Source organism: Prinia subflava, chromosome 22 (assembly GCF_021018805.1).
Source record: "Prinia subflava isolate CZ2003 ecotype Zambia chromosome 22, Cam_Psub_1.2, whole genome shotgun sequence".
Lineage (NCBI taxonomy): Eukaryota > Metazoa > Chordata > Aves > Passeriformes > Cisticolidae > Prinia > Prinia subflava.
In genome coordinates, this window is record NC_086268.1 from 2,545,688 (window position 1) to 2,827,167 (window position 281,480).

Consider the following 281,480-nt stretch of genomic DNA (forward strand, 5'->3'; position numbering starts at 1 on the left):
TCGGAGGCAAATCGTCCATAATTCTGCTTGGTATTTAGAGACTTTTATCTCCAGAGAGAACACAAAACTCTCCGGTATAGCCCTGATTTATTTTATTCTCTTGAATTTCCAGAGCTGAAAAATGGGAAAAAGAAAGGGGGAGGGGGGGTTTAGCAGGAAAAAAATTCTACATTTGTGGTGCAGGCAGGGGTCAGCTCGTGATCCAGCAGCAGCTTCTCAGCAAGGCACCTCCCACCCTGAACTCTTTCCCAGCCATCCCACTCTTTTTTTGGGGGAGCAGATTGGGAATGCTCCACAGGCAGCTGTCCATCAAGCAGGCTGCTGTCAGGAGAGGAGAGAGGAGCCACTGAAGCAGGAGCTGTGAATGCACACAGCTCCTGACACGTTCTCGCTGGGAACTTCAGCAGGGGAAGTTGGTTTGATTTATTTTCAGCCAGCTGAGGATGAGTCTGGGATAAGTCATCTTCACAGGCACGAGAATTAGTGCCACAAGCTGCTAAGCAGCTTTGTCTCTCTGGGGTTTTCTTGGCTTTCTGACGTTCTGTATTTGTGTTGCACGAAGGAAAGTTGTCCTCCTGCCCTGGAGGAGCGGAATTTGGAGTGGAATTCCGCTCTGAGTGGAATTTGGAGTGGAATTCCGCACTGAGTGGAATTTGGAGTGGAAGCCCCAGCTGCAGCCACGGTTCTGTGGTGCACCTGGGTGGAACTCCTGTTTTACAGCATCTCCTGGGGAAATGAGGGACAGGCAGATGCATTTTGCAGCTGGAAGGGAGCTTGGGAGGGTGACAAAAAGGCAAAATTTGCTCAAAAAGGCAAAATTAATGTGCAGTGAGGGCGTCTGAGCTGTGCTCACCACCCTTTTTTGTGCCTGAATTTCGGGAGGAGGCAGCAAGAGGGGACTGGGCAGGTGCTGAGGGCATCCTGCTGCTTTGTCAGTACCCTGGAAAGTTTGGAAATAGCTGCCTAAAAATGCTCAAATGATCCATTGTTCCCCAATCTGGCTGTGCTGCTGCCAGCGCTTCTAAGAAACAGATTTCCCACGTGCTTCACCTTTTAGGGCTTCTCTTCCCCAGGAATCACTCTGGAATTCCCACTGAAAACAGGGAGAAAAGGAGAAAAAATGGAGAAAATTGCTGTTTGCTCTTCACAGGGGCGGCTCACGATTTTCCAGGTGGTTTTTGGGGAGTTTCTGGCTTTCCAAAACGGGTTGAGAGCACTGAAATCGGGATGCTCTTCCCAGACTGGCAGCTGAGCATGGGATCCCCTCAATTTTCTGGGATTTGGGGGACAGGAGGGAGAGCTGGAGGTGGGAGCTTCCCAAGGGAAGCGTGATCCAGGAATGGCTCAAACCCCAGGGACTGCAGATGTCCCTGGATTTTTTTTATTTCTGTGGCCCTGTCTTTGCATTTCCCCTCTGTGAAAGGGGATGGTCCCTGTGGAGAGTGCTGAGATAAGCTGGAGGAAGTCTTAAATGTAATCTAAAAATAGATTAATTGGAAAATTGCAAGTAAAAGGCTGTGCCTTGCTCAGACAAAACTCCTGGTAACTTCAAAGGCAGATTAAAGACTTTGCCTGTGTCAGGACTTCAGTGTTTGGCCCAAGAAGGAGACAAATGGAAGAGGCTGAGAATGTTTGCCAGCAAGCTGGAGAAGGGAGAGATAAGGTAACAGATGAAACACTCAAAGTCAGCATTTAAGGACATTGCTGCCTGTGGAGATAATTTTATCAACTCCAGAGACAACCTTTTTTTGGGATTTTTTTTTCCTCTATGAAGTAAAATCTGCCCTTTATGAAGCTGTTTAAAATGGTATTTGTTACAAATTTGATTAGCTGTGCTGCAGGAGCCTGCTGTGGGGCAGCCAGTGCCAGTATCCGTGCTGATGATGAGTTTGTGGATTTTCCATCCCCTGCCCTTCATTTTGGTGCTGTTTTGACTTTGGAATTTGGGCCTCTGTGTGGTTGGGTGGTGAGACCTCATGTGAGGACAGAGATGCTCTTGGTCTTGTGCTGAATCCTCTTCTTGAAAGGGAGGGAAGGAGGTGACTGGAATTGTGTTGAGGAATTGGTTCCTAGTTTGGTGAGGCTCGAGTGACTTCTGCCTCCTAAACCCTTCCCTCAAATGATGTTTTGCTGCGAGAATGTTTTTTTCCCATCCTAAAATCAGAAGTCAGTATTATATAATGAGTCGCAGGCTGCTCTGAGTGGAAAGAGAAAGGGGGGTGGGGTGGGTGAGAATGGAAGTCAGAGATGTGACTCAATATTGATTTCCACTTGTTTTTTGTTGAAACTCTGAAAATGCCAAAATGAAATATTTGGACTTTTCCTCGCCGTTCCTTCCCTTTTAATTTATTTTATTCCTTTTTTTTTTTTTTTCCCAAGGATCTCTCTGCCCAGTTTGATTCCAATCCCTGAATAATTCATAGTCCGTAAATAGCTTCCTCCTCCCCGGGTAAATAGAGCCTTTGTCTCCGGTGCTGGGCGAGCTGAGGGTGCTGCTGGGGCAGAGCAGAGGCGCTCACGGCCGTGTTTTGTGTCTCCCTGCAGAGTTATGTCATGCCCAGACCACCGCAGGGCTCCATGAGGATTTATGGAAGATGCTCCGTGTCTTGGCGCCTCTGGTGCTCCTTCTGCTGTGGCTGATGAGGATCTGGGCCAGCCCCCATTCCCTGAGGATTGGTGAGTGCTCACCTGGCTGGGGTCCGGGTTCTTCCAGCTCCGGAGGGGATTCCTGGAGGGGGAAATCCTCCCTGCCCTGCCGGGGTGTCCCTGGTCAGGTCAAAGTCAAAGGTTCTCTCCGTCCTCTTGGGAGAGAAGAGCAGCTCCTGGTGAGTGGAGCTCCCCTCCCCGCATTTTGGGAATGTTCTGGCTCGAGTTTGTGGGTGAAATCCAGTTCATGGTGAGCTGGCACTTGCTGAAGCTCCTCCCCATATTTTGGGAATGTTCTCTTTCCTCTTGTACATTCCTCTTGTAAATGAAGTGCAGTTTATGGTGAGTTTACACATTGAACTCCTCCTTGCATTTGGGGAATGTTCTCTCCTTTCTTTTATCAATGAAATGCAGTTCATGGTGAGCTGGCACACTTGCTGAAGCTCCTCCCTGCATTTTGGGAATGTTCTCTACTTCCTTTTATCAATGAAATGGAGTTTATGGTGAGTTTACACACTGAACTCCTCCTTGCATTTTGGGAATGTTCTCTCCTTCCTCTTGTAAATTAAATTAGTTTGTGGTGAGTTGACACACTTCTGAAATTCCTCCGTGCATTTTGGGAGTATCCTCTAATTCCTTTTATCAATGAACTGCAGTTTATGGTGAGTGGACACACTGAGCTCCTCCCTGCATTTTGGGACTGTTCTCTCTTGTTTGTGAATGAAATGCAGTTCATGGTGAGCTGGCACACTTGCTGAAGCTCCTCCCTGCATTTTGGGAATGTTCTCCTTCCTCATGTAAATTAAATTAGTTTGTGGTGAGTTGACACAGTTGCTGAGCTCCTCCCTGCATTTTGGGACTGTTCTGTACTTCCTTTTATCAATGAAATGGAGTTTATGGTGAGTTTACACATTGAACTCCTCCCTGCATTTGGGGAATGTTCTCTCCTTCCTCTTGTAAATTAAATTAGTTTGTGGTGAGTTGACACAGTTGCTGAAATTCCTCCGTGCATTTTGGGAATATCCTCTAATTCCTTTTATCAATGAACTGCAGTTTATGGTGAGTGGACACACTGAGCTCCTCCCTGCATTTTGGGACTGTTCTCTCTAGTTTGTGAATGAAATGCAGTTCATGGTGAGCTGGCACACTTGCTGAAGCTCCTCCCTGCATTTTGGGAGGGTTGTACATTCCTCTTTTGAATGAAATGCAGTTTATGGTGAATTTCCATATTTGTGTTGGATTTCATGGTGCTGATGTTGCTCTTCCTGTGTGAATTCAAAGAGGGAACTAAACTCACCCCCTGCATGTCCCAGCCTCTCCTAAACTCCAGATAAAATGAATTATTTCTCTGTCACAAATATATTTGCCCTCCATCGATGAGCAAGGGGTGCCCGAGCCCATCCTGCCCCCAGTGCAAGGGTGCCCCAAGAGCTGTGAGAACCCCAAAATCCCCTTTGCAGGGAAGCCCCAGGAATTCAGGAACTCCTTTGGGCTGTGTGAAAAAGCCTTCAGGGAGAGGCACCATCCTTTTCCCTGGCTGCCCGTGGGGATTAGGGAGCAGAAACACATCCAGAATCCTGGTAATGGAATCACCTCCCAGAACTGACACTTTGCTGTGTTGTTTGGAGAGGAAGCTGCTTCCCCTGCTCCCTTTATTAACTATTTGTTGCAGATAAGCAGCTCATCCATTCCTGTCCCCATTTGCAACTTCCACAGGTGACACACTTGAAGTAAAATTACCTCTCCCCTCTGCTAGTGGAGCATGAGGCAGCTCAAGAAATATGTGGAGGGAGGGTGTGAGCTGGCAGGAGCCTGGGAAGGGTGGCGGGGTGTTTTATGTCCCTGGAATCCCTGATTCATGTGGAGCGCTCCCTGCACGCTCCCGGCTCTGCTGCCTGCATTTCACCTTGATGGGCACATCCTCCACTCCAGCCAGCAGGCAGGGATGGGGATGGAAGGGGAATTACCAGGATGCTGGAGGTGAAAATCCTTCGTTTTGCTTCGTGTCTCGTCTTTCTGGGGAGTTCTGTGGGGTTTTTTGGGAGTGTGGAAAAATAGGGGAGCTCCCCTGAGAGCACAGAGCTGGGGATTTCTATTTTTTTCCCCCCTCCCCAGAGTGAAAGGTGAAGGTGTTTGAGTCCTGGCACGGTGATTTTCAGCTCTCCAGGACTGGGAACTTAAATCTGAGCTGCAGTTTCCAGGTGGGAACAGCAGCTGCCTCCCAGCTTGGTTTGGTTTGGGGGGTTTGATGAGCGTTGTTCCTTCAAGCCACAGTTTCATTTTTACGGCGCCTCCAACAAAAAAGTTAATAAAAATAAAGTGCAGAATAAAAAGAGGGGGAAAAATATTACCAGCAGCCCTGAAATCATTCCCAAATGCATGCTTTTGGCAAGGCAGGGAGATATGGTATCTAGCAACATAAATCAATACTCTGCATAAGAAAGGAAAAACAGACCAGCAAGAACATTTAAATATTCAAAGGAAATGCGAGCAAACGTTTAAAACAATCCTGAAAACCATCTGATGAGGGGCTGCTGGGATGCACAGGGATGTGATCAGCAATGGGAGGTGAGCTGGGCAGTGTCAGGGTGGGCTCTTCACCAGGAAAAAAGAGATTATTCCCCTCAGCTCTTGGCTTCCAGGCAGGAGGAAACACGGTGCTGCTGAGTCAGGGACACTTGGCTTGTGAACCGAGCCCTGAGCTTCCCTGCTGCTGCTTTTTGGGGTTTTTTTGGGTGGATCTTGGCCCTGGCAGCCCTCAGTGGAGTGGAGAGGCAGCAGATTGCTTCATCTCTGAGCACACCGTGAATTTCTGCTGGCCTGGACAGGACCCACGGCCAGTGTTGCATTGCAGTGAGCTCGAGAGGCATCGTCTGTGCAAGAAATCGAGCACAATGTGGGCTACAGGGTGACCTTCCCCGTGCCTTTGGCTGCAGAGGAGCAGCCTGGAGGCTCCTGAACGCTCTATTTCTCTCCTTGACACACAGAGGGGGAAAAGTCATCAGTGCAGACCTGTTCTTTCAGCCTTAAATTGTTCCTTCCTTTCTGATGCAGAAAATCTCCTCGTTCCTATTATTTCTGGGGACTGTGGTGGGGGAATCCAGGTTTTAAAGCTTTATCCGAAGTGGTGATGTTTTGCTGAGAGTGCCTTTTGTCACTCAGTTCCCTGCTCTGTCTGGGTGAATTATGATCTCTGTGGACCTCAAAAAGCTGGGTGTGATCAGGGAGGGAAGGAGCAGGCAGGGATGGGAGTGAAGGAATTGCCTGCAGGCAGCCTGGAGCCCTTGGAAGAACCAGTGCAGGGCCTCCCAAAATATCCTGGGACCTCTTGCAGAGGTTGTGTTGCATCCAGGCACCCCAAAAACCAAAAGCCATCAGCTCCCTGCTGCCCTCCAGGGTCGCATCTCCCCTGGCCCTGCCTTCCTGCAGCACTCAGCGTGTGTGGGAGCAGTTCTGGGTTTGTTTTTCGCCTGTTCACTCATGCTCAAGGAAGTGTCAGGAAATTTGCCTGAGTTATTTACTGGGTTATTTACTCAGCCTCACCGAGCAGAGCCCTAAATTGGCATTCTCTGATTTGATTCATTGGGTGTGCTAAAGAAGCTCGTTTAAAATTCATACCCCGGCCAAAATTGTGGTTTATCCGTGGAATTGCCCTCACCAGGAGCAGGATCAGGAGCCCTGACGCAGGATCTGCTGACAAACCCCTTGCAAGGCCTCCTGTAGCCTTTCAGGATTGCCTCTGCCCATGAAAATCCCTTCCCTGCCTCTTTCTCCCAGCTCTGCAAACTTTACACAGTAGTTCCAGCATTTCAGGATGTTTTTTGGGGTGAAACTCGACGTTTTCCTGCCCCATACCCAGTGCATCCCCCTCTGGCTCAGCTGTCCTTTCTGTGCTTTGTGGTTTCATCCCCCAGAGCAGCAGTTTGTGGTTCAGGTCCTCATGAGCCCCACGCTGATGATGGAAGTGTCACTCTGGGTACTTTGTCCTTGTTTCTAGGCATGGTTCCAAAATTCTGGAGTGCCTGAAGGGCTGGGAATCTGCTCTGGTGGTGGAATCACAGAATCATGGAATGGTTTAGGTTGGTTTGAAGATCCAGTTCCACTCCCCACACCTCCCACTGTCCCAGGCTGCTCCAAGCCCTGTCCAACCTGGCCTTGGGCACTTCCAGGGATCCAGGGGCAGCCACAGCTGCTCTGGGCATCCTGTGCTGGGGCCTCATCACCTTCACAGGGAACAATTCTTTCCTAATATCCAATCTAGACCCACTCTTTTTGAGTTTTAGTCCATTCCCCCTCATCCTGTCACTCCTAGCCCTTGTAAGAAGTCCCTCTCCATCTTTCCTGCAGCTCCTTCAGGCACTGGAGGGCTGCAGTTGAGGTCACCCCAAATCCTCTCTTCTCCAGGCTGAACAATCCAAATTCTCTCAGCTTTTCACGTCAAGAAAATGCTCTTGGGGATCCCCCGGAGCTGTGGGGAGCCCCTGGCGTTCAGCTTTGAGTGCTGGAGGAGGTGGGAAGGGGCAGAGTGGGGCTTTTCCTGCATCTCTGTGGTTGTGTGGTGCCCTTTATTCGTCCCTCTGTCACCCGTGGGTGGCAGAGCATCGTTTGTAGGGCCCTGAATCCCCGTGAATCACCCTCCTGAGGGGTTTGGGGTACACTCAGCCACTTCTTCAGTGAGTGAAGGCCCCAGAGCTGCCCTGGTGGGTGAAATTTGTCCATAGGTCTGAGCTGGAGGGCTGAAGCAAGGGAAAAACGAGCACTAAAGACTGGTGAGGTAAAAATGAAGGAAACCAGCCATGGAAATGTGGATAGCTTAGTTCAGCTCCCTCAGGACACGCAGGATCCTCCTGCAGGCACTGCAGGGAAGATCCCACAAGGCAGAATTAGCATTTTAAAGGGTGCTGGTGGCTCTGATGGTGAAGATGCAGCCAGGGAAGGAGGACGCTGATGTCAGCAGGTACCGAATTCTCCCTCGCAGGTGTCAGGATGGGGGGAGAAGCCCATCTGTGCCTCTCACTGCAGGCAGGGTGGCTCTGTGGCAGATTTTGTGCCATCCCCAGCTCCCCACCTCCTGTTTGCAGCTGGCTCACACAGCTGGGAGCTCCTCTTCTCCCTCCTGCTGGAAACATCTCACACACACAGAGCACAAACTCCTCTCCTGGTGTAGCTCTGCCTTCCCCAAGCCCTTTGTGGATGGCGCTGATGGGGTGGGAGGTGTAGTTATTGGGATGCAATATTAATATTTCCCTCCAGTATTAAAAGGAGCCAGTTAAGTTCATTAAAGCGAAGTAGGTTTGTAGCTATTCATCATTTGCTTCTGGGGAGAGGTACAGAAAAATACAATATTCATCTGCTATGTGCTCTTTTAATTTTGTTCTGATTATTCTTCTTGGAGAGTGATGTCTTATTTATGGGTTTTGAGTTACGTGCATAAATAGTTTCTTTTTAAAAAAATCACCTGCACAGATGCCAGGCCCTTCAGCAAAGCCTCATTTAGAGTGAATCACAAATGGTTTGGGTTGGAAGGATTTTAGAGATTAACAAGTTCCAACCCCCTGACAGGGACAGGGACATCTTCCACTGGATCTGGTTGCTCCAAGCCTGGTCTTGGACTCTTACAGCATCCAGGGGCAGCCACAGCTTGTCTGGGCTGATGTTATCCTTGGATTCTCTGCAGTTCTCCCCGGGTGTTCCATTCCTGTGGTCCAGCACTGGCAGCCCCTGCCCCATCCCCTTTACCCTCCCTGTCCTGAGCGGTCTCGTTAAGGCGACTCATCCACGGAGGCTGCTCAAGGGTAAAATGAGATGGATTTTTTCACAAAAAGGCAACTGAAACTGTTCAAAGAGGGGCTGGTGGCTGGTGCAGTCACTCATGCACCCTGCTTTTCTCTGGGATGATCTGGTGAAAGGTGTTTTTCTGAAAGCTGGGCAGGGTGTTGCGGCTCAGCTGAGGCCGGCGGTGGGCGCGGGGCGCTCTGGGCGTGCAGGCAGGAGATTTCCACGCTATTCCCACTCAAACCTGCAGCTCCAGCTTTTCCTGGGGCTGTGCTCAGCACCCTGGCAGCCTGCAGAGGCTGGAGGCTCCTCAGCACCGTGGAAGTGTGAGGGAAAACTGCGGGAGGAGCGCGAGCGCTTCCGAGCGGGAACCGCGACCAGCGGGGCATGGGAATCCCGAGGGATGCAGGAACCCCGAGGGATGCACAGACCCTGCACCCCTGCTTGGATTTGGTTTTCAGCAGTGGGAGAAGCCTTTCTGGCAGATCAACAGGCCTGGGTACCAAAAAGGGGAGGATTGATGGCTGCCTGCACCGCCGAGGGTTTTTACACAGATTTTGCGCGGTCGAGGTTGGAGGGGTTCGGCTTAAAAATCAAATGAGCCTCATCCTGCAGGGGAACTCCATGGGGAAAAAAAAGAGGGGTTTGGGCAGAGTTTGGAAACTCCATGGAAAAAAGAGGATTGGTGGAGAGTAGGGAAATTCTATGGGAATAAAGAGGATTGGTGCAGAGTAGGGAAACTATGGGAAAAAAGATGGGATTTGGGGCAGAGTTTGGAAACTCCACAGGAAGAAAGAGGGGGTTGGTGCAGAGTTTGCAAAGTCTATGGGAAAAAAAGAGAGGATTGGTGCAGAGTAGGGAAATTCTGTGGGAAAAAAAAGAGAGAATTTGGTGCAGAGTAGGGAAATTCTATGGGGAAAAAAAAAGAGGATTGGTGGAGAGTAGGGAAATTCCATGGGAATAAAGAGAATTGGTGCAGAGTAGGGAAATTCCATGGAAAAAAGAGGATTGGTGCAGAGTAGGGAAATTATGGGAAAAAAGAGGGGATTGGTGCAGAGTTTGCAAACTCCATGGGAAAAAAAGAGAGGATTGGCGCAGAGTAGGGAAATTCTGTGGGAAAAAAGAGAGGATTGGTGCAGAGTAGACAAACTCCATGGAAATACAAGAGGGATTTGGTGCAGAGCAGAGTGAGCTGCCCTGCAAGGGGAAGGTGTCCAGGCATCAGGCAGATCATGCCCCTTGCCTGGCGTGGGAGGGCTCTGCCTCTCTCCCGGGCTGCAGCTTTGCCACATAAAACATAATGAGCTCCTCGTCTCCAGCAGAGGAATCCAGCACTATAATAATATGAATAATAAATAATAAGCAGATTTATATTTTACATCAGTGCCACAGGGCACAGAGTGAGGAGGGACGGGGAGTCAGCCAGACAGATCATCTCTTTCCACCTTTTGCACCTCTGTGGCAGAGTTATTTTTCCTGATCTGTTCCTATTCATTAATGTCCGAGAGGCAGGTTATATTATCCACCCCAGGAGGCCTTTAAGCTTTGTTTTGATTCATTATATATCCACATCCATATTATATAGATATAGATCTCTCTGTGCAGAGCAGCTGGATGGGGAAAGCGGCTGGTAGTTATGGAAAAGAGCCACGTTACTTAAGCAGCAAATCAACGTTCTATTTCTTCACTCTCTTGTTTATTGAAAGCCATTTAGCCACCAGCATGGGGGAAGCTGTGGTGCCCCTGGGCACAGCAGCAGCTGCTGCCCTGGCCTGTGTGGCTTTGTGGATTTGGAAGGTGACTGGCGTGGAAGCAGGTGCTAATTCAACAGGAAAAGGGAATTTTAAGGAGAGGAGCCAGGGAGAGAGGGGTTGGTCAGTGGAAAGGTGACATTTATCTCTTCCAGGCACAGTCCTGAGCTGTGGCAGGGTGACTGAGGACAGGCGTGGAGAGGTGCATGTGCAGAATTTGGTATCAAAGGTCTGGTTTTCTACATTTGTTCCTGAATATTAAACATTCTCCCGGAGCCGAGGATCAGGATCTGAGAGTCATGTAACTTGTTTTATATCTAAATACTGTTCCTGCCCCTGGGCAGCACTTTGTGTATTTAGCTGCTGAGCCACTTCTAATACAGATCTTTTTGCTTCACACAGAGGAAGCTACTGATAGCGAGATCTACTCTGCAATTTCTTTCATTATTTTTTCACATATCTATATGAATAAAAGTCAATTACATGAATGAAAGATCCTTGGTTGCCTGCCTAAACAGCTGCCAAAATGAATTCCAACCCGGAGCCAAACTCAGCAAAGCTGGAATTTCTGCAGAGAGCTCCAGTGTGGCGTGAGATGGGATTGTGCAGGAGGCTGCATTACAGATTCCTGCTGCCCAGCCCCATCCGTGTGGGCAGCCAGCAGGGATGGATTTCACTGCTCTGCAGGGCTGGGTTTAATCTCCTCCTCAGAGCCGTGCTGGGGTGAGAGCCACCACCCTGCCTGGCAGCTGTTGGCACCCAGAGCTTGGTGCCAGCCTCGGTGGCACCTGGAGCTCCAAATCCCTTCCTCCCAATTAACGTGTGAGTAAGGAATCAGCTGGAGTGAGCAGGAGAATTTTGGGGATGTGGGCAGGAGCTGGGTGGAGTTAGAAAATCTGGATAAGCACAGAGGGGAGGCAGATCCTCCACAGAGGCAGGAGCAGTGCTGGGAATGACTCCTGAGGATGGGGCACCTCTGGGTGCCAGGCTGAAGGACATGCTCCCTGTTTTTAGGGAAATGCAGGTCTGCAGTGGCCACCATGTGGCTTGAAGGTCCTTCCCAGGCAGTGAGGGGGAGGAGAGCCTTGCAGATTTTAGGTAGGTGCCAAATTTCCTCAAGCTGAGTTGAGATAAAGCTGAATTTGTCACCTGGGAGCTGTTGGAGGAACTTTTGGATGTTGGAAACTTTCTGGGAAGGGCAGGGAGAGGATGGCAGATGGGAGAGGGAGGACAAAAAGCCACTCGAGCTCCAGCCTGCCAGAGCAGAGCTGAGCTCCCCACCCTGGGAGTGCAGGGAAGGGTTTCTTTGTGCTCCAATCCTCCTGCTCAGGGTTTATCCCTCCTGCTCCGTTACTCTTCGTCCTTGCTCTGTGGATGGGTGGGTGCAAGCTCAGGAGCTCTCCAGGCTGCCACATGCCCAGAGCTGAGCTCAGCGAGGTGTTCAAGCCCTCGTGCCGAGCTTTAGGCACTGCAGGGCTGCTGGGCAACCTTCCCAGGAGAGGAGCTTTGACCTAGCAGGGCGTTTATCTCGAGTGCCCCTCTGCAGCTAATTGCTGCTGGCTCCGTGTCAGAGGAACACGGCCCCTGAGAGGCTCAAATCCCGAATTGCCCTGGCTGGGATTCAGCAGCTCCCACTCTCCACATCCAGGTGTTAGGAACTTGGAAAAATCCCAATCCCAGAAGCGTCAGCGAGCTGCTGACAAAGCAGGGGGAGTGCTGGGTCCTGTCCTTGCCTTGCTCCCAGCTTTGTGCTCCTCTTCCTGCTCCTCTCCCTCGCAGAGACCTCACTGTGGTGAGATCAAAGCTGAAAAAAAACCCCAAAAAACAAACACTGAATGGAGCTTCATGTGAAAGGGATGGCTGAATGTCAATGCTGCCGTCGAAGCCAATTTGGGAGCTGGAAAGTGCTAAAAGAATTAAGATTGTTAAATGGAAATAATTCTACTTGGTTGAGATAAAGTAGGGTTTAAATGAGTGAAATTATCAGTGGATTACCCTTGTTAGAGCACTGCTTTATTTAATAAACCGGGTTTTAATCTGCTGCGAGCATTCCTGAAGGGAAAGCTCAGCCTGTGGAGGTGCCAGGATGTGAGGGAGGGGAAGGACCAGCTGTGCCATCATCCCTTAGAACGGAGCACCAGGAGCAAGAATCTGCCCAGCAGTGCTTTGTGCTTCCACAAGGATCTCCTTCCCTGCTTTACAAGTGGGTCGATCTTCGATGGAGCTTGTCCTGCTGGCAGAATCGGGGTGGGGTCACCTCTGGGTCCCTCGTGTCCCTGGGGAGCATTTTTGGAGCAGGATGCAGTGCTGCATCCTCTGTGGGCTAAATGGAAGCACTCAGAGCTCCCCTGCAGCCCCTGGCAAGGAGGGATGCAGGGTAGCAGCCTCTTGCTGCATTTAGGGAGGAGTGAAAATGCTGGGAAACCTCAGAGTGCTGCAGTTTGACCCAAAGAGAGAGAGTGTACTAATTATTAATGAGCACTGATTAGCTGCTGCTGCAGGGGCAGAGCTGTCACAGAAGAGCAGCCAGTGCTTTGGGCCAGCTTTACCTGGCCACCTGACTTCATGCAGATGTCACCTGTCACCTCTCATGTGCTCCTGACCCATCTCTCTGTAAAGCAGAGCTGCTCCAGATGCTTCCAGAATTGCCTGTGGAGGGAAGGACCTGGTTTCTCTCAGCACTCTGGGGATTCTGCTCTTGGCTGCTGGAGCTCTGGGCCTGGAGGTGACAATTCCTGGCCCAGGGGGAGCTTCTGGTACAGGGGACAAAAGCACAGGGAGGGGTGAGGCTTGATTTTCCTCTTAGTTGTGCAGCCCTGAGGTTTCAGAACATCTCGTGTGCTTTACTTGGAGGATTTGTGGATTTTCATTCTTTTTTACAGTCAGTTTTGAGAGAGAGATCAAATTTTGAGTGGGTTGGGAGGCTCAGGTGAGATGCAGGAACCCAGGATCAAATTCCAGCCTTGGGGTAACCAGGCTGTGGCTAACCCACCTGGATTATGTTCAGTGGAGTCAGTCCTCTGTAAATATCCCATTTTTGGTAGCCTGGTTGTTGCCAGAGGGGCTGATAAAGCTGGCTACAGGCAGAGCTGAGCCCAGGCTGGGGTTTTATCTCCTTTCCTGGCCTTGTCCAGTAACCTGGTCTCTATAAATGCTGGAAGTTCTTGCATCTCAAGCAGCTGCAGTTGTGTTCAGGGGGGAATTCAGAGCTGGAAGAAGGCGAGGAAGGGGCTCTGTGTCCCCACTCTTGCTGGAGGGATTGCTGAATCCCCAGTGCAGCCTCCTCTGGGCTGTTCCCTCTTGTTATTCCACCTTTCCTGTTGCAGAGGTGCAGCCCAGCCTGAGCTCCAGCCCAAGGCTCATCCCACACCAGCTTAAAACTTCTGTGCTGTCCCTGCCAAGCCCAGGGGCCAGTGAGGGCTGGGATGGTGGTGTGGAGTCAGCCTGGCTTGGTCTGAGGATCCCCTCGTCCACCCCAGGCTGCAGCCTCTCCTCTGGAGCCCCCAGGACCTGGCAGGATGGGTGCTCTGGGATCAATCTGTGTGTGCTCCTTGTGGTTTTCAGCACCTGACACCCTCCACTCGTTCCAGATCCGATTCTCAGGAGCTGCACCAGGGCAGGGCTGCCCTGACCTCAGCCCTTCCTTCCCCCTGCACGGAGCTTTCTGTGCTCAGCTGCCCCCTACTCGTCCATATTCCCATTTTTCCAGCAGCAAGTCCATTCTGCTCTTTGCCTTTGGCACTTCAGGACTTTTATTTCCACATCTCTTGCACTGCTTGGCAGTTACAAACCTTTACTATTTATTATCCTTCTGTATCTCCACCCATTTCAGTGGACAGAATATCCACCAGAACATCACACAGAGGGGTTTTTGGCAGTCTTGGCTCACTGGGGGCCCTGCTACAGTGGCAAGAAGAACTTTCATCATTCCAACATGCTCAGAAATCCCAATATCTCAATGATCACGGAAGATAAAGCAAAAAACAGTGAAGTTGGCAAGGAAATACCTCACAGTGCTTGTGCAAATGCAATGTAATACCCACCCCAGAGGCCTCAGGAGCCCCTCTGGGTTTTTTAGGGCCAGGTGAGGCTGCAGTGGCTTTGCCCAAATCTCCAAGTCCCCAGCATGACCAATCTTTGCCATGGGACAGCTCTGGCACTGTGGTTGCCCAGCTTGGCACAACTGAGGAGCATCAGCGTGGTGGGAGATGGTTCTGAGCTGCCCAGCTCCCATTTTGGAGCAGAAATCTCATTTTGCTCAGCTCTGGTTGAAACCCAGCTCTTCCCTCCTGCGTTTAAATCCCATGGAGCATCTCATTAGGAGCAAATGATGCCTCAGGCAAGTGGAGCTGGAGAAAAGTAATCTTTATTAAGCACCCTCAGTGGTCAGAGATGCTTGATGAGCTCCAGAGTTTTATTTGCAGGCAGCTCGGGTTGTTGTTGGGCAGGAAAAGGCTTTGAGCTCCCTCCAGTCCCCATCTCCAGGCTGCTGTTTTCTATTTCTGCCCTCAGCCCCTCCAGCCCTGCAAGCTCTGCTGGCAGAGCTCTCCACACGGAGAGCAGAAAGAGTGGGAAAAGTCAGGGACACGAGGAGGGATTCAAGGAGCCTGCAGCTCGTCCTGAGTCAGACACAGACGCAGATTTCCCTGAAATAAAAGGTATAAAGGACTCCTGGACTGATGTGGCTTTTTGCTGGTGAGCCAGAGGGGGATGGACTGATTTTCATTTCATTTTCATTTCTGAAAAATGAAGCAAGACACGTGGTGTGAGTGAAGGTGCCCACACCTCAGGTGACCCTGGGCTCGTTGGAGGCTCTGCTGCTGCACAGGGTGGGATATTTCCAGAATGAGCTGAAAATGGGGAATCTCTGCTGCCTTTGCTTCTCCTTCTCTCGCAGAATTCCCAGAGAATCTGTGGCTGCCCTTGGAGGTGTCCCAGGCCAGGTTGGAGCACCCTGGGATAGTGGGAGACATCCCTGCCCATGGCAGGGGTGGGATGAGAAGATTTTAAGTTCCTTTCCAACCCAGCCCATTCTGGGATTTCACGGTTTCCTGGCTCCTGCCCTTCTTGAATGACAAACTGCGAGGGATCCGTGGCTGTTTGTTGTCCTGGGGCTGTCAGATTTCATTGTGAGGAAATGAGAAGCATTTTCAGGCATTAGCTGGCAGCACGGAGGGTTTTAGAGTAGCAGTTCATGCCACTGAACAGGCTTTTTGGAAGATGTGTCCTCATGCTTGGAGAATCAATTAACCTCGAAAACATTTGGTGGCTTGGTTTGAAGAACACTGGCACAGAGAATTTCCTCTCCTGCTGCTAAAATCAGCCACCTTCAGCGTGAAGCATGGATGGTTTCTAGCACTGAAAGGTGAAGTGAGAATGAAAAAAAAAAGAGAATAAAGTAACAGCAGAATGCCAGAAGAAATTAAAAAAAAAAAGAAAAAAAATAAGAAAAAAAAATAGAGCATCTCTGTGACTAAAACCCTTCTGAAAACCAGTCATTTGCTGAATATATTTTGTTTTAAATGTCCTGGCTCTGTTCTCTGCTCTTCCCCACCCTCCCCATCTGGAAACCATCCAGCATTATCCGTGCTTGAGGAGGCAGCCCTGGCTGTGTGCTCTGCCCGAGCCAGCACCTTCAGGGAGCTGCAACAGGTCCCTGCTTCTGCTTGGTGGGTCTGGAGCTTTTTTTGGGGAGGGGAAAAGCAAAATGATCTGTGCACAGCAGTGGGGAAGGGCACCCTCACCTGCCCTGCTTGCAGGGTCAGGACAAAAGCTCCTGCACTCCTGGGAGACTCCTGGAGTGTGGAATATCCTCCCTTCCCCGCTGCTTTTATGGATTTCTGTGAGTTAAAGCAGCTTTGGGGAAAAAGTGTTACAATCTCCTTGACCTAAAGTTCTCACCCTGGCAGCATCTTCCTTCCACACTGGGCTCCAGGAGAGGGGATTTTGCTTTCAGCTGCAAAAAGTGAAAAATGCAGTGGGGTTTAATGCAGGCATCGCTGCTTACATCTCTCACCTCCTTCTCCCCTCTGACTCTGGCAGCAAAGCTCAGCCCTGGCTTTTGAGGCATTCTGGATCAAGCATTTCCAGGAGAAACACCAAATTCTGCCTTCCCCTTCTCAGAAAACCATTCCCTGGGTGCTAAATCGGGATGGATTCAGTTAAAAAGCTGAGAATCCAGAAATGTCAAATATTAGCACTGGGTTTGGGTGTTTTTCCAGGCAGGTTATCAACACCTGGGCAGGTGGATTTCTTGTTGCACTGAGAGCAGCAGGGGCTGGGAGCTGTGGTTGTTCTAGAGGGTTCTGGCTGGGTTTTTTTCTGCTTTTTGTAAGCCTGGGCACGCCACACTCATGCTTTAGATTTCAGTCTCAGCTTGCTAATCTGCTTTCTGACCTATAGAAGAAAATAGCTGGTAATTATTTGTTTACTTTGCGCAATTCAACTGTGCAAGAGCTTCCTTAGAAGAGCCAGGCTGGGTGATTAAGAGGGGAGGTTTATTTTATTTTGCTTTAGTTTATTTTGCCTGGCCTGTCTTTTCGTTTGGAAGGGCTGGATTTCTTGGGGGTGGGGGGTGTTTGCCTTTTTTAGGAGGCTTGAACTCCGTGGCTGCTTTAAAGAGTGAAAAATGAAGCAGAGAGGGGCTGTGGGGGGTGAAAAGTCAATTTTTATGTGCTGTGCTGTCAGGGTTTGGGAGATGGGGCTGGCATGAGCACAGCAGTGTCACCCTGATGGATTTGGATGGACTGTAAGGCACAGCTTTGGCTGATTTTCCCCCAAATTATTCCTGAAATTCAGTCTGACCCCATGCTGCACCGCAGTTCTGGGAAAGCAGGAGGGTGCTGAGCATCTTGCAGACAACAAAACCTCTCTTCTGGGCTGGGATTATTCAGCTAATCTCGTGATTATGGTGATAATCCCCTTTGCAGTGGTGCCCCTCTCCAAGGAGCTTTTCCCTCGGGCCCTTCCAAGTCCCAAATCTCATTTTCTCCTAATGCTGAAGTGCTCTATATTAAATTAAGGCACTCTCAGGGATCAGAGGTGTGAAAGGTATTTAAAGCTTTGGAGTCTTTTCCTGACTGACCCTCCTGGGGCTCGTGGTGGGGATGGACCAGAGGGGCTCTGCTGTTGGAGAAGAGATGGAATTTCTATTTTACCCCTTGTTTTTGGAGCAGAACAAGCTGTGGGCAGCATCCCAGCCTGGCCAGTGATGCCCTGAGCTCTCTGGCTCTGAGGACCTGATGATTCCAGGCGGGATTTTCCTGCAGGGAAAGCAGCTCCCTTCCCTCTCCCGCTGCCAGGTGCTCGGCGGCAAATAAATATTTTGCTCACAACTCATTGGAGGTGGCATCTAACCAGATGTGCTCTCACTTGGTGCAGCAGGAGATTTATTTGGTTGTCCATTTATAGCTTATTATTTCCTGCTGTCTCCCCCCTCCCCAGCCTAATAGCAGTTTGCTATCCACCAGGGTATACATTTTCTTCTGATTAAGTGCTGCTTAGCCGTTGGCTGCTTGCTCATTTTACTTTTATAGACACATTTACAGAGGCACAAGCGCCCAGGAGCAAGGGTAAGGAGAATGGAGACTCGCAGCAGCTTGATTAGATTGGATTTTAATAAAGTTTCCAGCTAAGCTGCAGCACAACTATTCCTCACTGTGCTGATGATCTCCAGAGGTCCCTTCCGACCCTGATTATTCCGTGGTGCTGCAGGAGGGGTTGCACAGCTCCTCACCTGTGCAGGGGGAGAGAATTCCCGTGGAATCCTTGACCAGCAGGGATCTCTGAGCTCTGAGCACCTCCCAGCTCATCTCTCTGGGGTGAACAGAGATTTTTTTCTTTTTTCTTTTTTTTTTCCCTTCTTTCTGCAGCTGCTAATTAGTCGCAGATGATGAGATAATTTATAAAAATTAGGAGCGATTTTCCCTCATTGTGCTAATACAGCTTGGCAATAAAACTGCTCTTTTAAGGGGGTGACTTTTCCCTAATGGAGGGATCAAGGCTAAAAATACATCGCGGTGTCTGTGGGCAGGGAGGGGGAGCGTGCGCCGTCACCGTGCCAAGGAGCTCGTTCAGGAGTTCATGGGAACCACAAAAACGAGCCCAAATTGAAATGCAAACCCCAGCCTGGATGTCTGAGGAGATGTTTGGTGGTGTCACCTTGGTGGCAGGGCTTAGGGGACAACCAGAGGGCAGCTGGGGGGGCAGGAGGCCCCGGTGTGGCACGGGGGGTCTGGCAGAGAGGTGGCACAGGGAAGGCGGCTGCTGTCCCCTTCCCCAGCAGTGACAGTGACCCAGTGCCAGCTCCTCGTGTCACCAGGCAGGAGCAGCAGCTCCAGGGAGAGCCACGAGAGCAGAGTTTTGTCTCTGGGGGGAGCAGGATGCAGGAGCCAAGGGCAGGTGTGGGAGCAGGGGGGGCTCAGCTCCCAGCTCGGCCTCCCCTGCGGCTCTGGGACACGTTCCCTGCAGAGCTGGGGCTGGGACACGCTGCTGGCATTTGCTCCCAGTGCCATTTTTGTGTTTGGAACGGGCTGTTTGCCCCTTTAGCTGGCCCAGCCTGTGCGTGTCTGTCTGCTCGGTCTCGGGGGAACTGAGAACAGGGGGGTTGCTGCAGGAGCTGCTTGGGAAAAAGACATTCATTAGGCTGAAGAATGAATTTTCCATGAACTCAGGCGGCCTCCAGCACTCCCTCAGGCTCCTAATGATTTTGTCACGGTGTTAATCCCCCAGGTGAGCGGCGGCATTTTGATATCAGCAAACAAATTCCGTTTTCTGCGCCGATAACCAGATCCAGAGTCAGGCATGAGAGCAGAGAACAATTCATGAGAGCAGAAAACAATTCATCAGCCCCTAATGGGCCCTGCAGATCCCAGGCAGGGCTGGATTCAGCTCCCTGGATCCCATGGCATTCCAGGGAATGTGTGTCTGCACACCACACCTGTGCAAGCACGCCCAGGTAACCTGGTTTGGTTTTTTGGTGATGCCCAGGATGCCCTTCCTGCTGGAATGATGTGTTTGGGGAGGTAATGCCTGTGCTGGAGAGTTTCCAGGAAGGCAAATCCCAGCAAAATGGGAGGTGGGGAGCATCAGCTGGGTGTTTTTTGCAACAGGTGATTGATATATTGGCCTCAGAGGATGTGGTGGGTACAGAAAGTTTTCACAGATTTTAGGGGAAACTGGCTGAGCGCAGGGGAGAGAAAAGCACTTCGGAGTTATCAAATATATAAACAACATCAGTTTCTGAAGTTTCCTAACCTGAGAGTAGCCCAGGGCTGGGAGGCTATTAGCAGGAATTATTGGATGGACTGCTGCTTTGACAGTAACATTTGTTCTTACAATCCAGATATGAGGCAGAGGCACAGAGAAAATGAAAGGAATTGCCTGTAGCAAGCTCTCAAATTAACACCTCTATCTCCCAAGCCCCAGCCTGGTGCGGTGTCCATCAAGGGAAGTGTGGAAATGTGCCTGGGCTGTTAGCAACAAACACAGGAAAACTGTGGCAGCGGTGATGCAGGTGCAGAGGGAGAAACCAGCAGGATCAGGGGTGGGGAAGGGCTGGGAGCACCTCCTGGAGGTGGAAAATTCACCTTGGAGTCTTCCCCTGGTTTAATGGGAGCAGAATTAACTTAAACCTGTTTGGGTTTTGCCACATCAGAGTATCCCTGTCCCATTTCCACAGCTGAACGTTCATTTCTGCATTTTAATGTCATCCTTAAACATCTCCTTCATTTCTAAATGACTCTGCTAATGGGAGATGGAATGGAATAGGGTGGGATGAAATGCAGTGGGATGGGATGGGGTGGGATGGGATGGGATGGAATGGAATGGAATGGAATGGAATGGAATGGAATGGAATGGAATGGAATGGAATGGAATGGAATGGAATGGAAATCCAGCTGGTCCAGAAGCTGTAGGGGGGGTTAGGAACCCTTCTGTGGATGTGGGAGTGTGTGACTGGCGTTGTGATGGCAGCGTGGGGTGGGAAAAGCAGAGGAGGGAGAGGTGGAGCAGGGAGAGGATGAGGAGGGAGGCACTCACCTCTCATTAGCAAGTCCTGCTTGCTCTTTGAAAGGCAAAACCCAAAGCTGCTCGGGCCCCTGGCCCTGCAGGTCAATGAAATGAGCACTCACTAATGGCTGAATCAGAGACTCGACAACTTCATTACACGTCTAAAATCAATGGCTGTTACCCAGCCGTGCCCATTGATCGCCAGCACGGCCGGCCCAGGGGCTGGGAGCTGACAGAGCTTTGGGAATGTGTCTGCTCTCAGGGTTGTTGATTCCCTGAGATTCTCCTTGGGGTTGCTGTTCCCCAAGGTGCTCAGGGTTCCCCCAGGGTTGCTGTTCCCTGGGAGTTTCCCCTGGGTTGCTGTTCCCAGAGTTAATCAGGTTTTCAGGCTTCTCTTCGCCCTGGGTGTTTCACACCGGAGCCAGAGACGACAAGTTGAGTCCAGCAGTTCGTGTTATCAGGGCTGTTTATTCTCAATTATCTCTCAGTTCTGTCCCAGCTCTGTGAGGCGTCCCCAGCAGAGCAGGACACGCGGGGGACTGGGCGGCTCAGAGAGCCCCACACCTTATGTACAGTACCCCTGACCCAACCACTGTCCACAATGAACTTTTTATTTACAAAATTGTACCAATGCCTACTACCTATGCTAACATGTCAGTTCTACTCTAAACCAATCTCTAAAACCCAACTCAGCACAAGATGGGGACGAGAGCAAGAACAAGGAGCACAGGGGCCACTCCCCAATTCCTCCATCCTGTCTCTTCAGCCCCATATGCTAAGAATCCTAATTTCTATATTTATATTCTATAATAAACCATCCACTACTTATTTTAAATTCTTAGGATTTGTGATTCTTCCTGCGTGTGAGTGTTCACTGCCATGGACAGGAATCAGAGTCAGTGTCCTCCTGGGATCTGTGTGGGTCTGACTGAGCCCCTTGGACAGATCCCAGACCCCCCTGTACAGATCCCAGACCCCCCTGGACAGATCCCAGACCCCCCTGGACAGACCCCAGACCCCCCTGGACAGATCCCAGACCCCCTGGACAGATCCCAGACCCCCTGTACAGTCTCCAAACCCTCCAGGGAGGCCAGAGGGATATCCTGGACTCCAGCAGTCTGCAGCCCATGAGGACACTTCTCCTGGTGGGCCAGACCCTCCTCTGATCTCCCTGCAGGGCATTCCCACCCCCACGGCCAGGTGAGCTCCTGGGGCGGGCAGGCCACGGGCACAGCAGCAAGGTCAGCCCGGGATGTAAAGGTCCACGCCACTGAAGGGCTGCTGAGGAGAATTTGTAGCTTCTGGACTGCTGCTGGGAGGCCTGGATGTAAATGACAACGCAGCTAATAAAGTCTAATTGGCTATTAAAGGAAGAAGCAGCCCTGGAGATGCTGAGGGCCAATTAACCCTGGGAGCCTGACACTGCTGCTGTGCAGTGATGTGTGAGAGCCTTTCATAAACAGAGAGAGGACAGGGGCACTGGAGTCCTTACCCAAATCCTCTGGAAATTGGATATTTTAGTGCTCGCTTGTAAGTGTTCACCTGTCTGTGCAGTCAGAGTGGATTTAGGGGCTGAGCAGTGCAGGCACCCATGGGTATCAGAGGGGGCAGCCTTGGAGGGAACCTCCACCTGGCTGGCTGGAGCTTCTCAGGAGGTTTAGACTTCTTCTTCTTAGATTTCCTAAACCCTGCTGGGCTCTGAGGGATGAAAAGCCGAGTGGGGTGAGGTGAATCCATAGGGAAGGATCCACATGTTCCTGTGCCACTGAAAGCAGCTCCCATCACAGGGAGCTGCCCTGGGAATGCTGAGATGGATTCTTGAGCAAGGCAGAGCTGTGGGAGCCACCAGGGGCTGAGGGAGGCTCAATCAATCATCCTGCCTCAAACCCTGGCTGAGATCAGGGCCGTGGGGAGCCCGGGGTTCTGACACGGGCTTGTTGCTAATTTGAATAAACAAATTGTGTCTAATGGCTTTGTCTTCTAATTGATGCCAGTGCCTCCCTGATCAGGAAGACAGAGATATTCAGCGTTGCAAAGGGAGCTACCTGTTTTCATGGTGTGTTTTTCTGCTGGTGGGTAGGCAGAAAATGGGATTGGGTGGATTTCACGAGGAATTGGGACTTGGGAATCTCAGCATCATATGGACCATGTCTCAGACTTTGGAGTTTATTGCATCTTAATTACACGAGGGTGGCTTTATGTGGTGCTATTGTGATGATGAACTTTATATTGTTCCTCTTCCTCCAGTTGATTTTATTCAAATTTCTGCATTTTTTTTATTTTAAAATTTCTAATTTCTGCATTTTTGCTGCTCTGAACTCCTACCTTTCTGAAACCCCAGGATTTCAATCCAAGCAGAGGATGAGTTGAAAGCTGGGGCTCAGCCCCTGGACTTGGAGCAGCTGCAGGCTGATGTTGTTTGTCTTCTGCTTGGCTTTTTCCAGAGCAGAGAGGGGGGACTGTGCCTGCAGGGTCTGTCCCATGGTGACACCCAGGACTGGCCTGTCCCAGGGGAAGAAGTGAGGCTGAGACACTGAGAGCAGCTCAATTCTCTCTGGAAATTCCATGGAGAGCAGGATGGAGTTCCTGTCCTCATTTCTGGTGATGCCCAAGGATGTTTCTTTTGTCTTGTGTGGAGGACACAGCTGGAAAGAAGACCCAGAGCTGACCTCAGACTGATTTCCCCCTTCAAACCTGGCTAAAACACCTTTTAGTCTGTCTGGGCTGTGCGAATCCAAGTTTGTGGATTTGCTGTTTGGGAGTGAGCTGGTCTGAGCTGGAATTCCCCTGACAGAGCCAGGAGAGTGCTGGGAGCCCTCTGGAGTGGGGACCTGCTGAGCCCCTGCCGTGACCCTTTGGGAGCAGCAGAGGGGCCTCAGAGGCTGCTTTTTCTCCTGACTCAGCTCCAAAAGAGACAAAAGCTCCTCTCAGCCACACAGCCGGGAGTGCTTTGCTGAAATAATTTCTGTTCCCTTTTATCTGCCTCAAAGGAACACTTAAAAAAAACCCAAAAAAATCATCCTGCCCATAGCGGGCAACCTGATGAGCCTAATTTGGTGGTATGAAAACAAAACCACTTGGAGGTTTCCAATCTGTGTTCTGGCTAATTAGATCCACTTCCCCTGCTAGCTGCTGCCCGCTGTGCAGTGTTGCGTGTGCTCAAACACCCCAGCACAAGCAGGAGTGTGGTGCACGTTGGTTAATGTGCATTTTGGCTGATTTGGGGAGGTGGGATTGATGCTGGTCACTGTCAAGCCCAGAAAAGAGGCTGCACCAGCTCCAGCTGTAAAGCAGCCCCTTCTTCCCCAGGCTTGGGGGAACCTGCTTGTGCCTTTGTGCCTGTGGGGTTGTTTATTTTTATTTTGGCAAGCTGGGCTTGCAGGCAGCTCTGGAGAGGTCTGGGGGAGGAAGGATGAGGTTCTCCAAGTGCTCGTGCCTGGGCAGGGAACAGCAGCAGCTCCGGGCCACTGCCACTGCCCATGAGGACACACGGGGATGGTGGCACCCTGTCCATCCTGGAATGGTGTCCGAGACAGTGCAGGCATCACCTCCAACCCTTAAATTACAGCTGCTGGACTGGACTGGAAGTTCCATGCACAGAGATGGAAGGGACTGAACAATCTGTGAGTGTCTGAGCGAGAGCAGGCAGGGACCAGCTCCAGCTCGCAGCTCTGGGCACCTCAGTAACAATTCCATGCCCAGGGCTGGCACTTGGGTGCCTTTTCCATAAAAATTGGCTTTATTTGTAGAGAAAGTAGCACAGTTTATTGTAGGAGCTGACAGAGCTGCAGTTTTCCCTCCAGCATGGAAAATACTCCCCGTGGTTCAGTGCTAGAGGAGCTCAGAGCACTGAGGAAACTTTCCTGCCCTCCAAGAGATGATTTTGTGTCTACTCGGGGATGCCAGCAGCGCGTGCCCTGCCTGCACACCCCTCCCAACACAAACAGAACCGGCGGGGAAACAGCACAGAAATTCAACAGGCTGAGGTTTCCACCCAGGCAGAAAATAAATTGGCTGCTGCTGTTCTCTTTTCGAAAGTGGCAGTGCCTGGAATGGGGCCAGCTCTTTTCCCTTCTCTGGGAGACACCCATTGCTTCTCCAGGGAAATCTCTGAGGCCACCCGAGGAGCAGGATTGCCTGGTGGCTTCAGCGAGCGGCGGGATGCCGCCGAGGCTAATTGCATCCGGCTGAGGCGCTGCCCAACCCGCGAATTTCGGGATGAGGAACGGCTGCAAAAGCGAATCCCTGGTGCTGCAATCTGCCCTGGGCTGGGCTCCCCCTCTGTGTGCCGGGGTGGGGTGTGTGGGCAGCAGATAACAACATCCTCATCCTCGTTTGTGCCCGGCTCTCCGGCAGGGGAGCATCCTGACCACAATATCATCACTGAGCCTCTCACGGCCCAGCACACGCTGCAAACTCGGGCCTGAACGGAATCTGATGTGCTCAGAAGCTGCACAAGTTAAAGAAAATGAGATCTTAGCAGGAAGCCTAACACCAGACAGAAGGCTCTTTATTGACCACGGGATGCTGCTGTCGGAAGGGGACTGCAGGTGGCCGTTCCTGTGTAGTAAAACATGTCAGGCTGGGCTGCACGGATTTTTATTCCCTTTTTTTTTTTTTCAGACAGTTAAGGAACCGATAAAGTGAAATTGGTAGGACTGTCTAACGTGATTACAGCAAGATGGGGATAAATGTGCTTCCATTAGGGCTTGTTTTGAGACGGGAGGCTGTCATTTTGTGATGGAAAACGGAGATGACAGCGGGTATCGGTATTCCAAGGGCCTCTTCCTAAGGAATGACCCGCTCTGTCTTTTTGACATCAAACATATGTATGCATAAGGAGAGCGCTGGTTTGTGTTCTGGTGCAGCTCCACTCGTAGTCTGAAGTGTTCTATCAAAAAGAATTTATGAGGGAAGGGAAAAAAAGCCTTGGATGGCAGTGCCTGAATGTGGAAAGGGCCCCTGGCAAACTGCAGCTGGGGGAGGATGGGCTGTGAAGGGCTGGGGGGCTCAAGGTGAGCCCAGCACTGGCTACAGGCTCAGGGCATCCCAAATCACATCCTGGTCGTGGTAAATTGGGGTTCTGCTGGGAGCTCTTGAGTTTGTGGCGTGCACAGGACAAACCTGATCTGATCCTGTCCTTGAGGCTTCAGGGTTTGGGTTTTATCTGTCAGTCCTCGACCACCCTGGAGCCAGGATTCTGAGTTTCCTCTCCTTGCTATCAACACTTGATGGGAGATCCAGAACTTGCTCCTTGTCTGTTCCAAGGAGAAGGCTCAGAGCTGACACTCAGCTTCCATCTGGTTTCTTTGCCTCCTGGCTCTAATCTCAGTGTTGGCTGTTAAATGTTTCGCAGGGACTTCCCACTGCCCCTGGGATGTTAATTAAAAGATTTCCAGCCTGAAAAAACAACCAAAATCTTTCTGCACTGTTGGTTTTCTGCAAGGAACTACATGGATTGGTATTTGTGCTGGAATCTCCTGGATGGAGCCACGCATAAACTGATTTTTCCTGGTGGTCAAAACGAGAGGGAAATGCAGGGTCTGATGTCCTCCTTGTCCAGGGGGTGGAATCTGGAGGAGGAAATGCAAAGTCTGATGTCCTCCTTGTCCAGGGGGTAAAATCTGGGTGAGGAAATGCAGTGTCTGTTGTCCTCTGTTCAGGAGATGAAATCTGGAATCTCGAGGATAAAAAAGCACCAGGAAGGGCAGGAGAGGAAAGGCGCAGCCCAGATCTTACTAAAGCAAAGATGATGTGCCATCAAATGAGTAACACTAATGGAAAATGCAGGAACTGACTGATGCTGCAGCCAGAGTAATTGTTTGGAGGACTGGCATTTCTGGTATTTAAAAGATTTAGAGTGAGCTTTCAGTAAATAAAGGAAGAATTGGCCCTGAAGTGCAGGGCTAAGATTTGGCAGCTGAGATTGAAAAAGGAGTGTGTTTGTGTGTGTGTGTAAGGGGTTGTTGCAGGTACTTTAAGGAAAGAAAACAATTTTTCAAATTGCATTTCACTTGATTGAGTATCAACAAGAAGGGCTGGACTGAAAAATCTTTATTCCATAGAGCAAAAATCACCTCGGCGAGGCTGCCCAGGGAGCTGAAGGGAAAATTCCACATCCCTGTGGATGCAGCCCCATGGGATTAGAACAGCAGTCCCACTTTTGGTGCTGCAAAACCAGGAGCTCATTTGCTGCTTGGTGTGAGGCTGCTTTTGCAAGGTTTCCTTGGAGTTCTTTGTCTGTGTGTGGTGGCAGCCACAGCAGCTTGTCCAAGCAGTGGATGCTGTTTCCCTGGGATTATTTCATTTCCTTCATGGATGCTGGGTAGCCAGGGCAAGGTAAAAAACCCTTTTGTGCAGGGCTGGCTTTGTTCTAGTCTGGGATTGAGGCTGGCTGGGAGAGCATCTTTGTGTGAATTAATGATCCCGTTCCCTCGCTGCCTTTACCCACCTCACCATCCCCCAGTGCCCTTCCCCAGCAAGGCCTTTTCCTCGGGGTTAAATCAAAGTGCAGAGCTCTGGTGATTTGAGCCAGTTAGTGATTCTCAGGGTGCTTGGGACGGGGAAATGGAGGTGCCATCAAACACCAGCTCCTGACCTGGTTCTTCGAGGGGTTTGCCCATTAAGGTGTGGACAGGGGCAGGAGAAGGGGATCATTAATGGGAGCAGAGCAAAGCCCAGCCAGGTCCTAATGAGCTGCCGGGCAGGGCTTTTATAAAGGTTCTTGTGGCTTCCAGAGTCACTTTTTTCTCCCTCATTTCTCCCCAGATTGCTCTGCTCAGGATCAGGAGGGCGGTGTGCTGGTGAGCTCAAAGGTCTGGGCGTGGACCCTGAGGTTCAGGTGGAAGCTGTGCATGAAGTTCAGACTGGGAATGGTTCTTTCTCCTCCCAGTGGTGCTCAAAGCCAAGGTGGGGCTGCCAGCGAGGGCTCAGGGCTGGCAGGACCTGGGGAAGGGCGGGCAGCACTCCCAGACCTGTTCCCTTTCCCCAGGTCAGGACTGTGGCAGCCTCAGGCTGAGCTGAGCTGGGGCTGCTGCTGCTCTGATTAATGCTGCAGCAGGGCTCGTTCTGCTGGAGGGGAACCTTTCCTCCAGAGACATCAAATATTAATAGCAGCAATAGAGACACAGATAAACAAGAGCGAGTTATAAACTTCATTTTGAGGGCGCTGCTGTTCACTCCTGTCACAGCCAGCTCGGGAACGCGGGCCAGAGGCTGGGGCTGCATTTCAATATCTGCATTTCCACCTGGAACTCCCAGTCCCTGACTGTTTGCCCAGCAGAAAAAAGCCTCCCTAGCCATGATCAAACCCCTTCTGGAAGGTGACAGTGACCTGCCATCCCTGCCTGTCACACGCTCAGAGCTTCCCCAGCCACTGCCATCTGTGCCTTGTGTTTCCTTATTCCACTCCAGTGCACCTGCCCTGTTTGGGGGTTTGTTCTACAAGTTCCTGGAGAGCTGAGAACTCACCTTCAAAAACCACTCAGGTGTTTTAGGTGGGTTGGTATGAGCTACCCGGGGTGGGGACAGGGATGCTCTGGCAGGACGAGGCTTTCCCCGCTGTGGGTGCTCAGATCGCTCTCTCTGAAGCCTCTCTGCAGCATAAATCACTTTATTTTTTCTGTTTGAAAATCTTCACGACACATGGTGATAATTTACAAATCACACCCGTGTCAAACCTGCCATTTCCTGGTGCAAACACCTGAGGTTTTTGGGGTGAATCAGGTATTTTAGGCAGGTTGTTATGAATTATCCAGGGTGGGGACAGGGATGCTCTGGCAGGACGAGGCTTTCCCCGCTGTGGGTGCTCAGATCTCTCTGTCTGAAGCCTCTCTGCAGCATAAATCACTTTATTTTTTCTGTTTGAAAATCTCCAGGACACGTGGTGATAATTTACAAATCACACCCGTGTCAAACCTGCCATTTCCTGGTGCAAACACCTGAGGTTTTTGGGGTGAGTCAGGTATTTTGGGCAGTTTGTTATGAATTATCCAAGGTGGGGACAGGGATGCTCTGGCAGGACGAGGCTTTCCCTGCTGTGGTTGGAGCTGTGAGTGCTCAGATCTCTCTCTGAAGCCTCTCTGCAGCATAAATCACTTTATTTTTGCTGTTTGAAAATCTTCACGACACATGGTGATAATTTATAAACCACACCCATGTCAAACCTGCCACTTCTGGTGCAAACACCTGAGGTTTTTGGGGTGAATCAGGTATTTTAGGCAGGTTGTTATGAATTATCCAGGGTGGGGACAGGGATGCTCTGATGGGATGGGAATTTCCTCTCTGTGGGTGCTCAGATCTCTCTGTGAAGCCTCTCTGCAGCATAAATCACTTTATTTATTTATTTGAAAACCCTCATGACATGTGGTTGTAGCTTACAAATCACACCTGTTTAAAACCTGCCACTTCCTGAGGTTTTTTGGGATAACAGGAGCTGTGTGGGGAAGCATCCCATAACTCCAGGAGCTGGGCATAGAGGGAAAATCAGTCTGGGAAAAACCACTAAATAATCCCAGTGCAAACTGGGAATCAGTAATGAGCCTGGTGTTTACTGCTTAAACAGCTTTCAGATGAGAAATGACTGTAAACTCGTACTTTAATAATGCAAAATATTATCGACTGAATTCAAAGTGAGAGCGTTTAGAACACATCAAGTCAACTTTTGTACTGTAATTTATATTGGATTCTCCTTCCCAAGGGGTGAGAATATTTTCCAGCAGCTGCTGGCTGCTGGAAACAGCTGAATTTTGGTGTTTTATATGATTTCAGTTGCTCTTTTGGCTGTATTGCACTTTGTTATTTAGGGAGGAGCACTGGGACATGGAAGATATAGGGGAAAAAAAAGAGATTTTGGGCCACCCTGCCTGTCTGGAATGCTCCTCTTTGAACAAGCAGGTCTAGAAACTGATTCTGGTTTGAGAATGTGAGGTTGGATGGAGAATTCCAGCCCCTCCTGCAAAATAAGATGATGAACTATTTATGCAAACCCACCTGGGCAATGAAAATCCCACCAGGTGTCTTGGGAAGCTCCAGTGGAGCAGAACCCCGGAGTTGTGACCAGGAAAACTGGGAATAATTAATGTAAAAGGAAACAAAACCCAGCCAAAGGCTGCAAGAGGGAAAAGGGCAATAAACCCAAGCACTGCTCTGCCTTCCAAAGACAGAGGGGTTTAAAATCTCCTCTTAATAATGTGTGCAGCAGCAAGGAAAATCAGACTGGGAATCTGAAGGTTAAATATTAGGGGAAAAAAATTTAAAAATCAGGCAAATAAATCTTGATTTCAAATTTGCTCTCAGTATCAGTGGATCATATTGAGTTTCTTTTTATAATGCCATCGGGACAAACACACCTTAATCGCTGGATTTTAGCATGGCCAGCCTGAATATTGAGGTGGTGTTTGCTCAGATCTTTTGAGGCATGAGCAGGGGGTAGGGAGAAGACCTGGGAGGTTTTTTTGGTTCAAGATTTAATTAGTCCTTACCCACAGAGCCTGTCCTGTGCTGCTGGCCCCTGGCAGCTCCCTGCCCATTTCCACGCACACTCCTGCAGCTCCAATTTAGCACTGATGAGAAAAGACAAGTGTTTTCCAGAATTGGATGGCACAGTGAGGAAATGGCCCTCATCACTTATATTTATGTTCTTAATTCACTCCTCTCTGGTCATTGGCCATTGGACAAGGCCCCCATCATCTCTTCTGGTTACAACACTCGAGCAGGGTTTGTCTTAACGTGATTTATGGCAGCAGAACTTTCAAGGTAATTATTGAGATTGCTGCAGCAGTTCCTTGAAGGGATTCTGAAGGGTATTTTTGGGTGGTGGTGAGGGAATGAAGGGTCCAACAGGCTGCAGGCTTTACCTGACTTGGGTTTTTCTTCTCATCCCCTGTGATGCTGGCAGGAAAAACCGGAGGTCACCTGTGCACAGAGAGACACAGAGCACAGCATAAACCTCCCTGCCTGCTCTGAAACGAGACAGCTTAAAAGGGGAGGAAAATGATGGAGCAGAGAGTTTGGCTAACGCTCACTTTCAGCTTTCACCAAGACCCGCTGCTGTAATTCCTTCCAGGATGGCTTTGGGTGACGTGGCTGGAGATGGATGGAGCTGTTGAGAGCTCCCTGATGGGAGCTGGAGGGAGAGGGCTGTGAATCTCCTGGAAGTGATTCCAGCCAGGAACAGATGCTGTGCTGGTTTAATAGGGGTGTTTATCAGCCCAGCTCCCCCTGCCCGGGCTCTGCCTGCTCGCTGCAGTTTGTGGCACGTGGATGTCCCCATTTGCTGGGAGGGAGACAAGCAGAGGCTCCAAATGTCAAAATAAACCAGCCCTGTTTAGTCAAACTCATGGCTGGAGCTGCTCGTTGTGATTCAGAGTTGTGTGCACAGAACCTCTGTCCCCAGAGCCAGTGACATTTCCTGAGAGCTCTGGTGTCACCTCTCTGTGTACCCAGTGTTAGCTGGATAAAGGGATTTGTGCTTTAGTTTATTTTTTTTCCAGGGGTTTAATCTTCCTCAGATTTTTCTCTTTGGAGCTCACCTATTGGTACCCCCACATTTGATCAGATATTAGGAGAAATTTCTGGAAAGCTTTGGAACAGGTTGCCCAGGGGAGTGGTGGAGTCACCAACCTTGGAAATGTTAAAAAAATAAGTGGATGTGGCCCTTGAGGACATGGTTTATTCCAAGGACACCTTCCACTATCCCAGGTCACTCCAAGCCTCATCCAACCTGGCCTCAGACACTTCCAGAGAATTTTTTTTCCTCCTACAGGTTGATGGTGATGCCACTGAGCAATAAATTTGAGAACAGAAATTGCACAGGATTTTTTTTTTAAGGTTTTTTTTTTTTTGGTGGCCCAAGAGTAAAACTTTGTAAACTGAGGAAATCAATGGAAAAAAATTAAAATCAAGAGACCAGAAACTCTCTGGGGGCGTTCTGTGATCAATCCACATAAAACTGAGGAAAAAGGATGCTGAGAGAAGAAAACTTTCTGGTTTTCCTGCCTTTCCCTGTCAGGGATAAAAGTCAGGAAGGGTTTTTAAAAATCCATTGTGTGGCTGTTGCACACTCCCAGTAAAACCAGGAGCATTAATGATAGCCATGCCTGGAGCCTGAATTATTGTAATGCCATTTGTCTTGGTTATTGCAGAACAGAACCTGGTGCAGAGCTCTGCTGAAGGGATCATAAAGTTGGTGTGAAAAGAGCTGGAAACTAAACAGAAAAGGCTTTTACAAAAAAGGCATTAAATGAGAAATGAGGTCTGGCTGAGAAGTGGGGCATGAAGGAGGGATGTGGCTGTCGGGTCTGCAGATTTTGCTTTTCCCACCGCCCCTTTTCCGTGCTGCTGGAATTACCTGTGCCCCACAGGTTATTGTTTTGTGTGCCCAAGGGAAATTCCCCTCCTTCCCCGAGTCCTGTGGTTCCTGCAGGGTTCACAGGCTGTGGGAACAGCAGCTCCTGTGCCATCCTTGGAGCTGATCAATGGCTTTAATCCATATTTTCTATGGGATCCTCTGAGTTCTGCTGCCCTTAGTGCTGACTGATGGGTCTAATCCGTGTTTTCCGTGGCATCTTGTGAGTTCTTGTACCTTTACAGCTGATCAATGGCTTTAATCCATATTTTCTATGGGATCCTCTGAGTTCTGCTGCCCTTAGTGCTGACTGATGGGTCTAATCCGTGTTTTCCATGGCACCTTGTGAGTTCTTGTATCTTTCCAGTGGCTTTAATCCATGTTTTCCACTGCCATCCCCCCAAAACCTTCCTTTTAATTAGTATTTTTCTCATTTAACCCAGCTTTGTGGTGCTGGCTGAGCTCCCACTGAACAACCACGGGCAGACCCATTGCAACGGGGTCCTTTTAAATGGGAAAAATGTCCATTTTGGAGTGTTCCTGATGGAAGAGGCATTCAGGAGTCCCAGGATCAGCCTGGTTGTGATTCAGAGAGATCTGGCCTGGGTCAAGTGCAGAGCAGTGTCCATAATTACACCTAGAAGGGAAAGTATTTTCCTTTCATCACTGTTAGCCTAATTACATTTGTCAATGGGAGTCCTGCTCCTGAAATCAATACAGGAGGAGGCTCTGCTTGGCTGTGCAGGAGAGGAGGTGATTTCCACAGCCTTCCCCTGGCCCTGCAGCAAATCATGGTAATAACAAATCTATATTTGTGCCTCTCGTCTTTGCGTTATCTGGATCTCTTTGCTGAGATAACACAGAAAAGCAGCATTCTCTCTCTTTTTTTTTTCCCCTTTTGCCCGTGTGTTTTCATATTTTTAAATTAACCTTATCAAGCCACCTGTTGCAGGCAGGGCTCTGCTGGCTCCTGGGCAGGGCTGGGATTTCTGCACCAGCCACAAAAACTCAGAGTGGTTTGGGTTGGAAAAGACCTTAAAGTTCATTCCATTCCCCCCTCCACCACGGGCAGGGACACCTTCCACCAGCCCAGTCATCTCGAGGCATTTTCATGATAAACTGGGAAGATTTTTGTCCTTTTATAACCAAACTTCAGCATTTTGTCCTGTTTTTGTCCCTCACAAAGTTTCACCTGTCCCTGCTGGAGAGCTGAAGCTTTGTAGGACGTCATTTTTCTTTTCTTTTTTTTTTTTTTCTTTTTTTTTTTTTTGGTGTGTGTCTTTTTAAGTAAGCAATATATATTCAAGACTAAAAGACACTCAGGAAATGAAATTGCTGGCATTGCTGCTGCTGGGAGGGGGAACCATTTCCGTCCCTGCTGATGGAGGAGGGGTCCTGCCCTCAGCCCTGGGCTCCCAGGAGCAGCAGCAGACATCAAAACCAGGCAGGAGAAAGAGGAAAACTAAACAAAAAACAAATAAAGCCTCTGGAGGAGCTTGCAGGTTGGTTGTGTTGGGGTTTTTCTTCATCTCTTGGGGTTCCCATGACAGCTGGACACAGCCCAGCCCTGGCTGAAGGGTTTGGATCAGGAAAAGCACCGAGGAAGGTCCTGGCAGCTCCCTAAAGGCTGTGTGTGACCACTGGATTAACTGCAGAGAGGGATCAGCCTCCTCCAGAGCCTTCCAGAGCCTTCTCCAGGCCGGGGTTAAGCTGACAGGACCTCAACAAAGTGACATCCCTGCCTCTGCCCCGAGAAGGGGCAGGGAATGGAGGGAAGAGGTGAAATCCCACCTCCTTCAGACTCTCCAGGGGTTTTTTTTGTGTCTCTGGAAACCCGGCAGATCCAGAGCTGTGCAAATCCCCGCCTGGGCCTCCCGGGGAGGGAGGAATTAGGAATGTCAGGTTAAATAAGCTTTTTTCGGGAAAGGGAAATCCTAAGAGCGAACGAGCCCGGAAACTTCAAAGGCTGGGCTTCAAGTTGGAGCTGGTGTTGATTGATTTAATGTGAAATGCAGAGAGTGGGGATGGGGGGAGCTGTGGAGGGGCTCCAGGGGTGTCCCTGAGGTGGCTGGAAGGTGACAGGGACACGAGGGAGCTCTGTGGGGTCTGTGTGAGAGGGGAAAGCTGCAGCTCTCAGCTCCTGGGGCTGCCTCAGGCAGCACCAGAAAGGAAAAGCAAGGAATGACCTCATGTGAACCCCCCAATTCCAGAATCATCGAGGTTGGAAAAGCCCTCCCAAGACCTTCATGCCCAACCTGTGACCTTGTCACACCTTGGGGACTCCAAACCACCTCCCTGGGCAGCCCCTAGCAATGTTTAACAACTTTTTCTTTATAGAAATTCATCCTGCTGTCCACCCTGAGCCTGCCGTGGTGCAGTTTCCTCTCCTGCCCCTGGCTGTGGCTGGTTTGGGGTTGATTTGGGATGTTTCACCCCCTGCCTTTGCTCATCTGCTAAAACTTCTCCTCCCTGGGCTCCTGACCCACCCCGGGACTGCAGGCACTGGGAAAATCCCTGTGTGCCCTAAGGGAAAATCCATTTTATCCCCGCCAGCGCTCAGAGCACAGCGCCGGGAAACGCAGGAGAGCTTTGTGCACCTCCCTGAAAACCACATTAACGCGACAGTTTTCAATAAAATAAAAGAACGGGGCTGGAGGTGAGAAAAAAGCACGTATCTATAATTTCTCAGCTTTTTCGATGTGACTGTTTCCCCTCTGATGTGTGAAACCCGAACCCGAGCCCTGCCTGTTGACCTCGTCACAAACGAGGAGCCAAAAAAAGAGCAGTAAATTGCTTTATGTACCTGCAGTGAGGGGAGCCCTGCGCTTCCCCTCACGGGCAGAGTTTTCCATTTTTCCATCTCTCATTTTTCCCCTGCGCTGCCTCCAGGTTACCCCAGCCAGGGAACCTCACTGAGGGGACGCTGTGGCAGCAGAGAGTGACACATCCATTTTCACAGCATCGCTTTTGTAACCCGTGTCACTTTTAGCACAATTGCGCCGGGGCTCCATATCTGGCAAGGTGGTTTTATTTGTTTGTTTGTTTGGGATTTTTTGTTTAATTTTTTGGGGTTTTTTGGGGGTTTTTTGGGGGGGGTTTTTTGGTTTTTTGGGTTTTTTTTGGGGGGGAGGTTCTGGTTTTTTGGTGAGTTTTTTGGGTTTTTTTTGTTTTGTTTTTCTTTTTTATGTGTGTGTTTTGGGGGCTTTTGTGCGGTTTTTTGTTTTGTTTTTGGTGTTTCTGGGTTTTTTCTTTGGTTTTGTTTTTGTGGGTTTGGGTTTATTTTTGGTTTTGGTGTTTCTGGGTTTTTTCTTTGGTTTTGTTTTTGGTGGGTTTTGGTTTATTTTTGGTTTTGTTCTTGGTTTTGTTTGGTTGGTTGGTTTTGGTTTATTTTTTGGTTTTGTTCTCGGTTTTGTTTGATTGGTTTTTGTGGGTTTTGGTTTATTTTTGGTTTTGTTCTTGGTTTTGGTTGGTTGGTTGGTTTTGGTGGGTTGTGGTTTATTTTTTGGTTTTGTTCTCGGTTTTGGTTGGTTGGTTGATTTTTGTGGGTTTCGGTTTATTTTTGTTTTGTTTTCAGGTGTTTGTTTTGGTTTTTGTGGGGTTTTCATTTATTTTTGTTTTGTTACCATGTTTGTTTGTTGTGGGTTTTTTGGGGTTTCTTAATGAGGTTTTTTGTTTGGTTTTGTGCGGCTTTGGGGTGTTTTGGGGTGGTTTTTTTGGGGTTTTTTTTGTTTGTTTGTTGGGTTTTTTCCCCCAATAATACCCTCCTTTCATGCCATTTTTCACTCATACCCAAACAAGCATTTTCGAGCTGTCTCTGGCTTGTCCTGTGTGTAACCCACATAACGAGGGGAAAAAATCTCTGCCTCCTCACCAGATAAAGAGTGCGAGAACAGAGGGATTATCCCTGGATTTTCCCGACAGGGAGGTGACTAATGGGAATTTTTAACACCACTTAGAGACTGTGAGCGCTGCCGTGCTCTCATCACAGCCCGGGAGGAGCTGGCGATGCTCACAAGGTGCTGCTGAGCCCGTCCCGGTGGCTGCGGCTGAACCGCGCAGGGTTTGAAGCATCTTTGGACCACAGGGAATTCGGAATTCTGAGGCTCCTGCATTCAGAAATAACTGGAGTTTTCTGGTTTTGCCCTGGAGGGGAGGTCAGGTGGAACAGCAGGCACTGAGAGGGTTCAGGGTTGAAATTTTGGCTCGGTTCCTTTCCCTTGAGCATCCCCTTGCAGCCAGGGAGGGCAGCAGGGCACAGGGAGCTGTCAGGTTCTTACTGGTGCAGACAAAACTGAGTGCCTGTAAAGTATTACCTGTGGTAATATTATTTAAAAATATTTTTTTATTGTTTTTCCATAATTTTAGGGATGTAATTTCTCAATGCTCAGTTTTATTTCTGTGTCGGATGTGAAACGATGCATATTAGGACATAACTTGTTTTTGTAAGGAGAAAGAATTTGTGTGACCACCATTTATAGAACCATTTGTAGGATCATTTGTAGGATCATTTGTAGGACCATTTGTAGGATCATTTGTAGGATCATTTGTAGGATCATTTGTAGGATCATTTATAGGACCATTTATAGGACCATTTATAGGACCATTTGTAGGATCATTTGTAGGATCATTTATAGGACCATTTATAGGACCATTTATAGGACCATTTGTAGGATCATTTGTAGGATCATTTATAGGACCATTTGTAGGACATTTGTAGGACATTTGTAGGATCATTTGTAGGATCATTTGTAGGATCATCTGTAGGAACAGAGCAAAGCACAGGCACGGTGTGACTGTGCCCTTTTGCCGCTGTTGCCTGTCCTTGATCTAATTTCAATAAGGTTTCAAATCCCAGTGATTATAGAGCGAACTGACATCCCCGCAGTGCCCAGGGTTCCTTCCTCAGCCCAAACTCAGCTCCCAGTGATGCCTTGGGAAGGCTGAGCTGGAACAGAGACTGGGCAGAGCTGGAGAATAAAGCAGAGATTTATTGAAAGGGCTTTAGGATACACTTTGGGCAGGACAGGGCCTGGCCAGGGCTACACCCAAGGTGGACCCAAAATGGACCCAAAATGGGCACAAAATGGACCCAAAATGGGCACAAAATGGACCCAAAATTGTCACAAAATGGACCCAAAATAGACCCAAAATAGACCCAAAATGGACCCAAAATGGTCACAAAATGCATGGCCGGTCACAAGGTCTCACACTTTGATAAGTTTTGGTCCATTTGCACATTGAGGTTGAATTGCCCAATTCCAGCTCCAGGCTGTGAGGTCCCATCCTTCTTGTCCCTCCCTCCAGCCACCCTTGTTTGTGCTTTGGGCTGAAAGTTGTCCTTGGTGTGCAGCAGGAGAAGGATTTGTTTTGTGTCCCTGCTGTGTGCAGAGCTGAGTGACCCTGAGTGTGAGCTCAGAGCTGCATCCTGGGCAGCAGCAGAGAATCTGGAAACAGAACCACAGAATGACACAGAACCTTCAAGATCATCGAGTCCAACCCAGCCCCAACACCTCAACTAAACCACGGCACCAGTGCCACATCCATATTTCCTTAAACACATGCAGAGGTGGTGACTCCATGAAAACAAAAACAAAACAAAACAAAAGAAAACAAAACAAACAAAAAACCCAAACAACAACAACAACAACAAAAACCCAAAAAACCAAAAAAACAAAAAAAAACAAAAAAATAAAAAAAACACCAAAAAACCAAAAAAACCCAAAAAACCAAAAAAACCCAAAAAAACACCAAAAAACAAAAAAAACCCCCCAAAAAAAACCTCCAAACAACCCCCCAAAACCCAAAAAACCAAAAACAAAAAAAACCCAAAAAACCCAAACAAAACAAAAACACACACAAAAAACCAAAACACCCCAAAAAACAAACCAAAAAACCACAAAAAACCCCACAAAAAACCCCACCAAAAAACCCCACCAAAAAAACCCACCAAAAAAACCCCCAAAAAACCCAAAAAACCACCAAAAACCCACCAAAAAAACCCACCAAAAAACCCCCCCAAAAAACCCAAAAAACCACCAAAAAACCACCAAAAAAACCCACCAAAAAAACCCACCAAAAAACCCAAAAAACCACCAAAAAAACCCAAAAAACCCTCAAAAAACCAACAAAAACCCCACCAAAACCACACACACACACACAAAAAAAAAAAAAAAAAAAGTCACAAAAAACCCCCAAAAAAACCCCATGAAAGCTCAAATTTGAGGCATCCCCATCTCTCTCCTGCCTCTCCCAGACTCCAGTTTAATAATTCAATAACCGGCAGTGGGGTGGGTGTTGGAGCCGTGTTTTCCCCGAGCCTGCCAGGCAGACAATGAAGCTCCTCTCGCCCAGATGGCAGCGGCTCCTCTCCAAGAGGATAAACAGGGCTGGTGCCATCCAAGCCCAGCGCCTCCAGTGACCATCTGGACACGCAAACTGGTTTTCTATTTGGACTATAAAGCCTCTCCTACTCCAGTATTAGCCGTGGTTGGGGATGCTAATTGATTTAATTGATGGCGAGCCGTGGGCGCTGCCAAGCTTTGGGTATGTGGTGGGGTTTAATGGGTGTTGGAGGGGGGGGATTGTGGGGGGATTTTTGAGGTTTTGGGAAGCTCCTGGAGTGTGGGAATCACCAGTTCCTGCCCCTGGATGGAAATGGAGAAACTTCTGCTGAGCTCTCCTAAGCAAAGGGGACAGAATTTTGCTGCTCTGAGCTCTTTAACTTGGTTAATTTTGAACAAAGGTTGTCTTTTCGTGTTTTATTTATATATATATACACGCAAACACGTATCAGATGCGATTATATGAGAAATAAAATCGCGGCCAAGTGATTAATATCCTTTATTTTTGCACTTTAGTAGCATCTCACTACTTGGCTCATGACTGCTGTGTTCTACAAAAAAAATCCTGCGTTCAGAGACTTCCAATGCAATGAAAACCCTCTCTGTGCCTTGACAATCTGTTCGCTGGGCTCAAGAAATTTAAATTTTTTGGAGGAACACCACTTTTGACCTAGAAGATATTGCCAGGGCTTCTCTGCCAAAAAATTATTCCAGCCTGTCTCTATTATTTTTTCCTTTAGATGACCTTTTTTTCCCAGCAAGCAAACAAAACCAACAACAACAACAAGAAAACTCACAACCTTGCAGCAAAGTTATGCACTTCAAGAAGTGGCAGAAAGTGACTTCTTGCAGCAGGGACGGGATCAGAACCAGTTGGTTTTGTAGCTATTTCCATATAACTCAGGCTTTTATTCATGAATATTCCTGATCATTAAGGAGCTGTTTGATATTAAGGATACGTAGAGGTGGTTGGTATTTCCTAGGAAAAGCACTTTGCTTCTTCCACTTGAGCTTTTGCCACTCTTCAGGGGAATATTTTGGATTTTTTTTCCCTTGTGCTTTCTTTTGTTTCAAACAGGAGGGATATGGTCTCATTTGCTGTTGGTTTTGCTCAGTGCAGGCTCCTCATTAACTGGTTAATCAGGAAAACACAGCCAAGCACTTTCTGTGAAAGGCACAAACAGCTCAGAGGAGGCACCTGCAAACCACCAAATTGTTGGCGCAGAATCTTTTATCCGGTAAAATGCCTGGGAAAGGGGAGATAATTTGGGTTTTAGGGGCACTTCCAAAAGGTGGGAGAGTCCAAGTGAGCGCTCTGGGCTGCCAGGGGAACACCATGAGGGGAGAAATTAAAATTTTCTGGGGGTTTTACCCCATCTTCTCAAAGGTGGTGGCTCCTGTGAAGTGGCTCTGGAAGGAGATTCAGGGATGGTGTCCCCTGATGTCACTGCACTTGTTAATTAGACTTGACAGATGATAATGAAGGAGAGGCTGTGGCCAAGCAGGGGCAGAGGGAAAGGCAGCGCTCCTGGGGGAGCAGAGGAGTCCAGATGTCCAGGAGTTACGTGAGGTCACACCAAGAATTAATCTCTGCTATTTCTGCCCCCAGAAGTGGCAGGGGAAAATCAGTGACTCTGAAGTGAAGGTTATTTATCTCCAGCTCACAGTCCTGCCTTGGCCTTGCTGTTAAACCTCATGAAAATGAGATTTTCTGGGAGTGACCCTCCTCTTCTGAGGATGTGCAGGAGACAGATCCCCTGAGCAGATATGGAGGGCAGGGTGACATCGTGGTGCTGTGTCCCCAAAACGCAGCCCTGTTCCCTGGGACTGTGGTCCTGTGCCCACCTGCCTTATGGCTGACGCATAATTAGCCTTAATTAGCCTAATTAGCCTGGAAAATGGCAGGGGGAGGGTTGCCTTTGCTGGGGGGCATTGTGGGCTTGGCAGGGTGAACAGGACTCGAGTGCTGGTGCTGGTGCTGCTCCATCAAGGAGAGGGATTAAATCCTTGGAAAAGGTGGGATTTTACCCCCTCAGGGGCAGGGTTGATATCCAAACTCCACTGCAGGCTTGGGCTGCGTTTTCTGCCTCCTCTTCCCCTGAAAAGGAGGTGACAGCTCTTGTCTGGCTGCTGAGAAATGGAGCTGTTTGAGAGTCCTGAGCAAACAGTGGGAGCTGCAGCTGTGCCACGCCTGTCACGAGAAAGAACAGCCTTGTTTATCACCAAATCATCCAAAAGTGGCTCCTTTTGTGGAGCAGTTGTGTTTGTAGGATGCTCAGAGGCTGCTGAGTGCCACGGGCAATATTTTCCCTGCAATGTTTTCCCTGCCGAAGTTGAGGGGACTCTCCCTCCAGGGTTAGTTTGGAATTCTCCCTTCAGCAGAGTGATGCCCGTAAAGGATTTTCAGCTCCTTGCCTCCCCTGATCAGGGGCTCTGCTGCTTTTCCTTGTAATTAGCCTGACCAAAATGCTGTTCCCTGACTGGCAGGAGCACAGCACTGATAAGTCAGGGGAGGAAGAGCTCCTGTTTAACTGGAAAACGGGATTGGGAGGAAAGGAAGGGGAGGAATTGCTGCCAGAGAGCTGTGGAATGAATGAATGACATTTGTTTAAAGACACATAAGGAGATTAATGATGGGAGTTAAAGTATGAAAGCAACAGGGCCTAAGTGTGGCAGTAATGGAATCCATTTTCTCCACCATCTCCTGCAGGAACTCTTTGGAAGTAGAGAAAGGGGAAAATCACTTTGCAGTAATAACTGTTATTTATATAAGGGAGCAGCTTTGGATATATCAAAATGCGAGGTTTCAAGGTAATAACTGGCCTCTCACAATCATTGTTATCCATTTAAAAGGCACTTTCTGTGATGGCAAAGAGATGAAGGAAATAACCCCAGTCCTGCAACTGATCCAAAATGAAGTTTATTTTATTATTGTCGCCATTAGTCAGTTCCCAATCTGATAGGATTGTGTTAAGAAAATGGGGGAAAGGCTGGAGAAGATGAAGAGGGTCTGGAAATCAGCCTTGGAGAATTTGTTGGGCTCATCAGAGACCTGGGGCCTCGCCTTGGCTCCCTCCAGAGCCTCCCCCCACCACGGATCCCTCCTTGGGCAGGAAATCTGTCTCGCACAAAGCAGGAGCTCAGCTCTTCTGCAGGAATCAGGAGAGACTCATGAATGATTCACGGGGAGGGATTGGGGGGAGCAGGGAAGGATGATAATAATATTCTCCATGTGTCAAAATATAACAATAATTTGACCAGCTCTAATTTTTAATAACCACAGGGTTTGGGAGCAGATGTGATGGATGAGCTGGAGCAAGCCGTGGTCTCCCAAGCTGCCTTTTCACTTCAGAGCACCAAGGCCACTCTCTGAAATATTAGAGCTGTGTAAAACCTCTCAGGCTGTGAGAGGAAGGAGCAGAAAGCTGAGCAGGAAGGGACAAAGGGTCTGCTCTGCTTTCACAATTCCAATTAGAATAAGTGTTAGAGATGATCCTTAATTGATCCCAGCTCAGAGCAGCGCTGGAGTGGGAATTTCATCATCTGCAGACCTCCAATCTTGTGGAGTGGGGCCTTTTGGAAGGGTTTTCCCCTTGAGCTCTGCAGGGCGTCATCATGAGCATGGAATGAGCTGTGAGGGGTAGCCAGGAGCGGTGACAGGGAAGGGAGGTTGGGGATTTGATGATGGGGTCACAGTTTGCTGTCCCAGACGTGGCCCAGGACATTTCTCACGTGGGAGGAGGATGATAAAGCAGCCCTGCTTCTCCAGGCAGGCTCTTTCTGGCCGGGATAATGAAAAAGAATTGGATTTGGGAGGGCAGCTGACACAGCTGCCTGTCTCCAAGATGTTTTCATTGCTGTGTTAAGAAGTCTTTTACAGACTTGGAGAAGCACTGGGAACGTGGCACTGCCGGAGGCTGCCAGTCCTGACTCCTCATGTGACAGCAGCAGAGAGTGAACCCAGAAACCTCCAGCAGAAATTCCAGGATTTCTGGAATACCCGAGAGTGGGAAGGAGCCTTGGCAAGGCCCCCTGTCCCCCTGCTCTCCAAGTGTCCAACATCAGTGCTGGCCTCAGCTCCTGCAGGTATCCTCATTAAGATGGTTGGAAGGAGGAAGATTTAATGATCTGAACCATGACTTCAATTAATCAGTATAAATGTTGCTTATTTCTAACATAAACCCCGGCCTATGGATAACTCTGTTGTTTAATTAAGCTTATCACTGAGAACCTGATCCAGCTCCTTGCTGCATTAATGTCACTAATTCAGTATCCCCTCTAAGAAGCTTCAGAACAGACTGCAGGGGATGTAATTCTCTCACTCCCTCTGCTTTACAAGCCTGGATGGGTCTGGAACGTCTCAATCCTCACCCAGGGCTGGTGCTGGTTCCTCCCCAGCTCTTCCATCATTCCTGACATCCCAGGAGCCTGCAAAGGGTTTGCTCAGCCTCGTTCACTAAGAGTTTTTGTGTCGGCTTTAATTTTCTCTCTGCAGCTGAGCCTTTTCTGATAGCCTTGCTATCCCTGCTTCCTTTCTTGCCCTCTCCAGTTTCTGTGTGGTGCTTTTAAAACTTTTTCCAGATGCAGGAGAATCTGTAATGAGCTCCCAAGCTGAGAACAAAAGCTGTTTGCCCAAAAGTTGTTTTGTACCCACACTGGAGAGCCTTGCACTGGAAACCTCAGAGGTTCTCTGGGAAAACTTTGAGTCACTTTTTAAGGATCTCGTGGTTGTTTTTCCTGTTGTGCCAGGGATTCTCCAGGCAATGTTTGACACCCCCTCCCTCTTAGGGTGGTCTCCAGAGCATGCTGAGACAAATTGCTCCGAGCTGGGGATGCTGCTGTGCATCACTTCCCTCACTCAGGGCTCTGCAGATCCCTCCTCTCAAAAAGCCATCTAAAAAACAAAGTGGAGCTGCCTTTTTTTTTGTTGTTGTTTTGGTCCAAACGACCAGAAAAAAAGTATCCTGGGATTAGATGAATTAGCAATGTGCTGCTAAGATGGATAGAAAGGCAGGGAAAACCATGTCAGGGTCCAGGAAAAGGCAATTTGCTGTTTCTCTTTCCAATCCAGAAGTCAGGGAAGAGGCCATCAGGGGAGAAGGATTGCAGTGGGCAGAGCATACTAACGAGGGAAGGCAGGAAGACATTAAAGCAACCCATTAAATCAGCTGAAGGCTGAGTGGCAAAAAATAAATAAATAGAGGCTGTGCAGATTGATCAGTATTGGATCTGAAGGGCGTCCACATCTGGTGTGGCAGCTCTTTAGCATCTCATTCCAGCGTGACTCAGCAGCAAAAGGTGTTTGTTCCATCAGGAAAGAGCAGGGATGAAAGCACTCCTGAGGCACCTCAGGGGAAGGCTCAGGCGTCGTTTTATTCCTGGATCAAACTCTTTTTATGTGGTTTAAGACATCTGGATCCTTGTCAGGAGAGGTGAGGTTTCCAGTGTCATCTTTTTCCCAACTTTATTGATCTTTTCAGCTTTGCTGTTGGAGCAGACAGGTTTAGGGGAAGGTGTCTCTGCCTGTGGGAAGTGTCCCTGCCCATGGAACTTCTCCTTGCCCATGGAAATTCTTCTTGCCCATGGAAATTCTCCTTGCCCATGGAAAATGTCCCTGCCCATGGAAATTGTCCCTGCCCATGGAAGGTGTCCCTGCCTATGGAAATTGTCCCTGCCCATGGAAATTGTCCCTGCCCATGGAAATTCTCCTTGCCCATGGAGAATGTCCCTGCCCATGGAAAATGTCCCTGCCCATGGAAATTCTCCTTGCCCATGGAAAATGTCCCTGCCCATGGAGAATGTCCCTGCCCATGGAACTTCTCCTTGCCCATGGAAATTGTCCTTGCCCATGGAAAATGTCCCTGCCCGTGGAAGGTGTCCCTGCAATGGAATTTCTCCCTGCCCATAGAACTTCTCCCTGCCCATGGAACTTCTCCCTGCCCATGGCAAGGGGGTGGAATTTGATGATCTCTGAGCTCCTTTCCAGCCCAGAGGTTCCCAAACACAGTTTGACTCTTCCCTCCACACTCAGCCACTGGAATTGAGCCATTTATCTTTACACACGTTCCTGCTCCCAGGGATTCCCATCTCCCAGAAGATCTGTTTGCATTGCTGGCTTTGTGATGCCTTCAAAAGGCTGAGGATTGAGGCAGAATTGTCAAATTTTGGTGGCAGAAAGGCTGAGACTCTAAACAAAGCTTCCTGGAGCCTCCTGGCACTTTAAATCTGTTTATTTGCCACGTGGTCCTGGAAAACCTTGAGGAGCCACCTTATCTCTTCACTCTTCATCCATCACGAGAGAATGAAAATCATTCCCCCTATCATTTGTCTGGCTCATATCTTTATGGGAATTGCCATATCTACATCCAGCATGGTCGCTCCGTGTCCTTGGGTCCATCTTTTAGAGATTTGTCACAGCAGCAGTGGCCAGAGATCTGTAACAGGAATAGAAGGGGTGCAGAATATCTCTGAACTCTCCCTATTAATGCAAGCAAACCCCCAGATCCCTCTACAACCTTTCCCCCGTCCTCACCTTGATACTGGGGGTACATCCAGGGCTGTTTTCTGTCTCTGTGTGTGGATTAATCCCTGGATGGGGGAAGCCAGGGCCTGGAATTTCCCTCCTGCATCCTTTGGGCTGGGCTGTGCATCCCCTGCAGTGCACTGGGGTTTGCCAGCCTGGGATGGAGGGATCAGCCAAAGCTGTGACCTCCCTGAGACAGGGAGGTGCTGGAAGAAGAAAAAAAAACACTTTAAATGCTGAGATATCCAGAAGGGTTCAGAGGAAAATGGTCATTAAAGCCCCACTTAATGGAAATTCAGTGGCTTTAGAGGGACCCCCAGTCCTTAAATCCCTGAACCTGCTGTCTCATCCTCACCAGGATCAGAGGAAATGGCCTCAAGTTGTGCCAGAGGAGGGCTGGATTGGATATCAGGAATAATTTCTCCATGGAAAGGCTGTCAAGCACTGGCCCGGGCTGTGCAGGGTGGTGGAGGAGTCACCATCCCTAAAAGTGTTCCAGAAATGTGTGGATGTGGCACTCGAGGACAGGGTTTAGTGACCTTGGTGGTGGCCAGATGATCTTAGAGGCCTTTTCCAAGCTGTGACCAGAAGGAGGTTCAGGAAATGCTTTCCCCTGCAAGGCAAAGTGCCAGGTTTGGGAATGTTTCTCTCCTTAAATCCCTGTCAGTCAGAAAATCCCAAAGTGTTGCAGATCTTTGTGTGTGCTGGAATAGCCACTGAAACTCAGCCACCTCTGGGGATGGGGCTCTGGGATTTTGTGGGTACAAAACACATTTATTGAGGGTATTTTGTGGGTACAAAACACATTTATTGAGGGTATTTTGTGGGGTCTGGGTCCTTTCCTGCCTGCTCTCTGCCAGCTCTCCAAATCCCACAGCTCCATTATTCATTGCCATCTCTCAAATCCATCATTAAAGCCATAAATCCTGCTGGACTTTCCCATTTGTTTGTTGGCTTTTTGTTGTTGTTTCTGTTTTTTTGAACTCATTGTTTCTTCCTTCCTCATTCTTTTTTGCTTGCCTGGCAGTGGCACTTGGGGTTTGTGTGGTTATTTTTCTTATATTTATACTCTCCACTGACTTAATTAAGTTCTTGCTCATTTCTTGGTCTTGCCAAGTTTATTGGCCCCACCAGGGCTTCCCAGTGCTCTCTTCCTACAAAACCACAGCTGCTGCCAGTCACCTGAGACCACGAAAATGGGCAGAAAAACCTCCTTTGGAAACAGAGTTTGACATTATGGAAGCAAAAGACAGGCAGAAAAAATGATCTTCCCTACTCCGGTCAGTGTTTTTAGGCTGGATTCCTAAGAAAATAAGATTTAGGCATTTAGGGGATGTGGGTGGCCATGCAGGGGCTTGGATTTTTGGCAGACTCTGGTCCAGGGTGACAGATGGGGCTTTGCAGAGGTGCTGAAAATGTGGATTAGAGGGCAGTGCTGGTGGGAGCAAAGTTTCAGGGAAAACAAAGCAAACCATCCCACCACAGCACACTGACCTGTGCAGAAACAAGCTCCTGCTGGCTGGAATTCCCAAATTTTAGGGTTTGTGGACATGCAGGAGAGCCCCTGGTGTTCGTTCTTCCAGCCTGTCCCTTCCTTTCAGAGCCAGAATCCCATTCCCTGACCTTACACCTCATTCCTCCTCCTCCCTGCTTGTCTGTCCTTGTTTTTGGGAATTCTCTGGGCAGGTTTTTCAGGGCATGGAGGGAGACTCAACTGGTCACAATCCCAGTATTTAAATCTCCACAGCTCAAGTCTGGCTGTGAAAACTCATTTCAAATTTCCCTTTAAAATCAGTTTCCTGCCCTGCTCTGCTACCAGAGGGTGGGTTCAGCCCCCCTGAGCCAGCTTTAAATGGGAATTTCCCATTTTGGACCCTTTTCTTCTCTTTTTGTGCCTTTTTGCTCCTCTCTTCATGCTCAGGGTGTCTGATGCTGCCTCAGAGTGGGATTTATATCGCTCAGTCAGGTGAGATGAGGAGCCTGGAGGGTTTTTACCTGCCTGCCCAGGAGGGGTGAGGTTTGCTGGGATCCAGGGATGGTCCCACCGAGGCTTTGCATCCCCATCCCCACCTCCCTTCTCAGTCTGCCTGGAAACTCCAGGTCTCGGGGAGTGTAATTCTGATTTTATGTACACAAAGCAGTTATTAAAGAAGATAAAGGAGAGATTGTGTTTCAAGCAGCAGGAGCTAAAGCCCTCAGCTGTTTTTATCACACCTCCCCTGAATTTGCTTTCTCTGGATAGCAGGAGTGAGAGGGAAGCTCCATTTAAATGCAGATTTCCAGTGGTGGCCAAGAGCAATAAATAGCCCTCTGCTACCCCAACCAGACAAATATTATCAAACCTCTTTGTGAAGGAGATTTTATGTTTTCAGATCTTCTTTTTCCCTTGATGAGATGCTCTTTCCTCGCAGAGTAATAGCGTGTTGACGTCTTTTTATTTTATTTTTAAGCAGCACTTCAGAGATTATAATGGAAAATCCAATCCCACCTGTTTCTCCACTGGAGCTCCACTTGACAGCCCTGTAATGAGGAACTGTGCAAATTTCTTCTCCTTTACTCTCCTGACAGCCTGGGGGGTTGCTGCCTCATTCAGCAGAGCAGAAAAGCACAAAATCAGGCAATTTTGGCAATAATTTTTAATCACCTGACGCTGCAGCCTCGTGGTTTTGGAGGTGGTTTGGAGCTCAGGAGGGTGGGGAGGTCAGGGGCATCCCCTGGTGTTCCTCAGCAGGACGTGGGTGTTTGAAGAATGAAATGTTTTCCTGGGATTCTTTAGGGTTTGGAGAGGAAGGATTGGTCAGCTCCAGGAACTTCTGGGTGACTGGACTGGGATCACAGCTCTTAGTTTGATAAAGAGATTTCAGCTCTAAATTTGATAAAGGGGGCATGGCGGATTTGAGGAGCAGGGAATGGTGTGGCCAGCAGGAGCTGCCTGGAATTCTGTGTCCAGTTCTGGATTGAGGGACATGGAGGGGCTGGAGCATGTCCAGGGCAGGGTCTGGAGCCCCAGGAGAGGCTGAGGGAGCTGGGAAGGGTCTGGAGCCCCAGGAGAGGCTGAGGGAGCTGGGAAGGGTCTGGAGCCCCAGGAGGGGCTGGAAAGGGGCTCAGCCTGGAGAAAAGGAGGCTTAGGGGGACCTGGTGGCTCTGCACAGCTCCTGACAGGAGGGGACAGCCGGGGGGATTTGGGATCTGCTCCAGGGAACAGGGACAGGAGGAGAGGGAATGGCCTCAGGCTGCGCCAGGGGAGGGGCAGGGGGGACAGCAGCAGGAAATTCCCCATGGAAAGGGAGCTCAGGGATTGGAACTGCCCAAGGAGGTTTGGGATCCCCATCCCTGGAGGTGTCCGGGGTAGGTCTGGGCTGGTCTCAGTGCTCTGGTGGAGACTGAGCACAGGTTGGATTTAATAATCCCAGATGTGTTTTCCAACCTCAGTGGTTCTGTGGCTGTGTTTACAGCATAAATCAGGAGAGGTTGTAGGTGTGATCTTAACCTGTCATTTGGGACACTTAGGAAATATTGCAGGTACCTTTATGTGTTTTTCACTTGGAGGGACAGGTTATGAACAGTGAAATATCCTGTTTACCAAGCCAGCGCTGTGTTAAATCTACATTTTCAAGAGATGCCTTGAGATGGAAATCGTGTTTCTGAGTATGACTTTACATTTCAAAGGTATAAAAAGCATCCGAGAAAATGTAAATAAAAAAAAAAAGCGAACGGGGCAAGGTCAGCTGCACACAGTTTGTTGTGGCTGTGTGTAATCCCCACAGCGGCATCTGTTCCCTGTTGTTGTTATAGAAATGTTATAGAAATGTGATTTCTTTAGGTTTTGGATGAGTCACGAGCTGGGGCTGGCTGGCAGTGGGATCAGCCTGGCAGGGTGCACAGGCTGGGGCAGGCAGAGCCCTGGGGAAGGGAGGATGGAGCTCCTGCTCCCCCAGCCCTGCTGGCACCACTGAGGGTGGTGAGGGTTGAATTTCAGAGCTGGCTGGGCACTGGATCAGCAGGGCTGTGTCTCACCCACTGCCTGCAGCTCGGGGAGCACACAAGGGACAGCCCTGCTGGCACAGAGAGGCACGGCTGAGCTGTTTGGGAGGATAAATGAGTGTCCTTCCTCCCCTGGAGGAGATTCTCCAGGGGGAGAGGGAGAAGGGCTCGAGCATCTGCTGCCACTGCTGGCTGTGCTCAGCCACTGGTCCTGGCTCGTGTGGGTTTCGGGATGTGGGGCTTGGGGAGGCCACAGGGAGATCCTTGGGCAGCTCCTGTCCCAGCAGAGAGCACCAATTCCTGATCCTTGGGCAGCTCCTGGCCCAGCAGAAAGCTCCAATTCCTGCTCCTGTCCCAGCAGAGAGCACCAATTCCTGCTCCTGTCCCAGCAGAGAGCACCAATTCCTCCTCATCTCCCATCCCTGAGGGCTCAAAAATCCCTGCAGAACAGTCACTAAAATCTGCTTTTCTCAGAAGGTGCCACCCCATCACCTTGCATTTCTCTGGCTCCCAAATATACCCTTATTTTTTTTAATTCTACCCTTATTTTTTTAAATTCTACCCTTATTTTTTTTTAATTCTACCCTTACTTTTTTAATTCTACCCTTACTTTTTTAATTCTACCCTTTTTTAATTCTACCCTTATTTTTTTTAATTCTACCCTTATTTTTTTAATTCTACCCTTATTTTTTTCCGCTTCTTGCTGTTAAATCATTAACTCTGAGCGTTGTCTTTGAAATCTGTCTGATGGAGACTTGCAGTGGAAGCCACTTGTTGCTTGCACCTCGACTGATTATTACCCAGCCACTCCAAAGGGATAAACCCTCCCAGTTTGGTGCTTCTGGGGCGTGGATTTTGTGCTAATTGTACGGAAATTCCGAGTAAATTGAATAAAAAGCTAATTATTACGACAGAGGGGATGCTTTTCTGTCAGAATTGAACATCCCATGAGAAGAGATGTTCAGTCCTGAGCCAGCAGTGCAGCTCCAGGTGCTCCTGCAATATTTTTCTCATCATTCATGGAGAAGAAGTCTAGACTGGAGACATTTATCACCACGGGGAAGAGAGAAGTGATTTTTGAGGGCAACAAAGTTCAAAGACTTTGCTGTAAGTCTCCAGGATTAAAGATTTACTTGATGCGTCTTCCCCTGTTTAATAGACAGGAAGAGATGAAAGGGAATTTCTACAAAGATTTTTGTTCATACTTAATGATGCCACTATTAGATGAGCTTTGGCACAGTGTCCCGAGCCATGAAGCTTTAAAACCAACCTTTTTTAAACATTAAATGACCTTTTTTCATCCTCCAGCTTTAATAAATAAAGATTAGTTCAGCCTCATTACCTCCCTAGTCCTGGGGGCTGGTTTAATATTTAGTTAAAGTAACCAGTCTCCCAAAATGAGCACATTTTGCTGGTTTCCTATCCTAAATCCCACAGGGATTCCTGCTGGAATTTGATCTGGGTTCTGGAGCTGCTGCTGCCACTTCCAGCCTGAATTCCTTTCTTTCCAAAGCCTGCACTTTCCCCTTCTTCTTGTATTTGCTCCCAAAGTTCAAATTCGATCAGAGCTGAGTAGGTAAAAGAGTTTGCTGTTGTTATTTTGGGTTTCTTTCCTTCCCTTCTTCACCTTCAGGGAAGTTTTCAAGATCCTCAAAAATAAGAATAGAAATTCCTATCCTGAACAGAGATAAAAAAAGCTCAGTGCAAACTTTTTTGCTTAGCTGGCTTGAGGAAACTGTTCAAAATGCTTTGCTTTTGACAATTTTTATAACTAAAGATTATTCAACTGTGCATTAGTGGAAGTGGATTTTGTTTGAAAGCTGCCAATTAGGAAAATGGTTGAAAACATTCCCCAATTTAGTGATTTTGAAGCTTTAAATTAGGAACTAATGAATCTGAGAATGCTGACATCCACTCCCCCCACTGCTGATCTTTAATTTCACAGAGTCAGCGCCTGAGCAGGAGCTGAATTTGGTGATGTTCATCAGCACAGGATTTACCCTTCCCTGGGAGCAGGGCTGGAGGAAAAGTTCCTACGAGAACTTTCCCCTCTGCTTCTCTCCTGGAAAAGTGGAGTTTGTGGCAAATTGTTCTCCCAGCTTTGTTCTAATTAAAAGAAGTCATCAGCCATATTAATACCCTAAAACCCCCTGCTACTGCCCTTGGAGGAAAGTACAACCCTTTTTGTTGCATAATAGATGATGATGAATTCAATTTAACTCTCATAAAACTGAGAAAAGATAGGAAAAGAAGGAATTCTTGAGTATTATCAAGGTTTTGAAGTGAATCATGCTGGTGTGGAGCACCTTGGGGCTTCCACTGCTGGGGTTAGGGCAGGGCTGGGACAGAGATGCTCTGCAGTTGTGCCAGGAGAGAAAAGATCCCACTGGGATGAGCAGGGCAAGGCTGGGGAAAGAGCCCTGAGAGGTGATGAGAGCTGAAATCAGGCTCTGCTTTGAGTTTTGGGGCTGGCTCAGAGCCTTGGGGGCAGGAAAAGCAAAGGAAAAGGAGCCTGGGCCCCAGACAGGGGGTCTGTGCTGGCACTGAAGGGCGATGGGGACAACGAGGACCTTCCAGGCACAGCCCAGATCCCTCTGTGGATCCCTCAGCCTCCAGCTGAACATCCCAGTGCTGCTCCAACCCTGGTCCCAGCCAGCTCTGCCCTCCAAACCTGTGTGACCTTTGTGCCTCGCTCTTAGGACTCAGGATATCTCCCCGATGGGCTTTATTTCAGTTCCCAGCTCATTTATGCTTTGCCCTGCCAAAAAAAAAGAACCCCAAACCTGCTGCAGCACAGGCACAGGCTCCAAAACTCCAGCAGGGAGCTCCAGGGAGTTCCCTCTGTCCCTGCCATGAACCAGCAGAGCCCCACAGATCCCTGCTCTGCTCCCCTACACCTGATCCAGCTCCTGAGCAGTCCTGAATGGCACTGCTCCCTGTGGAGTGATATTTTTGGGGAGGGAAGACAAGAATTGGTGCTTTTTAAATGCAAACAGCAGCGCTGCTCTTCCCCAGATAAAATGGAAATGCTGCGTTCTTGGGGGGAACCTCCTGTGAGCAAGGATAAACCCACTGGGGTGCCAGCTCCTCATGAAATTCTGAATGCTCCATTCCTGAATCCTTTCTGCCTTCCCTCCAGAAAATAAAAATAATCCCCCTCCCCACCTCCCTCTGCCTAGTGCAGATCTGAGTGGGCAGCCCCCGGAGCTGAGTTCAAGAGTCAAGAGCGTTCTGTTTGAAAAATATTTGTCCCTCCCCACCCACGGCTGCCCACGGTCTTCCTGAAATACTCCAGCTCTCAGCTCCCCATCAGTGCTGCCACAAAAGCATCATCCGGGGTTTTGGGATGATGTTCTTTGTTAGGAGGTGAGGCAGGCCTGGAGCGGGGTTTTTTTGGGTTGGGCAGCTGGATGTGGCTCTCTGGAGCAGCCAGCCCGTGTGGCAGCGTGGGTGGCTGTGCTGTGGCATTCCAGCAGGTAAAACAGAGGCTGCTGCAGAGATTTCACCACCCACCTGTCTGGCAGGACCTGGGGAGTGGGAGAAGCAGCGGGAAAGGCCGCGCGTGGGAAGGGGGAAGCGCCGGCTCCGGCGGTGACGGGAGCACAAACAGAGCTCCTGCAGGGATCAGGGAGCGTGGGGAGGGGAGAGCCCAAACCTAACCCGTGCCAACACCTTCTTCCCCACACAGCCGCCATCCTGGATGACCCCATGGAGTGCAGCAGAGGGGAGAGGCTCTCCATCACCCTGGCCAAGAACCGCATCAACCGCGCGCCCGAGCGGGCGGGCAAGGCCAGGGTGGAGGTGGACATCTTCGAGCTGCTGCGGGACAGCGAGTACGAGACGGCAGAGACCAGTGAGTACCACCCCGAGGGCACAGCTCCCCTCCCAGGAGGAGATTCGTGATTTTTGTGGCAGTACAGAGAGAAAAAGCTCGTCCAGAAGAGGCAGCGAGGCTGGAGAGGGGCTGGGAGCACAAACCCTGTGAGGAAGGGCTGAGGGAGCTGGGGGTGTTCAGCCTGGAGAAAAGGAGACTCAAGGGTGATTTTATCACTCTCTACAACTCCCAGAGAGGTGAATGTGGTCAGGAGGGGTTGGTTTCTTTTTCCAGGCAGCACTGACAGAAGGAGAGGACACAGCCTCAAGCTGCACCAAGGGAAATACAGGTTGGATATTGGGAAAAAGTTTTTCACAGAGAGATTGATAAAATACTGGAATGATCTGCTGGGGAGGTGGTGGAGTCACCACCCCTGGATGTGTTTAAATAAAGCCTGGATGTGGCACTGGTGCCGTGGTTTAGTTGAGGTGTTGGGGCTGGGTTGGACTCGATGATCCTGGAGGTCTCCTCCAGCCTGGTGATTCTGTGACTCTGTCAAAAACATCTCTCAGCTCACAGAGCAGTTTCATTCGAGGTGAATGAAATGTGCTGGTGCAAGCTCAGCCATGGACTGAGAGGATTCCTGCCCCCGCTAAGCTTTGCCACCACTCAGTGGCTTGGGACAAATAATTCCCTTTAATCTGCCTGTCAATAAACAGGGGTAACGCTGATCCTTTGTCAAGCACTTAATGGTGAGCAAACAAGAGACTCTTGGGCAAGTTGGGTGCAATTAAATTGTTTGTAAAGCCCTGTAGAATTCTGTGTGTCAGCAAACATGTCAGCTCTGCCTGGAGCTCGAGATCGACACTGGATTTATTTACGCCAAGTGAAGTTTTTCAAGTGATATTTGAAATTATGAGGATGAAGAAGAGCTAATTTCAAGAGTCTCTTTCAAGTCCCTGAATGAAACTGTTCTTTATTAGGGTTGTTCCTCTGGATGCCCAATATGCCATTTCTATGCTGGTGAATAAAAAAAGAAATTTATGGCCACTGTCCCACAGTTTGAAAGGAACACAAAAGGTCTATGGTAGGTTTTTTTGCTGTAAGAGGGAAAACCCTTTGGTTTTCCAATTTCCTTTTAGAATCATTTTTAGCCGACCTTTAGAGTTCAAGGGAGGGCTATAATTTTTTATTACCACTTGGCTTGAGAAAGCTGGAGAAATAATTTTAAATAATAGGGATTTTAGACTGGTTTCCCAATGATTCTGCATTCCGTGACTGTGTGATCTGCAGGGCATCCCCGAAAACTGTGGCAGCGTGCTGTGCTTTGGGGCTGGCTGGTTTTTCCTGGAGTTCTGGTGGGTTTTTGGAGCTCGGGGCTCTCCAGGTGAGCTGGCAGAGCAGCTCCGTGGGGCTCTGGGATCAGCACATGGCTCCTTCATTTCCTGAGCGAGCGTTTGCTCTATTTATAGAAGTGTGCAGTTAATAAAGAGCGTCTCAGCGAGTACCTGGGCTCTATTTATAGAGCCTGGCACCCGTCAGGCAGCCCAGATTAAACCCAGCTCAGGGACTTGCACCCAGCACTTCTCCACTGCTTTGGATCCCTCCATTTTTGAAGAATTTCCTGGTTTTCCCCAGCTCTGTCATCCCCTAATTCGGCACAGCACGAGGGCAGATCCAATTTACCTGGCCAGGCCTTGCAGAAGGGATGGGAATTGCCTGGAGTGCAATGGAATCACAGAATTAAAGCTCATCCAGCTGCACCCCAGCCTGGCCTTGGGCACTTCCAGGGATGCAGGGGCAGCCACAGCTCCTCTGGGCACCCAGAATCCTCACAAGGAAGGATTTTTCCCCTCTATCCCATCTATCCCTGCCCTCTGGCAGTTTAAACCATTCCCATTTGTTCTGTCATTCCATCCCTGTTAAAGGTCTCTCCCCATCTTTCCCTTTCCCTCCTTTCAGCTGGAGGGGACCATGAGATCACCCCAAAGCCTTTTCCTTTCCAGGCTGCACAGCCCCAGCTCTCCCAGCCTTTCCCTGGGAGCTGCTCCATCCCTCTGATCCATCTTTGTGCCTCCTCTGGAGTCACTCCCAGCCCATTCCCAGTTTGCCCCTTAAAATATCCCAAATCTCCCTGTGACACTCCTAGAAAATGAGAAAATTCCTCATTTTCCTCAGCCTTCCTGGTCTTTGAAGCACCCAGTGGCATTTTTAGCTCCATTTTTGTTCCTTCCTCCTAAATATTCTGCTTTTAGCAGCACTCCTGGACCTTAGTTTGGTCACTCGATTGCAGTGACCCCAGAGGTGCTGTGAGGATCATGAGAGGCATTTCTGCCTCATTTTCAGCCTGTGACACTGCCCAGGAATTCTTCTCTTGGAAGGTTTCTCCAGCAGAGGAACGTGAATTGGCTGAGAATGAAATATTATGCGAGAAATTGTTGATTTCAGCAAATGTTGTGTTTGGGGAGAAATTGTAAACAGGGCAAGGGAGGAAGAGGCATCTCCCATTTCCAGTTTTCACCTTGGGGTGATTTTCTACGTTTTCTTTACTTGGATTTTTAGAGGAGAAATTGGAGCAAAATTACTTGATTTTGGTGAATTTTGCAGTGTGTTATTTGCCTTTTCTTCAGAGGAAAAAAAAAAAAGAATGTCTGGAAGCTTTTCTTAGAAAAGGAATAATCTGGATTCTGTATGGCTCCGCTATTAATGTCACTGATGTTATTCTTGATTTATCCTGGTGGCAGAGGAAAATCAGATTCCTGAACTTAAATTTCAAGGCTTTCATGGCTTTCAAATGCTTCAATACGTTGCTGGTATTTGTTATGACACACAATATTAATAAAAACTGTTGAGATGTTTTAACCTGTGACTGCAAAGCTGTTTACAGCTGTTTAATACTGTTCTCACATTTCACACCCTTTGATTCACTCTTAAATATCACAGCTCCTGCTTAGCTGACAGATCTAGGAGTGCTGGGATTAAAACATATATTGCATATAGAAAAGGAAGAAGACTTTTGGGGAGTTGGGGTTTTTATTTGGGGAGTCAGGGGGTTTATTTTATTTTATTTTTCTATTCTATTTTATTTTAATTTATTTTTCCTATTTTATTTTTCTAGTCTATTTTATTTTATTTTTCTAGTCTATTTATTTTAATTTATGTTTTCTATTTTATTTTTTCTATTTTATTTTATTTTTCTATTCCATTCTATTTTATTTTATTCTATTTTATTTTATTATTTTACTTTATTTTACTATTTTATTTTATTTTCTAGAGCTGTTTTTCTCTAATTTTCCCTTCTGACTGACTCAGATATTTTAATATACGAGAACCCCAAAACCTGAACTGCCCCAGCAGGTAAAATCCCACTCAATCCATCCCATTCATGCCTGGTTTGCTATTCCAGCTTTAGCTATGAATGAACACAAACTTTGCCTGTTCCTGTGTGATTTTACCGAGGTTTCAATGATAAACTGTGGGCAGAACCTTTTCTTTTTTGCTGTTACAAGGAAAGGCTGTTCCCTCTTTGTGTTTGATGTTGCAGCTCCTTTTGTGTGGCTCCAAAATGACTTGTTTAATCATGTCTTTATCTAAAGCACCTCGTTCCTTTTGATGCCAGGGCAGGACAGATTTCCCTGCTTGTCACCCTGTCCCCTCTGGCCTGGCAGCCTTTTAAGCTCCTCTTTGTTGTGAGTCCAAACACCCCGGGGCAGGTCAGGAGCCAGAGCAGCTGCAGAATTGGAGATTTTGATTTATCCACGCCCAGATTTCAAAGTGCCCTTTCAAAGGCTCTTTCCTGGCTGTTGTTTTCACCTGTCCCACTCTTTGGGGGATTTCATATTTCAGCCTGCTCTGCTTTTCAGGGAATGGTTGGGGTTGGAAGGGACCTGAAGGATCATTTTGTTCCACTCCCTGCCATGAGCAGGGACATTTTCTGCTACCCCAGGTTGCTCCAAATCCCATCCAACCCAACCTTGGGCACTTCAGGGCATCCCCAACCTCTCCAGACCTCTCTGGTTGCACAAGGGATGCTCCAGGAGCATCTCCAAACCCCTCCTGTTTCTGCACTTGGTGTTTCCTCTCTGAGAATCCCTGACCAGCCCTGTCTCTGCAAATCTCAGCCGTGTTTTGCAATCCGGGAGCTGCTGGGGTATTTCCACACCTTCCCTGCTGGTTTATTCTGAATTAGAGCCAGGAATCTTCTGTGCATTCTGTTTGAAACCCTGCTCGGGTGTCTGTGTGCTCTGGAAGAGGTGATTCTGTCCCGGGGGTGGATCCTCTGTCTGGAGGGAGTTTTCAGCCCTGCTTTGAACGGGGAGGATCCATGGAAATGTTTTCCAGGTGCTCTGGGACCTCAGGAAGTGAAAGACACTCTGACCATGTCTGAGGTGATGTGCATACATTTATCATCAAGAGCTACTCATTTCTTGTGCTTTTTCATGTTCCAAAAATAAGTTTGCAGTTCTGCCTTCCTTAAAAAAAAAAATCTTGCTGTGTCCCAAGTGTCCAAACTTGGGCTTAATTCCCAAATACACTCCAGGAAATGATTGGACACTGCCCTGCTGTCCAAAAGGAGGTCACTGTGCCCTGAACACCTGATCCAGGCTGGTCAGTGATCCGTGGTGAAGAGGTCCTTAAAGTGATGTCACTTCAGTGTCCTGCGTTCTTGAGACCCTGAATTTTGAATAACATCAAAATTGGGACAAACTCGGAGCTGCTGGAGCCTGCAGCACTCACAAAGCGCCCTGCACAGCCCCTGTGGTGCCCAGGGGTTGGAGTGTGAAGGGATTGGAGTGGCAGGGGGTCTGTAATTATCCAATTACGGTCCCTGTGATAATCAGGGATGGATTTGGGGTCCAGGACCAACATCTCCACATCCTGCAAGTGCTCCTCTGGCCGTGGCAGCAGCAAGGAGGAGCCTTTTCTCCCTGTGGAGACCTGCCAGCATCAGGTGACGCTCTGAAATAGGAAATGTGCACGGATTACAAGAGGAGCTTTCCAAATGTGGTCAAAACCTTTGCCTCAGGTGCCTCCACTTTGTTTCCATTCATTTCCCTTCATTTTCGTGGATGTTTCCCCCTGGTAGTGATAAGCCAGGTCTGTTCCTTCCTCCACTTGTTGCAACCACGTTGCTATGGCTACTTAACCCACTTTTTGTTCCTGCTGAAGAAAATCACTCACCAAACTTTCCCCTGCACGGCACAAGGAGATTTTCCCTGGGAACTTTGTCCTGGTGACCTGTGGCTAAGGGAGGGCTTGGAGCAGCTCCTGGATGCTGAAAGGCAGAGCTGAGAGGGGCTGATGTGTGCTGCTGAGACAGCAGGCAAGGCTTTCAAACTGCTGGTGCTCTTTATTTAAAAAAGATCTTCTGGAGAGGTTTAAGTGCCTGTAAATTTTTTAAGCACAGAGGAAAAGCAAGCCCTGACTTCCTTTGAAGATGCTGCAGAAAAATATCCCTCATTCCGTAGGAGATTGAGTTGTTGGAGGGCGAGGGAGCTCAGAAGGAAGGAAAACCCAAGAGGAGATGTTTGCATTTCATGAGCGCTTTCTGTAAGAAGTTGGAGCAATCAGGGGAACTGGGGAGGATAAGGAGTTTTTCCTTCAAAAGAGAAGCAAAACCAGTTCTCCAAAGTGACAAATTAAATGAGATTTGAGCTTCAAGTTCCAGCTGTGAGGCTGTGGAGGCTTCAGGAGTTTAAAGGCCAGAGATCACAGAATCAGAGTGGTTTGGACTGGCAGGAACCTTAAAGATCATCTTGTTCCACCTCCAGGGTGCTCCAAGCCCTGTCCAGCCTGGCTTTGGACACTTCCAGGGATCCAGGGACAGCCACAGCTTCTCTGGGAAAACTTGAAACTGCGGATGTTCCCTTCCCAAACCCCACACTCAACCCCAACCTCGCTGTTCTAAAACCACCCCAAGCACAGCGAGATTCTCTTCCACTTCCAGCCTGGATTTAAAGACTCAAAGTCCCTGAAACCCTGATCTGTAGCTCAGCAGGTTTGATGATGAGTTCACTTTACTACCAAAAAAAAAAAAAAAGTTCAGGTTTGAATTTTTCCAGCTCAAACAACTCTTCCCAACCCTCACAAGAGCTGCTCTGGGGTGAACACCAGGGGAAGAGGTGGGTTTGATACTGAAGATCACCAAAATCCCAGCTTTGGGATGCAGGGGTTTGGTTTTCACACACAGAAATGTTGAGAGCTTGCCCTGCGCAGAACCCATAAGAGCTTTGGTGCCTCTTTTCTCCCTTTGGGTGCCTCCTTTCTCCCTTTCAGCATCCAATTTCTTCAGAAAGTTGAGCCAACGTGGCTTTGTCTGGGGAAAAAGCTGAGTGAGGATGCTGAGGCAGGTCTGGCACTGCAGAAGGAGCTGTGGGCAGCTCTCAGGAGGCTTTTGAAGCTCAGGGGTTGAGGCGTGAGGGGCTCCCACCTCCCGTTCAGGAGGTTTTTCCTGCTCTGCAGGAAGGTTTGTGAGCGATGCAGGGGATGGCAGCAGGGAGGTGACACGAGCTGGATTTGTGCTGTGAATTAAAAGGACCAAAAAGTTTAACCTGGGAAGAGATTTAACTTCTTCAGTTTGTCAGGGGTTTTTTTATGGTTCTGCCGACCTTGGTGGCAGGGAGCCAGAAGATTTAACTTTTACCAGGAAGGAAACAACACAAAACTAAAGAAAACCAGCAGTGAAATCCTTGTTTTTACCACTGAACTCTGTAAAGATGAGGGGAGAAATTCCTGCAAGTCTGATGCTTTGAAGTGTGTAGCACCTTCCATAAAGTTTAGTTCATGTTTCTGTCCTGGGGACAGAAAGGGGTGGTACAAGAGAGGATCAGAGATGAAGATTTTGGGGCTTTGGGGAGAGTTTAGGTGGGGTTTTAAAAGGCTGGGGGAAGATGGAGAGTGCCACAGGCAGTGCTTCAGGGGGAAATAAAGGGAATTTTGGGATGGAAATGGCAGAGAGGGTGTTGTGTGAAGGAGGTGAGGCCGTGTCCTTACCGAGGTGCAGCAGGCACTGTGGGCACGGCTGTCTGCTGGAATTTGGGATGAATTCTGATCTCTCTCTCTCTCTGATGCCCACAGTGTGCCAGATTCTCCCCAAAGGCGTGGTGGGGGTCCTGGGGCCTTCCTCCAGCCCAGCCTCCAGCTCCATCATCAGCAACATCTGTGGGGAGAAGGAGGTGAGTGAGAAATCCCTTCGCGATGATCAGAGGGGACAGCACGGTGTGTCACCCCTCCTCCCGATGCACAGACGTGTGAAATGCCTTCCTTTTCCCTCTGCTCCCTCTTCCTGCCTCCTTTTCCCTCTCTGCACCCCCTTTTTCCCCCCTCACACTCATCACATCCCCACTGGCTGAGGGGAGCAAACCCCAAAGCTTTGCCCTGATGGATGCAACCCCAAAGCTCCCGCTGTGACTTTGTGCCCACTCTTGTGCAGCTTTATGTTTACTGCTGTTCCATCCAGTTCCACTCCTTTTTATTATCTGTGTCCAGACTATGTGCTGGATTTAATATTTTATAAGCCTCGAACCAGCCTACACTGATCTGGCTCTGCACTCGGGAGGAGAAATTGAGTTCTCCTCTCATAGTTCATCCCTTTAAAGCCAGATAACATCTCTCAGCCATTTAGTGGCTCTCTCTGGAGCCCAGCCTTCGAGGAGAGGAGGCTGGCGCTGAGCACTGTAAATAATTTGCATTCACAAATGAGTGCTGGTTGTTCCTGGAGTGTGGCAGAGACTGAAGGGATCTTCCAGCCCCGATGCAGCAGGAGGGGTCCCCTGGGGGTGTTTTTAGTGTTTTCTTTTGCTAAATGTCCCGGGCATGTGCTCCATCCCAGGGAAAGGCAGCTCTGCAGGTGTTTTTCCTCTGAAATTCAGATTCACCCTGAGCCTTTGATCCGAGGCTCCTGATTATTTCTTAGTTCAGAAAGGAGAGGTGAGCGCTGGTGCCCTGCTGAGGTGTTTGGCTCTCTCAGCTGCCCTCCAAACGATGTAAACCTGCAGGAACTCCCTGGGATTTACATCCCAGGAACATCAGCTGTGTCAAAGGGGGCACAGAGCCCAGCCAGAGCCCCCTGTGCCTGCAGCCACCCCTCAGGGAAGGGGAGCAGCATCCCCAGGACACCCCTGGGGTTGATGATGTTCTGGGGGATGAACCTGCCCTGGGTTACCCCTCTCACGCCCAAGGAATTCCCTTTCCTCGTGTCCAGAAAGGGGAGTTGCAGTGGGGCAGAGCTCTTGGAAAGCAGAGGAGGACTCTGGGGATGAAGGCAGGGGCTGGACAGGGCTGTTTTGGCTGATCCTGGCAAATCCTCAGGTTTTGGCTTAAAGGTCACATTTAAGAGAATTAAGCCCTGATGTGCTGATGGGTTCCTTCCCCGTGTCTGCATCTCTGAGCCGCAGGCTGGGTCTGGATCCCTCCAGGAGTGATGAGGATGCTGCCAGGAGCTGCTCTGCTTACAGGAATCCTCCTTTCCCTCCCTGGGTGAGGGCTGCGGGCTGGAATCGAGGCAGACAGCAGCTGATTCCTGCTGAACCGGTGCTAACCAACAGCTCCTGCTGCCCATAAAGAGCCATCACCAGCTGCTAATGGGCTCTCCCAGGAGGAGAGAGGTGGGAGACAGGGGCTGACGCCTTCGGAAGGACCAATAATGCAGGGAAAGAGGACCTGACACACTGCTAACAAAGCTGTGGCAGATGTTCCCTTTCTCCGACTTCTGTTGCTTCCAAAATAATTCACCCGGCGGAGGGAAAACAAGGCTGCCTCTCTTCATCTGGCCGAGCCCGCGGTGTCTGGGCTGGGTCTGAGTGTCTGCCCACCCTTCCCATCCACGCTGGGCTGCAGGATGTGCAGCAGAGCTGCCCTGGAGGGAGCCCTGCAGCTCCCAAAATTCCCCATGCAGCAGAATCCCGCTCCAGCTGCTGCTCTGCTGGATCAATGGCAAGCCCAGCACTGGTGCTGCCAGCCCTGGCTGGCCTCGTGTTGATCAGAAATGCCCAAGGCTTCTGGCTGCTGCAGCTGCTCCTCCTCTGCCCAGCCTCGGGGTCATCTCGTTCTTGCCTTCGTCTCTGCTAATTATTTACCTGGTGGCACCTCGGTACAGCACGGGGCAGGGCATCCCCTGTGTCCCTGCCTGCCTTCCCAAATGAAGGCTGGGCCCAGCTACAATTAGCGCCCCAGCTAATTAGGTTGAACTGACAGGGAAGGTTTCCTGTGCTGTAATCACAGTCCCCGTTGCCTTTTGCTGAGTGGCTCAGCAAGACTTTTCCTGCTCCACTCCTTCCCGTGGCTTTTCGTTGCTGTGATAATTATTTTTCCTCTGCTGCTGCACAAATCCCACCCTCCCCTCTTGACTCCAGTGATGCTTCTGCAGTTTTATTGGGATATTCCACTTTCTGCCTGCTGTGCTTTTCACACCACAGGCCCTTTAGCGCAGATTTACTTGTTTTTATTTCTTCTTCCCCTTTAATTATATTTTCTTTCCTCCTCCCCACGCTCAGGTTCCTCACTTCAGAGTGGCTCCGGAGGAGTTCCTGAAGCTGCAGCTCCAGAGGTTCACCACCCTCAACCTCCACCCCAGCAACACCGACATCAGCGTGGCCGTGGCAGGAATCCTGAATTTCTTTAACTGCACCACTGCCTGCCTCATCTGTGCCAAAGCTGAATGTGAGTCTTTGCCAGGCTGGTTTGCCTGCCCCTCTGCTTCATCTCCTTTTTGTTTGGTGCTTGCTGGAGAAGGTCCCAGGTCCTCGTGTTCCCTGGTCAGAGCAGCTTTTTCCACTCCAGGGCAGTTTCTCTGCCCCTGGTGCCCCATGGAGGTGTTATTCAGAGCAGGAAAGGGGATGGGAAGAGATTATCCTGCCTTCTGTTTGACCATCTGAAGAGACTTTTGCTTCCCCAAATAGGAAAAAAAAAATTAAAAAGGCATAGGCCTGTTTCTGGAGATTATTTTTTAGGCAGGTAAAGCACTTAGAAATATGTCTTGCCCAAAGCTGCGTGCAGTTTGTGGCCTAAAACAGGATTTGATTAATAATCAGCACAGTGCACGCCCTCCTGGGCTCTGCAGCCGTACATCTGCTGGTGACTGTGCATCTGGACACGGGACTCTGCACCTCAGCAAAGCCATCTGCACCTCAGAATGGCCATCTGGACCTTGGCAAAGCCATCTGCACCTCAGCAGGGCCAGATCCACCTCAACAAAGCCATCCCCACCTCAACAAAGCCATCCCCACCTCAACAAAGCCATCCCCACCTCAGCAAAGCCATCCCCACCTCAACAAAGCCATCCCCACCTCAGCAGGGCCACCTCCACCCCTGCAGAGCTCCTGGGGTGGCAGAAGCAGGCTCTGTGTGTCCCCTGCTTTCTGGGGTCACCCAGCAGTAGATTTGGGGTGGCCACACCAGCTCTGCTCGTGTTGCCCTGTGCCAGATCCATCAGCTCTGGCGTTTGCCGGGCACACCAGCCTGCAAGAGGGGCTTTGGAAAGGGAGGTGGGTGCAGGGAGAGCTTTGGGAATGCTGCTCCTGTCTGCGCCAGGGGAAGGAAAGGCAGCATCATCCCCAGTCAGCTCTGGGCAAACTTCCCAGCAGCAGCTGGGAAGGAGGAGTGGGAGGATTCCTGCACAGGGACACGAGGAGCAGGAATGTCTTAGATTCCTGCACAGGGACACCAGGAGCAGGAATGTCTTAGATTCCTGCACAGGGACACGAGGAGCAGGAATGTCTTAGATTCCAGCACAGGGACACGAGGAGCAGGAATGTCTTAGATTACTGCACAGGGACACCAGGGGCAGGAATGTCTTAGATTCCTGCACAGGGACACCAGGGGCAGGAATGTCTTAGATTCCTGCACAGGGACACCAGGGGCAGGAATGTCTTAGATTCCTGCACAGGGACACGAGGAGCAGGAATGTCTTAGATTCCTGCACAGGGACACGAGGAACAGGAATGTCTTAGATTCCTGCACAGGGACACGAGGAGCAGGAATGTCTTAGATTCCAGCACAGGGACACGAGGAGCAGGAATGTCTTAGATTCCAGCACAGGGACACCAGGAGCAGGAATGTCTTAGATTCCAGCACAGGGACACGAGGAGCAGGAATGTCTTAGATTCCTGCACAGGGACACGAGGAGCAGGAATGTCTTAGATTCCAGCACAGGGACACGAGGAGCAGGAATGTCTTAGATTCCTGCACAGGGACACGAGGAGCAGGAATGTCTTAGATTCCTGCACAGGGACACGAGGAACAGGAATGTCTTAGATTCCAGCACAGGGACACGAGGAGCAGGAATGTCTTAGATTCCAGCACAGGGACAGAGGAGCAGGAATGTCTTAGATTCCAGCACAGGGACACGAGGAGCAGGAGTGTCTTTACCTTCCCTCTGTGCTCTCTGTGCCCCGAGGGCTGCAGGCACTGGCTGAGGTAAGTCAGTAAATCACCTTCGGTGAGCAGTGCTCACATTTACCCCAGGAAAGGCCCTCTGCTCGGAATGATGCAATTAAAATCATGCAAATGGTTTCCCACATCACTCCCAGCGCTGGAATTTTTCATTGTCTCACCGTAACCTCAAGCAAGGAGGGAAGCAAAGATAATTAGGTTTTCTCAGCTCTGCACCCCTGCCCTGCTCCCCACTCCCGGGCCAGGTGTCTCCCACTGGGATTAACATGATTAATATGATTTTTATTTAGCTGGATCAAACCCTCTTACCTGAAGCAATCCGATTTATTTCGCTCTGGTGCTGCTGGAGAACTCAATATTTAAGATGTGCTGAGTCCTTCCCAGACCCAGGGAAGCAGTGGGACAGGAGCCTTTCATCCATCCAGCTCTTTGTGCTCAGCAAGGACCTGATCTGAGCCAGGCTTGAAGCCCAACATGCCCTGACTGTAACAGAGCCCAGACAAGGCTTAATTGAGCTGCATGAAGGAGCACAAACCCTGATTTTCCCTTAGAACATGCACTGCTCCTAAGCACAGTCCTTAAACAACTAACTGGAGGCATTTCAGGCTTTTGGAAGGTTCCCTTGAGGCAGCAGAGGGGAGCGTGAGAGCTGCCTGCTCATCAGTGAGGAAATGCTGTTTTGAGGGATGTTATTATTTAGATCCCAGGAGGAGCAAGCTGGAGCTGCTTTGGTTTAAGTGTGAGGCTGTGTGATGGGACCCCTGGGCCCTACCCTGCCACACTCATCCTGTCACACCCTTCCTCTGGGGGCTGGCTGTGATTTCCCCTGGCACATGCAGAAAATGACCCTTAAAGCCAAAGAACTTGGGCCAGCCTAAGGGTAATGCCATGGGGGATGTAAAATGTAATGCCATGAATAGAATGAGATTTGTGTGACTCGGTTTGGTGGCTGGAATGAGATTTTCTGACTCAGTTTCTCTGCAGTGTTCAAGAATTAGGTGGTTTGGGAACTGCTCTGGAAGGTTTTGTGTGATTACAGGGAAATCTTAACCTAAAAAGGAAAATAGAGGAGTGTGGGGACTTTTTAGGAGCTTCTCTGACTGTGAGAGGGGAGGGAATAACACCCAGGGCACTGAGGTCCGAGGTCTTGTGAACATCTTTGATCCTTTTCTATATTTTTTTAAATTCAAACAGCCAGGGAGATGTTTGAAGAAAGTGTTAGGATGAAAAGCGAGGCTGGATGAAGGAATGTTCTCTTCCCAAACATCAGCAGGAGCATTAGGGAGGGCTGTGGCATCCAGGATTGCTCCAGCTCCTGCCTTTCCTCCTTCCCAGGAAGCAGCTCTGGCTCTGAGGGCTCAGCAGTGAGGCTGCTCCTGCCAGCTCCGGATGTTTTGCACGAGGAAAAATCAAATAATCAAGGTCAGGACTTGCCACGGGCCAGCCTGAGCCTCTCTCAGAGCTCCCCACGGGAGTGTTCAAGCAGCAGGTGCCTGGTGCAGCCTCTCTGTCGCCACTTTAGTACTTCAAAGGTGCCAGGAGGAGTCTGCAAGCCTTTGCCGGGGTTCACATCCCTCTGAAGTGCCAGTCTGGCGGCAGCAGCAGCGAGAGGCTCACATCCTCTCAGCATCAAACAAAGGGGAATCTCTGCACACAATAGAGACTTCCCTGCACACAGCAAGAGCAGCTGCAAGCAGGAGGCTTGATGAGGCTACAGGTAGGATCTAACGTGCTGGAAATGATAATTTCCTCGAGCTGGAGACCAAATGATTCTTTTTTTTTTTTTTTTTTTTTTTTTTTTTTTTTTTTTTTTTTTTTTTTTGTTTCCTGGTTCTGCTTCTTCCTCTCTGTGCCTGATGAGCTTTAGAAAAATTTTCCTGGGTTTCGCAGCAGCAGAGTTCACTGGGAGGAGCTGTGGGTGAACTTGCAGCAACCTGTCTGGTCCCCTGCAGGTGGGGAATGGGTGGAAATGAACCTTTCCACATCCTCAAGGGTCAAATGGAGGGCTCAGGTAAAATTTACTCTTCACTCGGGTTAGAAGACTAAAGAAGTATTCAGGTGAACTTCTGTGGTGTAAGCAGAGTGAATTCTCTGCCTGGTGAGGAAGAAAAAGAAGCTGATGTGACCCAGAAAGTCCTGGCAGAGCTGTTTTTATAACCCCTTGCTGTGCTCCTCCCTGTACCCAGAGAGGTGAGAGGCAAGGGCATTGTCAGGAGCTCAGAGCAAGCTCAGAGTGCTTTCAACCTCTCCCTGTGAGCGAGAGGCTCCTCATCTTGGATGTGTCCCTTTTCCTGCCCTGCTTTGTTGCCTTGTGAAGTGCTGGGAGTCCTTGAGAGCAGAGCTCCAGCACTGATCCCATCCCGCTGCATCCCTCCCCTGCCTCCTGACCTGCTGGGGAATGAGTGCATTCCTGCAGTCAAAAATAAGTCAGGTTTAGAGTAAAACTCTGACTTGAGGGTTAATTTGCCTCTCTACCAGCTGTGATCCTGCTGATGGTTCTGTTTCTCCTGCTCAGCTTTCCCCCTCTTTTGGGGCTGTCTTCCTGTGGGGATGGGGTGTGTGGCTGTGCTGATGATTCCATCTGCTGGTCCCTCTGATCAATCAAACTTGGCAGGAGGTTATTCCTTGATGAAACTTAGCAGCTGGAGAGCAGAGAGGCTTTAGCAAAGCTGCTCTCTTGACTAACAAAATCTGCAGCAGGAGTTTTGACATCTTATTAGGCTTCAAGGCAGCTGTGCTGGAAGGAGCCCTTGACGTGCCCATCCTTATTTTTGTCAGATTTTTAATGTTGTATTTTTGCAGTGACCTCCAACTCTCGGCAGAGCTTCTCATCCCCTTGGAAGAGAGCAGATACCCATCAGAGTGCTCCAAGATCTCCAAAAAAGCTGCTCCTCTCTGGGCACCTAATTTGGGAGCTGGAAGTGCAAAGGCTGAGGGGGAGGAATAATCCTCCAGTAACCAGAACAATCCCACATGCAGGGAGATAATGGAGACCTTGTTTGGACCTTGTGTTGAAGGTCTTATCTCTTCCCAAGAGGAGTTTGGGGCCTCTTTCTTTTCCTGGAGGAGAGCTGGAGTAGCTCCATCACTTTACCTTCCCTGCTGGACCAAGCAATGAGTCCTAAACCCTTTCCATTTCCTTTTTCTGGGGAACAGCTGGAATAACTCCATCATTTCTAATTCCCTGGTAGACCCAGAATTGAGCCCCAAATTGTTTTCTCCCACTTTTTCTGGGGAACAGCTGGAATAACTCCATCATTTCTCATTCCCTGCTGGACCAGGCGCTGAGCCCCAAATCCTTTCCTTTGCACTGCACAGACCCAGAACTTCAGGAATGCATCCTGCTGTGGATCACTGCGTTCCACGGGGCAACCAAGCCTCAAATTAAAAGGGATCTGTCCTTTTTCTCTCTTTCCTTCCAAGGCCTTTTAAACCTGGAGAAGCTGCTGCGGCAGTTCCTCATTTCCAAGGACACGCTGTCGGTGCGGATGCTGGATGACAGCCGGGACCCCACCCCGCTCCTCAAGGAGATCCGGGATGACAAGACAGCCACCATCATCGTCCACGCCAACGCCTCCATGTCCCACACCATCCTGCAGAAGGTCAGTGTCCCCTCCCCTGCCCCTCGGGATGCTGCTGCTCCCTCCCAGCCAGCTGTTGTGTGATATTGTGTCTTGGTTTGGAAGGACTGGTGTCTGCTAAGGAAGGCAGGAGCCCCCTTGGAATGGAGGATGTGAACCCTCTCCCTCTGAATTATTGTGATTTTGAAATTAAGGGGCTTTCAGGCAAAGATATGGGAATAGGAAGAACAGTTCTTTACTAGGAACATGGAAATAAAAATGCAGTAGTATTAAAAAACCCCAAACACTGCCAGAGTCAGCACACAGCCTGACCCGCTGTTGTTCAGGGTGCTGGCAGCAGCCCAGCCCAGCCCTCCTGCAGTGACAGATGTGGCTCTGTTGCAGCAATGATCCTGGAGCAGGGGCAGTTTCCTCTGAAGGTGCAGTGGGGTGAGATGGGTCTGTTCTTCCTCTGGGAATGCAGAGCACACAGGCTGTGCTGGGCTCTGGATCCCAGGGTTTATCCAGGTGGGAATGCAGTGCACACAGGCTGTGCTGGGCTCTGAATGCCAGGGTTTATCCAGGTGGGAATGCAGTGCACACAGGCTGTGCTGGGCTCTGAATCCCAGGGTTTATCCAGGTGGGAATGCAGTGCACACAGGCTGTGCTGGGCACTGAATGCCAGGGTTTATCCAGGTGGGAATGCAGAGCACACAGGCTGTGCTGGGCTCTGAATGCCAGGGTTTATCCAGGTGGGAATGCAGAGCACACAGGCTGTGCTGGGCTCTGAATGCCAGGGTTTATCCAGGTGGGAATGCCGGGCTCCTCCCCTGGGTGCAGCATCTCCCATGGGTGATGGAATTGGATCAGCCCTGCAGGGAGCCTCGATGGCCCCTGGACAGCAGAGATCCCCTGGAGGGAGGGTGGGTCCTGGAAGGGTAAAGAACCCTGCCCCAGCTGGTTTGATCAGCTGGTGACAGAACACAAACTGCTGGTTACATCCTGCATTTCAACCTAAACCATATTGAAAAGTGAAAATTCCTGCAGCAGCGCTGGGAATGGGCTCTGCCCAGAGGGGAATTGCCACTGGTGGAGTTTCCAGGGCTGGATCTGTGCAAGTGATGCTTTAATTGCTCTGAGGGGATGTGTTTGCTCTCCACAAGTGGTGTCACCATCAAAGAGCTGTGAAGGGCTGCTCAGCTCTCTGAAATGGCTCTTGTGCCTTTTTTCCCCTCCCATTATCTATCTAACTTTTTCCTTTTTTTTTTTTTTTATTGTCTTATTAGCCGAGATTTTATTTTAATCCTGTTTATTTTTAAATGGTCTCTGGCTGCAGTTTCCAGCATTTGTTTTGATGTTTTGATAGCCTACTTGAGAACTGAGCAGTGGCTCCAGATGGAGCAGAGTTTCTCACATCCTGGAGGGAACAAGAAGCACATTCCTGAAGGGAGGCAGGATCCAAGCACTGGGATCCCCCTGGTGCTGGTGCAGGCATTCCACACTGTCCTGGCTGTTTTATCACAATGGAATGTGTCATCCAGAGGCCTTGCCTGTGTCAGGTTTATCCCTGATGACATCCAGCAGGGATATTTTTATCACTCCTTTCTCCCTGCAAAAGATTTTTATTCCACTACATGCAATTTTCATTTCTAAATGTTCAGTTTGGGGGATTTTTTGGGGTTGTCTACTTGGAGAGGGGAGGTTTGTGTGGTTTTTTTTCCCCTTTTTCCCCTGTTGCTGTCTGGCTGCTGAGGGCTGTCCCCCTCTTGTTGCTATAGTGACTTCCCACAGGCTCCCAGCAGCTCTCTCCAGGCACCCACACCTCCCTGCCCAGCTCCAGCCTCCTTCTGCCACCTCTGAGAAATGTCAGAAACTGCCAGCATTCCCCAGTAAAACCCACTTCTTCCAGCTAGAGGACTGTAGGAATGGAGGGTAATAAATAAAGAGCTCTTGATCTGGTGACTTTTTGCACCTTGAGGGTGTTTTATTGGTAGAGGTGGAGCCAGGGGTGGTGCTGAGCATCAGGCGAAGCCACGTCCAGGAAAAACGCTCTGTGTGTTTGCTGGGTCTGTCCCAGGAGAGCAGCCCTGCACAGTGAGAGGAGGAATTCACAGTTTCTCATGCCTCACCCTCCACAGATGGGCTGGGGACACACGGATGATTCCCAGATTCCCAGCCTGTCCCGCTCCCAGCTGCCAGGGCCAGGTGAATGGATGGGCTTTGCTGCTCACCTTCATTTTCTGCCCTTGAAACCAAACACTCTGAGCTCAAAATGGGTCACAGGGAGAGCTGGAATTGTCCCTGTCCCCAGGAAGGGATGAGGAGGGGGAATTGGTGCCAAGCTTTGCTGTGCAGGGTGTGAAAAATGAGGTGGGCTCTGCGTTCACGGGACTCCTTGGAGGAAACAGCTTTGCTGTGTCTGCTGTGACACCTGGGCAAGGGACAGGGTGACAATGTGCAGAGCCACCAGCAGTGGTGGCCTCAGATTTGCAGAGGAACAGGTAAAAGACAGGCAGGAAAAGGGAGAGGTGCAATCCAAGCTGCCTCTTCCTGCCTTTCCTTCCCTGACTTTCTGTTGTCACAGCTTCCAGGAGGGATAAAAAGGGACTCACACCAGGAGGTGCTGCCTTTGCTCCTTCCCTCGTTGCCTCCCGTTCCTCTGTGTGGTCTGCACTGCTGGGAAAACCTCTTTGCCAGGCTCTGGAAGCTCGATTTGAGACCAGCTGTGCCTGGCAGTGGAACAGAGGCTTCCAGGAGCATCTGCAGATTAATGCCCCACTTTGCTGAGCATCTGTTCCCACAACCAACTCCTTGTGTAGTGAGGATTTTGGGAAAGGGCTCCAGTTATCTGCTCTGTGATCTCTAGAACAGATCATCCCCGTGGAAAACTCTGTGTCCTTCCCTCTGCATCCCTGGACAGTTTTGCCCTGTTTTCTTCATTTCTGTGGCCAGCACAGCCCTGTCTCAATTCTGGAGAGCAGGCTGAGATATTTGGTCTCATCCATGCTCATTAATTTGTGGAATTTGAGCCCAAATCTGACTGATAAAACTGGAAAACCACCAGGGGCTTGATTGTCCTTTTCCTGTAACTCCCAAGAGCTTTTTCTGCCTTTCTCCCTCCATCAAGGTGTTTGTGGTGGAAGGGGCAAGCCTGGAGCTCTCAGCTGCTCTTTTCCCTCATTATGTCCCAGAACAGGAGCAAAGAAAAGCAGAAATCCTCATTTTCCTCCAAAACCACCATGGAATTCCTCATCCCAAGGGGTTCTGGAGCTCTCAGGACTGGGGCTGCAGGACCCACCTCACCTTTCCAGTGTCACTGAGGACCATTGAGGACCATTGGGGTCTGTCAGGGGTTCAAAGCTGTTCTGCTGGGAGCCCAAAAGCTTCTGCATTCCACAGGCGTCTTCCTTAGGGTTTGTCCTTGGGTGGATGCACCTGCAGGATGCAGAAATCCCTGAATTCCATCTGGGAATGCTGTGGGGAGAGCAGGGGCGCTCCCAGGGGTCTGCAGCTGGGTCATTTCTCTCTGTGCAGGTGCTTTGTCAGGGCTGTTGTGGACAGGAGACCTCAGGTAAGCTCAGTCCTGCTGAAAAATTGCTTCCTCAGACTTTAATTTCCCAGGTCCAGCCGTGCTGCTGTGTCCCACCCTCCCTTCCTGCAGGCAGAGATAAGCCTGAACAAGCAAGCTGTGGCCCTGCTGGAGTGGAGATTGGAGATTGTCAGGCTCTGGTTTAATCTGTTTTTTCCTCTCCTTCACAGGCAGCTGAACTGGGGATGGCATCTGCCTATTACACCTATATCTTCACTAATCTGGTAAGGAGTTTTTCCCAGCTTTTCCTGCCTGAGTGTGGAGTCATTTTAATGGGAGTTGATCCCCCTGACCCGTGGGATCCTTGGGCAGAGCCACGTGTGCTGGGGAGGGAGCCAGACAGGGATGTCACCTGCTGTCACCTGGAATCAGAAGGCAAAACCTTTCCAAACAATGATCAAGAATTGTAATTTCAAAAGCAGTTCTTGAACAAAAGCTTTCTGTGCACGCACGGTATTGGATTTCTACAATTTTTATCAGGTTAATTAATTAGTTCATCTAACAGGTACATCCAACAAGAGATCAGTTGCCTCAGCAACCCACCCTTGGGTCTGCCCCTTGGAGTTGTTCTGTGTCTTGTTACAGCTCTTAAATTCTGGTGAAAAACAAGATGTCCTCAGCAGAAATTCGTGTTGATAAAATCAAACTAACCAGAATTTCAAGGATGCGTTAGGAAGGATTGGTTTATTTTTCTAAAATGTGAGAAAGGGTGAGGAAATTACTAGAAACTGTACAGCTACACATTGAAAAGCTACGAGGCTACAAACGCATGAAAAATATATTAAAAATCTTCAGGCATCATTTCTGCAAGGCTGGGAAGGTCTTTGGGAGGTGGAAAATAATTGATGCAGCATCCAAAAGCAGGAATTGTGGACATTGTGACAGGAGCTGGTCAATGAGATGTGCAGGTCTTTGGGAAGTTCCAGCAGATGGGTGGCTCCTGATTGTCCTGATTTTCCTGATTGTCTTGATTTTCCTGATTTTCCTGATTTTTGGGGGTTTTGCTGGTGTTGTCAGCCCTTCCCCAGCCCATTCTCTGTGTTGGAAAAGGCCAGGGATGAGCACCTGGAAGGCATCACAGCCCTGTACCCGCCTGCTCTGCTGCTCCCTAAGACAAAGGAGGGATGATCCCATCAATTCAGTCCCATCAATTCAATCCCATCAATTCAATCCCAAAGGACAGGGGGTATCTCCAGCGTGGTGGTTTGGCTTTATGGCCACAAATAACATTATTGGGGGCATTGTGTGGATAAACCCCTCAGAGCTGCGCTGAGCAAGGAGTGATGGGCAGAGGGAGCAGTGGGGAAATCCAAATCGAGCATCAGAGGAACTTCTCCTGCTGCAGCAGCTCCGAGAGCAGGAACCCAGCTCTGTGCTGCTGTGGGGCTGGTGGAAGCCTGGGGCACTCAGTGGAGCTGCCTCCCAGCCCAAGCGATTCTCCTGCTCTCTAATTTCTATTAATGTTCCTGGCAGGGAAGCCGAGAGCTGAATCACACTTTGTGTTTGGGTGGCAGACAGACGGGAAGGGACGGAGCCAAACGTGTGGGCAGGGGAGCTGGAGTGGAGAGGAGCAGGGGAGGGAGGGGAACGGAGGGGTTGGGAGCAGTGGGGGCACAGAATGGAGAAGGGAACAGGGGAAGGAGGAGTCACAGAGAGAGAAATGCAAGGAATAGGAAAGGCCACGAGGCTGCTGGCTGGACAGCACTGGGGTTCCTGCTCAGTGCTCAATCCACGGGTCAGGCCAGCAAGACAAACTTCACTGATGCTGTTCATCCCCGTGGAATGGGCAGGAGAGCAGAGGAAGGGATGTTCCTGCAGGGGCTGGGCAGGGATGGAGCCTGGGGGTTGTGTTTGTGCCCCAAGCCACGGTGTCACCGTGCTGGCTGAGCTGCTGAGGGACAACGCCATCCCCACAGTGCCAGACCCAGCCATTCCCACTCCCAGGAACGATTTCCAGTGCTCCCAACAGCTGAGCCTCTTCCACTTGCCCTCCCCAAGCCATTCCCAGTCCCACAGAGGGAGGGATTTCCACCTGCACATCAGCAGAGTCTGCTCGTGGATGCTGCTCAGACAACAGAAACAACTCTAAAAATGAAGCTCCCACCTCCACCCCCACCCCAGTGCTGAGCACGGGGGTGATTAAGCATTTGCTGGAGGTGAAATTTGCCTTTCAAACCCATTCATCTTGTGGAATGCATCTATGGCAGGTGAGAAAGAAATGAGTTTTGTTGCCATTCACTCTCTCCGGGTATTAATCTGTTTATCCAGGTTATTTTACCACTTTGTTCAAAAGCCCAGCCCTTAGCAGAACTAACTGGATTTTTGGCAGGAATCATTATGGAAAGGTGACATCAGACAAAACCTGGGCAGATGGAAGAGATGTTTAAGGAAATTAGTAATATTTAAATGGGGATTGGAGATGGGAGTGAGCAATTTAGGCTCATAAATCTGGAGGGATTATCAAGCTCCTAATGAACCCTCTGAGATTCTGCAATCACTGCCTAATAGAAAAGATAAAATCACAGTGAACTACTGTCAAGGGGAGCAAGCAAAAAGATGGCTTAAATAGAGAGAGAACCCATCAGAAAAGGGAATAGAGAGACTGTAGAGCACAGAGCTGCTTGGAGATGGAAAAATATCTCAGGCAAAAAAAGAAAAAAAGAGGAGAAAATAGGATAAAATGCTGAATTAAACACCTGCCCTGCAGCTCTAGAGGGGAGTTCTGTTTCTGTCTTTTAGCATTAATTTTATTTAATAAGCACATCCCAGCCGACAGCTCTTGGTGTGGTGCAGCTCTGCTCTCTGCCAGTGTTAGAGGAGGGAATTCTCTGTGTGCTGGGGCACAGGAGGGGATTTTTGGGGGGTGCTGGCCCCTCTGTCCCAGCCTGGTGGCTGCAGGGAGCGGCCCCAGTGCTCTCCCAGTAGATCACTGGAGCAGGTGAGGAGGAACCCTCAGCCCCCGACGTATTTCCATGGGAGCCGAGGTGAAAATGTAAATGTAAAAATATCCACGGGCTCCTTTCCTGCGTGCAAATTCATTATCAGCCTCCTTCAGCCGGCTCCAGGGACCCCTTTTTGTCAGCAGCAGCAGCAGCCTGGCAAATTTTCCAGGAGTCCTAATGGAACTCTCAGGTCTGGTGCATTTGTCTTGCCCACATCCATCAGCTGCATTTGGGGCACTCCTGGCAGCCCTGCTGTCCTCCATCCCCTGGTGAAAAAAAATCCCCATCCAACCCGAGTTTCTCCCTGGCATCTCCACGTGGTGATGGTTCCCTTGCTCTGGGACTTTTGGGAGGGATGAAATTCCCTGAGGAGGTTGCTGGGATGATTTCAGAGCTGTTCATCATCCCTGGCAGGGCTGGCAGAGCTCACGGCCATGTGAGTGGGCAATGGTGTGCAGAATAATAATAATAATAATAATAATAATAATAATAATAATAATAATAATAATAATAATAATAATAATAATAATAATACAGAAATAGACCATTGCAAGCAGACTGCTGTGCATTGAAGAAAATGTTCCTTCCAGCACTGGAAATCCCTGAAATCAGCAGCACAGAGTAGGAGGGGTGTTGGATGCCTCCAAAACCCTATGCTACAATTAATTCTTTTAGCTTGTTAATTCTGTGCAGCTTGTTGGGTTTTGTCTTTTTTTTTTTTTTTTCACTCTCTCTGTTTGGTTTGTCATTTTGGTTTTTTTTTTAATAACGTCTGGACCTCAGGCTGGGTTTAAATTTCAAAATATTTGTCAAGGCGATTAGATGGGAATAATTGAAACAATTAAAATTGTTACTGTAAGGGGGAAGGTGTAAAGGAGGTTTCCCAGTGCCTTAAGTCAGGCAGAGCAATTGGCTGGGTGCAGTTTTGTTCCCTGACAAAACTGTGTGCAGGTGTTGCTGCTGATAAAACAGCTGCCATGTTCAACTCCCACAGACCAGATAAATCAGTTTGGGGTTTTTTGCCTTTTTCTCTGCTTTCTCTTCTTTGTTTGGGTGATTTATAAAGAGGTCTTCATACAGGACGAGGTTTTCAAAGCTGAATTGTCAGCCTGGAACTGGAGGGGAAATTGGTGTCCCAATCCCCCAGAGAGTGTCACACGTTTGTGCTGTAGCTGTCAGCAGCGTGACACCTCCTGGAAGGAAAGGAGGATGTCAAATCAAGCAGAGGGACAGGGGACTACAGATCAGGCTTTGACCAGGGCTTAGGTTTTATGAAATTACAGTTTTTTGTTGAAATAATCTTCTGTCTCTCCATGAGCTCCAGCACAGGTAGGCTTTGACCAGGGCTTAAGTTTTGTGAAATTACCTTTTTTTGCTGAAATAATCTTCTGTTTCGCCGTGAGCTCCAGCACAGGCCATGGTGTTTCACCTTCCTCCTTCCAGGGGCACCTCCCTGCCCCTTGCCCAGGTGAGGAAGGCAGAGTTCTCTCCTTACCCTGTGACAAATTTACAAATTTCCCCTCCAGCCCAGCCAGCCCTCCCGATTCCCAGCAGCTGATGCGGAGCGTTCTGGAGAGCCCCCATCATTGCTGGGATTTATGGATCATATTTGCAGTGGCATGTGGTAGCAGGGCAAACAAATCAGGTTCTTGCAAGGCTGCCAAAGCGATTTCTCCTCATTCCAGTTAGCACGAGGGAAGGAGGATTTAGACAAAGCTCTGACTGTGCCTCTCTGCCTTTCGCTGCCTCAGTTCTCTTTCATTTCTGACCAGATCCCTGTGCTTGATTCCCAAATTTTGGGTATATCATTCTCTCAGAAACACCCCCTGAGATGAAGGCAAACCTCCCTCTTTCCCTCTGCCCTACTTCCCACCCCTTTTTTCCCAAGAGCTGTCTTTTTTCACATCCCAGCATTTAGCACTTGACCTCTTTGTGGATTTGTCCCTCTCCAAATCTCGGGCTCCCTGCAGAGAAGTTGAAGTTTGGGCCGTGTATTTCCCTAAAAGTGCTCTTGTTTGAGGAACAGCCTCCAAAATTTAACAGCTGGCCTTGCATGAGGAGGCTCAAGACCCGTAAGGCACTTTGATGCTTTTTTTGAAGAAAAATCCAATTACAGATATAAAAATGGTTCCCTTAAATTGTCCCTGAGCTCACTGAGGTCACAGCTTCCCTTTCCCTACCTGAATGGCCAACCAGCATTGAGTAGATCTACCCCATGCACTTACCTACTCAAATTGTTGCTTTTTTCCACTTTTTTTCCCTCCTAGAGAAATTGATTTTTACATGTGGCCCATTAGAAACTTATTGACTCCGTCGATAGTTTATAAATAAATGGAGCCTTTCAGGAAAACCATGGAAAGCACTTAACATAATATTGTCCTCTTGAGTAAACAAATAAATGTGTTCCGAGTTTGGAATGATTTGCAGGCTTGGCTCTGAGGGCAGCAGGATCCAGAGAGGAAGAGGAAGGAATTTTCTCCACCTCTAACTGAGGGGGTTTGGTGATTTTTGGAGGAAAAATTGGCCACTGAGGCCAGGGGGTGAAGAAGTGACCATTGTAGGGTCAAGCTCCTTTTGGGTTCAGTGTTTTAGTTTTGCCTTCCATGACCTGGGGGAGAGTCTGGGATACTTTATTAACCCTAAAATGGTGAATAATGGCACACAGAAGTGATGTCACCAGAGCTGTGCTGGCTGGCACTGCAGGTTTGGCTCTTGCACAAAAGCTGCCAGGAAATCTCAGGATGGACATTGCACTCGGGGTTTGGAAAGCTTTTCTCAGCACCAAACACTCTGGATAAGGAGGTTTTGCCAGAGTGAGGCTTTAATAGAGAAATGGAAGCCTTGGCCCAGTGTTTTCCTCTCCCATCCCACATTAAAAAAGGAGGAGGAACAGCACAGAGTGTCCTGGGCGTGGTGTAAATCAGTTTTTGGGGCTGGGGGGAGCGAGGTCAGGGCAGTCTCTGCTGAGTTTACAGCAGGGAGTTTCTCCTGCCGAGCACCGTGCTGGAGGCTGTTAATCAGCAGCTCCAAAAATCCAATAAAGCCCTTGCAGCGATTAGGAGAGGAAGATAAAGCTGTGTGTGTGCAGGGGAGACAGGAGGGATGGAGGAGGCATCTTGCTGCTGGTGCAGCCCAAGCTGAGCAAACCCTGCTCCTTCCAGAGGCTGGGGATGAGGTCAGGCAGGGTGTGGAAAGGTCTGGGTGTCCCTGGGAATGCCAGGAGCTCCTCTTCAGGCTCACCCCAGCCCGCAGGCACCGCTGGCTGCCTGAATGGTCCGGGTTGTTAAAAATGAGATAAGGATCGAGGTCCTGCACACACACACGGGCTGCAGAACAGGATCACCCGCAAAATCGATGCTGCTGGAGGGAGCTCAGGGGCTGCTGCAGTGCTGAGCAGCACAGGGGCTGCTGCAGGGGGAAAAATCACCGGGAGCCACCCTGCAGAGGGACATCCCAGCGTGGCAGGGCAGGGGGGTGGCTCCATGCTTTAAAATATCTTTTTTTTTGCCAGGCAGGCTGCTGTGACATGGATAATTTCCTGCTGAGCTGGCTCTTTCCATGCTGAAGTCTCCAGCCAATCTTCTTGGGAAATAGTAGAACCAGTGGTGAGGAAAGGACTGGCCATGATTTCTGGGATTTCCTTTAGGCCAGGAGCTGATTGCTTAGCTGCAGGTTTGGGATGAAGCCTCGTTAGTGAGATGCTGATAGATGAATGCTGGCTGTTGTAAGGCAGGTTTTTAACCCACATCTCTTTTGGGCTGCTCAGCCTGGAGAAGAGACCCTTTGGAGAGATTTACAGCACATTCCAATGCCTAAAAGTGACCTACAAGAGGGCTGGAGAGGGATTTTTACAACGCCATGGGTGATGAAGAAAGGGGAAATGGTTTTAAGGTGAAGGAAGGTAGATTTAGATGGGATAATGGGAAGGATTTGTTCCCTGGGAGGGTGGGGAGAGGGCACAGGGTCCCCAGAGAAGCTGTGGGTGCCCCTGGATCCCTGGAAGTGTCCAAGGCCAGGCTGGACAGGGCTTGGAGCAGCCTGGGATGGTGGAAGGTGTCAGGGTGGAATGAGAGGCTGCTTAATGTCCCCTCCAACCCAGACCATTCCATGATCCTGTGTTTCTAAGGGCTGTGCTGCCAGGTTTAAATCTCTTGCTGTTTTTCACTCTGCACCTCGGTTTCCTTGCCTGTATTTTGGGATAATAACTCCGATCTCCCCTGGGTCAAGGCAGCTGGGATTTCCCACACTGACCCAGTGTCAGTGTGAGCAGCAGGGTGTCACTGCTGGGGTATCCCAGAGTGACACGGGCAGGGAAAGAGAGACAATTTCAAAAAAGTTTAAAGAAAGACTGGATGTGGCACTCAGTGCCATGGTTTAATTGAGATGTTAGGGCTGATGGTTTTGGAAGTCTCTTCCAACCTGGTGATTCTGTGAATTCCCTCCCAAACCCACGGGTGCCCCAGAGCCAGCTGAGGTGGGAGAGGGTGCAGAGGGTGCAGAATCCTGGTTGGGATCAGCTGATCCTGCACCCAGAGCTGCAGAGCAGGGCCTGCAGTGAGTACCACGCTCGTTCCTGATGGCTTTATGTCCCTAAAGGAACACGGACTGCACCCTGCAGATCTGCTCGTAACTCACACCCAGCCACGCAGGAAAAACCAATCTCACAGCTTTAGGACGGCACAGCTCAGCTCTGTGGCTTTTATTTATTTTATTATTCCTTTTATTGGCCAGGTCCTTGCAGTGACCTCAGTTCTGGGGTTGTTCCACAGGGTTTGTGTGCCCCTATAAAGTGAGAGTGCAGCTTGAGTGGTGCAGAAATCCAGGGAGTGACTTCATCCTCTAATAAACTCCTCCAGCGCCGTCTCCCAGGGAACCCCGTGGAATTCAATTAGCTAATGTGTGCCTAGCACTCAGGAAATACAGCATGCCACGGAATTGCTAAGTGTTGTTATTTAACAGCACACATTTCGTGGTTGCAGCCCTGTAGTAGCAGTCAGAAAATCTACACCGTAATTGCCTGCTGGTGCCTGCTGCCGAATGTGCTGCGAGCGGAGCAAGGCCTGGGGATTTTTCTTTCTGTGAAAAAGTTCATTAATTTTGGCTGCAGATCCTCGGGGTCTAATTTTTCTTACCGAGCTCTCTTGAAACAGAATATTGACATGTGGTGGGTGTTTTAAAAAACAGAGTGGAAAGAGGGGGAGGAATTCAGGCAGGCAGGATCTGCCTGAAATTCACCTTGACGTGATTCCTGGTGGTCTTCTCTGTGCCTCACAATGGACTGAGATTGAGAGCCAAGTTTGGGCAATTATTACAATTCCTCCAATGCAGGGAGAGGGGTAAAAAACCCAATGGAGTGGGAGGAAATGAGGGAGCTGCTGTTTGCACTCATCTTTTTGATGGCATTTTCTGAAAGCCCGTGGTTACAAAAAGCTGTGTTTGCACAGGTGGAAGAGGCTTGGAGTCCTCTCCTAAAGAGGATGTCAGAGTTATTTTCCTAATGGCTCTTTGCTCTTATTGCATCTTGTATCCTGCAAAAGCTCCAGCCAGCACTGAGGATGAGGGAAAGTAATTCCAGGAGGAGAAAAAGACAGCTGGGAAAGTGTTTTGTGTAGGAATCCACTTCACTACATCTCAGAGAGAAATCCTTGGCTCTCCACCTGAAAACACCCCTGAGATCAGAGGTTTTCCACCCCTTGTCCTGCCTGTGGTTGCCCCTTGCAGTGTGAGAGGAGGGCAGGACTGGTGGGAAATCAGCTGAGAGCTGCAGGTCTTGAATAGCAAATGAGGTTTTGTTTGCAAAACGTGGGTTTGGAAATGTCAAGCGTGGCGAATGAGTGTGTAAAAAGGGAAAAAAAAAAGGAAAAAAAGGGACAGAAGCTGAGCTGGCAGCTCCGGGAGTATCGGGATGCTCTCACCCCTTTGCCCTCTGCAGCAAAGCCTGACCTCACCAAATCTCTCTTATCCCACTGCAAATGAAGTGTGTCCCCCTAGGGTGGTTTATCTCCATCTCATTGCAGAGGCAGCTCACGGCTCATTTCCCCCTGACCCGGCTCTGCTGGCTGCTCTTGTGCTCATCGGATGGAAAGACATTTAATGGGCAAAGATTGGAGCTGGAGCAGAGGGAAGGGACAGGGAGCAGTGGGTGGAAGGGGTCGGGTGCAGGCCGTGCCACTCCTGTGTGTCACAGAGGTGCTGCTTTATGGACGTGACAGCCACAGAAATGGGGTTTTCTGCAGCTGGAGGATTGCCTGGAAAGAGATGGGTATGGAGAGGGTTGGCTGTGGGAAAAGACCAAAATGTGCACAGAGCAGCCGGGGTGATGGGAGCTGGGCAAAGCTCCCAAATTCTTGGCTCTGGAGCCTGTTGGGGTCTGGCTGTGGTGGTTTTGCAGGCAGAGAGTGCTGGCAGCTCCCTGAATGTCCCCAGGGAAGTGGGAAAAGGTCCCTTTAGGGGGCTGGTTCTGACCATGGCACAGCCAGTGGGGGCAGCAGGACCTGTGGGCTCAGCCCTGTGGCTCTGCCTGGCTGGGGTGAAGCTCACCTCTGCCTCAGTTTCCCCACTGAAGCGAGACCACTTCATTCCCCTCACCCAATAAATGCTTATTTAAAGATCAGAGCATAACAAAACCTTCAACTTCAAAAGCTTGGAAGTGTTTTCAGGGGAGAAAAGGCACAATAAATAAATAACTGCCCTGATTTCAGCTGCCCTGAGACCGGCACGAGATGAAACCTTGGCTTTTGTGGTTGTTCTGGTCCAAAACATCTCATTTTCCTCCTGGATATCCCAAAGCCAGGAGGGCAGTGGGGCAGCTGTTTGCCTGGTGCCCTGCACGATTTGCCTGGAGGTTCTGGCTGCGGGGAGAGAAGATTTTACAGGGGCTGAACATCCCTCCTGCTGCTCTGCCTGCAGCCAGCATCTCCTCAGGCCCAGCTCTCATCAGCCATCTGCCCTGGCTGCTGGGGCTGACAGGATGCCGTGGGTGAATGGATCACCTGTCAGCAGGGCAGGGGGATGAGATCATTCAAATGAATCAATAGTTCCCAGGCAATTTCACATTTCCCAACGTTAACCTGGCGGCGTGTCCAAAACGTGCTTCATCCTGGGTTTGAGCACATTCCCGTGGGTCTTGGCTGGGCTGGAATAATCTTGTAAGTCCCATGTTTTGGGAGATTTACAGGAATTGCTGCTGCGTGCCCAGCAAAGATAAAAAGTGGCTCCACTTGCTGGAATCTCATCCCCCAGGGAGCCCAGGGACAGCTGGATCTGTGCTGGGCATCCAGCAGTTGCTGAAACTGTCACTGCCACCTTCTCACTCCACTTCAGCAATTAAATTCAGAAATTAGTGAGGAAAGTGCCATTAGTCCCTGCTAATAGGACAAGGAGGGCTGGGCTCTACCCCAGGCTTTGTTGTGTGGCTGCTTCCATGGATGTGAGGAGCAAAACTGAGCCCTCTGTTTTCACTTCAATTTTTTTAATGGAGTTTGTTCTTACCCCTTGCAGAAATGCAAGAGGAGGCTCCCAACTCCAAAATTCACAGTCAAATCACCCTTTAAACCTCCCCAGGGCATTAGGGTGGCATCTCCTCCTGGTACCTGGCAGCAGAAAGGAGCAGTGCAGGATTGGGGGATTTCAGGGTTAGGTAGAACCTGACCTTCCTCCTGTGGGGAAGAACTGATTTAATTTAACAGTTGAAACTTGGTGTCACCAAAGTGGATGTGGTGATAGAACAGATTCACTCAGCAGATGAGTGACACCCTCTTTGAAGGGTTTTTGGGGTTTTTTTGTGGAATTTGGCCAATAAAGTGCTGGGCTTGGGTGATATTTTCATTAAAATCCTGAGGTGAGCAGCACCCTGAGTGAAATCCTGGTGAAAACCCAGGCTCTCCCTCCCAACAGCTGAATGGGTTTCACATCCAGGATCTCACAGCTCCTATTCCCTCCAGGGGCACTGAATGAGTTTGAAGGTTTCAGTGCCTCTTTTCCCCTCTAATCCTATTTTATGTTTTGGGCTGCTGTAGGAGTTTTCCCTGCAGCGCCTGGACAGCCTGCTGGACGACCGAGTCAACATCCTGGGATTCTCCATTTTCAACCAGTCCCACGCCTTCTTCCAAGAGTTTGTCCAGAGCCTCAACCAGTCCTGGCAGGAGAATTGTGACCACGCTCCTTTCACTGGGCCAGCAGTAAGTAAAATCCATTCCCATCTCCCAGAACTTCCCTGAGCTGGCAGCTCTGATAAACCATGGAAAAAATCTTGTGGGAAAAGCTTCAGGATGGTCCTGGGCAGTGCAGGGGTAGAAACTCTGGTCTGAAATATTTTTGAGAGCTTTTTAAATTATTAAATAATTTCATTATTTAATCCTATTTAATCTTGTGCTAAAGGACTCAGGGATATCCCCAGGCTGCTGTTGTACCTCAGATTGGATTTTGTGAGGAGATGCTGGTCCAGGAGTGGGAAGGAAGAGCCAGAGCAGAGAATTTTTATTAAGTAGGTAGGAGAGGACTCGAGCTGTCAATTTGTGATTTACAGAGGAGTCTCCTGATGGGAAAAATACCAAAGTGACCCTGAAAATCAGAGCTGCCCAAAGGACCTTGGGGTGCAGAGCTTAGCAGAGCTTCTCTGTGTTGGACTGGGAGCACAGCTTTAAATTCAAGCCTAATCTTGATTTGGATTTTATTTCTCTGTGGGTGCAGGGGACGATGCACCTCTGATTTGTTTTTTTCCCTCGTGAAAGTTTATCCCTGTGTGTTTAAACTCCAGGAGAGTGGCTGGTGGAGGGGGGACTGTGGCTGCAGATGGCACAGGAAGATGCTGAGGGGCTGAGCTGTGCTCTGTGCTCCAGCATCGCCCTGAGGCTTGTGCACATCAGCTCTGGAGTATTCCCCAGGGATTCTCCACCACTGGGAGAGGCTGCAAAGCAGATTTGCCACATCAGAGCTGCAGCTGCGGGGAGGGGAGAGAGAGGAAAGCTTCGTCAGCTGAACCCTTTGCATGGATTTTAATGAACTCAGAGCCCCCTTGACGAGCTGAGCTGCTGAAAACCTCCTTATTGTCACCACAAAGGGATCCTTAAGAGGCAAAATAAGGAGATTTTTGCCTTTTGTGTCCACATCCTTTGGCCTGACTTTAACTCATGTGCCTGGGACCATCCTGCTCTCCCTCCCACCCAGAGGCAGCCGTAATCAGCTTGCCCTGCTCAGTCTCCATGGGATTTCCACCAGGAAGATTCCTTTTTGGATTGCAGGGGCTGTTGAGAGGCATTAAAAACAAATTTCCTCCTCCTAGTGCAAACAGGAGACAGCAGGAACCAGCAGCAGGTGCGACGGGGAAATGAAAATTCTCATTTTAGGTTCTTAACCCTGCCTTGTGAGCATCCAGCAAAGCCTGCAGGTGGGAGGATGCGAGATGATGACGCCTGGGGGGGCTGGAATTCTTCATGATGTCATGTCCCAGGTGATGGGAAAAGGATTTGAGGGTAGGGAAGTTCCAGAGCAGAGATGAAATATTCCCAAGCAGAGTTTCTTTTGTTGGTGAGGTGAATCCAGGACCTTTCTGCCTGTGCTGTTGGAAATCTGGCAGGGAGCATCTCTATCTGTCAGAACTTCCCCTCGTAGCCCTGGGAAGGAGTGGGATAACTCATCCTAAAGAGAGAAAAAGGAAGCTCAACAGCTGGAAGTGACAGGAGGGAGGTTTCCTGTGAGCTGCAAAAATCCCAGGGCATTCTTGCTGGAGCTGAGGAAGCATCTGACAAAGGAGGAGGGAGCTGCCTGCTCTAATGCCATTCTCATTAATCACATTGCAAAGAAAGGAAATCAGAGAAAATCATTCAAATTACAGATGGCTAGATTTGGTAATTAGAATTTAGGCTAAAACAGATGTTTGTAATTAAGTGTTTATGTCATTGAATAAAATCCAGATTGCAAAGTCTATTTCACAGGGTTTTAATGGTTTTAATTCCCCGTGTTGGGTTTGGGGGCAAAGATACAGCTGATAATGTTTGAGGGAGGGAAGAAAAGCCCCACATGGCAAAACCCAGAGTAGCCAAAAACTTGTTCATGTTTCAGTGTCAAGAATTGTCAAGAATTTGGCTTTGGGGATTGAGGGATTGAGGGAAGACCCCCCTGGATTTTCCACGGAGCTCTGATATTGCAGAGGGACACAAACCCAGCAGGGCTCTGCACAAATCAGACGGTGCAGGAGAGGGAGAGAATCAATTTGTTAGCAGAGAAATTGGCTTTTTTGTGACAGAGGGACAAAGTTGTGGTTTAAAATGAGGGTATAGAAGGAGTGAGAGGTTTTTACAGGTGACATGGGCAGAGCTGAGGAATGTCCAGGAGGGCTGGATCTGCCCGGAGGACATTCCAAAAGTCTCTTTTCCCTCCTTTTCTGAAGGTTATGACCTCAAAACTTTGTGTTTTACATCTGTTCCACGCAAAGCCAGGCTGCAGGGAAGGGATTCCTATTCCATGCCTTGATCCTGTGTATCTCCACACCCTCCCCAGTGCTTAAATTGCTTGAAATCATAAAGGGTGCTGGCAGAAATCCTAATGAATTTTCCAGAGTTCAGAAGTAAAACATTCCAATCAATAATGTCAAATGCTTCACTGAGATCTACAAGTCTCTTGCTCACCAGCTAATAAGGGATTAACTGCTCCGGGAAAATGGAAATGGAAACCCAGCAGGAGAAAATTAAAAATGCTGGGCCAATATTCTGATTTGGTAGGAAATTGGGGAAACTTTGGGATCACGGGGGTTGTGTTTGGTCTCATAACAGTTTCATTTGTCCATCTGATGTCAGTGTGGTTCCTGATTCAGGAAAGGAGTTGCTAATTGGGTGTGACATCCTTTAACCTGGTCGGGATGAAGTTCATTATTAAAATTAAGTGCATGAAAAGAGCTTCATGGAACAGGGGCTGAGGACAGGACAGGCTGGAGAAGCCCTGTGAGGGAAAGAATTTGCATTGAAGGGACAGAAGAAAGGTGGGGAGAAGGATTTATCAGCTTCCTTAAGGATCTCTGGAAAAGGTTTTCCAGGAGGGGAATGTTGGCAGGTGAGAGGAATGAAAGGTCACTGGTCTTGTCAGAGCTGATGTTTGGGGTTTTGATGGCATCGGGCTGGAATCCTGCCTTGAAATTTAGGATGGCTTGTAGGTTTGGAGGGGTTTGTGTTGCTTTTTAAGTGTCTGATCCCACACCAACGTGGACAGCGAGGTCTCACCACTGGTCTGAGCAGGATCAAGTCCAAATTAGCAACAGAGTGGAAGCTCAGGGTTTGTTGGGGTCACTGAGCTGGGTGAGATTGTCCCTGCAGGGCCACTGGCAGCAGGGAGCAAACCTGGTCAGGCTCTGGGAGGAGGAGAGGATGCAGAAACCTCTGCAGGGCTGAGCCACAGCCAGGGTGAGGTGGGGAAAGCAGCCCCAGGCTGGAGACTGAACCCTCAGCCAGGAGCTGGGATGGGAAGAGGATGCTCCTGGAAGTATCCATGAGGAAAATGCATCTTTGATAGTAATGAGCTGCAACAGCTTAATTCCAGCAGAGTCAGGAGGTGACAGTAATTAAAAGTGAAATCCCAGTCGCAACAGTGAGCACGAGGGAGAAAATAGCTGATTGGTAATGAGCCCAAAGCCATGGAAACTGCTGTGCACAGGTGAGGAACGGGGTTTGGGAGGCTGGGTGGACAAAGAAACCTGGGAAAAGGCAACCTGAGCCAAGGTGAGCAGGAGAGGGGTGAGCTCTGTCACTCTGGACATTCCCCCAGAGGGAACTGGAGGTTGTGGCGAGGGGTGGGTGATCTCTGTGGGGTGTGAAAGGCAGGATTTGGTGCTGGACAAGCAGATCTAGCAAAACCTCATTTCTTGTGGGTCTGCCTGTCAAAGAAGTGGTGGAAGAAGGCCGCCCATGATGGCTTAAGTTGAGTTTCCTTCTGTGGGAGCAGGCAGCAGATCTCAGGAGCAATTCCCCCTGGAAATTCCTGCTTCTCTCAGGAGCATTCCTCCCGGCCAGCAGATTGATCAGAGCCACCAAAACACTGAAAAAACCTCCCTTGATTAGGAAAGGAAAACTGCAGAAACTGAGATAGAAAGGATGGGGAAGGAACAGGGACAAGCAGAGACAGAGAGATGACAGTGATGGATGAAAGAAGCCCACAGAGAGGGCGTCCCAGCTGACCCCAGGCTGTGCATAGAACACTCTCCAGCTCCAAGGTGCAGCAGGATAGAGGAAGTTTTGTGGTCCAAGCTGACTGACTTGGTTTGAAAAGACTGGTGTCCGCTAAGGAAGGCAGGAGTCTCCCTTAAAATGGAAAATGTAAAGCCCCTCCCCCTGAATTATTATAATTTTGAAATTAAGGGACTCTCAGACAAAGATATGGGAATAGGAAGAATGGTTCTTTAGTAGGAAAATGGAAATAAAAATGCAGTAGCACAAAAAAAAAATAAAAAAGGCCACAAAACAAGCAAACAAACAAAACCAAAAAACCACTGACGGAGTCAGCACACAGCCTGACACCCTGTTGGTCAGGGTGCTGCAGCAGCCCAGTCCAGCCCTCCTGCAGTGACAGATGTGGCTCTGTTGGAGCAGAGATGATCCTGTAGAAGGGTCCAGTGGTGGTGAGATGGGTCTGTTCTTCCTCTGGGAATGCAGAGCACACAGGCTGTGCTGGGCTCTGAATGCCAGGGTTTATCCAGGTGGGAATGCAGAGCACACAGGCTGTGCTGGGCTCTGAATCCCAGGGTTTATCCAGGTGGGAATGCAGAGCACACAGGCTGTGCTGGGCTCTGAATGCCAGGGTTTATCCAGGTGGGAATGCAGAGCACACAGGCTGTGCTGGGCTCTGAATGCCAGGGTTTATCCAGGTGGGAATGCAGAGCACACAGGCTGTGCTGGGCTCTGAATGCCAGGGTTTATCCAGGTGGGAATGCAGAGCACACAGGCTGTGCTGGGCTCTGAATGCCAGGGTTTATCCAGGTGGGAATGCAGTGCACACAGGCTGTGCTGGGCTCTGAATGCCAGGGTTTATCCAGGTGGGAATGCAGTGCACACAGGCTGTGCTGGGCTCTGAATCCCAGGGTTTATCCAGGTGGGAATGCAGAGCACACAGGCTGTGCTGGGCTCTGAATGCCAGGGTTTATCCAGGTGGGAATGCAGAGCACACAGGCTGTGCTGGGCTCTGAATCCCAGGGTTTATCCAGGTGGGAATGCAGAGCACACAGGCTGTGCTGGGCTCTGAATGCCAGGGTTTATCCAGGTGGGAATGCCGGGCTCCTCCCCTGGGTGCAGCATCTCCCATGGATGATGGAATTGGATCAGCCCTGCAGGGAGCCTCGATGGCCCCTGGACAGCAGAGATCCCCTGGAGGGAGGGTGGGTCCTGGAAGGGTAAAGAACCCTGCCCCAGCTGGTTTTATCAGCTGGTGACAGAACACAAACTGCTGGTTACATCCTGCATTTCAACCTAACCCATAATGAAAAGTGAAAGTTCTTGCAGCAGCGCTGGGAATGGGCTCTGCCCAGAGGGGAATTGCCACTGGTGGAGTTTCCAGGGCTAGATCTGTGCAAGTGATGGTTGAATTGCTCTGAGGGGATGTGTTTGCTCTCCACAAGTGGTGTCACCATCAAAGAGCTGTGAAGGGCTCCTCAGCTCTCTGAAATGGCTCTTGTGCCTTCTTCTTTTCCCCTCCCATTATCTGTCTAACTTTTTCCTTCTTTTTATTTTTATTGTCTTATTAGCCGAGATTTTATTTTAATCCTGTTTATTTTTAAATGGTCTCTGGCTGCAGTTTCCAGCACTTGTTTTGATAGCCTACTTCAGAACTGAGCAGTGGCTCCAGATGGAGCAGAGTTTCTCACATCCTGGAGGGAACAAGCAGCACATTCCTGAAGGGAGGCAGGATCCAAGCACTGGGATCCCCCTGGTGCTGGTGCAGGCATTCCACACTGCCCTGGCTGTTTTATCACAATGGGATGTGTCATCCAGAGGCCTTGCCTGTGTCACATTTATCCCTTCTTTTCCCCTCCCATTATCTATCTAACTTTTCCCTTCTTTTTATTTTTATTGTCTTATTAACCAAGATTTTATTTCAATCCTGTTTATTTTTAAAAGGTCTCTGGCTGCATTTTCCAGCACTTGTTTTGATAGCTGGTAACAGAACACACACTGCTGGTTAAATCCTGCAACAGAACACACACTGCTGGTTAAATCCTGCAACCAAACACACACTGCTGGTTAAATCCTGCAACAGAACACACACTGCTGGTTAAATCCTGCAACAGAACACACACTGCTGGTTAAATCCTGCAGCAGAACATGCACTGCTGGTTAAATGCTCAACAGAACACACACTGCTGGTTAAATGCTGCAACAGAACACACACTGCTGGTTAAATGCTGCAACAGAACACACACTGCTGGTTAAATGCTCAACAGAACACACACTGCTGGTTAAATGCTCAACAGAACACACACTGCTGGTTAAATGCTCAACAGAACACACACTGCTGGTTAAATGCTGCAACAGAACACACACTGCTGGTTAAATGCTGCAACAGAACACACACTGCTGGTTAAATCCTGCAACAGAACACACACTGCTGGTTAAATGCTGCAACAGAACATGCACTGCTGGTTAAATGCTCAACAGAACACGCACTGCTGGTTAAATGCTCAACAGAACACGCACTGCTGGTTAAATGCTGCAACAGAACACACACTGCTGGTTAAATCCTGCAACAGAACATGCACTGCTGGTTAAATCCTGCAACAGAACATGCACTGCTGGTTAAATGCTCAACAGAACATGCACTGCTGGTTAAATGCTGCAACAGAACACACACTGCTGGTTAAATGCTGCAACAGAACATGCACTGCTGGTTAAATGCTGCAACAGAACACACACTGCTGGTTAAATCCTGCAACAGAACACACACTGCTGGTTAAATGCTGCATTTCAAGCTGAGACCCAGCCTCTCCCCTGCCTCTCCCCAGCTCTCCTCGGCGCTGCTGTTCGACGCCGTGTACGCCGTGGTGACGGCGGTGCAGGAGCTGAACCGCAGCCAGGAGATCGGCGTCAAGCCGCTGTCCTGTGGATCAGCACAGATCTGGCAGCACGGCACCAGCCTCATGAACTACCTGAGAATGGTGAGAGCGGGCTGGGGGCTGCCCCTCGCTGCCGGCAGCAGGGCTGGCTGTGCCCGGGCTCTTTGAAGGGGGAGTGAAAAGAGAGATCTGAGGGTTTGGGTTGTCACCGGCCTTGGAACGACATGAAACTCTCCCTTTTTCAGGCTTTGCTGCAGAAAATATGGAATTCAAGTTGGTTTTTTGTTTTTTTTGGTGTTTGTTTTGTTTTGTTTTGGTTTGGTTTTTTTTAAATATGAATGTTCCTAAGTGATTTGAGCTCTGACTTGAGCTGATACGAGATCACGCAGTACAATTGCTCAGAGCTCAGGGACAAGATGCGAGCTCCCCTATGGGTCTGGGCTCCTTAGAACCCAAAATTGTCATTTCTGGAACCAAAAAAGCCTAAATCTGGCACAAGAATGCTCTGAAATTCCATCCTTGTGAAATAGTTGGAGTTTGTGTTTCCTCAGAGCTGAGGTAACAATGCAGCAGGAGCAGATTTCTGAGTCTGGTTGGATGTAAATGAGACAAGGATATTTTATACGGGTTTTTTTTTCCCCAAAGGAAAGCCCAGCTGAACATGAGCATTTTACCACTTTGGCCTGTAGTTTTAAATCTCACCTTTAGCCAGGGACAACGAAATCCTCCAGCTCCTCATACCTCTGCTGCTCAGAGACCTGCTGGTCTTAGCCTTGGGATGGAGGGAGGCAGTGAGGGGGTGTGGAGCTGCTTTTTCCAAAGCAAGGAAATTTGGGGAGTCCTGCACCTCGTGCTGCTGATTCCCTGCTCCTCTCCGTGTCTTTTCTCCTCTATCCAGACTCCAGAAATAAGAGGGAGTTTTTTCCTCTCTTATCTCATTTTTTATCTCAAAAAAACAAGATAAGAGGGTTGCAGTTCTGTTCCTGCTGGGAGTGTGGGGTGTGTGGGGCTGTTCCTGCTGGGAGTGTGGGGTGTGTGGGGCTGTTCCTGCTGGGAGTGTGGGGTGTGTGGGGCTGTCTCTGGGGGGTTCTGGGGTGGGGCAGCCTCGCTGGGCGCTGTAACTGAGTCTCTCTTGGACAGGTAGAATTGGAAGGTCTCACCGGCCACATCGAATTCAACAGCAAAGGCCAACGCTCCAACTACGCCCTGAAAATCCTGCAGCACACACGGGGAGGCTTCCGGCAGGTGAGAGCAGCCAGGGGAGGGCTGGGAGCGTGTCCTGGCTGTCCTTGGCTCAGGGGATGCTCTGGGGACAAAAGGTTTGGGTTTCTGATCTCCTTTTCTTCGTGTTAGAGCCAGGATGAGCACACGGGAGTCGCAGTTTTGTGTTTGGACTCAGTGTTTATTAATTCTTACCTGTTACATTCTCTCTAACTAGCAGGGCAGAAAATGGAAGTGTCTCTAACTCTTTCCAAGGTTGGTTAAGTGCTAATTACCCCATAATGAGATGACACCTATATTATTTATACTTTTGACCCAATAATTGACCATCCAAGGTAATGCAGACCCTTTTACCCAATAAGGAGAAACCACACAAAACCATGAAGAAGTAGGTGAAGAAGAAGGGCTTAGACAACGCCCTAAATCCTCCATTTATCCCCATCTGTATCACTATACTAAAACTTTAAATCCTAAGTTTTTCACCCTGTGAGATCACACAATACTATTCAAACTACATGCCCATAGTCCCAGGGCTATCACTTAATTTTGGAAGCCTGTTTTATGGCCTCAGGTCAAATGTGATTATTGCTTTTTAGAACAGAGAGCCTGAAATTTTCATCCTCCAGGGTTCCAACAATCTCTGCCTGTCACAGGTCTAATTCAAGCAGGGAGTCTGTCCTGGGTGCAAGCTCACACTCACAACCCTTTAGTTCTTAAGGCTGTGGCTGCATTTGCTCTAAAATTATTTGGACAATGAGGGGAAATGGGAGAATTTTCTATGAAATGGGAAAAAATGAACCTTTTCAAGCTGTTTCTTGGAGGGAAAGCAAATGGGGCAACCCCATGTGAGGAGCTCCCCATCATCTCTCCCCTGTGAGGGGGAGTCCAAGCTCGTTTCACTCTCAGTTTTGGTTCCTCTCTAACAGGTTTGCTCTGCTCACACTCATTTAGTTTTTTGTCTCAGTGCTCGTAGGTTCCTCACAGCTTTCCTCTGCCCACAGAACACTGAGCAGATTTCATTAATATCATTAATTTGAGTGGTATTTCCTCATCTCACACTTTCTGCCTGAGCCATATTTTATGGTTTGAGCTGAAGCTGAGGATATCAGACTGGTGAGATTACATGACACAAATCCAAGGAATTTGCTGGTAAATCTAAAACTTATCCAGGAGGAAAAAAAATAGAAGTCCTAGGAAAAAAAAAACAACAAAAAAAGGAGTTTCATCTGTCTTGTCTCCCTAGTGCCCTTTTCTCAGAGACTGCCACTTGTAGATGCTGGCAGAGCACAAAAGCTATTGTATCCTACCCTCACCAGCAGAGCATTTTGGCACCAGGAACCCTCTCCTGGCCTGGCAGCAGTGAATTCCAGCCTTGGCAAGGATGTTACCTGCCAGTTCTTACCTGTCAAGTGACAGCTTGGCTTTGATGCTGCCTTTCTCTGAGTGAGCAGGGGGCATCACGATGGCATTTTCCCCACAGAGATCTCTCACAGCATCAATGCCCTTTTAATCCTCTCCCAAACCCATCAGCCTCTGAGCAGAAGTGACAGATCCAAGCCCATCTGCATTAATAAGAGCACAAATTCAGCTGGATTCGGGAAGGAAATGCTGCAGAGCTCCCTGTGACAGCTTTGGGTTTGATGTGTTTGAATGTGGCAGGGACTTCGCGTTAAACTCACAGGTCCTTGTGGAGCAGAGCTTCTCCCAGAGCTCCACGGGGAGCTGTGACTGCAGCCTGATCTGCCCTGGGACTAAAGTCTCATCTCTTCCCCACAAACCTGGTGTGACAGGAGAAAACCTTTGCTGACCTGTTGGAGCAGCTGGGTAAATGAGGAGCGTTGTGTCTGTGAGGTGCCCAGGAAAGCTGCACTGGGTCAAACTTTCCCAATTCCCCATCAGGATCACTTCCAGCCACAGGGAAAATGTTTTGGAAAGGACAGGGCAGTCCCTCAGAGGTGGCTGCAATGCACAACCCCACCAGGAAAGAGCTGATTTATCCAAAACTGCTCCTGTGACAGCTTTTCTGCCTTCTCTCCCTTTCTCAGGGAGCTTTCCTGATCCACAGCAGTGCCCAGAGAAGTGTCAGGGCCTCTCCCAGCCTAAAGGAGTTTGTTGAGATGAATTTAACTGGGGAAAAGCATCCCCAGAGAGCTGTGAGACCCGTCAGGCTCCTGCCCAACCTGCCTGCCCTCCACAATCCTTCAAAGGGAAGCCAAAGGCAGCTCTGCTGTGCCATAAATGGTTATTTTCTTGTTGCCAGCCTGGCTTCTTTTGATGAAAAGGACTAAATAAATCATTAGAAATATTTTAATTAAAGGAACAGGGTGAAGAACAGACATTCACATCCTGGAGACAATCTTGCTCCCCAGGGTTGTATTAACTGATTTGTTTGAAACACTTCTATTCCCTGCTTAGTTTTAACCAAACTCATTTTAACTCTGCCCATTCTTCTCTTCCTCTCCTCCTCTCTCTCCTTCCATCCAGGGAAGCCACAGGGACTTCCAGCTCATCAGCTTTGATGGAGAGTTCACCGAATTTTGAGGCTGATCCAGCCAGCAAGCAAATTAGAGACACTTAGATTCTCTAACTTGCTGCTGCTTTTGGGCAAGGAGAGGCAGGGCTTTTTGACATCCAATTTTTTAATACATTTATGTAACGCACCAAACGCGTCTTTTCCTGATTTAGCTTAACCAGAGGAGTTTTTTCCACAGCCATATGAGCGCTGCTCTGTCTGCTCACAGGATGCTCAATAAAGCACAGGCTCATTAAGTGATCTATAGATCTGACAAGGGCTGGCTTTGCTAAATGTCATCTTTTTTTCTTTTTTTTTTCCCTTTTTTTACCCCTCTGTAAAACATTTCAGAGTTCCTGCAGAGTGATTTGCTGGAAATCACGAGCTGAGGTTTGGGAACTTCACAGGGGGAAGGGAGCAAGGAGGGGCTGTGGTTTAAGGAGGGGAAGGGGGAAGCTGCAGCCCCTGTCCCCAGCTGTCCCCAGCTGTCCCCATCAGCCTCCCCATCACCACAGGCCCCGCTGGTGTCCTGAGACAGAGCCCAAAGTGCTGGGGCTGTTAATTGGGCTGTTGATGAGATTCAGATGAGTTCCCCGCCGATAGCTCTGGGACCCTCCGCGGTCCCCGTCACATCAACCCTCTTTAATTAACAGCAGCTAATCAGCCTCAGTGGGGCCGGCTCCTCCTCAGCTGCCAGCCCCAGGAGCAGCCCAGGAACAGGTTCTGCCATGACCTGATAAACCCCCCAGGACCTGATAAACCCTGCCTGGGCTGTGCCAAGCGTCAATCATGTGCTCCAGAAGGGACATTTGGGGAGGAGGGGACATCTGGGGGATGCTGGTGGCCTCAGGGGTGAGGGGTGTGTGTGTCTCGTGGTTCTTTGGTTTGATGCTTTCAGTGCAAATTTCAGTGGAGGAACTTTTGCCTCCTCACTGTGCTGGCATCGGCAGTGTCAATCAGAAATCCAACCCCGTGGCAGTGTCCTCAGAGCGATTTCCTTCATTTGTTTGTTTGATTCCCTTTTTTCCCTCCCCTGCCACTCCCAGATTCCCTCTCCTGGGGCACCCTGATTGCACTGTGCACTCCTTCCTTTTCCTGGGGACACGGAGAGGAGGAGATGATGGCTGCAAGCTGAGGGGCAGCACTCTAATCACAGCCCAGGAGGGGCCTGTTGTTGTCTGCCCATTCCAAAATCGGGATTCAGGGCTGGCTTTGCCTTAATTTGAAGCTGGGAATGGGGATGGTAAATACCGTGGGGAAGTCTTGCCCTGTCATCTCTGTGCATACAGAAAGTAAGAATACATAAATATAAGAAATAGAGAAAAATAAGTGGGAGATTTCATTAGAATCATGGCTTTGAGAGGTATTTCATCACCTGGCACCATGAGGAGCCTCAAAGCCTCAGCTCACAGGGTGGAAGGAGTGAGCCAGGAATGCTCCACGTGGGGATTTTCTACGGAGATGAGAATTCTTTCTGTGCCACCAACCCAAATCACACCTTTTTCAGAGCAGCTAAATCGAGGCACCTCGTGTGCCTGTGGGGATGGAGCAGTGGCACGAGCAGCAGCGCTTCCCTGCTGCTTCTGGGCTGGTTCACGCTGTGAGTTTCACAGTTTGTGTTTGCAGACCTGCCTCGAGGTGCCTGCGGGTGCTTCAGGCAGGGCTGGGTCTCCTCGGGGCACAGGGAGGTGCAGAGATGGTGCTGTGGGGGCCACACATCCCTGAGGATGTGGAGGGAGCTGTCACCTGTCCCCAGGTGACACAATCCCTCTCACAAAGGTGTTGAGCTCCAGCTTGCACCCGGCTGGTTGTGCTGCCCTCGTTGCTCTTCTGGGACAGGTATCACTCAGCTCTTGTGATCATTAGGAACCTCTCCCCTGGTTTGTCAGCCTGTTTATTTCTGGCTGGCTTGTATGTATTTATTTTTGTGCCAACGCCATCGTTTCAGCTTCACAAAGCTGTTCTACCTCTTTGCCACAGACCTCCTCCACCTGGAGTATTTATACAGACCAATCACATCCACTGCTTAAAAACCCTGAGTCCTAAAAACCCCAAAGTCCTTGTCCAGAGCCTTAACAACAGGATGGTCCATGTGGAACATTTGATTGTTTTCTAAAAAAACTTTGCAGATGGATATGTTTTCTATTTTCCAGAGGCTCTTTATATGCAGATGGAGATGATTAAAATCACCTTGACATCCATCTTGCAGAAGGGGGGGCGTGAGGGGCCCTGACACCCTCTGACACTGCAGAAAGGGCAACAAGAGGAGCTTTGCCAGCCTGGGAGGGGCACGGGGGTGAGCTGGGGATGGGGAGAAATGTCCCAGCACGTGAGATTGCATGGCCTTGGTGCTTTTAAAAGCAAGGTCAAACCCACAGCACTGTCAGGAGAAGAGGCAATTAGTCTCAGCACATGCCAGCAGGGGAGGGACAAATTGGAGAACAGCGAGGGCTGTTAAAATTAAAGTTAATCTGTCACTAATCTCTGGTTGAGAAATCCGGGAGGGAAGAAAAATTAGGCAATGTTTGTGAGTGATGAGTCGCTCTGAGAGGCGATTGCTGCTCAGCAGTCAGAGCAGAGGTGGGGAATTCAGGAGGGATTCAGACCCTGTGCAGGCACTGAAAGCTGTGCTCCAAGGGCTCCCTGCCCATGAAATCCCTGGGAAACCTCCCAGTTTGGGGCTGTGGTTCCCAGAGCACTGGGAATGGGCACGGCCCCAAGGCTGCCAGAGCTCCAGGAGGGTTTGGACAACGCTCTCAGGCACGGGGTGGGATTGTTGGGGTGTCTGTGCAGGGCCAGGAGCTGGGCTTTGATGACTCTGAGTGCAAAGCTGTCCTGCTTGCCCTTCCCACTGCCCCCTGTGCCTTGGGAGGATTTGGGACTCCTCATGGATTCCCACTGTGGCTTGTCGGGTCACTTGGGCTGGATCTGCACCAGCACCTGGGAGAGGAAAGGACCTGGGGAGTCCAGAGGGAGCCCAGAAAGGACCTGACCCTTCCCTCAACACCCACGGGGAGCCCAGAAAGGACCTGGCCCTTCCTTTAACACCCAGAGGGAGCCCAGAAAGGACCTGGCCCTTCCCTCAACACCCACGGGGAGCCCAGAAAGGACCTGGCCCTTCCTTTAACACCCAGGGGGAGCCCAGAAAGGACCTGGCCCTTCCCTCAGCACCCAGGGGGAGCCCAGAAAGGACCTGGCCCTTCTCTCAGCACCCTCCTCAGTGTGTGAGGGTGCCTCAGGTCCAAGCCAGCCCCAAGTCCTGGAGCCTTTGGTCACAGCAGAGGCCAGGCAGTGCTGAGAGCAGGCACAGAGTCCATCCCAGGGCTCCGCAGCACCTTCCCTCCCCCTCCTTGGACATAACAAGATTAACCCGTGACAGAAAGGAAATCAATTAGTTCCTCTCACCCTGACAGCAAGAGGACAGCCTGCCTCAGTCCCTGTGTCACAGGAGGGAGCTGGGCACGGATTTGCTCTGGAGGAGCTCTGAAGACCCCCCTGCACTTTTGGGGTCACCCACTGCCTCTCAGGGCCACAGCACCCCAGTACAGAGGTGTCAGAGGACACCAGCAGTGCTGGAACCTGATGGGACAGAGGAGGAAGAGGAGGAGAAGGGTTCAGAGGGAGCCAGCCTCCCTCAGCCCCTCTTGTATCCACCAGAAACAGCAGAGGAGGAAAAGCAGATGCTCTCTTAAGGACAATAAGAGAGCAAGAGTTTAATTTGCACGCTCTGAACGAGCTGCTGGAGGTGCTGATCTCCCTGCCCAGAGCTCTGAGGGAAGGAGATTAGGCTCTTGAAGTTAAAATTAGGTTTTGTGGAATATTCCTCCCCCCTGGCTGAAGGCAGTTGTGTCACAGCTGAATCACGATGTCCTCCCAGCGCTGGGGACTGGCTCCTGCCATCCACGCTGGGAATTCGGGTTTGCTGCAGCCACGCTGATGCTTGGATGGGTAAATTGGGCTGTTGGCGGAGCTGTTGGGTGTGATGAGCCCGAATCAAAGGATTTGGAAGTGCTTAATTGTGCTAGTTGAGAGCTGGAAGAGGAGTCTGTGGAGCAGCACTGCTGAGGTGGCTTTGTCACATCACCTGCCACGGTGGCTTTGTCACATCACCTGCCACCAAGGTGGAGGGCAGAGGCTCCCAGCACCACTCTGGGAGGGCCAAGCCCACAGATCGGGGATTTCTGGCTAAGATGGACCCATCTGGTGGCATCTGGGGACACCACACAAGGGCTGTGTGGCTCCCAGCTCACAGCTTTGTCCCCAAGCAGGGCTCTGCAGGGAGGACACGTGGGAAGGCAGCACAGGGCCAGGTTGGTGGCACTGCAGAGCAGGTGGGGCTGTGCACAGAGGGTTAATCCCTCTGCTGACCCGTTCTGGGGTGCGTTGTGGAGGTAATGGAGCATCCCTAAACACTCCAGCTTGATGGTTGTCACTCACCAGAGCCATATGGGCAGCGACTCGCCCTATAAATCCCCTTATTGTGCTGTTTATCTCTGCAGATTGGCCACTGGCACGTCTCTGAAGGGCTCAGCATGGACAACAGGATCTTCTCCTCCAACATATCCGACAGCCTGTTCAACACCACGCTCATTGTCACCACCATCCTGGTAAGGGAGGGGGGCACTGTGTCTCTAACTCTTTCCAAGGTCTTTTAAGCACAAACTGTCCAATTAAGAAATGACACCTAAATTATTTTTACTTTTAACTCAATAACCACCCGTGGCCCGCAATGAGGACTTTTCTACCCAATTACAAAATGCCATACAGACCTGTGAAGAAGGTGAAAAAGAAGGACTGGCCTACACCTTAAACCCTGCATTTTGCTTTATTTATATTATTATATACTAAAGCCTTAAACTATAAGTTTTTCACCCTGTGATATCACACACTTTTACCAAAATTCCACACCCACAGTCCTGGTGCTGTCACTCAATTTTGGGAGCCTGTTCCACAGCCTCAGGTCAATGCAGTGTTTGCCTGGGGGTCAGTGCCTGCCAGCACAGAAAATCTGAAATTCTCGGTGCGCAGGGCTCCAGACCCTCCTGCTGCGTGCTGAGGGGACACCTCGGCTAAGATGGGAATGACAGCTGCCCAGTTTCACTGCAGGAAAACCCGTACTTAATGCTGAAGTGGAACCACCAGGAGCTGGAAGGCAACGACCGCTACGAGGGCTTCTGCGTGGACATGCTGAAGGAGCTGGCGGAGATCCTGCGCTTCAACTACAAAATCCACCTGGTCGGGGACGGCGTCTACGGCGTCCCCGAGGCCAACGGCACCTGGACGGGGATGGTTGGGGAGCTGATAGCTCGGGTAAGTGGATCAGCTGCTTTTTTTAACTCTGCTTGGCTGGGATTCACAGAATTAACAGAATCGCCAGGTTGGGAGAGACCTCCAGGATCATCGAGTCCAACCCAGCCCTAAAACCTCAACTAAACCACAGCACCAGTGCCACATCCAGGCTTTAAACCCATCCAGGGGTGGTGACTCCACCACCTCTTTCCAGGGAGGAAAGATCTGGCAGGAGCCTCGGATCCCTGCCTGGAGCCGCAGGGGATGGATTTGGACCTTTGCTCCTCTGCTCTGCAGAAGACAAATGACTCAGGGTCTCCTCTCCCACGGGGGGGGATTATCAGCAATCCACGTCACCATGGATTTGTCACCAGCTGGGAAAGTGGCTCTGGGCTCTCACGGGCACGTCAGTAATGACAAGGCAGAAATCAGTGAGGAAGCATTGGCTTAAACAGCGTCAATCCCACAGTTAGCTGTGGCTAAGCCTATTTTCCTAAGGATCTCAGAGCATTTTGTCAGCTCTATTTAAGCTTCAGGAAGCCTGGGAAGGATCACAGAGGAAAACAAAGAGCAGGGAGGAGGGTCCAGGCTGGCTGAGCCCAGGTGTACACAGAATTGTTGTCAAACCCGGCAAAATAATTCAGTTTTCAGCTTTACTGCTTTTCAGCAGCTCCACAGAGCAGAGCAGTGAAAAGATCTCAAGCCGTGCACTTCAAGGAAATAGGAAATGTTCTCCTCCAAAAGCAACACTGAGTTAAGCAGCTGAACTGAATCTGCCAGAACTTTTCTAGGCACAGAGGCTTCACTCTGTGGTTTATTGGGCACAGGGGAATTTGGTTGAAAGTTGTGCTTGAGGATTTTGGAGGTCTTTTCCATGATTCTGTGGTCATTAATGGTCTCTAGAAATGCCCACTGGCACCTTCTGCTTCTCCCCATGGTGCTCATCCCACTCCAGGAGTTTCAGGAGTGTTTGAGGTCACCTGGGACAACTCTTTGTCTGAAATAAGGGGGGATTTGGGGTTTTCTGAGGGTCACAGACAGGGCACTGAACAGACTGGAGACTCCCTGAGCTCTCCCTGTCTCCTGGGTCACCCTTCCCTGAGCAGTTGCTCTCAACGCCAGCTGAGATCCCACCTCCATCTGCTCTTTTAAAAGAGCTTCTGTGAGGCTGTTTGCAAATGCTCCAGGCTATTGGCATCGTTTTTATCCGTCCCTGTGTCTCTGTGTGTGTACACACACACAATTACACTCCTGCAACATTCCTTTGGGGAGGCAAGAGGGAAGGAGCCGACAGCAGCATCTGATCAAAGGAAGGGAGCAGCCATCAAACTTTTGGCCTGCTAACCTTGGCAGTGCCTCTTCATTAAATGGGACCTTCTGGAGGGTTGTTTTTCTCCAAAATGAAGTGTTTTAACTTCATCCTCACACAGAAACTGTTTGTTTCTTCTGCAGCTTGAGCCTTATCCAGGAGGATTTTTTACTTCTGCTTCTGCAGGGCAGAGCTGTCAGAGCCTGTGAGGCTTGATCACAAATTGGGGAAGAGAAACAGCTTTGTCTCTTGTTCTCCTTATATCCCTGAGAGTTTTTATAATGGTGTCAGCAAGTTTTTGATCAGTCCCAGGGACTGGGCTCAGGTCAGCCAGGGCAGAGCTGTGCGTGCCTGCTGTTGTGTTTATTCAGGGCTGCCTGGGGTGTTGTTTTTTGAGGGCATTTCACTGCCCAAAGGGCTCCTGTCCATCCTGGACAGTCAATCCCCAAGGGAGTTTATCCTTGATTCCAGCCCCTTGTTCACCCCTGTCCCATGGGATCCACCAGATCTTGTGTTGGGCACACATTTTCCTCTTTTGGTGGATTTATCCCTGGACATTCTGCCCCTTTAGGACAAAAAGGGATCAAGTTGGGGTGCAAGCCTCTCACAAAAGTTCCAAATCCTTCCCCAAAGTGAAAGCTCTGCCTCGGTCCAGCACAGTGTCATTGTAGGAAAATAATTCCCCCTTGATCCTGATCAGCCGTGAGAAAATAAGGTTTGACTCACTCATGGTGCAGGACCAAAAGGTCACAGAATTATCCAGCTCCATGCAATGCCTCCCCTGTAATCCCTCTGTGGCACGGAATCTCCTCAGAGCAACTCTGGCCTATTTGGGAGAAAATGTTTCATTTTATTGCTTCCAAATTAACCAGCTATTGATTTATTCTTCGGTGCTGGGAATTCCATTAGAGCTAATTGTGCACCCTGATATGATTGAGCAGGATGCTGTACAAACATAAATCTGCTGTTGACCCAAATTCAGCAGCACATATCTTCCTGACCTGCTCACAAAACAGGCTGGGAGGTGAAGAACAGGGGGACTGGGATGGCTTGGGAACAGTTTGGGATCAGCTCATGGGGGCTTGGCTTGGGAGAAATCACTTAGAAGGAGTCAGAATCACAAAATGATGATTTAGTTTCAACTCCCTTTACACCTTCCACTATCCCAGGGTGCTCCAAGCCTCATCCAGCCTGGCCTTGGACATCCCCAGGGATGGGGCAGCCTCAGCTTCTCTGGGAATTCCATCCCAGCCCCTCACCACCCTCACAGGGAGGAATTCCTTCCCAATCTCCTTCAGTTCGAAGCCTCTCCCCCTTGTCCTGTCGCTCCAGTCCCTGATGAAGAGTCCTTCAAGCCCATTCTGTAGTGAAAGATGTCACAAAGGCAGAAAAGCCTGGGCTAATTTGTCCCTCTGAGCATGCAGGGCAGGGAGATTGAGCACCCTGCTCATTGCTGCAGTGAGCAGGGCAGTAAAGCCACTCTCCCTGTCAGCCTTCCTGGCTCTGGCACAGACAAACAAACAGGGGAGAGCAGCAAATCTTCCCGTCCCCTCCTTTCTGGCATCAGAGACTTAAAGGGCACTTGGGCTGGAAGAATTACACGCTGCTCCTTGCCACTGCAGTGCAGTTCTGGCTCTGAGTCCCTGATGGTGCCTGCTCTTCCCCTTCTCTCTCTCCCCAGCACATCCTTGAGATGAAATGGATTCTCTGGCGTGGCACAATCCAAGGGATGTATTTTCACAGCACCACGACAGCCTTAGCCTTGTCCCACCGTGCCTGGCTTGAACGTGGCCAGGATCAGTGGTGAATAAAGCTCTTTTCTAAGTGAGGGACAGGGAGTTGTCCATCTTGTCCACCCTCAGGAGCAGCAACACCAAGAACAGGAAAGCCCTTAAAGCTTTGGGGCGTTGTTTTTTCTTGCCTTCAGCTGCTCCAAAGCTGGGGAATGGCGGGAAAGGGAAAGGAGAGGGAAAACTCTCCAGCACTCACAGTGGGTGTTGGTGTGTGGAGAGAAAAGCTGTGTGTGGGTGCAGGGAGGGGCTGTTTGCAGGGGCACCAGGAGAAGCGAGGGGCCCTGGGTGGCTGTGCAAACAGGGGACGGGCAGAGGGGTCTGCAGAGCTGCTGGAAAATCAAACACAGCGTGGGGAGGGTGGGGTGAGCCTCGCTGCTGTCCCTGCGTGCTTTGGGTCCCCGTTCGTGGTGCTTCACCTCAGCTGGCTCTGCCACGGGCAGGGTGAACACCTGGCTCAGGCTTTGTCCTCCCACCCACAGAGAGAGGCCAGGTGAGGCAGGATGGGCGACGGCAGGCTGGAGGCTGACACCTGCACTGGGTCCTGGCCACCCCACCCTGACCGTGGCTCGCAGGGAGAGCTGCGGCCTCCAGGGTTTTCAGGCTGTCACTTCTGATATGGCAGAAAACACAGACTTGTCCTTAAAAACACCCCAGACACCTGTTTGGAGTGACCCTGCTGCCTTTAAATGCAGGAATAGGAGTCTGAGCATCACGGGAACCTCTGAGCAGCAGAGAACCTCTGGGGATCATCCTGAGAGAGCAGGGTCACTCCAGCTGGGTGGGGTCCATGGGGCAGACACACAGTGCTGGAGCTGCTGTGTCTGCAGTGGTGGGAACTGAGGCTTCAGCAGCTATTTCACCTTTCTGGGAGGCTTTTCAAGCACAGGGACAGTGTAGAAGAAGAGTTTGCTGCCCCTGGTTGTGCTATCAGAGCTCCCTGGGCAGCACTGGTGACAACGCCGCTGTCACAAGCACCCAGGGGATGTGGCATCCAAGGAGCTGCTCCAGCCAGGGACTCCTGCTCCTGGAGAAGATGCCAGCCCTGAGCTCCCAGAGCTGTCCTGCCTTGTTTTCCAGGTGTTTGACACAGCCCCAACCCCAAGGCTGGCTCTGCTGGCAGCTTCTCCCTGCGCTGTGTCCCCTGGCAGAGGTCTGGGGATCTCAGTGGGGCTGGAGCTGGGCTCTTCTCCCGGCTGCTTTCTGCCATCCCATGCCGTGGGAGGCTTCTCTGGGATCCTCTCCGGGCTGGGGCTGACGTCAGGGCCCATTCATCACCATTAGCTCCGAGCTGAGCCCTGTCAGAGGGGGCGGATGCCGCCTCTGGACTGGCAGTCCCTGCAATTTGCTCCTGAAGGATGCTTCATTGTTGTTCCTCCTCGGGAGCCCGGCTCAGCCCCCGTGTTTAATGTCCTTTCCAGAGCCCTGATGCAGGCAGAGCCCACGGGGATGCCAGGTAGGGTGCTGGTGCTGGCAGCTTTTGTCTGGCACGTTTCCTCTCCCCTAGCGAGGCTCTGGCCTTGTTTGGGCGGTGTTTTGTCGAGAGAAGTGGCTATCTCCACTCCCAAAAAGCTCTGGCTCTTTTTCTAAGCCTATTTCATGCTGACATTTATAGCTGCAACTGTGCTGGCGGGATGAAAACCAACCCCTCTTCCCCCCATCCTTTGCCTCTTGTTTTTCCCTCTCCCCAGAGCCCAGTTGTGGACAGAGTGCAGGGGCACAAGGCAAAATCCATTTCTCCTCCCCCAGGGCATCCCTCAGGCCCTAAAATCCCAACACCTACCTGTGCTCAGGTGGGGGAGGCTGGAGAGAGCTCAGGTTTGCAGAGCTCCTCTGTAGCTCCTCTGTGGCTCAATGCATCAGGAGAAGTTTTGCCAGGGAGCAGAGCTGAAAGCATGAAATGGATGAAATTCAGGCAGAGAATTCTTTGCATGCCATTCCCAGATCAAAGTTTCGTGCTATCAGAGATCAGCTCTTAACTGGCATGACTGAGCCTGCAGAGAGGAGAGAGTGATGAGGAGCTGGAGCTCTGCTGCAGAAAGTTCTGCACCTCTGATGTGGCAAAAGTCCTGAAAAGATAGCAGGGAATGAGCAGAAGGAAATCACTCTGATGGAATGGCAGGACCCTCTGGAGATGGGAGAAGGGAGCTGGGCACAAAACCCGAGTGCCCAGGGTAGCTGTGCTGTGTCTGTGCTCTGTGGACAAGGGGAGGGGGATGGATTTTCTCTGGGTTTTGTGTGGGGAAGAGCATTTCAAGATGCTGCTGCTGATTCAGCAGCACCAGGATGATCAGGGAACAGCCAGGATGTTGTTTCTCCCTGGAGAATGGTCAGGACCCCAAAGCTGGGCAAACCCTGAGATGCTGCTGCTCCTCTAACAGCACCTTTATATTAAGGATATATAGGATAGGAATGAAAATTCCCTGAAAGCTTAGGCATGAAATGCTTTTGGCGTGGCATTTTACCTTCTGTTTTAGGCTGTGACTTTGCTGGTGGAATTGTGTTCAGTTTGGAGAACTGGGAGAAGAATTCCATTGTCAGGCTAAGCTGTATCCTCACCAGGGGCTTTGCTGGGAGAGCTCTCCCCGGGACAATGGCACCTACAAACCTTTTAAGTAGAGACAAGAGAGGTTTAGGAAGCTTTAGGCTTTTCTCTTAGATAAAATTCTCCACATGCCACGTTCCAGAGATGAACTGATCCCATTTCAGTAATCTGCTGGTGTTTACACAGGGCTCAACTGCTCGCACACCACGTTGGGATTATTGGTGTCTTTTAAAAAGCCTGTGGGTAAATGTCTGGCTATGCAGAAATTCTCCTCAGCTCATCATTCATTCCAGCCTGAACCTCACAGGAATCTGGGAGAGCTGCTTGGAGACAATTGCAAAAACTGAGCAGGTCCAAGCAGCCCTGGGAAGTGTCACCTCCTCTGTGACCCCTTCTGGGCTCGTGGGTCACCTTCCCTTTCTTTCTTTCCTGTTTCCAGCAGTGCTGCTCTTCCCTGCCTTCCCCAGAACCTCTGTCAGGCCTGGTGGTGCCTTGGCTTCTGCACAGACCTTGTCAAATTTAGGGACAAAAAGTGCAAATGGCTTTTCTTCCCCCCTGCCTCCCCATCTTCTCTTTTTCCACATGCATAATCATCTTCCTGCAAAGCACAGAAACAAATGGATAAGGGAGTGGAGGTTTCATTTTTACAGAAAGCAATTACAGACATTAAAAGAGCTAAAGTAATAAAAATAATATTTAAAATTCAAATCCCTTATCTATATTACAAGGGTATTAACATGGGAAAAAGTTATTTTTATTTTTTTCTCCCCATAATCTCATTTGCTTTGCAAGTCAATCTGCAAACTTTAATGCCAGCCCTCTGAATTTTATTTTATTTTTATTTGGAGACTGATCTGCAATTCTGGAGGTCTGGGTTTGGCAGGTTTGTGAACTCCATGGCTCAGGGGTGAGGATGCAGCTTTGTCACCTACCTGTGGTGCTTGTTTGTACCAGAAGGGACAGCTGTGTTCCACAGGGAAGGGGGAAGTTGTATTTTCTATAGATTAATATAATATTTATTGGTTTATGGCTCCAGGTTTTAATGCATTAAATGAATAAAAATGGCAAATGGGCTGTGAGCACTCAGGGGAAGGAGCTGCTCCTGCCTGAAAGGGAAGGAAAAATGGAGAAAAGGAAGGAAAAATGGAGAAAAGGAAGGAAAAATGGAGAAAAGGAAGGAAAAATGGGGAAATGGGAGGAAAAATGGGGAAAGGGAAGGAGAAATGGAGATAGGGAAGGAAAAATGGGGAAAGAGAAGAAAAATGGAGACAGAGAAGGAAAAATGGTAAGAAGGAAGGAAAAATGGTGAAAGGGAAGGAAAAATGGTGAAAGGTAAGGAAAAATGGGGAAAGAGGACGAAAAATGGGGAAAGGGGAGGAAAAATGGGGAAAGAGAAGAAAAAATGGGGAAAGGGGAGGAAAAATGATGAAAAAGGAAGGAAAATGGAGGAAAAAAGGAAAAATGGGGAAAGGGAAGGAGAAATGGGGAAAGGGAAGGAAAAATGGGGAAAGAAAGGGAAAGAAAAATGGGGAAAGGGAAGGAAAAATGGGGAAAGAGAAGGGAAAATGGGGAGAATGCCCCAGAGCACAGGGTGGGCTGAACTTTGGGGTGAGTTTGAGCAGGGCTGGTGCGGAACCCACCCAGGAGAGCGATGTGGGAACAGTGCAAAGCTCTGCTGTCCCCACAGCACTGTCCCAGAAAGGTGGGACATCCCCCTGCAGGGACAGTGTCCTGTGTGTCCCCAGGCTTGCAGCTTTCCCGGGATTCTGACCTTTTCCCTTTTCCCTCCTCCCCAGAAAGCCGATCTGGCTGTGGCGGGGCTGACGATCACGGCGGAGCGGGAGAAGGTGATTGATTTCTCCAAGCCCTTCATGACTCTGGGAATTAGCATTCTCTACCGAGTTCACATGGTAAGAGCCTGATTTTAGAGCCATTTATGTCCCTCCATTATTTGCATGCAAACCTGCCTGGTTAGAGGAGAATAATGAACGGCTCATAAAAATATTTTGGTTTCTTATTTAAACGCAAATGCGCTCGGCCTTTATTTCCTGCTTTTCTCCGTCTCTCTGCTGCGTGTCAGGATTGGTGAATTCCATTCCTATCCAACCCCCAGCCCTTGGGCTTCTCTCCCCACTCCTCCCAGGGCACACAATGGGTTTTTTGGCATGGTGGGGGCTACAGGATGGTTTTAGAGTGGCTTGAAGTGGTTTTAGGTGGCTTTAAGTGGCTTTAAGGCCACTGGGTGAGGTGTGCTGAGGGCAGGCTTGGCTGGAGGATGCAGCAGCGTGGCTGGGTGGCCCCACAATTGCAGGAATTTGGCTTGGAGTCACCATCCAGTTGGATTTAAGCTGGCTGGGAGGCTGATCCGGGGTATCTGTGGTGTTGGGGGCATTCCTGATGTCAGCTTTGCTCTCTTGCTGCCTTGTCCCACCTGAGAATCGCATCAGGAAGGGATCCTGGGTTGCTTTCTTTGCTGTCAGCTCCTGGGAGTGCTCTCCAGGCAGATCAGCCCTCTGCTTTCCCAGCCCCAGGGGGAAATGTCCCTCCTGGGGTGCCCAGGGCTGAGCTCACAGCCCTGCCTGGCCTCTGCCTCTCTGCTCTCAGCCCCCCTCATTTGTTCACCCTGAACAGCAGCAGCCCCTGCAGCCCAGGGAAAGCTCCTTCATCTCAGCACATTGCAGAATCACAGGATCCTGGAATGGTTTGGGTTGAAAGGACCCCAAAGTTTATCCCATGGGCAGGGACACCTTCCCTATCCCAGGCTGCTCCAAGCCCTGTCCAGCCTGGCCTTGGACACTGCCAGGAGTGGGGCAAAATTTTTTTCTGTGTCAAAAGAACCGGGAATGTTCCCAAGGGATTTGTGTGTGCAAGACTGTACACGGTGTAGTGCCTTTGCTTAGCCAAACTTGTCTTAAATTCTCATAAATCCTCTTCTCTTTGCATCCTCCATTGTTTTACCTTCTCCCTGAAGCTTGGGAGAGGCCAAATTTCCCCCAGTTACTCCCAAATTCCCAGTGGCACAGGAGCCAAGCTCCTTCTGCAGCCTCTCTTCCCCTTGTGCATTTTGGAAACGCTCTCTGCACGGGTGGTGAGTGTGCTGTGAGTGACAGTGCTTTGCTTTCTGTCAGCCCAACAATAGCAGCCAAAAGGAGAAAAAAAAACCACCATTCAAGCTGCCTCTCCCAGCCCCCTCTCCACCCTGTTAAGGATGCAGCGTTGGGGATGAACAGAAACAAATTCACGCATCTATCTCGGTGCTGAGTGGCTCCTGCCAAGAGCAAACAAGTAATTAAAATCTAGTTAAAATTCTGCTGCCTCTGGTACGTGCAGAATTTGGGATCGATGGTTTAACTGATCACAAAAAAAAAAAAAAAAAAGAAATTAATAAAGGGGGGTTGACTTTTCTAGCTCCTGGAAGTCAAATGGAATTGTCCCTTCCCCACCACGGTTGGGTTTTCACATCAGCTGCTGCCTTGTGGAGCCAGGACCTTTTTCTGCCTCTGTCTCCTAGGATTAAAATCAGATTGGGTGATTAAATACTGTGTTGTATCAGGAAGGAATTCTTCCCTGTGAGGGTGGGGAGGCCCTGGAATAGATTTCCCAGAGAAGCTGAGGCTGCCCCATCCCTGGAAGCTTCCAAGGCCAGGTTGGACAGAGCTCTGAGCAACCTGGGACAGGGAAAACCTGAGAGCTGTGTGGCAATTTCACTTCTCAAACTGGTAAATATTTGTCAAACCAGACAGTTCTGGTTCTCCTTTAAGGATGTGGCTTGCAGAGCAGCCCCACAGCCTTCTTCTCCCCACCCCAAAAACCACCTCTGCAATGTCAAAAATTGCAGCTGACGTCTGCTAATCACAGCTCGGATGAGATGGAGCCTAATAAATAACCACAAATGAGCCTCTTCCTCACCGAGGAGTTGTCTCCACGTCCTGGGCTCCTCCGAATGCGATGACATTTTATTTTCATTTCCATCTAGCTCCAGTGGCAAGTGATTTCTCACCCCTTTCTCCTCCCCACGCCGCCAACCCAGCCACCACCGAGCCTGTGCCTCTTATCACACATAACCAAATATGGCAGCTTTAACCAGGGCTGTCATTTTTCTCAATTTCACTGCTTGTGATACAATCAAGGCTGGATTTCTGACACGGGAACTCTTAACAGGCTTCCTGACTCGCAGGCTGCTGAGAGAAAATTCTTGCTTGGGTTTCCTAGGTGCCCGTTCTGCCCTGGCAGGGGATGTGGGGATGGCAGGAGGGGGATGAGGAGCCCTGAGCGGTCCCTGGGTTTGGCAGGGGGCTGGAATCAGACCCAGGGTCGTTTCTGCACGGAGGGATAAATCAGGATTATTTGTGTCTTACACATCTTTGCTCACATCCTGCCTCTGTGGCAGGGAATGAGGGACTAGAGATGATTCTGGCTCCTCAGCCCTGAAAGTCCTTCCCTTCAAAATGAGGAAATGGAGTTTGGGAGAGTGAGTGCACAGCAAGTGAGCTGAGGCTTGAAGTGTTTCGACTTGATTGCTGCAGAGGACACGAAATGGCAGGGATGGATGGAAAACTCCTTCATTCCAGCCAGAGGAGGCTTGAGAGGGGCTGAGAGGAGCTGAGCCCCCTCCTGACAGCTCTGCCAGCACAAATCCCTCCCCACCAGAGCAGGGTGGGAGCAACTGCTGGCCCCAGGACCATGGAATGCACTGAGGAGGGATCTGGATCTGCTCCTGGATTATCTGGGATAATCTGCCCTGGTTATCCTGGGATGTGGCCTGGTTGGATGCCCTGCAGTTGTACCGAGCACACATCAGCATTTCTGCCTCTCCAGGCTCTATTCTTGCTTTCCCTCTGACTTCCAGAGGCAGAGAGAGTTCTCTGACTCCTTTTTTAGGGGAAACACTTGTGAGAAATGACATGGATGGAGCTGACTGGGGTCCCTCCAGACTCTGCGTGTGCAGGGCAGCGAGTTCTGAAAACAAATCCAGGGCTGTCCTCTCCTTCCCAAATGTCCCCCTTGTCCAAGTTCTTCAGTCACCTCTGTCTTCCCAGAAAACTGCTGCTCACTGGCTGGAAAAACGAAGATTTCCAAGAACAACTTAGGAGCAGGGTAAATTAATCTCTCCCACTTCCATCTGAGGATTTGCAGGAGGCCTTCATCAATTATTGGACATTTTGAACATATCTATTCCAGGAAAAATAGCTCTTCCAATTAACAAAGCTCTATTGGGACTGTCTAAAAATATCTGACAGACTCCAGATATTGTCATTCCCATCTTCAAAACAGACAGATAAGAGAGAGTTTGTGCCCTCCGTGGGAACAGAATATCTTTATTCTTACCCACAACTGTGAATGAAAAGAATATGTCCCAGCAGCCTGGAAATGACTGGAGCTGAAAAGAACCAGAACTACTACAACTGTAAAGTCACAGGAGAGATTCATTGCCAAGCTGGAGACTCAAAGCTTCCAACGCAATTTCCTTAATGAGAGTAATTTATTGACAAACTGCCCCAGAAATATAAAGAAGACATCAAGGCCTTAATTGCAGAAAGGAACTTTGTCACGGGAGCGTCTCGCAGGGGGAGGCTCAGCCGAGGCTGTGCCAGGGGCTGTGAGCTCCCTGCCAGCTCTGGGATGCCAGGGAGGAGCATTCCCTGCCCTGCCTGGGGTCATTCCCAGCTCCAGGAGCTCCAGCTCGCTCGGCAGCCTGTGCCCTTCACACCCTGCAGCTTCATTTCATCCTTGAGCGTGCAGACACCTGCAGGAATCAAGAGTTCCTGAGCCAGGCTAGCTCCTGAGGAAGGAGGGAGGCAGGGTTTGAGGGCATCCAGGAGAGCCAGGAAGGGTCTCAAGGTTATCTTTCCCTGAGATTCTCTTTGGGGTTGGTGTTCCCCAAGGTGCTCAGGGTTCCCCCAGGGTTGCTGTTCCCTGGGAGTTTCCCCTGGGTTGCTGTTCCCAGAGTTAATCAGGTTTTCAGTCTTCTCTTTGCCCTGGGTGTTTCACACCAGAGGCAGAGACGACAAGCTGAGTCCCCAGTGCACATTTCCAAGGTTGTTTATTCTTCATTATCTCAGTTCTGTCCCAGCTCTGCCAGGCCTCCCTGGCAGGGAACCTGATCTCAGTTCTTGTCCAGCTCTGCAAGGCGTCCCCAGCAGAGCAGGACACGCGGGGGACTGGGCGGCTCAGAGAGCCCCACACCTTATGTACAGTACCCCTGACCCAACCACTGTCCACAATGAACTTTTTATTTACAAAATTGTACCAATGCCTACTGCCTATGCTAACATGTCAGTTCTACTCTAAACCAATCCTTGAGACCCAACTCAGCAGAAAATGGGGGACGAGAGCAAGAACAAGGAGCACAGGGGCCACTCCCCAATTCCTCCATCCTGTCTCTTCAACCCCATCTACTGAGAATCCCAGATTCTACATTTACATTCGATGATAAACTAAATACTGCTTATTTTGAATTCTCCCAGCTTGTGATTCTTCACACACTGTGGGCATTCACTGCCATGGCAGGGATCAGAGGCAGTGCCCTCCTGGGCTCTGTGTGAGGCTGCCTGAGCCCCTTGGACAGTTCCCAGACCCCCTGCCCGGTCTCCAAACCCTCCAGGGTGGCCAGAGGGATGTTCTAGACTCCAGCAGAAGGGGAGAGCTTTGGCAGGGCCACCCTTTGGCAGTGCCACCCTTTGGCAGGGCCACCCTTGGGTGTGCATCCCCTGGCTGGGGTCAGTGGGAGGGCAGAGGGAGCACCTGCAGGGCTGGAGGTGCTCTGGCCTCTCTGGGTTAGGGAGAGGAGCCCCAAAGGGCTCTCCTGGAAGTGGGGGTCCCTCGGGATGCTGGGGCTGCAGCTTCCTGCAGTTTCCGTGGCTCTGAAAGCTTGGAAAAGCAGAATTGCAGCAGGAACTGACCAAAAATGGGGAAAGGACACAAGGAATTGGTGTCTTCCACTGCTTGTAGCTCACCTGTTTGTAGGAGATCACCTGGAACAGAAGAGCGGCATTGCTTTAAAGAGGTCTAGAATTAAACCCAGGAGAACCTAAACTTTTTCTTGGGAATTGACCTAAAATTAATCTGAGAACCTGAGCTTTCCTTAGGAATTGACTTAAAGCTAATCAGAGAACCTGAACTTTTCCTTGGGAATTGACTTAATCTGAGAACGGATGCAGAACCACTGATCCTCAACTCATCCACTTGCTAAAAGCCTTAACAAGCCAGGTTCTCTAAAAATCCTCATCCCAGAATGGTTTGGCTCGGAAGGGACCTCAAAGACCCTTTAGTTCCAACCCCCCAGCCACAGGCAGGGACAGTGCAGGTCCCAAAATCTTGTCCTGAAGGACACAGGGACAGGTTGTTGTGGTGTGCTGGGTTTTTCCTTCGTGCAGGGTTTGCTGGGGAAGGTTCCTGACACGTTACAGGTTCCCAGATGGTGACTGGAGCTGAGGATTTCACAGGCTCCTGGATATTTTTAGCAGAGGAAGATTTTTGTGCAACAACTGTTGCCTTTTCTAGCAACAACTCGAGTCTACAGGAGAACTGCTGAGACCTTGTGAAATTCAGGTTTTGCATAACATTCGGTAGTAAAACAGCGAGGTTTGGATGGAAATGGAATTTAAAATGCTGGTCTAAGTCTGGGGAAGGGAAAAAAAAGCCTTTGCAAAGCTCTGACTCGTAGGAAGCTTCCCAGTTACAGGTGCTGGGGAAGCTTGGAGCTGTTTTAGGACTGGATTTGTGGTTTGGGACAGAAAATAGAGGGTTCTGTGAGCTATGGGATCGTGTCCCTTGTCCCTGTGCTAACTCGGGTGTGCTTGAGCTGCTCTTTCCTTTCTGAGGAGCTGCTTCCACAGAGCTGGCGGTGACAGGAGAAATCCACTGAAAATGGGAGGTGTTTGGCTTTTGAGAAACTTCTCCAAAAAAATTAATCTCCCCCTTTGCACAAATTTCGTGATGTTTGACGATTTTCTGGTGGTGGCAGCATCCTTGTGAAAGTTTAAAATGCTCTGGGAGAAGATCAACCTGCTTTTTCTAGCAGTGAAGCCTTATTTTTTTCAAGGAAAGGTGGTTTGCTGAAGGAAAAAAACAGGAAATTCTGACGCATCCTGGAGGTAAAAATATCCTGTTCCCTGAGATAAATGTAATAATTTTATTGGGGTTTTTGTAAAAGGAGAAACATTTCAAGGCCAGAGTGAGAAAAGTTTTGAAAACATTTAATTATTTTTTTTCCTCTTGCTTCACAATTATATTTCCTACCCTGTGAGCTCAGGTGGAGCCCCCTCTGCCCAGTTAAGTGTGGGGTGGACAAGGATGGGGGACCCCCCTCAGGAGTGAGGGTGCAGCAAACCCTGCCAGGGAGGGGGCAGAACACTGTGATTGCCTCATTTATTTTCTCTCAACTCACCTCTTTCTTTGCCTGGAGGAACAAAAATGGCTAGAAAAACAGATTTAGGGGATGAATCCAGTGGGGAGGTGCTGCAGGTGTCAGTCATTTGTTGGGTCGCTTGTTTGCCCTGCAAGGCTGCTCCAAAGCCTGGTTTATCCCCTTTCTCCCTTTTATTTCTCTTTTCCTATTTATTCCTCTTTCTCCCATTTATCCCCCTTCTCCTTTTTATTCCTATTTCTCTCATTTATGTCCCTTCTCCCATTTTTATCCTATTTGCCCTATTTATTCCCTTTCTCCCATTTTTATCCTATTTGCCCAATTTATCCCCTTTCTCCCATTTATCCCTCTTCTACTGTTTATCCCTTTTCTCCCATTTATTCCCTTTGCCCTATTTCTCCTCCTGCCATTTATTTTCCTTTCTCTCATTTATCCCCTTTGCCCCATTTGCCCTATTTCTCCCATTTCTCCCCCTTTTCCCATTTATTTCTCTTTCTTCCATTTATCCCCTTTGCCCCATTTCTTCTCCTTCTCCCACTTATTTCTCCCATTTCTCCCATTTCTCCCCCTTCTCTCATTTATTTCCCTTTCTCCCATTTATCCCCTTTGCTCCCTTTGCCCCCTTTGCCCCATTCCTCCCATTTCTCCCATTTCTCCCATTTCCCTCCCTTCTTCCATTTATTTCCTTTTCTCCCATTTATCCCCTTTACCCTATTTCTCCCATTTCTCCCCCTTTTCCCATTTATTTCTCTTTCTTCCATTTATCCCCTTTGCCCCATTTCTCCTCCTTCTCTCACTTATTTCTCTTTCTTCCATTTCTCCCCTTTGCCCCATTTCTCCCATTTCTCCCATTTCTCCCATTTCTCCCATTTCTCCCATTTCTCCCATTTCTCTCCCTTCTCCCATTTATTTTCCTTTCTCCCATTTCTCCCCTTTGCCCCATTTCTCCCATTTCTCCCTTTCTCCCATTTACCCAGGGCAGGTGCGTTCCCTCGCGCCCTTCCAGAACCATCCTCACCTCTCCAAAACCCAACCAGCTCCAACTCCTCCTTTGCTTTTCCACCCCCAGGGCCGCAGACCCGGCTATTTCTCCTTCCTGGACCCCTTTTCTCCCGGCGTCTGGCTCTTCATGCTGCTCGCCTACCTGGCTGTCAGCTGTGTCCTCTTCCTGGTGGCTCGGTAATGTCGCGGTGCCTTTCCCTTCCTCGCGGTGCCACCTAGTGTCACTCTCACACCCGCGGAGAGGGGACACCCAGGGGGACACGGGGACATCCTCTGCCCCCCCAGGTCACCGGGATGGGCTGGCAAGAGGCGTCCCAGCCCTCTGCCAGCTGGGCACTGAGGTTTGTCCCCGTGTCCCCATGGTGGGATGGCCTTCACGCCCTGGTTCGGGATGTGTTTGGCCACAGTGGTGCCCAGAGCTGGGTGGGAGAAGGTTTTGGGGAAGGTTTTGGTGCTGTTTAAATGCTCCCTGCAGATTTTTTCTTACCCCTTGGCCCAAGCAGGGAGGGTGGAGGCTGTTAGGGACCTGCAAATCCATTCCGAGGTGTCAACATGAATTCCACCAGTGATGCCTGGCTCCCCTGTGCACCCCAGTTTGTGGAGGAAAGGAAAGTCCATGAAAATCTTTGAGCAGCTGATGTGCAGAGCCTCGCTCGGCACCTCTCAGCTCCTTTCCCCTATGATTAATTTAAATCAGTCTCAAAATACCCCGTTGAGTGCTCTCCTGCAGCGTGGCCCCGTTGGAGCTCTGGGCTCCAGTGCTGCTCCCCCTGCCCTCCCAACACCCCTGGAGGGGCTGTGACAGGCAGGGTGGAGCTGTGTCCTGGCCCTGTGTGCCAGAGGCTGCTCAGGGCTCCATGGCTCTTCTGGGACCCTCTTGATGCCCAACTCTCATTACCCAAATCGGAGCTGCGCTGTCACCGGCTCCCTCAGCATGGCTGAAGTTGTCACCCTGACAGGGCTTTAATGGGTTCTTCAAATGCTGTTACAGCCTCAGAAACGCAGGCCTGGAGAAACCATTGAATTATGCAGAGCTGGTGCCTCTTTAGCCCCTTCCTCATGTTTTAAAAATGATCTTCCAAAAGGTGCCTTTACCCGGCTCCCCACTGGAGAGGGAGCTTTGGCTGCTGCTCCCTGCCTTGCTCAGCAGGAAGGAGCTTTTGACCCTGTGAGCTGCAGACTCTCCCAGAGCACTGGGGTTTGCTGCCAGTGCTCGATCAGCCATGGAAAGTCTGCAGGAAATAACCTCCTCCTCCTCCTCCCTGGCACCACAGTGAGAGAGGAGAGGCAGGCATCAAAATAACCCCCTCATTCTGGCTAAATGCGATGTGAGCTGGCACAGCCCTGCAGCTGTTCTGGCAATAGCCCCAAAATGACCCTCCCAGGCCCCAGCTTTCTTAGCTAGAGCAACGTGATGAAGTGCAGCACATCAATTAGCAGACTTTCCTAGCAACCAGGGAGCTGGGGACTGGAAACAGCAAAGAAGAGAGAGAGAGGTGCAGTCACAGCAGTGACAGGCTGTCAGATATTTCCTGTTCCCACCTCTGTCCTGTCCCTGAAGGATGGGATGCTCTGAAACACCAGCACTCAGCTTCCAACTCCACCTCAGACCTTCCCAGAGCAAGCCTTTGCACCAACACAGTTTTTCTTGATGGTTTAGTGCAGTCAGAGCTCACACACTTCGCTTTGAACTTCCCATCAGTGCTCGGGCTCCGGCAGGGAGCACAGCCAAAGATGTTTGATTTCTACTTCCCATCAAGTCCCTGCATATCTGGAGTTCCTGCTGTGCTGTGAATCTGCACACAGGGCTGCAGGATGCACGCAGAGCTGCCCAGAGCAGAGCCTCTCAAAGTTTTTTTGCAAATCTTTACAAGAAAGCCTCTGGCTCCTGAGTCTTAGAGCAAACGTTTCACACAGCTCTGAGCCCTGGGCATCAACTGACAGCAAAGCATTTCCTCCTCAGAAAACTCAGCCTCCAGGAGAGCTGCAGCTTCACAGCTTTTCTCTCTTTTTTGTTGTTTTTAAAGTGTCCCATTTCCCAGCGCATTCCCTGAGCTCCCCGTTTCTTGTCCTTTCAGGCTGACTCCATACGAGTGGTACAGCCCCCACCCCTGCTCCCAAGGTCGATGCAACCTCCTGGTGAACCAGTACTCCCTGGGGAACTCGCTGTGGTTCCCGGTGGGGGGGTTCATGCAGCAGGGCTCCACCATCGCCCCCCAGGCTCTGTCCACGCGCTGCGTCAGCGGGGTCTGGTAAGGAGGGCAGCCCTTCCTCTCAGGAAGGTTCCTCTGGGCAGAAGCGGGAGTGGAGGAGGAATTTCTTCATGGGAAGGGTGGTGGGACACTGGGAGGGGCTGCCCAGGGAGGTGGTGGAGGTGTTTGAGGATGGCTGGATGTGGTGCTCACTTGTGTGAGGATTGATGGCTTTGGAGGGATTTTGCAGCCTCTGACAGATTCAGGGTCAGAAATCCGCAAGATTTGGGATCTGAGATTTGGGATCTGGGATTCTGAGGGGCAAAGTGTGGGGATGGAGAGCAGATTCCCTGAGGGAAACCACATCTCCTCCTCCCCGTCCCAGGTGGGCGTTCACCTTGATCATCATCTCCTCCTACACGGCCAACCTGGCGGCCTTCCTGACCGTGCAGCGCATGGACGTCCCCATCGAGTCCGTGGATGACCTCGCTGACCAGACAACCATCGAGTACGGCACCATCCACGGCGGCTCCAGCATGACCTTCTTCCAAGTAAACCTCGTTCTTCGTCTGCCTGGGCGGGCAGGGGGTGCACAGGACACCCCTCAATCAGATTTGGGTGTCCCCTCAGCCTGCTGTGCCCGTGTCACTCCAGTTGGCTGGCACGGAGGGGACCTCTGGAGAGATCCCTGCACAGGGTGGGGATGATGGGATGAATGGTGGGAGAGGCATTGGTGGATCACAGAAGGGAATTTGACCAGGAGGTCAAATTTTTATAGATCTCCACATGGTTTCAGCCTTTATTTGGGGTAAGCAAAAAAAACCATTTGCACAGCCCAGGCAGGCTCACAAAAGTCAAAGTGCTGGAGCCTGTATGAGGTCAGTGGCACTGAAATAAATCGAGTGTATGTTAAGTTATGTGGGCCATTTAGCCCAATTTAATTTTTATCTTCCCTGCTCTGCTCAGAAGGGAGATAAATGAGTGAATCTTTTCTGCAGTGCTCTGAACACACAAAGAACTGCTTGAGGATTTTTTATTTATTTATTACTTGTTGAAATTCCAAAAGGAGAGGAATCTTGTTCTAACTCTTTCCCCCCCACTCTGAGTCTGAACTGAATTTGGAAGGCTGGGAAATCTCTGGAGTCAGCCTGAGCTTTTCAGCCCAACTTTATGCTCTTCAGGGGTATGGAAAAGAGCTACTTCTAAGCCAAACTTTACATCTCAAATGAGCTGAGCAGAGCCTAAGTGAGTGAGGTGGTTGTATACGAAGGGCTCACTTGAGGAAAGCTTTCACGTTTAAACCCCTGACTGTGTCTCTGCACTGCCTGGCATTGAGGAAATCAGAGGGAAAATGAGGAAAAGAGGGGTTTGTCCCATTTGTGGTGCTTTAAGCTGTGTTGGGATCCGTTTGCCTCAGGTGTAAGGATGGGGAGGTTAAAGTGGTGATGGAAACTGCCTCCATCTCCCCTCCCTTCCCGGGTGCACCAAGGAATGTCTGTCCCCTCCTGAGGCACCTTGTCCCGGCAGTGCTTCTGCTGACACTGACACACAGTTTAAAGTTTAAAAATGCAGCGAATTGGGACCAACACCCTCCCCTGCTCATCTGTCTCCTGCCCAAGTGGCTGCACCCAGAGGACAGAGCTGGACAGACGAGGACAGGAACTGGGTCAGCAGCAGATTCCCTCAGGCTCTCCAGCATCGCTCGCCAGCCACAGCAAACGAGCCCTTGACAGTGTGAAAATCCTCGTGTGGAGCAGGGTGTGTTTATATTCAGTCCTGGTGCGAGCAGGTTTCACTCTCTGCTCAGCACAGGCAAGAGAGATTAATCATTCTCAGCTTTCTTTCCATTGGACCAAGGTGGTTCAGCCACTGGCAATCTCTAAAGATTTGGGGCTGGCTGAGCTTTAGTTTATTGTAATCAATGACAAAAAAACCCCACAGTTCTTTCCAGCAAGCACTTCAACTTGCCTCACAGGGGGGTGAACTAAATTTGGGTAACTTTTTGAATAAAATTTGGGAGCAAGAATCTCCAGAGAGCTTTTGTGCTGCCCCCAGCCCTCAGTGCTCTCTTCAGGGTGCTGGAGTCTGGCTCTGGCACTCAGGAACTGTTGGGACAATGTTTGAGGGATGGTCAGTACAGTGTCAGCTCTAAAGGGAGCTCCCAGAGGTTTCAGTCAGCCAAGCAGGAGCTGTTTCTTCCAGCTTTTTTGTGTGTTTTTGATGCATGGTTACTGAAATTATGATTTTTTTCTAAAATTGAATTTACACAAAGATTTTTTGCCAGATCCTGTTGGATTTGGGGCATTTCATGCCCAGCTTTTCCAACAGACTCCCAATACATTTGGACCTCTTTGAGATAAACGAAGATGAGGCATCAAAATCCTTTCTGCATCTGAAACCCGATTTGATTCTCCTCTCCATTGTGGCTTTTCTACTGTGGCGACTGATTTGAGGGGTTTAATTTTCGGCCTCTAATTGACCCCAAATCTCCTCCCTGAGGTGTTCCTGCCTCTTTCCTCCCCGCAGAACTCCCGCTACCAGACGTACCAGCGGATGTGGAATTACATGTACTCCAAGCAGCCCAGCGTCTTCGTGAAGAGCACGGAGGAAGGGATCGCGCGCGTGCTGAACTCCAACTACGCCTTCCTGCTGGAGTCCACCATGAACGAGTATTATCGGCAGCGCAATTGCAACCTCACGCAGGTCGGGGGCCTTCTGGACACCAAGGGCTACGGGATTGGCATGCCCGTCGGTAGGCAGTGAAGAACAATTCTAGTCCTTCTCAGCTGTCGGCAGAGGACCGGAGCGTTCCAAAGGCTGCGCCGGCTCTAAAAGCCAACGTTGCATCTCACGGCTCTGCCCAGGGTCCTTTTTATTCCTTACCTGTTGCCCAGAGCCAGATGTGAGACCCTGCTCTGGTCCAGAGCCAGATATGAGACCCTGCTCTGGCCCAGAGCTAGATGTGAGACCCTGCTCTGGCCCAGAGCCAGATGTGAGACCCTGCTCTGGCCCAGAGCCAGATATGAGACCCTGCTCTGGTCCAGAGCCAGATATGAGACCCTGCTCTGGCCCAGAGCCAGATGTGAGACCCTGCTCTGGCCCAGAGCCGTGTGAGACGCGACCGCGGCTCTTTCAATAATTCGTGTGAAAGATGTCTCAAAATTGCTGCTTGTTTTCTGCTCTTTGCTGTTTCCTTCCCCCGCCGGTGTTTGTGCATCGTTCTGTGCTCCTTGTTTCAATCCCAGAAGTGATGTCAAAGTAATGCTGTGGCAACTCTGGTAGTTTTTAGCAGGAATGTTTAACAGCTGGTGGTTCTTGAAACTGCAGGCCAGAGAGCTGGGTGATTCAGGGGCTCCTCATCAGGTTTAACAAATGCAGGGGCTTTGTCTTTCAAATGTATGAGCTCACAAGAGAAGATCACCACTAAATAAGGGTTTAGTCGTTGTTATTCCATTCGAGCTGATCTTTTGGACAGCCTTGTCCTGACCTTTAAGCCCTGGCATTTAGCAACACAAAGTTGAGGAGGATTACATAAGGCCCCGTCACACAAACAGCCACTCTAGTTTAGGGAACATGGGTAAGCTTGTAAAATCACAGCAACCTGATCAAAGTGAGTACAAATCCCTACCTTCAGGGCTAAATTTGTTCTGACATTGTCTTGTTAAACAGTGAAACCGTAGCAGATAAGAGGAGCAGAAAGCTGCTGGCTGGGACAATAGTGCAGAGTTACTGGGAGAAGCACAGTCTTTCCCATGGCCCTTCCTCAGGATCTCTGTGGCACACAAGGATTTCTTGTACTAGACAAGGATCTCTGGTAGCAGCCAAGCTCCATGCCCAGCACAGGACTGAGCTCCTCCAACATGGACATTTTGGCTTCCATGATCCTTGGGCTCCTTCCAACTCAGGATTTCTATTCCGTGGCCAGTTTGAGGGAAGGAGCGCTAGAACAAGGTTGAACTGGAGGTGGAATGACAGGAGAGGGGCCTCCATGGTCTGCAGGAGCAGGATACTGAACTGCTCATCCAAAAGCCAAAGCTCCCCTTGTCAGGGACCTGCTGCAGTGGCCTGTGTGGCTCCTGGTGGCCAGGTAAAGTCACCTCCTGCGAGTGACACAAGCCAGGTGACATTCCCAGGGGGGTGGCTGCAGCTTTCCATGGCTCACATGGACTGACAGCCCCTCCAAGCCACCCAGAGAGGAGCTGTGGTAGCTGGGCAGGATGATGATGGGGGGAGGATGATGATGATGGGGAGGAAGGCGGGGCCCTACCACGTCCCTCTCGGCGTTGCAGGCTCCGTGTTCCGTGATGAGTTCGACCTGGCCATCCTCCAGCTGCAGGAGAACAACCGCCTGGAAATCCTGAAGCGCAAGTGGTGGGAGGGAGGGAAGTGCCCCAAAGAGGAGGACCACAGAGCCAAAGGTAAGCCCTGCACTCCCAAGGGACCAGGCACAGAAACATCCTGCCCAGATGAGCACCCAGCTGCATTGTCTGCCAGGTTTTCTGCCTGGAAATCACTTTTTCCCCTTCTCCTGACCCGAGATTCCTTCCTTCACAATTCAAGGAGAAAGCCAAACAGCTCCGCCGTGCCTCACGCTGTGTGTTTTTGCCTGGGGCAGAGATAGCGGGAACAACCAAATGACAAATATTGGAGGCATATGGAGGGTAAATTAGCTTCTAATGAATGTCTGGGAAAATGGATGGCTGAAGGGATCAAACCAAAATCCTGAGTTCCTTGAAGGGAGATGGATCTCCACCACAGGCCCGCTGGTTAATGGCTCCAAGTGAAAGCGTCTTTTAAACAGCCAGGGGAAGGGACACAAGGACTTTATTAGTACATTTGTAAACTGAGGAGCAAATTCTTTTGGGTAATGCTATGCAAATTGCCATAAAAGCCACCACATTAGGCTGATGTCCCAGCATGAGAGCAGTTGCCAGCTTAACACAGTTGCTGCATTTTTTAGTTTTGGCAGCAGCCCTTTCCTCAGCAAGTGTTTTCTGCGATGCCAGCAGGCCCCTCGGTTAAAAGCACAGCCTCGTGACCTTTGTGAGAGCAGAGCAAAGAGCCAAGCCAGGTGTGGGGAAGCTCTTTTGGGGTTTTGACCTTGCAGCAGGTGTAGGTGTGTGTGTCTGTGCAGTTCCTGCCAGGACCCTGTGGGGCTGGGAGGTGATGCTCACTTTGGGGCAGTGCTGCTCTGCAGACAACCCCAGTTATTTAACTCCAGGCTGAAGGTGTAAAACATCAGGTCATCGCTATTAAAGGAGTTAATTTTGGAGGTGGGAAGGTTTTTTTTTTCTGCATGGACTGTGCCAAAGGCAACTCTAAGGTGGAACCTAGGCTGGGGGCTGTTTTGAGAGGGCTTTGGAAGCTGGGCTGTTTCTGGCACTACCCAGCACAATCTGTGACCCTGGGCAAGTTTTTTCTGGTTTGTTCCCTATACCATGGCTCACTTCCTGAGTCTGGGAGGTGAGGAAGGCTGTAGCTGTATGGAGAAAGGAAATATCTCTCAGTGAGCTTGGGTGTCTGAGGTGGCACCCAGACTGAATGACAGGAGGATGTAGAGAGAGGTACAAACCCTAAATCCACACTTGTGAGGTGCTGGTGGGAGTGGATGGCCTTTACCTTTGGGTCTGAATTGTAATTCCGGGCTGTTTTTCCTGCCTTGCCATTGCTGTGGAAGCACCTCTGCAAAAGTCTCTGATTTACAGACTCCCTGCGTTGTTCTGGGGGTGGTGCCAAAAGAACGACGGAGGAGGAGGCAGAAATGTGACCTGCTAAGTTTCAGAACAAAACAGGTCAGCGATTTACAAGGATTTTGGTGAGGTTTTATGTCTAAAAGCCACGCCGAGATCAAGTCAATAAATCATCGATTCTTGCATTTTGATTTAATGCTACAGGAGGGAGAGGAAGATTTTTATAGATGTTCTTGTTGAGTAATGGCCTCGCACAGCCAACCCAGGGCAGAGCACGTGTGTTTTATTAATCAATCCAATCAGGGACCCAAAGCAAACACAGGAGAGAGGAACCAGACCCCAGGACAGCACATGGTGAGGTCAGCTCATCCCACAGGCAGATGGAGGCACAGTTTTGGGGACCAGGGCAGTGGTGGCAAGTGAAGTGATGGCCTCAGCACGTGGAACGCTCAGGTTTTTAAGGAATGGATTTTCCTTCAGCTGGTGAACTTTCTGGAATGCAGGCTGGGTAGGCATGGTGGTCATCCCATAGGAAGCGAGCTGTCCGAGGGAGGTGGGATGAGTTGTCCATGGCTGTTTCCTCCTCATGGGCCAGGAGTGCTGGGCAGAGACACCCAACCCACAGCCAGGTACCCCTGGGTGGCACGGACCCCATTTTGTCATCCTGAAGTGTGACACAGCATCCTGCTCTTGTCTGGAGCCTCTCCTTTCCCACTGCAGTCCAAGCAGCCGGAATCATTTTCCTGCAGCACTTTGTGCTGCAATCAAAGGAGCTTTTCCTGCTGCCAGCTTCCCTTAAAGCCCTTCCCTGTCTCCTTTATCTCTGCTCCTTTAACAGCCTTGCTCCTCTTCCTTTGCAAGTTCAAAGGCACTGGGTGAATAATTTGCAGGGATTAATGTGCCCCGTTGATCCGGCGTTTTTCCCCTCCTGATTTCCGTCTGTCCACAAATTGCTTTGTGCTTCCCTCCAACGTTCTGGCTGTTTATCTGCAAAATCATCATTTCTGAGAAGGCATCTTCGATCCTGCAGTTATTGCAAGTCACTCACTTGGGCCATCTGAGTCATGCAGGAGCTATTAATAGGACACTGCTGGCTCCGTGGTTTTGGTCCCTGGCTGGGCGTCTACAGTGCCAACAAAACAGCAAAACCTGGGGGTTCTGTGCAGTGATACTTGAGATTTATGATGTGTCTGCCTCTCCAGAGTGTCTCTCCTGTTTTATTGTAGGCTTGGGAATGGAGAACATTGGTGGAATCTTCGTGGTGCTCATCTGTGGCTTAATCGTAGCAATTTTTATGGCAATGCTGGAATTTTTGTGGAGCCTTCGACACTCTGAACAGTCAGAGGTAGGACCTGGCAGTGTCCTGAGGGGACAGGGTGTGTTTATTGCTGTCTGTGGGGTGCCCCAGAGCAAATCACACACCCAGGCTGAGGAGCAATCCCAGCCAGGACACCCCAAACACAGGAACAGGCTTGGTCCTTTGGGCAGGGTCTGAAATGCATGAGCCTCTCGTGCACTCCTACTCAGGGCGAGGCTGGAGAGATGCTCCAGGGGCTTTCAGAGGGATCAAAGGTGTGTACAACATCCAGGCGCCTTTCCTGGAGATGGGATTTGTACCTGCAGCATGTCTGGATCTTGTGCTGATCTGGGGGTGAAGAACAAAGTGGGGGTTTCTGATGAAAGGCAGAGTTGGGTTAAAATCAAGCGTAGGTGTCTGAGCATTGATGTTAAAAACCAGCAGCACTGAGTCCATAAAAATTTGATGTCAGGATCATATCACAGAATCTTAAAATGGCCTGGGTTGGAAGAGACCTTAAAGCTCATCCAGTTTCACCCCTGCCACAGTCAGGGACACCTCCCACTATCCCAGGTCCCTCCAAGCCCTCACCATCCCAGCACCCCTGAGGGACTCAGAGCTTGTGAAGGTGAGCAGGACTATTGAAATTCTCCCTGAGCCAGATGTTTTTAGCTCCACAAGGGTTCAATACACTCTGAGGGTGTCCAGCAGCCTCCCAGAAATCACTTAAAATAACTTGTGACACAGCATGAGGGAATGTGTCTTGAAAAAGCAAAAGGTTTTAATTAAAGAAGAAAATAACACACAAAACAAAAGAAGAAAAAGCCAGGCACAATGTAAGGACAGGTCCCACACACCTGCTACAACACATCAAAAATGTGCCCAGAAGCCTGGTGCTCTTCCTTAAGTATTGAACGATTTAGGTGGGTTTTTTGGCAAATAGACCAATAGAAAATAGCTCTATTTTGTCTAAAACATTTCTGAGGAACAGCTAAAGAGCCCTATCAGTGTTTTTATCTTGACCCCCAGCCAATTACAGCCAGGAGGGCATAAAAGTTTTTCTTTTAAAAGTCCTGGGGTGAAACCGAAACCCTTTTTTCCCAACATGGGAAACATCTGCTTGGTTTTTGGGGATACAACACCACACAGCAGGGCTCTGCTCTCCCCTGCAGGTGTCGGTGTGCCAAGAGATGGTGACGGAGCTGCGCAACATCATCCTGTGCAGGGACAGTTTCCACCCGCGCCGGCGGCGAGGCGCGCTGGTGCGGACTCGCCCCGCGGCGCCCGAGGAGCGCCGGGCGCGCAGCACCACCACGCTCAGCAACGGCAAGCTGTGCAGCGGGGGCGAGCCAGACCCCCTGGCACAAAGACTGGCCCAGGAGGCCGCGCTGGTAGCCCGTGGCTGCACCCACATCCGCGTGTGCCCCGAGTGCCGCCGCTTCCAGGGGCTGCGTGCGCGGCAGGCCGCGGGGTCACCGGCGCGCAGCGAGGAGAGCCTCGAGTGGGACAAGGCCACCAACAGCAGCGAGCCCGAGTAACGCCGGGGGCGTCGGGGTGGGGCGAGAGGGTCCTGTTCCATTTTACAGAACACGGACTTGTACCATGTCAACTCGTTTTTAAAGTCGATAGAGGTTACGCGGCTTCTCCAGAGCGAGGTGGACCTTGGGGTGGACACGGAGGTTGGGCTGAGGGTTGGGTGTCCAGCCCGGCAGGGAGGTCCTCAGGCTGGTGGGGGTCCAGAGGTTGTCTCTGGGAAGGAGGGGCGTGGTGGGGGGCTGGTGTAGCAGATATTGCCCACCCAGGGGCAGGAGGGCTTCCTGGAACTTCTCCCCCCTCTAAGGGCAGGAGGAAGGACGCTGGCGCTGCCTCTCCATCACTTACTGGGGGATGTTCTCCAAGGGCAGGGGTGGGATTTTTTATTTGCTGTGGGAAGGGAGGAGTCATTATTTTGGGTTTTTTTTCTTTTTTTTGGTTTAATTTGGGTATGTCAGGACCCAGTCTCCAAGGCACCAGGTGCTGAACTCTTTTCCAGGTGGGTTGAAGGGGGAAGGGGAGGATGGGCTGGGACACGCTCCCTGTGAGAAGCAGCATTTGCTGGAAGTCCATCTGAGGAGTTGTTAAAAGTACATATATAGAGAAATATATCTATACATAGATATATACACATATATATATATATATTAAAATGCCAAAAATCAGCCAAGCAACACAGTGAACTCAAAGAGGCCTTGAAACGCCTGGAATTTCAGGGGTTCTTTGTCTTTTGTTTCATTCTGGGGTTACCTTTTCTTTTCTTTTTTTTCTTTTTTTCCTTTCTGTTCTTGGGATGGGGTGTGGGGAGCCTTTTGAGGGAGGTGAGTGGGGAGCACTGGGGGAGGCTGCCCGTCCCCACCAGCTGAGGGAGGAGGTGTTGGGACCCCCAAAGTGTCCCTGGCTGTGCTCTGCACGCTCCTGCAGTGACTCTGAGCTCTGCCCCAGGCTCCTGAGCTCCCCAAATCTGTGACCCCACAGAGCAACTTCCAGGGTGAATTCCAGCCACAAAACATTTGAGAAAATCATTAGCCCAGGATCTCGTGTAAGGAAAATAGTGACTTCCCTAGAAACTGCAGCAGCTCACCCTCTGCTTGGTACAGACGTGGGGTTTACACTGGCAAATCTAATTTTCTGATTGAAAAACAAACTCTATGCAATTTCTGGTCGTAAAAGGAAAGAGATGACAATGGAGAGGGGCAGGGGAGATAAAGCCTTGAGTGAAGGTACATCCTGTTCTTGAATTGTTTTCTTTTCTTTTTGTCTTGAATGTACGGAAATAAAAGATGTCCTTGTATAATCATGCTCTTTTTTTTTCTCTTTCCTCCCCTGTTTGGAGTCAGGAAAGTTGTGAGACAGTTTGAGACCCATCTGGTCAGGGAGAAACCAGGAAACCTCTTGCAACTTGACAGGCAAGAGGTGCTTTGGCTGTTGCAGGTCTCTGCTGCCTGACAGTGTCCACACCCCTGGTGTTGCTGTTACCTGAACAGAAGCTGAATGGAAAACAGGATTTTAAAAGCAAAGGTCAATTAAAAATATTTGACCTTTAAAAATTAAATTAAATTAAAATTTAATTTAAATTAAATTAAATTAAAAAGAAAGAAAAGCCCAAATACCTGGTGATGAGGAAGGAGAGAACTCAGAACTGACAGCAGGGTGAGCAGGGATGCAGCTCCATCTTTCCCATACCTGGTGTTGGGGCCCAGCTGCCCAGGGGTGAACCAGGGTGATTCCAGCAGGTGTTTGTGAGGAAAATGCACAGGAATAGGGTTTAATCCAAGGTGATGGGCACAGTGGGGTTGTTCTGTTTATTCCAGCAAATATTTCTGAGGAGAATGGGTACAGTGGGGTTGTTCCTATGATGCCAGCAGGTGTTTGTGAGGAGGATGCAGAGGCAATGGGGTTTGATCCAAGGTGATGGGTACAGTAGGGTTGTTCTGTTTATTCCATCAGGTGTTTCTGAGGAAAATGGACAGGAATAGGGTTTGATCCAAGGTGATGGGTACAGTGGGGTTGTTCTGTTTATTCCAGCAGGTGTTTCTGAGGAAAATGCACAGGAATGGGGTGTGATCTGTGGTGATGGGCACAGCAGGGTCATTCTGCTGTTCCCAGCAGGGTGTGAGGGGAAGCTCTGCCTCCCAGTGACTGTAAAATAGGCAGCAAGGAGAGGATTTCGAGCTTGTTTTTAGGATGTTCACAGAGGTCCTTCCTGGCTTTCACATCCGTGAATCCACAGGAAGTTCCCCTCTCCCTGGCACAAACTGAGCAGTGAGATAAGGCAAGGCTCCCCCAATGCCCGGGGGTTGCAGAGGCAGCTCAGGTAAGTCAGCTCATCCTCAGCTTAGGTGAGTCAGTAAAACTCCATCCAACTCTGCAAGGAGCCAGGCTGGGCTTTCAGAGTCCTGACAGCAGCACTAGAGACATCTGAGAGTGCCTGTGTTGTGCTTAAAGGCCAACATGTTTCTACGAGCTGCAGAATATATTCATCAAAGGGGAGCTGCTTTTTAAAATTTATTTACAGATTAGCAGAAGAAAAGGCTCCATGAATCATTTATCAGACCTGATGTTTTTTTCACTGCTTCCCCGCATTGAATAAAGAGAAATCTTGACAGAGCCAGACATTATTCTGCATCTCCAAAGATCTTGCAGTCATCTGCTCAGACAGAGGATGTCAAGGAAAAAAAAATGATGAGAAACCACCTGGTTTCTGAGTATCTTTGCTTTTTATCTCTCCTGTTAGCTTGCTCCACCCACATGGTATTTTATATCTGGGTCTGTATTTTAAGGAGATTTGTTTCATGTCCCTCTTGCCCTCCTCTCTTTTTAATGTTGGGGTTTTTTTTCTTTTTTTAATATTCAGAGGCTTTGCACTCAGAGCAAAATTGGACCTCAGACGAGGAGGATAAAAGCTGCTGTCATTGAGATGCCTTTTCTGATGTGCCTCTGTCCTGTGCTTTCTGCTCCCTGGTAAATCCTTCCAGGTCCCACCCTGGAGGGAGCAGGCAGCATTATGCATGTGCTGGGTTTGTGCTCACACACATTTGCATGCCCAGATGGGTTTACATCTCACATATTCCCTCTCTGCCCAGTTTTTTTCCCTTTCCTCTCATCTTTGAAACCATTGTGGGGCTCTTTTGCTCAGCCAGCCCCGATGCTAATGCGGTTCAAGGTCTGGAGTCGTTTGCCTTGCAAAAGGCACTTTCCCAGTATTGCTGTCTCCTGATAAACCCTGGGTAATTCTAGTAAGATATCTCTGCAAATTCCACTGGGAGCCAAAGATTAGATCAATTAAAATGTAATACTTTGCTTTATCCCTTCTAACCAGTGTGTTTGAGCCTCCTGCTGCCCTCTGTTTTGGGCTCACGTCTCTCCCTGCCCTGACAGCCAATTCTCCAGCCCTGGCTCAGTCAACAGCAGCCTGGCAGCTTCCTAACTAAAAGGCCTGGAATCTCTGCTCGTGGGCTAAAACCCGTGTTTGTGTTGTTTTTTCCAGGCAGTTCCATTTTCACCTAATGATAAAAAGCTGTTTTCTCCCCGGAGGTTGCATGGGTGAAGGTATTAACAAGGCCTGGGCTAACCTGGGGGCATTTGCTGAGCTGAGCCACGTACATTAAATAGAAAAGGGTTTTTCTGTGAGCACAAAACCTTGGGAAGAGAGATGCTGAGCTATAAATTATAGAACAGACACTAAGCCCTCAGTGGTGTTGAGGCAGGAATCTTTTTAACCATTCCACAGCCACAGAAATCCTCCTTGCTTCTGCCCTTCTCCTTGAACCCCAAGTGCCTCAGCAGGTCAGTGACCCAAAAGGTGGAGGGAGATCCACGAGGAGCAGCTTTTTTTGCAGAGATTTGGAGTTATAGGAGGGATGTGAATCCCTCTGAACCAGCAGGGAACTGCAGCTGTGGGCACAGGGAAACTGGGATAGGCACAGGAATGTGGGTGACTGGTTTGGATGGTTCTTGGGTGATGGCTCTGAATGGTAAAAAGGAAGGTAAAAAGAAGAGAACTGTTCAGTGGAGGTTTCTAAGCTGGTTTCTAAGTTTGTGAAAGAGCAAATGAGCACAGATGGGCTGGTTTGGGGTGAGGCTGTCACAACTTGGCTGGGAAAAGCCCAATATGAGTGATCAAAGCCCCTCCAACGCTTTGGTTTCATTTAGCTCTGCAGTTAATTACCTGCAGGATGGGTGTTTCTGTCTTCTGCTTCACTTGTTCATCCAGGGAATGTGAAGGAATTTCTTGCAGTGACTTTGGCTAGAGGGGGAAAGCAGCAGTGGCCATCAGGAGGGGAGTGAGGCACCACTCCAGGGCAAGGGCAACAGCCCCAGGGAGGGCAGGATCAGGCAGAAAGAACTGCAAACTGCCACCAGAAATGGTCAAAAGTAACTCTGGGCTCACATGTGGCACTTGCAAGTCTGCTGAGGATCTGAGAGTGAGAGAACATCACATTTGGCTGGAGTGAGGGGCTGCACAGAGCTCGGGGAAAAGCTCAGCGAGCCCAAACGCCTGCAGAACAGAGCATAAAGCACCCACAGTTCCAGAAACCCCATCAGGGTCTGATGGCCACTAACTGATTGAAAAGACAGAGCTGAACTCTTCTGGGCACAAAGTGGCTCTCATGAATTCAGCATAAACAGGCTCCCCTGGAAGCTGACACCACAGTGGGAAAATCATCCCGGTGTCAGGACAATGGGCAGGTTTATGCATCCCTCAGGGAGGGTTTTTCCCCCTCCAGGGGGGGAATCTGCTGTGTTCCAGGTGAGTTATGGGTCTGGTTGGTGGCAGGGCTGCAGCATTTCATCCCAGGGAGGGTGAGGATCTGTCCTGGCTGTGGGGGACGTGTGGCACTGCCATCACCAGCACAAAGGGCCACACAGCAGCGGCTCCCCGAGAGCCCTGCTGGGGCCAGAGCAGCATGGAAATGAAGGGAGCTTAATTAACAAAGGCTTTCTCCTCTGCTGTGTTGAGGTCTGCCGTTATCAGCAGAGCTGGCAGTTCTCAAAGACTGAAATGACAGTAGTTGGCTGTAAAAGAGATAACTGTCAGATTAGCTGGGACATATCTCCACCGAGGTTTTCTATATCATACCTATCTTGAAGCATCTCCATGTATCAAAGGGACTAGTTGGCCATTTGCCTCTCCAAAGTACCCTTTCCACTGTGATAAATAAGGCTCTGTTACAGGGGAAAGGCCTAACATTTCTTGTGCCTCGACTTGAGATGGTTTGGAGCAGTGTTTTTTGGGCTTTGATCAATGTGTGGGGACGAATCTTTGCTGTTGTTTTTGGTGTTTGATGTATTGAGTTTAGGGTACAAGGGACACAAAATGCCTGTTGGGGTGTAAAGGCAGGGAAAATGGACGTTTCTGGCAGGTTCTTCACAAGGTAAGTGGGATTTTCACTGCCATTGGTGAGGAAAATGCAGTTCAGATATGTGTTTTTTTCAAACCTCTTCCATCTTTCCCTGTATCACTGAATCCCCGTTGGTTTTGGTTGGAAGAGACCTTAAAGGACCTTGTTCCATCCCCTTTCCATGGGTAGGGACACTCTGATTTCCAAGCAGCTGTCCCTTTGCTGTCCATCCCCAAACACTTGTCCTCGTGTTGCTCAGTCCCAGAAAAAAGGTCTCAGCCTGGCTTTTGCCTGAACTCCCAGGGAATGTTCCTGAACGGAGCCCTCCGGCTTTCCAGCTCTTGCTGAGCTGAGATTTAAAGCAATTTCCTTTCAAAGCCAGAAATGAACACAAATGAGGGGAAAGAACCAGGGGAGGAAAAGAAGAAAGACCTTTTTATTCCCAGACGAGCACTGGGATGTCTGAGCTGCAAGCCTCACACTGATTGTTCTTCCAGAGTCTACAGCAAATGCTCCTGAGTGTTGCTGAGCACAGCCAGGGAGATGCTCTGATTGCTGCTGAGCTGAACTGGAACAAGGAGGTGAAGACACAGCCCCTGGTTTTATTGAGGAACTGCTCAGCCACAGCATCCTGAGCCCTCAGCTGAAATGAAGGTCGTGACATGGTAGGGAGCCAGACACGAGCAGAAAGCCACCAAATGTCCCTGCTCTGAGGTCCTGGGAGCCAGGCTGGTCTCCTCTGTGAGGAAAGTTTGTGTGCTGGCCATTTCTAATGGGTCCTGGCACACTGTGAGTGGGTCAAATGGGTGATATTTCTGTTTGGAGCTGGGCCTTGAGTGGAAAACTGGAGTTTTGTCAGGGAATGTCTCTGAGGAGGAAGTCTGCTCTTTCAGAAGATGTAATTTTCTACTTCATTCCAACTCCTCTGTGTGAACACTGTATTTCAAGGGGACATCACTATTTTGGAGTGAAACCTCACTGATTTTAGGTTTGTTTTGGACAAGATCATGTCCACAAGGAGCTGTCAGAAAACAGCAGCAGGGAGGGCAATGCTGGGTGGCAAAAATGCCACCGAGCCACAGCAGGGACAAGAGAAGCTGCTGTCACAGCACCCCGTGCTCTGTGCTTTGCTCAGGGCTATTTCTGGGTTGTTTTCTGCTGTGTCCAGCAGCGAGGACAGAAGCAGAACTCTCTCTCCACCAGTTTGCTGATCCATGACAGACTGGGCTGAGTCTGCATCCCTTTCCTGTGTGGACTTTCTTGCCAGTGAGATAAGGATGAAGCCCTGCCAGGCAGAGGAAGGATGGGACAGGGCTGGAGGCCACAAAATTCACTCTTGATGCACCAGCAGTGCTTGTTGGGGCTTTGGAAATGTCACTTTTGCCACCACTCTGTGAAATGGGGGTGACATGAGTATTTCCCAATCTCACCCTGTTTGCTAAATACCCTGTCAGAGAATAGAAGTGGATGGAAATCTTTGGATTAATGTGTAGGACTGGCAAGGTTTAATCTGTTCCTGTTTGCAGAAGGCTCTAAGAGCGGGTGGAGATTTGCCAAGTGTTTGCCAACATTAATGGCTAATTATTATGAATTCTGGCAGCCCACAGACGCAGCCAGCATCGTTCTCCAAGTGGGATCCAGACCTGTAATGGAGTTGTTAAACACAGAATATGGGAAGAGACAGCTTCTATCTCTGCTCTGTCCTGTTCTCCCAGCCAAAGCCCCATTCCAAAATCAGGCAGCAGTGGCACCTCTCTGTCTCATCAGAGCTACGAATCCAGGACATTTGGCAGAGGGAGGCTCAGCCCTGTCCATGTCTGGGCTTGTTTGTGTCTGAGTGAACAGGATGGAAATTGTGGTCCGAGATGAGATGAGCCTGGACCAGGTGGGTGCCACGGCAGGGACAGAGCCAGGGCTGGCTGGAGAAGGGCTCTGAGCAGGATCCGTGCCCAGGCTGGGTCAGAGAGTGCCCAGCTGTGCTCTGGCACTTCCAGATGTGAGGATGCCACGCTGAGAGGGATCCCAGGAGAGGACAGAGCTGGCAGAGCAGATCACACGTGAGCTGGGGGGGGTCTCCCAAGCACAGCATCCTGCACTGAGTACCCAGAAGGGTCCCCAGGGTGCTGGGGAGGGTGACAGCAGCCAGCTGGGCTAGTGTGGCCCCGGGTGGGGGAGATTTGATTTGCCAGACTTCATTTGCAGCAGTACCTGAGCAAGCTGCCTTTATCTAATAGTAGCCATCCAGAAAATGAAATCAGCTGCATAAAAGGCTCAAGGCCCGTTTGGTCCTCTGAGCATGCCTAGCAATTGCCAAATTATGAAAATGCAATAGATCCTGAGACTCCAGCGGCGCTGATTTATTTCTGATTTCTCCGTTTGAGCAATTTCCGAAGCTGGGAGCTGCATTGTCCCCATCTTTGGGCCACTGATAATATTTGAGAATTATGGCCATGGAGAAATGTTTGCTCTAAGAGGTAACTTCAAGGTGCATTAGTCTCGGATAATTGACAGAGACTGAAGAAGTGATTTGGGGAGCGTTTGTGCGGAACCAAAGATCCCAGTGAACAGTTACCTTAAATTAATGGTGAGGCGAGGAGCAGCTTGGACTCCATCAGCTGCCACTGGTGCTAAATGAAGCCAGGCTCTCAAGTTATTAGCAAAATATCTACGAAACAGCTCTGCTGCGGATTTATGAGCTTGCTTGAGTCTTTAGGGGGCCAAATCTGCAGAGTGCTCAGCATTCCCTGGCTTGGGTGGGAGCAGGGAATGCTCAGCATCCGTCAGGATTGGGCTCTCCTGGAGCTCAGGTCAGGCTAGCAGGGCTCACACCTTGAACTCCCTGCTTAATCCCCAGATGGAATGAAAGGTCTTCTCTCCACACTTAGTAAATCTCCAATTTTATTTCTCATTATTAAATCATAGAATTGGCCATAAATGTTTAAATTAAGTGAAAGGAAGAGAGATTTGCGAGAAAATTGAGGCCTCTTTGAGGAATTGAAGAATAATCTCCAAGGATGAAGGAAGTTGCATTTGCCAGACCCAAAAGTGAAAGGATCAAAAAGCTACAGAAAAGAAATAGAAAATTGCATGTTTTAAATCCTCTCCCCCACCCTCCCCCTAAACCTCTGCTGTTTTTAATATAGGGAGAAGTATTCTGATAAGCAGCACAGCCTAAAAGATGCTCCTTCCCCTGCTGCTGCCATTATCTCTGTGTGTGACCCAGGGAAGCTGGGTGACCTTGGTGTCCCCGTGTCCCCAAGTGTGACAGTGACACTCCTGCTCTGTGTGCAGCGAGACCTTTTGAACGTTATTAGCGTGAGCCGGGAATTAATTGGGTTTAGATGCCTCACTCTGACTGGAAAAAAGCCTGCATTTCTTTTTTTTAATTTCCTTTTCATTAGCACAGTGAGTAATTAACTGTTTGATTTTTCACAGACTGGGTTTGATTCTCCATCTCAGGTAATTTTTTCAGGAATATGTGGGAGTGTTTTTTTCACCCTTCAGACCAAATGGCAGTGAAATTAGAGGAGTTTGTGGCTTTTATTCTGGGTGTGATTCCCTTCTGACCTCAGTTTGTGCAGCCCAGACCCTGGTAAGTGCCCCCAGTGACATTAATGTGGGTGATATTAATTTGTGGTGTTTAAAAACACCAGTAATGAGGGCAGGCTTGGCACGGGGTTATTTTCAGATATTGAGGAAGTTTTGCTTGCTGAGTTTAATCAGGTCCAGCTCTAAAAATATGAAAATAACTCGGATTTGGTGGCTCTGTCACCTCCCACGGACGTGTCAGTGGGGTGAGGGTGGGTGTGAGGTATCACTCTTGGTATCCCCTGCACAGCCCACAGGAGGAAGGCTGTGCTGATCCCAGTTCTCCCAGTTCCCATGGCCTGTTTAACCCTGGGGAAGCAGCTGTGGGAAAGAGGGGAGCCTGCCAGGGAGGGGCCAGGGCTGCTGAAAGCATCGGCAAGAGGATACTTGTGTGCCAGGGAGGAGGAGATGGAGACCCATCCAGCCCGAACAATGAGACAGCCAACGTGATAAGCACTCAGGATCTGGGTTAGCTTGGGCTGAATTCAAACCGCTCCCTGGAGGGAGAAGATTATATTGTGTTAACAATTCCCTGACCTGTCCAGGCTCCGTGGAAATGGGCTCTAAAGTCAGCCAGGGGTGCAGCGGCCACTTTCTCACACTTGCAGCGCTGACCCAGTGGAGGTTAACACAGACATCTGCTCTATCCAGCCCGTCTGTAATTATAGAAAGCAGCCCCTGAAATGTGTTTCCAATCAAACCGTGGTGCCAGTTACCACGCTGAAATATGCACAGGTGAGCTGTGCAAAAAGAGACCATGAGGATTGTTAGGGAAAGATTCCATTGCCTCTGGATGCAATGGAATTCTTTATCTGGCTGAAACAGATCCCAGAAGCAGAGAGGGAAGGAAAACCGAGTGCAGACAAAGCTCTCTCAGGAATGTATTGAAAGGACCAAATGAGCCGTTCAGAGCACGGGGAGAGAAGGGGTTTTAGGGAGTGTTAGCAAGGAAATGTTCAGCTGTGCTGGCCTGCCCAGGAACCAAATAAACCCAGTGTTGTGTCAGCAGGGTGAAAAGGAAGAACACCCCGGTCGTTTTCTGTCTGTTAAAGGGCAGACAGGCCCATGAAATGTATTTCAGCTTGGGCTGCTGCTGTGCTGGGAGGAGAGGGGGCTGGCAGGGGGGCACGGAGCAGAACTGGTGGTGGAGACGGACTCTGTGATGGGTACTGGGACACCTAGAAAGCCCTGAGCCCTTTCACACGGGCAAATTTGCCACAGCAGCAATGTGAGTCTGCCATAACCCTGGCACAGGAAAGGTTTTCTCCACCATGGTCTTGGAGAAAACGCCCTGTGCTTTGTTCAGAAGGTGCTGTGAACCCAGCCCGAGGAGAGGCAGGGAATGGCAGACAGTGCAGCTGTGTTTTAGCTGTGGTAATAGCTTTGGGCACCTCTGATTAGCTCATTAGATTCTATGACTAAGCCTATTACAGCTCTTAAGTTTGGAGCTGGGGTTAATGTGATGTGCTGATGGCTCCAGCTCTGCCAGTGGTCTCAGTTTCCTTCTTGGGAGGGAGATTTTCTGCTGGGAAATCCTCAGGGCACTGGTTCAGCTCTGGGGATCCCAGGGCTGCCTCCTTGGCCCAGCATGAGCTGTGTGGGTGCAAACCTGTGATGTCTGTCCAAGGTGAGGCAGGGAATTCCCGGCAGAGCAGGGGTTAACCCTGGGCTGGGGCTGAACTCCTCCTGTTGTCCTGGGCGTGGGTGGCACCCACAATGCTGCCATTGTGCCCTGCAGCCCGCGGGAGCTGCACAGCCTGGGGTGACAGGATGAAGCTGTCCCGATGATGTTACAGCCCGGGAGAGGTACTGCAGCCACCCAGCCGTGGCTAATGCAGCTCTCCCCGGCTCCCCCGGCTTTGCCAGGCCGTGTTTCAGGCAGTGTCTGATTCCTGCCGTGCAGGGAACCAGGCTGGGGGGATTTGTCCTCATTCTCAGCATGATTTATCATCCAGGCCAGGCTTGGAGCAGCCTGGGCTGGTGGGAGGCATCCCTGCCCATCCACAGGGGTGGAATGGGATCAACTTTGAGATCCCTTCCAACCCAAATCAAGCTGGGATTTCTGTAATTCTGTCCTTGACCGGCCACTGCAGAAAAGGAGGTGCCAGCACTGAGTAAACAGGAGAGAAAGGGGTGAACTGGTAAAGAGCAGGTGGGCACTGCCAGCAAAGGGCTGCAGCTGCTGCAGGAGCCAATGCAGCCAACGCTGCTGCACGAGCCAATGCAGCCAACGCTGCTGCATGAGCCAATGCAGCCAACGCTGCTGCATGAGCCAATGCAGCCAACGCTGCTGCATGAGCCAATGCAGCCAACGCTGCTGCATGAGCCAATGCAGCCAATGCTGTTGCAGGAACCAATGCAGCCAATGCTGCTGCATGAGCCAATGCAGCCAATGCTGCTGCATGAGCCAATGCAGCCAGTGCTGCTGCATGAGCCAGTGCAGCCAACGCTGCTGCATGAGCCAATGCAGCCAATGCTGCTGCATGAGCCAATGCAGCCAACGCTGCTGCACGAGCCAATGCAGCCAACACTGCTGCATGAGCCAATGCAGCCAATGCTGTTGCAGGAACCAATGCAGCCAATGCTGCTGCATGAGCCAATGCAGCCAATGCTGCTGCATGAGCCAATGCAGCCAGTGCTGCTGCATGAGCCAGTGCAGCCAACGCTACTGCATGAGCCAATGCAGCCAATGCTGTTGCAGGAACCAATGCAGCCAATGCTGCTGCATGAGCCAATGCAGCCAATGCTGCTGCATGAGCCAATGCAGCCAGTGCTGCTGCATGAGCCAGTGCAGCCAACGCTGCTGCATGAGCCAATGCAGCCAGTGCTGCTGCATGAGCCAGTGCAGCCAACGCTGCTGCATGAGCCAATGCAGCCAATGCTGCTGCATGAGCCAATGCAGCCAGTGCTGCTGCATGAGCCAGTGCAGCCAACGCTACTGCAGGAGCCAATGCTGCTGCACGAGCCAATGCAGCCAATGCTGCTGCACGAGCCAATGCAGCCAGTGCTGCTGCATGAGCCAATGCAGCCAATGCTGCTGCCATTTAACAGCCTGAGCATGCAATGGTCATGGGTTTGCAAGTTTTAGGTAGTTTTATGAGTCCAGCTCCAGCAGCACCCTAAGGGGATGCCCAGAGCTGGACCCTGGCAGTGCAGGGATCTTGGCATCATCTCTGTGGCAGCACAGAATCACAGACTGGGCCAGGGCAGAGGGACCCCAGTGGGTCACCCAGTCCTGGCTGCCCCAGCAGGGTCATCCCAAGGCACAGGGTTGTGTCCAGGTGGTTCTGGAATCTCTCCAGTGAAGGCGACTCCACACGCTCTCTGGGCAGCCCGAGTAATAAAAGTTCTTCCTCTTGTCCCGGTGGAACTTCTGGGATCAGTCCCTGCCCATTCCTCTTGTGCCACTGCTGGGAGCAATGGCTGGGAGCAGAGCTCGGAGCCCTCCCTGCAGGTACTGGCACACAGGGGTGAGGTCCCTGAGCAGCCCCTGGACAGCCCCAGCTCCCTCGTCAGGGAGATGCTCCCGTCCCTTCGTCTCTGTCACCCTGCGCTGGCCCCGCTCCGCGCTCCCCCTGTCCCTGCAGTGCTGAGGAGCCCCGAGCCGGACACAGCTGTCCCGATGTGCCCCCAGGGCCCAGCAGAGGGGCAGGATCCCCTCCCCGGGGCGCCCGCACCGCTCTTCCCGTCGCATCCCAAGGAAACCCTCCTTGGGGACAAGGATGACGTCACCGGCGTCGCCGTCTCCACGGTAACGGGGGAGCGCCCACGCCACGTGACCGCGCGCGGTGTCACGTGATGTTTGGAGCTGCTTCCGGGTCGATGCGGGACGCGGCCGGCGGGCCTGGGTGAGAGGGGCGGGGGACGGGGGGGACAGCGGGGACAGCGGGGGACAGCAGGGGGCGAGGGCAGCCCCCGACACCGCCCGGGTACCCCTGACACCCCCCGGCTCCGGCCCCGGCAGCGGCGCGGTGCGGGAGCGCGGAGGCCGCTGTCAGCCGGGGCCAGCCCGGGGCCGTGTGAGGGGATGGGGACAGGGACAGGGACGGGGACAGGGACGGGGACAAGGACAGGGAGGGGGACAGGCCGTGTGAGGGGATGGGGACAGGGACAGGGACGGGGACAAGGACAGGGAGGGGGACAGGCCGTGTGAGGGGATGGGGACAGGGACAGGGAGGGGAACAGGCCGTGTGAGGGGACAGGGACAGACTGTGTGAGGGGAGTGGACAGGCCGTGTGATGGGTCAGGGATAGCCCGTGTGATGGGAGGGGACAGGCTGTGTGAGGGGTCAGGGACAGAGGCCATGTGAGGGGACAGGGACAGAGGCCGTGTGAGGGGAGGGGAGAGGCCTCGGGGGCTGGGGGCTGCAGGCCCCGGGCTGTCAGGGGGTGCTGTGTGCTCGTCCTGCCCCGGGCACAGCATCACGGCCAGGGGCTGGGCTGGCTCCGCACCCACACGGCTTTCCAGCAGGGAATAATTGCTGGGGCAGTGGGACAGGGTGAGAGTGGGGCCAGGAGCGTGCCAGGGGATAGTTCAGGTGTCTCCCATGTGCTCTGTGTTCTCCCCAGCTCAGTGCTGTGGTGTGGGCACAAACAGCCGTGCTGGCTTTGATGGGAGCCTTGACAGAGTTTCACCTGCTTGGGCCAGGCTTCCTGCCCTGCTACAATTCCTGATAAATCCTGCTGGGATTTCCCTGCCCACACAGATCCTGGATGATCTTCAAGGTCCCCCCTTCCAGCCCAAACCATTCTGTGATTCACTTCTCTTCCTCTTGAGATCATCTCAGAAATAGTTTCCCTGAATCATGTCTCGGGAGAGCGATGTTCCAGCTGCTTGCAGAGGGATGTTTGTGCCGTTCATCCATTCCTTAAGCTGTGTTTTCCGTGTATACAAACCTGTCAGGATGTGTTTGGTGTGTGGCTATTCAGGATGTGCCCCGAGGGCGTTTGAGTGGCACTGGAATTTCATTAGCATGTCATTAATGATGTCATTCTCCTGAAGGGTCTCTCCTTCTCCTGGAAGGCTCTCAGCACACGGGATGGAAATATTTTCCGTGCTGGTTTTGGTGTTCTCTTTTCACTCACCAGCTGCAGCAGCACACTGGATTTCCCTGGAATCAGTTTGGAGTCAGGGCCGTGCTCCTCTTTCCAGATACTTCCCAGTGCTTGGGAATTCCAGCACAGGGAGGATGTGGAGCTGTTGGGGAGAGTCCAGCCAGGAATCAGGATGACCAGAGGGATGGAACAGCTCTGCTGGGAGAGTTGGGATTGTTTACCTGGAGAGGAGAAGCTTTGGGGTGACCTCATTGTGACCTTCCAGTACTTGCAGGGAGACAGATGGAGAGGGACTGTTTCCAAGAGCCTGAAGTGAGAGGACAAGGGGAAATGGCTTCAAGGTGTCAGAGAGTGGCTTTAGACTGGATATTGGGGAGAAATTCCTGCCTGGGAGGGTGGGCAGGCCCTGGCACAGGGTGCCCAGAGAAGCTGTGGCTGTCCCTGGATCCCTGGAAATATCCATGGCCAGGTTGGATGGGGCTTGGAGCAACCTGGGATAGAGAAAGGTGTTGGAATAATGGATTGGAATGAGATTATTTTTAAGGTCCCTTCCAACCCAAACCATTCTGGGATTCTCTGTCCTTCTTCACCGGGGCCACAGCCCTGCAGCAGAGCACTTAAATATAACAACAAAGGCTATTTGTTGACACCTCTCAAAGCCCAAGTGCCTTGTTTGCACTCTGTGCTGTCATTTAGAAAAGCCAGAGTTATTTTGAGACGCGAATTGTTCCTTGTGCTGTCAGCAGGGACACGCTCAGAAACGTGCACCTTGCAGGTCACCCCGTCCTGCCCTTGTGCTGACAGCATTCCCTAGAAACCTGTCACTCCCTCTGCACATCCTGCTGCTCCTTGCTCCCAGGCAATTGTAGGGATGATTACAGGGACGTGCCATCCCTCGGGAAGGGAGGTGGGAAAGGTGGCTGCCCGCCCCACGGCATTTTTGTCATCTCACAGTGTTCAAAAGTGGAGCTTGAGGAAGGAAATGTTGGGGATTCAAAGCTGTTGGATGTAAATGGGAGTAGTTTTTCTTCTCAGTTCTGGATTGCTCTCACACTGTAGCTGAAAACACCAATTTTTTGGCTCTAAGGTGAGTTTCTCCTGATGTTTGTCCAGCAGATAAAGAGGGATGGAGCTGATGGAAAAGCCACATGAGGGACAGAAGGCTTTATGCTCATGGGAGTTCCAGAATTTCCAGACCAGGAGGTCTGAATGTGTGTTTGGAGAGCCCTGTGTGTCTGTGGATGGGGCTGAGCTCCCAAACCCCTCTGGAACGAGCCCTTTCAGCCCAAAGCCTTGGCTGTCAGTGCAAATTGTTCCTGTACCATGTTTAGCCTAAAACTAAATGCCTTCTTCCTATCAAACTCCAGTCTGAGGATTTATTTTTTGATTCTAGATGGAGTAGTGACATGAGTCAAGTTTGAGCTATGAATCAACCAAGCTGTTGAGAGATGAAAATGGTGGTTTTAGGTTGTTTTTTTTTTTAGGACTAATCCTGTAAGTCCCTATTTGTGATATTTAAACTTTATATGCAATATAAAAATGATAAGATGCTTCAGTCAATTGCTGCTTATTGTACTCAAATCCTTTTGGTTGGTGGGTTTTAGGTAGTCTGATCATGAAGAAATGAAGTGGAACTTGTTAAATGGGTGATTCTCAGCAAAGGGATCCCTAGTGAAAATCAACTTTATTTAGAATTTTATATCTGGATTTATATCCTTGGCTGTAACAAGTCTAAGGGAAAGAAACTTTAATTCAAGATTAGCAACACAATGAATGTGTGGCCCCAGTCTGAGGTTTAAAAACGTAATTTTGCAGAGATTAGTGGAAAAACTGCCCTATGACTATTGTACAGTATAGGAAACCTGCACTGCTTCCTGCACGTTTAGGATTGTGGTGCTGTGTCCATGATGAGTAGCAGGACTAGGAGACCTCTGGAAACAACAATCTCTTAATTCATGAACTCTGCTCCTGTGTGACAAACCCATCAAATGCCAGGTGCACAGGAGAACAGGGCAGAGAGAGAGGCTGAGTCCCAGCTGGGCAGGGCAGAACCACGGCCTGGAGGGCTCCTGGTGCCAAAAACACTCCCAGCTGACTCTCAGTATCTCTGCAGGCAGCCCAGCAGCCTGTGAGGAGGCAGAGCCTTCTTCCTGTGCGGTCCTGTGCCATGCCCAGATACGAGGGCACAGTTATTATCTCCCAGATACATTAGGCAGCTGCAGAAGGGAATTGGCAGAGGTTCCCTCTCGGCCTGGCCAGACCACGTTCGGTGACACAGCAGAAAGGGGAGGTTGGCAGCAGCTGTTGGAGCAATCTCCTGCTCACAAACAGCTGTTTGCTGCTTCCCCTCCTGCCTGCCCTGGAAATGGGTTTGAGAAGAGCTGGGGATTTCTCACAGTCCTCGTGGGAGGGGCAGAAGTGACAAGTGCAGGAGTCACCTTTTGCAGCCTGGAGTTATCCTGGAAGGAGATGTGGGGTAAGGAGGTGTTGAACTTGGCCTGTGAAGCTGTGTTTGTACAGCACCAAACCCTCTGCTTTGGGAGCTTTTCAAGTAATGTTTTACTTTAATCTTGAATTTGAAATAGGACCTGTTAGATGATCTGGAGCTCAGAAATAAACCCCATGACCCATCTGCTTGCTTTCCCTGTGTTCTCAAGCACCACTATTAGACGTGATTATTGCTTGCTGACTGCTCATATGCTCTTATTTTCCTCTTCTTTAACCAGAAGTCCAAGAAGGGAGCATGGACCAGCCCAGTGGAAGGAGTTTCATGCAAGTTCTGTGTGAGAAATACAGCCCTGAGAACTTCCCCTACCGCCGTGGGCCTGGCATGGGGGTGCACGTCCCGGCCACCCCACAGGGCTCACCCATGAAAGGTAAACTCTGATCTTTCTGAGCCTCTGGGAGGGTGCTGGGAGCAATCAGCTGAAAGAGAAATCACCTTGAATTGCCCAGAAAAAGAACCTTCACAATGTGGTTTTTCCCCACTGGAGAGTTGGGAATCTAACAATGGTAGAAAGTGACTGAAGTGATTAATGTAAAAAACCAAATTTCTCTACAGCATGACAGAATGAGAATTAGAGAATAGAATGGAATAGAATAGAATAGAATAGAATAGAATAGAATAGAATAGAATAGAATAGAATAGAATAGAATAGAATAGAATAGAATAGAATAGAATAGAATAGAATAGAATAGAATAGAATAGAATAGAATAGAATAGAATAGAATAGAATCATTTGGGTTGGAAGGGACCTTCAAGATTACCAGGTTCTATCCCTGCGAATGGAAGATGGACCTAAGGCCCTGTGCAGTCTGCATTTCAAGGGTTCAGCAGTCCATGGAGCTTTTCTTCAGGCCACTGCTCCTATTTTATTATTGGCTGCAACAACAGCTGTTTTGGCAGAGGTGGCTTAAAAATACATAAAATATCTAAACATGGGGTTGGTTCCCATGCCACCAGAGATTGCTTTGATGCCTGCAGGGACAGGAGCTCAGTGTACACATATTTCAAGCAGAGTGGTGAGCTGTTGAACCTCCAGCCAGGCTGCTTTTGGGACAAGTGCCTCAGGTGAAGTTGCAGAGTAGTTTGTCTTCTCAAGCCACCAAATGCTTTGTGACCTAGTGGAGAATTCCCCTCTCCTGTGCTCCTGACCTTGCTGCCTCCAGGGAATTTAGCCAGATGTATGTCTGGAGCTCTGTGCTGCTCATGGATGTCCTTGAGCCTCCCAGACTGCAGAATCTGTGTCACCATCTCCTCTGAACTAGATCCATGTGACACCCTTTAGGCTTCCCTCACGCTCTGATGTTGGCATTTAATTCTTGATTTGGGTCTGAGATTTGCATTGATCCCATCAGAGCTGCCCCTTCTTTGTGCCACTCATCTTGCCCATCGTGATCTGTAGGAGTAATCCAAACATCCATCAGGTCAATTTGTGTCATAACCAGCCCCAAAGGGGAAAGTAGCCATGGAAATCATCTGGATGAAGTTTCCAATAACTGGGTTTGACAGAGGAGAAAAAAGGGCCTGAGTTCAGTTGAGGATAAAACGCTCTCAAAATGAACAAGAACAGAAAAATGGCCTGATGGAATATTCAGTCAGTGCCCTCTCTGCAGGTAAATTTACCTCTCTCCTGCTCACCTGAGCTGTGTGGGTGTTGAAAAGAGGTCTTAAAACGTGACTGAGACATGACTTACAAATACTGCATTAGTAATTCCCAAAGTGCCACACTATCCTTTTAGAAATCAAACCCTTGTGAGCCAGAAAACTCAGAAACCCAGATCACTCCCGGTGATTGTTTGCTGCTGGAATCCCTTTCTAGTCATGCAGCTGTCAAGTGTTAAGGAGAAAAGGGGCCACCTATTTAGGAAAAAGCTTTTGGTTAGATTTTAATGGATTTCAGTGCTCCAGAGAGGTGGGAAAGCCATGTTGTACATGAAAGAGTGTCACACTGATGGCTTGCCTTGCCTCAACGTGGATTTCTGTGTGGAAATTGTTTCCTGGTACAAACCCCCAGCTTTTGTCGTGGTTCAGCCTTAGCACAGCAGGCTGTGATTGAGGTCCAAGTTCTTAGTTGTAGCTTTGAGTACATTTACCTGTCTGAGGAGGAGCTGGAGCAAAACAGCAAAACAGAAAAACTGGAAAGGCAGAGCAGAGGTGTGAGTTTTTGCATGAATGCTGAATGCTCTGCACTGAACCTTGGGAAGGGAAAGCTTAGAAAGGAAAGGTTTAAATACCTCCTAAGAAATGTTTAAATACCTCCTAAGAAATGTTTAAATACCTCCTAAGAAACGTTTAAATACCTCCTGGCTGTTACTAGGCCCAAGTGGGCTCAGGGAAGAGGATAAGTGAGTCTGACTGTGCAGCTGGCACTCCCCTAGCCCTGTGTCCTATCTGCAGCAGCAGCTGCCTGGGGAAGAGCAGAAGTTGTGGCAAGGACTGATAGGAGACAGGCCATAAATGACAAAGGACAGGCCTGAAATACACAGAAATACATGGAAGAACTGAGGAGCACTGATAGGAATGGTACTTCATGTTTACAAACAAGACTTCAGGATGATGTCAGTAACAAAATCCGTGTTTAACCTGGAATCGGTGTAAATTCTGACATTACTGCTGGATTTCTCTTGCTGGCTGTAACATCCGTGTTTGGGGCTGGGTTCTGTAACTCCAAGGCAGTGCTGAGCAGAGGCAGCTTCTGTTTTTCCCTGTGCCAGACCGCCTGAACCTGCCCAGTGTGCTGGTGCTCAACAGCTGTGGCATCACCTGTGCCGGGGACGAGAACGAGATCGCCGCCTTCTGCGCCCACGTCTTCGAGCTCGACCTCTCTGACAACAAACTGGAAGACTGGCACGAGGTAAAATGGTGATGGGCACCTTCCTGGGTGCCTTTCACAGCTATTACCAGCTGCAAATGCATTGCATTGATGAGAGTTCCATTTGTGTGGCTCCTTTCTCATTTCTGAAGGTGATGTTTATTTAGTTCGACAGCAACTGAGCAATACATGTGATGAAATTAATCCAGTGTGGCACTTCACTCCTGTACCTTGTGACTTACAGTCTTGGCCTGTGGGTGAAAAATCCGTAATTTTATTTTATATCATCATGCAAAGCATTGGAACTGGCATTTGTAATATCAAGAAGTTAATGAGCAGTTTAGGTTTTAACAGAGTGGCAGTCGATTCCCAGCTTTGCCACTGTAATGGTGGGCAAGGTATTTATTCCCTCTCCACATTTGTTGCCTTATCTGCAGAGCAGATTTAATAATATTTACCACAAAGGATATTTCTGCAGCCTCATTAATTAATGCTAAATGCTGTTGTAAAATCCTTTGAAGTGCTTGGATGAAATAATGCTCAATAAATGCAATGTAACAGGAGTGAAACAATCTCAATCCATTCAAGTGTCATTAAGTTCCTCACTGGATTATGCTCTCCTTTTATGTTAGTGTTTATTGTTGGAAATATGTGGAAAAAATCAGGATGTCATGGGGGTTTGTGCCATCAGGTTCTCATGTCTTTAAGCAGGGAGGGAATGCAGCGTTTGCAGTGTCCCAGCTCAGTGGGGCTGACCTCATATCTGGTCACTCACAAGCTACACATCTCACACCCTGCTCTGTGTTCAGTCTCTTCAGGCTGCCCTGGAACTGAAAGGCTTCTGTGTGTGCTGGCCCCTTCCTCTGAGACAGGATTAAGTTTTCACAGCCCATCCACACCAGATAAATATCTCCCCACCCCTAAAACCTGCCCGTGCTGGGGATTCCAGATCCCTGGGTAGCCTGTTCCCATGCTTAGCTAATAACCTCATAGGCTAAACTGTGTAATTTAAGTCTCCTGTGCTGCAATTTCAGCCAATTTCTGCCTGCCCTGTTCGCAGCAGGCAGGAGGAGCATCATCACTGTTCCTTATACAACAGCTTGTTATACCCACTAAGAAGAACTTTAATGCCTCCTTTCCTTACTTTAGTATAATACTGAAAAAAATACCCTTATTCCAGTCATCCATCACAGGCCATTTTTCCCTGACTCCTGTGTTTCTGCTGGATTGATGTCATCCAGTTTGCCTACTTAATTCCCGAGGTGTAGCACCCAAACCATGACATCACCCGAGAGGAGGTGTGAGGGGAGGCAGACTCATTGCCTCATGTTTGCCACGCTTGAATTCATGAGACAATCACCCTTTGCCAGCAGCTGGGCCATTTATTGCCCTCTGTGTGCCATGGTGTGCCCATCTCTGCCCATCCCAAAGCCGTGAGGAGTGCAGCTCTCCAGCCAGGTGTTCTCAGAATTATTATCTGCGTTGATGTCTGCTGGTGTTGGGAGCTGTTTCCTGCTCAGTTCCGCAGTCAGGGAGGGAATTAGGGACTGGCTGAGCTCTGTGGGAAGCTGGGCAAGTGCTCAGGGTTGGCCATGGAGGCAGGAGAGGAGCCCGTGGCCCCCTGTGAGCGAGGGCTGGCTCCTGGAACGTGCGGCTGCTCGGCCTTGGGGTTCAGGTGGATTTTATGACCCCTCCCAAGGGACTAACTTTCTCTTATCAAGCTGCTCCTGGAGTGTAATTAAATGAACTCTTGAGGAGAATGAGCAATTAACCAATCCATCTAGATCAGGAATGGCTGGTGTATGAATTACAGGTAGATATCCCCATGTTTTTCCCCATATCATTGCCTTGTGATGATTCCACAAGGCCCCTTTTAGGAGGTGGGATATTATTGCCAGAGTTCTGATTACTGCCTGATACACATTTCTTTCTTTCTGTTTTTTGTTTTTTCTTTTCTTCCGTCCCCACTCAGGTCAGTAAAATTGTGTCCAACGTCCCCCACTTGGAGTTTCTAAACCTGAGTTCCAACCCTCTCAGTTTGTCCGTTTTAGAGAGAAGTTGCGCTGGGTCTTTCGCTGGCGTCCGCAAACTTGTGCTCAACAACAGCAAAGCTTCCTGGGAAACAGTGCACACCATCCTGCAGGAATTACCAGAGTAAGCCTGGGAATCTGGGCATTCCCTGCACTCAGGACAAGGCTGGGCTGTGGAGTCCTGTGGGGAGGGATGAGGGGGCTGTGAGGATGCAAAAATCTGTGGAGACAAGGGAATGTTTTCCTTTGGGAGTTTGGGAACTCCAGGTGAGTGCTTTGCTTGGGTGGTGTTGCAAAGCCCAGGCCTTCTCCTCCTCCAAACCTAAATACCAGAGATGGATAATGACCCCAAAAATGTAGGAAGGTCACACTTGCCTCTGAGTCACTGTGCAGTGAATGGTGCAGGGCATACCTGTTAAATGGGAAGTACCTCTGAGGGTCTGGCCACTTGTCAGGGAATATTTCATCCTGCTAAGGTGTTGATTTCTGTGGTTTGGTCACGGGCCACCTTGGCATTCTGCTCCCATGGATGTCCTCAGTGGCTTTGTTTTGATGACAGATCCCTCTTTGTGTGGCTTTGTAAGCAGAGATGACAGCAGAATGTCCTGAGTGGCCAACCTACACTTCTCTGGGATTGTGAGAGTTCAGTTGGCTGAAAACTTAGTGGGACCTGCTCTTTCTTTATTGGTATCTGTTCTGTCTTTAATGGGAATCTTTGGCAGTGATGTGGGGGAAAAAAATCACCATCAGTGTTGTATCAAAACCCCATTTTAAATTAAGCTGAGAGCACTGGGAGCAGGTCCCAGTCACCTCTGGAGCTGGGTTGGTGGCTTGTTGGGCACAGATGTGGAAGACAACCCCAACCAATCTGTTACACAATACTGGGAGAGACTCAGGGAACACTTAAAAGGTTTTTTAATCTCTGAAGACATGGACGGGAGCAGAGATGTAGTTGAAACTCCCTGTGTGGAGTGCTCAAAGGCCTTCTCTACACCCAGGTTCTCAGAGCTGTTACAGAAATTTGTGTTAAAATCATATAAAATTGATGACATGATCCTTTCTGCCCTGTGCAGCTTGGAGGAGCTCTTCCTGTGCCTTAATGACTACGAAACAGTGTCTTGTTCTCCAGTTTGCTGTCAGTCTCTCAAGCTACTCCACATAACTGACAATAATCTTCAAGACTGGACTGAAATCCGAAAGTTGGGAATTATGTTTCCATCACTGGACACGCTTATCCTGGCTAACAACAACCTCACCACCATTGAAGAGTCAGAAGATTCCCTGGCAAGGCTCTTCCCCAACCTAAGATCCATCAACTTGCACAAGTCAGGTGAGAGCCTGGAAGCTGGCATGGGTTTTGTTGGCTGATCAGAGTCTCTCCTCCTGTAAAGATGACAAGCAGTGAACTTACCCATCTGTGGGATTTTCCTGCTGCTTTGGGTAGTCAGTCATTATCAAAAGATGAGTCAGAGCAGTGTGGACCAGTTAGTCAAAATGAGCTGGAAAGGGTTTTTTTATGTTGGTAGTTTCCCTCTGTTTCTCATCCCTGCCTCAGGTACTCCGGGCTGGGGAAGGATAAATAAATGTCTGGCAGTGGAGGGGATGAAAGATTCCCATTTTCCCTTTATTCCCTGCTTTATCTCGGGTAGAATGAGGGCATGTGCAGGTATGCAGCGTGGATCAAGCATCCCCCAGCAGAAGCTGTCTGTCATCTGTGCTCAGTCATTACAGCCTCACAAGCGATGCTGGAAGCTGCTTTTACACTCCAGCCCCAGAGAATTTTCAGCCAACGCTCCAGAAAGAGAAGGAGCAGTTGGAATATCGGGAAGAGCACCCTGTGCTGGGAGAGAAGGAGCTGCAGGGCAGCCCGTGGGGGCTGTGACGTGTTTGTGTGTGACACATACACCAGAAATTCATCTGCAGGAGTGCTTCATGCACCAGCAGCTTTTGTTCTTTGCAGCTTTATATGCCGTGCAAGTGCTGCTGAAGTGTCAGGCAGGTAGAAGGGACTTCATTAACATGCCCTACAATGTGAGCATCAAGGAATCCCTGTAATAAAAGCTTAACTAGAGGAGGAAAAGCCTGTTAAGCTGCATTTGAAAGCACTGTCTCACCAAGGAACAAGTGTTCCTCTGGTAAGTAGTTCTGCAGTTTTGATGCCAGGTGCTTAAGAACGCTGGGCTCTGTGTTGCATTTTGATGTTTTGGGAGCTGAAAGTCAAACAGGAATCCCAAGGAGCTTGTTAAAACTTTTTGGGGGTTTTAGGGAAAGCTGCTGCACTCTGAAGTTCTGGCAGGCAAGGACTCCAAGATGAGTTGTGTTGATCTCACCACACAATCACAGCTCTGCTGTGCTCAATCCTCAGCTTTGTTTTATTTTGCCCTCCCTGCTTGCTTTGTTATCCCAAATGTCAGGTCTTGAGGGGGCTGAAAACGAGTTAAAACCCTTTTCATTAGATGGCTGGATGGCTTCTGGGACTGTTTCACCATTGGGTTGTGAGCAGAAATGGGACCCAAGGTGGTTGTGTATGTGAGGTAAAGCCATTTAATGGCTGTTTAGTGATGCCTGGAATGAAATAAGTGCTGGTGACTTTAACACTCCAAAGGCAGCGTCCCTTTATAGACACAACATCACTGATATTGGTCAGTCCCCAGCAGTCAGGCCAAAGGCTGAGTGGTCCATAAAAAAGCCACGGAGAGCATCCTTTAGACCTGGAAACAGCACAAGAGAATTTCAGCTCCTATGTCTTGGAAGCAAATGTCGATTTTTTTAGCAGCACATCGTGAGCAAAAAGCCAGCTTCTCAAAAGAGCAGCAGTTACACTCTCCTGTCACATATGTTCTTTGGCTGTGTCTGATTATCTTGGATCCGTGATGTGTTTTCTGTGTTTGTTAACACAGATCTTTCCTCCTGAGCAGGTCTGCATTGCTGGGAAGACATTGACAAGTTAAATTCTTTCCCCAAGCTGGAGGAAGTGAAATTGCTGGGAATTCCTCTGCTGCAGTCTTACACCACCGAGGAACGCAGGAAGCTGCTAATAGCCAGGTCTGTTGGTTTGATCTGCTCAGCAGAAATGTGACAAGGCAAGGAAGGGGTGGGAGCAGGTAATCAGAGGAAGAGGCTGGCAGGAGATGAAGTTCTGTGTGAATGCAGAAAGATTGGAGCTTGTTTAGTGAAAAAGTCAGAGAAGTGAAAATGTTCAATCTGACTGCTCTGCTTCTCAGGGGATTTTGTGAGTCTCCTACAAACCTGTCCACGTGTAGTGCATATCTGTGGTGAAATGAAAACCTTAAATTTTGAATGTTCTTGAGAAATTACACGGAACTTTCCCCGCTCTCTCAAAGGGATCGAGGCCTGATCTTCCTGGCAGGAATTCTCATGGTGCTAAAGCTGAGGCACTCCTGATGTGACTGCCTTGTTGGAGAGCCTGTGTGGGCTCCCCTCGTGGCTGACTGTGGCTCTTGGTGTGTGCCTGCAGGTTGCCATCCATCACCAAGCTCAACGGCAGCATCGTGGCCGATGGCGAGCGCGAGGACTCGGAGCGCTTCTTCATCCGCTATTACATGGAGTTCCCCGAGGAGGAGGTCCCCTTCAGGTGGGAATTCTCTGCCCTGCAGTGCAGAGCAGGGACAGAAGGGTGGTGGCTGGCCAGGTGATGGGAAATATGTGAAAAGACATCCCTCACCTTCCTCCTGCCTTGGCTCCTTCAGTGTGTTTGGGCTGAAATTGTTTTATTATTGTTGCCTGATGATTTGTGGGGTCGCTCCTGAGTAAGATTTGGTCTTAAAAGTGCCTGTGTCAAGTGCCATTAAACAACAGGAGTGTTCAGTTCATGACCTTCATTGTTTCCTGGCCTTCCCACGGCTCCCTTCATAACCCACCTGTGTTTGGGAGTGCCCAGAGCCAGGACACATCTCAGTCTCTGCTGCCAGGCCAGGGCATCTAATCCTCTGCCCATCTGGTGTGTGGAATGTGGCTGGCAAGGGGAAACTGTCCACTCACTTTCAGGCCTGCAAATCACAAGTCTGATGGGTTTTCTTTGCCAAAAAAGCACATCTAATGATCCTTTCATTTTGGTAAACTAATGAACTTGGACAGATGCTGTTCAGTCTGTATCTTTTTTGTGCCAGCACCCACTTACTGCTTCTAATGGGCTGAGGAGGGATCATGGAGCATCAGGCCACTGCCTTTACCTGCCCTCTGCCCTAAACACTCATGTGCTGTTGGACAGCAAAGCTTTATTATCCTTTTTTTTTACAGAAAAAAGGGGTAGGACAGGTGTGTGTGTGACTCTGAGGGCACAGACAGAGGTGGGGACACCCTGAAGGTCACAGGTACGGCCTGACATAGATGACAGGGGTGCAAATGGAATCTGCTCAGTGTTTTCCCTATGCTTAACTCTCAGCTAAAATGCCTCTTGTTTTCCTCAAGCACTGGATAAGTGACTTGCCAGTCCAGTAAGGGGGTGGGAAGGCTGGAATGGGGAATGAGGGCACGGCATTTTGTGTGAATATTAACAGGGTCAGTGATTATAATATTTGTTAAAAGCATGCTGGGGTCAGTTTAGAGGCAGAGGGCACTCAGGCAGTCAAGGGAGACAAGACAGCTGGGTCCTTTTTCTGAGGACAAATCATGACTTGTAATTTTAGATGGCCTTGAAGTGTAAAAACTGAAGGAAATATTGGAAGGGATAACAGCAGAGACAGAATGCAGGAAAGGAAAGGGAAGGGGAGACTGGAACTGTGAGCTCATGGGATTAATTTCAATAACTTTTCATATTTCCTGTGTTTGGTGGTGACAGAATGTCAGTGATCCATGTATTGCTGGGAAGGACACAGTGGGGTACAGCTTTAGGCACTCATGGTGCCTAGGACATGGATTTTTGGAACAGGCTGTGTGTTACACATCACCACACACCACTGGGATTGGTTTGCAGGTGGGATCTTGTGTAAAAGATTACTGACATCTCACCCATCCAAGAAAATCAGGCTCATTTTGAACAACACGACAGCTTTATGCTCCAAAAATTACCTCCCCCTCAGACTTCTTAGCCTTTTAAACACTGGTACTGCCTTTCTCATGGTCAATGGCCTCTTTGTCCGAATCCCTTCATCTGTGCAGCGTTTCCAAGAGACTTCTGCAGCTTCCAGAGAGGGTTGTTCTGTCCTGGAGGGGTTGGTGCCACTGCAGACTCTTTTCTAGTGAGGCTGCAGATGGCTGAGAGTGTCCCCAGTGCTGGGTTTCAGTTCCTGGACCCACAATGAGCAGCCCTTGTCCAAAGGAAGACCTGGCATTCCTCGCAGGGATTTTGTGTCTGTTTGTTGCTAAAGCTTCCCCTTCCTCGCTCCCAAATCTGGTGTGGCGGCTCCAAAAGTGGTTTGTAATTAGGCACTAATCAGGACACACATGTTGTGCCTGGGGTCTGACATCTGCATTGCAGTGCTGCCTTGAGCAGAGGGAGAACAACTTGAGTGTGTAAAACTTCCCAGTGGGAGCAGAGGACGGCTTCCCCCCTCCAGACTGGCAAGGTGCAGCCTGTGATAAGCTCTGTCCCCAGAACCCCCCTGCCTGCTGCACTGGTGTCTGCAGCTGGAAGGGATCAGGCAGGCAGGGAAATGGAAGGAACAATTTATCTCTGTGGATGTCGTGGCTAAAGGGAGTGCCGGCTGCACAATCCAATATTGGCTGTCTTGTGGAGTGACGTCCTCGTGTCTGGGGGGTTTTAATGAGCCCTCTGCTTGTCTGCTCCACTGTTTATCTGCAGAGTATCACAGACGCTTTCAGCCAGGCTCAGGTCTTCAGCTGCCTCAGCGTCTGCCAGGCTGCAAGGGGTGATTAGAAAAGTCTCCAGGGTGCCTATTATGGGGGTCCAAAATATCCGTGTACCATTCTGCCCTGGCCCTGATTGATTTGAGGGCAGCCAGTCACTCACACTCCCCGCTTTCTTTGCAGCTCACATACTAAGGAGCAGCCTGCAAAGCTCATTCTGCCTTTCCTCAACACAAGAAAATTCCAGACAGCTTGACCCACGACATATTTACTGCACTTATTTAGATAATAGTGACTCTTCCATGGTGGTTCTCTCTCTCTCAGCTTGTCTGAAATTTGTCCCCCTTTTCATCCTCTCCCTACCATCAGCCCAGTTCACTCTTAGTGCATGAATCATGACAGTAATTGTGGCTGGCCCAGAAGTTGTTGCTGGTCTGCAGCAGCAGAGATGCTGAGAATTAAAGGGATATCCCAAGGGGGGCTGAGGGTTTGGAGCAGCAGGAGAAGGGTTCTTCTCTCCCTCTTTCCCATCGGATGTTGCTGCTGGCAAATCCATCCAGAGAAAGAGAATCCCTCCCCACTGCTGACACGTTGGCTGGCATTTGTTCTGCCTGCAGGTGGGTTCAGGATGGGGAGTGTTGCTTTCTCTCAGCACTAATGCCTTTCCCAGATAAATGGGGCTGCTCCTGCCACCCCAGTGCCTGTGAGAGCAGGGCACCGTCCCGCCTTTGGGCGCTCTGGTTGTGTCCGTGGGACTGGGGAAATCCTAGTGCCTGGTGGGCCTTACCTCAGTGCCCAGCACACAGAGGGGCTGCTGTTCTCCAGGAACATTCCTGCGCCCCTGGGGTCACCCAGCCTGCCAGATCCCAGCGCCGCCGCGGGGCTGTGACACTGCACCCATCGCATTCAGCCCCGCCTGGGACAGGAGCACAAAGCGCTTTCTGTGCGGGGGCTCTGAAACGTTACCTGTCCTGGGCAGCTCTCAGCCTTTGTCATCCCAGTCCCATTGTGTTTTGTGCTGCCACTCCTCCCCTTTCCCAGCCAGGCAGGGAGATCCAGCCTGGCCCGATGGGAGCGATACAGGGGGGCGGGGGTGACACAAACTTTCCATTGCAGGGGCCTTGGGAAGAGCACTCCGAGAACTTGGCTGCCAGGACAAGGTGACAGTGGAGTGTGTGCCTCTGCTAGTAAAATCCCCATCTTGTTTTAGAGCAGGTGTGAGGGAGCAGCTGGCAAGAAGTGCCCTGTTTGTTATCAGCTCTCAAACTGTGCAGCAGCTCACTTTGTTTCTGTGATCTTGATGATCCTGTGCTCAGTGGAGTGTAACATTTGGGACCTAGCTGGCCTTTTGGAAAACAGCAGGAATGTCTGATGATCAGTTAAGTCGTGACACCACAGATACAGGGAATCTAAATGGGAGGCCGTGTCCTTTTTGTGAGCACGGCTTGGTTCTGGCACTCTTCAGTGAAGTGTTTTCACTGGAGCAGGATGCGTGGAGTTGTGAGCACGGCGTCCTCTCTTTCTTCCAAATCCCACTGCAGGCACGGCTGGGATTTCTGAAACTGTAGGAGCCCAAACTGTGCTGCTCAGTTTTGTCAGGAAGCTGTTTTGAGACCAGTCAGCTCAAACATCTCAGGCTGGTGGTAACTTCACTTTTCTCAGCAAGATACTTCTCCCTAGTGGGACACTGAGCTGATGTCAGTGCCACGGGGCAGCCTGGGGACTGTGGGACAAAGTGACCGGAGTGCTGGGGCTTTCTGGGGCTTCAGGCCATCAGCTAGACCTGGGAAATGTGCCTTGGCTGCACCATAACTCTGGACCTGTTGAATTTCCCAGGTACCACGAGCTAGTGACCAAGTACGGGAAGCTGGAGCCCTTGGCGGTGGTGGATCTGCGGCCCCAGAGCAGCGCCAAGGTGGAGGTTCACTTCCAGGACAAGGTGGAGGAGATGTCCATCCGCCTCGACCAGACTGTGGCAGAGCTGAAGAAGCACTTAAAAACTGTAGTGCAGCTGTCAACAAGCAACATGCTGCTCTTCTATCTGGACCAGGAAGCTCCTTTTGGTCCCGAGGAGATGAAATACAGCTCGCGGGCGCTGCATTCCTACGGCATCCGGGATGGGGATAAAATCTACGTGGAGCCCAGAATGAAATAGCTTTTTGGCCCACACCCACACGCCCCCACACACCCACACACATGCATTGAGGAGTTTTTTGCAAGGTTTTTATTTCGGTCGGTTGGTTGAGGTTTGGTTGTGTTTCTGTAGCAGGTAATTTCTTTCTTAGCCCGGAGGAAGTGCCCTGATCTGAGAACCATGCCCACCATCCACTGCAGGTGACCTTGAGGTGACAATTGACTTCAGGATGTGTGTTTCAGTGTGGGCAATACCTTGATGTTTCCTTTGATGCTCCGGTATACTCGTGATTTGGCATGAATGGTCAATTGTTCAAGCTAAACAATGCCAGGGTCCATAAGGGAGGAGACAGCTCGGTGCAGAATTTGACCTGTTGTTTTCTTTTCCTAAATTTTTTGGTGTTTTGCTCCACCAGAGCTCCCTTTGGCCTAGCTATCCAACTGTGGCTCGAGCTTGCTGTAGTATTTTCTTGCAGCTTGGTGCTGTCTCAACCTTTTGTTGTGCTCGAGTTCACAGGAAAGATCTCCATCAGTATTCTGCTTGATTCAGAGCTCAGGTACTTTAGTGCATCCACTTCACTCCACTGGTTTGCTTTCTGTGAGTGCACAAAATAGGGGAAAGAAAAAGAACTTCCTGAAAAGAAACTTTCTTTCTGAAGTGCACGCTCTATATCCACCTGATTTTTTTGGGGAAAAAAAAAGAGGTTTTGGCTGCTGTACCCATCTCACACGGTGCCTGCAGCCTGTGGGGATAAAGGTGTGTTGGAAAGTGAATTTTGGGACGTGGTGGATGAGCGCTGCGTTGGAAGGGCTTTCAGAGCAACAGGTCAGAAAGGGGTTGAAGAGCAGCTTCCCCCTTGGCCGTTGTCCATCCTGACGCTGAAGAGATCCCCCGTGCACTTCACCTTGTACCAGTGGCTGCTGCAAGTGGAATGGCTAAAACTCCTCTCATGGGAGAGAGGAAGAGTCAAGTTGAAGTTTGTGTTTGTTGCTGTTGCACCAGTTCAAACCTAGCACTTTCCCCGGGGCCCCTGGCCGGGGGTCCCTGCGCAGGGTCCGAACTCGGAGGATGTGTTGGCTCGGATCAGCCTCCGGAGGTGGAGGAGCAGAGCAGCTGGACTCACTCTGGGTGTTCAGCACGTTTCACTCTCTCGTGGCTTCCCCTCGTAGGCATCGCGTGCTGCTGCTTCACGTAGTCCCCGTTTTCTACTGCAGAGCACATCCCCCTGCCTGGGCAGTGAGATCCTCCTTCCTCTCCCTCTCTTGTTTCGCTTTCCTGTGTCTTCCCTGCTCCAAGTTCCCCGATTTCCTGGTTCCAAGCAGCTGCAGAGCAGTTTTTGGAGCTGTGCAGCGAGGGCTCTAGTTACACATGAACTCCTGACCTTCGTTTTGAAATGCTCCCTTTATCCCCACGTGCACTTTCTTTCCCAGGATGCTTTTGCCCACATCACCGAGCTCCTTTGGTATTCTTGGAGTTGTGTATTTCTCTTCACATTTTACCTGGATTGTGGGGTGGGATCAGTGGGGAGGGGATGAAGTATTATTATCTCATAGTCTTCAGGTTTAGGATGTGGGGATTGTTCAGAGGGGATTAGTTCCTTATCCAAAGCAAGGGTTAAAACGGGAGGATTTAAAACTAAGTTACTAATTTGTGCCTCATGCCCCTGCCAAAAATAGCAATTTCTTGGCCCCGTTGAGATGAGCAATAGGGAGGGGAGTGAGATTTTCCATAGGTAGCATAGATTTTCCATAGATCCGTGGTACCTGTAAACTAAACAGCAGGGAGATAGTGGCAGTATAACATAAAATGATGCTTTTATAAGCTAGAGCTTTACTGAAGATGTATTTTCCATTTGGGCAGCGAAAATAATTTGTTGCCTGATAGCAGAACCCTTAAGCCAACACTTGTGTATGATATATACATACCTACCGATAGGAAAAGTTGTGGTTAATAAGATATTTTGTTATAAAGCAAAGTTTTATGAAGATATGGTTGTTTAATATTAGAAGCCTATTTCAGCCCTTGACCTCCAGTGTAAGTAGGTTAACCCTGAGTGGCTGCAGAGTCCGAGACAAGCGACCTATGGGGATGCAAAAGTATCTCTGACCTAATTCTCCAGAGCAGTAATTGCCTCTGTGGGTGTATTTATGGCATTGTACCTGCTATTAATGAGATGCTGTAACTCTTGACCAACTTCCTCAGCACAATTAAGTGTCTGGGTTTCAGAGAAGGGAATAAACAAAGGCCATTAAAGAGTGGAATGGGATGATAAAGAAGGGACAAGTACGTGCTTTTAAGTTTGTTTGCCCACTAAAACTTGGGCTGTCCATGGAGGGATCGGTGCTGTCACCAGCTCAGAACTGGCACTAAAATCCTGATTTTAGTTGTGACAGACCTGGTGGGAACTGGAAGATGGAAAAAGAGAACACAGAATGTTTACAGGTGCTGACACCCAAACGTGCTCCCCTGGTCTGTTCAGGTTTGAGGTCACCACCCTGCCACTTCTCCAGGGGAAGGTTTTTCTCGAGGCATTCACCTTGTGTGCAGATAGTGGAGCAATCGTGGGGTAGAAACCAAAAATCTTGGTGGGCTTCCCAAGGAGAAGGACTCAGCCCCAAAACCCAGAGAGAGTTTATGTGTGCAGATGATCAGCTGTGGGAAGTGGGACCAACCACACACAAGGATGTGGCAAAATACCCCAGATACCTTGTGGGGAAGGGTCTTGTGTGTGTGCCACCCAACAGGGGACCATGTCTTGGGGTGAGTGGAGAAGGTTCTGAGTGGGAGAGGAGGTTTGGGTGCCGAGGGAGGGCGCAGATGTGGCAGGAGGCTCGATTTAAACATCTGCCACGTCCAGGCGTTCCCAGCGTGTGCTCACATCAGCTGAAGGTCCCTGGATCTGTCACATCCCCTGGAGAAAATAGATTTGCAAGCTTCCCTGGCTTGTGTGTCCTTCTGTCTGAGGGCTGCTGTTGTCGAGAGCCGTTGTGTTGTTCCTGCTAGGTGATGCATAGAAGTCTGCTGCGGGCAGCCTGCGCAGCGGGCACAGCACCTGCTGCACGAGGACTTGGGTGACAGCTATATACCAAAGTGTCACACGGCTCCGTGTGCCGAGTTCCACGCCGTGCTGTTGTGTTTTTGGGTACGTTCCTGTTGAATATCCATGTTTTTGGCCAGATGTTCCGGGCGGATCGCATAGCGGGCGCTGTAATGAATGCGCACGGGGTGCTGGCTGTCCTCTGCTCCCTGGCTGGGATTTGTGACCTGGTTTTTTGGGAGCTGCAGGTGTTCTCGTGGCAGGTGTGACCCGTGGTGGCTCGGAGGAAGTGCTGCTGGGGACAGGCTGTCCCTGTGCCCTCTCCTCCTCGGGTCTGGAATCTGACGGAGGCGCCGCGGCAGCTCTGCCTCCTCTCTTGTCAGTGAGATTCTGTGGGCTCTGCTCGTGTGCAAGATTTGAGAATGCAAACGAGGTGCTTAAAGCAGCCCAGAGGCTGAAATATTCCTGGCAGCTGTGCCTGCCTCGTTTGGATGTGGCACTTTTGTAGGCAGGAGAGAGACGCCTTCCCCAGAGCAACGTTCGAGGGGCTTCAGCCATCTCAGGCCTTTGCCTCTGTGATTGCTTTTCTGCAGTTCCTGGAAACTTCAAATATAATTTAAACATGAAGATCTGTTCTTGCTCCCTGTTAATGTTGCATCCATATGTAATTTCAAAGAAGATGAACTGTAAGTGCATCTGGTTTTTTATTCTGGTTCCTCTCCCTGGGGATACACCTCCCGCTCCCACAGTTTGCCTTTGGTTTGCTCGCAGACATAGCGGTGGAATTCAGGCCAAAATAGGTCATTGGTTTGGATCAGTTCAATAAACTTATGTAAGTTTTTACACAAAAACCCTCAGTGTCCTGAGCTTTGCACTTTGTCCCCTGAAAAACGTTCCCTGTTCTCACCCCAAAGGTGTGAGTGAAAACTGCTGGGATTTTTTTATCCTGCTGATGGTTTTGTTGTCTGTCCGTGAGTTTGGGCACAGCCACCTCACCTGTGCAAGGTGCCACATGTCAAAAGGAGAAGTCTCAGAGCTGGAAGATCTATTCCACTTCTGGACTGTATTTCCCCATGATGGGGACTCATCCCCACTTTCAGGTGAGGAATAAAGCTCAAGCTCATTCTCTCTGTCCTCAGAGGGACTGGCCTTGGGGTTAAAACAAATTTCATCCTCATGGCCTTCACCAGATGACCCTGGGGGAGGCAGGAGGAGAGAGATGCCTGGATGGGAAACAGCTCCTGGGCAAATCCATTGCCAGGGCACTTTCCAAGGGCTGTGCCAGGTCCTTGAGATGGGAACAAGCCAAGGCACTGCCTGTGGCTGCTGTGCCAAGGTCAAGCAGCCCCAGAAGCCCTCGTGGCATCTTTGAATTCGTGTTTTCCCTTGAGGTAAGGCATGGGAGGAAGCTTCCTGCTAGAAGAATCAAGAAAAAAAAAAAATAATAAGTGTTTGGTTGTTCAGCTCCGATGTGTTCAGCACTGCATGATGGGAACATCCCCTGCCAAAAGAAGAGGGGGTGGAAGACAAAGTCTTCCCCAAAGAGACAGTGAGACCTAATCAAACTTCATCAGTGTTCACTTGCCCAGGACAAACAGGACCGGAATATTAAACTGACAAAGGAGCAGAGGGAATCCTATTTTCACCAGCTTTCTCTGTGTTACAAAACAGAACGAGGAGAGTCGATTGATTTTCCTGGAGTTGTTTAAAATGTATGGGAGGGAAGGGAAGGGAAGAGCTGGGATACAGGCTGGAAGTAATCTGCCCCTGGAATATCAGTCAGTGCTGATATCCCCCTGCCCTCCTAAAATAGCTGTTGGCTTAGAAAAGGGTAAAAATTAAATTTAAAAATGAAAGATTCCTGCTAGCAAGGCCATGCTTGGAGGATGGAGGGAAAGCAGATTCTGGGATTTGCTGTGGAGGCAGCGAGGTGCCTGGTGCCCTGATGTGCTAAAAGAGACTGCTGAGGTAAGAGACAGCTTTCTGGGGGAAAGTGGCTGAACACACTGCCAGGGGCACCCAGGGAATAAAAGTTTGGGCTTCTTGTTGGGCTACTGGCGTTCCTGTCTCCTCTCTGTTCCTGAAAAAGGGTGGGGAGGACAAGAGGAATTAAGACCTCCTCGCAGGGAGAATAGGGAATAACAGTCTCCCACCTAAAAAAAGGGAAAATCAGCCAAGATCAGGCTGTTTTCCACTGCTGGGGTTGGAGCAGTGCCTGTCTGACCTGAGCCTTGCCACAGGCTGAAAAATCAGCTCTAACGGGGCTCTGCTGGTGGATCCTTCACCCCTCGGCTGCTGCTCCAGCTCTCCCTCTCATCCAACATGGATACAAACCTACTGAAAGCAGCTGAAATCTTTCCTGGGGTACAGATTGGACTCAAATGTAGAGCTGTGGTCAGCCCAGATGGCAGGAACAGGAAAAATCCCTGTGGAAACTGCAATTGTACGAGTGAAACTGATAATAACACCCACAGGAGGCCCCCAGTGAAGCTCCCCACCAGCACCAGTCCTTCCAGAGAGGATGGAAATGGGAACAGCAAGGAAACCTTCTCTGGGCTGGACTGGGTGAGTTTTTCCTTTTGTACCTGTAAAAGCAGGACTTGGATGGCAAAGCAGCTCCACTGAAAGTTCAGGGCAGCGCCTTTGAATGGCGCTTTAAGCCTAGCACTCTTTAATGCTAATGCTGTAACTTTATATAGATGGGCTTTTTTATTTTTTTTTCCCCCTTTACACAAAGGAGGAAGGGGCTCAATTCTTCTGAGGGTTGGGTTTTGTGTTCCCTGAGCAGCAGAGCTGCGAGCCCAGCTCCGTCCCTGTGGCATTTCCATCTGAATCCACCTGAAGGGGGTGAGCTTTCGGGGAAGAAAGAGGCTCCTCTCCCTCTCCAGGCCAGAATCTGATCTCCAGATTAGCCTGCTGGTTATCAATAGAGGAACAACAGTTGTGATTGCAACTCAACACTGCTCCAGCCCTGGAAGAGCATTGAGGAAAACGGAGTTTTCAAGTTGGAGAGCAAAGGACTGAGCCATCGTTTCAGTCATCAGCGCTAATTGGCACAGGAGGACGGGCATGCATTCTCCACTGACATAGGATTTCGCCCTGCTCTACCAAGACTGGTCTAAAATTTCAGACCTGATTGCTCCTCTAGCCTATGAAACAGGTTGGTAATATTTTTTTTTTCCATACCTAAAACATTTGTAGTTTTGGATGGGATGTTTAATAGTGTGTTCCTTGCTGTCTGTCCTGTTTCGCTCTTGTCCTTGCACTGCCACAGTCCCCACGGGTCACTCTCTGCTAATGAGACTCACATTTACAATCTGTACAAGATCCTGTCACTCTCCTTTCACCTTTCCAAGGCAGGGAAGGTGCTACAACTTTTCCTTGGTGGAATGAACTGTTCCCCATGGAGAATGCAGTCGAGTTGCAGATGTGAGCAAAGATGTGAGCAAAGAACTTTCTTTCTGCTGTGTTCCAAACCTTCCAAGTAATGGGAGCAGAGTGGGAGTGATGTGGGATAAATGATGGGGTGCTACCCCCATACTCCTGTGCCCTGTTTTATTACAAAGGAGTTGGATCTGTTGATCCACATTTTCCATAAAAACAGATCCATGGAGAGAACACAAAGCCACGCTGGGTTTTTAGGGAGATTTTTAAGGCTGGGAAGGCGGGGAGGCTGCTGCTGACACCCGGGCTGTGCATGATACACAAAGTTGGTGTGGGAAGCTCCCAGGTCTCTTCCCAGCACTTGGGAGGACTCCAGACCTTCCTGGGAGCTCTCCCCGTGCGTGCCCGTGCGGAACGAGCGCAATCGACGGGCGAAGAAATCAAAGCAGGTGTTCGAGCAATATTTTCTATTGGATTAATAACGAGTAACAAATTGCATTAGGCACAGAAGGAATTAGAGCTGGCACAGGATTTCGCTTTCATTTTGTGTCTGCGCTCTCTGTGTCTCTCAATGATTCCTGTACAAGGAGCTGCCCAGCTGTGTAAATGTTTGTGCTCCTTCCACGCTCATCCAGCCCCCTGAGTGATGGTTGTGGTGGCAGCCAGGGCAGGGGATTAGCTGCAGTTGAAGCCCCTGGACCATGAGAGCACATCAGAGCAGAGCTGCTCCCCCTGGGATCAGCCAGGAGGGGCCATCCCTGCACTAAGCGGATCAGGAATTGCTCCTGAACGCTCGGGGGAATGAGGAGCCCATGGAGAGCCGTGGCTGTTCACAGCTCCCAAACACAAAATGAGCTCTTCCAGGCGTTTCTGGGCTTCCTTTGGCAGTGATGTGCTGTCATCAGCAGGGAATTCTCCTCACACCAATCCATGGGACAGGCATTTCAGGGATGAGGGACCTCCAGCTCCGAAACATCCACGTGTCAGCAGCAGTCAGGCAGCTTCGGGAATCACCTCAGGGATGTGTTTTCCTGCCAATGTGATGCGTGGCTGGGTTTGTCTCCTTCCTGCAGGATGAACAAGAGGTCATTTCTGGGAGCCTGGGTGGCCGTTTTGGTGATAACAGCACGGCAGCGAGGTGAGTATCTCCCAGCAAGGAAAAGATTCCCCAGCTGGGCTGTGCCCAGAGACCCCAGAGGGCTTGAAAATGACCCCAGAGGGCTTGGGAAACACCCTCAGCTCCTTGTCTGGACCAAGAACAACAACCAGGGAGAACTGAGTGTTTCCCATGGGGAGGGAGGGACTGAGAATCCTGAGGGATGTTTGTGTTTATGATTTATATGGCTGTGTGTGCACCTGGAACATTCCAGAGGAAGCAGGAGTTTGGGAAATTTCTGTGTTAGGGCTCCTGAGCAGGTAGGGTAGCGTGGCACTTGTAGAGCTAAAGAAGAATTGAGGAATGTCTGCCGAGCCTTCTGTTTAAAAAAGGAATAAAATCTACATCTTGTAGCTGTGCCTGGGCTGCGATAACTCATCAGGTGTGTAACAGCTCTGAAATGATTTATTTTACTGCCTGGCAGGGGGAATTTTGCAGGATATGTCTATGGAGACGAGGCTGTGGCTAGGACACCATCAGTGCCACCTCCCTTTATGTCCAGCATGGCACTCAGGGCACACAAATATCTCAGGAAATCAGGATGCCAGTGGGTTAGGCCAGATTTCCCCTCATCTCCCTTTTCCCAGGGAAATTTGGAGCCTGTGAAGGGTCAGTCAGTGACTCCTTAATGCCCAGCACGGGGCATCCTCAGAGCTGGGCATCAAGGAGAGCCCCTTCCCTGCCCATGGAATCACCTGAAAGCAACCTGGCCTCGGCTGGAGGCACCCAGAGCTCGGGAAATGAAAGCGTGTCCTGAATCCAGGTGAACAGAGCCGGGATTGTTCCAGGCCCGGGGGCTCTGTCGTCCCAGATTGAATGTCGTGAGCCTTTCCTACATCAAAGAGGGGAGAAGGGGGAGGCAAACCCAGAAAAATCCCCTTTTGCTCTGTGAGGATCTGGCTGGAGGAACAGGACATGAAATGACAGCAGAAGTCTGGCAGCGGGTGGAACAGGAAGGGATGTGTGCCCCGGGGCCTGAAGTGGCTGCCTGTGCCTCAGGCTGATGGATTTTAGGCTGGTAAAAAAAGCAGCAGGCTGAAATGTGTCAAACCCATCTTCTGAGGTACTTCTGGGAGAGACAGTTCTGTTCTCTGGCAGTGCCTTTTAACAGGAAATGTAATTTTGCTGGGAAATGTCATTGCAGCCGTGACCCCTCCTGTGTCACCCGGGCCAGCAGCCCTGGCAGGGGAGGAGCAGGCAGGAGGAAGGTGGCACTGCCAGGAACGTGGCTCTGGGGTTGGGATTGGTGCTGCTTGCTCCTCTGAGACCCTCACCGTGTCCTGCCCATCCTGGAGCGGGGCATGGACTTGTTGTCCTCGAGTGAAGCCAAAACTTAGGGGGTTTGACTTGGTCACAGTCCCAGGGGAGGAAGATCTGCAGCTGTGGAGCATCTTGTGGTCACTTTGCTGTGCCCTGACTAAGCTGGGGGATGCTTTTTCTCCTGAGCCTGTCCTAAAGCCAGTCCCACAGCCAGCAGCTCTGCCCTGGCTTCAAGCACCCTTTGGCTGCTGATGTTGGGGTTTGGTGCTGTTTTCTGTGGCCTCTGTGAAATCAGGACTGTCCTGACGCTGCCCTGAGGACTCTTCTCCCTCTCCTTCCAGCTCACACCACTGCAAGCCTGTATCCATTCTGGCAGAATGACACCAAAACCCCCAAAGTCGATGATGGGAGCTCACCTGAAATCAAGATCTCTGTGCCATTCATCTTTTTTGGAGTCCCATACAGAAGCATTTATGTAAGTAGAGAAAGCAGATCTTCCCTTCATCCTTTTCCTTGCCATTATTGGCTGCATTTTCAACACGCTCTGCCTGTCATCAGGAATTGGAAGATTTATTAGCAGCTACCTGACAAGTTCTTAGATTTCATGAACTGATAGGTTTTATGATTAAGAAAGTCAAAGGTATATTTAATGGGATAATGTTCATAGGAAAGGAATCTAAAAGGCCATCAATTTTCTTTGTGGGTGATTAAATGGCACAGCAAAGCCAAGGGCTTGACACAAGGGACATTATTCCTGCTCCATGACAAGAAATGAGAACATGCAGGACCTGTGGGGGGAAAAGGGGCAATGGGTTTGTGGGGGCCCCAGACAAGGACAGGCTGCTGCTGCTTCCAGGTGATGGCACAGCAAAAACCCAGCTAAGGGGACACCTGAGCTCACCTAAACCTTAGACAGGGCCTAAGTCACTGTGGCTGTGCCACATCCCAAGTTTTGTGGTGTGAGATCAGAAGAGAGACAACGACTCATCCATCTCCAGCTCGTGTTTGTGCACAGCAGCGCTGGGAAAGCAGAATCCCATCCCAAACCCTTGTGTGGTGGGGGATTCCAGCATCCAGGGCAGCAGTGCCGTTTGTTGGACATTCTTTGCAAAAAAAAGGCCATTCTTTGTTGTTTTGGGGACTTCAGCAGACTCTGGGGAGGCTGAGGTGGCACCTCCCTGCTCTTGGGGCGCCCCAGGACGTGCCACAGCTGACAAAGCCAAAGGCAGTTTTTCCATGCAGCCACCATCATCCCCATCCCTCAGTGCTGCAGAGCTGCTCTCCCAAAGCTGAGTACTCCCAGGAGCCCGAGGCAGGGTCTCAGCAGATTTGGGTGCCATTCTGCTCTGATGGGTGGTTCTGTAGAACCCTATTTTGAAGACTTTTCAGGGGTTTGTCCTGCTTTTGGGGCTTTCTGCACCAACTCTTGGCCACCATGGGTAGTGTGAAGCTGGATCTTTGCCCAGATGGTCGGGATGCTCACCCTCTGTCTGTGGTGTTCTAATTTGAGATCATTTTATCACCCTGGGTTTTGCTTAATTCTCTTAAAGGTGACAGGGAAAGCCTTGCATAAGAGATGAAAAAATAAGTGTAGCTTTCCCTCCAGCCCATTAATTCTCCTCCATGGAGCCCTGCACCAGTCTGAGCTCACGGCTGGGAGGATTCACAGCACAGACCCCTCCACACTGCAGAAGCCCCAAAAACGAGCGGGTTGGTTCTGAAGCTGGGTTTAATACCTTGGTCCCATTAATCGTGGCCGTTTTTGGGAGCTCAGAACATCCTTGCTGTTCTGCCTCAGGATGAAACACAGATCACAGGAGCTGCAGAGAGATCCCAAAATATTTGAAGCTGTTTAAGGAACTGTAGACCAAGTTCAGAGTTCTTTGCTGGGCGAGGCCAAGCAGGGATTTGAACCGGATTTTTATGCGCGCTCTTTTCTTCTCTCTCCTCCTTTCAACTCCAAGTTCCACCTTATATTAAAGAAACCAGATCTCTTTGCTGGGCGAGGCACCCAAAGAGTGCGCGTTTCCTGACGACCCAGCAGCTCTGTGCTGGTTTATTCCACCAAACCACCTCTGCTGAGACAAAGTGGGGGGTTCTCCACGCAGGTCAACAACAACGGCGTCATCTCCTTCAACGCCCTGGTGAGCCAGTTCACGCCCGAGGCCTTCCCGCTGACCGACGGCCGCGCCTTCGTGGCGCCCTTCTGGGCCGACGTGCACAACGGCATCCGCGGGGAGATCTTCTACCGGGAGAGCACGGAGCCCGAGCTGCTCCGCAGGGCCTCGCGGGACATCCGCAGGCACTTCAGGGACATGGCCTCCTTCTCCGCCCTCTGGGTCTTCATCGTCACCTGGGAGGAGGTGACGTTCTACGGGGGAAGCAGCACCACGCCGGTGAGTGGCTTCTCATGTGTAGAATTGTGTTTTATTAAAATAGGATACTCTAGCTCACCTCTTGAAGTGTGTAGTTTATCTTAAGTCTGTAACTTGCCCTACAGTATCGTGTCTGTAACCTTATTAGCCTGAAAATCTGTCCGCACCTACTTTAAATCTCTCTGTTAAGAGTGCAAAGAGAAGCGAGCTCACCCTCTTTGCCCTAAAGGCTTCCAGAAGCTTTGCTCCTCTCCCCTTCCCTCTCCCCTTCCCTCTCCCCTTCCCTCTCCCCTTCCCTCTCCCCTCTCCCCTTCCCTCTCCCCTTCCCTCTCCCCTTCCCTCTCCCCTTCCCTCTCCCCTTCCCTCTCCCCTTCCCTCTCCCCTTCCCTCTCCCCTTCCCTCTTCCCTTCCCTTCCCTCTCCTCTCCTCTCTCCCTCAGTGACCATGCTGCCTTCCTAAAGTCCAACTCCAAATAAATCCTCATCCCATCACCACCTCACCAACCGTCCAGAGTCTCCTTACCTGCCTACATGCAAATACCCACAAACGTAAAGCCCAAAGAACTCCCAAAAAACCCTCCCCAGAGACCCCCCTAAATCTAAACCACGACACTCACGGGTGTGTTTTGTGTCTTGTCCCATCATCTGTGGGTGAAATTGAGTGAGACACTCGGTGTTCCTGCTCCTCACTTCCCTCGGGGCAGAGGAGCACCACGGGCCTTTCATTCTGTCCCCTGGGAGCCTGCAGGAGCCTCGCTCCCTGCTCTGAGGTCTCCGGGGAAAGCATCGCCTCCTCAGTGTTTGTAGGATCTAAAGCAAGGCTCTGACACCAATTAGGATGTTTTGGCTTGATCGTGAAGCATTTCTTGCATACAAATTCAGATGTTTCTGATGGCAGCTCCCCGCCTGCATGGGAGGTTGATCATGCTGATCAGAGTCACACTAATGACTTGGCCGTGTCACATGGCCGTAAATGTGTGAGCTGTATCTCACAGGAGGGGGGTGGCAGTGGGATGTTTGTCAGGGCATGGACATCTTTTAAATATCTGCTGAATTTGTGAGCTGTGACTGCAGCTGATGCTGGGAGGTCCCTGCTGGTAGGGCCTGTGCTGGAGCTTGGGGTGAAGAGAGAATCAGAGTGGTTTGGGTTGGAAAAGATCACCTCATTCCACCCCACACCTTCCTCTAGGCCAGGCTGCCCCAAGCCTCATCCAACCCATTCTTGAATAGCAACTGAGGGATCCCAGCTATTGTGTGGATTGTTCAGGATTAGCCTGTGTGCTGTGAGTGCCAAAACCCAGCTTCTCCTGTCTCGAGGAGTTGGCTCTGATAAACAGCTCAGCTCTTTTTCCATTTGCTAGAGAAGCTTGAGATTTGATGCATATTTTTTGCCAGTCCTGGCAGCACTTGCAGAAAAACCCCACATATATATTTTTATATATATATGTATTTGCAGACAGCAAGCAATATAGAGATTCGTGTATTGCCTGAAGAATTACATTTGCAACACAATGCAATTTATTTTGCTGTAGAGCAGCCTTCCTGCTCAGCAGCAGCCAGGGCTCGGGGTTGGCACAAGGAGTAGCACCATGCAACTTAAGCAGGAATTTCATCGCAGTGCAGAAAAGCTGCAGGAAATTTGGGAATGTTCCTCAGGGACGCTGCAGTTGCTGCCTAGAGATGTCACCTGAGCAAATAGGTTCATTTTCTGGTTGGACAGAGAGGGTGCTCCATGGTCAGGAGCTCCAAAAAGGGGAATTTGTTCTTCATGAGGAGAGCTGGGTGTGAGATTCACCTCCTGCCACCGTCCTGAGCAGAGCAGGGTTTGTTCCTGTGTGGAAAAGCTGTTGTGGCACTCTCCAAGTGCCACTGCCTTTATGAGTGACGTGTTTGTGATCTCCCAGCACGGCAAAAGTCTTGGCAGAGGTGAGCGAGAGGAAACCACGAGAGGGAGAAAGAATCCCAGGGAGAGGCTGAGGAGTGGAAGCTGCTCTGCTTTAGCTCCCTGCCCTGCCTGCCCTGGTGTGAACTGTGCCATTTGCAGCTGCTGGGAGGCAGCTCTGCCCACACCTCTCTCTCTCTCCTGACAGCTCCCAGAGCTGCTTCGCCTCCGTGTTGGAGAGTTCTCCTGGCAGGGCCTCGTTTCCTTGGAATGACATCCCCTGTGGTGTGCAGGCAGTGAGAGCAGCCCTGGGCTCCCCTCTGAGGCATCCTCTGAGGCAGTGGGTTTGCTCCAAGGGGATGGAATGTGGCCCCCAGACCCCTTTACTCCAGCAGCCACCAACTGCTTGCAGTGCTCAGGGCTCCTGGCAGGACAAGCCCTGGTGCTTCCCAGTGAGAGATGGTTCCATCCGTGGCCTTTCCCAATCCTGGAATTGTTTCTGTGGCTGGGGTTCCCTCCCCAGTGTGCAGTGCCCAGGTAGCCAGGCTCGAAGGGTTGCTCTGGATTAATTAAAAGAGAGGCAGCCCACACTTTGTGCTCTGCTAAAATCCTTCTTGCTCAGAGGCAGGAGGAGCTGTCCTCATGGCATGGCCCAGGGCAGGGATGGGAAGAGCAGGGAAATGCAGGGAGCTGGGAGAAGTGACTGACTGAGCTCCCAGGGACGAGCTCTGCTGCTGGATCTGCAGGGATAGAGGGGATATCTCCAGGGAAGGAGCTGCTTCTGTCGTTCTGCACAGCCCTGAAAGGGAAAATGGGCTCTTCCCACCTGGATCCTGGCTGGAATGTGCCCGGAGTTTGTGGGGCTGGAAATGCAGAGTCATTTCAAGTGAAAGGAAGAACACGAGCAGAGGATTTAGCAGCCAGCAAAGTGCAGGATATACATGTCTGGCTTGGATGTAATCCACCCTCAGCAGCGTTGTAGGATGTGAGTGTGGAAGGGAACCGGGGAAGATAATGCAGGAATGAAGGTAAGACAGGGTAATGGGAGATAACAGATCACAGCCACCCAAATCCTGCCGCTGCTCCTTCCCCCTGAGCTTATTCTCATGCTGCCATCTATTGGTGTTCCCTTGGATCAGAGATGGTCTTCACATCCTCCCAGGTGGAGAAAGGAGCGGGAACTGGAGCTGCTGGAGCTGTGGCAGCAAGAACAAACGTATTTTGGGTCTCATTCCACTTCTGCTCTTCACTGTGAGGCTCACCCGGGCCACACATCAATGCGGCAGAAGGGCAGGAGAAAAGCAGAATCACCTGTGAATGTGCCCGTGGTTTTCCACAGGTGAACACGTTCCAGGCTGTCCTGATCACAGACGGGGTGTCATCCTTTGCCTTGTTTAACTACCACGAGATCAGCTGGACCACGGGCACGGCCAGCGGAGGGGACCCCCTCACTGGTCTCGGCGGGGTGATGGCTCAGGTGAGGCTCCTGCTCCCGTGTCCCCATCCCTGCTGAGCTCTTGGATGACTGCCTATGGCTTTTCCAAGGTATCCCTGCTTGCTCAGGCCACTGAATCCTTCAGCATCCCCAGCACTGGCCTTGCACTGAACTTCTGGGCACTTTTGGATGAGCACTCCAGAATTTGGTGGGGGCAGCAGTGCCACAGCCAGTCGCTATGCCTGAGGAAGGGGACATTCCTGAATAAGGAATGCAGGAATCCTGCATCCCCACGTTGCTTCCTCACTTCATATTTCCCTGCATTTTTCCCCCACTTGATTTTGGCCACTCAATTCACACACCCTTAGATCTATATGTACATACACGTGTATCTGTACAAACATAAATCTGTGAGTACACATCCCTTCTGCTTGTAGTGCCCGTTTAGCTTTTCATTCACATCCAGACTACCTGAAAACAGAAATTTAGACTACCTGAAAACAGAAATCTTCACACAGAGGTGTTAAAACTAAAGAAGATGAGGAGGGATCTCCTCCTCAGGGAGGAACAGAGAAGTGAGGAAATGCAGCATCTCTTTCCTTTTGCCAAGGAGGGTGATGGAATTTGCTCTCTCTCTGGTTTAGGCTGGCTTCAATGGTGGAAATCTCACCAACTTTTTCAGCATCCCAGGCTCCAGAACCCCAGACATTGTCAATATTGAGGAAACAACCAACGTAAACGTCCCTGGGCGCTGGGCTTTCAAAATAGATGGCAAAGAAATAGACCCGGCCAACGGCTGCAGCCTGAGAGGTAAGGGAGAAATGGCATTGCTTGTCCCCAGATTTTAGGGTGCAGTGTAGCAAAAGGTGATGCTGCTGGGGTGCTGCGTGATCTGTGCTTTTGCCAGAGCATCCCCATGAGCTGCAGCTGCAGGGACAGAAACACGAGAGAGGGTTCAGTCCTTGCACATCTCCGAGTTCTTGTGATAATTGGTGGCAACAGGAGAGACCTGGGGACAGCAATTTCCTCCAGCCCATAAATTAGGGAAGCTGATCTTGCGGTGCCATTTCCCTTGTTTGTGCAGGAGGAGCAGCAGGTTTTGCAGGCAGGACAAATGCCACGTGTCTGCAGCAGTTACAGAGTCTGTGCCTGTCACTGACAGCGCGGGGCCGTAAAGGGATTAATCGATGCACACGCTGGCTGCACAGGCACTCTGCTGCTGAAAGATTATTGCATTTCCATTTGACAAATAAAACTGTCAGGAGCATTCACTGTGCTCCACGAGTCTTTCCAGCAAGAGAGGATTGTCATTTGCTGACAGACACTGGGGACATGTGTCTTTATGTCCTAATTTAGGACCAGTGAAGGTCCACAAGATTCCGAGGCTCTCGCAGCTCTAGCAGAGTTTTGGGTCCAACTGCTCCAGCATTTTCCAGCTGCTCACCCCAGGAAGAAAGGTTGGACTTGGCAGAGAAGCTGGAAGCCAGTCCCAGCTCTGCAGGTGACAAGAGGAGTGCGAGTAGATTTAAATTTCACAGTGAATGGCTGATTGCCCTCCACGAGAGGAGATGCAGCACGAGGTGTTGGATCCGAATGACACCCCTTTCCCAAATTCCCCACACCAGGATGGTTGGAGCGTGGGCCTTGCCAAGAGGAGACATGTGCCTCGGGGAAGTGGAAAATAGCTTTTTTTTGTTGTTTTTTTTTTGGAGGAGGAGGAGGCAGGGAAGAGAACAAAAAGTTTAGGAGAGGTAAACTCAGGCAGCGCACGGCAGAAGCCACGCGCTGGAGGAGTGTGAAAAATGGCCAGATGGAGGGGAGAGAAACTCTCACGGGGACTTGCCACCCTTGTTCTCCAGCCTTCTCCCTGCCTCTCCTGTCTCTCACCAGCCCAGCCCGCTCCCTCCCTGGTGGTGTAACACGTCTGCTCGTCTGGGGCTGTGCGATCACTCAGCGCTCTGCTGGGGCTCGTGTGTGGGGTGGAAGTTGCCTATCAACAGCTCTTTGGTGTTGTAACTACTACGAGCTCTTCCTGAATGCGAGTAAATTGCTCCTGGGGCTGCTGATGACAGAGTGACTTTTTGACCGGCAGAGTTCAGTGAGCAGGGGAACCATGGAAGTGGCAGCAGAGCTGGAGGATGGTGCCAGTGCAGCAAAAGTGCTGGAAACCGCCTCCAAATGGGGCTTTTCCTTTGGGAGAACAGCACAAATGCCTCTTGTGCCCTGCAATGCTGAAGAAGAACCAGAGTGGTGGGCGTCCAAAATGCGTGGAATGACCTTCAAGTTTTCCAGCCTGTGTGTTGCAGCACTGACCTTGGATTTGTGACAGCACTCGCAGCATTCCAGAGACTCATGGTGTGGGTAGGACTCGAAGAGGATGCACCACACGTTAGAAATGAAGCTTGGGATTTGCTGAGTGGCTCTTGCTGGGAGTTTGCACAAACAAAGCAGCTGAGAAGCCCAGCAGCAGGACAGCAGGGCACGGTGGTGGTGGCCTCCATCACAGGACCAGCAGACCGCCCCGAGGGTGTCTCAGAGCGCGTTTCTGTTTCAGGAAGTGATGTAGCGTGGGTTTTTTCCCTTTCTGTCTTTCTAGGACAGTTTCTCCGTCAAGGGGAGATCTTTTGGGACAACGCCAACTGCACCACCAAGTGCCGCTGCCTGGACTTCAACAATGAGATCCTCTGCCAGGACATGGCCTGTGGCCCCTTCGAGGCGTGTGAGACCAAGAGCAAATTCTTCCAGTGCGTGCCGGTGGAGAGCAGCACCTGCGTGGTGTTCGGAGATCCACATTACCACACCTTCGACGGCTTCCTCTTTCACTTCCAGGGTTCCTGCTCCTACCTCCTCGCCAGGCAGTGCTGGCCAGGCTCCCAGCTGCCCTACTTCAACGTGGAGGCCAAGAATGAGAACCGAGGCGGCTCCTCCGTCTCCTGGCTGAGGGATATTTTTGTGGAGGTCTACTCGCACAAGATTGTTCTCCCCAGGGGCGGCTTTGGGAAGGCAAAGGTAAGAGCTCTGCTGGAAGGGGAGAACTTGCCAGGTCAGCTACTCTGAGGTGGGCAGCAGCACTGTGCTGGAGAGTGCGGGATGGCACTTCTGGGCCTCGTGTGTCCTGGGGAACGGGCACGGGTGACACGAAGTGCCTGTAGGTTACCAATGGCTGTCCCTCTGTGCATGTCCCTGCCCCAAGACAGGGCTGTCCTGTCTGTGTCCCAGCACGAGGCCTCTGCTTCTCCACGCACTGGCTCAGCTGCTGGGTGTTGTCCCCGCAGGTGGACGACCTGGTGGTGTCCCTGCCCATCTCCTTGGAACTGGGTGCAATCAAGGTCTACCAAAGCGGCCTGTCCACCGCCCTGGAGACTGACTTTGGCCTGCTGGTGACCTACGATGGACAGCACTACGCCTCCGTGTCCGTGCCGGGCTCGTACATCAACGCCACGTGCGGGCTGTGCGGCAACTACAACAAAGACCCCGAGGACGACGTCCTGCGCTCGGACGGGAGGATGGCCACGTCCGTGCCGGACCTGGGCGAGAGCTGGCGGGTGCCACACCCCGAGCGCAGGTGCTCCACGGGCTGCCTGGAGAACTGCAGCCTCTGCGACCCCGCCACCGAGGCTCTGTATTTCACCCCCGACTACTGCGGCTTCATCAACAAGAGCGGCGGGCCCCTCTGGGAGTGCGGCTCCGTCGTGGATCCCACTGCCTTCATCCACAGCTGTGTCTACGACCTCTGCAGCGCCAAGGACAACGGCACCGGGCTGTGCCAGGCCATCCAGGCATATGCCACGGTGTGCCAGGCCCTGGGCATCTCGGTGGGAGAGTGGAGGAGCCAGACGGGATGCGGTGAGTGTTTGGAAGGAGGGGAGCAATGCCAGGGGTTTGCCTGTGTGCCCAGGGGTGTGTGACAGGAGGGAGAGGAAATCCAAGGGAGGGAATTGCCTGAAGTGGAGGGAGTTGGGAGAGAACTGATTGGTCCCTCCTCTCCATGGCGTCACACCAAAAGTGTGTGGCACAAGTCATGCGTGAGGTGGGAGCCCCACATTGCTCTGGAGATCATCAGCTGCCATGAGGAGAGCTGGAGGCTGGACTGGAATGGGGGCTGGTTGCTCAGTCCACCATCCTTGTGGCCTTAAATAGCTGTGGGCAGCTCAGTGGCTCCGGGGCTATTTTGGAGAAGCCCAGGACTGACCAGGGAGGCCTGGTTGGGAAATGGAGGGGGCACTCCTACCACTGAGGGGTTCACGGGTCTCTCACTCCGTGTTGTCTCTGCCGTGGTCAGCGAGAAGGTGGCAGCTGACCCTGAGCCGTGCTGTAACATGGCCCTTCTGTTTGTCACCCCTCTGCGCCCACAGCAGCGGCCGTGCAGTGCCCGGAGCTCAGCCAGTACTCGGTGTGTGCCAGCAGCTGCCCTGCCACCTGCTCAGACCTCACGGCCCCGCTGGCCTGCACCTCCCCCTGCACCGAGAGCTGCGAGTGTCCCGAGGGCCACGTCCTCAGCGCCGACCGCTGCGTGCCCGTGCAGGGCTGCGGCTGCGACGTGAACGGCCGCTACTTCCCCGTCGGGGAGTCCTTCTGGGCGTCACCAGACTGCACCGTGCAGTGCCACTGCGAGGCCGGCGGGGAGGCCAGGTGCTTCAATACCACCTGCCCCGAGGGGGAGATCTGCACCATCGAGAACGGCTACCGGGGGTGCTACCCAAAGAGGGAGACCGTGTGTTTGGTGGGGCAGGACCAGGTGTTGCAGACCTTCGATGGCATCGCCTTCCCCTACCCGCTGGAACAGTCCTACACGCTTCTCAAGACCTGCCCAGAGAGGCCAGACTTCATCGAGGTGGACATCAACCAGAAGAAGGCCGGGTCCGCTCCCAACGGGCCGCGCGTCGTGCGTGTCCAAGCAGCCGGCCAAGAGGTGAAGATTGGAGGCACCAGGCTGTCAGACATCAAGGTAAAAGTGCTGCCCAGGGACAGCCTGGGAGGTGGTGGCTTGTGGTGTGATCCAGTGGAGAAGAGCTTATGGGTCTGTGGCTTGAACCATCACGTGGGGGCCCTTTGGGTGCTGTGAAGTTGTTGCCACAGCACTGCTCCTTCTGTTTGCTGAGGAGGCTTTCCTGCCTCCCCCTTCTCCAGCAACTCGCTATTTCCCTGGAAGAAAAATTGCTTTTTGTAGGGCAAAAAACAAAGATACAGCTGTATGCTCTCAGTCAGAGGAGGCTCTGGGCCTTGGAGGGTGGGTCTGGGTCAGGGAGTGTTTAATGTGCACAGTGTGGTTGGGCAAAGCCACATCACCCTCCCTGAAGCCTCTCCACCTTGTTCCTTGCAGGTGAATGGTTATGACGTGGAGCTGCCCTATTTCCACCCCTCGGGGCGCCTGGAAATCTACCGGACTGACAACAGCACCGTGATGGAGTCCGAGGGGCTCCTGGCCATCAGCTACTATGACTCCGGCCTCCTGGAGATCCGCCTCTCCACCTCCTACTTCAACTGCACCGGGGGCCTCTGCGGCCTCTTCAACGACAACGCCACTGACGAGTTCTACCTGCCCAAGGGCAAGTTCACGGACAACCTGGAGCTCTTCCTGGAGAGCTGGACCACCTTCGATGAGATCTGCAATGGCGAGTGTGGGGACCTGCTCATGGCTTGCAACAACGACTCGGAGCTGCTCAAGTCCTACAGGAGCCGCTCCAGCTGCGGCATCATCAACGACCCCACCAACAGCTCCTTCCTGGAGTGTCACAGCGTGGTCAACGTCTCGGCCTACTACAGGACATGCCTTTTCCGCCTGTGCCAGAGCGGGGGCAACGTGTCGGAGCTGTGTGACTCGGTGGCACGCTACGCCAGCGCCTGCAAGAACGCCGAGGTGGACATCGGCCAGTGGAGGAGCCACAGCTTCTGCCGTGAGTGCACCCAAGCTCTTCATCGCCCAGGGTGGGGAGGAGGGAGTTTAGAACCCACCAAACCCAGGCAGAGTCTTTTTGTTGGGGATTTGTGGGCATGCAGAGGAGGAGCAGCTTTTCGTGCGGGATGCTGGAATCTCAGAGTTCCTGGTGCCAGCAGAGACAGATTTCACAGGGAAGCGGTTTCAGGGTGGCATTTCAGGAGGCAGCAGAAGTTTTATGGTGCGCTGTAGGAGCGTCCCTGAGCCACAGATGGTGTCTGGCGGTGCCGTACGCCACCACCAGAGGATAATTTGAATAACACTGGTTTTTAGCTGTCGCTGTAAACTTGCCGCGGATGGGAGGACATTCGTAATTCAGAAGCAAATGTGACAAATCCTGAGTGTAAAGTAGATGGTGAAAAGGCTGTGCCTGTCTCTGCCTCAGAGGCTTCAGGGAGGTGTTTGTTTGGGAAATAACAGGAGAAGGTGATGTGTGGCACATGGCAGGACAGGGTTGAGATGTGAGGGGGGTGAAGGGGTTGCAAAGGGAATGGGATGAGCCAGTAGCCTCAAGATGCTGGGACTGTTTCCCCTTTTCCCCTGAATCCTTCACCACCCGCTTTTTGCCCGTTCCTCACCCCGTGCTGTCAGTGCTGGGGGCTCAGGGTCTGCGTTTCACAACCCTGCAGCTCTCTCCTGCCCGGAGAACAGCCACTTCGAGGAGTGCATGAGCTGCGTGGAGACCTGCGAGAGCCTGGCCTCGGGCCCCGTGTGCAGGGACACCTGCTCGGAGGGCTGCCAGTGCGACGAGGGCTTCGCCCTGCGCGGCACCCGCTGCATCCCGCGCCGCGAGTGCGGCTGCAACTTCGAGGGCCGGCAGCTGGCCACCAACCAGACCTTCTGGATGGACATCTCCTGCCACTTCCTGTGCTACTGCAACGGCTCAGACAACAGCGTGTACTGCGAGAACGTGTCCTGCAAGGACGACGAGTACTGCCTGGAGGAGAACGGCCTCTACTACTGCCACGTCCGCACCGACGCCTCCTGCATCATCTCGGGCTACGGGCACTACCTGACTTTTGATGGCTACTCCTTCGACTTCCAGAGCAGCTGTGAGCTGGTGCTGTGCACCACCATCTCCCGGCCCAGGGTGGAGCGCTCGGACACGTTCCCGGCGTTCACTGTCACGGCCAAGAACGAGGACCGGGACACCTCCCTGGCCCTGTGGGTGAAGCAGGTCGAAGTGGAGGTCTTTAATTACAACATCGTCATCCACCGCGCCTACAAATACACCGTGCTGGTGAGTGCAGGGCCGTGAGGGCTGTGATTATTTCTGCAGGTGTGACCCTCAAACTGTGGAGCAAAACCCTAGAGATGAGGACTTAGAGCTTGCAAGGTTTTCCAGGTCATGCTTGGGCTCATCCTAGGGTGCTGCCAGGCTCCAGCTTTTGGAGAGGGTTTCCTCTTTTTTTTTCTTCTGTTAAGGTTAGGATGACTAATACATGGGAAATGCAGGTTCGAGTTTGGACTTGGATGTTTAATATTTCTTATTTATTTACAAACTTACAAGCTGTGAGCTCAATCTAGCAAGCTAGAGAAATGAGGTAAAATAGAGTATTTTTAGCTCTTTTTAAGGTTATTTTAGCGATAATTACCTAATAACAAGGTGATACTTCTATTATTTATGCTTTTGACCAAATAATGACCACTTGTGTCTTGCAATGCAGACCTTTTTCACTTAATTACAGAAAACTACTTAATCCAATGAAAAAAAAAGAAGAAAGTAAAGAAAAAAGACTTAAACAACAGCTAAAGCCCTCCATCTTAACTCACACATATCAGTACATACTAAAATCTTAAATCTAAGTTTTCAGAATTCCAACAGGTTTCTGTTTTGGCTGCCTTGTTTTGGGTGTGGAGGTGAGGCCAGCAGGGATCTTTCTCTGCCTTTATTTGTGTCCTTCTGTGGAAGCTCCCACCCTCATCCTCCTCACGACGTGCCCCGTTTCCTCCCCGCAGGTCAACGACGAGCGCCTCTACCTGCCCCTGAAGCTGGGCCAAGGCAAGGTGAACATCTTCGCCTTCGGTTTCCACATCGTGGTGGAGACCGACTTCGGGCTGAAGGTGGTGTACGACTGGAAGACCTTCCTGTCCGTCACCATCCCGAGGGCCTTCCAGAACCTCACCTACGGCCTCTGCGGCCGCTACAACGGCAACCCCGAGGACGACCTGGTGGCCGCGGCGGGGACGCCGGCCGCCAGCATCGGTGACTTTGTGCAGAGCTGGGCCAAGCGGGACGCGTTCTGCCGCGTGGGCTGCGGCGACCGCTGCCCGGCCTGCGGCAAGGTGGAAGGGTTCTGGAAGCCCCAGCAGCTCTGCAGCCTCATCCCCAGCCAGAGCGGGGTCTTCGCCAAGTGCCACAGCAAGATCAACCCCGGCTTCTTCTACAAGAATTGCCTTTTTGACACCTGCGTGGATGGGGGGGCCATGCAGACAGCGTGCAGCTGGCTGCAGAACTACGCCAGCACGTGCCAGACTCAGGGCATTGCCATCACTGGCTGGAGGAACTTCACCTCGTGCTGTAAGTGCCACCCTGTCCCCAGGTCCTTCTTTTCCTGGGGTGCCTGGGACAGGGACGCCAATGGCCTGGCAGCCAGTCCCTGCCACGCTTGCTGGGTGAGGTGGGCAAAGTCTGGGACACAGAATTCTCTTGGAGTTGTCACAAACTGCATGTGGTACAGCAGGAGCAGGGATAGAAAAGGGCAAGTCTCAAGGTCAGAAGGGATAGGGATGGAAAATGGAAAGCCTCAAGCTCAGAAGGCATCAGCCATCTCCCACTGTTAACCAGGGTTTATATCAGTCAGCCTCAGTGCCAGCAGTGAGTGTGTGCTCTAATGAAGCTGCAGCCCCTTGTCAATAAGATGACGATGTGCTGTTCAATCAGGCTCCTGAGGATGGGCACCGCACGCATCCCCGGCAGCCAATCTGTCTGGCAAATCGGATGGGAAGTAATTGTCTTAGCTAACGAGACTGAAAATTAAATTTGTGTCGTTTTTCCCTTCTAACAAGCAAGCTCATGGCTCAGGGGCCCTGCTGTCACGGGGTGGTGAGGCCACAGACTGGCACCATGCATGACAGGTCTGAATCAGTCCCTGGCTGGTGGGGAGCCAGGTTGGTTGTGTCCGTGGAGCTAATCTGTGTCTGTTTTGTCCCCTGCTCAGCTGTTAGCTGTCCCCCCAACAGCCACTATGAGAGCTGCGTGTCCCTGTGCCAGCCCCGATGTGCCGCCATCCGGCTGAAGAGCGACTGCAGCCACTACTGCGTGGAGGGCTGCCAGTGTGACCCTGGCTATGTCCTCAATGGCAAGAGCTGCATCCTGCCCCACAACTGTGGCTGCTACTCTGACGGCAAATACTACGAGGTACGCAGCTCTTGGGGCCTGCTCCCTCCCCCTGGATGATATTTCTGGGCAGAGTTTGAGTGGGGATGACAGTCAGGACGGGCTGGCAGCAGGGCTGGAGAGGAGAGGGATGTCCTTCCACGGTGTGCTGCAAAGGGAGTCTTTCTATCCAAAAACACCATCATACAGTCATTGAGTGAAGGTGACCTGGGTGTCAGGCACAGGAGGGAGCTGGTGGAGGTGGGATGGAGAGAAGGGTGGTGACTAAGGAGACTCTTTGATAAGTGCCAAAGTCCAATAATGTATGAACACATTGTGCTAGGTATTCACACATCGTAGCTTTAGTGTTTCACATGAAATTTGCTTTTTCGTAGCTACTGGCTGTCACTGAGGAGTTTGAAGCAGCAGGGTGCTGTGCTGGTAGCACTGGTCATATCACAGTGGGTTGTATTTTGTGCCAGTGAAACTGTTCTGGGTAAGGTGACTTTGGTCCATCAGGAGCCAGTATTGGCATGGTGTCATCTGGGCTTCCTTGCAGATGGGTTGGTGGCTGGCAGAATGCAAGAGAGAGGCCAAGGGGATATTAAGCACTGTGGCTTTGTGTGTGCACAAGAGGTGAGGGAGGTTGTGGCAGCACTGCAAACACGAGTGTGGGTAGCAGAGATGCTGCAAGCTGCCAGCGTGTTTTTTACAGCCTTTCCTCTGCCCTTGCTTCCTGCTCCTGCTTGCCGTGTTATGGAGGGGTGCAAACCTTGTCCCAGACACCCTCAGAGGCTGACGGGGCAGCCAGTGACGGGTCCCTCTTTCAGCCCAAGCAGCTCTTCTGGAGCGGGGACTGCACCCGGCGGTGCCGCTGCTTCCGGCGCAACCTGATCCAGTGCGACCCGCGGCACTGCAAGTCGGACGAGGAGTGCGCGCTGCGCAACGGCGTCCGCGGCTGCTTCAGCACCCGCAGCTCCTTCTGCCTGGCGGCCGGCGGCGGCGTCTTCCGCACCTTCGACGGCGCCTTCCTCCGCTTCCCTGCCAACTGCGCCTTCGTCCTCTCCACCATCTGCCAGAAGCTGCCCGACTTCTCCTTCCAGCTCATCATCAACTTCGACAAGTGGTCCTCGCCCAACCTCACCGTCATCTCCCCCGTGTACTTCTACATCAACGAGGAGCAGATCCTCATCACGGACAGGAACACTGTCAAGGTGAGGTCTCCTCAGGGGTGTCCGGCCCTTCCAGAGTGGGGCTGGGTGGGGATGGTGGATGGCAGTCCAGGCTGCACAGTGATCTCCACAAGGGCCCCATACTGTCCATGTTTTCACAGCTGGGATAGTGGAAAGCAGCCATGGAATCTTTTATGAGTGGCCCACATCTGTAGGCAGAGGATAAGGGGGAGATGTCAGCTTTGTGTCCTTCTCTCTCACCAGGTGAACGGAAGCCTCGTGAGCATCCCCTTCGTCACGGGGCTGTCCACCAAGATCTTCAGCCAGGAGGGCTTCCTGGTCATCGACTCCAGCCCCGACATCCAGATCCGCTACAACGGCTTCAACGTCATCAAAATCACCATCGGGGAGCGGCTGCAGAACAAGGTGTGCGGCCTCTGCGGCAACTTCAACGGCGACCGCTCCGACGACTACGCCACGCTGCGGGGCAAGCCGGCCGTCAGCAGTGTGGTGCTGGCACAGAGCTGGAAAACCAACGGCATGCAGAAGAGGTGAGTGGTCAGACGGCCCTTTCCCGCCAGGTGGGAGCGGGAAGGGGAACAGGGCTGGCCGTGAAAGGAGCCCCCACAACGTGTCCGGTGCCCACAGCTGCAACGAGCTGCAGTACTCGCAGTACGCCGCCTCCTGCGACAATGTGCAGATCCAGGAGCTGCAGAGTGACAGCTACTGCCTGAAGCTGACCGACATGAAAGGCTTCTTCCAGCCCTGCTACGGCCTCCTGGACCCGCTGCCCTTTTACGAGTCCTGCTTTCTGGATGGCTGCTACAACCACAAGAAGGTCCAGCTGTGCGGCTCGCTGGCTGCCTACGGAGAAGCCTGCCGGACCTTCGGCATCCTGGGCACGGAGTGGATCGAGAAGGAGAATTGCTGTAAGACAACTGGGGCTGGTTCGAGGGGAGCTGTGTCCCACTGGGGAGATGGGCTAGACGTGGCTGCCCACGGTCTGAGGGTAAAGGTTGTGTTTGTGCTGTGTCTTGTGCTGTTTAGCAGGAGTGGTGGAAGATCCCTGCGTGGGCGCCGACTGCCCCAACCGCACCTGCGAGCTGGACAACGGCGGGGAGCTGTGCGGCTGCATTGAGCCCCCGCCCTATGGGAACAGTGAGTCCTCTGCTCCTGGCCCTATGGGAACAGTGAGTCCTCTGCACCTGGCTGTGGGGTCAGTGCCGAGCTGCACGTTGGGCCATTATGCCACAGGGGCTTTGGGAAGGGACGTGCTGAGGGCTGTGACCTCTGCCAAGAGGGGTTTCCCTGACCAGTTCAGGAGGGGAGCAGAGAGCAGGAACAGCTTTTTTGGGGTGCACATTATGGGCATCTCTGGCTTGGGAGCTCTTTGAGTAGCAGGGATGTAGGACGGGCAGAGCACACCACAGGAGATGATCCCAGCCCATTTCTGGTGGTGGAAAGAAGTGCCAAGGGGCCATTTTTGGTGATCTGAAGTTGTGTCATCTTCCCCTCCAGCAACCCACGACATCATTGATGCAGAGGTGACCTGCAAGGCTGCCCAAATGGAGGTGTCCATTTCTAAGTGCAAGCTGTTCCAGCTGGGCTTTGAGCGTGAGGGCGTGCGGGTCAATGACCGCCACTGCCCCGGCATCGAAGGGGAGGACTTCATCTCCTTCCAGATCAACAACACCAAAGGCAACTGTGGCAACTTGGTGCAGGTGAGCTGGGACATGGGGCACACAGGGCTGGGAGTGAGGGACAGTCCACTGCAGTCCAGCTCCACTCTGGGGTTGGGGCAGGTCGGTGCAAGTGATGCTTGGGAGGTGCTTTAATGGGCTGGGGGTCAAGGAGAGCACAGGAAGGTTTTGTAGAGCAAGGATGTAATTCCAATCCCCACCATGCCAGAGGTGATGGGGCAGCAGGACCTTTGTCACACAGCTCATTTAGAGATGCTCATTAGGAGCAGGGAAACGGTGACATCTGGAATTAAGCAGTGCCCGTGTTCGTCTGCAGTCCAACAGCACTCACATAGTGTACAAGAACACAGTGTGGATCGAGAGTGCCAACAACACGGGCAACATCATCACCCGGGACAGGACCATCAACGTGGAGTTTTCCTGTGCCTATGAGCTGGACATCAAGATCTCCCTGGATTCAGTCGTGCGGCCAATGCTCAGGTAGGAGCAGGGCCTGTTACACAGATGGGTGAGGCAGTGCTGCCTCTGAAGAAGGCACCAATTTGGGGGTTCAAAACCTTCCCACCAACTGAGCCAGTATTTTTTTTTTCCCATCATTAGTGTAATTAACCTGACGGTGCCGACGCAGGAAGGGAGCTTCACCACCAAGATGGCCCTGTACAAGAACTCGTCCTACAAGCACCCGTACCGGCAGGGCGAGGTGGTGCTCACCACCCGGGACGTGCTCTACGTGGGGGTCTTCGTGGTGGGTGCTGACTCCAACCACTTGATCCTGATGCTGAACAAGTGCTACGCCACCCCCTCGCGGGACAGCAACGACAAACTGCGCTACTTCATCATCGAGGGGGGGTGAGCGAGCGCGAGCCCCGCTGGGTTTCATGGGGTCTGTTGGTGCTGGGAGGGTGGTGGCATCAGCTGGGACAAGGACCTTTTGGCCGATGAGAGGGTTGATCAAAATCTGGAAAGGGTGAGGAGCAGTGTTGTTAGAGTAGGAGTTAATTTGCTCGGTGCAGGCATAGCCAGAAGCCCTGGGTGTGACAGAATACCAGGTGCAGAGAGAAGCACTTTCCTTGTGTCAGTGATGCTGTGGACAGCACTTAACTGTGGGAGACAGGGGGATATGGATCATGGCACAGGCATTTTGGGAAGTTGGGAACACCAGAGAGAGGTGACAGAGGCAGGGCATGACACCCTTGTCCAGACAAGCCATGGCAGGGCCTAAGCACCCACTGTGGGACCTGGGGTGACAGGGACCCCCTTGAGGGAGGGCCCAGTCACAGGAGGGTGGCGCTGAGCATCAGTGCTTTGCACAGGTGCCAAAACATGAAGGACAACACCATTGGCATAGAGGAGAACGGGGTGTCCCTGACCTGCCGCTTCCACGTCACCGTCTTCAAGTTCATCGGGGACTACGACGAGGTTCACCTGCACTGCGCCGTCTCCCTCTGTGACTCCGAGAAATACTCCTGCAAAATCGTGAGTGGGGCGGGTGCAGAGGGAGGGGATGCTCGATTTGAAGGGTTCTTCCAGAGTGCAGGGAGCCCTGCTGATGTGGCATCGGAGAGGTGGCCACAGATGTAGCCTTAGGATGAGATGGGAGGGTTGTGTGTCCCTCTAGGCATGAGGAGATGCTCTGGCATGGGCAGGTCACCTCAGGACCTGTGCTCTCTGAGCCTGGTTTCAGGGTTCTTTTGGGAACTGGGACAGCTGGAGGGGCGCAGAGGGGGCCTGGGCAGAGGTGAGGGTGACAGGAATGGTGTTTATCCCCAAACAGAACTGCCCTCAGCACACGAGGATGGCCAGCGCCTTCGCCGAGGAGTCCAAGGAGCAGATCCTCTCAGTGGGGCCCATCAGGAGGAAGCGTAAGTGAGGGACCCCAGGCAAGGCTGGGGGGTTTGTCTGCCGTCCCAGCCTCAGGCAGCCAAGGACCAGGGCCCTGGGGTGTGTGAGCATGGCTCAGGTCCCCCTTTGCTGTTTTTATGTGCAGGATCGGACTGGTGCGAGGACAACGGAGGCTGTGAGCAGATCTGCACGAGCCGGGCGGACGGGCCTCTGTGCAGCTGTGTGACAGGGACACTGCAAGGGGACGGCAAGAGCTGCAGGGGCAAGTACCAGGGTCGGGGTGGGCACAGCAGGGGCCGGCCACCCCCAAACCGAGGGGCTGTGGGGCGAGCAGTGTGGGGAAGGGGGCTGGGACGTGTGGGGTGCTGCAGACAGAAGGGGTGTGGAGGGCAGGGAGCCAGATGTGCACTGTCCCTGTCACCTGAGGGCTGTGAGGGCACTGCTGGCAGGTTCTGAAGGGCTGCCAGGCAGCTGCAGGTGATGGTACCTGCATGGCACAGGGCAGGGTAGAATAAATGCCATGGGCAGAGTCTGGGGGCCCAGCAATGAGGTCGGGCATTTGGGTGGGCACCAGCCCGGCATGATTTGAGGGGCATCTGGGAGGGAGGCACCCACTGCGTGTGTGCCAGAGCCCCAGCTGACGTGGATCTTGTTGTGTTGGCAGCCTCGAGCTCTTCAGGGGAGCACCGAGCCCGAGTGACCCTCCTGGTGGTGGCCCAGCTGTGGCTGTGGCTGCGCTCAGCCCCGCGGCACCTGACCTCGTAGGCGCGGCCCCGCCGCCCAGCCAAAAACTGTTCTCGCGTCAGCCCGAGTCTTTGTAGGGTAGGAGACAGCCCCCCACGCCGTGGCCACACTGCTGCCCACCCGGCCATGCTGCGAGGAGGCAAAGGGATGTGACCTGCACAGAGCTGGGACGCAGACCCCGACGTGAAGGTGACGTGCAGCCGGCACAGCGGCAGCAACGGCAAGACTGAGCAGGATGTACGCCAGCAGGGACTGGGGTTTGGGGGTTTTCTTACAGCTTTCCATCATTGATGTGGACTCAAGGAAGGGTTTTGCAGCTTTTCCCCAGGCTCTCCCTTGAGGGGTGCACTGGAGGTGGCCCACACCACTGTTGGTAGTGTGGATGGAGCACGTGCTGTCCCCTCACATGGACAGCCGCAGGTCTCCACTGTCCTTGGGAGCTGCCACCAGGGTCTTACGAGCTCACAAACTCAAGCAGAGGTCGGTGTTGGGCCACAGGTCATGGCCAGAGCAGTGCACTGCCATCACTGGATGCTGTGACACCTTGGGACCGTGTCACCCTCTGACTCTGCAGAGCAGAGGTGGTGCTGAGATTTGGGTCAGGGAGCCAAACTCATCCATGGGGGTCTGGAAATCCAGGCACTGTGCTGTGCCAATAATTGGGAAGAGGTGCTTTCTGGTGGGCAGGAACAAGAGTCAGAGGAAGGAGGGATGAAATTCCCTGCCGTGTTTGCGTGGTGTGCAAGGGGTGAGGTCAGAGCAGGGTTGGGGTCTGCGGGCACAGGGCAGCATTGGGTGCCAGGTGAAAGAGTGGGGAGCAGCCTTGGGGTGCTGGTGGGTGTGGGGGGTCTGTCTGTGTTGGTGTCTCGTCTCGTGTTTGTACTCTGTGAAACGGCTGCGTGGGAATAAAAAGTGTTGTAATCCTTCGTAAGCACCGGGTCCTGTGTGATGGGGGCGAGGACGGGGAGCAGCAGCAGGGCCTGGAGGGACACCAAGGCTGCAGAGAGTCCCTGGGAGGGATGGACAGGGAGTTTTGGGGTGCCAGGCTGGGGCACACCAGAGCTGAGGGCATGGGATGGGGCTGGAGTGTGGGTCTGGCAGGTTTGCCATGGGGTTGGCAGGGATGTAGGGCAGAAGGAGCAGAGGAGATTTGGGTTCTGGGGCAGGAGGGCAGCTGTTTCCCTTGCCTCAAGACAAGAGGTGGGTAATAGAATGTCCTGAACTCTGCTCTGCTTGTTTGCTGCCTCTCAGCTCCTCTCTGTGCCCTCTGTGTGTGGGTTAGCTCTGAATTCTCTCCTTCACGCCTCTTTTCTGCCTGTGACTGCCTCCTTCCCCCATCTCTGTGCCTCTTTGCTCTCTGTTCCCAGCCTGTCTCTCCCTGTCTGCCTCTGCCCTCTCTGTGCCTTTTTGCCATCCCTTTCCTGTCCCTGCTCTCTGCCCCCTCTCTGGGCTTGCTCCCAGCTGGGCTCGGTCCCTCTGCCTCTCTGCCTTGGTCCTTTTGCTCTTTGTTCCTCTTTGCCCTCTCTCTCCCGGTATTTTCTCTCTGCTCTCTCTGCCTCTGTGCCCTCTGCACCTCCCTCTTTGCTCTCCAGGTCTCCCATCTCCTCTTCCAGTCTCTCTTTGCCTCCTCCTGTCCCGGGCCGTGTCTCCCACCCCTATCTCGGCATTAATTAATGAACTGGAGAGATGAGCACAGAAAAACATCCTAAAATACCCCCCAGAGTCCCTGCACCATCCAGCCCACCCTGGTATTTGGTTTTTTGTTTATTGATGGGGACTTTAAAGCACTGCAGAGATTTTAAAAGAGCTCAAGGTTTAAAGCCAAGTGGAACAGCTTGTGCTGCCTCTAAAATAAAGTGGCTACAGGGACTTGGTGATGATTTTTGGGGGTTAAAATTCCATTTGTAAGCATGGTTACTACAGGAATAACTACACCTTTACTAGTGAAAATTACTTTAGGTCAAGATATAACTTTTTTATTCAGCTGCCTTGACAAAAAGCCCCACTGGAAATAGTTTTCCCCCTTGTCTCTGTCCTACACTTGTCTGTATTTCTGACACCAGCAGCTCGTAAATAATAAAAGGGACTCAAGTTTCTTTATAAATCAGTGTTTCTACAAAATAATATCCAGTTTTAATGTCTATAACTTCAACAAAGTATAATCTTCTGGGCTGACTTTTATATTCTGAAGTTTCCCTTAAGTTCCACTGGGAAACAATCAAAAGAATTGACTGTATCTTAATAAAAATAAGCTTGGGGGATACAATTTCTGCTCATGTTGGGAAAAATTCTGTACTTTTGGTGGCTGAGGCAATGTCAGAAATACAGTTTGGTGAATCCCCCCACCCCTCCCTCCCACATTTGCTATAGTAGAACTTCACAAGAAAACAGAGTTACAGACCTTTCCAGCTAAAAGCATTCCCAGAGCTGTGCAAGCAGGAGATTCCCTTGGATGCAGGAATTTGGGTAGAGAACAAGCAAGAAAAATGATGGGAGCAAAACCCTTGCTGTGCTTCTCTGCTGGAGCCCTCACCCAGGCCCTGGAGAGGTGGAAAGGTGTGACCTGAAAAGAGGAAAAGAGTTGTGTTACCTGGAGAAAACTCAGGGAAGAACTCAGGGGAAAACTCAGGGAAATGGGAGTGGCAGAGAGGAGGTGGGGCTGGAGACTGAGCACAAGCTGCTGCACAGGAAACCGCGGGGGGAATGGAATAAAAAACAATAATTAAAAGAAAAAGGGTTGCAAACTGCGAGGGTGGGGAAGCACAGAGTGCCCAGAGAAGCTGCGGCTGCCCCGGCTCTTTGGAAATGTTCAAGGCCGGGCGGGACTGGGCTGGGAGCACCCCGGGACAGTGAAAGGTGTCCCTGCCCTGTATAGGGTGAAACCGGAGGGTCCTTAGGGTCCCTCCCAACCCAAACTGCCACCAGGGATGTCCCCCCGCCATCGCCACCGAGGGGACAGCGGGGAAAGGGCCCGGAGAGGGCAGAATTCCCCCTCGGGCAGCGCTCGGAGGGACCGGGGAGAGACCAGGGAGGGACCGGGGAGCGACCGGGGAGAGACCGGGGAGGGACCGGGGAGGGACCGGGGAGCGACCGGGGAGCGACCGGGGAGAGACCGGGGAGGGACCGGGGAGCGACCGGGGAGGGACCGGGGAGAGACCGGGGAGAGACCGGGGAGCGACCGGGGAGGGACCGGGGAAGGACCGGGGAGAGACCGGGGAGCGACCGGGGAGGGACCGGGGCCGGACCGCTGACGTCAACACGCCCCGCCCCGGACACGCCCACCCATGGCCACGCCCCATTCATTGCCACGCCCAATCCTGGGCACACCCCCACCGGGACACGCCCCTGTCGTGACTCCGCCCCCAGCCGTGACCCCGCCCCCCGCCGTGACTCCGCTCCATCATGTGACTCCGCCCCCAGCCCATGACCACGCCCCTTTCTGTCCCTGACGTCACCGCCCGAGGTGGCGCGAGCTCCTCGCCGGTGACGTCACGTGGCGCTACCGCGCGGCCCCGCCCCCGCCCCGCCCCCGCCCCGCGCCGCGCCGGGACCCCGGGCAGGTAACGGGATGCGGGGTTTGGGGTACCGGGCTGGGGGGTACCGGGCTGGGGGGTACCGGGCTGGGGGGCACGGAGGGAGGGACACCGCCGGCAGGGCCCCCGCTGCGCTCCCCGCGAGCGTCACCTTCCCCATTTCCAGCGCCCCGCGCTTCCGTCCCCGCCGCTGGCCGTGCCACCTGCGGCTCCCGGACACAGTGACAGAGTGACCCCCCCTTGGCCACCCACCCTGCCCGGGGAGCGCTGCGGGAATCGCCCCGCAGGGCACGGAGCGGAGCCCGGCCCCCCATGTGCTGCCCCCAAAGGGAGTTCGCACCCCAGACCCGCTGCCACCCACAGCCGCTGTCCCCTGCCATAAGTGCCACCTCCCACGGCAACAGAGCAGATTTAGGCCAGTCCCCTCCCCTGTGCTTTACACCCACAGCCTGCTCGTCGCAGACTCGCTTCCCAGTCCCAGCTAAGGTGATCCAGACAACATCCCAGCGCTGCCACCCCCTGCCCACAGCCTGGCGGGCACCCTGCCCCTGTGGCGCTGGGGAGGGACATCCCTGAGCAGTCACACCAAACGTTTTTCCTGCAGGAGCCACCATGGATCTGGTCCTGGAAGCCGCGGACCGGCACCTCCTGACACCCTACGTGTACCCGGCGGGGTGGCCCGAGGGCGAGCCGTGCCGCCAGCTCCTCAGCCTCTTCGTCATCACCAACCTGGGGGCCCTCGCCCTCTACCTGCTCTTCGGCACCCTCAGCTACTACTTCATCTTCGACCACGAGCTCAAGAAACATCCCCAGTTCCTGGAGGTGGGTGCACCTTGCTGACTCCTCAGCCAGGTCCTGCATGGCAGTGTCCCCATCCTCTTGTCCGTTCCAAGTGTCACCTGCCAGTGTTGTGGCACGGGCTGTCCCCGCTGTCCCATCCACCCCTCTCAGCCTGCTGTTGCCTTTGATCGTCCCTGACTAGAAGCAAGTGCCACAACCCACTAAACCCAACACCTGGCGTGCCCCACACCATGGCACAGATGCCACGACAAAGGGGTGGCCAAGACGCCAGCTCTCCCAGCCTTGTGAGGGGCACTGGGGCTCTCAGATGTCCCCTGTGCCCCTGACCCCTCTTGCCACATCCCGCAGAACCAGGTGAACCCTGACCCCTCTTGCCACACCCCACAGAACCAGTCAAGCCAGGAGATGTCCCCTGTGCCCCTGACCCATCTTGACACACCCCACAGAACCAGTCAAGCCAGGAGATGTCCCCTGTGCCCCTGACCCCTGTTGCCACACCCCACAGAACCAGGTGAGCCGGGAGATCTCCTATGCCCTGCGCTCCCTGCCCTGGATCAGCGTCCCCACCGTCGCCCTGTTCTTCGCCGAGGTGCGGGGCTACAGCAAACTCTACGACAACATCGAGGATTCCCCGTATGGTGAGTGACCTCCCTGCACCCCCAGCCACAGCACTGTCCTCTCCCCACCTGGGTCACCTCCCTCAGCCCCCATCTCTCTCCATAAAAACCCCAAGAGATCCTCCTGGGTAGCTGCTGTCCCAGGCTGTCACAAACCCAAGTTCTCTTTAGGAAAGGCATCCACGTGCCCTCACTCAGGGTCATGTCCCCCTGCCTGACACTCTCCACCCTCCACAGAAGGGATCCCTCCCTTCCCTGGGCGTGGCTCCCAGTGAAACAGCACCTGACTCACAGTCCCTGAGTCACAGGGGACAGCCCGACGCTCTCACCTCAATGGGGCAGACCCTGGCATGACTCAGATGTGTCTCCCACCACAAGCACCACTGTGGAGACCCTCACAGCCTCAGAGCCTCACATGGGCCACCTCTAACAACCCTGTCCCCCCACCCAGGCTGGTCTGGTGTCTTCCTCAGCATGCTGTCCTTCCTCTTCTTCACTGACATGGGCATCTACTGGATACACCGTGGTCTCCACCACAAGCTGTTCTATAAGGTATGGGACAGGACAGGGGGCTCTGGACAAGAGTCCTTGTCCTGCTTTGGTGACATTTCCAAGCTGCTCCTCCCAGGGAATGCGTGCTTGGGTGGGAGTGGCTGTCACCGTGTGATGGGAGAGGAAAACCCTTTAGGGCACATGTCCCCCTCTCAGTTTGGGTGCTGATGGCCCACACAGCATCCCTTGGGGCCACGAATCTGGCTGGAGGAGCCTCTGAAAGGGCCCACCCCAGCTGACAGCCCCCTGTCCCCGCAGCGCTTCCACAAGCCCCACCACCTGTGGAAGATCGCCACGCCCTTTGCCAGCCACGCCTTCCACCCCGTGGATGGCTTCATGCAGAGCCTGCCCTACCACGTGTACCCCTTCCTGTTCCCCCTGCACAAAGTCACCTACCTGGGCCTCTACATCTTCGTCAACGTCTGGACCATCTCCATCCACGACGGCGACTACCGCGTGCCGCGGCTGCTGCGGCACGTCATCAACGGCTCTGCCCACCACACCGACCACCACCTGTACTTTGACTACAACTACGGGCAGTATTTCACCCTCTGGGACAAGATTGGAGGCTCTTACAAGAGCCCCACATCCTTCGAGGGCAAAGGCCCCCACGATTACCTGCGCAAGCTCCGAGAGAAAGAGCCGGGAGCGTCCAACGGCGTCGTGGCCTCCAAGAAAGAGCCAGGAGCATCCAACGGTGTTGTGGCCTCCAAGACTGAGTAGGCTTCCTCCAGGTGTGTCCCTTCCCTGGTGGATCTTGTCCCGTTCCTCACCAGCCACTCAAGACTGTTTTCCATGGACAAAGAGCCCCTGTCCCTGATGATGTGACCAGCGTGGGGGTGATTGTTGGTGAACACCTGACCTGCCCCGGTCCCAAGGCAGTGTTGGCCTTGCTCCACCACCACAGATCTGCCCTGGTTTTCCTACTGCTTCCCCTCCCGGCTCCCTCTGGATCTCTGCTAAGGTCCCTGCGCTGCTTTAGTGCTGTGCTGATGCTTTACATGAAGAATAACATGGCACAGATAGAACAGTAACATGGCACAAATTAACGTGACTCGTGGCAGGGTCTTTGTTCCACTGCTGCGCCCCTTTGTCAACAATTCCTTGTTCCCATCACGGTGTCCATCGGGACGAGCTGTATTTTGGAAAAAAACCTTACCTTTTGGAGGTGGTGTGGCTTCTTCTGATGGCTCCCTTGGTGGCACTTCTTGCACTCAACCTCCTCCCTCTCGCCCGGGGATGTCCCATGGAAAGATCGTGCCTGTAGCACAGAGGTGTGCTGAGTCTCGTGGGTCTCTGGAGCTCCCTGAGAACACTGAGGGGGGAAGGGAGGAGGAACAGGCACCCAGATGTGAGGGGCAGGGGCTGCTCCTCACTCAAGGGTTCGTGGCCAGCTTCCCCCCTTAAGGGCTTGTGTTTTTCCTGCTGAAATCTGGTCACCCCACCTCTGGGGTTGGCCCATGTTCAATAAATCGCGATTGCCAACTTGGCTGCTGTTTGGTCCCTTCTCCCTGGCTCATGCAAGGTCTCCTGGGGCAGCCTATTTCTGCCCTACAGCACCCATGAGGGGCTTGTCACAGACCCGTGCTGTGCTGGCAGCAAATTTGGGCCAAAACAGCAGAAGATGGGCAAAATACAGAGTGGCCAGAGCCACCTCCAGTGCCCCAAACCTCCTTAGGGGTAACCACGTCCCTGCACAGTGACACCTCCCAGTTTCACCAGTCTCTGGAGCCCTGCTGGGGATGGAGGCCCTTCTTTGAGTCCCTTGCTGTGGTGACAGCCCCTCTGCTCCTCAGCTGTCCCCAGGCAGGGTATGGCCCGAGGCCACACCAGCACAACTGTGGCACCTGGGGAGCACAAGGGACACCTGTCCCGTGTCCTGCCAGCACAGTCACGCTCTGCCTTCACCTTTTCCCCTTGCCCAGCTTGCTCTCCCCATGTGCACAGGACCCCTGACCTGTGTTTGCTGATTAACCTGGGGCCTGGAGCAGTGCCTGGGGTGGAGGCACAGCCCAGGTCCAACACGGTGACAACACCACAGGCCTTGGCCAGCCTGGTTTCCAGTCCATGTGAGAGCCTTGGGAAAAGCCCCAGACTTCTCATCACCCCGTCCTTCCACCTCAGCTGAGCCTAACGCCTGGGCACCCCATCCTGGCAGCTTCAGGACAGACAGTGACCCTCGGCAGCTGGGTCCTTGCAGGGCAGTAAAGCCCTAGGATGAAATTACCTCACTGCTGGTGCCCAGTGCAGCCTCCCACTGCTGGAGCCCTGCCATTCCCAGCGGGATGGATCTGCAGCACCCACAGCCTGGGCACAGGACGTGTCCTGCTGGTGGCCTTGGCACTGTAGCACCGAGAGCAGCAGCTCTGGCTCTGCTCCCCTGATGCTGCTGCTGCCACAAGATGGGGATGTTGCTCACGGCAGCCATGGCTGGAGCTGCACCTGCGTGGATGCCCTTCCTCCTCCTCCTCCTCCTCCTCGTTCCCCTCCTCTTAGAGGACACACACGGGGTGTCCCTGCTCCAGCTCCATGACCCCATTCCCAAGCTTTCCCTGACATCAGAGCCTTTTCTGCTGATTTGTCTCCAGGAGCTTTCCTGTCCCACCCCACACAGAGAATTTCCTCCCCTCCTTTCACCCCTACACGATGCTCTGACACTCACAGCGCACGGTTGTGCCACACACTGAACATCCTCCAGCACACAGAGCAGCCCGTGGTGTGTGAATGCAACAATTGGGTGCCTCTGACACAGCCCTGAGCCCTTCAGGAGACCCTACCACCATCATCATCCTCTGAAGAAGGCTCTGAGACCAGTGCCATGGGCAGGGTGCTGTCTTTGGCTCCTGGCATCCCCGTTTTGTTCCCTGATTCCACTCCAGCAACAAGCAGTGGTTCCTCCGAGCAGCTTTACTCTCTCTCTGAGGCTTTGTGGGGAATGGCTGCTCCAGCCCCTCGGTCCCCCAAACCCTCTGGGACCTCTAAAGCTGAGACAGGGAAAGGTCTCAAGAAAAAGGGAAGGAAAACCAGGGGGGCAGGGGCTCCTCACCTTGCTCTTGGAGTTCACAGCTTTTGCTGCTGATGAAATCCAGATGGACCTTAAAATAAACTCTGCACTGTTCCCCTCTCCCCTTTACGCCTCTTTTCAAGAAACAAAAAATACCTTGGCAAGGGAAACGTGCGTTTCCCCACACAAAGAAAGAGCCATTCATCTGTGAGCATTTACCAGGGCTGGGTTCACCCAAGAGCTCCTGGCTAAAGCTCTCTCTCCCTGTGCCCACCACAGGGAGCTCACAGGGGGACAAGGACCCTTCTTGCACCCTGCAAGAAGTGTGAAACAAGGGCTAGAACAGAGACAGCAAACCCCCCAAACACCATTTCCCTCCATTTAGCACCTCAGCAAAGGCAGGTCCTCTTTTCCTCCTATTTCTTATTCTATTCCTCAACTCCAGGTCCTTTCTGAGTCTTTCTCATCTGGCCCAGAGAGCAACTGGCTGCAGGGATTCCCACACAACAAAACTCCCTCCCTGACTCTGCCCATGCCCACGGTGACCTCCTGCCCTCCAGGGGGACATTACTCCCAGCCAAGACCTCTAAAAGCTTTATTAGGAGGGCTTATAATTGTACTGACCCAATAACTGAAATACTCTAACTGGGTTTCTAGGTGAAAGCACCTCGGGGAAAGCTCTGGACAACATTCCTGCTGTTACAGCAAGTGGAATGAGGGGGAGCAAGGCTGCCTGGGGGCTGTCCATGGGATTTATAGGCTCCCACTCCTTCACCCCTGGGCCACATCCATTTTCTTGGGTGGAAATGGAATGGTGCACATGAGGCAGAGGCATTGAAAGCCATCAGTGCGTTCTCAGTACCTCGGAGACACAAGAGGCCTGAGCCATTTCTTAGCAGCGAGATCATGCCTAAAAAACCTCCTCTGGCTTAGAGAGACAAGCTGGGGCTGAGCAACAGGCTCAGCTCAACTCTCCTGTCATCTCCCAGTGTCATTTCAATCTCCTGCCTCCAATCCTTGCTCCCCCTTCCCGCCCTGCCCTGTAACACCCAGGACACACACGAGCCCCAGGCGAGGATGGGACAAATTCCTGCCTGAAAGGGATGCACAGGGACCACGGGAGCAGCACCAGGGGAATCTCCTCACCTGGGAGTCCAGCACTTTGAGCTGCCCCAATAAATCAGAGTTGTGGCCACTGACATCCATCCTGTGCTGTCCCTGCATAACCAGCCAAGCATCATGTCCTGCACTTGGGTGAGTTATGGGCGTGTTACCCATGCCAAGTGTCCTGTGGGAAGCACACAGGCACTGGCACAGCTCAAACACTCCTGCCGTGGGTGGGACAGGGGGAAGAAGGCCCTGGAGAGACCCTGAGGGTCTCTGGTTTCCCACTCCCACCGTGTCTTGCTCACCTTCCCAACTCTGCCCAAGTAAAAAGACAGCAGAAATTGAGATAAAGACCTCTGAGGGCTGCCAGAAACATACCAGGGGAAGTCTGCCACAAAAGCCTGTGAAACCATTTGCACCTTTTCCTCTTGACATCCATCCACACCTTCACCTTCCCATCCAGAGGCAGACTCAGCTCCTCATCACACCCTGCAGCAAGGACCTGAGCCAATGTTACCTCGATTTTACGGTTCACACCACTGTGATTCTATCAAGCCTCAGCCTTCCACTTCCCACCAGTCCTGGGGTGTTTTAGGCCCAGGCTGAGGGACACACCTGCAAGATGTAAGTGGGAGGAAAAATGCAGTTTGGCTTTTTTGGGGAAAACCTCACTCACTCCCCAGAGAGAAGCAGCTGCAATGCTTTTATTTGAGTTGGTTTTATAGAATCCCAGAATGGTTTGGGCTGGAAAGGACATGAAAGCTCATCCAGTCCCACCCCTACCATGGGCAGGGACACCTTCCACTGTCCCAGGTTGCTCCAAGCTCCATCCAATCCAGCCTTGGACATTTCCAGGGATGAGGCAGCCACAGCTGCTCTGAGCACCCTGTGCCAGGGCCTGCCCACCCTCACAGGGAAGAATTTTCTCCTAACATCCAGCCTAAGCCTACTCTTTGCCAGTTGGAAGACTTTTCCCTTTGCACTGTCACTCCACACCCTCCTCAACAGCTTCATTTACCTTCAACACCGTCTCCTTCCATTCAGTCTCACTCCTTCAACTTGATTTCTGGCTGCTTCATTTCCCTTTACTCCATTTCACAGGAATTAACTCGAACTTACTCTCGATCTCAACCCGAGCATCCCTCGGCACCCGAGCATCCGATCGGGCACCCGAGCATCCTCCAGAGAGGGAGAAAAAGAAGAGGAGAAAGAGCAGGGAATGGAGAGGGAGAGGAGAAGCGGGGAGGGGTCCCGAGCTTTAACCCATTTCACAGAAATCAACCAGAACTTATTTCACTCCATCTCCTCGGGCACCCGAGCATCCTCCGGAGAGGGAGAATAAAAGACGGAGAGGGAGGAAAAGAGGAAGAGGAAGCAAAACAGCGAGAAGCAGACGAGAAGAGGGGAGGAAGGGGGGGGATGCCCGAGCATCCGTGCCCGCGGGGAGCGGCGGGGGGGGCGGCTCGCAGCGGCAGCGCTGCCCATGCACATTCTCTCCGGGCGGCGGCGCGGCTGCCGCTCCTCCCGGCCGCGCTCCGCTCCTCCCGGCCCCGCTCCGCTCCTCCCGGCCCCGGCAGCACGAACATGGCGACACGGAGCTCTGGCGGGGCCGGCCCGCTCCTCCGCCGGCTGCTGCCGCTCCTGCTCCTGCTGGTGCTGCCCGCGGCCGCCCGCTCCCCTCCTCCTCCGCAGCCGCTGCTGCTGCTCCGCGCCCCGCCGGCCCCGGCCGCCCCCGCCGAGCCCCCGCGGGGCCGCCGCGCCGCGCCGCGCCCGCCCGAGCCCATCCAGGTGTACGGACAGGTGAGCCCGCAGCGCGGCTGGGGAGGGGGCGCGCAGGGCAGGCGGGGCTCACCCCCCTCGGAACGCCGCGCTCCATCATCATCATCACCCCCCGCTCCGCATCCTTACCCGGGGGTCGCGGCGCGTCCCGCCTGGGGAAGGCTCGGTGCGTGCGGTCTGTGCTGGGATCAGCGCGGGTTTGGGCGCTGCTGGAGCCGTGCCCGCACCCCCGGCCGTGCCCGCTCCCCCGGCCGTGCCCGGTCACGTTCGCCGCGGTACTCGCGGGCTCGTTCCCGGCGAGATGCGCTCCCCGAGGGAGCAGCCAAGGGCAGGGGATTGGGGCCGGGCATCGCCGGCGCTGGGCAGCAGGGAAGGGACAGGATTCCCTGCGGGCAGCGGCGCCTCCAGGGATGCTGGCGGTGAGCTCGGGAGCCGGGCCGGGGGAAGGCACGGCTCTCTCTGAGGCACCGTGTCCTTCCCCGTGAGAAGGGCTCCCTGCGTGTCCAAGCCATCCTCCACTGATCCTTGGAAAAGAAGGGGAGCGGAGTTGCTCACGGCAGGAAAACACAAAAACTGCTGTTTCTGAAAATATTCCTGCTCGGGCTCGATTCACTGGCAAGTTTTGCTGCCAGGACCATGAAGGCTGCCCCTCACCCCTTCTTTTGCGTCTCTTTCGGGTGGTGACGACAAATCACACTTGGACTTTCAGCTGGGGAAATCTTCAGCCTTTCAAAGGTTCTACTTTATTTCTGATGTACCCACATGCTGTCTGCACTTCACTGCCCTACTTGATCCTCCTTGCTGACACTGCCTGTGTCCCCATCACGTGCCCAAAATGCTGATGGTGGGGGACCAGCGCACAGAGGGACACGGCACACTTGAGGAGAGGCTTTGAGCCTTCAGTGACATCTGCCTTGGCCTCCTTGCACAGTGCTTTCCCCCCCGGTGCTCTGTGATTTCCCCTTTTTGCTACTTGTAGGATGAGAAGGAGCTGGTCATGAGGCAGGGCCGGCCCTGGAGCTGCTGGAGGAGCACATGCAGGGCTGGTGCTGCTCCTAAAGCCCTTCTGTTCCCTTGTTTAGGGAAAAGCTGTTCCTCCTCCCCTTGAAAATCTGCTTCGCCTCCTCTACCTCCTCAGCGTTGGCTGTTTTTAGCACAACACAGCTACCCCATTTTAGAAGAAAACATGACACTTGTCTCTCATCCACGGCAAGGCATTGGTGGCACTTTCCCTTCTGTCCAGCCCACCTGCCAGGTGGAGAGCTGCTCTGGCAGGAATGTCCCTGTCACCTGCACACGGAGCTGCAGATCCAGGAGGGTGCAGTAACCCTGTCACTCTCCAGGACAAAACAAATGAGAAGCAGTGGGAGTTCAACAATTTCCCACTGTTTGGGGCTTTTCTCATTGCCTCAAGCTTCCAGAGGGGATTTGCCTGGGGAATGGAGATGCTCTCACTGGCAGCAGAGCACACAGCACCCGTTCCTTCCTCTGCTTTTGGGCAGGACACACAAATTTTACAGGTGTGTCACCAAGCAGAGTTGCTCGGCACTAAACAACATTTCTGAGTTCTCCCAAGTGCTACAGCGCTTTAAATCAGGGGCCTGCTTTAATCCAAGGGACAAGAGGGAGCCTGCATGTCCTGGGCTGCGTTACAGACCTGACCACACAAGTTCCTAATGCCTGGGAAGCCGGAAAAGCCGTGCAGCACCGTGCTCAGGGGTCTCGTGCCTGGTCACAAGCACCCAGCAATCCCCGTGACCCTCCTCCCCCAGCTCTCTGGCACTCCAGCACCAGCAGAAAATCGTGCAGTCAAAGCACTCCTCTCTCAGGGCCATCAGCACAAGGGGCAGTGCTTGGAGCGAGCATCCTTGTACCGTGTCACTGCAGTCCCTTATCTGGGACACATCCCGCTCCCGTGCCTTTGGCAGGGCACTTGGCCATATGCTACGCACTGGCTCGGGCCCCAAAACTGCCTGCCCTTCCCTGGCTCTCCACCGTGGTCCTGCAGCAGCCTGGTGGGACAGCAGAGAGCCCAGGCTCGGCTCAGGGCCGGGGGAAAGCGGGGTTTGCTGCTGGTGTGGGTGATGCCATTGGGGAACAGAGGGAGAGATGCACGGCTCTGTCTGGAACCGAGCAGGGGAAGAACATCCAAACCCTTTGGAGCTCCTCAGGAGCCAAGCACAGCTTACTCAGCACCGTCAGGAACAGGCTCAGAGCCCTCTTGCCTTGGACACCAAAGCACAAGCACAGGATGTTACTTGGATTTTTTTATCTGCAGCAAAACTTCCCAGGAACATCACCAAATAACAGGACTAGGACCCCAACCCTCTTTGTGGCTTTTCCTTATTTCTTCTGACTCTGAAGCAGCAGCAATCAGGAGACCCAATGCCTGGAGTCCATCAGCTTTGAGACAGAGCAGGTTTTGTTCCCTTGCACAGCTCTCACCTCTGTGAGGGTTACAATGGACAGACTGTTTGAAGCAGGCACTGACAGGAGACAGGACTTTCCTGGGATGACAGCAGAGAAGCATCCTCAGGACAAGAAAACTTCACCCTCGGGGCCAGCAGGGCTCCCTGAACCCTTCCACAAGCGTGGCAGCTCACCCTGCCCTCCTGCTCCTGCCGCCAGCACGGTGGCTGGTCTGCCACCCACCCTGCTGTCCCCTCACAACCTTTCTGCTCCTGCCCACACACCCCTGCTCACACCTGGGAAACAGGGCCTGGCTCCAGGATTTTCCATTCCCATGGAACCTCCCCACCATCCCACATAAATCCCGGCTGCTGGAGCGAACCAGCCACGAGCCACGTGGACTGCAACAAACAAGGGAGGGACAAGGAGCCACCCTGACTGCCTGTGCTGGGCTGAGGGGTGACCATGGGGACGGGTGTGCAGTGAGTGCTGTGCCATGGCTGTGGCAGACAGAGAGGAGAAAATGCTGGGGCAGGAGCCCAGGTTGGATCTGCTGGTCCCAAGGGGGAGAGGGGAGTTATGAGAGCATTGACACTGCTAAAACAAATCTCACCTTTACCTGCAGACATCCCTTCCCCTTCTTTGGAAAGGATTTATCTAAAGGCACCCCCTAAAGCACACAGCTCACAAGAAATCTTTGCCTTAAACCACGCTGGGACAAAAGACATCTTCTCTGAGTGCTGGTGGCTCCTGTGGCAGCCACTTTCCCCTCTCTGCTGTCACTGCAAGGCTTGAGCCTCTCCCTGTGCTCACAACCTGCACATGGCTGTCACCTCTGTGCCTCCCTGTCCCCAGAACCAGTGCTAGTGCCTGCCCTAACATCATTCTTCTCTTCCCCTTCTGGGGGAAACTGTTTCATTGCTCCCGACCTTCCCGTTCCCTGGTGATAACCCATCCTGCCTTTGAAGAGAAGCACTGAGTTTCCATCACTTCCAGGCCATTTGCTACGCCCTGACCTCCAATCAGCCCACCACTTGACCTTGACCCTGCCCATTGCTCTGTGCTGATGGAGACCTCAGATAACCCTCTCAGGAGGAGCAGACCCGGCAGGAGCCTTGTCCCTCTCAGAAGGAGCAGATCTGGCAGGAGCCTTGTCCCTCTCAGGAGGAGCAGATCTGGCAGGAGCCTTGCCCCTCTCAGGAGGAGCAGATCTGGCAGGAGCCTTGCCCCTCTCAGGAGGAGCAGATCTGGCAGGAGCCTTGCCCCTCTCAGGAGGAGCAGATCTGGCAGGAGCCTTGTCCCTCTCAGGAGGAGCAGATCCGGCAGGAGCCTTGCTCCTCTCAGGGCAGACGGGGATTGCTCTGCAGGGTGGAGGCCATCCCGCCCCGGGAGCGCAGACATCGGTCACGCCGCATCGCACTTGAACCGTGCTTAATTTTGACCTACTTTGCCAGCCTGGCAGAGCCTCCCCAGATCAGGCTGTAACCTTCTGGAGGTGCCCTGGTGGTGACAGTGCCTCCCAGCCATGTCCCTTTCCTGCTTCTTTGTGCTAGCAGCTCTCCCTCCCCATTGCTGGGTCTCTCATGGCCACCCTGAGAAGGTTTCCCCACTCCTGGCATTTGCTTTTTGCCAGAGCTCGATCCCTGGAAACCACACAGTTCCTGCTCCTGGCACCGTGGTGGCAGGGAGAGGCTTTTGTGGTTTTATTCATTGTTTTTCCCCTCCAGCAGATTCCTCACAGATCCCGTGAGCGCTGTGGTGTCCCTGGGGCATTGCTCGAGCGTTCCAGAGCTGCAATGACAAGCTCATGGCACACTTTGGACCTCTTCTGCAGCCTTCCTCCTTCATTATGGGGGAGTGAATTTCATCAGCACTTCCCAAATCTGCTGGGGAAGCCTTCATTCCCATCACATCCCTGCCCCTCTACAAATTCAGGAGAACCCAGGTTGTTTCCTGGGCTTGTTTCTGGATTCCTGCCCTGACCCCAATCTTCCTACTCCCCTACCTTTTCCATTCTCCTGGAAACAACAGCCCAGGGAGAGCTCTCGTGGTGGCGGCAGGGAGAAAACAGCCCTGCGAGCAGATGATTCCAGTATTAACTAAATTAACACTGGGCCTGGCGCTCTCCAAAATGAGTCACCCGTGTTTCATATCAATGATTTCAGACCCTGGCATTTTCCAGTCCGAGCCACAAGCAGCGCCACAGCAGGCACAGGCTGTGCTCTAAAATCCCGTGGCAGGGCTGGGAGCAGATGCTGGGAGCAGAGCAGAAGGTGCAGTAATGAAGCTCGAGCGGGGAACGCGCCGTGCCGGGAGCGCAGGAGGCACCCATGGCACGCTGGGGCCCGGCTCTTGCGTAAGCCCTGCTGGGGGGAGGACAGGGAATGGGGACAAAAGGCCTGGCACTTGTCGCCTGCAGCTTCCAGCGAGCTGGAATGAGGAGGAGCACAGCCAGAGCACCTTTTCTTTCTCTATCCGGGCAGCAGCTTTGCTTCTGAGCCCTTCTTCAGCCTCATCCTCATTCCCCCAGCTACTGGGCACAAAATGTTTGGGCCATTCCCCTTCTCCAAGCGTGTCCTGGCAGCCCTGAAGCCACGGTCTGAGCTGATGGCAGCACTTGGATGGTTCCAGCAGCTGCTCACAGCTGCAGAGGACCCTTGCTCTTTGCCACCCTGCCTTATCAAACAGCAGTAATCACTTATTAACTATTCAGAAGTTCCCTGGGAAGCTCATTTGTTTGTAGGTCACTCTGAGGATGGGTAAACACGCAGTGATCCCTAGGAATCTTTGTTCTGCACTCAGTTTTACAGCAGTGAGCCCCAGCCCCCCGAGCTGTCACACTGCATCACCTCCCGGGGAATCGCGAGCGCACGGCCTGAGCTGCAGCCCCAGCCCCGGAGCTGGAGCATTCATCCTCCACAAAGCAAACCCAGGGACACACACAGCGAGCTCCCGAGCCTGCTGGACACCAAGGACAGCCCCTAATGCCCTCCTGTCCCTTGTCACTGCTGTCACCAGTGCCCCAGCACACGGTATTTCTGCTGGCAGCTCACCGCAGCCAGCAGTGTGATTTGCACGGGGAGGTCACGCTTCCCACACAGAGCAGGGGCTCCAAGGCTGGGATTTACAGTCCTCTGCTGAGGGAAGGGCTTGAGAGCAGCTCCAAGGGCTGTCCCTGCCAGGCACTCATCCCCTGGCCAGCTGCACCGTGCTGGAGCCAGGGGCTTTCAAATTTGTCACATGCCAGGGCTGAGCCACCTCCACAACCAAAATCCTTCTCCAAACTCCAAATCTGAGCATAGACAGCTAAGAGGGATGTGACAGGAAGGGAAGCTGGTGTTTGGGTGCCAAAGAGCATGGATCAGAGCTCTTCTCCCAGCCCTGGGCACTCGAGGAGTCAGCACTGCACTCACCCAGGTGTCAATTCCTGACATCCATCACCTCTCCAGGCTCAGCAGCACAATTCCACCTTAGCTCCCAGACATTCCATCTGCCAGCCCAGCCTGGAGCTTGTACCTGCTCTCAGATGGCAGCTCCAGGGGTTGTTCTCTTCCCGTCCCACTCCTGCAGGGCATTCGTTTGTTGGAAGATGCTGTTAACAAAGAAATAAATACATAGCAAAACTAGAAACATTAACTCCATTAACTACAGCCACAAGCAGCCTCTGCTACGTCCTGGCTCCACTTTTCCCCTCCTGGACTTCATTTGGCACCTCACATATTAGGAGGACAAATTAGAATTTCATGCATATTTCATATACACTTAATCACTTGGCAAAGACCAAAACACTTCCCCATTAAGTGGAATTTATGCTAAATGCTGTTTCCATTAGGCCTGTTCAGAGGTTACCCCAGTTCCCCAGGCTGGTGTCCCCTGCTAGGGGAGGTGGGGACATGGTGACAGTGCCACAGCAGCAGGGCAGGGTCCCTAAGAGCAGCCTTGTCCCAAAGCTGTTCCACAAAGCCCATCCTGGTTAATGGGACATCAGCTGCTGTCTGTGGGGTCCTGTTCAATAAAAATCTTGTATGACTTAAAGGACATCAACACACATCAAGAGAAAGCTTCCCTAATATAAATAATTAGTATGTTGCATTATTTTCACAATTATGCACTAAAGAATTCACACTTAAGTTAGCAGATTATTCCAATATAAAGGAACAATATGGTTGAAGATGAATCAGCTGCTGTTATCCAAACATTTCTCAAAATAGTACACCATTTAGATTTACAGTAATCTTGGATTAAAGAAAAAATGATTTTTTCTTTCTGTTTGGGGCTCTCCTGAGCCACTTGTGTCCCCACAGAGCTCTGAAGGGCTGCAAGGCAGCAAAAACAAAAGTGTGAGGCTCATAAACCCGAGCCACTGCCGTACAACTCCTTCCTGGGACACTTACAGCGCCCTTGTGCTGCCTCCTCCTGCTTTACACCCTCTAGTAAGAGCTTCTCTTGGTAGGAAGGAGTAAACCTTCCTGCTGAGCACTGCTCCTTCATGCCAGAGAGCCAAACTTTGCCTGCTCCCACTTTGCCTTTATATAGGGACTGCCATAATCAAACTGCCTGAGCTCAGCCACCTCCTCAAGGACTAACAGAGCTCAGCTGGCTCCCCTGACCCCAAACACGTTGCCCCTGGGTATTTTTTGGGTTTCACTGCACTTCCCAAGTCTCCAAAAAGGCATCTTGCTGTCTGCTTTATCTTACAAGAAGAAAAGATATAGAGGTTTACTGTTAAACCAAGGTGTGGGTAGGAGTCACCTGGTTTTCCTGCTTTTGAAACTCCAAGTGTCAGATTTCTTGGGAAAAAAAAAGGAAAAAGAGAGAGAAATATTATTAAAATTGACACTGGGGTAGTAACAAACCCCTCTTGGCTGAGAGGATCTGAAGGGCCAAGCTCTGTGTTCCTAACAGCGCCCAGCTCCAGCCCGAGCACAGCTGGCCACCCAAAAAAGCTGCACCCAAAATAACCAGCAGAGATGGAGATTTAAACAGGTTTATTCTGCTCCCAGAGCAGGGAGGGGGACAGGGAGCACAGAGCTGAGTCCCACACCCCAGGGTGTCTCAGTGGGCAGCAGCAATTCCTCCTTCTGCTGTTTCCCTGCATCCTCAAACAGTGTCTCTTCCTTTCATTTTATTTTATTTTGATTATTATTGTTTTTTCCCCCGGCGGGCACGCAGGGCTCCGTCTGCCTGGCTTTGTGGCTGCTGCTGCTGCTGCCTGACCTAAATCTGTGCTCGTAGCCGGGAGCTCCGGCGGGGTGTGCCCGGTGGGGGGGTCCCTGCCCGGGCAGTGGGGGGCTCCAGCCCTGGGGGATGCTCCCTGCCAGCCTCGGGGTCTGTTTTCCTTCCCCTCCTCTGAGCCTATTGCATAAGAGGGATTTGAGGGCTTCTCCCCCCCAATATCTTCCTCCAGAATAAAGACCTTGTTTTTCCAAGTGTTTCGCTCGCTGGAGGTTAAAGCAGCCCCTTCTTCCTGCTGGCTGATCCCGGGGTCAGCCAGAGCTGCAGGGTATCAAGCCTAAGAAGGGCTTATCCCTGTATTTTTACAGCTTCCCCAGGCCCCGAGCTCCGGGGTTAGCAGCCCTGGGCTGAGCTGTGGCGTGCGAGGGCTCAGGCACGCACGTCCTCTGCTGCAGGCACCCACCCATGGCCGGGCTGAGCTGCTTTCCCCGGCCTTGCAGCGCTGCCTGGCTGTGCCTGCTGCCTGCTGACAGCCCCGGAGGGTTTGTCCTGCGCCGGCAGCCCCCACCGTGCTGGTGCTGCCAGAGCTTCCCCATAGAAACCAGCCCTCAGCTGGCAGACACACGCGGGAGTGAGGGGATCCTGAGACCAGCAGGGAACCACACAACGCCCTGAGCTGGAAAGGACCCAGCCCTGAGCCCTACACAGACACCCCAAGGATCCCTGGGCATCCCTGGCAGTGCTATCCAAACGCTCCTGGAGCTCTGGGGCTGTGCCCATTCCCTGGGCAGTGCTCAGCACCCTCTGGGGAAAGAAGAACCTTTCCCAAAATCCACCCAAACCTCCCCTGACACAGCTCGAGGCAGGCCCTCGAGTCCTGCCACTGGTCACCAGAGAGGAGGGATCGGTCCTGGCCCTCTCCTTCCCATCAGGCAGAAAGCTGCCTCTGTTTCCCTGGATTTGAAATTTCCCTGGGTTTGAAAACACTTCTCAGTCCTTGGCTGGAGTTTTCACTCTCATCATCCCCTGAATCCTGCTTGTCCGAGGAAAAATAAAGGGAAAATTTACCCTTCTAGGCACATTGTGCCAACATGTTCAGGAGAGATGCTGCTTGAACGAGTTTTCCCAAAGTCTGGTATTTCCAAGGAAGGGTGGCATGAGCGGGTGTTTGCTGTCCCTGTGGGTGAGGCTGTGACTCAGAGTCCTTTTCCTTGGTGTTGCAGGTCAGCCTCAACGATTCCCACAATCAGATGGTCGTTCACTGGGCAGGAGAGAAGAGCAACGTGATTGTGGCCTTGGCCAGGGACAGCCTGTCCCTGCTGGGTCCCAAAAACAGCGATGTAAGTGACACCCCTGGCCCATCCAGGGGCACCTTCTGCTTCTGGGCCAGGCAAGGGGAGGGTGGCTGCTGGGCTACAGCCTGATTTGCTCTTGTGTCCTGAGAAACACAAAAGAAAGCTCACAAGTTTGGGGTCAGAGGCACAAAAATACTAAATTTCCTCTGTGCTGCCCCATGGGTTCAAGGCATGGTTGGGAAAATCTCAAATCTTTCCCTGCCTCATAGTTTACTGAGTTTTCACCAAATCTGTCAGAAGGGAGTGCAGAACTTTGTGCTTCTCATGGTGGGGCTTCTCCCTTGCAGGTTTATGTGTCCTATGACTACGGGAAGAGTTTTAAGAAGATTTCGGAGAGGTTCAGCTTCGATGGGGGGAACAGCAGTGAGGTGGCCATCGCCCAGTTCTACCACAGCCCGGCTGACAACAAGAGGGTGAGGGGGATGTGGCAGCTGGGCCTTTATCCCTGCTGTCACAGGGAGCCTGGACACCCCTGGGGCTGTCCCTGGGGCAGAGGTGGCATGTGCCAGGCACTTTTTGATGATGCTCAGAGTGTGGTGGGGAATGGGTGGCTGAGACAGCTTAATTCCTCTCCTCCAAAGTTTGCCCTCCCAAAGGCTCCCCTGGGATGTGCACCTTCATTCCTGCCAGCCTGAGTTCTGCTCTGACCTCCTCTTCTCCCCTGTCTGTCCCTCCACTCCCAGTACATCTTTGTGGATGCCTTTGCCCCGTACCTCTGGATCACCACCGACTTCTGCAACACCATCCAAGGCTTCTCCATTCCCTTCAGAGCAGCAGACCTGCTCCTGCACAGCAGGAACCCCAACCTCCTCTTGGGCTTCGACAGGTCTCACCCTAAAAAGCAGGTGAGCCCCTTGCTCAGGTGGGGACCCAGCCTTCTACCCCTGCCCTGCTGCGATGTTCCTGTGGCCTGTTTTGTCCCCCACGGCTGAGAGCCACCGTGCCTCGTGCCAGGGCCACGTGGCCTCGTGCTTTGGCCACTCAGGGGTCTGATCTCACATGCAGAGCTGTCCAAATCGGCCAGGACACCCCCTTCCCTACAGACTGTCCTGTTCTTACCTCTGGAGATGAGGATATAAGACCTGCAGGCTGCCTGTATTTGTTTCCTTCCTTTTTCCTCCGTCCATGCTGCACCCAGCCGTGTCCATCACCCCACCTCTCGTGGTCACAGCTCACCACAGAGCAGCCGAGGCAGGGTGACCTCTGCAGAGTTTCATGTGGGCTTGTGGTTTGGCTTTGGGTCCTCAATAACAAATTGTTGCTTGAATACAAACACTTTTTTTTCCCCCTGGAGCTGTTGGATAAAGATTGAAAATAGTTACAGCCCCTTCAGATAGACCCAGTGAGTAAAACCTGGAGGTGAAATAGTGCAGATCCTTCTGGTAGAAGGCTAAATGAAGATTTTTTGCTGTTTGGGTTATTCTGTTAGAAAAATTGTTGTTGCTGCAGGAGCTGCCACATGAAAAGAAGTCATGAGAGCAGCCATGGATGGACATATTGGGTCTCTCTAAGGACTGGGTCTGGTTGTGTCCCAATCCTACTGGAATCTGTCACCTTTGTTGTTGCAGCTCTGGAAATCGGATGACTTTGGCCAGACCTGGATAATGATTCAGGAGCACGTGAAGTCCTTTTCTTGGTATGCATTGTGTACACCCAGCTCCTGTCTTCTCTCACTCCTCACTCCTTCCACTGTGAAAATCAAGAACCTGGGTACCAGGGTGTGTTCCAGCCCTGCGCCCCTGCACTGTGGGGATGTGGCACGGCAGGGTGACAAGTGACAGCCACCCACACTGGCACCCAAGGGTGCTGCCCATTCCCCCTACCCCATCCCCTAGCTCCTGCTGCCTCCTCCTCCCCTCCCACCCGTGCCCTGTCCTCCCCAGGGGGGTTGAGCCCTACGACAAGCCCACCACGGTGTACATCGAGCGCCACGAGCCCTCGGGGGCCTCCACGGTCATCCGCAGCACCGACTTCTTCCAGAGCCGGGAGAACAAGGAGATCATCCTGGAGGACGTCGAGGACTTCCAGCTCAGGGACAAATACATGTTTGCCACCAAGTCTGTGGTGAGTGCCACGCCAGGAGCTCGCTGCCCAGGGTTGATGTGGTGCAGAACCACAGCGGGCAAGAGCAGCTGGTGCATCTGGCAGGGATGCTGCTGCTCCCTGCAGCGCCTCACAGCCTTCAGACCTCGCTGGCTTTGTCACAGAGGTGTCACCAGGCCTGCCAGCAGCTGCCACCCCCTGTGCCGGCGGTGTTTCCCTACCCCTGCCTCGGGCAGGCTGGGCAGAAGTAGGTCAGCCTGCAGAGGGCTGGGACCCGGGAAAAACCACAGGATGGCTGGGGAGGACGGCGGGGTGGGGGTGGCAGGGGAGGGGGATGTGGATCGGCAGCTCGGTGGTTAAAGGAGGCCGCTTGTCAGAGGAGATTACCATCAAATGTGGACCCGGTCCAAGCAGCCTAATGTGCTCCAGCCTGGAAAGAAAGCTGCGTTTTCAGTCTGCTTTCCTAAGAAAGGAGAGTGAGCAAGAGAGTGGGTGAGCAAAAGTGGTCTCTTAGTCCCTCTGCAGCCAGAGCCTCTCTGTGCTTTTTACACCTCTTGGCCAAATTTGAACAAACCTAAGAGAAAGCAAGAAAGTGTCTGTGCTTCCTGAGAGGGCATTTCTAGATCAGAAACAGCATCAGAGGGATAAAGTCCTGATCCTTCTAGAATTTAAGGAGCAGCTTTCTTTTCAAAAGATGCATTTCTCCCCTGCAGCTACCATCGGGTGTTTTAAGCAGGAACCCTTTTTTAGGGGTGGCTGCTGGCAGAACCAGGGAGGCTTTCCTAGGCAGTGAGTGATGGGTGTGTCACCTCCGGCCCCCTGAGCGGGCACAGCAGTGTCTGACAGAGGCAGGGAACATTTGCAGAGCAATTTCAGTTTCTCAGAAGTCTCCCTTGCAGGTAGCACAGCCTGTAACTCCCAGGGCCCGGCCCCTTGGCACTGTGCCTGCTCTGTGGTTTGCAGGAGATTTTATCGAGGGCTGGGTGCCGGTGTAGGGTGGAACACTGGGGGTGGTTTGTGTCTCTGCAGAGAAGGCACTGAGCTCAGGGACAGCATCCTGGAAGCATCAGGAAGGTTTGGGCCCCATTTGGGGGTGCTTTGGAGCTTTTTCTGCTTCTGGAGCACTCAGGGGCCACCGGGCAGGACACCCTGCGTCCTCCTGGAGCTGTAATGACTAAACATCAATAAATCACCCATATTCCCCACCAGTGCTGGGAAACCCAGAGACAGAGAGAGGCTGGCTGCAAACCCCTCGTTTGGGAATCCCATCCCCAGGTCTGGAATGAGGGGCTTGCCTCCAATCCTGGCTGCAGCAGGGGTGGTGCTGGGGAGAGGACAGGGCTGCAGCGGTGCCCAGGGCTCTGACTTCTGCTCCTTTCCGTGGGAGGCACGGTTGCTTAGTGATGCAGAGCCTGGGGAAGAGAAAAAAAACACAAACCAGGCTGCTTATTTTTGGAGCCTAGATCTGGGTTTAGGTCCTCACCATTGGCATCCTGTATGAAATAGGTTGCCCCCAGCTTTTTTACTTTCTCGGCTTCGCACTGGCTCTTTTCGTTTTGCGCAAATCGGTAAAAATAGGAAGGGAAGGACGGTGTGCTCTGAGGAAAAATGAGGAATTAAAACCAGCCTCCTTATCCCCACCTGACTGACCAGGAAGGACGGTTTGTCTCCTTGCTGAGCCCTGGCTGTGGCAATTTAAACCCTGAGCGGGGATCACTGCTCCCAGCATCAGGCAGCTGCCAGGCTTTGCCCACATGCAGGGAGGGGGAAGTCCCAGAGCACTGGGAGATCCCAGTGGTGATGAGGGGGATTTTTTGGGGTGAGAGCCCCTCCTAACGTGTCCCTGTCCTCTGCACAGCGTTTGCTTGGCAGCTCACAGCCACCCTCGGTCCAGCTCTGGGTCTCCTTCAACCGCAAGCCCATGCGGGCGGCACAGTTCGTTACCAAGCATCCAATTAAGGTAAGTGGTGCTTCCCAAGCAGCCTCCCAGCTCCCTGCCTTGCCAAGGACACCCTGTGGTGTCAGCAGCAGCTCCAGGTGCTGCAGGAGTGGGAAGGGACCTCGTGTGACCCTGCTGGGGAGGGGGGTGGCAGAGCAAAGGCTCCTGTTGGGATGATCTTGTCACCTGGACAGTCACTGGGGATGGGGGCTGGCAGCAAAGCCCAGACACCAGGGAGGGGCTGACCCCACTGCTCTGACTCTGCTTTTGGGGACTTTACCTCCTTCCATGGTGTGGGGTGCACTGGCATGACCTGGAGCATCCAATTCCTGCAGGCTGAGGGAGCCCAGGGCACCACCAGGGCTTGTAAAGAGTCCCTGACCCATCAACCAGACATGCTGTGGTGTCCCCAGGCTGGTGGGGATGAAGAAGGGCACGAGGAGCAAGGTCTTGGTGCTTGGCAGAGCAGTGGGGTGCACTTAGGGGTTCCAGAGATCCAGCACGGACGGGGCTTGGCAGCCAGTGCTGCTTCCAGGGGGGCTTTGCAGGGTGAAGGATGGGAATCACTGTGGGGAGAACACAACAGGAAAAGCAAAGTGAAGACTTTCCACCTGCTGAGTGCAAAAGACACAAAAATGTGGAAGCAAGCTGAGAGGAAATCCAAACCAGCCTGTGTGTATGCACACACGCATGAAGCCTGTTCTTTGTGCCCCAAAGGAATATTACATTGCTGATGCCTCGGAGGACCAGGTGTTTGTGTGTGTCAGCCACGACAACAACCGCACCAACCTCTACATCTCAGAGGCAGAGGGCCTGAAGTTCTCCCTGTCTCTAGAAAATGTGCTCTACTACAGCCCGGGGGGAGCTGGCAGCGACACCTTGGTCAGGTAAGGCAGGACTCACCTGACACCAACATCAGTGACTTTTGCCTGTGCTGCATCCATGCATTACCTTTGCCAAAATCCCCCACATCCCCAGACTGTCGCTGTTGGACACGAAATAAAACGCTTGGCTCCAGTTAGCAGGCAGAAGAGAATCAGAAGGCTTTATTTACAATTCATTCAGCCTTTTTATAACATGCTGTGTTAAAAAGGCATGTTACTGGTCCATAGGATGGACACAAACAACACCTGGGAGAGAGGTTATGGGAAAGGAATATTGTTCACTTGGAAATGTTACGGGAAGAATAGTTACTTAAAAGGAAAAACTGCTGAAAAGTTTGGAAAGCCAGCACTTCTCAGGCTTCAGAAAATCGGGCTGTCCTGGTTTGAAAGCAAAACCAGTGAGACTCCAAGTCAGAAATACAATTCAATAGAGAGAGAACAAACAACAAGAAAGATAAAAATAAAATAAAAATAAAATAAGACAAATGCAATAGTACAGAGGAGCACTGACAGAGTCAGAATGCAAACCTGACACCCTGTTGGTCAGGGTGTTGGAAGCAGCCCGCAGTGAGTCCTCCCACAGTGACAGATGTGGCTCTGTTGGAGTAGAGATGATCCTCAGGAAAGGGTCCAGTCATCCTCTGGGAATCCAGTGGGAACGGCTCCCTTGGTGTCTGGGATTGCTGTTTTATCCCGGTGGAAAGGCTTTGGCTCCTCCCGCTGGGTGGAGCATCTCCCAATGGGATGAGGTGATGTTATCAGTCCTGTGAGAGCCTTCAATGGCCCATTCACAGGGGATGTCCCTCGGAGGAGGATGAGTGGAGGAAGAGATAAGGAGGCCCTGCCTTATCTGGTGTTATCAGGGGTCCCATTATCCCCCTCTTTCCGCCCTCTTTCCACCCCTAGAGTTACAAGAGATAAAGAACAATATCTCCCAACCGGCCATTGGGAGCATTGCTGGTGCCTTGCTGAGTGACCAGATGCTTCCTGTATTTCATCTCCTGGTTGTTTTTCCTTTTTCCCTTTGCCTGCTTGGATTTTAGGCTCTTATTCCATCTACGTGCCAGGGTTCCTCTTGATGGGACCCCCGGGGGACAACTCCCATAATACAAGGAATTAATCCTAGAGCCTCAACTTCTGGTTCTAATCAGGAGTCAGTCCTAAAGGCTGAGATGAAAACAGAACACACAATTTTGGTTACATTTCTCAACCCAAGACACGGGCCTGTTGCCATGAGGTTTTTTCCTAGCTACCTGAGCGTTCACATTAAAGGAGAAGTCCGTACCTTCTCACACTCTTTTATGTAAGCACCAGCTATGTTCCACAAACATAGCCATTGTTTTTACATTCCATGCTGGGACAAACAAGCCTGTGTGACAGTCCCCTTGACCAATGTGGTGGGGAGGTGGGAATTCCATCCTCCAATCCACAGGCCTCATAGGAAATGTATAAAAGTGGATTTTTGTGAATAAAAAAATAAAATAATATATTTTATATATATTAATATATAAATATTTTGTGAATAAAAATAATAAAATTTCGTCTTCTGCCCTGCATGCTCTGTCCACCCAGACCCACCTCCCCAGTCTCACTTCTGGTTAGGCCTCGCGGTGACACGGGCCTACACCAGACTTATTGGGGGCAAGATCCAATTTCCATTTCTCCCATGCCTGCAGGTACTTTGCCAACGAGCCCTTCGCGGATTTCCACCGCGTGGAGGGCGTGCGGGGCGTCTACATCGCCACGCTGCTGAACGGCTCCCTCAGCGAGGAGAACATGCGCTCCGTCATCACCTTCGACAAGGGCGGCACCTGGGAGCTGCTGCAGCCCCCGGCGCAGACCCGCTACGGCGAGCACATCGACTGCCAGGTGAGAACGGGGGGCCCAGGGTCTCCCCAGAGACTCAGCCTTGCAAGGGTCTCGGGCAGCCTTGCAGCTGGCAGGGAGCCTCAGCAAGGAGCAGCCTGTGGCTGGCTGCAAGTGATTTCAGGTCTTAGCAGTCATTTCAGGTCTCAGCAGTGATTGAAGTTCTCAGCAATGATTTTAGCCTCAGCAGTGATTCCAGTTCTCAGTAGTGATTTTAGGTCTCAGCAGTGATTCCAGCTCTCAGCAGTGATTCCAGTTCTCAGTAGTGATTTCAGCTCTCAGTAGTGATTTCAGCTCTCAGTAGTGATTTCAGCACTCAGCAGCGATTTCAGCTCTTACCAGTGATTTCAGCTCTCAGCACTGATTTCAGTTCTCAGCACTGATTTCAGTTCTCAGCACTGATTTCAGCTCTCAGCAGTGATTCCAGCTTTCAGCAATATTTCACCTCTCAGCAATGATTTCAGCTCTCAGCACTGATTTCAGTTCTCAGCAATATTTCAGCTCCCAGCAGTGATTCCAGCCCTCAGCAGTGATTTCAGTTCTCAGCAGTGATTTTAGCCTCAGCAGTGATTCCAGCTCTCAGCAGTGATTCCAGCTCTCAGCAGTGATTCCAGCTTTCAGCAATATTTCATCTCTCAGCAGTGGTTCCAGCTCTGCCTTGCGAGGTTCCCCCAGGCTCACACAGACACAGAGAGGCAGGAGTGCCATGTGGCAGTTCCACAGGGCAGCCTTTATTGCCCAGCACCCTGCAAGGGTGGCCAGGGGTGACAGCTCCCTCGTGAACAGGGCAGAACTGGGGTGTTTATGGGGGAAAGCAGGGGTGGTTCCAAAGGGGAAAAACCAGTGGGTTAGAAAGGATCCCCGTGGGTACATCAGAGCATTGTGGGCTCTCACCATGACCAGGGAGAACAGCCTCAGCCTCATCTCTCCTGGGGAGGGCTGAGATGAGCTTATCACAGTCCATTCAAGGGACATCCCTCCAGGAATCCACCTCCCCAGCCAGGTACCACGGGGTGCCTGGGACAGACAGAAGACCCCCAAAAGTGGCATCTGTGGGTGTGGTTTATTATCGGTGGGCTTGGTGGTCTTGGAGATCTTTTCACTCTGAGAAAAGAGGATGAAACAGCAAGGCCAGTACGAAGGAGTCCCTCCTTGCCTTTCCAAGCAGGGAGGGCTGGGCTAGGCAGGGTGAGGGGTGGATGTTAATGCTCTGTTCTGCTTCCCCAGTTGTCCCAGGGCTGCTCTCTGCACCTGGCCCAGCGCCTGAGCCAGCTGCTGAATTTCCAGCTGCGCAGGATGCCCATTCTCTCCAAGGAGTCAGCGCCAGGACTGATCATTGCCACTGGTACTGCTTTTCCCTTGGCTGGGGGGGTGTTGTTGTCAGGCAGTATCTAGTTTGCAGGTTATAAAATGCAATTAAATGGTTCATTTTGGTGTCCTTTCTCTGCTGCAGTCCCCATACAGTAATTACAGAATGAACATTTCACTGCAGCACAGGGATGTGAGAAACCTGCTCTGTTCTGATCCTCTTTCCTGATCCTTGTAAAGGGCTTCTTGAAGATTCAGAAATTCCTGTTTGTCTCGCTCTGTTACTGAAGAACACACACATTTTGTTTAATCATGTTTGTAGCCATGGGTTTTTCCTCCATCTGCTTTTAAAACTTGTAATAGTCCTTGAAATATTTGCTTTTGAAGGGATTAATTTACAGTGTGAAAAATCATCTCCTCAATCACAGATAAAAATAGTTTGGAGGTGTCTGGCTTCCTCTTAAGCAATCACTTTGCATTTCTCAAGAAGGATGATTTTTCCCGTTCTCCCAGGCTCTGTTGGCAAGAACATGGCAAGGAAAACCAATGTTTATGTCTCGAGCAGTGCTGGAGCAAGGTGGAGAGAGGTAAGGCTGCTCTTACACCTGCCAGATCAGCCAGCGTGGTGGGGAGCAGGAAGGATTTTGGCAGCAATATAGATGAGTTACATTAAAGGTGATTTTATGGTATGAATCCAAGAGCTGGAAGGTGCTCAATGCCTTAAAATGAAGGGAAAAGGTTTTTAGATGAAGGACCAGGCGTGGGTTGGTTGGAGATGAACCTCTGGTGTAGGCGGTGGATTCAGACACAGCAGAGCTCCCTCCACTATTTTTCCTTTACACCTGGCAGGACTTTTCCTCAGCAGAGGTAATTTGGTGTCTTTTAGACAGGACTGACAGCCAGGACTTTGTGTGTGAGTGTTTGGAGAAGCTCTGGCTTCTTCCAGAAAAGTGAGAGACGCTGCCCTTGGTTTAAGGGGAGTTTGTTGCTGTTTACTGAGTGGATGTTGTGGTCTGTGGCAGTGTTTGTGGTCTGCCTGTGCACTCTGCAGCCAGTGCAATGTGGTATTCCAACATCTGCAAGCTATTTAATCCCGGGAGCTGAGCAGCCTCCTTCCCCCTGCGAGTGAGGTCTGGGCAGCTGCAGTGGCACTGGGGACACGCCACAGGTCTGGCTGATGCCAGAGGTGGTTCAGGGGCTGCTCCTGGCTCCAAAACCCAGCTGGAGAGCAGCTGTGGGGACCCTGCAGCCAGGCAGGAGCTGACAGGTGGGGCAGGGTTTGCAGAAACAGAGACTTTCAGGTGCCAAGCTCCAAAGGTTTGCCTTGGAGTGCAATTAAAACATTCTGAGGAAATGTTGATCCAAAGTCAGCAGCACCAAGCTCCTGACTGATCTTTGTGTCGTGAGCAGAGGGGCAGAATGACCCAGCAGGGCAGCTGAGGAGCAGCGCCACAACTCCTCCTGCTCAGCTTTGTCCAGCAGCAGGCTGGGAGGCTCAGTGCTCTGCAGATCACGGGGGTGATTTCATGGCCCAGAGAAGAAAGGAACAATGCCTTCAGTGCCCTGTGTAAGCCAGCACGTCCTGGGAGCAGGGTCTGGCATGGACACACTCCCTGTTTTCATTCCGAGGTGCTCTGGGCTCCCTGGATGGGAAAGCAAAGCTGATTGTGTGGCCCAGGTGTAGGTGAGTGTGAAATCCAAGCCTCTTGCCATGGGATGGATGGATGGATGGATGGATGAACAGTCTCCAGGGCTTGTTTCTGCATGCCATGGCTCCACTTCTCTCTAAACATTCACAAGAGCTTCCACAGCCTGAGAACCAGCTCCTCTGCAGTCCTGGGAAGGCCACGAGTCACTGCTGGCTGTCAGGAAAGCCTCACAGAGGTGACACATGAGAGGAGGAGTGATGGACTCTGGTTTTGTGTCATGGCACTTCTTCCACTGATTCTTTCCAAGCGCAGAGCACAGGAGGAGCAGAGTCCAGGGCTCAGGGCAGCTTTTGCACACATCTGTTAGGGCAAATGGGCTGGCTGTTCTCATCTGCAGAAACCCTTGAATCTCTGCTGCCTCCAAATCCTCGATTTGGCCAAGGCTGAAGCATTAGCCTGGGCCAGGCAGTGCTTCTGACAAAGCCATTTTCCCTTCATTCAGCACAGCCCTGATCACCCCTCAGCGCTGTTTCTCTTCCAGGCACTGTCTGGACCCCACTACTACACCTGGGGTGACCACGGTGGAATTCTGGTGGCCATCGCCCAAGGCACCGAGACCGACCAGCTCAAGTGAGTGCCAGGACACAGGGGCTGCCTCTGCTGCTCATGCTGGGCATGGCAGAGAGTGCCCTGCAGCAGGCAGGACATGCCCCTGGCATCTCTGCCAGTCTCCTTTTTTGTGCAGGTACAGCACAAACGAAGGGGAAACCTGGAAAGTCTTCACGTTCTCGGAGAAGCCGGTGTTTGTGTACGGCCTGCTGACCGAGCCCGGCGAGAAGAGCACCATATTCACCATCTTTGGCTCCTACAAGGAGAATGGCCACAGCTGGCTGATCCTGCAGGTCAACACCACTGACGTGCTGGGTAAGGGGACAGGTGGCAGGGCCATCTCTGGGGTGAGGGCATCTCCTCATGCCCTGCCCCAAGTGCCTCATGTCCACGTGGATACAGCTGCTGGAGGCACTCGTGTGCCTTGTGCTCTCCCTGTATCCCTTTCCTCCTTGCTGAGGAATTTGTTGAAAAGGAAAGGGAAAAAAAAATCCTTCTGAAGGCTTGTGCCTATGAATGTTTTATAACCCATTTCAGCTTTGATTGCGAGGCAGCATTTTAATCAAAGCGCAGTTAAACCCGGCAGAGGAATTTGCTTGACTCAAATTTATCACCGACTCCCTCGACGTTTTGTTGGGAGCGGATCTGTTTGGTAACCAGAACGACTCCATTCAGATTCCCTGTCACTGCCAGGAGCTGCCTGTTCCCTCCTGTCCCTGCATGCTCCCAGCTGGAATGCTCCTGGCTGTGCCTTTCCTGGTGGGACAGGGCTGGGGCCCTGCACTTTTTGGGGATTTTTGTGCCAGAGGAGGATGGAGAGAGGAGGAGATCACAGAATGAACCAGGTTGGGAAAGACCCAACACATCCTCATCAACTAAACCACAGCACTGAGTGCCATGGCCAGTCTTGTTTTAAACACATCCAGGGGTGGTGACTCCACCCCCTCCCTGGGCAGACAATTCCAGTGCCCAATCACTCTTTCAGTGAAGAATTTTTTTGCTGATGTCCAACCTAAACTTCCCCTGACACAGCTTCAGGCTGTGCCCTCTCATTCCATCAGTGGCTGCCCGGGAGAGGAGACATCCCTGTGGTGTGGGGCTGATGCCAGCACGCCTGGCACTCCTGGGCACCAGGGGCATCAGCATCTCTCTCCTTTAAACCTGAAGTGCTGCAAAATCTGCTCCTTTCTGCACCCCAACCTTGTTTCCTCTCCCAGGGGTGCCTTGCACAGAGAACGACTACAAGCTGTGGTCACCGTCGGACGAGCGAGGCAATGAATGTTTGCTGGGGCATAAAACCGTTTTCAAAAGGAGGACTCCTCATGCGACCTGCTTCAATGGGGAAGATTTTGACAGGCCTGTCATGGTCTCCAACTGCTCCTGTACGAGGGAGGACTTTGAATGGTAAAATACCAATTAATTTCTTCTAGTCTGGGCTGTAAATCCAAGATAAGTATCTGTGACCAATCGCTCCCAGTGAACAAACGTCCAATTTGCGTAGCTCGGAGTGTCGTTGCTTCATTTTATAGCAGAGAGGAAACCAAACAGACTGAAAACATCCTTTCATTAATAACAGGGCATGAGACTTAATTAATGTCTTTAGAGCCTTTTGGGAGCCTCTGAAGGGTTCCACGGAAGAGGGAAGTATTGTAAATCCATCACCTTCCAAACAATAATGGATAATTTCCCATCACAGACAGAGATCCACTAAAAATCTTTGTGGTTCTGTAGCCACAGGGGTGCAGCTGGCCCTGCTGTTGCCCTTTGACTGCAATTCCCACAATCCTGACACTGTTTCAGGATCGGGAAACACGCTCTGGCAACCTGATGTAAAGGTTTGGGCTTAGAAAGGGAACTGCTTTTCAGGGACTGGGCTTTCAGCAGAGCTCACGCCAGACTGCTCCTGATGCTGACACCAAGTCTGGCTCACCACGAGCGGAAGGAGAGCAGGGCTGGTGGGGTCCTGCCTCAGAATTCAGCCCTGGGCTCCCTATAAAATCAGACAGAACCTCTCTCTCACACAGCGTTTCCCAAAGCCACACTGTAACTCCCATTTCAGCAGCAGGACCGGCCCAGAGGCAGAGCAGTGACCCGAGCCAGCTCAGCAGCAGGGCTGGGGCTTGCAGCCAGCTTTGCAGAGCACACTGGCTCAGCTCTGCCTCGCTGCCTCGCCTTCCCCAGCCTGCCCAGCCACTGGCAAAGCTGATTTGCAGTGTTCTTGAAACATCCTGGCTGGCTTGGAGGTGTTCTGTGCAGCTAAATACTGATAATAAATGAATGGTCACTATGGGTTCTTAAATATTCTGTTCACAAGCAGACTCATGGTATAGCACGGCTGCATTTTTTGGTTTTCCCTGTCTCTCCCTACCTCTTTCTTCTCCTTGCAGTGATTTTGGCTTCAAGCTGAGCGATGACTTGTCCTTAGAAGTTTGTGTCCCTGACCCTGAGTTTGCTGGGAAACTCTATGACCCACCAGTCCCTTGCCCTGTTGGCTCAACCTACAGGAAGACTCGAGGGTATGTGCTGTGCTTGGGAGGGCAAGCTGATATTCCAAGTGCTGGAATTTATCTTACTGCTGATTAAAAAAACCCCAAACAACCACAAAACCCACAAGAGTGGCAGCAAACAAACGGCACGTTAGGACATACATGGCAATCAAACACCACAGCTTATTCTGGCTGCACAGGGTGGTTTGTTCACAGCTTTTCCACGGAATAAACTGCCTGGCTCTGTGTGTTGCAGCTACAGAAAGATCTCCGGGGACACTTGCACGGGTGGAGACGTGGAGTCGCGGCTGGAGGGGGAGCTGGTGCCGTGCCCGCTGGCGGGTGAGTGTGTGCAGATCTGCTCTGGGCACAAGGGCTCCATTCATGAAACCTTTGGCTGGTGCCTGAGGGACCAGGCACAGCGTCCCAGAGGGCTCTCGGACAAAACCTGTGACACGGGAGCCTGGGTGGGTTACAAATGGCCCTCTCCTGTCCTGTGGCCAGAGCTTCTGAGGGTCCTGCTCAGGAGCAGCCTCTGCCCTCTGAAGCCCTCAGGGGCAGGCTGCAAGCAGGAACCCCTTCATCCTGGCCACGTCCTCGCTGTAGCTGGCTCGAACCCAACCAGAAAGACAGGAATTAGATCAAAGACACCCCCATCCTTGGGAAGGTCCCCTTGGGAAGGTCCCACTCTGAGACAGCCACCGTGTGCAGCTGAATGACCCCTTTGGGGCCAGACCAGGGCAGACCTTCAGCCCTCACATCTCTGCCTGCCAGAATTCACCCCCCCATCCTTATTTTCTCCTCTCGAACGTACAAGGCACTGTAGCAGCCCCGTGCCCCTGTGCTGCCAGAGTTATTTGCATTCTGCTCATTACAGCTTTAATTTAATCTGCCGTCACGAGCTGCGTGATCAGCATTGCTGCCGTGCTGCAGCTCCAGAGCCTCAGGCAGGGCAGGGGCTGGTGGAGGGGCTGGGGAGCCAAGCAGAGCAGCCAGACCCACCAGCAGCAGGTTCTCCTGCACTGCCCTAGAATTTTTCAGCGTGCAGGAGATATTCCAGGTGGGAAACAGCACGGGGATGCATCCCCTGTGCTGGGACTCCCGCCAGCGCTGCACTCAGCTTTACTCCTGACACATTATTCACCCCTCTGAGCCCTCTTGAGCTATTTGGAGAGCAGTGTTGGGCACGTTGAGAAGGGCCCTGCTGATTGCCAAATAAACCTGCGGTCCCCACCGGGCCGGCCTTTGAAGTGCTGTGTTCCCAGGGTGTTTGTGGCATCCGCGCTCCTCGCTCCATGGTAACACTTTCATGTACAGTATCTGTTTCATATCTCCGTATAATCTCATTAGGGATGCACAGCCAGGGTTACTTACTGACATTAGCTCTGCTCATTAATAGCATTATTGGGCTCGACCGCTGGGGGGATAATGCCCGGGAGACTTTGTCCCGGACCAGGATCCCATTACCTGGATTCGGCTCCCTTCGGAAACAAAACCCACCCCGGGATATTCCCTGCGGGGCCGGCGTCCCTCAGGACCTGCAGAATTGCATCACTCCAACTCTTTTTAATGTTTTGGGATGGTTTTTTTTGAGGGAGAGGAAATCAGCATTTTGTTTCTCACTGGCAGCACTAAGGTGGGAAGAAAGGTCGGGACAGGTTCTGCCGGCCGTGCCTCCTCCTCCTCCTCCTCCTGGACCAGACAATGCCCACAGTGTGTGCCCGGCCCCATGTGAGGCTATTACCACATCCCCATTAACCTAATCCCACTGAGACAAAGGCTCTTTGCCTCCCCGAGGCGCTAAAACCAGGGGTAAAAAAAACACCTGCTATTTTCTTTTTTTTTTTTTTTTTTTTTTTTTTTTTTGCCCCTGGAGTAGCCGAAAACGGCCCCTAAATAAGGCACTGTTGTTGCAGAGGAGAACGAGTTCATTCTCTACGCCACCCGCTACTCCATCCACCGCTACGACCTCGCCTCGGGCGTCAGCGAGGAGCTGCCCCTGGCCGGGCTCAGGGGGGCTGTGGCCCTGGATTTTGACTATGAGCACAACTGCCTGTACTGGGCTGATGTCACTCTGGACATCATCCAGGTGAGCCGGTTCACACCCTGAAATGCAAATGTTTGTGCTGGTATTCCTCCCCTCCGAGCTGTCTGTCAGCTGACCTTCAGGCTGAGACAGCTCCTCGTCTTTTATTCTGATTATTTTTATTTATTTTTTTTGTTTTCCCCAGCGTCTCTGTCTCAACGGCAGCTCTGGGCAGGAAATAATCGTGAGCACTGGGCTGGAAACAGTGGAAGCTTTGGCTTTTGAGCCTCTCAGCCAGCTGCTCTACTGGGTCAACGCTGGGATTCCCAAAATCGAGGTACAGCTCTGCCCACCCGTGCATATTTAATTATGGAGCAGTGATTGCCTGGCACAGATTTGGTGTCACTTCAAGCAGTGCCAGTGGCAAACACGCCTGTCCTGGGTTTGGTTTTGGGTCTAGGTTGCCAATCCAGATGGAGACCTGAGACTCACCGTCCTCAACTCCTCCATACTGGAGCGGCCCAGAGCCCTGGCTCTGGTTCCCCGAGATGGGTAAGAAAGAAAACATCAAAAGTGTTTCCCAAGGGAAACTGCTGCTCCTTCACCACTTCCTCCTCAGGGAGGGCAGCTTGGCCAGGTGAAACTGGGGACAGGCGCGGCACAGGAGCCCGCTGTCACCAACTAAGGCACCAACTCCCTCAGAGCATAGATCATCAGCTGTTTATTCCTCCCTACCCGTACACATCCATTAGTAAATCACTTTTCCTGCCTGCAAAACTGGTCTGGTCAGTGGGGAAAGCTGCAGTGATGCGTGAGAAACTGAGCTGTGCTGGAACTCGAGAGGCAGACGCGAGTTACATCTTTCTGGGGTTTGGCCTCGGCTGCAAATGCAGCTCTGACAAACCAGAGCGGTTCATGGCAAGGTAACCTGCAGCTGCACTCCCACCACAGAGCCTGCAGCTCCAAAGCCTCTGTGCTGCTCATAAATCTGCTGCTGCTGTTCATTAGAATTGCAGAGCTCGCTGTCGTGCAGGAGACGTGGAATGTAAAGCATCCCAACCTCTGCCTCTCCTAACCTGCATCCTTTGGAGGAGCTGCTCTGTGTGGGTTTGGAGTAACCTCTCTGCCTGCTGCCAGGTTGATGTTCTGGACGGACTGGGGGGACTCCAGGGCTGGCATCTACAGGAGTGACATGGACGGGTCCCTGGCGGGGTGCATCGTCTCGGAGGGCGTGCGCTGGCCCAACGGCATCTCCGTGGATGACCACTGGATCTACTGGACCGAAGCCTACATGGACAGGATCGAGAGGGTGGATTTCAATGGCATGCAGAGATCTGTGATCCTGGACAGCCTCCCTCACCCCTATGCCATTGCTGTATTTAAGGTTTGTTTTCCCTGGTTTTTTCTCTGCGGTTGGTGCTGGAGGAGCAGTGTGCACGCTGAGTTTGAAGGATAGGGATGTGATTTGGAGCAGGCACGATGCTTGCTCTCTTTCTGCTTCCCTGAAACATCCCCACAAATCCCTGAAACGAGCAGGCAAGTGCAGCCAAATCCAGAACCAGCATTCCCAAGCAGCTGCACTGCAATGTTTGCCACTCAGCAGATCACTGTGTCACCCTCATTCCTGCTCAAATCCCACCTCAGGCCTTCCTCTTCCTCTCCCCCTTGGGCTGGGGACACTTTTCACTCTCCATATCCCCCCCCATCCAGGATTTAGGGTGATTAGTGCAGGTAGCACCGATGAGCACGGCCCTGGTGCTGCCTCTCCTCACACTGAGAGCCAAGCCTGTGTTTCAGAATGAGATCTACTGGAACGACTGGTCACAGCTGAGTATTTTCAGAGCATCCAAAACCAGCGGCTCCAGGATGGAGATCTTGGTCGGCCGACTGAACGGGATCATGGACATGAAAATCTTTTACAGAGGGAAGACAACAGGTAATGGTGCAGATGATCTTCCCTGGGATTTAGAAATGTTTTCATCCCCCATTTCCACAGGTTCCCAGCCCGCTGGGCCATCCTGGCTTGCATTTCCTGAATATATCCTCATTCCTGCAGGGCTTGAGGCTCTCAGTCAGGAGGAATGAGTTTCATGAGTGGTGTATTCTGATTTTCGTTTTATTTTGGAGAGATGCTCCCAGGGAGAGAGCTCACAGGGCACTCGGCTGTGCTGGCACCTCATAGTTTATGTCACAGACCCTGGCTTTTCCATGGAAGTGTTGTATAGACCAAAAAACCCCAGGATTTCAGGGCTGCACCAATTTGTCCTCCCTTAATCACCTGTCTGCATTGTGACAAGGCAGTGCTGACCCCTGTGTACTGTTTACACCCATTTTCAGATGGGTACCAGACCACTGAACAGCTCTGCCAGTCTCTGCAGGTGACTGGGGCTCTAACTCACATCCTTTGATGACCTCCAAAGCCACTGGGATGAGTTGTGTCCCTTAAAGACCAATCTGTCCCCCTTAAAGGCCCTCGAACTGCCTGGAGCAGATGGCTCTGGGCATTGCTGGGGGTGCCTCAGCACTCAGCCCTGCAGAGCTGGCTGCTAACAGGCTCTGAACCCAGAGCAGGTGACACTGGGACTCCTGTCCTCTGTGTTGGGCTGGCAGGTGACACTGGGACTCCTGTGCCTCTGTGTTGGGCTGGCAGGTGACTTTGGGACTCCTGTGCCTCTGCCCTGGGGTAGCAGGTGACTTTGGGACTCCCAAACTTCTGTTCTGGGCTGGCAGGTGACACTGGGACTCCTGTGCCTCTGTCCTGGGCTGAGAGGTGGCTTTGGGATTCCTGTGCCTCTGTCCTGGGCTAGCAGGTGGCTTTGGGACTCCCAAACCTCTGTCCTGGGGTAGCAGGTGACTTTGGGACTCCTGTGCCTCTGTCCTGGGCTGGCAGGTGGCTTTGGGACTCCCGTGCCTCTGCCCTGACCTTGTCCCCTTCCTCCTGCCCTGCTCCAGGGCACAACGCCTGCATCTCCAAGCCCTGCAGCCTGCTCTGCCTGCCCAGGTCCAACAACGGCCGCAGCTGCAAGTGCCCCGAGGGGGTGGCCAGCACCGTGCTGCCCAGCGGGGAGCTCAGGTGTGACTGTCCCCACGGCTACGCCACCAAGAACAACACCTGCATAAGGGAAGGTAAAGCCCTGCCCTCCTCCTGCTGCCTCTCAGGTGGCTCCTGCCATCACGAGAGGTCGGTGTGACCCGTGCTCTGCTGGGGAGGAGAGTGACCCATCCCTGGGGCACAGCCTGATGCCAGCTTGCTTCTCTTGTCCCTCCTGCCCCAGAGAACACGTGCCTGCCCAACCAGTACCGGTGCTCCAACGGGAACTGCATCAACAGCATCTGGCAGTGTGACAATGACAACGACTGCGGGGACATGAGTGACGAGAAGAACTGCCGTGAGTGTCCTGCCCTGGGGGGGCTGGCCTGGCCACACCCGGGTGTCTGCAGAGCTGAGCTGATGGCCCACGCTCCTCGCACAGGCAGGGAGAGCAGGAGGCTCTCTGGGCTGTAACTCAGCTCCCTTGGTGAACTCAGATTGGATGGGTTTTGTCCCAGCCCCTTGACCAGATGAGGCGTCAGTGTCCGGAATTTGGTGAGGCTGATGCCAACTGTCTCTTGCACTAATTGTCTTCTGAAGCTAATTGAGGGCACAGCCAATGAGGAAAAGAGAGCTGATGGTGCTGACACGGGCCTCTTGTTGAGATAATAAATCAAGTTCACACATTAAAGATGGAGGTCACCTTTTGGAGCAAAGTTAGGAACTGCCAGTGTGTGCAGGAGGGGCAGCTTTGGCCTGAAGGGTTTGGATTGGTGCACTGTGGAAAAAGGACTGGGTTTGAAGTTAGGAATCACTGGCGGACCAGAGAGAAGCTGTTTATACCCATTTTTACCAATAAGGAACTTACTTCCCTGACAAAGCTGAGGTACCAGTCAGCAGAGTCCAGGTTTGAGTTCAGTGTCTGGCTCCAGGTGTGGGGACGCCTCTGTGGGTGCCCATTCCTTGGAGAGAGGTCACCGGCTTGGCACAACGATGCTGCCCTGGATAGCAACACTCACGCCCAGCTTCTCCCCACCACCTGAGGTTTCAGTCCCCTTTGTGGGGAGCAGACATCTCCACAGCCTTGGCTTCTTGCTCCCTGGCTTGGGAGTGGACATCAGGAATTTCAGTCCCCATCCCCAGACAGAAAACTGATCCCTGTGCACTCTGCTTTACAGGGAGTGCCTAAAAATGGCATTAAAATACCAGGGCAGGAGTTCAGGTTGGACTGGCAGGATTCTGTCCCTGTCCCTCCACTTCCCTGCACTCAGTACACACCCTCAGGCAGCAGAAACCATTTTCTAACCACCACCTTCTCCTCCTCCTCCTCCTCTTCCTCCTCCTCTTCCTCCTCCTCTCTCCATCAGCAACCACCGTGTGCGACACCGAGACCCAGTTCCGCTGCCAGGGCTCGGGGACCTGCATCCCTCTGTCCTACAAATGCGACCTGGAGGACGACTGTGGGGACAACAGCGACGAGAGCCACTGTGGTGAGTGCCACCCTCAGTCCTCCTGCCCTGGGCACGGGTGAGAGCTGCCCTCCAGCACCCTCTGTGCTGCTCAGAGGTGATGAAGGGAAAGATGCCCCTGTTTACCCAGGCTGTCTCCTCCTCATTTACTGGGGACTGGGGAAATGGGGGACAGGACCAGCATTCACAGGGTATTTGGGAATTAAGGACAGGAGCACTGTGTTCTGGGAAATGAAGGACAGGAGGAGAGAGCAAGGCTGGTTCTTCCAGCTGGGAGACATCTGTGTTATTATTATCCAGCTTTCCTGCCCTGCTCCTGGGGTATCCCGTGAGCTGAAGCCCAATATTTGGTTTGCAGAGGCTCACCAGTGCAGGAATGATGAGTTCAGCTGCAGCTCGGGGATGTGCATCCGTCTGTCCTGGATGTGTGACGGGGATAACGACTGCAGGGACTGGTCTGACGAAGCCAACTGCACTGGTGAGTCCTCGGCTGTTGGTCCAGAGCCTCCTGCTGCTCCTACTTTTCACTTCCAGCCTGGGAGACATTAGCTCGTGCCTCAGTTTCCTTGCTTGTTAGAGCACCGTAGGGTGATGTGATCCCCCAAATCCTGGATTTCCAAATGCAGGTTCATTGGGAATTTGCTGGCAGCTCTGAGGTGTTCACACAGTGACCCAGCTTTGCTTTTTACCTGCAAGCCTGCAGCCACAGGAAAAGCTCTGTGGCATGGGAAGTGGCTTTGTGGAAAAGATTCTCCTGCCAAAAGGAGCTCCCTGTTACAGGGAGGCAGTGATCAGGCCAGTGGGCACTGGCAGCATTTCACAGCTTTCACTCCCTTTCCTTGCCATTCCTTTGGTGCAGAAAGCAGGCACATCCTTTGCAGCTTCTCCACAGTTAATTGAAGAGGCAGATGTGGTTTGGGAAGTTTAGTTTGGCAGTTTTAGTCCTCCTCTGGCAGCCTCATTGCTCCACGGGCTCGAAAACCTGAAGAGGGTGTCCTAAGTAAGGAGTCCCACTGGTTTTTTTGCTTACAACTTGTATTAAAGCAGCCTGGCTGGCAGAAATAACCTTGTTCCTGCTTGATGCCTGCTGTGCAGCAAGTCCTGTGTGTTGGGAGCAGAAATTCACAGCACTGCACCCTCCTCAGCACCACAGTGATGCTCCCCAGCAGCCTCCCGAGGTTAACACCCACACAGAGCCTTTTTCTCATCAGAAAAACCAACAGAGAGCAGCGCATTGGTCTTTCCCACTAGAAACAATCAAGCAGAAAATATCAACCAAGCCAAACCTCTCAGTGCTTGCAGGAGAGGAGACTTCTCAGAGGAGGCAGAGCATCAGTCCCTCAGTGAAAGATGCAAGGTTGTATTTTGATCCATACACAGGATATTTCAAGATAAAAACAGTGATTTCCATGGCATGAGGCAGAGATCCACGGGGAGCCTGTAGGGAGCAGGATGGCCCCTGGGAATGCTGGCAGCAGCTTGGCTCTGGTGAATCTGGAGCTTTTGGGACAGAGAGTGGCACCAGCTGCTGTCCTGGGGCTCTGGCATGAGGATTTAAGAGATCCCTTTCAGATCTCGGAGCTCATTTTTGCTCACCTCTGGGGCATTTGCTGTGCCTGGAGCACCCAGGGCTGATCCTGGCCATTAGTATTCCACGAGCGTGGCTTTCTAAGAAGGTTTAATTTATATTGGTATCACTTATCTCTCATATGAGTGTCTCCAGAGAGAATTACTACAGGAGAGGAACCTACTTCAAAAAGCGTGTCGGGTTTGTAAAGCCCCAAGTTGGAATTATCTAAGAGGATCACAATTATTTGAGGAACATTCCGTCTGACTTCACCGGGCTGCAATTATTGCTCTTATCTAAAATAATTACATTTCATGCTGAATACCTAATAGAATATTACTGCCACCAGATTGTACTATTTCGAAATATCTGTGAGTGCATGTCACTCTCTAACCTCAAATTCAGGATCATGCCATTTAATTAAGTTGAACACTGCTTTGCTCAAGAACTCTGAGCACTCTCCTGCTTGAGGAGCAAGATTTGTCTCTAAAGCGACAACACAAACCAGGCTGCAACCCAGATACCCCACAGGCAGATATTTTCCTGACAGGAGCCTAAGGAAAACCCCCAGGGAGAATCAGATTTCTTGTTTGCTTTGGCAACATAGAAGAGCCTTGTTTGCCTTAATTAAAAGCTCTCTCTGTGTCCTGCCTTGCACGGGGGACTCTGCAGCTCTGCCAAGCCTTGCCTGATCTCGGTGACATTTTTTGCCATCTCTGGCACGATGCCACCGCTGTCACCTTTGCCCACACACCCCAAGGACTGACATCCAAGGGAGAGAGGCTGCTGACTTTGGGGAGAGCTTTGGGAGATCTCCACCCTGCAAAATCCATCCCCGAGGCACAGCAGGCTTGTGAGCAGGAATGGCATGGGGAGGGAAAGCTGGGACTCCTGGAATTCTCCTGCCTGGGGTCCGTGGGGTGGTCGCTTGTGCTGGGACCCGCCGTGGTGGGAGATGCTGGTGCAGGGGAAGGAGCAGGGTGTGGTGCTGTGGCCTGACTCACTCCTGGCTGGGCAGGGACACGGTGACACCCCGCACTCAGGTGTCCCCCTGCTCTGGTTTCAGCAGTTTATCACACCTGCGAGGCCTCCAGCTTCCAGTGCCACAACGGCCACTGCATCCCGCAGCGCTGGGCGTGCGACGGCGACGCCGACTGCCAGGACGGCTCTGACGAGGACCCTGCCAGCTGTGGTAACGTGTCCTCTGGGTATGGGGGGCTCTGCCACGGGTGGGAGGGATTTCTGCACACCCACCGAGCTAAACCAGCAGCAAACTCATAGGGAGAGCCCCCACCCCTCCAAAAGAATCACAGTGTGAAGGCAACCATGGCTTTTTCTAGCCGTGGTTAGATTAATTAAACAGCTTAACTTAAAACATCTTTAACAACCCCCTGAAAAACGCACAACATCCACCCAATTCTGGGTTTCAGAGAAGAAGTGCAACGGCTTCCAGTGCCCCAATGGCACCTGCATCCCAACCAGCAAACACTGCGACGGCATCAACGACTGCTCCGACGCCTCGGACGAGCAGCACTGTGGTGGGTACCGGGCTCAGGGGGAGCAGCACTGAGGGCTGGCAGCATTTCTGCTCTGCCCAAGCCTGTCCCACGGGAGTGAAGCCCTGTGAGATAGCGGGAAAGCCTTGGCATGCAGTCACAAGCCCTCCGTGACATTGGTGGGTCAGCGAAAGGCACAGGCTGGGAGGACACTGCCAGCGAGGTGACCAAACCCCTCCTGGTGCCTGTGCCCACCCTGAGGGGTTGTTTGGTGAGGGCAGCCTGTGCAGGGACACAGCTCAAACCTTTTTTCTTGGGAGCTCTCTGTAAGCTCAAACCATTTGTCTCGGGAACTTTACCTTCCTAAAATCCTCTGCGCTCGGGTCAGCGCAGGTCCCGGGGGGTGACACTACTGTTTGCAAGGACAGCAGAGGTGCCACCCCCTGTCCTCCTGTCCCCCCACCCCTGCAGAGCCCCTGTGCACCCGCTACATGGATTTCGTGTGCAAGAACCGGCAGCAGTGCTTGTTCCACTCCATGGTGTGCGACGGCATCATCCAGTGCCGCGACGGGTCGGACGAGGATGCCAGCTATGCTGGGTGCTGTGAGTGTCACACTGGGCACCTCTGGTGGGCACAGAAGGAAACCAGAGGTGTGGGGACAACCAGGCCACCAGGAGGCTGCCAGCTCTCCTGGAGGTGGCTCTAGTCTGTGATGCTCTGCTTAGAAATCCGGGATTGCCCCTGGGTGTGCTCCTTCCTGCTCAAGGTTTCCTGAAGCCCTTGACCTTTACACCAAACCTCTCCCTGCAGCCCAGGACCCCGAGTTCCACCGGACCTGTGACCAGTTCAGCTTCCAGTGCCAGAATGGTGTGTGCATCAGCCTGGTGTGGAAGTGTGACGGGATGGACGACTGCGGCGACTACTCCGACGAGGCAAACTGTGGTGAGCAGCACCCCCAGGGCCTCCTGCCACTGCAGCTCCAGCTTCCTTTGGATTTCAGGAGCGTGGAGTGCCATCTTCCTCGTGTTTTATTTGTGTATGTGTGAGTGTAGCTCTCCCTGTGCACATCACAGCATGTCCTACCCGGACATCGGTGTCATTTCCCTCATACTGCAGGCAGGTAAAGTGAAACACGCAGAAAACCTGGCACATCTTGTGCTTGACTAACTCCTCTGTGACCATGTTTACTGCACAGACTCCCAGCCTGAGCAGACAGGCAGTTTGCAGCCAAACCCAATATTTACCACAGTTCCCTGGGTGGCTGTGGGAGCTGTAGCCAGCCAGGCGAGGCAGCTGCAGCCTCATTTCGGAGTTGCAGGGTTTGCTCCTCCATTTCTGCCACGCTCTGGTGAATTCTGTTCTGAGATCAGGGGGAGTGTCTGCCCACGAAGAACACAGACAAAGCAGTGATGGCAACAGAGTGAGGGCTGGGAGGAATGGGATTGCTGGGCATGAAGAGAAAGGAGTGTGCTTGTCCTGCTCAGGGTGATGTTCTCTGGAGCCTGAGGTGCTCCCAGCCCTCAGCTGTGCTCAGGGCTGCTGAGGTGACCCTGTGGCTCACGGGACTCTGTTCTCCTTGCCAGAAAACCCAACAGAAGCCCCCAACTGCTCCCGGTACTACCAGTTCCAGTGTGGGAACGGGCACTGCATCCCCAACCGGTGGAAGTGCGACGAGGAGAACGACTGCGGGGACTGGTCTGACGAGAAGGACTGTGAGGGTAAGGACACACTGCTGGGGCTGTGACATGGGCAGGACAGGGACTGGGACATGCTGAAGGGTCACTCTGCCTTCCCACAGCCCCCGTGGCTCCAAAAATGCCCCTTGAGTGGGCTGAGTGGGCACTTCCATGCATCTTTTTACTCTATAGATATCCTGATTACAGACACGATGCCAAAAAAAACTCCGGGCTTGTGGTGCCTCCTCACCTGCTTCCCCCTCGGTCAGCAGGGAGCAGGCAGAGCTTACAGAGGAGCTCAGGTCAGCTCTCCCTGGTGTATTTTTAGGATCTCCAGTTCATCCCATTACCACGCTGATCCCCCCGACGTGCCTGCCCAACCATTTCCGCTGCAACAGCGGCGCCTGCATCATGAACAGCTGGGTCTGCGACGGCTACAGGGACTGCACTGACGGCTCTGACGAGGACGCCTGTCCCACCTCAAGTAAGCTCCCCTCTCCCTCACCCCTTCCCCTTTTCCCAGATCACATCTGCAAGGAATTCTGACCTTTCAGAGCCTTGCGGGGTTAATTTGCGCTGTGGGTGTAAAACGTCCTCTGGCGCTGGGGCCACCCTCCTCCTGTCCAGCAGCTGGGACTGCCCCAGAGCGGGGCATTCCCTGCCAAGCAGAGGCTTTTCCAGCCCTCTGCAGACAGGAGAGAGGATGGCTCAGGCGTCATCCCCTCCACCTGCTGGATGGAAGGACATTGCCATCTAGTGGAGCCGCTCCCTGCCGGTGGCGGTGGCGGTGGCAGTGCCAGCCCGGCCGTGCCTCGCTGCTCTCCTGCCCATCTCTGTGTGTGTGTGTGCAGGACCCAACGTGACAGCCACGTCCCCGGCGCTCCCGGGGCGCTGCAGCCGCTTCGAGTTCGAGTGCCAGCAGCTGCACAAGTGCATCCCCAACTGGAAGAGGTGCGACGGCGTCAGGGACTGCCAGGACGGCACGGATGAGAGGAGCTGCCGTGAGTGCTCCCACCTGCATCCTTCCCTTGGGAAGCTCCTTGGGAGGGCAGGGAAGCCTCTGAGGGGGCTTTGATTGCTGGTGAAAATCCCTGGAGGAAAAAAAAATCCTTTACAGAAAACAAAACAAAAAAAAGGATAAAAAGCCCAAGTGGTGCTATTCCCATTAGAAAAGTCCAGTTGTTGTTTTTAATGGGATAAGCTCAGGTTCTTCTGAAGGTGCAGCCAGGAGGCAGCTCAGTGTCTGACACATCAGCCTGAGCTCCATCCCTGACATGCAAATGCTCCAGTTCTGCTGAGGGAACTTCCCTGCCTCGAGTCCTGAACTGCTCTGCCTTTTTCAGCCACTCCGAGCAGCCTGTCGTGCCCCAGTGGTTTCAGGTGTGAGGATGGGGAGGCCTGCATCATGCTGACAGAGCGCTGTGATGGGTACCTGGACTGCTCAGACAGCAGTGATGAGAGGAACTGCACAGGTAAGCAGCAGCCCTGTCCCATCCCTCACTCCCTGCCAGCACACAGAGGTGCTCCCCTGGATATGTGACCTTTCCCTCCCCACATCCTTGATTTATCTGCCTCTGCTCCGTTGTCCAAGCTACCTCCTCACCCATTTATCACCAGCTGGGACAAACTTCCCAGCAGCTTCCACATTGACAATTTGTCTTCCAGCAGCCTCAGATACAGAAAAAAAAAAAAAATCATTTTAGGATGGATAGGAGCAAAGCTGTCCATTTTACACAGCCCACAGGTGAAGCAAGAATCTCCTGCTCTGCCCTCCTTTGCAAGGTGACCCTGGGGGATGTGGCACGTGCCCTGCTGCCATCCCTGGCTGTCCCACGCTGGCCCTTGGTGGCCCTGTGGGGGCAGAGCCCGCCCTGGGCTGATAACAGCGATCGATCACAGCCATGAGCTTCAGCTGCTTCCCCACTGAGCTGCTGGGGGGGCTGGGCATCAATCAGGTTTAGTTCTTTAATTAAATATTGATTGGGAGAGGCTAGCAGGTTCAGGGGAGAGGGAAGGAGCTGCTGAGATGCACGGCTGGGCTGCCACGCCAAGGGAAAACCATCTCTTTTCCCTTGGAAAAATTGTCTTGCTGTGCTGTCCATGGACCCATGTGCCTGCAGGATTTAATTCCAGCTCTTCAGGGAGAGCAAAACAGCAGCAATTTGTCTCTGCTTGGTTTCTGTTCAGCACCAAAGCTGAGCACCCCAGCAGAGCCAGGCCAAAACAGAGGGATTTGTGCGCCAACACGGAGAGAAAGAGGAGCTTGGTGGGAGCAGGGCACGGATTTGGGGCATTTCAGATCAGCACCTCCCATCCCCAGCTCTGCCAGGGCTGGGTTCCACAGTGGTTTTATGCCCTAAGTGCCTCTGTGAGGGCCAGGCAGTGATTCAGCCACAGAGCTCACATCAAGGCAAGCCCCAAACTTGGATCACCAGCCTTTGCTTGGGTCCTGCTGCTGAACACAAGAGGTGATAAGGGAAAACACACAAAGGCCCTGGGACAGGTGACAGGGACAGCACAGACTGATCATGCCAGGAGAAGGGTGGCTCTGAGCAGTTTGCACTCACACACTTCTGAAATTCCCAGTATTTCATCAACAGCCACACCTTATCTTTCCTTAGGGGAAAGGGGACGCTTGCCTGATGCAGCATAAAGATATTTTGGGTAGAACTAAGAGCACCAGGGGTAAAAATCCCTGCTCTGAACTCCCTCTCTGAGCGCAGTCCTCTCCACTGATAAATTACATCTCATTTAAATGGAGCAGACACCCCTTCAGCCAGTGCTGTTTCTACCTCCCCTGTTCTTGGTGTAACAAACAAAACTCCCGTTTCTCTCCTGGGTTTGTTCCCTGCATAAATGAACTTTTCCCATTCTCTGCTCAGATGACACCATCGTGTACAAAGTGCAGAACCTGCAGTGGACAGCTGATTTCTCTGGGGATGTCACCCTGACGTGGGCTCGGCCAAAAAGGATGTCCTCCACCTCCTGTGTCTACAACATCTACTACAGGTACCTCATCCCTCCCCTGCTGCTGTGTCAGGTAAAGAGGACGAGCACGAGCACAGGTGTGCCTGTATTTACTGCAGAGAATCACACAGGGTCTGAAACATTCAGAGCTCCTTAATCAAGTTCTGCTTGGAAAATCTGATATTTGGTAGCAAAAGAGACACAAAATAGGTGCACCCAGAGGGCATTTGTGACAAACTGCATTGCTTTCCTCCTTGACTATTTACTCAGATGGTAAAGTTGTTATATTCTTTTTTTTTCTTCCACTTGGGCCTTGTCTCTGTGGGACCATTAGCAGCAAGAACAAAGATAAATTTGAGCACAAGAGGTGTAGAAAAGCTCAGGGGCTTATAAGTCACCAAGATATGGTTCAGGCTTTCCAATAGCATCTTTCCAAGATTGGTGGTGTGACATTACCAAAACGAGCAGCGACCTTTTAAAATGGTTCCATTTTTTGGGGACAAATCTGTACGTTCTGTGCTACAAAAGCCCCTCCTGACTGGAGCTGTGTGTCTCTGTCACTCAGGATGGTCGGGGAGAGCATCTGGAAGATCTTGGAGACCCACAGCAACAAAACCAACAGCGTTTTGAAGGTCCTCAAGCCCGACTGCACGTACCAGGTGAAAGTGCAGGTGCAGTGCCTGAGCCGGGTCTACAACACCAACGACTTCATCACGCTGCGGGCGCCCGAAGGATGTAAGCAGAGCTGCTGCTCCCTCCAAACCTGGCAGATTCGTGCTGCTTCGGGCTCAGAAGTAAAGATATCCCTGCTGGGAGCAAAAAGGGTCTTCCCATGGGCTTGGGAGTCGTGCTGGACTGGGAGAAAGGGCCGTCCAGCCCTTTGTCCTGATTTTTTGGGAGATGCTGCTTTCCCCCGCGCGCTCTGGGCACAGCACCGTGGCTGTCACTGATGTTTCTCTGTCTCTCACTAGTACCAGATGCTCCCCTCAACCTTCAGCTGTCGCTGAAGAAAGAAGCTGAGGGTGTGGTGATGGGCTGGTGGAGTCCCCCGGTGAACGCCCACGGCCTCATCCGGGAATTCATCGTGAGTGCTGCTGCCCACCGGGGCTGAGCCCGGCTGGGTGGCCTGGGGACAGCAGCACACAGCCAGCTGCAGGGTGGGGTGGGCCTGGAATGGGATATTTGGGAGAGGAAATCTACTGGGAACATCAGGCAAGCTGGGAGAACAAATGCTGCAGGCTGCAGGCAGCACCAACCACAGCCCCCGAGCTCCTAATTTCTCCCTTTCTGAGATGTCGTGCTTCTTTCTGCTGACACTTTGTCTCAGAGGCACCTGCTGACCTGTGGTATTTGGGAGTCCTCAGGCCTTGTTTTGGTGCTCCTAGGTGGAATACAGCAGCAGTGGATCCAAGGAGTGGTCATCCCTCAGAACCACCAAGAACTACACGGAGATCAAGAACTTGCAGGTCAACACTCTCTACACAGTCAGGGTGAGCATTTCCAAAGCTCCCTCTCAGAGTGAGTATTTCCAAAGCTCCCTCTAACTGAGCTCTCATTACTGAGTGGCCTAAGTCCTGCACAGCCAAGAACTTGCTGAAACAACATCTTGTTAAAAAAAAAATCTCGTTAAAGCCCTGCCCTTTAATGCCAACCCACACCACCACTGCTAATGTCTGTAGTTCCTTGATTTGCTCCTTTGTCCCAGAAGGCCAGGCTGGATTACAAAATCCTCCCTGCTAATTGCCCATTCCAATGTCACTGCAATTGCACTGGATGTGGGCCAGAGATAAATTTGGTCCTTGGTGTATCAGTGGGAAAAGAAGCAGATCTGCCTGTGGGGAATGTCTGCACAGGGGAGAGGCTGGGTAATTATAGACAGAAGTAATAAGAAGAGGAAATGAAAGTCTGCACAGTGAGCCCTGGGAAATGTGTGCTTTGCCATTGTCCATCCTCCCCAGTCCTTGGGGAAGTTCACTGCCAGGGGGATAAACCCTCTCCTCCAAATCCCTGTTATTCTCACAGCTGGTGGAAGCTTTCCTCCCATGGCATTCCTTCCCAATATAACCCATCCCCAAATAAATCTTTGGAAGTAAATTCAGGGCTTGGCGTGGTTCTCACCTTCATGGCCCCTGGAGTCCCGAGCTCCTTATCTCGATGGGCTCCTCAAAGATCTCATAAGAGAGCAGTTATCTGCAAAGAGGCTGCACCTCCCTCCTCTTAGGTTCCTTTAATTGACTTTAAGCAGTGGGCTTTATCTCTGCATTAAGCATTTTATTGCCCAGTAATTAAGCTTTTGTTTGCTTCCAAGTCCCGTTCCCCGGAGCCCCGCCAGGTCTGTAACCTTGCTCTAACCTCCCGCTCTGTTTGCGCTGTACAATGTTGCTCGTGTTCCCTCGTTTCCAAAGGTTGCTGCAGTAACCAGCCGAGGGGTGGGAAACTGGAGCGAATCCAAGTCCATAACCACCGTCAAAGGCAAAGGTAAATGTTGTTGTTTGGGTCAGCTCAGAGAAGGTGACAAAAAGGCAGAGGATCAGCCTGAAACAGCAGCAGCAGCATCCAGAGCCACCTCCCTGGCCTTTATTCTCCCTGCTGAGCCTCTCGCACTGTTCAACAGCTTTGCTGTTAGCAGTGACCTGTAAAAAGTGATTTTTTCACTCAGCCTGAGCTGCCTCAGAGTTCAGTGGTGTGTCTGGAGGGGTCACAGACTCCCTCTGTGGCACAGGGGATGGATGTGCTGCCCTGGACCTGAGCAAGAGCCTGTCCCTTCTCTCCCAGGCTGCAGACAGATTCCCTCAGACTTTTGTAGGCCAAATCCTGCCTCCAGATAGACAAGGAATTACCAACTCCATCACTCTCACTCTGAAAGGATGCTGGCTCATCCTTCTCCCTGTTAGGTCACAATTGCTGTGGCTCCTCCTGCAGGTTTAGACCATAAAAAACAACCTCAGCTCCCAGGAACTATCACAATATCACAGCAGATAAATTCAAACAGCACAGTAAATCATTTCCTTCCCAACCTGTTGTTTTTTTGGGGTTTTTTTAAGAAAAGCCTTTTGAAGTCGTTTGTATTGATGCCAAGTTTTCCACCCAAACTTACATCCCTGCTTCAAAATTGTCTGCTAATCTGTCAGATGAAAGAAGGGAAGGAAAACACCAGGCTACTCAAAGTGCAGGATTCAGATAATGTGAATTACCTGATGGTTAGAAGAGCAGAGGTAGAAAGAACAGAAACAGCTTTGACTTCAGGTTTAGCATGAGTGTTTGGCACCGATAGCTGCTGACCTCCCCCAGCAGCTCCTCGGAAGGCCAGGAGCTGTTCACTGGGATAGGAGCTCACCCTGCTGAGCTCAGAGGGAAATCCCTTGGCCCAGACCCCTCCAGTCCCAGCCTGCACTGAACAAGGCACAGATAAAGCAGCTTTTAGGTGGTGGACTTAAAAAAATGATGTCAGTGTCTTCTCTGAGGGATGTGTCTTTGTTACCACAAAAAGATGTATTTTATCTGTTCCCTCTCAATAAATACTTCTATTTCTTTGTGCTGTACTAACAGGTCTTTTCTCCCTTTCCTCCCAGTCATTCCTCCCCCTGTCATCCACATTGAGAGCTACAGTGAGGACTCCATAACTTTCAGCCTAAAAATGACCACGAATATCAAGGTAAGAGTTTCTCCCTTTCCATCTGAGCTGGGCAAATGATGATTAGTGGCTGGCAGAGGCTGTCACCCACTGAAGCATTGCAGTTGCCAGTTATTTCACACCAAATCACTTCTTACTGCTCCCAAACTGCCCCGGGGCTCTTAATTGGGATGGAAAATACAATGCAAAGACTGTCAGGGGTCTGCCAGTAACCCTGGTTCCCTGTGTGCATCAGCTGAGCTGATGGCTCTGTGTCCTTGGGCTTGACAGGTCAGTGGCTACGTGGTCAACATCTACTGGACATTCGATAGCCACAGGCAGGAAAAAAGGACTCTGGTCATAGAAGGAGAAAAGTCCATCCAAAAAGGTAAATTCTGCTTAAAATAAAAAGTTTTGTTTTGGTCAGCACCAAGCAGAAGGATTTATGAGAGGTTGTAGGATTATTTTATTTATTTTTTGAGGGTTTTTTTGCAACTTGTAGTTTCTCTTTGAACAGTTCTGTTTAAATCTGGACAGAACAAAGCAGCAAATTCTCTGTTTGGAGGACCTGGAGATTTCAAGCAGATTTGGGATTTACCCCCAGAGCTGCAGTAGTCCTTTCTCATCACATGGGGTTTTGTTTGTTGTTCCATTTCTAATCAGCCAAAGGGAGTAGAATCAGAACAAGGATTTCTGGGGCTTGCATACAGCACTTGTCCCTGTTAATCACATTTCTGGTTTGGGAAAATCTCAGTGTGGATATGGGAAATCATCCGGGCACAGAAAAGCACAGGCTGGGTTGGATTCCAGAGTCTCAGGTGCTGCTGTATAAAGGAAATTACTGCAAAAAGTACAAAAGCCCAGCCCAGGAGAGGCAGGCTCCTGTTTGCTGATGCTCCCACCCTCGCCCTGCTTTGCCTCACCTAATAGTGCCCCTTTCTCTTCTTGCTCAGTGGCCAATCTGACAGCACACACCCCCTATGAAATTTCTGCTTGGGCTAAGACGGAGCTGGGTGACAGCCCTCTGTCTTTTGTGCATGTGGTGACCAGTGGCACAAGACCTGAGTCCCCAAGCCTCAAGGCCAAGGCCATCAACCAGACAGCCGTGGAATGCAGCTGGACCGGCCCCAGGAATGTGGTAAGGCACCAACCCTTCCCTCACAGCCACCCTGGGCTCTGGCTCAAAGCAGCACACAGAACCCTTGAAATTGGGATTTTTTGTTTGTATGGAATTCCAGTGCTCTGAAAATTTGGGGGGATAATGAGGGGAAGTATGGGGATTGAAACAGAGGATGTCATGGAACTGATAAAGGAGCCTGATGGAGCAGAAACCATGGGAGAGACAGACACAGATAAAGGCTCCCTGCGGTAGGAGTGACCAAGAAACATGTTGTGAAACTTTGTAATGATTACCAAGTAACTGAGGTCATAAAGAATGTATAACCAATGAGAATTGGTACAAAAATAGAATCCTGTATAAATGCCATACAAGAAAACCCCTATATAAACACCTTATGTGCTCAATAAATTTGGCTTCTGATCAGGACTCGGAATGTCCCTGTCAAGAAAGAACCTCCTGCCTTTTAAGCAGAAGCAAAGAAAGGCTTCTTGTCTGTTTGTGGCAGTGAGAAGTGGCTTAAACACAGACAGCACAATGCTCCAGCAGCCCCTGAATCAGCTGCTGTTACTTGAGCTGAGCTCAGGGGTTTGGGGTTGGGAGTTCAAAGGCAAATGGGAAGATTGAACTAGGGAAAAGCAGGAAAAAGGGTCCAGAGGGAAAAGGGTCTTTGCTTCACGCCCTTAAAAAATGACAGCCAGTGGATGCTCTGGGCTATGCCAAACCCTGCCCCATCCCTGCTGTGCTCTCCCTCCTCAGGTCTACGGCATCTTCTACGCCACGTCCTTCCTGGAGCTCTACAGGAGCCCCCACAACAGCACCACCAGCGCCCACAACATCACGGTGCTGGTGCAGCGGGACGAGCAGTACCTCTTCCTGGTGGGCTCCCCTCCTCCTCCTCCTCCTCCTCCTCCGCCCCGTGGCTCCCCCAGGACACACCCTGACCCCCTGTGCCTCCCTCCCAGGTGCGGGTGATGTCTCCTTACCAAGGGCCCCCCTCTGACTACGTGGTGGTGAAGATGATCCCGGACAACCGGCTGCCGCCGCGGCACCTGCACGCCGTGCGCACCGCCAAGACCTTCGCCGTCATCAAGTGGGAGTCGCCCTACGACTCCCCTGACCAGGACATGGTAACGTGGTGCTGCTTCTGGCCTCTCCTCCTGCCGAGGCCAGGCTGTGGGGGGTTGGATTTGTGTGTTGGTTTTTACACGGGGAGATGCAGTTTGGTGTTTATTAATTCTTACCTGTGTCGCAGCCTCACGAGCTGCGAGCTCTAACTAGCAAGGTAGAGAATGCAGGTAAAATGGGGTGCCTCCAACCCTTTCCAAGGTTATTTAAGCACTAATCACCCAATAACGAGATGACACCTATATTATTTATATTTTTGGGCCACCCAAGACCTGCAATGTGGACCTTTTCCACCCAATTACAGAAAACCACCCAAACCCATGAAGAAGAAGGAAGAAGAAGGTCTTAGACAACACCCCAAATCCTCTATCTTGCCCAATATATTACTATATACTAAAAACTCAAATCTAAGTTCTTCACCCTGTGAGATAATACAATACTATTCAAATTACACACCCACAACCCCAGTGCTATCACTCAATTTTGGAAGCCTTCTCCAAGGACTCAGATCAAATGTTGTGCTTGAGGGTCAGTGACTTTAAGAACAGAAAGCCTGAAATTCTCAGCCTCCAGGGTTCCAACAGTAACGCCTCACAGAGCCTTCTCCTGTCCCTGTGCACACAAAATCCTGGCTCAGAGGCTGATCCCTGCCTTTCTTCTGCTGGAGGAAGGCTGAGATCAGGTCTGTGCTCCACATTAAATCATCGTCAAAGTGCTGACAGCTCCAACATCTTCATTTCCTCCCTCCTGGCCATTAGCTCAGGACTGCAGCATTTAGAAAGAGCCAGGTCTGGGGTATCTGTTGCTGATCAAGTGTAAAAACAGCCCTGGGCATGTGCCAGAACACCTTTCTGGGCTTTGGCTCTGGCAGGGGGCAAGGCTGGGCTGGGGCACTGCCTGCAGCCCCAACAAAGCCTGGTTCTGTTCTCTGCCACACTGGAATTCACTCAGGTCTCGCTCCATTGAAGGCCAGTCATGTTCTCAGCAAGCTTTCCTCTCCCATTCTGCTCCAGAGACTTTTACAGCAAAGGTTTGGAGGTACAAACCTTCCCAGCAGAGCGGGAAACTCTGACAGGGCAGGAGTTTGCATTGCATCCTTTTGATTCACTGAGAAACACAACCTGAGGTTTTCCTCCTGCCCTCCTCTGTTCCACTAACTGCATTTTCTGTGTCAGTAAATGCTGGTTTTGGGCACAGGTCCAGAGAGAGGCTTGGAATTTTGCTTCCCAGGCTTTCTGTAAAGCTCAGCCTTGGTTTAAAGCGAATTTTGCCCGCCCTGTCTGATGCCCTACCACTCTTTAGCTGAAATTCTTCAGGAAAATGAGATTTTTTTCCATCCATTTCCTCCCCCTCCAGCTCTATGCCGTGGCAGTTAAAGATTTAGTGAGGAAAACAGATAAAATCTACAAAGTGAAAAGCCGGAACAGCACGGTGGAGTACACCATAAAGAAACTGGAGCCAGGAGGGAAATACCACGTGATTGTCCAGCTGGGAAACATGAGCAAGGAATCCAGCATGAAGATCAACACAGGTAAGGGACACACCACCCCTCCTGTGCTGCCTGGAGGCTGCAGGAATGTCCCTGCACCTCCCAATTTTGGGAGGCCTCTCAGGGGAGGTGATTACACCCCCAAACAACAGCAGTGGAGAGGAAGCTTCTCAAATGATATCCAATGTGTTTTTCTCCTGATAAATGGAGATGGCAAAGACACCAGTTTGGCTTTGTACACACCATCAAGAACCATTACAGCCCTACCACTGAAAAATTCCTCCCAGCTTCCACACCACAGCAGCCCCTCCTCCAAGCAGAGTACTGTGCTGATCCCTAAAAAAAATCACTGATTTTCAGAATTGACTCCATTCCTGTAAGAGGAAAGTGCCACCAGTGCTGCCACCTCACCTGCTGCCACTTTTTTTTTCCCATTTGCAGTCCCCCTGTCTGCACCAGATGCCTTAAAAATCATCACTGAAAACGACCATATTTTGCTTTTCTGGAAGAGTTTGGCATTGAAGGAAAGTAATTTCAATGAAAGCCGGGTAAGTTTTGCTGTGCTTTGTGTCCTACAGAAAATCCTGGAGCAGAGTCAGTGCAAGGCTCCTTTCACAGACTCTGAAATCCATCCTGTCCTTGGTGAGCCCTCTAGAAGAGCTCACTAAAATTCGTGTCATGGCTGAGGCTCTGAAGCTGATAGATCCAATCAGTCACCTTTTAGGAACATAATTACCCTGCTAGAAAAGGACAATTGTCCCCTGTGTGAAAGGACTGGGAATAGGACACTGCCCTGCCACGCCAGGAAGTCTGAAAGTTGTCATTATTCAGACTTGGATAGAAAATCTGTGAAATGTTTTCTGTCAGAGCATGGGCAGGTAGAAAACTGCACCTAAAAAGCCCTCACCCTTCTGGACTCTGTGCTTGGGTGGTCTGGGGTGGGTGCTAAGGACAGAGTGGACCAGACAAACCAAACCAGAGTCATTTAGGCTGGAGAAGACCTTCAAGATTGGGTGCAAGCTGTGCCAGATCTTGTCACCAGCCCAGAGTGCTGAGTGCCACCTCCAGTTTTCTTGTTTCTTATTGATGGGAACTCCAAACCTCCCTGAACAACCCCTGCAATGTTTAACAACCCTTTTAGTGAAGAAATCCTTCCTGATGTCCAGCCTGAGCCTCCCCTGGCACAGCTTGAGGCCGTGTCCTCTCGTCCTGTCACTTGGGAGAAGAGAAGTCTCTCCTCCCTGAGCTGGCCAAGCTCAGTGCACAGCAGCAGGGGTTCCTGGAGGAGGCTCCCTCCCAGCAGAGTTCATCCAAGCCAGATCCAGGAGGAAAACCAACTTTCAAAGCCCTTTTGGAAGGAGCAAACCCGCCCTCTGCAGCCCAGTGATCTGGGGTTTGTGTTTCCCTCAGGGCTACGAGATCCACATGTTTGACAGCCTGATGAACATCACAGCCTACCTGGGCAACACCACAGACAACTTCTTCAAGGTGTCCAACCTGAAGATGGGCCACAACTACTCGTTCAGCGTGCAGGCCCGGTGCCTGTACGGGGGGCAGATGTGTGGGGAGCCGGCCACGCTCCTCTATGACGAGCTGGGAACGGGTGAGTCCCAATTTCACACAATCACAGGTTGGAAGAAACCTTCCAGATCATCCAGTCCAACCCAGCCCCAGCACCTCAACTAAACCACGGCACCAGTGCCACATCCAGCCTTTAAACACATCCAGGGGTGGTGACTCCATCACCTCCCCGGGCAGACTTTATCCCTCTTTATCCCTATTCCAATACTTTATTACTCTTTCTATAAAAAACTTTTTCCTAATATCCAACCTAAACTTCCCTTGGTGCAGCCTGAGGCTGTGTCCTCTCATCTGTCAGTGCTGCCTGGAGAAAGAGCCCAACCCTTCCTGATAAAACCACCTTTCAGGGAGTTGTAGAGAGTGACAAGAAGTGATATTTTCTCCTCATCCTCCCCAAAAAATTACTCAGGGAAGCCTCATAAATCCTTTAGGGATGTGCTTGGTACAAGTAACACTTGTGTCCCTCCCTCACCAGGTAAAGACTCCTCTGCCTCCGAGGGTGGCCGGGCCACGGACGTGGCTGCCATCGTGGTGCCCGTGCTGTTCCTGCTGCTGGTGACGCTGGGCATTGGCTTTGTGGTGCTCTACATGAGGCACAGGAGGCTCCAGAACAGCTTCACTGCCTTCGCCAACAGCCACTACAGCTCCCGCCTGGGCTCGGCCATCTTCTCCTCGGGGGATGACCTGGGTACGTGGGCCCTGGTGGCATCTGGGGACAGCACTGGGGGGGTGACGTCGGGGCAAGGATTAATTCTTTATCGTGGGTTGGGCCACTCTGGCATCACAATTTCTGTGGGTTTGATCTAAGAGTACAAATCATAGAATTACAGAGCTGTGGAACTTGGAAAAGATCGTCAAGATCATCAAGTCCAACTGCCGAAAGTTTTCCCAACCAAACATTTTTATCAAATTAAACCTCTCCTTCCGATGCAATTCACTTAGAAATGCGTTGAGGACGTGAAATCAGGGCAAGAATTAATTATTTTATCATGGTTTGGGCCACTCTGGCATCACAATCTCTATGGATTTGGTCTAAGAGTACAAATCATGGGACCACAGAATAGCAAAGGTTGCACAGATTTCTAAGACCATCAAGTCCAACTGCCTAAAGTTTTCCCAACCAAACATTTCTATCAAATTAAACCCTTCCTTCCAATGCAAATCACTTAGCAATGCATTGAAGATGTTAAATCAGGGCAAGAATTAATTCTTTATCATGGTTTGGGCCACTCTGACATCACAATCTCTACGGATTTGATCTCAGAGTACAAATCATGGAATTACCGAGTCATTAAACTTGGAAAAACCTTCAAGACCATCAAGTTCAACCAACAAAGTTTTCCCAACCAATATTTTTATCCAATTAAACCCCTCCTCCCAATCACTTAGAAAAGCAGAATATAACATGCTGAGGGCCCCCTGACAGCTCTTTTTTGGGGTTGTTTTCCAGGAGATGAGGACGATGAAGCCCCAATGATAACTGGATTTTCAGATGACGTCCCCATGGTCATCGCCTGAAGCGCATTTCTGACTGTACAAAACCAAATGGTGTAAATATTTTATTTGATAAAAATAGTTGATTGTTTATTTTAAAAATGCACTTTGAGTTGCAATACGTTATTTTTATATGGGCCAAAAAAAGAAAAAAATAATAATAATTTTAAGAATACACTTTGTAGTAATCAACTGTGAATTGCAGACTAGGTTGGTTGAGTAACAAATTGCTTTGATTTAACATTAATTTAGTCTTACAAGGCTATGCTTGCTGGGCATGCTTTTAAGTCTGTGAGATATTTTCCGTTGACTAAATTGGCTACTCATTTTATTTTTCTAAGACAAGAATAAATTTATTTAAAAAAAAAAAAATCAGGAGATTATATATGTAGAGAGAGATAATATAGTCCCTGAAGGTTTTGCTTTTACTTTAGGACAAAAAAAAAATCCTTTGGACTTTGTTTTATATGAAAGTATTTTTGTTGTGTTAATTTATTGGGAAATCTGCTGCGGAACAGATTTCCAGAGTCGTCAGACATTGTACACATTCTTGTGTAGAACATGTGCCACTTTATCTTGCAAGGCAGTCGTATCTTGGCATCCCCATCGTTGTCCTTGCCATGATAATAAAACCCCTCATTTTCACATAGTTTTTCTCCCTTTTAAAGACCCAAAATTTGAGCAATCTTAAGGTACAGCAGCACTTTTTTTTTTTTTAGGGATGAGTTTTAACTTCCTGCTGTTGTGGGAAGTCAAAAATATCCCCACACCAAGATGTGCTGCCCAACCCCTGCCCTTAATTAATCTGGAGCTTACAATCACTTCATCACTGAGACAAAAAAATTGCCACTTGCACCTTAAAACTAATTTCCCAGGTATTTTTAGGATACCCCTCCTCTGTGGAGCTTCCCTCAGATGCCAGCACGGTGGTGGGACAGAAGGGGGAGCCTCCAGTGTGTGCAAATCCAGATTTTCCACACTCACACAGAGCAATAATTACTGAAAATTTAAATTAATTTGGCCCACAGCAGGGATTTGATGCTCCCTCATCGGAATTTCCTAAAAGCAGCTGTAGTTTTACCTACAGCTTTAGAAATAATATAAATACACACACACACATTTGTGTTATTTTCTCATCTCACATTCCCAGCAGACACAATACTGGCTGCAGAGCCAAATGCAAAAAGTCTGCTTGCCACTGTTTGGAGCTTTGATTTTTTGTGAACAGCAAAATGTGAATTTCACCAAAAAATGTGAACCTCACTACCTGCCAAGCCAGGAGCACGACAGGAGAGGATGTTCAGGGCTCTCCCCTGGCCGTGCCCGATATATGCAAAACTTCTCACCAGGAAATACAGCACACTGTCTTGTCACACTGTTTTTGTGAAAAAAAAGAAAATAAAAAGGTATTTTTGCTGTGTAAATTAAGTTATAACTGCAGTCTTCCTACAGATGAAACGAGAGAGGCCAACTATGTTTTGATACGCGACTGATCCGTTTAATTTCACAGTAGAAAATTGTCTTAAAAAAAGTTGAAGTCTGGATGGTTTGATACTCTAGAGAAATACTGACTCTATTTTCAATTACTGGTGTTAGCATTCCCGGTGACAGATTTATTCCCCCCTCCCCAAAGCTGGGACCAAACTAGAATCAGTTTTTTATAAGTAGCAGAGTTGCAATATTTTTACCCTGTTGGTGGATCAGGTGCTGTTCAGGAGTTGAAATTTTGAGTAGAATCAACCCAGTGCCCACAGCTCAGAGTTGCCTGGAGTTACAGCTACACAGAGAGACCAGACTCTGACCCAGAGGCTAAACCAGTCTCAAAAACATAAATCAAAAGATTTTATGCAGGAGAGGAAGCCTAAAAACAGAGATAAAGAGTATTCAACCCCTTCTTTATAAAGTAAATTTTTTAACACAGGTAACTGAAAATTAAAATGTAGCATCCCCAAATCTGCTGCCTCTCTGGTGAGTGTTGGGAGCAGTTAAATTCTGATAAATTACTCCCCTGGGGTAAATCCTGCTGCAGTAAAATGAGCAGAATTTAGAGTCTAGCCCATCTCTGTCTGGCCAGATGCCAAGGGGAACCTTGTAACCACTTTATACCCTGCAGAAATCCCAGGGCTGGAGATTTCCAAGCGTCACCTGGGGGACAGGTCACTCCTGGCCACTCTGAAAGGCTCCTGGCTTGGGGACACTCGTGCAGAGCAAAGCCTTTTGTGCCCCAAACCCAACACTCTTGGTTCAGTCTGACTCCTAAACGCAGCATGGGCAGAGCAGAGCCCTCTGTGGAGTCACCCCTGCGTGCCCAGGGGTTTGGGGACACTGCCAAGCCCTTGTGGGGACAGCTCTGTCACTCAGAGCTGTCCCCAGCCCTCCCCATCACTGCTAAAATCACCACTGTGTTCTCAGCAAAGCAACTTTCACAGGGCTAGTGTATTTTATATAGATAGAGAAGTCTGGGCTCCAGGTGGGGAGTAATGGATGCAGTTCTGGGGTAAATTGCATATTTTTATGAACTTTTGAAGCACGGAATCTTGTTCACGGAGACATGCAGGGGGTGGGAGGGTTCTGCTGTAAATATGGGACGTGGATGTGGATGTATATTTTGTTCTGGTTTCGTTTCAGTAGCCTTACGTGATGTGACATGACTTAAATGCTGCCCTAAATTTCGGGAGGCGATTTGGGTTTGCTTTATGGGAACCCGGTGAAATGTTTGGATCCGTATGGAAAACAAGGAAAGGGTATGGAAAATACCCTGGTTAGGAGGAACTTCCACCAGTTAATAATTTGTGTTTGCATCCATTTCAGGTGCCCACGGGTACTCTCAAGTCCATTTGAACAAAAGACTGAGGTTGAACAGGAAAATCTGTTGAGGTTTTGGACCATGAGGCTCCTTTTGCTTTGGCTCAGGCTTTTTGTGAGGTTGCCTCTTTTATGTTGGGGGTTTGGTTTTTACAAGAAAGGACAAGGAGGTACCATTTCCCAGGCTGGAGACCTATTAAAGGTCAAAAAAAGGCTTTTTTCAGGCAGAACAAACCCCATCTGTGGGTTGCCAGCCCTGTAAAAGCTCCCTGAACTCAGAGCAGAGCCCATGGAGGAAACAGCTGGAGCAGGAGCTTCCAACCCTCTGGGGTTTGGCTGGGAATCTGTACCCCAGGAAAACTGCAAGAGGATTTCAGAGAGCGCTGAAATTTGTGGGGGCTAAAGGAGCTTTGTGTTTGGTGGCCCCTTTGGTGGTCACCACGTTAATTCACTCCTCCTGTTTCCAGAGTGTCCAAAAACCTCACATTATCCACCGGGGAACCCCCACCTGAGCCAGGGGAAATCTCTCTGAGCAGAATTCCCATTCCTGGCAGGGCAGAGCTCAGTGTGAGCACCTCCATGCTTGGAATCTGAGTATATTTAATAACAAACTTCACTGACTCGCTGATGGAAAAGTCAAATGGCATTTTTCAGAAAAAAAAAAAAAACCACCTTTTCTGAAACAGTTTTCAAGTCTCCTTCAAATGGACTTGAGAAGGGAAATGGTGCAATAACTCAGCTACTCTTGGACCCCAAGAGCATTTTTGTTCCTGGAAATAGCTGCAACATTATAATTAATCCTTCCAAACTTGCATCAGTCCACAAGCAGCCAGCCTCTAATGGAGGTAGTGTCACCTTTTAATCAGGTTTTTTAAGTGAAGTTTAATGTTATACTATTTGAATTGCTACTCTGTGTCCTTTATTTGTTTGTTTTGTTTTTGTTTTTTTTTTCATTCACTGATTTCTGCTATGTATTATTGCACAATTTTGAAGGAATTTTTGTCTGTCCATTTTTTTTGTTTTTCCCACTTAATGATAATAATAAAAATGGATTGGGTAAACAAAACAGTTTCTGGTTCCTGAAATGGTTATCCAGCATCTGTGTGCCTAGTGCAGGAAAAAGGAGACTTTTTTCTGAACATATTTTTGTTTTACAAAACCTAACAGGACTACAGAATAACTGAATGGTTTGGGCTTGAAAAGACATTAAAGATCATCTAACTTCTTCCTCCTGCCATGGGTAGGGACACCTTCCACTATCCCAGGTTGCTCCAAGCCCCATCCAAGTTGGCTTTGGGCACTTCCAGGGGTCCAGGGACAGCCACAGCTTCCCTGGCACCCTGTGCCAGGCTCTGCCCACCCTCCCAGGGAAGAATTTCTCCCTGATACCAAATCCAACCCTGCCCTGTGCCTGTTTGGAGCCGTTCCCATCCTGTCAGTGCTCCTGATCCTGCAGCAGTGACAGGACAAGGGCGATGAGAATCAGGAAAATTGAGCTTCGTGCCGAAGGAGCAGCAGATCCTGAGAGGTGCCACCCTCATTCCGAACTCAGTCACGTCTGCCTGTCCCTTCCCTCAAGGTCACCAGCACCCCCAGACACCAAACATCATTTTCATCTTGTCCAAGCTTCACCTCCACTTTTGCACACCGCCACTCCAAGCGTTATTTCCCGTGCTTAAAACCCATTTCCACACGGATCCTGACCCCGAATCCTGCAGGATTCCTCCTGGCAGGGAAGGCAATGAGCAGGCAGCAGCCTCCTCACACGTCCCTCGTTTCCCAGCCCAGATAATTGGAAAGGCAACATGTGATCTTGGTGGACATAATTGAAGGCGTGCGAGCATCTTAAGTGTTGCACTTCATTAACATTTAGCTTAAGGCAACAAACAGTCGTTCCTCCCTCCCCGTCGCCTCCTCGGTCGGGAATGAAGCTGATTTTCTTTTTATTTTTCCTACTGCCGCTGGAATAGATTGTTCCCCCCGGGAGGTACAAGGAGTTCCACCTCATTCCCAGGACCTACTTTCTGCTGGAGGAACCGACGTGACTCTGGAGCCTCAGCGCTGTCACAGAGAAAACTTTATTGGAATGAAAGTTTGCCTCCTCTCCCAGCAAAACCCGCAGGTTTCTGTGGGCAGGGAAGATTTCCACCCCAAGCCTTTACTGCCCTCACCACAGCAAGCTGTAACATTTTTCCCCACTACGATGAGAACCCATCAAAGAGGAAGATTGCAGCTCCTGGAGGAGCTTTGGATGCAGCACAAGGCACAAACCCATCCAAGAGCTGGATCCAGGCTCCTCTCATTCTCCTGCTCCTGAAAAATTCACCTCTTTACCCCAAATAACATCAGGGGCTGCTTCCTGCAGCCACAGGGAGGGGGAGATGTGGATCCTGTCCACAGGAATGAGGAAACCAGGTGGAAATACAGCAAAAATTCCCTTCCCACTAGGGGTTAAGCTTTTCACAGAATTGATGGACTCTGCTGTTGAGAGAGAGCAGCTGAAGATCTGGCTCACTGCTCCTCCTTTGAGCAAGCACTCCCAGTGCCTCGTGCCAGACTCCTGAACGATTGTGTTTAGCCTTTCTCAGCTGGAAAGATGAAATAACTGAGGATGTTTCACAGCAGAACTCAAGCTGCATTTTGGGACGGAGGAGCCAAGAGCTCCCAGATAGCCCAGCCGAAGGAAGGAAGGAAGAGAAGGTCTGTGGGAAGGGAAGATTCATGTTAACCATCAACATCTTGGCTCCTACCACAAACCTCCCAACCTGCCAAGTGTGGGATGCAAGAAAAATGGCATCTTCCAGGATGTGAGGTTTATTTCTTTCCTGTAAATTACAGGCATCCAGAAGCTCACAACCTCAGACTCTCAGAGCTGGGCTGACATCATGCCTAGAAGATTTTTTCTCCCCAGGCTCTGCAGACCTAGGATCGATTTAGGGAGCAGACCTGACCTCTTGTATTTCCGAGCACCTGCATGAGCTTGTGCTGGAAAAAATCCCAGGGTGACGGAGGGTCACAAAAAAGGAACTAGACAGAAATTTGGGAAAGAAGGAAAGACAGTGAGCAGGAGGTCATTAAATTCATCCTGAAGCTACCACCTGACACTGGCTCTGCAGGAGGGGAATGTTTTAGGGTGCAGGACCTGAGGCAGAGGTGGACAAGAAGCAACATTCACGTCACCAAGCCTCTCATCTCCAGGCTGGCCTGGCCAAAAGAGAAGACGTATTTTCCCTGGATTTTTCTGTAGCTGGTGGAGGGAAAAAGACGCCCTCCAAGGAGGAATTTGGAATTGAATGGAAGTTTGGGGCTTGAGTGAGCCACTCTCAATTGCTTTTGTGCTCTGTGAGAATGGCTGCCTGTGCGTTTTGTATCTCCCCAAGCCTGAGAGAGACCCCAAAGGGTAACGAGAAGATGGAGGAGAGGCTGGAGGTTCCTCCTGGCCTGGGCTCTGTGTTCCAGCAGGCAGGGTTCATCCCTGCCCAAGCTGAGAGGGTCACTCCAGGCCTCGTCTGCAGCCAAGGATGAGGCACAGCAGTTCAGAGAGTGCTTCCCTCATCCTAAAATAGGCCAGACTCTCTTTGCTATAACAGGAACTCAGCGGCGACTGCCTCACGCCGAGCCCTGGGACTGAAAGACACCACAGCCTACGTGAAACGAATCCCAAAGCCGAGATCTGGGTGAGAACATCCCCCCTGCAGCCAGGCAGCTCCTGAAGCACACACACCCCGCAGGCTGGAGAGGAGCCCTGGCCAAACATCTCCTCTTTGTTAGCACCCCTACCCCAGCTCCAGCGGAGAGCAGCGCCTCTCCCAGCACCCTCCCTGTCCCCCTTTGAGGCTGCTGGCCCCCTCTGGGGTCAGGCTGGCTCTGAAGTGACACAGCTTTCCTTCCCCCCGGCTGGGGCTTTCTCGGGATCCCTCAGAAAGCCAGGAACAGAAGCCTGGAGGCCAAATCCCCGTTGTGTGTTCAGTCACGGGACCAGCTTGGTTTCCCATCCAGCTCCACTTTGCAGTAGCTCCATGGAACCCACAGCCAGCCTGTCTCTGTACCCTGCAAATTACCACGGCAGGCTCGGGGCTGGTGAAGACAATAGCGTGTTTGGCTCATTCTTCTGCATCAACACCATTTCCAAATGTACTTTTCCCTCCTAAACTTATTTAACCTCGTGAGCAAGAGCCACAAGGATGGCGAGCTGTTTGTTCCAAGCCCAGATCTCCCGGGAGCGCAGGCACAAAGAATAGAAGGCAGCCTGGGGAGATGGGAAGAGGGAAAATCCAGAGAGGGATTCGAACGCACCGCCCTTGGAGACCGTGCCAGTGACCTGCTAAGGGTCCAGCCATCATAAATAAACGGGCTGCTTTTATTGTCTGGCCAAGCACGGTAATGGTTGAGCCGCTTCCAGCGGGTGGGGCCACGGCTCCACCGTGCTGAGACAAAACAGATGTCGCTCGCCCCGCGCCCGTTCCGCGGGTGATTTGTGCTGCAGCCCCTCCTCGCCCGCCAGGGATCGGGGGGTGCTGGTAATGCCCCTCCTGAGCCCCCAGAAACGGAGCCAAAAACTTCCACCGTGGTGGTGGTGAACCCGAAGCGAGGGGTGACAGTGGCAAGGGTGACAACGCCAAGGGGTGACAATGCCAAGGGGTGACAAAGCCAAGGGGTGACAAAGCCAAGGGTGACAAAGCCAAGGGGTGACAATGCCATGGGGCATCAAAGCCAAGGGGCGGCAGTGCCAAGGGTGACAATTCCAAGGGGTGACAAAACCAAGGGGTGACAAAGCCAAGGGTGACAAAGCCAAGGGGCAACAATGCCAAGGGGCTAAAAAGCCATGGGGTGACAAAGCCAAGGGTGACAATGCCATAGGGTGACAATGCCAAAGGGCCCCAGTGCCAAGGGGTGACAAAGCCAAGGGCGACAAAGCCAAGGGGTGACAATGCCATGGGGCAACAATGCCAGTGGGCCACAGTGCCAAGGGGTGACAATGCCAAGGGGTGACAATGCCAAGGGTGACAATGCCAAGGGGGTGACAATGCCAAGGGGGCAGCCCAAACCCAGCCTGATTAAAGCACCGCTTTCCTCTCCCTCTGCACAGCCCCAGCAGATGCTCTGCACTGCTCCTAAACCCCCCTTGCCAGACCCCAGATTCTCTCATGGGAGGGTAGAGCTGAGAAGCAGCTCTGTCTGTACCAGGACCAAAAATTCACTTTTTAACCTGTCTTTTTGTCCAGTTCAGTCCAAAACGAGCAGTTCCCAGCTGGCCCTACTGCCACCCATGTGCAGTAGATGGCAGCAGAAGCTTTAGTCATTGGCCACCAAACTCGCAAGGATCCCTCCTCCTCCTCCTCCCCCCACCTTTTTTTTTTTTTTTTTTTTTTTTTTACTTTTTACTTTTGGTGGCCTCAAAAATTATTAGTTCCAGATGAGCTCCCACCATTGTAATAGTCCATTTAACCCGATCCACTCTGGGCAGAGTCAGTGCAAGTTCAAATGCAGCATTTTCACGTGTTAAACCACACATCAGAGACATTTTTTCGGCGCGGCTCTGGGCATTGCTCGTGCAGCAGAAAAGGGGAAATGCAGAAGGTTAAACCTCACACACACGGCCCCGGCCATGGGCAACAATGGCACTTTGTCAAGGCAGCGCTGCCAGAGCGGGGCTGAACTTCTGAATTGAACCAGGAACCTCAGCGCTGCGTCTCCCTTTGAAGATTAGCACTAATAAGCCAAACCAGTGGGTATTTTGTTTTATAAGGAAAGAGCATTTCAAGTCACGTACGCTGCTATTGTTGGACACAAAACATGTTCTGTCTCTGCCTGTGGTGACTCCAGCGACTGCTCCACGCTTGTCTTTTGCTGGGATTACCTTTATTTTTTATACTATATTAAATTTACCTCCCACCATCTTTCAGGCATGTTAAAACTGATGGGGTTTCCCAGCGCTAACTACACATACATAGTTAAAAACCCCATTTTATTACCATGTTATTTTATTATCTTATTCAAATTTTACGCCGTTTTCGGATGAAGTATTGAGAAACAATAATCAAAAGTACCAGATTTCCCTCCTACTGGAATAACAGGCGCATCTCATATAAACAAGCTCCATGTAAGAGGTGCATTAAATGATTTGTTTCTGGTAAACGAAGACAGCTCTAGCACAACACATGGAAAATTTCATGTTGTTTGCTTTTGTAATTCACTGTACACACAGCCTTTAATCTGAGGATCTCCGAGCACCCTGCACAGTTTAATTAAGGCCCACAACTGCCATGTTGGGGAAGTACATTAAGTGCTGTTATGCTGATTCTTTACAGATGGGCAGGCTCAGGGGCTGAGCTGTGCGCTCCAAATTTCCCTCTCCCCATCCTGGATGGGTCCTTAAAGCTTTTCCATGTGGCCTTCCTGACGACAGCCAGAGAAAATAGCTGAACTTAAAACCCCAACCAAACAAGAAAACCTGCTTTCATCCAGGGCTGAGCCTTCCAATGACACGTTGTACCTGCAAAGCATCTGACTGCATTCCCACTCCCTCAGTTCTGGTGCAAAACCGTGTTCCTGATGTGTGGATCAGCACAGGGTGATTCTGTGACTCTGCCTTCAATACTCCCCTCATCAGGGAGGCAATGGGTTAAACCCCAAGCCCACGGACCGACGTGACCCCAGCACTGGGTCAGGAGCCAGACCCCGTCCCAAACTGAGACCTGCCGGGCCCCAGAGCGTCTGTTTTGCTGCAGAGCTGGGAAGAAGAACACCCCAGCCTCTTGGCTCCCAAAGCCCCATTTTTCCACGGTATTCTCTCCTGCGGGATCTGTATGGAAACCGCTCGCAGTGCCGAAGCCACGGGACAAATGAATGGGAATTCACCCTGCCAGTGATATCCATCATGAGACACAAGGCTGCACAGGGGAGGGCCACGCTGAGCCCTAACCAGCTGCACATGTACAGAGTCTGCCTCATCCAGGCCCTGGCCTCGGGGGCTGAGCAGTTGCTGAGCCCTGGGAGTGGGAGCAGCCAGGTCACCCCCTGCTCCCGGCTGGTGCCCTCACACCTCAGCCACTCGAGGCCACCTCCTCCTTTCTGGCCTTGGGAATGGGCAAGCAACCAGCTTTGGCCAGGGAATGAATAGGTGCTGCAGTCATTCAGCTTTTCCCAACATTGTTCCAGCTTTGGCTGCGGAGCAGTTCTCCATCTCTCCCTTTTCCGTGTTCCTTCCCCCTCTCCTCTGCGAGCTCCTTTGTTCTCGTGTTTACAGAGGCATCGATTTGCTGTCAGAAAGCAACATGGCCTTGGAGTTTCTGTACACACAGCCCAGACCCAGCCACCTGGAACCTGCCCCTCTCACACCCCGAGTCGCTGCCACAGGCTGCACTTGGCGCTTCAGATGTCACTGCCCCTTCCTGCTGCTCTCAAACCCGCTGGGGAGAGTGGGGGCACAAACCATGGCCCCGCACAGAGCCCCAGAGAATCACCTGGGCAGGACCAGCTCCTGCTGCTCCTCTTTCTCATCAGCTCAGATATCGCAAAGGTTTTGGTCGTGTTTTCCTCTTGTGATTTGAGGAAATCCCCTCTCTGCTGCCTGAACAAAAGTCTGGGTTGGTTGTGCAGAGTAAGCAGCCCCAGGACTGCTGTCCTCGCTGTGTTTGCAGAACAGACAGAAAACATGAAAGGACAGGGCATAAACCAACTCCCTCCTGCTCTGCCAAGATGAAATCCAGCTTCTGGGTCTCCTCTGAAGAGCTGAGGGTTGCTGCCAGCCCTGCTAATGCTTTAAATGGGACCGTGGGCTCCATCTCACCTCATGTGGGCACCTGGGGGAAAATCTGCCAGCGGTCCCCATGCTGGGTGCTGCACCAATTTCCATGACCTGTTAAGAATTCCTTGCCTCTCTCAGCTTTCGGCAAGTGTTGCTCCAGGTTTTAGAGCAGCACCCTCTGCTCAGCTCTGTTTATTGCCCCTCACAACCCTCCAGCCAAACCTCTCATGGCCACTCCCCTGGTGTGTGGTAACTCAAGTCCCTTTAGTGGCTTCTCAGAGGGCTGAAGCCCCCATTTTCACCTGGTTCCAGTTTCCAGATCCCCTCTCTTTTCCAAGCTCCGTTGCTTTTACCTGCTTTTGTTCAGCTCTCCCATGAAAGGAGGGGTTGGAAGGGGTGACAGGTCTGTAAATATATCGGATTGTCTCTGGGTAGAGCAGAAAGAGTGATGGATGCACTCTTCCCCTCCTTGCACTTGGGACAGATGAAGGAAGATGGCAGATAATTGCTCTTTATTGTGCCCCGGGTTCACCTTAAGATGAAGGAAGTGATAAGATTTCAATTAATGTCATTTAAGATTCCCTGCAAGCTGTCCTGCTCCTTTCTCAGCTTCTTTCCTCCTCTCAAACCGTGGCCCTCAATGCTGCTTTTGTAAGCCCACGGGAGCTCCCTAAATGGGCCACATCCTCACCTGGTGAGCACTGTCAGGGCTGCACCGACAGCAGTGGAGCAATGCTAATTTAGACCAGATGCCAATCCCCCTGCAGCCCCGCTCTGGATTTATTGTAGGGCAGGATAGATAACATACTTCATTATACAAAGCAGGGATCGTTTTCCAGCTTGCCCAAGAATGAACCGAGGAGCTTTTCTAATCAGCTTAAACTGATCAAGATATCCAGGCACGGAAAGCCTGATATGATATCCAGGTTTCTGTGTAAGGCACCTAATGCTGAGATTTCTCACTTTCCCGAGTAACTGCACCAAATTCCTTGGGATTGCTTCCCTGAAAAAGGAGACTACAGGGAGCTGGCACCCTGTTGAATAACACACAAACACACTGGGGCAGAGAGAAACCTTCACTAGAGCTTGGTTCTTTCAAAAGAAAAAATCAGAAGAAAATACACTAAAAGAAATAAATGGGTGCAGGAAGCTGCCGGTGAGATTTTGCATAGCAGAAACATTTGAATTTTGATCTCATTTTACCTAAAGCCAGAATCACCAAGTTATCCCAGAACAAGCCCCAACATCTTGAAAACGTTCCCTTCAGATTTTCAAAATGTCTCCTTGCAAATATCTGCTGGCACGCAGTCACAACATCCTCCTTTCTGACTGTGCCTCTTCGGAATAAAGCAGAATTTCCACGCAAAGAACGACTCCTGGCTTCCACAGACTTCCTAATTCAAATAAATTATATGTATGCATTTATGGCTACAAACAGCAGTGAAACCCCCACCCCGACAAACATCCACCAAAGCGGCGCAGAGAGCTGAAATTCTCTTCCCCCCCTGCAGATACATTAATGTTTATTGTACCCAAGAGCATCCATTTTCGCTCCCCTTCTATATATACACGCATGACGTTTCCATATGTTCTGCAGCTCGGCTCCCTGGTAACATCACAGCCTCCAGGGGAGGGGGAGAAGCCTGGAAGCAGGGGGAGAACTCAGCGAGAGACCCCGGCTCGGGTGGGAGCAGGGTGGGGAAGAGGAGAGGGGCTGAGATTTTTGTGCCTCCTCTTCCTCCTCCTCCTCCTCCTCGAGCACCTGAACCCAGCCTGGTGCTGCCACATCAAACACTGATTTTCCTGCCCGTGCCCTGCAGCAGCAAACCTTCCCCTGCTCCTTTTATTTATTTTTTTTTAAACAATAGCCATTCCCAAGGTGTGAAATCTGCGGGAGGGGGCGTGGGGCAGGTTGGGGAGGGGGCGCTGCATCTGTGAATACGATTACAGGTTTCAAACGTGCGAAGTCTTTTCAGATTTAATGAACCAGAATGTGACTTTCATTTTGGCTGTGCATATTTTGAACCCTAATATATGTTTATTTAGTCTAATTAATTACTTTTTTTTTTAAATTTTCCCCTCTGAAAGATACCTGCTCAGCTCTCCCAAGTATTTTGCAGTACCCACACACAACAAAGGCTGCTCCTCTGCAATACACGGGCTGAGACCTCCTCGTTCCTGGGTTCTGCACGGGAGGAGGAGGCTGATTTGAGAAGGAAACACTGCTCTCCAACAGATTAGAAAGTCATTTTCCCCTCCTGGGTCGATACTGAGGTGTTGCATTTACCTGATGTGGTTTGAGCAGGTGGTGTGGCTGGAGATGGAAAATCAGACAGGGGGTGAGGAGTTGTGCAGAGATGTGGGATTCAGGAGAGGCAGGGACAGTGAGGATGCTGCACAAGTGACCTCCTCGGAGACAGGCAGAGATTTACATTTGTCCTCTGTGATTTCAGTCCTCCAGCTCAAGGCAGGAAAATAACATGGCAAAATAACCCAGGAGGAGGAAGTCCTTGAATGCCAGCAACAGATAGCAGCATGTAACAACCCACTGAGCCACGAGGCTTTGAGGAGCAGGTAGCACAGGCTGGCAGCTTGGAGATGGAAAAGCTGGCACAGCCATGAGGGAAATCCCTCCCAGCAGCTCCAAGACAAAGGGCAATGCCAGCTAGAGCCAGGGCAGGGGAAGGGAATGTTCAGCCAAGCCCGTTCTGAGGCATGAGGTGATTAAATAAGTGATGCTGTACAGAGAATATATACACTGCACATATAGAGCCTTGAATATATACACTGCACATACAGAGCCTTCCATCTGGAGACCTGCTTGCTCCTCTAACTGCCTTTGTCCTGCCAGGTGAGGTAAAACCTGCTCAAAACCCTTTTGTATTTCTCTTTTCCGTCATGCTCTGAACATGATGCAGCAGACAAAACCTCAAGTCCTGAGCATGAATCCATCCTGCTCTAGTGACCACCATTGATCAGAGATAGAAAATCTGCCTGCACTGATGGACAGGATGATCCATAAACCCCCCCAGACGGTGGAAAGCTGCTGACCTGCAGTGAGTGTTTGCAAGGCCACATCTCTCCTGTGCTCCCTGCAGACCAGAGGCTCGAATCTGAAACCCTCATCGGGCAGTTGCTGATCACATTTTCCTGCCCTCGAAACCCTTCACCCCAAACATCAAACAGGTTTGTTTTTTTTTTTTCCCCTCTACTACGAAAAGTTTTTCAGGACAGGAAAACGGTTTCCTGTCCAGACCAGACACCGGCTTCCTGCAAGCTCTCCAGCAGATCATGTAATCCTACGCCCCTATTTGTAAAATGAAGATGATCGATTGCCTTTGTCTCCTCTACTCAAACGTCCAAGCTGTGGTCCTTAAAACACCCACGTGACCAGGCATAACTCTGCCCTGATCTCACACAGCACTGCAGTAATACTCATAAATAATGGCAGAGTTACGAAAGTAGGATTTACAGTAATGCGTCAGAGCGCAGGATGACAAAATCGCCTGGGTTTACTCTGAATTTACATGAGAATAAACAAGGCCAGACTTTTGCCCTCATTCCGCAGAAGGGCCCCAGGTTGTGTGTCTGTGTTCCATCTCCTCACCCCCACAGCCTCTTACGTGGAATTACATTTATTTTAACAGGATGAACTTGGGAACTGAAGTTTCCTCCAGGCACGCAGCTCTGCCCAGAGGTGGCCGTGGTGGTGGGTGGGGATGTGGTGAGGGTTCTGCTCCATGACTCAGCCAGAGCAAGCTTTGGGCTGCCCCTACACATCCACGTGCACCCCAACAGCAGCACAACACTCAGCACACCTCAGCTTCTGGAGAAATCCATATAAACCCACCAAAAGCAGCTCTGCTTTGGGAGGACAGAGAACTGAAAGGGTTAACTGGCTGCTTTAGGGATGAGCTCTGGTTACACAGGGAATTTTTTTTTTTAAAAAAAACCCCATTTTGGACATGGGCCATGAATGCAAATGCTCTGAGCAGTGGAGTTGGTGAGGTCAGACCTGGTGCTTCTGGGCTGGTAGGAATGACATGGTGGAGTCCCCAAGGACCAGGGGGGTTCTGTCTGGGCTGCGGAGCAGGATCCGTCCTCCAGTGGAGGCAGGAGCTGTGCTGGGCAGACTGGGGCACTCATTCCTTCCATCCTACAGCCCTGACACCTTCTCAGCCACCTGAGGCTTCCAGCATGACCCAGTGCTGGCCCACATGGCACCTGCTGCCTTCTCAGAGGGTGACACCATCTCCAAGGAGATGCTCTTGAGGAGATGCTCTTGAGGAGATGCTCCTGACTCACGAGGACAGCCAGGAGTCACCGCTCTGACCCTGCTCCCCACAGGGATTCATGGAAGGCACCATCAACTTTCAAAGCCCTAAAATCCCATAATTTTATTAACTGGATCACTGACCCCCTGGGGCACTCCCAGCTCTGACAGAGCACCCCAGTGGTGGCCACTGAAGGGTCCAGTAGCCACTGCAGAGCCCTGGGAGGAAATCCACGTGTCCCCATGGTGGTTTCAGACTCCTGGCTGACAAGGGACAGGCTGGGATGACTTTTTAGGAAAAGCAATGAGTAGGAAGAGATGAAAAGGGGAGGCACCAGCCCCAGGGATGTTGGACAGGGAGCTCCATTCCCCTCTGAGATGGGCTGGGGCTGCTGGCAAGCAGAGGGCTGGGTTTGATGAGCCAGGAGGTGCCTGGGGAGGGGGATGGCTGTGGAAAAGCCGGGTGGTTATGTAAGAAATCCATCTCTGCTGCGGCAGCATCGCGATAGCAAAGGGCTCAGGAGGAGAGGCAGGAAAATCTGCTGACCTGGCTGTTCCTCTGTCACCACTGACAACCAAACAGGGACGGGTTTACAGCAGGGGCTGAAACAACGGGCTCCTGCTCAGTTGATCTCTGATAAATTGATACTTTCTGCTCAAAGACCTCTGCACAGAGCGTGATCCTGACGGATTTTCTCCAGGGCTGGGAACTCAGCTTTCCCACCAGCTGCTCTCCCATCCCCTCCCTCCTGCATGGAATGGTTTGGGTGGGAAAGGACCTTGAACATCATTGTCCATCATGGGGTGGCTGCAGCGCTTTCTTCCCTTTGCGAGGGGAAAACTGAACAGATTTAATGGCAGTGACCACAGAACCACAGAATGGGATGGGTCTGGACCCGGGGATGGGGCAGAATTCCTGGGATATCTCATGATTCCCAGGACGGGGCTGGACCCGAGGATGTGCCAGGAGTTGGGAATGTATCAGGATTTCCAGGATGGGGCTGGACTGGGGCTATCACACCATTCCCAGGATATCTCACCATTCCTAGGGCTACCTCACCATTCCCAGGCTATCTCACCATTCCCGGGGCTACCTGACCATTCCCAGAATACTTCACCATTCCCGGGCTATCTCACCATTCCCGGGCTATCTCACCATTCCCGGGCTATCTCATCATTCCCGGGCTATCTCACCATTCCCGGGCTATCTCACCATTCCCGGGGCTATCTCATCATTCCCGGGCTATCTCACCATTCCCGGGCTATCTCATCATTCCCGGGCTATCTCACCATTCCTGGGCTATCTCACCATTCCCGGGGCTATCTCATCATTCCCGGGCTATCTCACCATTCCCGGGCTATCTCACAATTCCCGGGCTATCTCACTATTACTGGGGCTACCTGACCATTCCCAGGACATCGCAACATTCCCAGGATATCGCAACATTCCCAGGATATCTCACCATTCCCGGGATATCTCACCATTCCCGGGCTATCTCACCATTCCCGGGCTATCTCACCATTCCCGGGCTATCTCATCATTCCCGGGCTATCTCACCATTCCCGGGCTATCTCACCATTCCCGGGGCTATCTCATCATTCCCGGGATATCTCACCATTCCCGGGCTATCTCACCATTCCCGGGCTATCTCACTATTCCCGGGATGGGGCCGGGCCCCGCCCCATGCTCACGCCCCGCCTCCGGCGCGCGCCCCGCCCCGCCCCGCCCTCCCATTGGCCGGGGGCGCGCAGCCTCAGCCAATCAGCGCGCGCCTTCCCCGCCACGCCCTGGCAACAGGGGCGGCCGCCGGCGGGTTCATCTGAGGTGCGGCGGCGGCCGCGGGCAGCGCAGCCCCGGCGCCGATCGCCCCGGCTCCGGTTCAGATCGCCCCGATCGCCCCTGTCCCGGTTCAGATCGCCCCGATCGCCCCTGTCCCGGTTCAGATCGCCCCGGCCCCGGCCCCCATCGCCCCCTCCCGACCGCCCCCGCCGCCCCTTGGGCTGCCCCGGTCGGATAAACCCGCCCCGAGCATCACCCGCCGAACGCTCAGAGCAGCACGGGCTGTTCGGTTTCCGTGTCACATCCCTTTCCTGGGGCAGTTAATGTCGTTGTGTATTTAATAGACTTCTGCATTCAATATACTTCCATATTTAACACTTACATATTTAATATACTTATATAATATAAATCAATATATTTATATAATCAATATACTTATATATTGAACATACTTCTATAAATCAATATATTTATATAATCCATATACTTATATATTGAACATACTTCTATATTGAATGTACTTACACATTGAACATACTGACATATTCAACGTAATTATATACTCGATATATTTATATATTTAATACACTTATATAATCAATATACATATTGAATATACTTACATATTGAATATACTGACATATTCAATACTCAGTATACTTATATATTTATTACACTTTTATCATCAATATACATATATATTGAATATATTTATATATCGAATATACTGACATAATCAATATACTTGTATACTCAATACACTTATATATTGAAAATACATATATCCTGGAAAAAAAAATATATATTTAATATATAGATGCAGCCCACTGAGGTTGCAGCGTGAGAGAAGAGATGAAATCCGTGGCCAAAAAGTCTTAGAAGAGGCTACACGCTGCCTCTCCCATGTACAGATCAAACCCCTCCACTCGCTCTCCTCCTCGCTATCATTTTTAATTAATGAGGGCAGCAATGCCTGCGGATACGGAACCGGGGAGAGAACGCCCTCCCCATCCCTCTGCTGTATTTCCTTTAAAGAAAAAAATAAAAATGGCAGGGAGACATAATAAAAAAAATAATAATAATAATCTGCAAAGATTGTAATCGTGCAGCAGATCCAGGTGATCGAGCACGACATTTTGGTGTTTTTTTGCGGACGGCGGGGATGAGGGGGTTACGGCTCGGGGCTGGTCCCTGTGATTTATGTAAAACATTTTAGCGCACCGGAAAATAGACAGCGGAGAAAATCCCGTTCCAGATGATTCAAAAGGCACAAAGACAATGGGAGAAAAGGACCGAGTTCAGCTCATTTAAACGCTGTTAATTGTTCATTCCCATAGTGAGACGGTTTCTTCTGCAAATGAGAGAACAAACCCTTTAACGCCGGGTTAGGGGTGGGTTTTTATTATTTATTTTATTACCACCGTGCCAGGACTGAAGTGAACCCAAATAATCTTAATCACTTAATAGTACTCGCTGTTTTACGGGGTTTTTTTTGAAGAAAGAGGGAGAAGAAAAAGAAGGAGAGCCTCAGATAATGCCCCACTGGCACAAAGAGCCGGAGCTGGGTTGAAGTCACTGCAATCCGCGCCCAGACCTCTTGGAGGTCTCGAGCACCGCTAGAAACCCGCAAATGATGGGGGAAAAAATAAAAAAAAAAAAATAAAACAACCCTTCCGAGAGGGAACAAAGTTCCATTTACTGCTCACCGGTGAGGGCTGCAAGGGGGTGGCTGCACCTCCAGCCGCGCGTTCTGCTGGAGGTGCCACTTTATTTATCCCGAAATTAATTTCTGTGCCAGGCGGCGGCCGGGGATGCTGCGGGTGCTGCACCCCAGAGCCGCCGCTCGGGAGGAATTTTGGGCTCCCGACAGCGATGTCGGAGGCTCTGGCGAGCTGCCCTCGCCCCTCGGAGCCGTGCCTATAAAAGGCGAGAGCAGGGAGAAAAAAAAAAGAAATAAAGGGGGGACGAAAAGAAGAAACGCCACACGGATTAATGCAGCACGTTTAGGGGAGGCACAAGCCGGCAGGGGACACAGACCTGGCTCTGGTCCCTCCCCAGCCCCTGGTGCCTCCCTCCCCTCTCCCACTGCCTTCCCCTGGGCTAAAAATCCCCGGGATGCTCGCAGGGATGCGGGTGAGGATTCTCCTCCTACCTCGGCGCCAGTGCCCTATGTCTGTCCCACCTGCGGGCTTCACGTCCCCACAAAAAAGGGATTAAATTCCCCACGGGCTTCAGACACCCACGAAAACTGATTCAACTCCCTGCCCGTGCCTGTCGTGCCTCGGTTCAGCCTCTGCAGAGCAGCAGTGGCAGCGCTGCTCCTCACCAGGAGGAAACAGGCAGCACAAAATTCCAGCGAGGAAAAGCGGCTTTTCTGCGGAAAACAGAAAAACCCGCACCCGGGGCTGGGAAATGCAGAGGGAAACCAACCCAGCTTGGCAGTTCCGTGCCCTCACACCTCCTACCTGGGCTCCCAGAGGAATTCCTGGGCCCAGCCCTGCTCTTGGAGCAGCTGAGGGTGCAGCACTGCTGGGAGAGGGGTACAGGGTGAGGGTCGTGCTGGGACTGTCCCCAGAAATGACCCCAAAAACGCCAACATTGTGTTTTTCCTGCTCTTCTCCTGATTCAAGCTGCCTTTTGCTGTGGCACAAGCTCTCCCTGACCTGGACTAACAACAACCTGGCTGGAGTCACACTCTGGATGTGTAAGGAAAGGGCGTTTCCCAAGCAGGGATGGCACTGCAAGTGAGGAGCGTTATCCCAGCCCTATTCCCAATGCATTGCTGCCAGGAAAAGCATCCCAGTGTGTTCAGGCTACAGCAGAGGTCAAGGCTCCAGCTCTCCTCTAAGAACCTGGCCACTTCCCTGAATTTTCCATCCTTCCATTCCCACAAAATGGAAACACATTCAATATTTGCAAATCCCGGGGCTCTCCGAGGAATTGCTGTCGTTAAGGGCTCCACGCATCACGGGGGAAACATTTGTTTTTGCCATTAGGAGAGCCAGTTCCCCCTCAAACTGCAAGGCAACATCTCTGTTGTGTGTGTGTGTGCCTGACAGTGTTTCTGCCCCGCTCCAAAGCACGCCGAGGGGAAAAACGGGAGCCTTTCACTCCATTTCAATGGACTTTGGAACAGGCCCCTCATGCAATATGCATTCACTCATATAGTGCTGGCAGAAAAGGCTCCTGAATGAGACAAAATATCTAATCAGCTGCATTTACCCCATGCTTCAGTCCCCCACCTGCACCAGGATTACATTTTGAGAGCGTGCAAACTGTACCAGAGTTGCCTCTATAGCATCAATCACCACATTATGCGTTTTGCATCGGTGAGGGAAAGCAATTTATAATTTCGAGTTGGGAAGCAACTGATTGCAGCAGGGGAAGTTTGTGTCTCCCCAGAATACCCCAAAGCCCTCTGCTCATGTGTGGGTTTAAATGGTGCAGCATCAAAATGGCTGCTCCACCTCATCCTGGAGGTAGGAAAATATTCCAGGGAGGCTTGGGGTGGATCTGGAGATCCTCATGAATGGAAATGTCTTCCCCAGTACCTGTGTCCCATTTCTTGGGAGTGGAAATGCTCTTTTTAAAAACCTTCAGTCCTATGGGGGAGGCCTTTTGTGTTTTAATTTTAAGGTGAGACACAGACCTGAACAACAAAGCAGAGCTGGGAGTATTTAGGAGAGCTGCAAGCTTGGGATTTTTCCAGGCAGAAATTACATTCCCTCCATGCTGAAACCAGCACAGTTTGAGGAAAATTTTGGTGTGGTGGGTGTCAGTCTGAAGCAGGGTTTTGTGCTTCTGTTTCTATTCCACATTTTCCATGCTGACCTTGACAGAGAGTATGTTTATTAAATTTGTGGACAGCACAGAGCTGGGAGAGCCCCGCCAGCATGGTAAGGTCAGAATTAGCCTTCAAATTTATCTGGATAAATTGAGAAATCATCTGAAATAACTGGCTGAAATCCAACAGGGAGAAAAGCACGGGATATTGGACAGAGACAGGAATATTCCAAAGCAGAAATAAGACCCAGGGTGATGATGAGCAGAAAGGGACCAGCAGTGGGTGACAGGGTGGGGTGGTGGGGCAGAGCCTGCAGGATTTCTGTGCTTTTCCTAAGTGGAGAGGATGGAGCTTGCAGGAAGGTGGAAGGGGGATCATGATGGACAAGGAGTGCTTGATGTAACACATAAAAATTTAAACAAAGACTTGGTGCCACCATGCAGGTTGGGGAAATTCATCCTCCCCTGAATAAAATCTTGTCTCTCTTTGCTCGTTGGGTGCTTTTTTTTCCCCCACAAATGAGCCAAGAAAAGCCAAGACTGTGACAAACTGCAGAGAAATTCCCATTCCATGTCAAGGCAGAGGGCTCCAGCAGCTTTGTCCTCACTGGGAATTCAGTGCCTTGAGTTTAGATCCCTCTGTGCCTCCCGAAATTCCAGTCTGCTGCTCCTGATCCAGACAATTGCCACCCTCCTGCTGGAGAGCTGTGCAAAGGTGTGGGGATCTCCTCCCTGCATGAGTCATTTCCCTCATGAAAATTGGGATAATTGCTGTTTTACAGGTGCTGCATTGCTGCTCGAAAAGTGCTCAAAGAGCCAGAGTGCTCTCAAAAAAAAAAAAAAATTAAAAATATTCAACCACAAAGCTGCGTTTTCTGGGGTTAAAGCATCTTCTGGAGGTTTGATGATATTTTTTCCTACCACCAGCTCGACAGATGATCTTGGGCTTCTCTCACCCCCATTTCCCTCAGCCCTAGAGGAGACACCAAACCACCAGCCCAGCCCTGTGAGTGCAGGGTCTTATCCTTTCCCCATCTCATTTAGCAGCAGATCACCTCAGCATTTCTGCTTCCTCCTCTGCAGGCTAAAACCCCCCCTTACAAACACGTACAAAGCTTTATTTTCTGTGGCAGGTTAGGACAGCACTTTAGGATTTTTAGGTCATCCTTCAGGGATGTCACTTCCAGGAGGGCAGGGAATGCTTCCCTCTGCCTTTATTTCAGAGGAAAACTTGTGCTGCCCCAACACGAGGCCTTTGTGGGCTTTGGTACTGCAGAAATAAAGCACAAAAATGGCAAATCCCTGATAAATTCAACCAACTATCCAAGAGCTGCATTCCCACTTGCCTGCTCCACAAGCACTCGAATGGCTTTGGGGGCCAAATTAATGTGAAATCTGTTTTTTCTCAAGGCATCACCATCACCTCAGAAGTGAAATACCATGAGGAGATCATAAAAGTGTCCTTGAGGTGTAAAAGAAAGGCAGCGAAAAATATGAGCACAAATAAAACCACTGGCTCAGGCTGCACACCCTGAATATTGATATATTTTTTTCCAAAATTGTGTCTTCCTTCCAGGCTGAAGGATATATTGCTTTATATGTAACTGTTAACCTGACACTGACTGATAAAATGATAATAACTTGAGGACTATTCTCTTCCACAGAACGTTTAAATCAAGCCAATAATAACAACAAAAATTAGAAATCATGGCTGTTATCTCAAGGGGAATCTTGCCATTTTGTCCAGGTAGGATTCACACCCAGCTTGTGCACCTGGATTTTCTGGTGAGATCCAGCAGTTCTGGAGTCTGTGGCCACCTCCTCCCCACCTGCAGCAGGCAGAGCTGAGCTGGAGCTCAGGTTCCCAGAGCCAAAAGTGACTCCAAATCAATTCTGTGGGAACATTTTGGTTTTTCCCAGCTCAGAGAATCCTTGCTCCCTCCCAAACCAAATCCTGGTGTGTGATTGCTGATGTCTCACCTCTGGATAAATCACTTATCCAACAATTCTGCCTGAGAATCACCAAATAAATTGGGCTGGTTTCCCTTCCTTTGCTGGGCTGCTGTGTTAGAGCAGTGAAAAATTACAGAGATTTCCTCCTTGTTAAAATCTGCCTTCCTTGGGGTTGCTTTTATTATGATTTCTCACCCAGAACTTTGCTCAGAGCGCATTTTTTGGGGTGCCAAAACTCCATCCCCATCCCTTTGTGCCTGTGCAGGGTGGGACAAGGGGAAGGATCAGACAGGCTTAATGGCAAATTAATCATCATTATCATAATAAGCCCCATCCATAGCACACACTTTCCAAACGATTCCAAGGGCTGTGCCCCTCCTGAAGTCACTGCTCCTTATTTTATGCACAAGCCCTGGCACGGGGAGATCCAGGAGCATAAAAAGCAGAAAATCCTCAAGATTAACTCCAGCAAACTCCACGTGGACAGAGGCATTGCCCACTCTGGGCAATTTCTCCCTGAGGGAGGCAAAAGAAAATCTCCAAAATGTTGAAGTCTGTGCCCAAATGTTGAATTCAGTGCCCAAACATTGAATTCTGTGCCCAAACATTAAATTCTGTGCCCAAATGTTGAATTCTGTGCCCAAATGTTGAATTCAGTGCCCAAACATTGAATTCTGTACCCAAATATTGAATTCTGTGCCCAAATGTTGAATTCTGTGCCCAGATTTCCACCTGGGTGGGTGTAAATGGGGTGGGTGACCACCGAGCTGGGCAGAGCTCTCGAAGGAAAAACTCTGGATTTTTTTTTTTCTTTTTTCCCCGCTTTTTCTCACAGAATGAAAAAAACAAAACCACCACAAAAATAATAAAAAAACCCCCAACTGGCCGGCCTGGCTGGCTGTGCCAGAGCCTGCCCCCAGTTTGTGTGTCCCCACTATTCATTAGAGATTACATGCCCCCCGAACACCTGCGAGAGCAGCTCATAAAGCAGGCATTCATGGGCCCTGGCAGCACCAGCATGGGAACTGCAGGCTACAGGGCCACAGTCATTGTAACTCCAGATAAAAAACATTCTCTCACCCAGCCCCTCTGAAAATAGAAGCTGGCTGCCATTTCAGTTCGGCACCACGGGGTATTTAAAAAAAGAAAAAAAAATAAAATAAATAAAATAAAAAAGGGTTGGTTCACCTCAGTGGCTTTTAGAGTCAGTTAAGTGCAGGGCTGGGGTGCTGTCGGTGCAGCAGCAGCCTCTGCCACGCAGCAGGGACAAATCACAGGGTCCCCAAGTGTTTCGTTGCTGGAGCATCTGGCAGCGGTGCCATTTCATCCCTTGCACTTCCCATTTATTCCCACTCCTGCCCACAGCGGCTCTGACTGGGGCTGCAGTGTCAGGGTGGTCAGCAGAGAAAGGCTTCAGGGGTCCCACTAGAAATATTGAAACACGCAGAGAAAATAAAAAAGATTATTGGAAGAAAAGGGGAAAAAAAAAAAAAGGCACCTACAACACTTAAATAAAAAAGGAATCCTGGCAGTGAAATGTTAGAGCACAACGGTGCCTCACACAGGGGCAGGGTGTGCTGAGAGGGGCTGCAGGGGCTGCGTGCTGCCAGGACCTGTCCCCAGGTGTGGGCTGGGGATAAAACGCTGCCAGGGCTGGGGATAAAATGCTGCCAGGGCTGGGGGATAAAATGCTACCAGGGCTGGGGATAAAACACTGCCAGGGTTGGGGATAAAACACTGCCAGGGTTGGGGATAAAATGCTACCAGGGCTGGGGGATAAAATGGTACCAGGACTGGGGGATAAAATGGTACCAGGATTTGGGGATAAAATGGTACCAGGACTGGGGGATAAAATGGTACCAGGGTTGGGGATAAAACACTGCCAGGGTTGGGGATAAAATGCTGCCAGGGCTGGGGGATAAAATGCTGCCAGGGCTGGGGATAAAATGCTGCCAGGGTTCCCAGGTGCCCACTGGAGGTGAGCAGGTCCATCCCACCCACCCTGGCACCAAACACAAACCCCGCTGGGGATGCAGGGGATGTCACTGCCAGGGGAGGGGGAGCCCTGTGATTCAACACTGGGCTGACGTGCCACAGAAAAGCCAAATTTTGAGGAGTTTGTGGCTCCACTCCTTCCAAAAGCAGCAAAAATGGTTTGAGAAGGGCTGTGCTGGTCTCTGCTGTCTCTGAGATCTGGGTAGGTGCAGCTCCCTGAGCACTGGGCTGTGCTCCCAGCCCAGCAGAGTTTTGGGATGGGGGCTGGAAGTGCAGCCCACCCTGTGCTGGACACAGGACCAGCCCTGGAGCTCCGGCTCTGTGTGGAATATCCCTGCTGGACCTCCTGCACTGAGCCTCTGGAGAAGGACGAGGGTGAGGGATTGTCCCTGCAGCCTTTGCCTTCAGCCACACCGAGCTGCTCAGGCAGGAACAGAGAGCAGCTCTGCTGAAACGCCTTCATTTGCTGCTGGAGCCTCAGGGGTGAAGGAGAGGCTGCCAGAAGAGCTGGTGACACTGCAAAAAGAGCAGCAGAAGGGACAGCAAGGGACACCTGGGTGTGTCAGTGGATGGAGCTGGGGTCTTGCATCACCTGGGTCAGCAACAACCAAGGAAGGTGACCCAGGACAGGTGAGCACACCTTTTGGGTAGGAACACACCTCTGCTGGCTCACCCAGCTTCTCTGTGGGGTGTCAGGTCTGTCCAGATCACCCCTGCCCAGGGTAAACCCTAAAGCTGACAAAGAACTCAGCACATCCTCGTTTCTTAACTCAGATCCTTCCCCCCCTCACCACAAAAATGCCACCTGTACAAAACCCAGTGCCAAAAACCTGGGAGATCCAACCCAGAAGTCCCCCTGTGCTGAGTCCCAGGCTGACAGGAGATGTTTTAACATTTATGATGCTCCAGGATACGTCGAAAACAACTGCATTTTTAAAAACCTGTTCAAAGATTTGCTTGACACAGATTTCCCAAGCAGCCAACCTGGGGTTCACCTCATGTAAATTTTATTCCCCTAAAAAATTAAATGTCTAGTCTGAAGCAGCTATTTAAAGTCCCTCTCTGAGCAGTGGAGAGGCATCCCTGCCTCCAGAGGGTTGCTTCTCCCATCCTAAGTCCCCCTAACCATGGGATTATAGCAGGAAGCAGGAGTGGAAGCATGTCAGGAGCGCTGCAGCTAAACCGCAATTCAAGAGCAGCACCAGAGGGATTTTCACGCTTGCACAGAGGGCAGAAAAGCTCATTTTTCACCTCAAAAGGGAGAGGAAAACCAAGGCCTGGCAGTGCCTTTGTGGAGCAGTGAGTAGTGGAGAGGAACCACCCCAGTTAATTCCCCTCTGCCTTTCCAGAGGGAGCCGCAGCGAGGCCGGAGCTGGGGCCAGGGAGATGCTGGACCTGCCCCTGCTCACCTGGCCCCTTCCCCAGCCCCCCACAGAGCCCCCCAGCCCTCCCCTGTGCATCCCCCAGACCCCACAGGCTGTGAGGGGACACTGCTGCCAGAGCCACCCTCCCAGCCCGGCCTTTGGGGACACCGCTGGTGCCACCCTTGGGTCCCCAAGGCTTGGCCTTTGGGGTTATCCCTGTGCCTGAGGATTTGGGGAATGATGCTGAGTGGCTGGGAAGCTGCAGGAGGTCACCAGGCACAGTGACCTGCACTTCAAACAGGGTCCTTTTGCACGATGGGAGCTCCAGTCACAGAGCTGGAGACTCCAACATCAGCTCCTTACATCCCATATCCCAATCTGCCTCAAAATCCCACCATTTCCACTGCTCTGCTATTCAAGAAAGTGAAGAAAATGCCATCTTCTTTCAAAGAAGGAAAAAAAAAAGGAAAGGAAAATATGCAGCAAACTCTCCTGTGTGTGTTTTTTGACTTAGTAATATCTGTAGCCAATTTTCCCAAGAGACACAAACAAACACATGCCGAACCGGAATATCAATGAGGGCTTTTTTAGAGCAGGCACATTAAAATGCAAAACAGGAGATAATGAGATAAAGCAGCAACTTACAGGTTTCTTAATTCCACATTTTTAAAGCCCATGAAGTCACTGGAGGAAGGGAACAGCGTTGGAGCTGGTGGAGGGCTTGGCTGGAGGGCAGCTCGTGGGGCTGGAGCAGTGACTGAGGGTGGGAGAGAGGAGCAGAGAGAGGAGGGGGGACCAGGGAGCTCAGGGGAGGCAGGTGAGAGCGTTTCGTGGCTGTGAGGTGGGGGGATGCTGCTCTGCACCCGTGTGCCCTGGGTTTGGGGGGACAGAAGGAGCACAGGGAGCTGGGAGGGGGAGAAGAAGCTCAGGGAGCGAGGCACCCTCACACCTCACATCTCTCTACAATCCCTCACCCCCAGGCCATTGTTCCTCACTGCTCCACACCAGCTGCAAGGCATAAAAATCCCTCTGGCACAGGAGGGGACCCCAAGAAGGGGGCACAGCACCCTCCTGCACACACTATGTGGGGTGGGGGGTGAATTCACGCCCCGGGACAAGCCCGAGCTCAGCTGATGTAGCAGCAGCCTCAGAGGCTTTCCTGGACTCAGCTCAGCAGCAGAAAGGTGGTTTTGTTCCTCCTCTCAGAGCTCCAGCCCTGCTGAAAATCGCAGCTCCGTGTTTTCCCACCCGTCCGCGCTCCCGCAGCCCCGTAGGTGACACTGGAAAATTCGGGGTCACTCTGAGGAGGTGACACTTCGGAGGCCGGTGCCAAAAAGATCATGAAAGGAAAATGAAAAGAAGAATGAATGAGAGGAAATGGAGAGAGGGGGAAAGCACAAGAAAGAGCCATTATTTAACCAGACCTGGCCAAGGGTAAAGGTTTTAATTCTTTCCAAGTGCCATATGTGGTTGCCTGTGGGGGAAAGGCAAAGCCATATTTATCTGACTGAACCAATAATTCATATCTGTTTCAGAAGCCGACTTTGGTGGATTGTAGATCTACAGCTGTTCCTAGTCTAGGTCCAGACTTTCCCGGTGGGAATCACTGTAGCAACACGTCTGACTTATAGGATTCATATGGAGGGGGACAGGAGACCCAGAACTGTAAATTCAAACCGTGTGTACATTACTTCTATGCATTCAATTCAAAAGCGTTTAGGGCTTTTCAAAACAGTCCTTTCACTACAGGAAAACTCCCCCACACTCACAATTTAAAGGAAACAGATCTTTCATGTTTACCCTTCCTGTTTCTTGTAGGAGGTCTCGAAATAAAGGTAAGAATGCAAAGCCTTTTTATATTTTTCCAATAAAATTTGGAGCAGTTGCCCTGGTGGACGTGTGTGTGTGGAGGGGGATGGTGGATGTGTTACTGGGGAATAAATCACGGTGTCAGGATTAAACAAAGAAGGCTCAAGAAATACTTTGACTTTCTGTTGCTTTGCTAAAGACTACTCAAGATTATGTTTCTCCTCAAATTTGCTTTTTGACACACACGCCCCTCACAGCTTAAGAACCACCAGAGAGTGACAAGGGAATTTTTGAGTTCATTTTCACAGCAGAAACTCTGGCGTTTTCTTTTACCTGCTTGAGGAAGAGCCTCCCTTCTCCCTGGGGACACTCGGAGCTGTGTCACTGCTGGTCACCTGGGCATGGCCAGGTCTGCATCTCTCCTTGTTTCTTGATAAACTGAGCCAGACCCAAACACAGAGATGGGGAAAGGAGATCCTCACCCAAAGCCCATCCTGCTGGAAAAGCCAGGAAGAGCAGATTTCCCTCAGAGGTGTGCAGCTGAACCCTGCAATCCCTAAGAGATCACCCTCCGGACAAAATGGTTCTGCCAAAGGGCCAAAAGCACAAGTCTGGCTTTAAAGTGACTTTTCTAACAGGTTTCCCTTTTTGTTGTTTACAGCAGCAAACCAGGTGCTTCACAGCTACTGCAGGAGCCTGAATTAGGCACAGAAACCCAGAATGGTTTGGGTTGGAAAAGAACATTAAAGATCATCTCATTCCAACCCCCTTTCCATGGGTAGGGACATCTTCCACTATTCCAGGTGGCTCCAAGCCCTGTCAAACCTGGCCTGGGGCACTGCCAGGGATGCAGGGGCAGCCACAGCTGCTCTGGGCACCCTGTGCCAGGGCCTGCCCACCCTCACAGGGAAAAATTCCTTCCCAATATTCCATCTCTTCCTGCCTTCTGCCACTGGGATCCATTCCCTGTGTCCTGTCCCTCCACCCCTTGTCCCCAGTCCCTCTCCAGCTCTCCTGGAGCCCCTCTAGGCCCTGGAAGGGGCTCTAAAATCTCTCCAGAGCCTTCTCTTCTCCAGGCTGGGCACCCCCAGCCTTGCATTTCCCGCACTCCTCCCTGTGGATGGGTCCTGGCAGGGTGATGGGTCTGGGTTTGTTTTCTGCACCCTGCGTGGGGCTCCTGTCCTGGAAGGTGCAGAGAGGAGCTGCCCTCAGCCCTGGGCTGCTGTGTTTCCTGGGCATTTGATCTCAGTTTTGTTTGCTTTCTGTCTCCCTGCCTGTGTCATGTATAATGTATGGCTGCCATGCAAGCTCTCCTTGCTCGCCACGCCAAGGAAAACAAGGAGCTCTGAGTGAATCTGTGCTCTGTGCCTTGGAAAAGAAGCACTGCTGGACTCTTCACGGGGCCAGGACACGGCAGAAACCTCTCCAAACCAGGGATTCTGTGTCCCTTTTACACCAGGGGAGGCTTCAGCACATCTCCTCCCTCCTGCCCTTCCCTCCCTGAATCACTGAGGGCTCCCTGTAAACCAAAGGATGAACAAGGATGGAGGCAGCTCCACAAATTCCACAGGGCAAGCCCTCAGCCAGACACCTCAGAACAACACGGAGAAAACATGTTTTTCTCCTTCTAACACATGAAGTGGTGGGATTTTTTTTCCTCCACTGCATTCTGGAGCTCAAACCTGGCCAGAGGAAGAAAATTCAGCACCTGGGAGCACCCAGGGAGCTGCCAAGGGTGAGGGTCACGTCAGGGGAGTTTAAACCCATTGCAGTTCTGATCCAGACTCCAATCTCTGCTTCCTGTAACATCACTTGCCTGCAGTTTTTGGCCTGGAGAAACACAGGGGTTTACTCAAAACCATATGAGAGTGCTGCTGTGCTGCTGGAACCAAATGTGTGAGGATGGAACACATTGGGGATGATATAAATGATTCCAACAGGGGCATGGAACCCGTAACTGCAGCAGGTCAGCCCAAACCTTCACTTGTTCTGAGCAGGATGAACTTCAGCAATTCAGGGAGCATCCAGCACTTGGAAGGAGCTGTAAAATTTTGGCTGCAACAGTCCTTAGCTCTGGAGTCATATTTTCTATAACTGATCTTAGCATCTCCCCTCGAAAATGTCAATGACAAGCTGCTGCTTAATGTTAATAACTTTTTATTAATAACTATTTATTATCTCAGCAAGGGCCTGCTCCAGTGCTCAGATGAGTGCTGAGACACTTTCCTAAGTGAGGGACAATATTTCAGGACCCTCCTTTGACTCTCAAAAAGCCAAAATCTTGTGGTACTCTTGATCCAGGGGGTGGATGGTGGTAGAAAAAGCAGGCGAATACTTTTAACTGAGTTTTGGCCAAGAAAAGTGTCCTGTTACATTTCCTAAAAGAGGTTTTCACAGAGAATTCAGTCATTTCAAGCCCTGCTCTCAAAGGCCTTGTTGGTAAATTGGAGCTGACAGAAAACTGCTTCTCTCTGAGTTTCCCTGGCCGAGGTGTCACCTTGTGCTGGGTGATAGATGGGACAGACAGTGACAACTCACAGCCATCCCTGGATGATTCCAAAGGCTTTCCTGCCTCTCCCTGGGAAGGCTGCACCGAGGGAAAAGCTCAGCCAAGGCAGAGTTGGGAAGAGCAGCTCTCAGCACCCACGGCAAGCTGCAGGTCCTGGGCCACACACACAATTCCCAGGATCAAAGCATCCATCTCTCGTGGGATGAGAGGGACCAGAGGTGGGAGCTAAAGAGGTCCAGCAACACCACGGGCCACTGAAAAACTGTTTTACACCAGTTTTGGAGGCATATTTGAGGATTATTTAAGAATAAGGACCAATGCTGTGTGGAAAACCGCCTGCTCTGGGTGTGGCTTCCACCTCACCTGAGCCAAAAATGGGGAGCCATCCACCTAAACACTCTCCTCTCTGCACAGAAACCTCAAAAGCTAAAAGCTGCCTCTTTCCATCCTCCCCTCTCTGTTTTCTTTGCTAAATGCATTCTGGCAATATTGTATTGGGGTTGGGGTCTAGAGTTTGGACACCTCCAGGGATCCCCTCCTCCTCCAGCAATTTTATGAACAAAATGCTGGCTGGAAAAATCACCTTTATGTTCTTGAGATGGGAGGTTTCTCCATGGCAGGGAATCAAATCACAGCAGGCAGAGTCTCTCCCTTGTGTTGAACCTGCAGAGAGGCCCCCTGAGTCCCCATGGAAGGTTTTCAACTGGTTCCACTGGGCATACTGGACCCACCAGTGCCGCAGCCTGGCATCAACACCAGAGCCTTCTTAAATTTTAGGGACCTCCTCAGTTCTCCCAGGTCTGCTGTGCCTTAAATCCCCCTGCAGAGGATCTGCCCCAGAGTGTCTACACTCCATGCTTAGGAGCCATACTGCAAATTCAGAAAAAAAAAGGGATTAAATGGTTTCCTTTCCCTCCCTGGGCTCAGCTCTTCCCCACCCCCTCCAAGGCTGGCCCTGGAAGGGGTTTTTGCCTTTTCTCAGGTGATGGGGGAGGGATCCAGGCTGGACCCAGAGGCCCCAAACCCTGCTCTGACTTTGCTGCCTGAAGCACAGAGCTCTCAGAAAACACAGATGAAAGGGAAGCTGGGGGAGGGCTCCAGACTGGGAGAAACAACCCTCGTGGCAGGTCCTTTGGCAGGGGTCAGGCTGCAGGACACAGAGGAGATATATTAAAAGGGGAAGCTGAAGGAATCTAAATAATCAGGCTCCCCACTGGATAATGCCTTGACAAGAGGAGATGCTGCGGGAGCCAAGGAAAACTGACTCGCACAGAGGGGCAGAAAAGTAAAAACTCCCTGCACAGAGGGGCTGGGGCTGGCCACGGAGACCTGGGAGGCACGGGGGAAGGGCTGAGAGCTGGAAGGAAATTAAATAATAGCCTGAAATTCCCAGGTGAAGAACAATGGAATTGAAAACAGAAAGGCCCCCGAGAGATAAACAAATCAGGATGGAGAGGCCAAGAGCAGAGAGAGAGAGCTGGGGGCTGAATTCTGCCCCCTGTCCTGCCATCCCACCTGGGCTGGAGGGGGGTCCAGCCCTGCCAGGCACCCCACAAGATAAGGGGAGGTCCTAAGTGCCTGCCCTGAAAGTTCTTATAACCCAAACCACCCAAGCCACAGGAAAAATATCAGTTATTCCTATTTATCTGAGGCACAGAGAGATTAAACCAAATCCTCAAGCCCTAAAGGGCTCTTTTACTCTCTGGTTTTCTAAAAAGACTTTTCAGAGGATGAAAAAATGTCCCTACTTTCACTGGGGAAAGCCAGCACAGCCCTGCAGAGAGTTTGCTGCAGGACAAGGAATTAAATCCACGCTTGAGCATCCCAGGGAAGATCCAGAGGCAGATTCCATGGAATATCCATCAGGAAACAACCTGGGAGACAGAAATCCATGGAACAGCTCTGGATAACTTCTGACACAGGTGTTACAAGCTGCTGGAGCCTCGCTGGCTGTGACAGATGTGTTTTGATTGAGGACATGGTCCTTGGAGGGTGGGAAATTATTGACTTGGAACCAAACAGCAGATTTTTTTTCCCTTTTTGTTTTGTTTTCTTTTTTTTTTTTTTTTGGCAATTCTGTTGTGTTTTAAAAATTCATGGGCAAGCCCTGAAAGCACTTTACCAATAAGCATTAATATTCCCAGAGGAGAAACTGAGGCTCAGGGAGTGAGAGTTGCTGCACCACAATGCAAGAACAAGGCAAAGAAGCCAAAGAGCTTTCCAAGGGTTTCCTTGTCCCCACAGCATCCACACAGTGCAAATTCCAGTGTCCTGCTGGAATTTACCCACTGCACTCATACTGGACCTGCCTGCTCTGCTAAATTCTCTACAAGTGGAAAAACACAGGAAGTAAAGAGGAAAATTGGAATTTTCAGCTCCAACTGAAAGCTGTTCCCCAACGTTGAATCCCCTTTCACACTCTGCATTCTTCCAGCACCAGTTGTGTTCAAAAGCCTTTTTCTATTTCCTTTTCCAGTGCCACATGCTGCTGTGTCAACATCATACAGGGTCTTCCTAAACAAAGGAATGTGTGTCTAGAAACCATCCACAGGGAATGACGGCCAGAACCCCCCCAGCAGGGAGGAAAAAGAGGTCTCACGCTCCTTTTTATGGCACAGCTTAAAAACTGGGAGTAGGTAGCACCTAACAACAGGCCTCTGATAAGGGATGGGGGAGATCTGACACCCTGGAGGTTCTCCCAGGAGCCCAAGGGTTATCCCTGCACAAAGGAATTCATTTTTGTCCTTCTCTCTGCCCCTCAGGCAGGTGTGAGCAGCTCAAGGTGTGCAGGGATGGGTTTGGGTTCCCCCTGTGCCCATCAGCCACAGCCACAAAGAACCAGGAGGGTCCAGAGACCCCGCTCTGGTCCCAGCTCTGCTCCCAACTTGTCATTTCATCTTGGCCAAGGCGCTGCCTCTGCCTTGTTGACTTAACTCAAGCTGGTTCCGAGGCTGCAGCCAAGAAGGTTTTCATCAGAAAATATGGTTCAGAGGGGAACATATGACCTGCAGCTGAGCTCTGTCGGGGTGTGAGACCATTGGATTGCACAGTGGCATGCCAGACCTCCTCATTTCCATGTAGGATTGATTCAGAGCACTGCCAAGGATCTGCAGGAAGCATATGCATTTGTTTAACATGGTGGGAGCACCAGGAGGAAGCTCAGGAAACATCGAGCCCCGTTGCAAGAACTCCTGCCCCTGGAAGCTCAGGAGGATGGCCCTGGGATGGAGTTTTTCCCCAGTGGGACATTGTAAAGGAGAAGTGAAGGCAAAATCGGCATTCCTGATAACAAGGTGACCCCTCCTTTCCTGCCTTGGCTATCACAGGAGATCCAAGCCCAGCAGAAGGGCGAGGACGTGCCTTCCACCCAGGCACTGCCCTCTCCAGCTGCATTTTTACTTTCTATAGCTCTCTCCATTTAAGTCCAGCACGATTTTTAAATTACTCAGATGACCTCTGGACTGGAATCTTGGTGTAATCTGCCTCTGTCAGGAGAGCAAGGGAAGCCTCTTTACCCTGCTCAGACCCGCCAGACTTCCCCCGAGAGGACTTGGCCCCTCCGTTCAGAAGAAATCCTAAATATTTGTTTTAATTGCAAAATGGATCCTCATAAACCAGCAGGCCTGTGTGCTATCAGGCTTTGGATTGCATCAAGCCTGGCATGTGGGCTCGTGAGGCAGATGGTCAGGGAAAAGCACCTTGGCACAGCCTTCCCTGGCATCCCTCAGACAAAGGGCTGCACCGGGGACGAGGATTTTATCTTTCATCGCCCCTTTCCAAAGGCTGCATCCAGCAGGGTGCTAAGCTTCTGTCAGTCTCTGTCAGCCCTTCACTCCCAATGTCTTTCTCCCCACAGTCTGGCTGCTGGGGGAGTGAGGTCTCTTGGCAAAAGCCGAGCCTGGCTCTGTCTCCAGAGCCGCCTGCACGGCCGTGGGCGAGGCACCAGCTCTGTCTGCACCCCCAGCCCCTTCCCAGCTCCCTTCCCTAAAGGTTTTGGCTGCCTCCATCCAAGGAGTGCCCAGGCACACCTCTCAAGCCTCAGATTGTCACAAGCATTTAACCCTGGCTGACTGTGATCCCAAATTCGGTGTTTTAGAGCTCCCCGAAGGAACGTTCCTCACGTATCGCTGGGGACAGCGGCGGGGTTCAGCAGTGGGGCAGCTCTGCTCCTCCAGGGGATGGGAATGCCCTACCCGGGAATTCCAGATGTTCTCCTCTCCCTCAGACTGCCAGAAATGAGCAGAAAATGCTGCTGTGCCACACCTCCCACGGAGACAGAGCAGCCAGGAGAGGCTTTGTCTTGCAGCCTGGAGCAGGAGGATGAGGATTGGCTTCCACCTGGGCATGGCTCAGCACAGGAAAATTCTGCCTCTGTTTAAACTCTTTGAGGGGTGAGTTAAGAAAAAAAAACCAAAACAGATTCCTGTGGGTGCAAGTGATATCCCTCCCTGTCCTCCCTAATAGCTGTTCAGATAAACTCCACTCTAAAACGACACCAGCAACCTTTTTATGCCTCCTTATGGCCAGCATGGCCAGTTTAGCCCATTTTGGGAGATCCAGCACGGATGGCACAGACACAGGCTGGTGAAATTCTAGCATTTAAGAGTATTAATTTAGCCCGGCACATTAAGTCCACAAATCTTTCTGCCAATTATTTTGGATAATTGTAACTATCACCACAAACAGTTTGAGATGTACGGGATCTGCAATTATCTGTGTTTCCCCCCCTCCACTGTAAATGAAAGGGATAAGGAGTGGAACCATCAGGGAATGGCTTAAAGCTTCTATTTGCTGCTGGGAACATCTGAACCATCTCTCTGACACCTCCAAAAATTGATTAGGGGGAAAGGGGATGGATGAAGGGAGATTTATTTACAAACAGACAAAAAAGGGGGCCTGGAAACTGGGGGAAAAAAAAAAGAAAGCTGAAGAATGGGGGGAAAAAAAGGGAAATAAAGGGAAAATGGTAGAAATGATGAAGTGAAGAAACCCGACATGACTTTTTCACACCTCATTTCGGGCTTTGGCTCTGAAAGGTCCCGGGGGAGGGTGCGGACAGCCATGGGCACCCTGCTCCGGGGCCAGCCAGTGCCAGGTCACCCCTGCCCCCGCCGCAGGGACCTTGCCCACCCAGGGAGGAGCCAGGCGGAGCAGATCCAGCCGGGAATGCCACTAGAGGGCCCCTGGGCCAGCGGAACGCGGCTGGGACCTGCCCAAGCCATCGGGGCTGAGCATCCTCCATCACCCCGCAGCCACACAGGTGACCTTGTGCTGGGTGGCCCTTCCAGCAGCACTGTCACCGCTGTCACCCGGGCCCGCTGGGAATTCAGAGGGGAAAAAAAACCCTCCTTGCAGCTCCAGTGCTGCTCTGGAGGTCTCCACACAGCCCCAGCCTATTTAACATCTAATAAGTCAAGCACAGCCAGGAGAAGTCTGATTTCCAAGCCAGAGCAGCATCTTGCACCCATTCGAAATGTCCATTTGGAAATTCAGTGTGAATAACACAAACACAAGACAGATGCTGCCACTTACCCAAATGTCTTGGAGGAACAAATGGGAGGCGAATTTGAAAGCAAATGAAGCAACCAGATTGTAGCTCTTAAGTGGACTCTGTGCTACAGCGAGGGGAAAACTTGGCAGGGAGGGACTCAGTGCTCACCACTCTGCTTGATCTACATAAACCATAAGTGCACGTGGAGCTGTTCGCTCGGAGGCTGAAGACTTAATCAAAAGCAGGTGAAAAATCCCTTTTTTTTTTTGGTTTGTGCCTCCACAAGGACAACTCAGCTCGAAACAAAGGCACTGCCAGGGGCTGTGCTAGGTCACCACAGGTCTGGTGGCAGCTGCTGCAGGATGTGCAGCAGCAGCAGCAGCAGCAGCAGGTGCACGGGGAGGTTTTGGACACAAATCCCTCATTTCACCCAACGTTGATGCTCCCTGTGGGAGAGGTGGCAGCACCGCAGAGCTCCTGGAAAGAAATGGGGCAAAAAGGTGGGAAATAGGGAAAAAAGGTGGGAAATGGTGGCTCTGTGTGCCAGCCCCGAGCCACCCAGACGCCGAGAATTCGCCGGGAGAGCGCGTTTGGCGCAGCTGGCGTCGTGTCAGACTAGACTGGCTTCGTGCAGGAAATACTGAGCACTTGGACGCTCGGAGCGAGGGCTGGGAAGGCGTCCAAGATTGTGCTTCACATCTGCTCCTGCGAAGCCACTGCGAGCCCTGTTTGAGCGTGTGGGGTAAACAACAGCAGCCCCAGCAGAACACAAGCACAAGCAAACGTGGGGCTGCTCCGGGGGCCCCCAGGCAGGGCCTTGGGAGAAGGGAGAGGAGCCCTGTCCTGGCACAGCCAGGGAGGAGGAGATGCTGAGTGACCACAGTGAAGATCAGGCAGAGAAAGGTGAAACCTGAAGTCCAAATGTCGGCAGTTTAAGTCCTGACATCAATGAAATGCTGGAGTTTAATCCATGTCCAGTAGTGTACACCTATCTTCTTAAAAATGCACTTTTCTTTCAGCAATCTGAATTTTTTTCTAAGAAAACAAATTATTAAAAAGGAGTGTGAGCTCTATTTGTGAGTGTGGGGAAAGAAAGCACAAATGTGGGGGTGCTCCCAGCCAGAGCCTTTGGAGAGGGGAGAGGAGCCCTGTCCTGGCACAGCCAGGGAGGAGATGCTGGGTGACCACAGCAAATTGCCACAGCAAAGATCAGGCAGAGAAAGGTGAAACCTGAAGTTCAAATGTCAGCAGTTTAAGTCCTGACATCAGTGAAATGCTGGAGTTTAATCCATGTCCAGTAGCATACACCTATCTTCCTAAAAATGCACTTTTCTTTCAGCAATCTGAATTTATTCCTAAGAAAACAAATGATAAATAAAGCAGTGTGATCCCCGTTTGTGACTGTGGGGAAACAAAGCACAAAAGTGGGGGTGCTCCCAGCCAGAACCTTTGGAGAGGGGAGAGGAGCCCTGTCCTGGCACAGCCAGGGAGGAGATGCTGAGTGACCACAGCAAAGATCAGGCAGAGAAAGGTGCAGCCTGAAGTTCAAATGTCAGCAGTTTAAGTCCTGACATCAATGAAATGCTGATCCATTTTGCCCACATCATGTCCAGCACCTTGTACCCATTTTCCTAAAAATCATAATTTCCTTCAGCAATCTGAATTTATTCCTAAGAAATGAACAAGAAAATAAAAGCCACGGATGCACAATCCCATCCACTCCCTGACTTTCTGTTGCTTTTCCTCGTCACCTCCATTAACCACAAGCCCATTTAATGCTTCCATTCTTGGTCTTGGCACCAATAAATCTAAATTTTCTAGCTTGGCAAACCCAGCTAAACAACTGGCACAGAGATAAATGATTCCTCTAAGGTAATGAACAACTCTCATTACCCCAGGACTTTTTTTTTTTCCTTTTTTAATCAATCCCCCTAATACTGGTTTGAAAATCCTGGAAAAACACAGCTTTCTCCCCCAGCAATAAAGGTACCAGTTTTCCCTGTGGATTCTCATTTTTTTTCCATTAGAAAATTCCTTGTGATATGGCAGCTTTCCTCCAAACTGGGAGCAGACTGGGAGCTGGGAAAATGCAGTTTCCCCAAAGAGCCTGGAGAAGAAACTCCTTAGCAGCCAGCACCCCCTCCAACCATCCAATAAATGGCATTCAGCTCAAACTCTCCAACACTGCAAGGGAACAGGAGAACAAAGGGATTTGAAGCATGGATTAGATCATTCCAAATGGTCTCAACATTGGTGGTTTGAGGGTTTTCTTTTTTTTTTTTTCATTTTTTTTTCCTCTCCCTCAAGCCGTGTGGCAAAGGCTGGATTTGAACCTTTGAGGACAATGTTTTGACACAAATATTTAAGCTATTTAAAATAAGTAATAACCTTCAGTTACCTTCAAGAGTATTATATGAAAAACAGAGAATGGGATTAAAACAGATTAGCTCCCAACGTTTCTTAATGTGGCAAACAGCATCAATCAGATCATATCAACGCGAGCTGACAGCTCAGGGAAATCCAGAGGAGCAGATTCCCTTAGAAAAATGAGATATTTGATCAATTCTTGTAAATTCTTTCTTCTGAGCTGTTAGAAACTGCATTGACTTCATAAAAATGTAATGACAGCTCAGCCTTTGCTTAGCATAACATCCTGAAAGTGCCTGAGAACATTGAATTAAGGCGCCCCGGCAGCGCCGCGTGCGCTCCAGGAGTAAATACCGCTGTCAATTTGCTCTCCAAACGCTGCTGCCCATCGATTTCCCCACTCAGGGAAATCAGGGAAATGCCTGCCTTGCAGTCCCAGCTCCCCACCCTGCACTCTGAAACCGGTGCAGAGCCCTGGTGGGATCCATCAAAGCCGCAAGGTGTGAAGTGAGGGGTGAGGCAGCACGGGAGGCGAAGTTTAGGGATGCAGAAATTCCCTTTCACCTGCCCTCGCTCTAACCCTCCCCAGGGGAGCTGCTCCACCCCTGGGAGTGTCCAAGGGCAGCTTGGATGGGGTTTGGAGCAGCCTGGGGTAGTGGAAGGTGTCCCTGCCCATGGCAGGGGTGGAACAGAATGTTCTTTGAGGTCCTTTCCAACCCAAACCTTTTTTGTTACCTGTCCCCCACGGGATGTGTCTGCTGCTCCTTCATTTCCCATCTCAGGGAGAGCTGGGCAACCACCCTGGCAAGTTTTCCTTATATTTTGTTGGATTCCCAGAATTTGCAGAATTCCAGCCAGTTTTGTTTCTTTTTCCTTGTGTTTTGGAAAAGGAAAAGTTACAGACCTGTGTATTATCTGTAAATTAATCACCACGGGGATTTTGGGGAGGAGTTCCTGGCTGTGAAGGTGCTGGGGCCTGGCACAGGGTGCCCAGAGGAGCTGCCCTGGATCCCTGGAGGTGTCCAAGGCCGTGTTGGAGCACACTGGGATAGTGTGGGATGTCCCTGCCCTTGGAATTAAACAGGTTTTTCCCTCTCTTCCAACCCAAACCATTCCCTGATTCTGCGTTTATCCCAAGGGGAACAACACCAGAAGGAATCCGGGGGCCTGGCGAGGGGAGCAGGGTGGCAGTGCCACTGTCACACGAGGGACCTGGCGCCCCTGAGCGCTGCAGATCCAGCCCAGCTCCCACTCTCCTGCACAATCAAATCAAGCATGAAGGCAGCAGAGCCTGGTGCTTAAAATGGCATTATCCGAGCGCTCCGTGGGAACCGCCGGCCAAATCCCTCCGCATTAACTTGGCGTAATCTTGGAGAAATCTCTTCCCAACTGTTTTGAAATAAATCCTGTTAAATTCTGCAGGGAATTGGCCTTATCTCTCCACACCTGTGTGGGTGGTTTTTATTTTTTTTCCTACCTTTTCCCCCTCCCCGTGCCTGGACAAAAGGGATGGGTCTGTGTGTGGCAGTGTGTGTGTGTGTGTCTGAGAGGAGCTAAAGAGACAATTATCTTCCGCTGAAAATAAACATCATGAAACTATAGATGCCTAATTTTTGCACCTGGAAGATCCTCTTACAGCTATTCACTACTAATCACTCTTAGCTAATAAATGAATAGAATAACTAATGTGATTAGAGTAATTTGCCTATTCATCAGGAATATTAAATGAATTGAATATTTTGTATTTGACTCGTCTCTCTCAGCATTTCCCTGATACTGTAATTAGCCCCTTGTCTGTTCCTGTGGCAAAAACACCACGTGGCCTTTGGGATGGGACACTTGGGCTCGTTCTGCTCCCCTGGACAGATGGACACCTTTTATAGCCACACTTTCATGCTAGAATTAAACAATCCCACTGGAAAGGGCTCTGGACACGTGGTGGAAGGGAAAAAAAGAAGAAAAGAAGGATAAAACTCATGGTTTGGAGCAGGAAATTATCCAAATAAAGAGATTTTACAGAGCAGCCACTCCTGGTCACCTCAGAGGTCACCCTAAGAGGGGACATCAGAGAGGTGGTGGTGACAGAGGAGCTGCTCCTTGGCTGTCAGCATTGCTTAGGAAGTTGTCCAGGAAATTCTTGGCCACTGTGGCTCTTTTCCTTATTTTCCAGTTGGGAACGTGAGAGCTCTCTGAAGACATCCAGGTGAACTCCCAGACCTGTTAATACACGCTGGGATGGTGGCTGTTCCTTTTAAATCTTGCTGAGGAGTCAGGAGGAAGCTGAACTATGCAAATGATGATATAAAATAACCAGTGGGCAGATATTCAAATAAGGATTTCACATATATACATAAAGGAAAAAAAAATCAGATCTGGGATGGAGTTTTTTCCATATCTATACAAGGTTTTTCGAGAGAAGACAGCAAAGATTTAGAAAATTAATGCTGGTCCTTGTCTGCTTCTAGAAACTAATGGGGATGTGCAGAACAACACAGAAAAGATGCATTAATAAAATTGCCAAAGATCATCTGTCACTTCCTCTTGGTAAGAAGCCAAAGCATTTTTTAAAATGCATTTGCACTTAACCAGAATGATATCATAATCTTCCTTAGTCATATCTTTTCCTGCCTTCCTGCTACTCCACAAAGCAGACAGCGAGGTTTGCAGGAGACAAACTCAAAATGCTGCATTAAAATTAAAAAGGGAAGAGGCTGCACGGAAAAGCTGCACAAACAGAATCACCTTGAGCTAAACCTTGAACAAGAAATACACGGGGCACGTTTGGAGCAGGGAAGGAAATTAGGAGGAGAAAACAATGAATTATTGAAGGCTTCAGGGTTCTCCAGTCTGGGAAGCTCTAAAATCAAGATATCACACAACCTTTTCAGGGTCTTTTGTGGTGTTTTGCTGGAGTGAGGCAGATGTGAGGTGGTTTTAATCTTTGGCAGGGTATAATTAGGGTTTCATTTGGGTTTCACAGCTGCCCTCACACAGAACCAAGCCCCTTCTTCACATTTATTTGTGTCACTTGGTTTTGGGGTTGTGGGGGTGTTTTTTTCTGGTTTGGGGTATATTTTTTTTTTAATATAACTGCAAAAAAAGCCCAGACCTGCAGAACCTAAAATGTGAGTATCACTGGAATTCTGCATCAGCCTCCATCCTTATTAATTATGCCATAAATCTCTACCTGAACTCCCAGATGTCCCCGTGCTGAAGCAAGCTCTGGATTCCTGCTTCAGAGCTGAGCTATTGTGTATCACTCACAGCTACCTGGAGAACATCCTTCAAGGCAGAGATGAGGCAAAGTCTCTTCTAAATTCTCTTTCATATCTTGTTACACAACAGAATTTCTTTCCCAGCTGCCCACAGCTCCTCACCATTATTTCTCTGCCTTCCTACTTAGACCTGGAGTTTTCACTGTGAACCTGAATCCAGTTTCACAGATTTATTTAGGTATTTTTAACACTCCCCTCCGCCCTTAATTTCTCCTTTCAGATTGCTTTCAGACAGCAAGCGTGTAAACCACTTTGATTCCTGGGTTGTTGTGAGAAAAATGCTATATGAATGAATAAGTTATAATAATAATAATACATTACAGTGATAATGATGGATGTGTTTTAAACAAAGCCTCTGGCTGCCAGTGTGGAGGAGCTATGGAAAAAAAAAAAAAATCAAAGATAATCTTGCATGAGGAGAATTGTAATGAGAAAGACCTGGAATATTTTATCTCTGAGCTGCTCCTATCAGGGTTGCCCCAGTTTGAGTGGAGGAGTGTGGCAGATAAATCCAGGTGCTGTCAGGAAGGGAGGGTTTGGATCCAGCCCGGACCCATTCCCAGCCCCATGGAGCTCAGCACTGCACACACACACACAGAGCCCCTTTCATCCTCAAAGCTCTGCCAG

The 281,480-nt window shown here is 51.2% G+C and overlaps 4 protein-coding genes across 6 annotated transcripts; all 4 read left to right on the forward strand.

Moving 5' to 3' along the window:
* The first annotated feature begins 1,958 nt into the window (after positions 1–1,958).
* GRIK4 (glutamate ionotropic receptor kainate type subunit 4) lies at positions 1,959–123,590 on the forward strand. Of its 2 annotated transcripts, XM_063417989.1 has the most exons (19): positions 1,959–2,676; positions 52,064–52,228; positions 59,267–59,364; positions 61,684–61,849; positions 67,004–67,182; positions 70,900–70,953; positions 81,690–81,851; positions 88,652–88,804; positions 89,843–89,947; positions 96,935–97,042; positions 97,542–97,745; positions 105,165–105,278; positions 112,806–112,915; positions 114,817–114,990; positions 115,316–115,481; positions 117,457–117,682; positions 119,220–119,348; positions 121,847–121,965; positions 123,090–123,590. In XM_063417989.1, exons 1-19 carry the CDS (start codon positions 2,595–2,597, stop codon positions 123,453–123,455), a joined length of 2,880 nt encoding a protein of 959 aa, XP_063274059.1. In that variant the 5' UTR covers positions 1,959–2,594; the 3' UTR covers positions 123,456–123,590. The 2 variants fall into 2 exon arrangements, with proteins under 2 accessions (XP_063274059.1, XP_063274060.1); XM_063417990.1 differs by lacking the exon at positions 119,220–119,348 and having other exon boundaries at positions 1,960–2,676.
* Positions 123,591–139,569: 15,979 nt separating this feature from the next.
* TECTA (tectorin alpha) lies at positions 139,570–184,491 on the forward strand. Its single transcript, XM_063417634.1, is given in 31 exon segments — positions 139,570–139,913; positions 140,164–140,313; positions 142,655–142,794; positions 144,725–144,906; positions 145,856–146,112; positions 147,701–147,827; positions 148,261–148,377; positions 152,388–152,690; positions 161,758–161,827; positions 161,830–161,997; positions 163,631–163,918; positions 167,118–167,255; positions 167,858–168,023; positions 169,810–170,222; positions 170,489–171,059; positions 171,569–172,161; positions 172,537–173,110; positions 173,781–174,391; positions 175,111–175,672; positions 176,313–176,512; positions 177,301–177,684; positions 177,907–178,193; positions 178,291–178,571; positions 178,690–178,800; positions 179,161–179,363; positions 179,659–179,822; positions 179,943–180,191; positions 180,656–180,818; positions 181,117–181,204; positions 181,330–181,446; positions 181,849–184,491. Coding segments are annotated over 31 exon segments (7,785 nt in total). The 5' UTR covers positions 139,570–139,906; the 3' UTR covers positions 181,950–184,491.
* Positions 184,492–185,340: 849 nt separating this feature from the next.
* Positions 185,341–188,920, forward strand: SC5D (sterol-C5-desaturase). Its single transcript, XM_063418076.1, has 5 exons — positions 185,341–185,488; positions 186,066–186,283; positions 186,768–186,900; positions 187,331–187,431; positions 187,690–188,920. The coding sequence occupies exons 2-5, from the start codon at positions 186,074–186,076 to the stop codon at positions 188,152–188,154; spliced, it is 909 nt and encodes a 302-aa protein (XP_063274146.1). The 5' UTR covers positions 185,341–185,488; positions 186,066–186,073; the 3' UTR covers positions 188,155–188,920.
* Positions 188,921–192,946: 4,026 nt separating this feature from the next.
* SORL1 (sortilin related receptor 1) lies at positions 192,947–243,570 on the forward strand. Of its 2 annotated transcripts, none has more exons than XM_063418074.1 (48): positions 192,947–193,342; positions 202,129–202,245; positions 202,548–202,673; positions 202,944–203,105; positions 203,829–203,896; positions 204,144–204,324; positions 206,162–206,263; positions 206,960–207,129; positions 208,803–208,995; positions 210,220–210,337; positions 210,814–210,887; positions 212,491–212,579; positions 212,695–212,873; positions 213,776–213,962; positions 214,946–215,074; positions 215,301–215,386; positions 216,961–217,133; positions 217,276–217,407; positions 217,531–217,622; positions 218,208–218,454; positions 218,868–219,006; positions 220,023–220,196; positions 220,346–220,459; positions 221,469–221,591; positions 221,929–222,048; positions 224,204–224,329; positions 224,568–224,675; positions 225,105–225,236; positions 225,445–225,576; positions 226,218–226,352; positions 226,639–226,794; positions 227,162–227,311; positions 227,654–227,782; positions 229,193–229,319; positions 229,843–230,012; positions 230,249–230,361; positions 230,663–230,767; positions 231,683–231,755; positions 232,850–232,932; positions 233,182–233,278; positions 233,844–234,028; positions 234,767–234,886; positions 234,973–235,137; positions 236,492–236,666; positions 237,066–237,172; positions 238,035–238,227; positions 238,681–238,893; positions 239,656–243,570. In XM_063418074.1, exons 1-48 carry the CDS (start codon positions 192,962–192,964, stop codon positions 239,721–239,723), a joined length of 6,738 nt encoding a protein of 2,245 aa, XP_063274144.1. In that variant the 5' UTR covers positions 192,947–192,961; the 3' UTR covers positions 239,724–243,570. The 2 variants fall into 2 exon arrangements, with proteins under 2 accessions (XP_063274144.1, XP_063274145.1); XM_063418075.1 differs by having other exon boundaries at positions 224,207–224,329.
* The last annotated feature ends 37,910 nt before the right edge of the window (positions 243,571–281,480 follow it).

Coding starts and splice junctions, on each gene's coding strand:
- GRIK4 (XM_063417989.1), top strand. CDS start 2,595: ATGCTCCGTGTCTTGGCGCCTCTGGTGCTCCTTCTGCTGTGGCTGATG. Junction 52,229..59,266: donor GTACGAGACGGCAGAGACCA/GTGAGTACCACC, acceptor TGATGCCCACAG/TGTGCCAGATTCTCCCCAAA. Junction 105,279..112,805: donor TTCTCTACCGAGTTCACATG/GTAAGAGCCTGA, acceptor TTCCACCCCCAG/GGCCGCAGACCCGGCTATTT.
- SC5D (XM_063418076.1), top strand. CDS start 186,074: ATGGATCTGGTCCTGGAAGCCGCGGACCGGCACCTCCTGACACCCTAC. Junction 186,284..186,767: donor AACATCCCCAGTTCCTGGAG/GTGGGTGCACCT, acceptor CACACCCCACAG/AACCAGGTGAGCCGGGAGAT. Junction 187,432..187,689: donor ACCACAAGCTGTTCTATAAG/GTATGGGACAGG, acceptor CTGTCCCCGCAG/CGCTTCCACAAGCCCCACCA.
- SORL1 (XM_063418074.1), top strand. CDS start 192,962: ATGCCCGAGCATCCGTGCCCGCGGGGAGCGGCGGGGGGGGCGGCTCGC. Junction 204,325..206,161: donor TGTTTGCCACCAAGTCTGTG/GTGAGTGCCACG, acceptor TCCTCTGCACAG/CGTTTGCTTGGCAGCTCACA. Junction 217,623..218,207: donor GCTCTGGTTCCCCGAGATGG/GTAAGAAAGAAA, acceptor GCCTGCTGCCAG/GTTGATGTTCTGGACGGACT.